The sequence below is a fragment of the Corythoichthys intestinalis genome, chromosome 17 (genome assembly GCF_030265065.1).
Source record: "Corythoichthys intestinalis isolate RoL2023-P3 chromosome 17, ASM3026506v1, whole genome shotgun sequence".
NCBI lineage: Eukaryota > Metazoa > Chordata > Actinopteri > Syngnathiformes > Syngnathidae > Corythoichthys > Corythoichthys intestinalis.
Window position 1 is genome coordinate 14,088,409 of NC_080411.1, and position 246,592 is coordinate 14,335,000.

General features: G+C 38.4%; 9 protein-coding genes across 22 annotated transcripts in view; 4 read left to right on the forward strand and 5 right to left on the reverse strand.

Annotated features, from left to right (window-relative positions):
- Positions 1-348: 348 nt before the first annotated feature.
- Positions 349-6,270, reverse strand: si:ch73-311h14.2 (uncharacterized protein LOC556846 homolog). The gene is made up of 3 exons (XM_057819571.1): positions 5,898-6,270; positions 3,978-4,154; positions 349-639 (listed from the first exon to the last, which is right to left on the reverse strand). Exons 1-3 carry the CDS (start codon positions 6,174-6,176, stop codon positions 466-468), a joined length of 630 nt encoding a protein of 209 aa, XP_057675554.1. The 5' UTR covers positions 6,177-6,270; the 3' UTR covers positions 349-465.
- A 424-nt stretch (positions 6,271-6,694) lies between these two features.
- kmt5aa (lysine methyltransferase 5Aa) lies at positions 6,695-15,256 on the forward strand. Its single transcript, XM_057818121.1, has 7 exons — positions 6,695-6,907; positions 8,869-8,998; positions 9,067-9,271; positions 9,362-9,449; positions 9,561-9,620; positions 13,608-13,798; positions 14,407-15,256. The coding sequence occupies exons 1-7, from the start codon at positions 6,899-6,901 to the stop codon at positions 14,615-14,617; spliced, it is 894 nt and encodes a 297-aa protein (XP_057674104.1). The 5' UTR covers positions 6,695-6,898; the 3' UTR covers positions 14,618-15,256.
- Positions 15,257-17,382: 2,126 nt separating this feature from the next.
- Positions 17,383-31,519, reverse strand: rilpl1 (Rab interacting lysosomal protein-like 1). Of its 5 annotated transcripts, none has more exons than XM_057818631.1 (8): positions 30,946-31,519; positions 28,323-28,470; positions 27,193-27,311; positions 26,316-26,546; positions 25,809-25,928; positions 21,271-21,434; positions 21,114-21,206; positions 17,383-18,278 (listed from the first exon to the last, which is right to left on the reverse strand). In XM_057818631.1, exons 1-8 carry the CDS (start codon positions 31,258-31,260, stop codon positions 18,176-18,178), a joined length of 1,293 nt encoding a protein of 430 aa, XP_057674614.1. In that variant the 5' UTR covers positions 31,261-31,519; the 3' UTR covers positions 17,383-18,175. The 5 variants fall into 5 exon arrangements, with proteins under 5 accessions (XP_057674614.1, XP_057674616.1, XP_057674615.1 ...); XM_057818632.1 differs by lacking the exon at positions 17,383-18,278 and adding an exon at positions 18,290-20,999; XM_057818633.1 differs by lacking the exon at positions 25,809-25,928 and having other exon boundaries at positions 17,387-18,278; positions 30,946-31,517.
- Positions 31,520-31,846: 327 nt separating this feature from the next.
- LOC130905336 (huntingtin-interacting protein 1-related protein-like) lies at positions 31,847-75,783 on the reverse strand. The gene is made up of 33 exons (XM_057818628.1): positions 75,410-75,783; positions 75,251-75,314; positions 68,793-68,935; positions 68,625-68,681; positions 68,475-68,555; positions 67,050-67,126; positions 66,923-66,984; positions 66,704-66,844; positions 64,492-64,549; positions 64,346-64,421; positions 64,145-64,273; positions 63,909-64,031; positions 60,592-60,775; positions 60,435-60,523; positions 57,275-57,391; positions 57,109-57,210; positions 54,581-54,763; positions 51,954-52,064; positions 51,688-51,882; positions 49,986-50,133; positions 49,446-49,532; positions 47,598-47,705; positions 47,257-47,393; positions 46,273-46,383; positions 42,858-42,916; positions 42,739-42,769; positions 42,608-42,670; positions 39,313-39,413; positions 39,142-39,247; positions 37,828-37,951; positions 37,708-37,769; positions 36,226-36,801; positions 31,847-33,225 (listed from the first exon to the last, which is right to left on the reverse strand). The coding sequence occupies exons 1-33, from the start codon at positions 75,488-75,490 to the stop codon at positions 33,184-33,186; spliced, it is 3,828 nt and encodes a 1,275-aa protein (XP_057674611.1). The 5' UTR covers positions 75,491-75,783; the 3' UTR covers positions 31,847-33,183.
- denr (density-regulated protein) lies at positions 75,369-92,344 on the forward strand. 4 transcript variants are annotated; one of them, XR_009061085.1, is made up of 9 exons: positions 80,780-80,960; positions 81,439-81,533; positions 85,114-85,133; positions 85,213-85,296; positions 85,392-85,482; positions 86,587-86,703; positions 86,774-86,913; positions 91,865-91,971; positions 92,073-92,300. XR_009061085.1 is itself a non-coding variant. In XM_057818637.1 (8 exons), exons 2-8 carry the CDS (start codon positions 81,449-81,451, stop codon positions 91,907-91,909), a joined length of 582 nt encoding a protein of 193 aa, XP_057674620.1. In that variant the 5' UTR covers positions 75,369-75,387; positions 81,439-81,448; the 3' UTR covers positions 91,910-92,319. The 4 variants fall into 4 exon arrangements, 3 of the variants coding, with proteins under 3 accessions (XP_057674620.1, XP_057674621.1, XP_057674619.1); XM_057818637.1 differs by lacking the exon at positions 80,780-80,960 and adding an exon at positions 75,369-75,387 and having other exon boundaries at positions 91,865-92,319; XM_057818638.1 differs by having other exon boundaries at positions 85,213-85,297; positions 85,402-85,482; positions 91,865-92,344.
- A 2,831-nt stretch (positions 92,345-95,175) lies between these two features.
- LOC130905337 (uncharacterized) lies at positions 95,176-99,630 on the reverse strand. Of its 2 annotated transcripts, none has more exons than XM_057818629.1 (2): positions 99,088-99,630; positions 95,176-96,639 (listed from the first exon to the last, which is right to left on the reverse strand). In XM_057818629.1, the coding sequence occupies exons 1-2, from the start codon at positions 99,326-99,328 to the stop codon at positions 95,282-95,284; spliced, it is 1,599 nt and encodes a 532-aa protein (XP_057674612.1). In that variant the 5' UTR covers positions 99,329-99,630; the 3' UTR covers positions 95,176-95,281. The 2 variants fall into 2 exon arrangements, with proteins under 2 accessions (XP_057674612.1, XP_057674613.1); XM_057818630.1 differs by lacking the exon at positions 99,088-99,630 and adding an exon at positions 96,721-96,805.
- Positions 99,631-99,710: 80 nt separating this feature from the next.
- clip1b (CAP-GLY domain containing linker protein 1b) lies at positions 99,711-157,065 on the forward strand. Of its 3 annotated transcripts, none has more exons than XM_057819211.1 (20): positions 99,711-99,825; positions 102,471-102,621; positions 105,357-105,868; positions 106,233-106,357; positions 107,694-107,895; positions 109,564-109,761; positions 112,068-112,171; positions 112,246-112,306; positions 115,575-115,679; positions 118,205-118,366; positions 130,602-130,697; positions 133,148-133,205; positions 134,266-134,351; positions 136,356-136,430; positions 146,296-146,381; positions 151,060-151,153; positions 151,223-151,370; positions 151,433-151,488; positions 151,551-151,663; positions 154,465-157,065. In XM_057819211.1, the coding sequence occupies exons 2-20, from the start codon at positions 102,513-102,515 to the stop codon at positions 154,694-154,696; spliced, it is 2,622 nt and encodes an 873-aa protein (XP_057675194.1). In that variant the 5' UTR covers positions 99,711-99,825; positions 102,471-102,512; the 3' UTR covers positions 154,697-157,065. The 3 variants fall into 3 exon arrangements, with proteins under 3 accessions (XP_057675194.1, XP_057675195.1, XP_057675196.1); XM_057819212.1 differs by having other exon boundaries at positions 151,436-151,488; XM_057819213.1 differs by lacking the exon at positions 115,575-115,679.
- Positions 157,066-162,569: 5,504 nt separating this feature from the next.
- On the reverse strand, positions 162,570-174,078 carry bcl7a (BAF chromatin remodeling complex subunit BCL7A). 2 transcript variants are annotated; one of them, XM_057819502.1, is made up of 6 exons: positions 173,865-174,078; positions 170,232-170,313; positions 169,994-170,090; positions 169,775-169,915; positions 166,121-166,185; positions 162,570-166,046 (listed from the first exon to the last, which is right to left on the reverse strand). In XM_057819502.1, exons 1-6 carry the CDS (start codon positions 173,954-173,956, stop codon positions 165,978-165,980), a joined length of 546 nt encoding a protein of 181 aa, XP_057675485.1. In that variant the 5' UTR covers positions 173,957-174,078; the 3' UTR covers positions 162,570-165,977. The 2 variants fall into 2 exon arrangements, with proteins under 2 accessions (XP_057675485.1, XP_057675486.1); XM_057819503.1 differs by having other exon boundaries at positions 169,766-169,915; positions 173,865-174,016.
- A 4,002-nt stretch (positions 174,079-178,080) lies between these two features.
- Positions 178,081-246,592, forward strand: part of mast4 (microtubule associated serine/threonine kinase family member 4) — a 136,611-nt gene continuing 68,099 nt past the window's right edge. For 2 of the 3 annotated variants that reach the window (XM_057819964.1, XM_057819965.1), the window contains exons 1-4: positions 178,081-178,445; positions 206,180-206,318; positions 211,146-211,279; positions 228,116-228,147. In XM_057819964.1, the coding sequence (XP_057675947.1) occupies positions 178,350-178,445; positions 206,180-206,318; positions 211,146-211,279; positions 228,116-228,147 (401 nt within the window). In that variant the 5' untranslated portion in view covers positions 178,081-178,349. Of the gene's footprint in view, positions 178,446-206,179; positions 206,319-211,145; positions 211,280-228,115; positions 228,148-232,702; positions 232,940-235,384; positions 235,466-246,592 lie in introns of those variants that run through there. The other variant, XM_057819966.1, reaches the window with a different exon arrangement.

The following is a 246,592-nucleotide window of genomic DNA, read 5'->3' on the forward strand; positions in this document are numbered from 1 at the left end:
GGGAAATGGTACCAGAAATTAGCAGATTGCCAAATAGGGAGTCCACAAACTCCTTTGGAATGTAATGATTGAAAGGAGTTCTTACCATCCAATATCCCACCACTGTACAACTATGACTATGTGTATCACTGGCTGGTGGAATCTCTGCCCACTTTTACCACAAAGCTGACTAAGACAGAAGACAGTGATGAGGAGGATGACATAACTTCAGTTGTCACTGAAAAATCCTTGCGCCGTGGCTGGCAGTATGTCGACTCAAACGTTTGTTCAGGGTATTAAAGTAAGGCGGAGTCACAACAATTCTATACTATACAAAGCAAATATTGATGCTTCTATGAAAAATGAGCACAATGATGTATCAGTTGAGATGCCGTCTGTAAGAACTTTATTATTCTGGCATTATCTTTAACATCATCCACAGTCAGGAGGGCCTCATCCTCAGGTTTCTGATCACTTGGAGGCACATCAGGAAATGAGGGCCTTGATCGCGATTATAGTTTCTTCATTCTTTAGTATGATGTCCTCAATCTTGGACTTCAACGTGTTTTTGTCATATATAGTCTGACAGCCAACATCCACCATGACTTTTGAACATTTGGAGGTTTCCGGAGCATCTGTTTGAATCCCAACAGAGTTAACCTGACAGAAAAACAAAGATACATGTACCTTTAATACTGGTGCAAGTTTAGAGGCCTACATATGTACTTGATAAATTTAAGTGGACTAGACAAGGAATCAGCTTGAAATATGTTTTGTTATTTTTATAACACTTAAATTAGTCCACCTAAATGCGAATGAAATTTGCTTTATCCAATTAAGTTTTATGGATAACTACACTGGCCGTAAAATTTGTGATTACTGAAATGTACAGCGCTTCACTACACCTTATTTACCGTATTGGCCCAAATATAAGACGGCCCTGATTATAAGACGACCCCATCTTTTTCAAGACTCCAGTTTGAAAAAAAGACTTTTTGAACACCAAATTAATTTTTATACAGAAAATAATTACTGTACACCCGAAACAAATGATTATAACAATATATTTGAGAGAAAAAGCATGTTATTTTCCTCATTCAAATCTTAATATCTGAACATTTAAATATGTAAACTAAAGTGCAATCACATTCGTAAATGAATGGCTTCTGTTTTTTTAAAATCAAATAAACCAATTAGGGCTGTCAAACGATTAAAATTTTTAATCGAGTTAATCACAGCTTAAAAATTAATTAATCGTAATTAATCGCAATTCAAACCATCTATAAAATATGCCATATTTTTCTGTAAATTATTGTTGGAATGGAAAGGTAAGACACAAGACGGATATATACATTCAACATACTGAACATAAGTACTGTATTTGTTTATTATAACAATAAATCAACAAGATGGTATTAACATTCTGTTAAAGCGATCAATGGATAGAAAGACTTGTAGTTTTTAAAAGATAAATGTTAGTAAAAGTTAAAGAAGTTTTATATTAAAACCCCTCTTAATGTTATCGTTTTAATAAAATTTGTAAAATTTTCAATTAAAAAAAATTAAGTAGTAGCTCGCCATTGTTGATGTCAATAATTACACAATGCTCATTGTGCTTAAACCCATACATTCAGTCGCACCAAAGCGCCAGCAGAGGGAGACAAAAAAAACACAACAAGTGCACATGACACTGTGCTGTCATTTTAATCTGCTTGAGCGGGGTATGTGCGTTAATTGCGTCAAATATTTTAACGTGATTAATTTAAAAAATTAATTACCGCCTATTAACGCGATAATTTTGACAGCCCTAAAACCAATCTATTGTAATAAAACAACAAAATGACAATAACTGCATTAACCATCAAAGTGAAGTCTAACTGTAACTAGTCTTGAAACAAATCTGAATATGGTAAATGGTGTTATACTTATATAGCGCTTTTCCACCTTTCAAGGCGCTCAAAGCGCTTTACAAGGAAAAACATTGCAATAAAATAATGCAAACTGGCTAGTAGCAGAGATCTGTCATGACAGAACATCGTTTCAATGATATCTGGTGCCATCTAGGGTCGTGAATGGGGAGATGAGCTGAGATCTATCATGACAAAACATCGCTTTAATGATATCTGGCGCCATCTAACGTCGTGAATGGGTATAATGTCTAGACCGCGAATATAAGCCGACCCCCCTCTTTTTCAGTCTTATTTCAATGAAAAAACACTGTCTTATATTCGGGCCAACACTGTGTATGTTATTAAACATGAGGTTGTTGTAAAAGTGTATATTAGGAGCGTCAATTTGATACTCCCATTTTTTTGTTTGATAGAGCAAATATTCAAACATCAAAATAGTGTAACGTTGCTAACTGTAATATACAGTCCCTGACAAGTCTTGTTGCTTATCCATTATGTAGAAACAATTGCTAATAACCTGACTTTTAATTATTCAATTGGTTTCAGAAATGGCTCATATGAAAACTGAACCTCCCAAATCATGTTGAATGTACAAAAATATCACTGGAAAAAAGATTTATCATTTAATGACGACATAAAGGTCAAATTTTGGCTAAACAAAAGTTTTGTCGCCTACAGAATGTAGTGTGAAAATTGAACAAACATATACTTCAAATACAAAAATATGTTACATAACATAAGCGAATTAAGTAGTGGTGCCGTGAGATCCAAATGTAATATTTTCTATGACTTCCATGGGCTTCGGCAAGGATTCATACAATTTATTGATGAAGTCATCAGGAACATCAAAGAAAGCAGTCTTGTATGCCTCCCAGAGTTTATCAACATTCTTGGGTTTCGTCTTCCATGCTTCGTCTTTCATACTACCCCAGACATGCTCAATGATGTTCATGTCTGGTGACTGGGCTGGCCAGTCCTGGAGGATCCTGATCTTCTTTGCCTTGAGGAACTTTGAGGTAGAGATTGAAGTATGCGATTGAGCACCATCCTGCTGCAGAATTTGTCCCTTTTTACATTTAGGAATGTAAGAGGCAGCTAAGATTTGTTGATATTTCAGAGTATTTATCTCTCAGGGTGTCGACAATTAAAAAACGTGTGGCATTTGCCAAGGCCCACAGCCTGTCAAAAGGATGGACGCTTGAAAAGTGGCAAAAGGTGGGATTTTTCAGATGAATCTTCCATTGAATTACTCCACAGTTGCCGCAAATATTGCAGGAGACCTACTGGAGCTTGCATGGATCTGAGATACACTCAAAAAACAGTGAAGTTTGGTGGTGGCAAAATCATGGTCTGGGGTTACATCCAGTATGGAGTGTGCGAGAGATCTGCAGGGTGGAAAGCAACATAAACAGTCTGAAATATCAACAAATCTTAGCTGCCTCTTACATTCCTAAATCCTAACCATAAAAAGCGACAAACTGGTGCTCAATTGTATACTTCAATCTCTACCTCAAAGTGCCTCAAGGCAAAGAAGATCAGGATCCTCCAAGACTGGCCAGCCCAGTCACCAGACATGAACATCATTGAGTATGTCTGGGGTAGGATGAAAGAGGAAGCATGGAAGACGAAACCTAACAATGTTGATGAACTCTGGGAGGCATGCAAGACTGCTTTCTTTGATGTTCCTGATGACTTCATCAATAAATTGTATGAATCCTTGCCGAAGCCCATGGAAGTCATAGAAAATATTAAATTTGGATCTCACAGCACCAATACTTAATTCGCTTATGTTATGTAACATATTTTTGTATTTGAAGTACATTTTTTGTTCAATTTTCACACTACTTTCTGTAGGTGACAAAACTTTTGTCTTGCCAAAATATAAAACAAATATATTTTGTACATTCAACATCATTCGGGAGGGTCTTAGCTTTCATATGAGCCATTTCTGAAACCAATTGAATAATTGAAAGTCAGGTTATTAGCAATTGTTTCTACAAAATGGATAAGCGACAAGACTTTTGTCAGCGACTGTATATGACGATCAGATTTACACTACATCTTTAAACAATATCTTTGAACACTTACTGCCTTATCTTCTGTGTCACTAACATCTAGAGGTGGCATCATATGGGGATCCAACGAGAAGCTTGCTGCATCAAGAGTGTTTTCAGAGTCCAACATTTTTATTCTTTTTGGCGATGGAGTGCTTGCAATTGGTTGTAGTGTTGTTTCTATTCTCTTGCGCCCGACAGTATGTTCAACCTGCAACAATAAAGCAAAGTTCTTTACAAAAAACTTACAAAAACACTGCTAACTCCAACCATAGACTTTCCGACCGGGTGACCAGAAAGCTCCTACAGAGTTAGTGCCACGCCTTCCCAGGCCAGGCAGAGTGAAGGAAGCAGCTTACACTGCTATAACACACACTGCGTTCAAACGCCGGATTTAGGTGGAAAAAGACGAAGGTTTTACTGCATACAAGCAGGCAGGAATGCCTCAAGAGTGATTTGGTCGACAATTCAAGGTAATTATTATATAAAATAGCACCATGCATGCACTTTGCAACGTTGCGAAAAAAATGAATGGGAAAAATCTGCGTAACTTTAGCTTGAAAAATTTACGTAAAATGAATGATAATTGCCTGTTTTTTAGCTTTTATCCAAGAATCTAGACTGTTTTATGTTCATATCTATAGAAATTCTAGGATGTACGCATTTATTTACAAGAAATTTAAACTTAAAAGATCTTTGTTTGGTGATGGCCGCCATGCTGTATCCATACACAATAGTGTAACTTTACATTCAATTGATCAAATGGTAATTTAGACATTTCTGCGTCCATACTAGAGCCGGGCGGTATACCGAAAATTTACAGTTACCGAAATTCTTCATGATAACCGACGTAATTTTGACCATATCGGTAAATTCGGTAATTGAATAAAACAATAGAATATAATCTTTGACTCTGTGTTGTGCAGCTATGTTCATTCCCCTTTAAGAAAGCAGTCAGTGTGCTTATGTATGAATTCACGTGGTTAACAAGAACTTAAACAAACAGAAGCCTGGTAGGCTAACGCTAATGGCTAACGCTTCTACGAACTTTCACGCGACATTAAGACTCTTGGTGGCCTCCAGACGGGCTTTCACCCGCTGTCCTCCCTGGTTCTAACAATTTCAGGAGAGGGTGCTTTTTGCAGTACTTTCAATATGTCCAGACTTACATTGACTCCTTTTCCCTTGCTAAATAGGCCAGTGAAGTCCATTTTTTCCCTTCAAAAGTTTGATTGGCTGAAAAAATGTTTGTTTCGTAGTTCTTGAAAACAAAGGTTTGAATCGAACGGTGTACCACCTAAACCAATACATTTACACTGAAACCCTGTCCGCCCACCCCCAAAAAACTTCCCTTGTTTTCAGTATAAATCTACTAGAAATAAGTGAAATTATCTGCCAATGCTTCAAGAAATTCTACTCAGATTTGTTGAAATAAAATAGCTAGCTGAAAATAAGCTTAACAGACCTATTTTAAGCTAAATTTTTGCATATTTAATGTTTAACAAAAAATTGTTTGTCAGAAATGTTCTTAATTCAAGAATATATATTGTTGAAAACACTATTTGAAAATATTTTTTTTCTTGATTTAGGCGAAAAATTACCAACTTAACAAAGAGTTTGCCAACTTATGAAAAATGCTATATTTTCTTAGACTATAAAAAAATAACAGTTTGGACAGTACCCTGACAGGGTTGACCTAGCATGACAGAGTGGACAAATTGTGAAAGATCATTGAATGACTCAAAGAATTTAAATTAGAATATACTGTATATGCCAGATAGCTTATCCCCTTCCAATGGAAACTACCAGGACATACCAAAATGAGCCATTATTGTAGCATTATACAGTTAAACTCCGTGTATGATTCTGCTGATAATGACCCCCCTACTAATGTTGAGACCAAACGGCAAAACGCCATGCTAAAAAATAAATAAAAAACATCAAAATGGCTTACCTCTTCAGAGCAGACTATGGCAGGCAATGGATCAGGATTCTCATCTGTAGGACCATGGCCCCCAACAAAATGTTTACTACATATGAAGGTGAATGACTTCACCTTGCTGGCGTTAAACTGGTATCTTGGACGTCCGCACAAGTCGATCCATCGTTCACATTTATCCCTCTGAGTTTTTGGCTTCGGGAAACGAATGAAGAAAACATCCTTCATATGTGGACGGTCGTAATATCTAGAGTCATTTTTACAAGTTCCATAACAGCAGTGTTTAGTAGGCATGTTGTTTTGTGAGAGATTACCGGCAGAAAACAAGTAGTACTAGCAAGAGTTGTATGCGAGACCCTTTTCCGGGTTACGTGGGTGACGTCTTCTTCTTCTTCTTCTTCTTCTTCTTCTTGTTTTGTTGGCAGTTTACACCTAGCATCGTGGGGCATTACCGCCACCTACTGGGTTGACACACCAGTGTCACACACACGCACACACACACACACACACACACACACACACACACACACACACACACACACACACACACACACACACACACACACACACACACACACACCCAGAATGAAGACAAAACCTAAAATCATAATTTGGTTTTAACTTTGTAGTAAACTTACAGTTTCTTTAACGTTGATATTCAAATTTTTAAAAAGCCGTTTGAAAATTGGGCAATCTAGGGCTTTCACAAAGTACAACTGTTGACAATAATTTTGTGTTTATCGAATGGCTCTGACGCAAAATGGCTGAAAATGACAACGCTCGTCCCCATTAGCTCCCGGCACATTGATTATCTAGCCTTTAAAATTAGATATCTATTGTTGGTAGATGTCGGAAAATGGCGAGCTTGTCATAGCAGCCGTGGACGCCACTTTGGGCTGCTTGAAGGTGAAGACGCAAGACTGCAGCTTTAGTCTCCTCTGGGCTGGATATTGTCCTCGAAAGGACGAGGGTAGAAGAAAAGTGCTTAGCGAGGGGCTTCGGGGAACAAGTTGGACATGAACGGGGTAAGTTTAACACAACATTTTTGACAAAACATCCCAGGTGTTCACGCTTGGAACAATTAAAGTAGCCATATGTAAACTTCTTTCGTTCAATATTTTACTTTAAAGTGAATAATCATTGAAATATTTGCATTTTTGTTGGCTAGCTAACACAAAAAAGTGGTAATTACTCGCTCCTTGACAGCTTCATTTTCGTCATAAACTGAACCGATAAACGGTAAAGGTGGCGAATTAGTACTTGAGAGCCTTTAATGTTCAATGTAGTTTTATTGTTTTGTTTAGTCACCCTTCATTTTGGGCTTTTAGGTTTTTTACCGTGAGGTGTCAACGTTTAAAGGGAACTGTGGGAGAAATGCGTGGCCATATTGAATGTGGCAAAGTGGTACAATGGGGTGAAGATGCCTCGTTTGTTTATTCCTTTTTTTTCCCTAATGAAGAAAGCAATAACATTATTTGAAGCAACCTCGATATTGGTAGTTATTATTACTTATTAATCTTTTTTCATATTTTATGTAATTATATATTTATATGTCATATAATGTTAATAAAAGGTAAGTTAATGCAATTAAAATGAATAAAAGGAGAAATATACTCTCCTTATGGCCCCAAGTAACACACTCAATTCAATTTTTTTTCATGGTATTTAACTTATCGCTGTGAGAGAATTTTATTCATGTTTAAAACACAACCATTATACATTGTATTTTGTATGCTTTGTGATGCTTGCATGAGAACATTGTAGCATTGTTGCCTGGCACAGCCAGACTATTCTCCCTGTATTTTTCAAACACTGTGAGAAATAGTCTGCGACCCAGCCCATTAACGGCCTCTCGAGCAAGGTACAAAATCAATCGTCCAATCAGATTCGTTTGTTTGCGTGACGTCTTCTTAACGAGTAACGTCACTCTTGCGCGCCGAAAGTCGTGTCTACAACAACACAGATGGCGAACGGGAGAGCCGAGAATATGTTCCAATCCGCGGTAAAACCAGTTTTCAATTACCAAAAACACATTGAAACAAGTCATTGACAACAGTCAACATGGCTCGCTCTAGCCATGTTGAATAAACTTTTCCATTCTCCGCTCACGCTAATTACTTGTCGCTTTAACAATGTCACGTCTGCCCGTCGCTGATTGGTCCACTCCGCTGTCTGTTTGCTGTGGCTTGCTCCGCCCTCGGAATTTGATCTGCCGGACGGTCGCGACTCAATCGCTGGAAGAGCGGTGAGTCTGGTATACCAGGCAAGTAGCATAGAGCATCATTGTTATATTAATCTGTTTGAGCGTGCCTCCCCATAGCCTTGACTATTGTAGAATATATCACAATATGCCCAAATATGGACTGTTATGTTCCTGTGTTTTCCAATATGCCCTGAATGAATACAATGGGTGTCTGAGGACCCCCTTATCAGATCTGACTCACTCTCTACCAGCAGGGACCAGTGCTCAAGGTCTCAGCTCAAAGATGTTTTTGTATGGAAAAATACCCTGGTTTGTGAGATGATGAGTTTCGTTTCTTAGTAAGTTTCCTTTCACGGTGGGCTTCGGCACCGCCCTTTCAACAGTATAAACGTCCAGCCTCTATTGTACTTCTTTGTACTTCTGGGTGATCACAGCTCCTGGCTGAATCACATCATTTTGTACCCGAGAGCTCTTGTTCATAAAGCCTTCGAAGCAAATCAATCCATGGTTGGGGTATGATTCATTTCTCATCGAGCTATCGAGTTGAACCTTGTCTTGGAGTTCAAAGTTGAATTTCTCTGACAATCGCATGAAGATTGGACATGAACGCTCATCTTTTAGTTCCATTTTATGTTGGTTCATTTGCCCCTGCCAGACCAAATAGATTGGACGTCTAGCGCAAAAATGAAGTGACCAGAAAATCCCCCCAAATTAATAGAAAGCGACCAAAAATCAAGTGAGTGAACAGATTTATGAAAATATAACTTTCTCATCTTCTGGCAGGAAATTGTATGCAGCCAACACTGTGTCACCGTTTCAAGCTGTCCTTCAGAGCATGACAACAAGGTGGCACAGGAGGGACGGTGTTCTCCGGAACGCTGCCAGAGGAATGATATCCAAAGGCCGGAAGATGGTACGAAATGTGAAAGCCGTAAAAAAAGCTGTTTGGAAAGAATTGAAATTTGTTTTTCTTCCCACCAGGCCAGATAGCAAACGGTATTGGCTCTTGCGACTCTCCAGATGAGGAAAAGCAGCCTTCATCTTGCCGCTCAGATGAATGTACGCCCGCTTTAAAGCTTCAATGTCGCCTCCAGCCTGCTCCCGACAGGCCTCCCGCCTTGCACAGCAGCAACCGAAGCTCAGCAATGCCCCGCCGCCACCAGCCAAAGAAAGCCCCGGCCAAGAAGTGCGCTTTGCACTCGTCACGTATAACCACTTGAGGTTGCTTGATCGCACGGCTCATGCGTTGTCCTTTTTTTCCCCCCACTCCCTGTAGCACCCGAGGGAAGAACTCTCAGAATCGGAAAGTTACGGACTACTTTTCAATAAGACGCAGTTCACGAAAAAGTAAAACGGAGCTCAAGGTAATTTAAAGCATTTAAATTTGTCAACTGCAAAATAGAGATGAATCCAAATCTGGTCCAGATTGATTTATTGCACAAATGTTACGCTGATATGCTCTCTTTTGTGTCCAGTGTGAACAGAAGCACCTGATTGACCATCTCATTATAAACGGGATAGAGGAAGGAATGCAGGTATGGACATAGGCGGAGTTTGACTTTTGGGGCGGGGGGGGGGGGGGGGCAACATGTTGATGACCCCGAAACATAGTGTAAGCAATAAAATTAACTTACAAGAATATTTATTATTGGGCTGCAGCTATCAATGATTTTAGTAGTCGATTAATCGATTAACTAGTTAGTTCGAATAATCGAGTAATCGGATAAGGAACATAAAAAATCAAAATACCTGAGCTGAGCCTCAAACGCTTTAAAAAAACGAATAAATGAGGATCTATGTACAACAAAAGAACAATTGGCTAACTTACATAGCAAAGCTCCGCTAGCTTAAATGCTGTAAAATACTAACTTTTTTTTTTTTTTTTTTATAATGCTCTTAACAAATGGTTCACACACATATTCTCACAAAAAACGGCTAAATATACTAATGAACTAAATTATGAATGCATAAAAAAAAACTTTCGCTAAAAAAAAAAAAAACATAGCTTATGTTGGTCTTAACAGGGAGCAGCTGGATTAAGCCATGTGAAATGAGGCAGACTAGAGGGCAGTGTGAGTGTATCCACCCAAATCAAAAAGCTAAATGGAAACACTTTCAAAACAAACCATTACAACGCCACTTTAAGTAAACGAATACTCGAAGCACCAAAATTTAATTTGAATCTTTTTTTTCCGAATCAAATACTCGAGTTAATCGATTAATCGTTGCAGCACTAATTTATTATAGTAAGTTGAAAATGAGCGTTTTTTTGTTTCTTATCATTTTTAGGAGAATTCTAAATCAGGCTACTTAGGACAGCTATACTTTTCGCCAAGATCGTCATCCATTGAAAATGGTACACCCGCCGGGTGTTCTGTCAAATTTTGTACCCAATCAGAAATTGCAACTTTGTGTTAAAAAATGGCCGCGGATACAGCGGTTACAAAGTAAACACTACAAACTTTCTTTAATTAAAGGAATATTTACTTATGTTTTATCATGGACGGACATGTGGAAAAGTTCTCCTCAGACACATCCTGCCATGTTAGCTGCCCACAACAACTGCACGCTGCTCTCTCACTGTGTTTTCACCGTGTGGTTAAGCATTCATTTACGCCATAGTCGTGTTATACATGTATGTTTATGTTGTTACTTGTTTATTCAACACCTGTGAAAAACATTGAGAGTCCAACTGAATGTAAAAGAGTGCTTATTCATTGCCACAACAGCTTTGGGAGCAAAATATTACCGTTTTGGCCCGAATATAAGACGGCCCTGATTATAAGACGACCTCCTCTTTTTCAAGACTCAAGTTTGAAAAAAGACTTTTTGAACACCAAATTAATTTTTATACAGAAAATAATTACAGTACATCTGAAACAAATGATTATAACAATATATTTGAGAGAAAAAGCATGTTATTTTGCTTTTTTTCAAATCTTAATAATTCTGAACATTTAAATATGTAAACTAAAGTGCAATCACATTCGTAAATGAATGGCTTCTGGTTTTTGAAACGTAAATAAACCAATCTATTGTGATAAAACAACAAAATTGTAAAAACTGCATTAACCATCAAAGTGAAGTCTAACTGTAACTAGTCTTGAAACTAGTCGCTTCAATGATTTCTAGCGCCATCTAGCGTCGTGAATTGGTATAACGTTTAGACCGCGAACATAAGACGACCCCGGCTTTTCAGTCTTATTTCAATGCAAAAAACACCGTCTTATATTCAGGCTGTGTTGTACAATTAGGCTACGTTCATACTACAGGTCTTAATGCACAAATCCGATTTTTTGTCATATCTGTTTTTTTTGCATGCCCGTTCAGACTGCCTTTGTCCATTGAGACCATTCAAGTATTACGCATGCGCACTAATTCGCAGTCCGACACGCGCTGAGCAAGACGACCCGCATGCGCAGAAGCATCAAAACAAATGACACACGTCATCCGTCATTCCAGGGATATCATATTTTGCTTTTCAAAAGGAGGACACAAATAACGGACATAAATAATCCCCGTTTAGGCTTATATTCAAAGTTTATATGGATCGATAGCATGCACGCACGGTCCGTGCACGTCACACACACATACGGGCAGTTTGCCCCGACTCTCGGCCGTGTAGGCAATGTTGAAATATTGCTCACTTGGAGCAGAGAGAAGACTGAGCATTCTCAGGCTTATCCTCAACCCATTTTTATTTTTTATGACTGTTGTCAAGCCCAGCCCTTCCCCAAAAGCCGTGTTCACTACAAGCTAGGCGCTAATAACACACAGCGGCACCGCTACGGTAAGCATCTCTCTCGCTATTTGATGACGTAATTGCTGCATGAAATCCAATTTGGGAGAGTGGACAGTACAGACCGCCGCGACAGTCTGGAAAAATGTGGCCCAGATCGGATTTGAACCACATACGAAAGTGACCCAGATCGGATTTGAAATGGTCCAGTTCTATGCGACTTGTCACGTTCAGACCGTCAAGTTAATGCCTCACTCGAGTCGGAAAAAGACGAAAAAATCGGATTCGTGCATTAAGACCTGTAGTATGAACGTAGCCTTAGAGTCTTTAGTCACTGAAGACGCTAACTGTACAACAGTAAAGTTAAGTCGGGCAAATTGAAACTCTGCTCACCATTTTGGTGGTGCTCTCTGGTGTTTCATGGTCCATAATTTCAATCCTCGTTTCTTGCTCAGTAGTTGTAGTTGCTTTTGAAAGCTTAGGTTTGAAATAATTACGTATATCCATCTTGCCTCTTCGGTCCTCAGGTGGTTTTGGCTAAGCAAAGCAAATGACCGTCTAAGGTGCTAGTCACATGATCTGTTTGAAAAATAATTTTGACCCATAATGAATTTTTTTTTTTGTTCATTTCATTCATTTTTTTGTTTGTTTAATTGCTTTACAACTTTTATATAAAATATTTTACTTCAAAACTCTTAATTTTAAAATAATACAGGCACTTTTCGGCCCACCCTTAAACTCCATGTATGGGTATGGACCTTACTTACTGACACAATTACCAGGAAGTCAAATATATAAAATGAGTGAGTTCATAAAATATTAATACAGTACTTCATATTCAGATCTTATCCAGATTTTCAGCCTTTACCACAGTGGTACCTCGAGATACGAAAGCTTCGGTATACGAAAAATTCTTTTATGGAAAGATATTTTTTCCCCCGCTTCATATTACGAAAAATCATCCGAAAGATAATACGTACTGTATTACATAATTCCCGCTCACAGCAATGCAATAATGTAACGACTTTGTTGCCTGTTATTATTCTAATAAGCAGACGAGGTGTGAAAATTATGCTCAAATATTTAGTGAAATGTTTCGTTTTCACTTTACCAGTGCGCAGTGTAACGTACACGTCCAGTGGCCCCATGGGTAATCCCATTGCACGCTGGGTAATGGAGTTCCGACTCTTGACACCACAACAACTTTTGACTACAAATGTGAATAAACAACATATAAACACCACATTGTGCAACACAATGTTCATGTATATGAAACAAATAAATATAACTTGGAACTTGCACTCGCTTTTTCAAGATACAAATGGCAATTGCTTACGAAGTTAGCTCGTCTTTTAACACTCCGTGTTTCCTATGAGCTCGGTTAGTCATGTGATAACGTCTGTAGAGGCTGGAATCTAACAAACTAGCTACACTTCAGCTCCACAAGAGAGCAACAAAGCATTACAAAAAAAAAAATGGAATCAGAGGTCATGATGGCAAATTTAATGTGGTGTTTTTAGAAGAGCTTGGAATGAATTAGGCGATTTACATGTAAAGGACGATTCATTATACGAAAGCCACTCCGGAACTAATTAATTTTGTATCTTGACGTACTACTGTATTGACTTCATCATAAAAATTAGCCTTTAACTAGGACTTAACATGGAGGAAGTACTTTTTCCTCAAAATATTGAGGTTAATCCAGATCCAAATCAGATTGCACATTTCTACACTATGTAAACGCAACGTGAAAATTCTTTTTTTTTTTTTTTTTTTTTTGCAGGTGCGGCACATGGAGGGAAAGGGGCGAGCTGTGTTCGCCGCACGACAGTTCCGCAAAGGCCAGTACGTGGTGGAGTACCACGGAGATCTTTTGGAGATGGCGGACGCCAAAAAGCGGGAGGCGGAGTACGCCCAGAACCCAGAGACGGGCTGTTACATGTACTACTTTCAGTACCTCTGCAAAACGTACTGGTACGTGCTTAAGAACAACCAATTTTAATGTTTTCACAACGGATGTCCCGATCTGGTCATGTGATCAAAAATCAGGCCAATCGCACCATATTTTCAGAACATTGGAATTGGCTGAAAGGGATCGGATTTTTAATTAAAATTATGTTTTTCTGCGTCATGCTCGTACAGTCGGTTAAAGCCAAATTATATCGGTTACGTGTGCCGATCCGCCAAGATATAGTGGAGGAGCCAATCCGTTACCATTCTATCGTATTGTTCAAATTATACCAGCTGCATATTGCGCTGCGGATTGACTGTGGACAAACACTGAGTTTAGCGGAGCCGTACCGCACACGCATCTGGGATAATTTGGCCTTTACGCTCCCATCTGCTGCTTTTCTTGATCCTGGCGTTAGCTTTTTAAAGTTAACGATAATTGATAGGGGTGTTGCTTTGATCTTGCCTGAGAAGCTTGGTAGCACTACACTTCAAAGGGCTGCTAGTGTAAAAATATTAAAGCCACAGGATTTCAAACAGACAGAAAAAGTGTCTTCTGCAGTCCAAAAAGGATTCTCGAGTCAGGAATGCTTTATTTATTTATTTTAATCAATCACGTGCTCCACATCCAGCGTGGATGCCACCAAAGAGACCAATCGACTGGGGCGTCTGATCAATCACAGCAAGAGCGGCAATCTGCAAACCAAACTGCACGACGTGGACGGCGCCCCGCATCTCATCCTGGTGGCGTCGCGGGACATCGATGAGGGGGAAGAGCTGCTCTACGACTACGGCGACCGTAGCAAGGCGTCCATCGCCGCGCACCCGTGGCTCAAACACTAACCCCAGGGTGGTTAGAACCTTTTATTTATTGAAACTACTCCCTAAAATTTAGAGACGCTTAAATGAAGTTGACCTAAGAAAGGCCATGTTATCCGACCAATATCCTTCATTTTTTGGGAGTACTGTAACGAGACACATTCGGATGAGAATTTTTTTTAAGCACGATTTTTTACAGGTGACACACCTTGGCATGCTTCTACAGGTTGGTGCATTTTTTATATATTTTTTGGCATCACTATCAGCGCACTAGTTTTTAAAGGACATTCTCCACATGGTATCATTGTTTGATTTTTTTTTTCTATTTTACATTTAGGATAATAGCAAATGGATTGTACAGTTTTAATTTTGAACAAAAAATAAATGTTTTTTTAAACTAGTGGTAGCTGGGACCGTGGTACGTTTTACATTCGGGCCACACTAAAAACAAAAATAAAGTAAGTTGCACTACCAGGAAAATGTCCTAATCTCATGGGATTAAATGTGTATGGTTCATTTAGAAGAAGCAAAAAGACATTTTAATTGCAGGGGGATGCTTTCGTCACTTGCTATTCATTTTGGAGCCTTTTCAGGTTACTTCCTTGTTAACTTGTGTATCAATGCCATTGACGGCGCTAGACGTACAAATTTTGACTGGGAGAGGGCGTCTGGCGCCGTCAATGGCAGTGAGACAATGAGTGCCCTGTAATGACTTATATTATAGTTTGTCGCGATTTTTTTTTTTTTAACGTTTATTTTATTTATAATTTTTTTTTTTTTGCAGTTTTTCATGGTTTTGCCATTTTTTCCTGCAGGTTGCTGTTACTGTTTTTTCACTGTTGTTTGCCTTTTAGTGCAGTTTTTTTCCCCACATTTTCCTTTTTTTATACTTAGGCAGGGTTCATTAGGCAAAGGATCCTGCCCCAATACGTTGGGAAAAAATTATGTCCACACCAGCACGTTTGTAGAAAAAAAAGCTTCCACAGCCAGCCGCATTCATTCATTTATATGTACATTCTAGGGCTGTCAAACGATTAAAATTTGTAATCGAGTAAATTACAGCTTTAAAATTAATTAGTCGTAATTGATCGCAATTCAAACCATCTATAAAATCTGCCATATTTTTCTGTAAATTATTGTTGGAATGGAAAGATAAGACACAAGACGGATATATACATTCAACATTCGCTACATAAGTACTGTATTTGTTTATTATAACAATAAATCAACAAGAGGGCATTAACATTATTAACATTCTGTTAAAGCGATCCATGGATAGAAAGACTTGTCGTTCTTAAAAGATAAATGTTAGTACAAGTTATAGAAATTTTATATTAAAACCACTCAATGTTTTCAAAATTTTCAATAAAAAAAAATAAACTAGTAGCCCGCCATTGTTGATGTCAACAATTACACAATGCTCATGTGGTGCTGAAACCCATAAAATCAGTCGCACCCAAGCGCCAGCAGAGGGTGACAAAACACCAAATTAATTACCGCCCGTTAACGCGATAATTTTGACAGCCCTAGTACATTCACAACATTTTGCGAAACATAATTGTCTATAATAACCTCACCCTTTGCATGTGTTCTTCAATATGAAGCCCTGCAAGGGTTGGTAAATAAATGGAAGCAAAAAAGCATCTGTCTAATTTACTCCAAATGTAAGCATTGGTCTCATGTGTGATGTAGGGACAAAGTTTAGCAGTCAGTGACGTTTCCACATTTAAATCTTCGGTTATCAGTGTCGACATGATGGCGCCACAGACGCAGATTTCGCACATCTTCACTTTGGAGGCAGTTTTTAAGAACCCTCGCCTCGTTTAAATGTGCGTGTGGATGATAGGCCAAACCGCAAAAAAAGTTGTTTTTGCCAAATACTGTGCGCGTAGACATGGCCTTCGTTCATTTTCTTTTTCTCCTTGTTTTTAAGGTATTTTTTGTTACATCCTGCTAATATTGAGTCAACCCCCCAACCCCTATTCAAACTATTTGGTGAATTTTTTTGTCAAATTTTGGTCAAACCACGTTTTTTTCAAAACTATATACAACTTTTTGTGCACCTTAATTTTCCAAATGTTTGACCGGATGTATATTGCTGTCAATGGTAGCCAATAAGTGCCTTATAACAACTAAAATTATGGTTTCTCGTGATTTTTTTTTTTTTCTGTTTTTTGTTTTCTACAGTTGTCGTTTTCGTGCAGTATTTTGTGGTTTTGCCATTTTTCCTGCAGATTAGTTGTATTGTGTTTTTCCACCGTTGTCTTTTAGCGCTTTTTTTTTTTTTTAAACTTTTTTTTTTTGTGACAATTTTGATTAGTTTTTTTTTTTTTTTTTTAGATTGATTTTAGGGTATTTCTAGTTACTTACTGCTTAATATCGAGTCACCCCCCACCCTCATTGAGAATGAATGGGGATGTTTTTCCTCAAATTCTGGTCAAACCATACGTTTTTGTCGAAACTATACAGCTTTTGTGCACCTTGATTTTTCGCTGTCGAACATAGTGAATGAGTGACCTATAATGACTAAAATGTTTTTTCGTGATGTTTTTTTCAAGATTTTTTTTTTTGTAAGTTTAAAAAAAAATATATATATATATATATATATATATATATATATATTTTTTTTTTTTTTTTTGCATTTTTTTTGTGGTTTTGCCATTTTTGTTTTCATTTCGTTTTACCTGCATTTTGGTATCTCCCTCAGCCCCCCCCCTTTAAAAAAAAAAAAATATATATATATATATATAAACTTTTTTCAGTTTACATGAACTAGTAGTTGTCCTATTCCAACTGGAAAAAAAGACAGTTTTATTGGGGTCAAGTTTTTTTATTCATCTTTTTAGAATGTCGTCAAAGGTGCTAGAGCATCCAATCTTAATACTGGGCTTGAGGAATAACGTCATATGCAAAAATAACACTTTTTTTTCCTTTTTCCATGCAACAAAAATATAACAAACAAAAAAACATTTTCCTTCTGCAGCTTGCATAGTTCAGTACATTGAAAATAGAGCTTGGAAATCCAGTCAGTCTTATTCGTCGCGTAAACAAGTCTCTTCTGTCTCTGCAGAGCTGGGCTACTCAAAAACAATGAAAATAAAAAAAGCAAAATAAGTTACAAAATCCAACCCAAGGCAATATTTATGAGTGGTTAGAATCGTTAAAATATCACACAGTGCATTCAGAATCCTGACTTCGGTTATACAGTTAGTGTTATGAGTTGTATGTATGTATATTTTCCCTTCAATGCAAAGGCGGGGAACATTTTTCCAAGCCAAAATGCATTATTTTAATATACTTAGGTCATGATTATGCTGGTAGAAATCTCATTTGAGATGTCTGCTAAAAGGTGATGCATGGAGATGCCTAAAAAACAACATTTTGCTGGTGAATTCCAGAGCTCATAATGGTAAACTACCAATAGAGGAACCTTTAATTTGTCTGTTCAAATTGCATAATGAGCTTTGTCAAATTCTCTGAATAGCTTGAGTTCCTAAACTTGCATATGCGATGCCAGACGGAATCTGTTCATGGGAAACGTGTAAAAATGCAAAGTATATTTTTGGAAGGTAGGAGTGATATCTAAAAGTGCGGTAAGGCCTCCTGAGCTTGTTCGGTGAAAGCGTCGTCGTGCGCATTGCCTCGTTGCCAATTCCGCTGTTTGTCACGGGAAAAAAAATTAAACCTGAGAACACAAAAAGAAACAAAAATCAGCCCTGGGTTGATGTTTTGCCTAGCAACATCACATTTAATAGATGTCTTTAGCCTGATCAGCTCCTTCCTGTCAAAGGACAGGAAGTATTAGTCTGCTATTTTGGTTCAAAGTGGACATTTTGACTGTGTAGCGCCCTCCAGAATTTTCATGATAAAAGGCTCCGAAGCAATTTTCAATTAGCAATACAAAATTTGGTTGGAATGAACAGAACGGTACTGTAAAACTCTTCGGTGTCACATTTTTATGATACTATCATGTAAAAACCTAACAACTTTTTAATTAGCATGTAAAAATGTGTAAACCCATCATGTAAAAACCAAACCGTGAAAGTGTATCATACAATACGGCACTAAAATGGCATCATCGGTGTTGGCGACTACTAAGGACGTCCCGATACTGTGCAATATGTACTTTTCAATATCTAGTTTCCAAGCGTTGGTCACTCTCCTCGAGATGGACGCAAACAATGCACGCTTCCATAAAAAAGGAGCCTTTGTCGCCCTTCCCAAGAGGTTAATAGACCTTCAATCGTGTGGCATTTTATGGTTTCTCACCTTTAAAAAAAAAAAAAAAAATTGGGGGGGAGGACAACAATGTCTAAACGGTTTATCGACTATCAAAACTGCCAGAGTTTAGCTGCCATTGGATGTCTCGTGCCATCAGAACTGCAGACTGGTAGATATTAGGCAATGTAATAGGCTAACGTATCTTGACTGGGTGATGATCATTTTTTTGACGGTCAACCGATATATTGGCCATCCGATATATCGGGCAGATACAGTGTCCTCCATAATTATCGGCACCCCTGAAAAAGATGTGTTTTTTAGCTTCTAAAAAAGCAACAAACACGCTAAGTGTTCTGGTGTGCCACGAAAGATGCGCATGCTGAAAAGCACCTCATACCCAATGTGAAGTATGGGGGTGGGTCAGTAATGCTGTGGGGCTGTTTCGCTTCCAAAGGCCCTGGGAACCTTGTTAAGGTGCATGGGATCATGAATGCTTTGAAGTACCAGGACATTTTAAATCAAAATCTGTTGCCCTCTGCCCGAAAGCTGAAGATGGGTCATCACTGGGTCTTTCAGCAAGACAATGACCCTAAACATATGGCCAAATCTACACAGAAATGGTTCACCAGACACAAAATCAAGCTCCTCCCATGGCCATCTCAGTCCCCAGACCTTGTTTTGTTCGCAAAAGGGGGTTGTACAAAGTATTAACACCAGGGGTGCTAATAATTGTGACACACATTATTTGATGTCAAATAATTTTTTCTTTATGTGGGATTTTTTTCCCCACTGAATGAATGCACTTGTATTGAAGGTTGAATTTTTCTCTTTTTTTTTTTCCATTAAGGTCCCATATTATTTGAAAAAAAATATATATATATTAGAAGCTAAAAAACACATCTTTTTCAGGGGTACCAATAATTATGGAGGGCACTGTATATGGACTTTTTCAAGATTGGCTGAAATCAGCCAACATATTAGGATAACTTCACTATTTGGGTGATGATCGTATTTATGAAGGTCGACCGATATATCGGGCAGATATATGGACGTTTTTCAAGATCGGACGATATCAGCCACTATAATAGGTAACTTATGTTCACTATCTGGCTTATGATTTTTTTTTTTTTATTAAGGTCGACCGATATATCAGGCAGATATATGGACTTTTTTCAAGATTGGCTGATATCAGCCAATATATTAGGATAACTTTTTAGAGTGATGTTCATTTTTATGAAGGTCGACTTATATATTGGCCAGCTGATATATCGGGCCGATATGTGGACTTTTTTCAAAATTTGGCTGATATCGGCCAATATAATAGGATAACTTCAGTTTAGGTGATTCTTTTTATGAATATATCGGGCAAATATGTGGACTTTTTTCAAGATTGGCCGATATCAGCCACTATAATTGGATAACTTCACTGTTTGTGTGATGCTTTTTATGAAGGTCGACCGATATATCGGGCAAATATATGGACGTTTTTCCAAGATCGGCCGATATCAGCCAATATAATGGGTAACTTATGTTCACTATCTGGCTGATGATTTTTTTTTTAAGAAGGTCGACCGATATATCAGGCAGATATATGGACTTTTTTCAAGATTGGCTGATATCAACCAATATATTAGGATAAAGCCAATATCGGCCAATATAATAGGATAACCACTGTTTGGGTGATTCTTTTTTATGAAGGTCAACCGATATATTGGCCAGCCGAAATATCGGGCAGATATGCAGACTTTTTGGATGATTGGCTGATATCAGCCAATATAATAAGATAACTGTTTATGTTCACTGGGGGATCTTTATTAATTGTGATTTTTGCACCACCTAGTGGCTAGTAGACGAAGAAAAATGTTCCATTATACTGTATAATGAGTGTTTCTAATTGTCTTTAATCATAGAGAAAAATGAGTTCGACACTCCTGCTGTTAGTCATTCTCACTATTTCCACGACATACATCTAGATATTTTGCCAAAGTGTTGAACACATCTCTTTGGATATTTTGTATTAGTTTTTAGTGTCAAACAACCCTGTTATCATTAATTAAGCTAGCCAGTTGAGTTAAGGTGAAAAATATTAGCTCATACAAGCGACGCGAAGCCTCTTGCGGGCTGTAAAGTGGGGTCGTCTTGAATCAAACCAGCTGCCACCATGGGCATGAAGGCCGTGAAGATCCTGTCACACAGAGGAGGGTCTTTTGGTCTGTATTTTTTTTAAGTATTTGAAACATCACGCTATGTGACAGAAGCTAGGAGCAAGCGTTTGTTGTACATTTTTGCGTATACATACAAGCGTTTGATTCCGGACTCTGGCTGCACAGCGGATCGCGATCGCGTCCTGATTTCAGGCTCGGGGACGTTCACGTCATCTTCCGTTTCGTCACTAAGAAGGAATCACTCATTTTAGTTGAATTTCGTGAACATAAATGATGTGGTCATCTGCGGACCTTTTGTAGTAGGCCAGCTCCTCTTGGAGAAGGAAGACTTTGGCTTTCAGCTCGTTGCGCTCGTGCAGGACGTCCCGCAACTCCTGCATGGTGAAGCGGGCCCGGTTCGGGTCCTTGGAGTCCGGGAGCTCTGGACTGGTCTCCTCCTCCTGGCAAAGTGCCTCCTGGGAGAGAACAACAGGCCCGTGTGTTCATTAGAGGTGGTGACATGAATGGAAAGAAAGCCGTTTGAGAAATAAGTCATATCTAGGCATGTGCCGATGAACTGGTTTGAAGGTATTTGCGAGGTTTTTAAAAGTCGAGGTATCAGATATTGCAGAAAATCATCTTAATGAGCTATTTTTGGAGTCTGCTCTACTGTGAAATGCTACAATAAGTGACTTTGTAATGACATAAATCCATCCAAAAGAGTGATAGAAAAGGCTTACTCATGGTAGTACAGTGGTACCTTAAGATACAAAATTTGTTCTGCAGTAGCTTTCATGTAGTGTTTTTTTTTTTCGTATAATGAATCTTATTTTACATGGAAATCACGTAAGTCATTCCATGCGCTACTAAAACATTCGATTTGTTGTCATGTCCTCTGATTGCCTGTCTTTATTTCTAATCGGGGTATCCGCGGGATCTTAGAAAGTCCACAAAAGTCTTAAATCCAATCAGTAGAATTTAAGGCCTTAAAAAGTATGTCTCCTAAAATCTCAAAAAATGTCTTAAATACAATTTTGAAAGGTCTTAAAAATCTACAAGCAGCGCTATAATGGTTTCCGATGGCACTGACAGCGGTAATTGTGACATTTATGGTAAAAATGGATAAAATCCCGCATCTACAGTCATGTGAAAAAAATTGTACACTCCATTAAATATTTAGTTCTTTATTAAGAAATGTTCACATCAATGTTTGATCTTGTTTTTCTTTATCTCTGGAAAAGAAAGTGATTTGATTGTAGGTAAACAGCAAAAAAACATTGTTTTACTCATTAAACCAAATTTATCAGCAAAAATGTATATTCTAACTGAGGAAAAATTTAGGACACCCTACCGCCTAATAGGTAGTGTTACCCCATTTGGCTGAAATAACTTCAGTGAGACGCTTTTTGTTAGTCTTCTTCCAGTCTTTGACATCAGTCTGAAGAAAGTTTGCCCCACTCCTCAACACAGAATACTCTCAACAGTGACTGACTGTTGAAGTGAGTGAAACACCATGGTGAAATCAAAGGAGCTGTCTGAGGTCTTCAGAAAGAAGATTGTAGACGCTTATGAGTCTGGTAAGGGATTTCAAAAGATCTCAAAAGAATATATTATCAGCCATTCCACTGTCCGGAAAATACAAGTGGAGGACATTCAAAACAACTGCCAACATGGCTAGGTCTGGCTGTCCAAGCAAGTTCACCCTGAGAGCAGACCGCAACATGCTAAAAGAAGTCTCCAAAAATCCTAAAGCGTCATCACGGGACCTACAGCAGGCTCTTGCTACTGTTGATGTGAAAGTGCATGCCTCGACAATAAGAAAGAGACTTCACAAGTTTAACCTTCATGGGAGGTGTGCAAGGAGGACACCTTTGCTGTCCAACAAGAACATGAAGGCCAGACTGAAGTTTGCCAGAGTGAATGTAGAAAAGACCAGGACTTCTGGAATGATGGTCTTTGGACAGGTGAATCTAAAATGGAATTATTTTGGACAACAGAACGGAGGACATGTTTGGCGTAAACCCAAATCAGCATTCCAGGAAAAGAACCTCATACCAACTGTGAAGCATGGAAGAAGTGTCATGGTCTGGGGATGCTTTGCTACATAAGGACCTGGCCAGCTCACCATAATAGATTACACCATGAATTCTATTGTGTATCTGAGGGTGCTTGAGGAACATGTGAGATCATCTGTGAAAAAATTAAAGCTGAAGCGAAACTGAACCCTGCGACATGATAATGACCCAAAACATACCAGGAAATCCACCAAGGACTGGCTGAAAAGGAAGAAATAAGTCCTGGAATGGCTGAATCAAAGCCCAGATCTTAATCCCATTGAGATGCCGTGGGGTGACTTGAAACTGGCTGTACATGCAAGAAACCCCAGAAACATCTCACAGCTGAAAGTATTCTGCGTTGAGTAGTGGGACAAAGTTTTTTCAGCCAAAGGGGGTAACATTAGCTATTTGGTGGTAGGGTGTCCTAACTTTTTTCTCAGTTAGAATATGCATTTTTGTTGATAAATTTGGTTTAATGAGTAAAACAATGATAATTTTTATTGTTTAGCTGCTATTAAACCCTTTTTTTCCAGAGAAAGAAAAACAAGATGAATATTTACTGAATATTTAATGGGGTGTCCTTATTTTTTCACATGACTGTAAGTACTTGTTTATCTCATTGGGGTCCGCCCTCGTCGAAATAATGTTTGGAAAGATACAAGGCTCCATTACCCGGAAGTAAAATCATATTATGGATCCCTATGGGAGTGTCGCAACTCTCTTTCTACATGGCTCTGGTCTTCAGTCTACCCACCCACTAAAAAATCTCCAAATAGAAAATGATGTCACACCCAAAATGAGCTGCAGATTTTTGCTAGCATGCTATCCATAGGCACGCTATTCTCTTGTTGCCGTGTAAGCAACTTGTGCTAGCTAACGCAGTGCTAGAAAGCTAAACATGATCATCAATCCTGGTCGTGATGTCACAACCAGAATTGCTGAGAAAAAGTGGGCGTTCCTTGATGCATTTGTTTTGGATGGAATAACGATTAAAATCGTCATAACCTGTAAGATTTGAGTGCCAAGTTCGTTTTCTTCATGGAAAATGCAATCATTTTCATTTTTTGGTCACTATTTTGTATGAGCTTTTAAGCTAATTTGTTAACATCATAAAAGCCAAACCTGAGCATGATTTTGTCTTAGTTTCTCAACCCCAAATTTTCAAGGTAATACATTTTACAGTTCTAATTTCGAGACCGTGATACAGGAATATTTTTGCTCCAGGTTGTCACGCCGTGAGATTTTGATATCGGCCCATGCCTAGTCATATCCTTGGAGTACCTGAACCTTAAGATTGATGTCAAGGATACGGAATAAATGCTCAAGGAGCTTTCCGAAGGAGAGACAGGAAGTGAGGATACCTTGGTGAAATATTGGTACACAGCAGGCATGTCTTCATCGCACATGGCCTCCTGGTGGCAAACCAACACAGCACGCCTCATTGTTTGCCTTTCATATCATGATTCGGATTCCGTTTTTGTTCTCAAAATCAATTCTATAGCATTAATGCTCACTGCACTTGCAAGGCAAACAACACAGCACAAAGGTTTGATGAGTAACCTAGACAGAATTGTATTCTGCTGATTCGCGACTCAAACATGAACTAATTTGTTTTTTTAATCCTAGAAAAACTCGCCTTTTTGCTCTATTTGTGGTCAAGCCGAGGTTCTTGTCCAAAGAAAAGTAGTGCTTTGGTGTCATCTTGTTTGTGAGGAACTTTGTTGAAGTGAAGGTGAGGCTCTTCTCTTAAACAAGACACTTGCTTGCATTTGTGATGGACCTGTTTATGTGAGTACGTGATGTATTTAACTCCCTTTCCTGTCAAAATTGGACATCTAGCGCAGTCAATGGTGATGACTCATTTAAATACGATTAAAAAAAAAAAAAATACTTTAGACACGCATTTTAATAATAAAACACTTGACACAAAACAATTGGTGTTCAAACGTCCATCTAATCTGATCAATATGTAAATTAAGTAGATTAAATTAGCCTAATTTGCCTAACAAAAGTCCGCTAGTTTAAATGCTATGAATGCTAACATTCGCAATACTCATAGCAAATCGCTCACACATAACTCCACAAACTGTAGCTGTAAACCAAATTACAAATGCATACACAAACATATATTGGCTGAAACAACTTACAGCCTTACTGTATGTGGTCCAAACCAGAGCGAAGCTGTCCTTTATCCATGTCAGACGAGAGTCTGCTCCTCAGTCATGAGGCGACAGCTCAGCCAGAACCAACACTGCCACCAGAGGGCAATGTATCCTCCATCATTAAACAAAATACAATACTTTTGGACTTTTTGGATGGTCATTTAGGGTAAATTAAAGGTAATTCTGATTTACACGGAAATTCGGTTTATATCACCAGCATAGGAAGGGAACTCGTTCGTAACCTGAGGACTACCTGTATTTTTAGGTCTTAAAAATGTCTTAAAAAGCATTAAATTTGACTTTTATAAGGGTGCAAGAACCCTGGGGCAATTTGATTTGGTAAAAAATAATGACCACTAATAGAGATTTGTTTTGCTGGTGCGAGTTGAAAATGTGAACGGAAACGTTTTCATGGATTTTTGGGGGAAAAATGACTTAACAACTATGTTTTTACTTTTACTGCAGAGCTTTGAAGTAAATGTTTCTTGGGTGAGAGTTTATTTGTAAATCATTTTGAAAATACGTGGGCATTTGTGTGTACCAAGTATGTGATTTTGCATACCCGTGCCGTTAGTTGCACACCATGCGTTTACGAACGGTCAACACGTTGTTAGCGGTTGAGCCATTTTACCCAAAGCAGCGCCGCTTCGTCATCCTCGTCCTCGTCGGGTCTTTCGCGGTCGAGCGAACCGGGCGGCGCCGGTGGGGGACTTGATTCCCACCAACCCTCCGCCCCGGCCGCAGGTTCACGCTGGTTAAAAAGATTGCCGAATGAATGACAGATTTTTTTGGGAGATTGGTTCGCAAACAATCCCAAATTGTCTCAATAGCGACAACCCTCCAGGGTTAAAACTTAATTTTAGTAACAGGAAAAAAATGTGCTTATGAATAATAAAGATTTCGAAAATAGGAACTTTGTTGAATTGTACTGTTTTTTTAACAGTACAATTCTGGCAACAACAGATATCAGTATTTTACTGACCATTTAATATGTTTTTTAACATGTGTTTTACAGTGATTGTTCAAAAAATAAGGCACGTCTGAAATCTATTTGAGGAAATACGGTAAGAGAATTGCATTTCATTTTGAAAAAACAAAACATTTTGACATCGATGCAAGTGGGGGTGGCGAGCGTTACCTCCGCTGGCGAGGGGATCTGAGGCGGGACTTCCTGGGCGTGACCCTTTAGCCGCTCCCGTAGGCGCGCCACTTCCTGCCGCAGGGCTCCCACTTCTTGGCCACGGGTCTGAGCGCCGGCCTCCAGCTCCACTTTCTGCTCGATCAAGGCTTTGCCCTGCGCCTCCACCACAGAGATCTTGTGGCGAAGATCGTGGTTAATCTTCATCAGACGGCTCTGCTGCTGCTGGAGCTGCAACGAGGTAAGCGGGATTCACCTCCATGTTTGTAGTCCTCGTATAAAACAATGAGTCTCCAACTCCCGGGCAGCCAAACAAACAAATTTTTCTTTAGGAAAAAAAACAAGTACCGTAATTTTCTGACTGGAAGGATGGATGGACTTTATTTGACAGCGGCATCATAAGACTGCCATAAGACGTCATAATTATGACATGACACTGCCATGGGCATTAATGAATGCTTAATGATGGTTGTCATTTAGCGTCATCCCGCAAATTAATTCACTTAGTCCATTTATGTCCAGCTTGGATCATTTACATCCATTCAAAAATGAGATCATTTGAAGGATGACACAAAATGACATCTTTCATAAGCACTCTTTAATGCTCATGGCAGTGTCATGTCATAGTTATGATGGTCTTATGACAGTCTTATGGCGCCACTGTCAAATAAAGTACCCTAACTAGCAATTAATGAAACAACTAGAACAGTAACTGAAGAAATAATCAGCACAGAACACCAAAATCAAAATCTATATATTTAAAAGTGAAAGAACTTATTATGAATTGATTAAAAATACATTAAACTTGTTTGCAAATTTGATTTGTTTATGGATAGCATTTCAAATTTTAAACGCCACGCTTGTTGTATGGCCTCACCGCTTCTATGTCCTCGTTCCTGAGCGTGAGCTCGCGATCTTTGGCCCGGATCTCATCCCGTTGCTTGTCCACCACCTCTTTCAGCTTCTTCATCACCTGACGCTCACGCTCGCTCATGCCTGCAACCAACACGGGCGGAAAATTATTAGGCTGAGGGTGCCAATACTTTTGTTTGGCCCATTTTTGGAGTTTTGTATAAATTGATAATGATGATTTTTTTTTTCCCATTGTCTTTTGTGTTTTTTCACTGCAAGCAAAAGAAATGAAGATATTACTACCATAGCATTAGTAATTGCAATCATTTTCTGTGAGAAATTGAGCATTGTCTGCAGGGCCGGCCCAGCCTATACGCAGACTATGCAGCTGCTTAGGGCCCCTGACCACTTGGGGGCCCCCAATCTGGCAATTTTTTTTTTTTGACTACAGTTTGCTTTATTTGACTTTTGTGAGTTTTGATACTTGATTACAAGCTTGAAAAATAAAAGTTCTTCCTTAACTTCTTTCTTTCCTCTTTTAGAAAAAGGTTTGGCGCTATCTACTGTAAGTACTGACAATCATTTGGGGTGAGAAGTTTTAAGCATACAGTGCAACAAAATCTGATTAATATACAAAATATGGACGTATGGGTTGGATTGCATGTATGGGTTTCACAGTATACTGTGACGAAATGGTGGGCCAAAAATACGGGCCCCTTTGCATTATTTTGCTTAGGGCCCCCAACTGGCCTGGGCCGGCCCTGATTGTCTGACAGAATTGCAGGAGTGCCAATACTTTTGGTCAGCAGTGTAAATCGGAGGTGCGACTTATAGTCCAGAAAATAAGGTCATATGAAACAATGTCGTCATTAGTGTGCAGAAAGAGTGAGTGTAGCAGGTGTGTGCATGTGCTTGAGACTGACTGCAGCCTCTGTGTGCAAGCAACTAAGTGAACGCTTTGTGTGCACAAGAAACATCATCCTTTGCTTTCCTTGGTGAATACAAATGATTTAATCAAGGGTGTCCAAAAAAGTGATGTTTCAGTGCGACTGAGTTAAGAATAGACAGACAAAAAAAGGCCGCAGAACCCAAAAAAATACAAGATTCAAATAAACATATTTTTTTAACAAATCAATGACGTGAGCAATTCCTCACTGTCGTTCCTCTGCTGGTCTTCCTCGCTCACGGGTTCTCGTGTGGAGACGTTGTCCAGGAGGCTCTTGTTCTCCTCCTGCAGTTGCGCGATCTGGCAGAGTAGATCCTGAGCCTCGCCTCGCCACACGTCTTCAACCAGCTCCAGCTCCTGAATTCCCAAAATTTAAATGTACGTATTTTCAACTGTTTGGTTTCCGGTGTTCCACAGGGTTCAATCATTGGGCCTATACTATTTTACCTTCCCGCTAGGCCTATACTATTTTACCTTCCCGCTAAACATAAGCAGGAAAACATTTAAAAATCAATGGAAATTAAAAGCACGCGAACAACAGCAGCAACAACGGTCACTGACAGCCCTCCCTGTTAAACAAGATTAGACAGCGATTGCCGTCAGTGGCAATGAATGAGTTAAACATACTATGGGGGAAAGGAGCGTGTTGTTACCTGAATGGAATGTCACACTTGCTATACATCCACCACTAGAGGGCGGTGCTGCGGATTATTAGTATTGGAATGATCATGTGTGATGTGCTAATTGATATTCTACGTTGTCTTTACAGTATCTCAATTTCAAAATTTCAAGGTCTTCACTTGGATTTTTATGGGTGTTTACACAATAGATTTCGGTTTATTAATGTGTTAGCGTGAGAAAGTCAAAGCTAGTTTTCATTCACATTCTCTAGCGAGCCACTTGCTTGCAAGCTGTTGGTTTAGCTTTTAGCTAAAAACACGCGTTGATCATGTTATAATGTATTCTTGTTAAAGTTCCTTTTTTTATCAACCTTTTCCTGCATGAATTATGATTTTTTTCCCCAAAAATTTTTTATGACATTGATATACAGTGGGGAGAACAAGTATTTGATACACTGCCAAAGGGAAAACCCATTGACAGTGTATCAAATACTTGTTCTCCCCGCTGTAGGACAGGCGTCTCAAACCTGTGCAGCCCACGAGACAAAATTTGGTGGCCCCTACTCTGCATCCAATGGTAGTATTATTGTTACCTGCACGTATTTTGCACTGAGATATTAAAAAGACATTTATTTCATTATTTATTCAAAATAATTTTACATAAAATGAACTGATTGAAGGATCCATTTAAATAAAATAAATAGTAAAAATATTTATTTTTTATGCCTGAAAAATAATTTTACATTCAGTGAACTAATTCATGGATCCATTTTAATAATAATCATTTAAAAAAAATAGCAATAAAGATTTGTATATTTCTTAAAAATAATTTTTCATATTCATGAATGAATATTTATTAAAAATATTTTTTAGATGAAAAGGGACTGATTGAAGGAACCATTTTAATCAATATTCTTTATATAGTAATAAAATATGATTTTTATATTTATCAAAAATATTTTTTTATTCATTAAAAATAATTTACATTTGATGAACTAATTGACCGATCAATTTTAATCAATAATAACCAATAATTTAAATTGTAATTAAGATTTTTGTTTGTTAAAAATATTTTATGATATATATATATATATATATATTTTCCCCAAAAATTATTTTATTCATTAATTCATTCATTGATTTTCCATGCCGCTTTTCCTCACGAGGGTCGTTATTAAAAATAATTTTACATTCAGTGAACTAATTGAAGAATCAATTTTAATAATAATCATTTTATAAAAATAGTATATATATATATATATATATATTTTTCATGAAAAATAATTTTACATTAAATGAACTAATTGAAGGATCCATTTTAATCAATAATAATAAATAATTTGAATTGTAACAAAAAATTGTATACAGTATTTATTAAACATTACATTCAAAACATACAATTTTCACTCAGTGAGTGAAATAATTCAAGGATCCCCTTTAATATATATATATTTTTTTTAAATAGGAATAAACTTTTTCATTAATTTCATTATTAAGAATTTTTTTGTATAAAACGAACTTGAACGATCCATTTTAATCGCTAAAAATTAATAATTTGTAAGATTTTTATGAAGTATTTATTAAAAATATTTTAAATTTAATTAATTGAAGGATTCATTTTAATAATCATTTTTCAAAATAATAGATTTTTATATTTCTTAAAAATATTTTTTTCATTAATTTTATTAAGAATATTTTATATAAAATGAACTAATTCAAGGATCAATTTTAATCAATAATAATTATTTAAATAGTGATAGAAAAATATTTTTATATTAAAAATATTTTATTCTCAATTTAAAATAATTTTACATCAAATGAACTCACTGAAAGAACCATTTTAATAATAATTACTAAAATAGTCTTGTTTTTAATCATGAGTACTAAAAATATTAATTCTTCTGAATCAAATAAAATGAATATAAACAATATTAAAAAAAAAAAAAAAAAAAAACACATTGTGATAAATTAGAACAACAAAGACATAAGTTTCTCGTGTGTACTTTGCTCTTAGAATTTTTTTTATTATGTTTTTATTGTTTTGTTTTATAAATCCCGTGATGTCACATTGCTCAACTCTTGGTCTGCCATTGACGGCAACATACGTAAAATCCATTTTAACTGGGAAAGTTAACCCTAATTCCCAGTTGAAACGGATTGGACGTCTTTTGCCGTCAAAAGTTGTTTTTTTTCCTCTGTGTCTAACTTATACCTTCCGATGCTTCTTCTCCTTCTCCAGCCTCTCGATCCTCTCCAACCTGAGCTTGTCCAGCTCGAGTCTTAGCTCGTCGGCTTCGGGTCCGCCGATGCTGTGTCGGCTCACCATCACCTCCAGGATCTCCAGCACCCTCACCACCTTGGGCATGAGACGGGACAGCGCCTCGCAGCCGTACTGGTCGATGATCCGCTCGAACTCGTGGCCCAGTGTGGCGGCGATGTCGTACACGTCCATCACCGTCAGGTCAGCCGGGTTCTTCTCCAGGGCCGAACAGCCGCGGTCCCCCGAGACGTATCGGTGGCCTTCCATGGTTTCGTCTTCGTCTCCTCCCTCCGCGGCACAACAAGTCCGCAAAGTTGTCAACTTTAAACGCTTTAAAGCACCAACAAAACGCACACGGCTAGCGTACGTCCATTACGAAGTCGTGTTTGCGGACATTACAAGTGAATAATTGGTTGTAAAGTGTCGTCCGGGTGCTTTTTGTCCTCCGGTCCTGTCCTCTTCGTCGCGGTGACATGGAGCAAGCTAACCGCCATGTTGGGAGGGTCTTTTCCGCTTTCCTTTCAACATAAAAGCAGCGCCGTTTGGCGGAAGGAAGAAAAAAACACCAAAAAGGAAATTACATTTAACGCATTCACTGAACTTATTGGTTGCCATTGACGCCGCTAGACGTCCATTTTGACTGGGCGGGTTGACATTCGCAAAATGGATTGGACGACTAGTGCCTGTAATAGCACTGAAACAAGAGAATTTACTGCCAGTTGTCCCAGTTAAGATAATTAGACGTCTATAGTTGTGTTTGGCAGGCAACAGTTAATAGTAAATATATATTTTTAAAACTTTGTTTCTCTTTTACATAAAAAAAAAACAATTAGAATAGCTTGAATAAAAAAAGATTAAACTGCAGTTCTTCCCTTTTTTATTTGTTTGCTTTAAAAAAATAAATAAACAAAATCCTTCAAAGTAAAATGTAAAAACACTGCAAAGGATCCTTCAAAATCAAAGCAAATCGTAATGCTGAATTTAATAAATAAAACCGGTCAAAACAAAGTCCACAGCTAGTTGTCCCATTTAAGATGAATTAGACGTCTGTCATTGTCATTGGTAGGCAATAGTTAATCGTAAATATTTTTATTATTATTTTAATTGTATAGATTTTTTCTTTTTTTAATTAAATAACCAATAATCAATTACGATATTAATAACCAAAAACTGCAGATATTCTCTCTATCTATTAAAAATGTTTGCTTTTTTCAAACAACATTCTTCAAAGTAAAATGGAAAAAGGCGCATCCTTCAAAATCAAAGCAAATCGGAATGCCTCATTTAAAAACAAAAACTTAACCGGAATTTCTCAACTTTCACAACAAAACTAGTAGGAATGCCTCTTACTGCTGCATTCCTGCTGGATTTTATTTTGAAATTTGGAGAATTCCAGCAATTAGCTTCCATTTCAATATAGACGCATCTTTGTAATCCTAATTTATTTTGAAGTATCGGGCATTCTCTTTTATTTTGAAAAAAGCAAAATTACATGTTTTTAAATTATTTTAAAGGTAAGCAACATCCTTATTAATTTTACATTGAAGGATGCACTTTTCCATTCAGTCTCACTTGCCTCACAGTCAACTTCCTGCTTCTGTCTGTTCCCATTCCAGTGTGTTAAAATAACATGTGAGGTGGCCGTCAGAGTATTTTTGGCCAGGCGCTAAAATGATTCATATTTCCTTTCATGAAAAAAGGCTCGTCCTTAAACTAAAATAGGATCTTTAGTCTCATAAAATGACTGTTTGCTCGTTTAAAACAATGCCATTTTACTCTAATACAATTCAGACTTTAGTGATAACATTATTACCCCTACTTCAACCGCATTGGAAGTCTATGGCCAACAATGGCAGCCATCAATCATACAATGTGATTAAAATAATATTAATGAATGTATTTCTTGGCTTCATTGTAATAACTCCTTCATTATCATTACAATGCTTTTTTTGTTTCTGACCGTGCAAGATATCAAACAAAAGTCAAGTAAAAAGATGTTTAATCAAGCAAGAATTCAAGCAGGGAAAAAAAAGTGTCTTAAATTGGCGTTTTTAAGTGCATTTCCAACACCCAAACACTAGAAGGCGAAAGATTTCCCATGCTTCCTCATCATGATTTGGAACAAAAGCACACTGTTGCACAAAGAAAATGTTTGCGCTTCAACTTCTCCGAGTTCCTCTCAATCCGGTTTCAGGACTCCCCGGCCCCGCTTCCTGTTTCCCCTCGTTTGAACTGCAAAGAAAAAAATGATAAACATTTTTGTGAACTCATTGACTGCCAATGATGGCAACAGATATTAGAAAATAGTCTTTTTTTTTTTTTTTTTTTTTTTTTTTTGCATTTTAAAAATGTGAATTAGTGCTGATTAATAATATGTTTAATTATGGATTTTTATATGTTAATTAATATGTAATAATATAATAATAACCATTTTTGGGAACATATTGCGTCCCAATGATGGCAACAGATATTAGAAAATATTCTATTTAAAAAAAATTTTTTTTGCATTTTAAAAATGTGAATATTGCTTAAGAACATCTGATATGATAATTAATATATATGTTAATTAGTATGTAATAATATAAAAACAACCATTTTTGTGAACATATTGCGTGCCAATGATGGCAACAGACATTAGAAAATATTCCTTTTTTTTTTTTTTGCATTTTAAAAATGTGAATATTGCTTAATAGTATAGATTATAATAGTTCTTTATTCTCATTGCTGTAATTATGTAATATATTAATTAATATATAATAATATGTAAATTAATATGTAATAATATATCTAATATTTTCTCTGAAAATGAATGAATAATATTGTAACGTTTTCATGTACAAATCACGATTTTTTTTATTTTTTTTTTCATTTTAAAAATGTGAATACGTACTGATTAATAATATCTGTAATTATGTATTTAATATGTTATTTAATATGTAATAATATAATAATAACCATTTTTGGGAGCATATTGTGTGCCAATGATGGCAACAGACATTAGAAAATATTCAACTTTTTTTTGCATTTTAAAAATGTGAATATTGCTTAAGAATGTCTGTAATTATGTATGTGATATGTTAATATGTATATGTGAATTAGTATGTAATAATATAATAGTAACCATTTTTGCAAACACGTTGCATGCCAATGATGGCAACAGACATTAGAATTTTATTTTTTTTTTTTTGCATTTTAAAAATGCGAATATTGCTTAATAATATAGATTACAATAGTTCTTTATTCTCATTGCTGTAATTATGTATGTAATAATATATAATACTATGTTAATTAAAATGTAATTATATAATATATTGTTAATATTTTCCCTGAAAATGACTAAATAATATTTTAACGTTTTCATGTACAGATCACGACTTTTTTTTTTTTTTTAAACACATTGGCTGCCATTGATGGCGCTAGACGTCCATTCCATAATCAAAATGGATTGGACGTCCAGCGCCGTCAATGGCAAGGAAAGATAAGCATTCATAGCAAGTCCTCCCTGTTTAGATGAATCTGACATGTATCATTGTCAATTGCAGGCAATGTGTTATTCGTAAATATTGTCTCATTTATTTAAAAAATAAATGTAATTCCATTTTGATATGATTTTAAAATTAAAACAAAGTCATCTATAATAATCGCTGAGGGCCCTCCCAGTCAAAATGAATTGGAGGTATATCGCTGTCAATGGCACTGAAGTGACTTTAAAATTATAGCATAGCTTATTTTGGACACAAATCCATCCCAAATAGTGACAGAAAAGGCTTAATCATGAAAATAAATCCGAATTAATCTTCCTTTCTCAGCTGCTTTGGCCCCGCCCATAAAAAAAAAAATCTCCAAACAGAAGATGTCACTCACAAAATGAGCTGAAGATTTCTGTTAGAATCATATACATAGGCACAGTAATCCATTGTTGCCGTTTTGTGAGATTTCTGTCAACATGTGTTAGCTTGCTAGCGCAGTACTAAAAACCTAGGCATGATCATCAATTCTGGTTGTGATGTCACAACCAGAAAAAGTGGGCATTCCCTGATGCATTGTTTTGGGTGGAATAACTAGCAAATGCTAAAAAAAGACAGCCAGATTTGCTAGCATGCTATCCATATACACCGAGTCTATTCTCTTGTTGCCATTTGAGTTTTCCATCAACATGCGTTAGCATGCAAGCACAGTACCAAAAACCTAGGCATGATCATCAATTCTGGTTGTGATTTCAAAACCAGAAAAAGTGGGCATTCCCTGATGCATTGTTTTGGGTGTAATAACAAGTAAATGTTAAAACAAAGACTGCCAGATTTGTTAGCATGCTATCGATAGATGCGCTATTCTATTCTATTCTATTGTTGCTGTTTGAGTTTTCCGTCAACATGTGTTAGCTTGCTAGCGCAGCACTAATATGCTAGGCATGATGGTCAATTCTGGTTGTGATGTCACAACCAGGAAAATGCGGGCGTTCCCCGATGCATTGTTTGGGGTGGAATAACTAGTAAATGCTAAAAAATACTACATAAACATGCTGCAGATTTCTGCTAGCATGCTATCTGCTATCCATAGACACACTATTTAAATTGTATTGTTGCCGTTTGAGTTTTCCGTCAACATGTGTTAGCTTTCTAGTGAAGTACTGGAAAGCTAGGCATGATCACCAATTCTGTTTGTGATGTCACAACCAGAAAAAGTGGGTGTTCCCTGATACATTGTTTTGGATGGAAAAACTAGTAAATGCTAAAAAACAAGACTGCCAGATTTGTTAGCATGCTATCAATAGACACACTATTCTTTTTTATTGTAGCTGTTTGAGTTTTCCGTCAACATGTGTTAGCTTGCTAGCGTAGCACTAAAATGCCAATCATGATCATCAATTCTGATTGTGATGTCACAACCAGAAATAGTGGGTTATTGTAGCTGTTTGAGTTTTCCGTCAACATGTGTTAGCTTGCTAGCGTAGCACTAAAATGCCAATCATGATCATCAATTCTGATGGTTCCTGATACATTGTTTTGGTTGGAAAAACTAGTAAATGCTAAAAAAAAGACTGCCAGATTTGTTAGCATGCTAGCCATCGATGCGCTATTCTATTCCATTGTTGCCGTCTAAGTTAGCTTGCTAGCACAGCAGTAGAAAGCGATGTATGATCATTAATTCTGATTGTTTTGTGTTGAATTTAGTGCCAAATCGTCACTTTTTGACATGCTCATAATTTCATAGCACTTAGAGAAATCTTACCGCGTTCTTAAACAGGTTTCCGGATTTTGAGAAGATGCCCGGTTTCCTGAAGCTGAGCTTTCCGAAGTCTATCGTCTTGGACTCAGTGCTATGGGACTGCGAGGAAGGCTGGGGAGGGTTGGGGGTTTTCGTGGAGGCTTGCGGGCTCGAGTAGGAATGGCTTTGCAGATAATTTTGGCTGGGGATCGGGGTGGACGCTTGGTAAGGCTGAGACGACGCATAAGGTTGAGACGACGCGTAAGGTTGAGACGACGTGTAGGTCTGTGATGGCGAGTAGGACTGTGACGGCACATAGGGTTGGGAAGGCGTGTAGGACTGAGGCAGCGAGTAGGATTGGGATGGGGCAGGCGCGAAGGGGTTGGTGGACACAAAGGCGGGGAGAGCGACAGGCTCGGGCGGAGGCGGTGGCGGCGGGAAGGAGCCGGCGTCCAATAAAGTGGGCGGTGGAGGCGGGGGAAAACTCTCATCGCCGTCCGGCATGTTGCCGCCTTCCTGCATGTCGTAGTGGCGCTTCCTCAGCTCGCCCAGGCGGACGCGCTCCTGATCCAGCTGACTTTCCAGTTGCAGCACCCGCACCTGAGAATGTTGAAATAGATTTTTAACTAAATATATTTGAAGTTTTGGCCGAAAAAACTTTTTTTTTTTCATTGACTTACTGCTTAAATCAGAGGCCAAGGGCCCAGCGATATTACAGTCGATCAATGCTAATTAGATTGGACGTCGATTGCCAACAACGGCAGTGATGAGTTAATAATAAAAATTAATTAATTTATTTATTTATTTAATTGGGTAGAATCTTTTTATTGTTTTTTTTTTCAATTCAATAATTTTAACATTTAACTTCTTACATTTTTACATTTTTATTCACTTAAAAAGTGAATGTGATTTTTTTTCTTTCAAAGTTAATTTAAAAAGAAATGTTTGTATTTTGAAAAAGGATTTCTTATTACTCTTAAATTGTAATTATTATAAATAAAAACTATTTGAAATGGTAACTTTTCTTATTATATTACTTTTTTTAAATGATTATTAGTTTTCATATTTTTCAATAATTTTTTTTCCATTTTAAAACGTTAACTTTTCTTCATATATTAATTAAAAAATGATCTTTTTACCTTTATTTTTTTGTATATAAATATAAAACTAATAGAAACTTTTTTCGAATTATTAGTTTTTAAAGCAACACTAGGTAACTTCATTTTCATAACATTTGTTATACTATGTCGACTGACAACTAGTTTTTCTAGTCACATCTGAGATGCAATTTTTGGCTGTTTTCATCAATGTACAGTATATCTGAAATAAAGACGTTGATTGTCTAAAAATGGTTCAATATTAGGTGAAATGTCTTGTTTTCTCAAGTATATTTATAATTGCGCTTTGCCTTAAAAAATGTTTTGTCCGATTTCTCGATTAATCGATGGAATTTTCAGTAGCATACTCGATTACTAAAATATTCGATAGCTGCAGCCCTAGTCTCACCTGAGCCTCCATTTCCTCTTTTTTCAGCTTGATGAGCGACATTCCGGAAAAATCCATCGCTCCTGTAATGACATCGAAGATCAACTAGCAAACTAGCAAAACGGCAAAACATTTCCCCACCTTGTTCCGAGATTTGCATCTGTCCGTGCTTGGTGGAGGTCACCACCACGGCAGCCATGTCGTTGACGTGCCGCGAGGCCTGCTGAAGTGTGCTCAGCTTCCTGTTGCCACGTTCCGCCTTCACCTAAGAGAGAAGTGGCGCATTAGCCCGCTAGCTGGCGACATAGGCGGAGTTTGACTTTTGGGTCGGGGGGCACAACATGTTGATGACCCCGAAACGCAGTGTCAGCAATAAAATCAACTTACAAGAATATTTATAATAATAAGTTAAAAATGAGCGTTTTTTTTTCTTTTTGTTTCCCATCATTCTTGAGGGGAATTCAAAATCAGGCTGCTTAGGACAGCTATACTTTTCGCTAAAATCGTCATCCATTGAATATGGTATGCCCGCCGGTGTCGTGCCAATGTAGTTACCCCAGTCAAAAACTGCATCCCCTGGGCGAAGCCAAATGGAGGTAGATTTGTGTCGTCATTATTCGATCCAAAAAAAAGTTGCTTCAATCAAAATTTATATTTTCAATTGATAAAATGTCACTTCAATAAAAAAAAAATGTGAATGCAAAAATAAATTTGAAACTCAAAAAAATGCATTTGAAAGCTATTTTTATTTGATTTTTTTTTTTTTTTGGATTGAATTTTTTTTTTTTTTTTGATTAAGGCTACCTTTTTGATTGAAGTAATGTCGTTTTGTGTTTGGGCCACATTTTGGCTAGGACATTTGTGTCTTTATGATTCAATCAAAAATGAAGTGGCTTCATACAAAAAAGATATATTTTCAAAAGAAAAATCAATCAAAAAAAAGAAAAATTTCTATCATAGAAAAAAAAAAGTTTTTGAATGCGAAAAAATATTTGCATTTGAACACTTAATTTTTCATTTAAAAAGTTTGCTTTGAATTTAGCGATCCTTTTTGTGTTTGGGCCATATTATGGGTAGGAGGACATTTGTGTCTAAATCATTCAATCCCCAAAAAAGTTGCTTGAATTAAAAAAAAATATTTTCAATCAAAGAAAAAAATCATTTGAAAAATAAAACTCCCTCCCCTTTTTCGGGGGGGAAAATAATATGCAACGCAAATGACCGTCTAAGGTGCTAGTCACATGATGTGTTCGAAAAATAATTTTCACCCACTGTAAAAATGTTTTTTTTTTGTTCATTTCATTAAATTTTGTTGTTTGTTTTCTTGCTTTACAACTTTTATGTATATAGGAAAGTCAGTTACATGCAGTGACACTTTTCGGCCACCAAGGGGAGCCTGGCCCCCCTTAATCTCCGCTTATGGCTGACGAGCGCTCGCTGAATGAAGTCCAATACCTTGGAGGCGGCGACCAGTTGGGCGGTGCTGGCGGCGATCTCGTGGGAGCACGCTATCAGCTCTTCGTACCTCCCGTTTTCGCCCACCACGCGGTCGGCCGACTCACTGGAGACAAAAACAGGTCAGTGTAAATCGGCGTTGGCATATTCATCGGTCGTCGGCGGGCTCACAGCAGCTGTGTGGCGCCCCAGCCCACCGCCTTGGAGGCAGAGATCAGTCCCTCCGTCCAGCGAGAGTTTTTGGCGTAGAATTCTGTGACAGAAGCTGCGCCCTGTTGGAAAACAGTCAGAATAAGAGATAGATCGACAATCGGGGCCAATTTTGGGAAATTGGACGTACATCACTATCGGGTTTTTTTTTAATCCGACCGGCCGATATGAAAAAATCAATTTAAAAACGGGTTATTTTGGCTCAGATGCAGCGCGCCCCTCTCTCTCTGTAGAACTAGTATTCCGCCAGTCTTGTAATTGGTTAAATGGTAATAGTAAATGGAGTTACACTTTTGTATTGCACCTTTCCATCACTATACCCTCATCTACTTACTGGTGACCAGTGCTGTTAACAGTGGAGTTGTTAAGCCTATTTTAAGGGGGCTTCAGCCACCCTAAATTATTCTTAAGCCCCCTAAATAATTTGTTGTTTTATTAAAAAAATAAAATACAAAAAAATGCTGACATATTCACGATGAACTTGCCAGAATATTAGTATGAATCAAATCCTATAACCTGTCATTATTGACTTAATGATATGATCATAAATCTGTCAGTTTCCCCTTACTTCATAGAGTAAGGTTGAGAGCCCCTTCAGTGCATTGTTATCCAATCCTTGTCCTTTGTTCATATAGAGAACGCCCACATCACGAAAAATCCATTCCGCGTTTTCTCTGTGACCTTGCTCATACTGGCACCGTGTGTGCATGTGTGTGTACCTTTGACGCACACAGAGTAGAGCGTGAACGTGAATAGATAGATGAAAGATGGACATAGGAAGATTTTTTTCAAGAAAAAGAGTATTTATCACCGCTGGTAGTAACAGTTAGTTAGCTCCAGCCCCCAGCTAACAGCAGAAAGTCCCATGTAGTTAATAAAGCAAATGTTTGACAAATAAAAACCTGGCTTACACACTACAGACCATTTCTAAGCTTGTCATTCCTTTTCCCTTTTTTGTTTTGTGGTCAAAAGTTACATCTCAGCTCTAAAGTAATGCTGCTACTTAGCTCCTGCTAGCTAGTTAGTTTGAAATGCATTGTGATGGTCCGAGTGGAGTTAAGTGTGCACTGTTTTTACTACTATCTTTGGAGTGACTTCCTTCTGGAGCATCAGCCGTGTTTCTGACTTTACGCATAGATGAGTACAGAAGCTGAGCTCATTCTCATACGATTATCATCAGTGGATAGTCATAATAACTCACTAATAATAATAATCACCACATCACATTTGTTGACCTGTAGAAGTCAGAACAGAGGAGCAAAGAGGGTGAGAGGGGAGAGACCTATACTGTAAAGGTGAGTAATGATTAGAAAGTGGAGAAAGCCAAGATTATATATACATGCACACACATATACAGTGTATCACAAAAGTGAGTACACCACTCGCATTTCTGCAGATATTTAAGTACAGTATTATCTTTTCATGGGACAACACTGAAAAAATGACACTTTGACACCATAGGCGGAGTTTGACTTTTGGGGCAGGGGGGGCACAACATGTTGATGACCCCGAAACGCAGTGTCAGCAATAAAATTAATTTTCAAGAATATTTATAATAATAAGTTGACAATTATGGAGGTAGAATTGTTGTCTTTATTATTCAATCAAAAAAAAAAAGTTTCTTCAAAAACAAAAAGTTGCTTCAATCAAAATATATATTTTCAACCAAAAAAATGTTGTTTCAATAAAAAATAAAGTGTTTTAATTCAAAACAGATTTGAAATTTAAAAAACCTACAAAAAATTCATGTGAAAGTTATTTTTCTTTGATTTTTGTGTGTGTTTTGTTTTTTTGATTGAAGCAACTTTTTTGATTGAAGTAATGTTGATTTGTGTTTGGGCCACATTTTGGCTAATTTTTGTCTTTATTATTCAATCTAAAAATAAGTTGCTTCAAAAAAAATGTATTTTCAAAAAGAAAACCACTTCAATCAAAAAAAAATAAATTTCAATCATAGAAAAAGTTTTTGAATGCGAAAAAATATTTGAGATGGAAAAAGTTGCATTTGAACACTTAATTTTTCATCGAAAAAGTTTTCTTTGATTGAAGCAATCGTTTTTGTGTTTGGGCCATATTATGATTAGGACATTTGTATGTAAATCATTCAATCCCCCCCAAAAATTGCTTCAATCAAAATAAAAAAAAAATCTAAGAAAAAAAACCTGTATTTTCAAATGTTTTTTTCAATTTTTTTTTTCTTTTTTGTTTTGTTTTTGACAATTATATGCAAAGCAAATAACCGTCTAAGGGGCTCGAAAAACAATGTTGACCCATTGCAAAAATATATTTTTTTGTTCACTTCATTCATTTTTGTTGCAGTTTTATTGCTTTACAACTTATATATATATATAGGAAAGTCAATTAAATGCAATGACACTTTTCGGCTACCAGGGGGGAGGCCTGGCCGCCCTGGCCCTCCCTTTACCTTTAAATCCACTTAAATTTGACACAATGAAAAGTAGTCTGTGTGCTACTTATATAATAGTTCATTTATTTTCCCCTCCAAATAACTCAAAGGCATTAATATTTACACCCCTGGCAACAAAAGTGAGTACACCCCTTAGAAACTACATACATCCCTAAATGTCCAAATTGAGTACTGCTTGTCATTTTCCCTCCAAAATGTCATGTGACTCGTTTTACAGGAATGCTGTTAGGATTGCTGCAGAGATTGAGGAGGTGGTGCATCAGCCTGTTAGTGCTCAGACCATACGCCGCACTCTACATCAAATTGGTGTGCATGGGTGTTACCCCAGGAGGAAACCTCTACTGGTGAATATAACAGTGTTTATAACGGCATTAATTTTTTCAGTAACGAGTAATCTAATTAATTACTTTTCTTTATAACGCAGTTTTTAGAATCCAATAGAATCTTTATTGATGTTGTAAGATGTACAAATTTGCAGTTTTTCGCAGTTTTGGCAATTTTGTCTGCAGTTTTCGTAGCCTGGCGTTTCCTCTGTGTTTTTTTATTTTGGTGAGGTGGGGTTGAGTTTTCACAATAAGTTAACAGTGCAAAACATTGCCGTCTTTTGTTATTCCAAAACACATATGTGACCCTGAGTGCCACAAGATACTAAAATGATTTTGTTGTCTCATGTCTACCAAATGAGCTGCAAGCATCTTAGCATAGTAGTTTAGCTGTTTCTTTACCTTCAGTGTTTTGTGTAGTAATTTGACAAAAGTCATAAGAAACAGCTCATAGTGCGTCTATCACGTCATACAATGAGTTGCAGATAGCATCCGATCCACTTACCCTCCCTCCTTCCACGATGTCTTTCTGAAGATCTGTCGAGGCGGTGACCAGCATGTGAACGGCCTGTTGGCACAACGCATTATCGTCAAACTGCTCTATTTACTTTTGTCTATTTTTTAAAATTTGTTTACCTTCATGAGGTCAGAGCAGGAGCCCAGGATGCTGCACAAATAGCACAGTGAAGGTGAAATAACAAAAAACCTAAAAACAAACATATAAAAACTAGTGCTGAGCTTTATAGTGATCTCACCTCTGGTTGACTTCCAGCTTCAGACCACTTGTGTCCCTTCTGGCCTGGGACAAGATCTCCTACAAACACACACAAACACAGCTATTCATTAGAAACTTGACAATCCATTTGAAGTAGGAGGATGGCATTCATTCAGTCGTTGCCAGTCCAAATGGAGTGGACATCTACTAGTGATGGACTTCTTTCTCGCAAAAAAAAAAAAAAATCTATATAAAATGTCAGTAAACCTAGATGAAAGAACGAGGTTCATGTTTTTATCCTTTTCTGAAGAAAATTAACAAAAACAAAATTGAAAATAAAAGAGACTATTTACTGTTTTACACTTTTTTCAAAAACTTAAATCCCAAAATAGAACAATGAATAGAGAATGTTTGCTGTTTTATTGATTGAAAAATGTAGACATATCAAATAAACTAAAAAATTTTAATAATGAATTTTTTTTTTTTTTAATTCTACTGTTTGGCATTGAAGTGTATTGCTGCCACCCAAAAAAAGTCGAGTATCACGTTTTTATGTGATCGTAGCATCATGTAAAAAATGTGATAATTATGTAAAAATGTGACACGACCATGTAAATACGTGTTAACAATCATGTAAAAATGTGATAAGTATCATGTAAAAACATGATAATTATGTAAATTTGTGCTAACTCATGTAAATAGTTTGTTAATTATGTAAAAAAAAGTTACACTATCATGTAAATACGTGTTAACAATCATGTAAAAACGTGATAATCATCATGTATATATCTATATAAATGATAATTATGTAAATATGTGCTCACGATCTTGTAAATACATGGTCATTAGGTAAAAACGTGATACTATCATGTAAATAAGCGTTAATTATCATGTAAAAATGTGATATTTATCATGTAAAATATGATAATATCATGTTTTAGCATGAAAATCATATAAATATGTGCTTTCATAACTTTCATAGCAATACATGGTAATTATGTAAAATGGGATATCATGTAAAAACTAAGCTTGAGAACGATAAACCGATACGACCGGATATCCGGTTTTACAGGTGAGAGATACAGTTGTATCGATTGTAAAGTTACCATTCGACAGTAATTTGCCATTAAATATTCAACGAACCGATAGTAGAGCTATAATTCGGCTATCGCGAGCACAAGAATCGGCTTCTAATGCCTAATTCAATGCATTGCTTAATGGAATGATAATTTAGCTTTTACTTCACTTGCTGCGCTTGTGTCATTCACCACACAGCGCGCTTAGATTGAGACCGCACGCATGGTATAATATGGACAAGCACAACTCACGATATGGTTGCCTCTACTTCCCATGCATTTCGGCAGAACCGCTACTAGTCGCCGTCATTGCCCGATCGTCACGGGCGTGTCACAACACGAGAGCTAACAAAACCACTGTAACGCACGCTCCATAGCTTTTTCTTCACAGCCCAAAACGAAAACGAAACCGGTAGTGGCAACGAAGCAACATGCTAAAACAATGGACGGTTTGAGCACCGAGGCCAGCGACGTGCAGCGATTGATTTTCAACGCACCCAAGAAATACAAAAGTCGGACTTTGAAGTGAGGAAGGCAGCCAGATCTGTTCGCATGAGACAGAGCTAGTGTGAAGTGAGGAGCGGTACAGGGATCGTGAGTTTTTAACCCTGAAAAATAACCCACTACAATGGTGGAAAGGGCAGCACGCTCCTTTGGAGATTTTTTCCCACGAAACGCAGTCTACTTAAACATTAAAATGTGGATTAGTTTATCTTCCTCAAGAAAATCTGCCCTTCAAAAAAGATATGGACAGTGATGAGGAATAAAAAAAATGTGGAAGCACAGGCATAAGTGAAAGACTACTGTGTATAAGGTAAAAGTAATGATTATTGACCTGTCTGTCTAAAATGCCATGTTTTTATTCCCCCAATTATACCAGTGGTACAGCATAATTTATTATTTATTTATGATAACATTGCGAGTTTAATTTTTTTTTTCTAGAGCTGCTGCATATAATTAATATTTTTTGTTGGTAAGATGTTTACGTCGAAAGTTTGCACTTAAATTGCTTACCTCTTGTGTTCGAAACACCAGGAAATACACTAATTGATTTACTGCACTTTATTGTTGTCTGTCACTGGAGTTTTATTTTATTATAAATCCCATCCAACAAAATGACGGTCATATAGTAAGCCTTATTTTTATTTTTTTCATAAAAAAATAAAACATAACATTGGTATGAAATTTTGTTGTTTAATTTTGCTATTAGAAATGTGGTCTTTTTTATATGTTGAAAATACTGTTCGAACACACACAACAAATGTTTACTATCGTATCGTTTTCACTCTGTATCGAACCGTATCGTTCTTAAACTGTATCGAATCGTATCGAATCGGTCGGCCTTAAAAACGTATCGTTTTTTAATCGAATCGTAACCTGTGTATCTAGATACATATCGAATCGGCTTCATGCCAGAGATTCCCATCCCTAGTAAAAACGTGATATTATGTAAACCTGATACTATCATGTAAACGTGTTAACTATCATCTAAAAACAAGATATTTATCATGTAAAAACATGATATTTAACATGTAAAAATGTATCATGTAAAAATTTGACACTATTGTCATGTAAAAACGTAATAACTATCATGTAAAAACGTGTTAACAATCATGTAAAGCATGTAAAAACGTGATAACTATCATAAAGTATGTGTTAACGATCATGTAAAAATAGTATAGTATCACATTTTTACATGATTGTTAATACATATTCAACAGCATCACGTTTTTACACAATTTTCCCGCTTTACATGATTGTTAACACGTACATACATGATAGTATCACATATTTATAATGTTTTTAATTTGTCAATACATTTTTTTATTTTTATTTTTTTTTTACGATTAGATATACAGTACTGTCGATTAGATATATAGATATATGCACAGTACTGTATATATTTTTTTTCAATTATTAAATTTATTAGGATCATGTAAGCTTCCACTTGAGGAAAATATATACATACAGTATATCCTGTATATAGATAATATAATAAAAATATACAGTACTGTATGTGAAAAATGAAAATACTAAATAAATAGATGAAAATAAATCCTATATTAAAAAAAAAAAAAAAAGATTAAAAAAAAGACAACATTTAAATTTCACCCCGATTTTGACTTAAAAAAAAGAAAAAACAAGAAGAAGAAAAAAATTAATAGACTCTAAAAGAACATTCGGACAATTTCAACAATGTGTAAACAATTCGCTGACTTTCAAAACAGTTTCATTTGTCTATCGATTAATTGCTGATTAACTTTGGCGGGCCTTGTTTGACCGCCACAGAGTTGACTTTTTTTTACACGGGTTGGCCGAAAAATGGCCCTCCAAACTAAGTAAACCCTAACTACGAAGAGATATATAGCGTGGCCTTACATCCATCCGTAGCACGGCTTCCTCGATGGCGGTGGAGGTTGCAATCATCTCTTTGTCCACCAAGTTTCCTAGTTCCTCCTTGAGAACATCCTGCCCTTTAGGACGCAGCTCCTAAACCAAAACAACATAAATACCTAATTTCTCTGTTTGAAAAATGATATCAGTTGTATTTGTACAGTTGTCCTATAAAGACTTTTTAATCGATATACTGTCCGAACCACGATTAAACTGATTCCGATATATGCGATCGTGCACTTAACGTGTTATTGCTAATTGGATTGTAATGCCCAACAGGCTGCTTTAATAATGATAAATGAAACAACTTCACGGTTTTCCAATGAAAATAAACCTAAACTAAAATTTTAGAAAATAAATGTCCCATATGTACAATATAAATTGAAATTACCCAAAATGTCCATCATTAAATAAAAAGAATCATTCACATTGAAATCACTTTTGCAGTAGTTAACTCAAAGAGCCACTAGAGGATGCTCAAAGCATTACAAATACAGGCAGGCCATCATAGGACATGCCAATGCAATGACAATTCCCAAGATACATTTTGCTGGACTTTTCAACAGATTTTTGTATTTTATTACTTTTCTAAGTTACTATTTCTTTCTGGTTAGGCAATATACAGTAGTTTATGTCATGAGTTTATAATTCATTATTTCTCAATCAATTATTGTTCATTTAATTTTGCGCCATGAATGCAAATGGTTTGGCGCATAACAAATCCCAAGCATATAAATTTGTGAACATTCTTCTGGTCATTTAGCATACCTGCTACACTAAATTGTGACCAGCCCATGTACAAAGGCAGATGTTTATACATTCCATTAGAAGGCAATGTGCATATAAACATAAACTCAATAATGAAAAATCAATGCCATTTTCATCCGATATAATTTAAAAATGCTTATTTCGGTAAATATGTTAGGGTACCTGATATTATCGGACATTTCTAGTGTTTGTTTTCCTCACCTGTCCCATGGCGAGGATGCGCTGAATGGCGTATCGTATGGCGTTGGAGTCGGCTCTCTGCAAGGTGGCCTGCAGCTTCAAGTCCTTCAAGAACTGAAGGCAGCTATTGGCGCAGTCCCGACAGTTGTCCGTCAAACCTTTAATATTTCAATTTTTAAAAAAAATAGAAAACTATAAAATACTAAAAAATGCCGTTTCTGGAGATATTGCAATGGGAGGTGTTAATGCTCTTTTTACAGTGTTGTGAACTTGACGATTAACTTTTTCCATTTTTTTTTTGTAGCCGTTTAGTCAAATGAGGGACAAAGCAGGAGATCCAGGCCATGATTTCAGAGACTTACGGTCGGCCTGGTCGGTGGGGGCCGAATGTGACGTGGCGCCGCCGTTCACGATGGTATCGGCGGCCAAGTGGGAAAACTGAGTGACCGCCCGAAGCAGGCCGCTGGCATCTGGAAACAGTACATGTTAGCAACAAAATCTAGCTAATCAACTCAAGGAAAACAATATACAATCGAAAAACAACTCAAAAATGCAACGGTCAAACATTAAACAGAATGAACAAACCACCAACAAAAAGAATAAAGTGGGGCAAATAAGTATTTAGTCAATCACTAATTGTGGAAGTTCTCCCTCTTGAAAATATTAGAGAGACCTGTAATTGTCAACATAAGAAAACCTCAACCACGAGAGACAGAATGTGAAAAAAAAAATCAGAAAATCAAATTGTTTGATTTTTAAAGAATTTATTATTTGCAAATCATGCTGGAAAATAAGTATTTGGTCAATACCAAAAGTTCATCTCAATACTTTGGTATGTACCCTTTGTTGGCAATAACGGAGGCCAAGCGTTTGCTGTAACTCTTCACAAGCTTTTCACACGCTGTTGCTGGTATTTTGGCCTATTCCTCCATGCAGATCTCCTCTAAAGCAGTGATGTTTTGGGGCTGTCGTTGGGCAACACGGACTTTCAACTCCCTCCACAGATTTTCTATGGGGTAGAGATCTGGAGACTGGCTAGCCCACTCCAGGACCTTGAAATGCTTCTTACGAAGCCACTCCTTTGTTGCCCTGGCTGTGTGTTTGGGATTGTAGTCATGCTGAAACCCCCAGCCACGTCTCATTTTCAATGCCCTTGCTGATGGAAGGAGAGTTTCACTCAAAATCTCCCGATACATGGCCCCATTCATTCTTTCCTTTACACAGATCAGTCGTTCTGGTCCCATTGTAGAGAAACAGCCTCAAAGCATGATGTTTCCACCCCCATGCTTCACAGTGGGTATGGTGTTCTTCGGATGCAATTCAGTATTCTTTCTCCACCAAACACGAGAACCTGTGTTTCTACCAAAAGTTCTATTTTTGGTTTCATCGGACCATAACACTTTCTCCCAGTCCTCTTCTGGATCATCCAAATGCTCGCTAGTGAACCGCAGACGGCCCTGGACGTGTACTGGCTTCAGCAGGGGGACACGTCTGGCAGTGCAGGATTTGAGTCCCTGGCGGCGCGTTATGTTACTGATAGTAGCCTTTGTTATTGTGGTCCCAGCTCTCTGTAGGTCATTCACTAGGGTCCCCCCGTGTGGTTCTGGGATTTTTGCTCAAGGTTCTTGTTATCATTTTGACCCCACGGGGTGAGATCTTGCATGTAGCCCCAGATCGAGGGAGATTATCAGTGGTCTTGTATGTCTTCCATTTTCTAGTAATTGCTTCCACAGTTGATTTCTTTACACCAAGCAGATTCAGTCTTCCCAGCCTGGTGCAGGTCTACAATTTTGTCTCTGGTGTCCTTCGATAGCTCTTTGGTCTTGGCCTTAGTGGAGTTTGGAGTGTGACTGACTGAAGTTGTGGACAGGTGTCTTTTATACCGATAATGAGATAAAACAGGTGCCATCAATACAGGTAACGAGTGGAGCGTCGTTAGACCTCGTTAAAAGAAGTTAGACCTCTTTGACAGCCAGAAATCTTGCTTGTTTGTAGGTGACCAAATACTTATTTTCCACTCTAATTTGGAAATAAATTCTTTAAAAATCAAACAATGTGATTTTCTGTTTTTTTTTTCCACATTCTGTCTCTCATGGTTGAGGTTTAGCCATGTTGACAATTACAGGCCTCTCTAATCTTTTCAAGTAGGAGAACTTGCACAATTGGTGATTGACTAAATACATTTTTGCCCCACTGTAAAATGAACTAACCATTCCTGTTTGATAGATAAATGACATGACTCTGCTGCATTTTGTCCACCGATGCCAAAGTGGTCTCGGCCCGGTTCACCAAATAATCTGATGGGGAAAAAAATGGATGATGATATTATGAGGTGGCAACGCTACTTGAAAAGACTGAAAAAAATCTGTATTACTTCATGTTACCTCTGTAAAGTTGGCCCTCCGTCAAAGGCAAATGTATCTAAAAATTCTATCAATTGTTTGTGCTACGTTTGTGCTGCTATTGTTTATGAGATATTTACAATTCATATAAGTCAATATAGGGTTAATTAGCCCCCATTTTCGTCTAAACTAGCTAAAAATGGTGGCGTACGCTTGTGTTTTAAAAAATACAGCACAAACGTAGCACAAACGAATGGAACCAATGCCGTTCTGTTATCTAATATCTATAAAACAGTTGCAGCACAAACTGGTACAAACTTTGAACAACCATTTTGATATCAATTTGTGTCTGATAGGGACCAACTTCATAGAGTTCTTTTTGTTTTATTTACGCAGGCTGGCACTCACCTGGCGAGCAGACGCAGCGCACGTGGATGGGGTCATCCAGTTTGGCCACAGCGTCCAAGATGATGCCCTCCGCCTCCACCACTGCGCACTGCAGCAGGCAGAACTGCTCCTCCTGTAGCTTATGAGCCAGCTCGCCTTCACGATTGACCTGCTTACACAAACACCCCAATCAACTTTGAAATTGTCTATTAAGTCCTAAATTGCCATGACTGGTTACGATATGTCACCAAAACGAGATAAAACGGTCTTTCGACATTTGACATTTCTATCGTCAGTATCGCCGTAAAGAGACCTGTTCCTGTCATGCACATTTTGGACAGCAGATAGCGCCAAATTTGTGCTGACTTGCTACGTTGATGGGATTCCATAATTATCTGGGTCTTTGAAAAAGACCAGATAGTGTTGTTATGCAACTCTAGCCAACCTATTCTTCTTAGTTCATCTTATTCTCCGCGTTTTTTTGCCGTGCCGCACAGCCCGAACTGTTGCAACGATCGACACCGTTCAAGTACTGGCACGACCGGAATTTTCACGCGATGTGGGGAATTTTTGAAACGGCCTTGAAAAATTTTCCGTTCGTTCGTAAACGGCAATTTTCCGGGAAAAAAAAAAGTTTCAAAAGGTATTTGGTCTTACAATTTTTGAACAAATCACATAATTTGGGCATCAAAGTTCTGGGACGGTGAGGGGCATTAAAGTTGTATACAGAATTTGGAAAAAATTTACGGTTCCCCTGAAATTTGCCAAAAACTTTCCTGTTCATTTTTAATTTTTTAAAAAATGGCGCGCTAAACAGCCCAAACCGGTTGACTGATAAGCACCGTTCAAGTATCACAATGACTGGAATTTTCTCACGACGCAGGGAATTTTTCAAACGGCCCCGAAAAATTTTCCGTTCACCCGTAAACGGGAATTTTCCAGAAAAAAAAAAGTTTCAAAATGTATCCAGTCCTACATTTTTTGACCAAATCACACAATTTGGGCATCAAAAATTCTGGGACGGTGAGGGGCATAGAAGTTGTATACAGAATTTGGAAAAAATTTACGGTTCCCCTGAAATTTGCCAAAAACTTTCCCTTTCATTTTTAATGGGAAATTTCCCATTCACTTCCAATGGGATTTCCAATGGAATTTAGATTGCATTGATGCCATTGATGCTCATGTATGTCGAATGTATTGATGCTAATGGACTTGCATCCCATTGACGCCTATATAACTCGACGTCATTGACGGCCATGGACATCCAAAATTTTTCCCATTCATTTTCAATGGGAAAAAAAACAATGTTGTCAAATCATCAGGAAATGACCAGATATCAATAAGACATGTCCCCCAAACTTCCCTGATTCCATTGACGCTTATGGAGGGTGCTTCCATTGACGGCCATGAACGTCCAAATTTCCCATTCATTTCTAATGGCATTTACTTTGTTTAATGCCATTGACGGCCATGTTTGTCCATTCTATTGATGTCAATGTACTTGAATTCCATTGGCGCCTATGTAAGTCGATGCCACTGATGGACATGGACGTCCAAATTTTCCCCCGTTCATTTCTAATGGCATTTACTCTGTTTAATGCCACTAACTGGCATGTTTGTCCATTCTATTAATAGCCCTGGGCAGGGCAGAAATTGCAGTTTCTAGTTACAAAGAAATCTTTACATTTGAACTAACAATTTGTTAGGACGTTATGTTTCGTACCTGCTGCTGTAGCTGCGCGTGCAGGGTTCCGAGCTCCATGCTGCTTCGCTGGCGTTCCTGTTCCAGAGAGCTCTGCTGCAGCTGCGCCTGCTGCCGGAGCGAACCAAGCTCGGCCTCCTGTTCCCGCACCGAACGCAGCAGGGCTTCCCTTTCCGCCTGGAGACCCGCTACGGTGCTACTCAGCTGAGAGCCGCTCTGAAGGGGCCCCGCGAGGAAGATTCAGAACTTGCCCGAGTGGACTAGAACCGTGAGCTCGATGTACGTACCAGCTCTTTACTCTGCAGGCTGTTGTTGACGCGCGTCAGCTCGGCCCGGGCGGCATCCAGCTCACGGCGCAGTTGGTCGATTTCCAACTTTTGCTGGGCGTTGATGTTCAGCTGAGGTGAAGCGACATCTGTGTCAGGTATCACTTGTTTTTCCAAAGTTTTTGTTGGCACCTCTTGCTACTTTTCTCATTCCTGGGAATCTTTGGCAGGTGTCTCATCAAGATTCACACAAATTTTGTGTGAATCGTGCATTGACCCTTTGTTTTTCATTAAAATTTAAATTAAATTTCTGTAGTCCTCAATGAAAGATTGCACACCACAGAAATCAGAGAATATTTACTGTTTTGGTTTTTAATTTTTTTAGGTAAATAAATATTGTTCGGTTGATTACATTTCTCAATTTAAATTAAGTTAAAAGTAGAATACAGGGGGACCCTGACACTCCTTTCTAAGCAGCTTCATACTCTAATTTTGCAGGTCAGCAAATTCACACAGTTTAATGTTATGCTAACTCCGATGCAGGACTACGGTGGCCGAGAGGTGTCAGGCGAGATGCAAAGTCCAAACACTTTGCAAATAGAAAAAGCACGAACCCCAATTGCAAATGCTTTGCAAAAGAAAAAAAAGCACGAATGCAAACTGCCACAAAACGATCCCTAATTCCTAAAGCGCGATCGCAAATTGGCAAAAGCATGAACCCCAATTGCCACAACACGGTAGCAAATGGCTCGCAGCACGAATGCAAATTGCCACAACAAAATCCCCAATTCCTAAAGCGTGATTGCAAATTGGCAAAAGCACTAACGCCAATTGCCACAAAACGACAGCAAATGGCTCGCAGCATGACTGCAAAAGGCTCGCAAGACAATTGCAAAGACAATTGCAAATTTATATAAAAATGATGTTAATCGTTTGTGCTGCAACGATTTTGTAGATACAGTATTATGCTTTTATTGAGATATTAATTACGAGTGGGGACGTCACTCGTAGCTTTTTCTTAGCATAGCTCCCGCAGCTAATGGAGCCTACCAACTCTCTCAATAACAGGGGTGTCCTAACAACTAGCACGAACAGAGCACTCGGGTCCATTTTGCAGTAAATTGGGGGGCTTGAGATATTAATTTCGAGTAATGACGTCCCTCTAAGCCTCTCATTTACTGCAAAATGGTTCCGAATTGGTGCCATTCGTTTGTGCTAGTTGTTAGGACACCCCTCTGTTATTGAGAGAGTTGGTACGCTTCATTAAAATAACATAACAGAGGGAGAGAGTTGGTACGCTCCATTAACCTAACCTAACCTAACCTAACCTAACCTAACCTAACCTAACCGGCACCACTCCGGAACCATTTTGCAGTAAATTGAGGGCTTAGAGGGACGTCATCACTCAAAATTAATATCTCAAGCCCCCCAATTTACTGCAAAATGGACCCGAATTTGTTTGCGCTACGTTCGTGCTAGCCTTGTTAGGAGACCCCTCTGTTATTGAAAGAGTTGGTATGCTCCATTAGCTGCGGGAGCTAAGCTAAGAAAAAGCTACGAGTTACGTCCCTATTCGTAATTAATATCTCAATAAAAGCATAATACTGTATCTACAAAACCGTTGCAGCACAAACGATTAACATCATTTTTATATAAATTTACGTCTTGGGGTGGGGGGCAACTTTACGGAGGCCCGTAGAGATGGTCACAAAGCACATATAGCAATATACAAAGTGTCGTCTTTTTTATTATTTACGTATTTTTTTTAAACTTCTGGGTCATCGTCTTTGCAATTGTCTTGCGAGCCTTTTGCGGTCGTGCTGCGAATCATTTGCTGTCGTCTTGTGGCAATTGGCGTTAGTGCTTTTGCCAATTTGCAATTGCGCTTTAGGAATTGGGGATTGTGTTGTGGCAATTTTCACTCGTGCTGCGAGCCATTTGCTGCCGTGTTGTGACAATTGGGGTTCGTGCTTTTGCCAATTTGCAATTGCGCTTTAGGAATTGGAGATTGTGTTGTGGAAGTTTGCATTCGTGCTTTTTTTCTTTTGCAAAGCGTTTGCAATTGGGGTTCGTGCTTTTTCTATTTGCAAAGCGTTTGGACTTTGCATTTCGCCTGACACCTGTCGGCCACCGTACAGGACCCACCGCCGCAACATTGACGTCTTTTTATATTATTTACAGTGGCTGCTGCTACTGTTAGCTGAAAAAAAAAATTCTAAACCCTTGTCTTCGAAGTGGGCGGAGGAAGTGGCATGTTGTCGACATGTTGTATTTCTGTCGGGGCTGTCAGTGCGTGTGTGTGGGTGTCAAGTCATCAGCCAATCAAACGTGTGTAAAAATGGGAAAAATGGACTGGCATATTCAGCAAGTAAAAAGGGGTCAATGTCAGTCTGAACATCATGAAAATAAATCACTTAATAATGGTAGGGTCCATTCCTTCCTTACAACATAAGGGAAGACAATGTAAATGAGTGATATAACGGTCATTATATCATGCAAAAAAGGGTTGCTTAAAAGTTGGTGGGAACAGTTTGAGCATCCTGAAAAGTTGGTAGTGTTATGTCCCTACCGTCCCTATGCAAACCTACGCCCTTGACTGTAGATCAGTGTGAGTTGGCAGATGTAACTTGATAGAAACGCAGTAGTACCTGTTGCTGCAGTTGAGCCCTGAGCGCCTCCAACTCCCGACTCAGGCGATCCCTCTCCATGTCAGCCGTGCTTTGCTGCTGCCTAAGGGAAGCCAGGTCACCGTCGCGGTCCCGAGCCGAGCGCAGCAAGGTGTCTCGCTCGGCCTGAAGAGCTGCCAGGCTGCTGCTCGCCTGGGAGCCTTCCTGGAGGACCCGCAAATATACATATGTACTCCGTTAGCCTAGAAAACCCCCCCCACTAAATATATGCTTTATTTTTTATATTTACGTTTTTATTTTATAGATTACAGAATGTTTCAACTATCAAAAGATTTTTTTTTAAATTGGAAAAATATATATTTTTACATTTTATATTGACATAAAAAGAATAAATTCAAAAACATTTTTTATGTATGTATTGTAATTTTTATTTTATTTTTAGAAGAAGATATTAAAAGAATAGTATTAAATACTGTATTTTCTTTTCTAGGTTGGTTTTTTTTAATTTAATTTTTAAATTTTTAACAAAAAAATGGGGACAATTAAATATCGTCCACTGATTTATTGAAATGTTAAATTTTTTATTATTATAATATTAGATAAAATTGAAAAAACACAATATTTTTGTTTTTATTTTTTTCAAGTTTTTATTTTGGTGTTTTCTTACTTTTAAAAAACAAAAGGAAAAAAATAAAATATATACGTAAATGTAATTCTAATTTTAATTTTATGAATTATTTTAAAGATGTATCTATTTTTAAAAAATTATCAAAACAAAAATGAAAAAAAAATCAATATTGTCAATTTATTGTATTTTTTTATAATTAGAATATTCAATATAAAGGAAAAATCAGTATATTTAGTTTTATTTGCCTTTATTTTTTAATTTTTTTATTTGTTTTTACATTTTCTGATCAAAAACAAAAAGAAAATATATATATACGTACATTTTTTAATTTAATTTAATAATCGTACTTTTATGAATTATTTAAGGATGTATATTTTTTTAAATATACAGTGGGGAGAACAAGTATTTGATACACTGCCAACAAATACTTGTTCTCCCCACTGTATATCATAACACATGAGAAAAAAAAAGTAGAAAATATGTATATAAATATAGTATTCTAATTGTACTTTTATGAATATTTTTTTAAATATGTAATGTAAAAAAAAACAAATGGAGCAAAATGTTGTCCTTTTTTTTTTTTATATTTTTTTAATTAGTAGAATATTCAATAAAAAGGAAAAATCAGAACATATACTTTTATTTGCATTTATTTTTTTCAAGTTTTTTTATTATTTGTGTTTTTTTTTCATTTTCTGATCAAAAACAAAAGGAAAACATTGAATTATTGTAAGATTTATTTTAAAAAATATATATATATATGTTAGGGCTGTCAAAATTATTGCGTTAGCGGGTGGTAATTAATTGTTTTCAATTAATAACGTTAAAATATTTGACGCAATTAACCACATGCCCCGCTCAAACAGATTAAAATGACAGCAGTGTAATGTCCGCTAGTTACTTGTTTTTTGGTGTTTGGCGCCCTCTGCTGTCGCTTCGGACCAAATGATTTTATAGGTTTCAGCACAATGAGCGAGCATGGTTTCATTATTGACTTAAACAATGGCGAGCTACTAGTTTATTTTTTTTGAATGAAATTTTTTTTTTTTAAATTGAATAAAAAGAAAACATTAAGAGGGTTTTAACATAAAATTTCTCTAACTTGTACTAACATTTATCTTTTAAGAACTACAAGTCTTTCTATCCATGGATCGCTTTAAGAGAATGTTAATAATGTTAATGCCATCTTGTTGATTTATTGTTATAATAAACAAATACATTACTTATGACTTATGTACCGTATGTTGAATGTACAGTGGGGAGAACAAGTATTTGATACACTGTCAATGGGTTTTCCCATTGGCAGTGTATCAAATACTCGATTAAAAAATGTAATCGTTTGACAGCCCTAATATATATATATATATATATATATATATATATACACACACTGTATATTGTATTTATATACTGTATATCAGTCACAAAAAAGCAAAAATGAATATATATATATAATATTCTAATTGTGTTTATTTGAATTATTTTAAATATTTAGTTAAAAAATAATCAAAAACAAATAGGAAAAAAATCAATATTGTCCTTTTTTTTTTAATTATTAGAATATTCAATAAAAAAGGACAAATCTGAATATTTACTTTTATTTGCCTTTTTTAAATGTTTTTTTAATTTCATTTTATTATTATTTTTTTAATTTTCTGATCAAAACCAAAAGGAAAACATATATATATAAAGTTATAATTGTACTTCTGTGAATTAAAAAAAAATATTAATAACACCTGGAACAAAGTAACAATTCCCTGAATTGTTAGTAAAATTTTTCTTAATTTTTTTCAATTTTGGGGGGCAAATACTTGAGTCTCTTATATAGTCCTTTTCCTTGATCATAGTAGATGTTTATCTTTATTTAAAAAAAAAAAAAAAGATATTTGCAATGTATTGAAGACATTTTGGACTTTCTTACCATCTCCTTGCTCTGCAGGCTGTTGCGAAGAAGCGCCAACTCGGCTCTTTGCTCAAGGAGTTCTTTATTCAGCCGGTCCGTCTCGTTCTGTCTCTGGTGCACCTAACGAAGGTAGCGTTCGTATTACCAGTATTAGACATGGGCGATTAGCGGCGCCAACTCTCACCAAGTTGCTCATCTCCCGACGCAGGTTCTCCAACTCCCTCTCCAACATCTGCTTGCTCCGATATATGTCGTCCTGGTCTTGTTTGGTGTGTGCCAGCTGTTTGGTGGTATCAGCGTTCTACACGCAACCGCAACGGAAAACACCGCAATTATTTTCCTTGACTCGCAAACCGGTGGCTCGGGGGCCAGAAACGGCCCGCTGCGTCATTTTGTGTGGCCCACGTAAGTAAACATTGTGCTTTCACTTCATCACTGCAGTCGAAATAACATTTCTGTATTTCACAATGAAAGAAATCAGAGAATATTTATTCATTTATTTACCTTTAAAAAATTTTTTTTTAATTCAACATTTATAATTGACATATTTACATTTTTCCCCTTTTAATTATAAATTACAAAAATACCCCAAAAATACTTAGTTTTTTCCACTTTTTGTTTGAATTTTTTTTTTAATGATGATCCTATTTTCAGTTTTTTTCCTTGGATAAAAAAATTGCTTGGCCCACTAAAGTAAACCGTGAGCTTGACTTCATATTTCTCACAAAAATTAAATTAAAATAAAATTTCTATACTCAAAAATTACAAAATCGCTGAATATTTATCATTTAATTTACCTTTTTGAAAAAAAAAAAAACGAAATATTTTTCATTTAAAAATGAATCAAAAACTATTAACTTTTTTAAAACCAAAAGATAAATTGAAAAAAAAAGACAAAATTTAACTGTTTTCGCCCTTGTGGTTAAATAAATAAATAAATAAATAAATACAAATACTGTAAATGAATTAAAAAATGTTTTACAAGTTTTAATGTTTTTCCCCCTTTGAAATAATCATTAAAAATTGGAAAGACCAAGGTAATAAAGACAATATTTACTGTTTTTCTGCCTTTTTTCTCTTAAAAACATGCCTCCTAGCATGCATCGCAGCGCTACAGATGTAAATAACAATCAAAATTCATGTTCTGTGCTAATTATTTCTTCAGTTACGGTTCCAGTTTTTTCATTAATTGCTAGTTATGCTATTTGATAACACATTATTTGACAGCGGGGACATAAGACCATCATAATTATATGACATGACAGTATCATGGGCGTTACTGAATGCTTATGACACATGTTATTAAGTGTCATTGGGAAAATTATGTCACTAACCCCATTAATGTGCAGCTGGGATCTTTAACAACCATTCAAAAGTTAGATAATATGCCTGACAATATTAAATGTCATCTGTTATAAGCATTTATTAATGCTCATGACAGTGTCATGTCATAATTACGTATGATTGTCTAATGACAGTCTTATGGTGCCACTGTCAAATAATGTGTTACCTAATGCCATAACTAGCAATTAATTAAACAACTGGAGCAGTAAATGAAGAAATAATTACCACAGAACATGAATTTTGATTGTTATTTAAATCTGTAGCGCTGCTATGCATGCTAGGAGGCATGTTAGACAACAACAGTGTTGACAGCAGGTATCAGCAGAGGTTGTCCGTTTCCCCCAAGGGAGCAGTGATGGCCAAATGAAGCTCCTTGAAGCAATGAAGCTTTACTGCCAATTGGTTCAAAGCTTCACAGTGGTTCATTTGGTCTTATGACAGTTGTATAATGCCGCTGTCAAATAAACCGTTACCGGATGATATCTTTTGGTGTAAATATCCCATAATACAGTGAAGACAGCTGCGGCTTCTAGGCCAGCGTGACTGATCTATGAACAAATGTCGTTTTCGTGTCAAATTCAACGAGAGGCGGCTTATAGTCAGCTGCGCCTTATAGTGCGAAAACTACAGTATACAGTGTATATAAGTACTGTATATATATTAGGGCTGTCAAACAATTAAAAATTTTAATCTAGTTAATTACAGCTTAAAAATTAATTAATTGTAATTAATCGCAATTCAAACCACCTATAAAATGTGCCATATTTTTCTGTAAATTATTGTTGGAATGGAAAGATAAGACACAAGACGGATATATACATTCAACATACGGTACATAAGTACTGTATTTGTTTATTATAACAATAAATCAACAAGATGACATTACCATTATTAACATTCTGTTAAAGCGATCCATGGATAGAAAGACTTGTAGTTCTTATAAGATAAATGGTAGTACAAGTTATAGAAATTTTATATTAAAACCCCTCTACATGTTTTCGTTTTAATAAAATTTGTAAAATTTTCAATCAAAAAATAAAGCGGTAGCCCGCCATTGTTGATGTTAATAATTACTTACACAATGCTCATGGGTGCTGAAGCCTATAAAATCAGTCGCACCCAAGCACCAGCAGAGGGCGGCAAAACTCCGAAAAACACAAAAAGTACACCTCTGACTGTGCTGTCATTTTAATCTGTTTGAGCGGGGCATTTGTGCATTAATTGCGTCAAATATTTTAACGTGATTAATTTTAAAAATTAATTACCGCCCGTTAACGCAATAATTCTGACAGCCCTAATTAAAACCCCTCTTATTGTTTTCGTTTTATTAAAATTTGTAAAATTTTCAATCAAAAAATAAACTAGTAGCTCGCCGTTGTTGATGTCAATCATTACACCATGCTCACTCATGGTACTAACCCATAAAATCAGTTGGACCCAAGCGCCAGCAGAGGGCGCCAAACACCAAAAAACAAGTAACAAGGGGTTATTACACTGTACTGTCATTTTAATCTGTTTGAGTGGGGCATGTGTGTTAATTGGGTCAAATATTTTAACGTGATTATTTAAAAAATTCATTACCGCCCGTTAACGCGATAATTTTGACAGCCCAATAAATAATTGTTATTAACTCCTTCAGTGCCATCGACGACGATAGATCTCCGATCCATTTTGACTTGGAGGGAAATGGATTGAATGTCTCGTGGATTGGAACTTTCACTCAAACTGAACGTTTCTAAGGTGAGAGTTTGTTCATGAAGCATTTAGAAAGTAACGACTCCCCTCATTAATAAGTTTAGGGGCTCGGAAAAATAGGATTTGGACAATTTTGAAGTCAACAATGACTCTGAACGAATGATTAGCTATCAAAATAGTTATCAATTCATTTGCTAATCAATTTGATGTTGATTAATCTATAAAACACCTAACTGGGAGACATACTGGACATCTGAATGAAACGATAAAGACAAAGATGAGTCTTAGTTCATTTGCTACTGTACCTTCTTCATGAGGTCAGCGTGACTGGTCACCAGCTCAGCGTGTTTTTCTTTGAGTTGAGTGAATCGAAGTTCAGCCGCCTGCGCGCGACCTGCCGGGTAAAGAACCAGTTAGCTGCAATGGAGCGGGATCGGCAAGGGGTCGAGGAGCCGCGCTGACCGTCGGCCTCCTTGAATCCGATTTGAGCGCCCACGTTGGCCACGTTGGCGCAGCGCAAGGCCTCCACCTCCATGCGCAGGTGCTCGTTCTCCGCCTGCGCCATCTGCTTGTGGGTGCGATGTTCCTCGACCTCGGCCTCCAGGTAGTTCACTTGAGCCCGCAGCTCCGTCACGCAGCGCTGAGCCTGCGCACACGCGTGCACGTTTTAGCCAGTTCAAACAGGATAGGCGTCTTTTCTTCTATTTTTCTTTTTTCCCAAATAATAAGTAGCTAAAACTACTTTCTTTTAGAGTTATCTAATAATGACTTTTTAACCGATAACCGATGTTGTCCAACTCCAAAAATCCAATATCAATTGATATACAGCAGGGCAGGCCCAGCCTATACGCAGACTATGCAGATGCTTAGGGCCCCTGACCACTAGGGGGCCCCCAATCTGGCAATTGTTTATTTTGTATTCTATTTTGTTCACTACAGTTTTACTTGACTTTTGTGAGTTTTGAGACTTGATTATAAGCTTAAAAAAAAATAAAAGTTCTTTCTTAACTTCTTTGTTCCCTCTTTTAGAAAAAGGTCTGGCGCTATCTACTATAAGTACTGACAATCATTTGGGGTGAGAAGTTTGAAGTATGCAGTGCAACAAAATCTGATTAATATACAAAATATGGACATATGGGTTGGATTGCATGTATGGGTCAAAAATATGGGCCGCTTTGCATTATTTTGCTTAGGGCCCCCAAATGGCCTGGGCCAGCCCTGATATACAGTACAAGGTTGTGTACTTAACATATTTAAAGCTAATTGTATTGTTATGCGCCACGCGATGCTTTAATAATGATAAATATAACAACTTTTCCAAATAAACATTATGTGAAAAATTAGAGAACAGCATACTCATAGCCAAACAAATGGAAAGATAAGACACAAGATGGATATATACATTCAACATACGGTACATAAGGACTGTAGTGGGCATTTCACTCATTTCATTTAAATCTGTCTATGCTGTCCTCACTCCGAAGCGTCTACTTTTTCCAAAGCTAGACAGCTAGTGAACGATGCCATAATAATCAGACTTCTTCCTTTTTCATCTGATTTATTAATAAAATGGCCTCGAACCATTGTCCTCTTTAGACCGTCGTAAAACTACAAAAAAAAGTACGCAAGCATTCCATTAGCAACAACGTTAGCTTAGCACGCTACACAGGTCCACTAAACATAAACAAAAAGCGTCTCATACAAAAAATATAACATTTCGCTTACTAACATAATATGTACATTATTTACAACAACCATACTTACGGACAAATCTTGTCCAAGGATCATATAAGCACAACATTACAACGTAGGCGTCAGCCCGAGACGTCGTGCAGCCATATTGAACTGGCAAGACAACAATAAGCCATGTCGCAAAGCGACCACAAGAGTTTGCTGTTAGACAGCACAAAAAGCCTTGCTTTGCTTTTGCTTTTGCCTTGCTTACCAAAAGGCAGAATACTGTCTGAGCGGGACATGTGCGTTAATTGCGTCAAATATTTTAACGTGATTAATTTAAAAAATTAATTACTGCGTGTTAACGCGATCATTTTGACAGCCCTACTTTATAATGTATTGACGGGACACGGGGCACGGGGCCGATAAATAGGGGGGCTGCATTGTTGGCGAGGCCGTCAAAGGTGACTGAGTGAAATCACAGACAAAGAGCTTTTTTCGTTGAAAATTCTTGTGAATAAATGCTTAAATCCCAGAATTCTTTGTAGATACGGACGTAAAACAGTCTTGATTTTTGGTTAAAAGAAAAAAAAAACCTTGCAGTTAGCATTTATTTTACGTAAACATGTCGAAGTACAATGCTAGTCTGTTAGTAAATGTAGCTAGTGGCCACCTGATGTAAACAGAGCTATTCAGGTGAAAATGTTTGTGAATAAATGCTTAGATCCTCGAATTCCTTATAGATATGGACATAAAACAGTCTCGATTCTTGGTCAAAAGCAAAAAAAAAAAAAGTGCAGTTAGCATTTATATTACGTAAATATGTCGAAGTACGATGCTAGTCTGTTGCTCAATGAGGCAGCCGCCATATGTAAACAGAGCTTTTTTTGTGAAAATTCTTGTGAATAAATGCTTAAATCCCTGAATTCTTTATAGATATGGATGTAAAACAGTCTCGATTCTTGGTTAAAAGCAAAAAAAACGTGCAGGTAGCATTTATTTTACGTAAATATTGCGAACTATGAGGCTAGTTTGTAAGGAAATTATAAGCCGCCATATGTAAACAAAGAGGTTTTTCCATTGAAAATTCTTGTGAATACAGTATATGTTTAAATCTCTGAATTCTTTATAGATATGGATGTAAAACATTCTTGGTTCTTTGTTAAAAGAAAAAAAAACGTGTAGGTAGCATTTATTTTACGTAAATATTATGAACTATGAGTCTAGTCTGTGAGGAAATTAGCAGCCGACATATGTAAACAAAGAGTTATTTCCGTTGAAAATTCTTGTGAATAAATGGTTAAATATGGACATAAAAGAGTCTCGATTCTTGGTTGAAACCAAAAAAAAAAAAAAAAAAACCGGCAGTTTGGCCTTTACGTAAATATGTCGAAGAATGATGCTAGTCCGTAGCGGTTAATTTCTCCCATTGATTTTTTTCACAGCATTTCAAAATACATGCATGGTACGAAAAATATTAATAATTAGCTTGAATCCTCGAACAAATCACTCCTGAGACAATCCTTCCTGTTTGTATGCAGTACAGCTTTCGTACTTTTTCAATCCTGAATCAGGCGTTGGATTACTGCATGTGTTGACTCTGCGACCGACTGCGAAAAACTGAAGCGGACTGTAGGGCGGCCCCAACTTAAAGGTGTTGTGCAGTGAAGGTGGAATCTGACCCGTCAATCATTATGAAGTCTATGATAATGTTTAGAAATGTCCTCCTATGATTTGTATTTTAACTTGAGATTTAAATGGTCCTTTGAGCCGGATCATCAGTAGTATTTGAACTTGACAGTGCCGGTAATGGCAGTGAATGTGTTTACTTATGTATTTTTTTTACATTTTTGTAGTATCTATCGCTGTCAATAGCATTGATTATTTCATAGTAAATATTGTCTATTTTTATTTATCATATTATTTTTTGAAATGGAGAAAAGCAAATATTCTTTTTTTCTTTTAACCACCAAAGATATGTGATGTGTGAAATATGAAACAACATTCACTGTGATATTTCTACCTTTGGAGTACCTCAAGGTTCCCATTTAGAGCCACATTTTTTTTTTGTTTTTTGGGGGGGTGGGGACTGTAATATACTGTACCTCAGATTTAATGAGTTCAAGTTCTGGTTTCAGGACATCCAGTTCTCTCTTTAGGCTCTCGTTCTCATTGTACTGCTCCCTTTGGTCCACTTCAGGCATGCCCATCTGGCTCAGCAGGTAATACTACCAAGCATTTAATTATATAGTATGTTAGCACAAATAAAATTAGCCAATCAAGCACTAGCTTTCTGTTTTTTTTTTTTTTTTAGAAATATATTATTATTTGGTGAACAGACCTGCTGCGAGTCCCGTACATCTGTTTGCGGTTCAGGCTCCTCCTCGTCAAAGCGCTCCTCATTTTGAATGACCACCACCGGCCTCTTGTATTCGGCCAAGGCGGCCGCACGCAGAAAATTGGGGGGAGCCTTCAAAAATAAGGAAGAAAATAAGCATTAAAATGGCGAGAAGGTAGTTGAATAAAAATATACATTACGTACATCTGGGAGCTCTGGAATCTGGATGATAGTTTTGAAGAACTCAATCTCTCTGGCTTTGTTGAAGAACTGCTTGAGGCTGGGAAAATTTTACATCATATATAGCAACTCGATAAGTATTTAGGCTATCGTGTAATGTCACATTATACCTGTTGAAGAGTTCCCGGAATCTCTCTCTGTGGCCGAGTAGAACATCTGCCGCAATGCCTATAAATCACACAAAAAATGAGGCTGCTAGCGAACTGCAATGACACATTTTGAAAAAGATAGGTCCTAGAAGCTAGTTTGACATAGCAACATAGTATTTGGTAGTTGTGTGTATCATTATTTGGTGCACAAAAAAGTTTTAAGAACCCATGCCCATCACTGACAGAAAGTCTTATATTTTGGTTTAAAGTTGTCATTTTGGCTCATTAGCAGCAATTAGAATTTGAACAAAGAATTCAAAGTCAATTTCACTTAGCAACATGAAATTTGGTTGTTATGTCTATCATGAGTAGTCCCACAAAAAGTCTCAAAAAGCCATATCTTGAAACTTAAATGAAGTCTTCTGTTTTGGTTTAAAGCTAACGTTTTGGCTCATTAGCAACAAATCAAATTTGAAAAAAATTCAACCCGCAAAGTCAGTTTAACTTTGCAACATGAAATTTGGTAGGCACGTCTGTCATAAGTAGGCCCACAAAAAAGTCCCAAGAAGCCATGCCTTGAAACTTACATGAAGTCTTTTATTTTGGTTTAAAGCTAACGCTTTGGCTCATTAGCAACAAACAGAATTTGAAAAAGAATTCAGCCCCTAAAGTCAGTTTACATAGCAACATGAAATTTGGTTGGCACGTCCATCATGTGTAGTCCCACAAAAAAAGTCTCAAGAAGCCATGCCTAGAAACTAACATGGTCTTCTATTTTGGTTTAAAGCTAACGTTTTGGCTTATTAGCACCAAATAGAATTTGAAGAAGAATTCAGCTGCCAACGTTAGTTTCACTTAGCAACATGAAATTTGGTAGGCATGTTAACCATGAGTAGACCTAAAAAGTCTCAAGAAGCCATGCCTTGAAACTGGCAGAAAGTCTGCAATTTTGGTTTAAAGTTGCCATTTTGGCTCAATACCACCAAATAGAATATGAAAAAGATTTCAGCCCCCAAAGTCAGTTTCACTTAGCAACATGAAATTTGGTAGGCACGTCTGTCATAAGTAGACCCACAAAAAAGTCTCAGGATGCCATGCCTAGAAACTGGCAGGAGGTTTGCAATTTTGGTTTGAAGTTGCCATTTTGGCTCATTAGTGCCAAATAGAATTTGAAAAAAAATTCAGCCCCCAAAGTCAGTTTAACATAGCAACATGAAATTTGGTATGCATGTCAATCAGGAGTAGACCCAGAAAAAAGTCTCAATAAGCAAAGCCTTAAAACTGACAGGAAGTCTTCTATTTTGGTTTAAAGCTAACGTTTTGGCTCATTAACGATAAATAGAATTTGAAAAAGAATTCAGCCCCTAAAGTCAGTTCTACTTAGCAACATAAAATTTGGTAGGCATGTTTATCATGAGGAGACCCACAAAAAAGTCTCAAGAAGCTATGCCTTAAAACTGATAAAAAAGTCTTCTATTTTGGTTTGAAGTTCTCATTTTGACTCATTAGCGCCAAATAGAATTTGAAAAAGAATTCAGCCCTCAAAGTCAGTTTCACTTAACAAAATAAAATTTGGTAGGCATGTCTGACATGACTTGATCTAAAAAAAAGTCTCAAGAATCCATGTCTTGAAACTGACATTAAGTCTCCTATTTTGGTTTGAATTTGTCATTTTGGCTCATTAGCGCTAAATAGTATTTGAAAAAAAGTTCAGCCCCCAAAGTTAGTTTAACTTAGAAAAATGAAATTTGGTAGGCATGTCTATTGTGAGTAGAGCCACAAAAAAGTCTCAAGCAGCCATCCCTTGGAACTGACAGAAAGTATACTATTTTTGTTTATAGTTTTCATTTTGGCTCATTAGCACCAAATAGAGTTTCAAAACAATTCAGCCCCTAAAGTCAGTTTCACTTAACAACATGAAATTTGGTAGGCATGTTGACCATAAGTAGACCCACAAAAAAGTCGCAGGAAGCCATGTCTTAAAACTGGCAGGAAGTCTGCAATTTTGGTTTAAAGTTGTCATTTTGGCTCATTAGCACCAAATACAGTTTGAAAAAAATTCAGCTCCTAAAGTCAGGTTCACTTAGCAACATGAAATTTGGTAGGCATGTTTATCATGAGAAGACCTTGAAAAAAAGTCTCAAGAAGCCATTCTCGGAAATGACTAATTAAATTCTTAATGTGCTCTACTGATCGGTCGCAGTGATCGTTCACATGTGCTAACATCACTCACGGCTATGCAGTTTGAAGAGCAAGCGGACGCAAAAGTGGTATAGGAAACTGCAGTCTGGAATGAGCGGGATGAGTGGCATGAGGCGACACTGGCCCGCCGGCGTGTTGGGTTTGGCTCCGTTGGTTTCCACTTGTCGAAGAACTGAAGAGACGAGACCAATCAAACTCCATTGCCAACCCTGACTATACTGCCGATCATATGTTACGTATGTAAACAAACCAGTATCGGCCATTTTTAGTCCAGCATCCAGGTATTCCAACAGTTCTTGGGTCATATCCAGCCTGAAGTCAATGCAAGACAAATGTTAAAAACTCTACATCAACAACGCACTTTGTCGACAGCTTACACTCTGTTCATGTCGTTTCCAGCTTCGCGCTCCAAAGTCTCGTCAGAAGCCTCCATGTTGCTGGGAATGGATTTGTGCTGTGACGCGAAGACCGAGTCTTTAGACGCTCACGACATTATATTCAAGTACAGTCATTCAATTTGTTACGAAAAAAAATAAAAGCTAACAATGAAACTGATTAAATCTAGTAACGGCGATAGGCGTCCAATCAGTTTGAACCCTTGGAGTGCCAAAAACACACCAGAGCTGCAAATACGGTGCCTCATGTAGTTACTAGTTTGCACCAAAAGATGGCAGACATTTACCATCTTTTGCCATCTAAAGTCAACCATAACCTAGACATTTGAGATATGGCGGAAAACACTCAGGTGACTTGAAGTTCCACTCTGAGACCCCCAATTTAGCCAACTTTCAAAATTGTCCGATATGCATGTGTGATACATCATTGGAAAGCTTAAAATCTCGATTTTTTGGGGGAATAAAAATTTTGAACAGGAGGGCATTTAAAAAAAAATAAAAAAAATTTAAACAGCAAAACCCCATCTGGAGGCGATAGCAGAATTACAAACGCCATGACTTTAACGAGATATTATCGAGTGCTTACCTTGTTTTGATCCAAAAACTCCATCTAGCATGTATCACTGAGTGTCAAGACACAGCTGTGAATGGCCACAGCTGGATTTTGGGGGGATTTTACAGGTGAAACATGGTAATTTAACAGGGGTCGCGATGCAGAAATCGCAGACATCAAGGAGTGGTCGAGAGTTTCTTTTTCATATATTTACCCTTTTAAACTTTTTTTTCATTTTTTCTTTTGTTTGGGTCGATTATTTATCATCTAAAATATCGGAGAAAATGCGACAGTAACAAAAAAAAATACAATTAAGCGATAGTTATGAGGTAGATATCCGTGACTTTTTTACAGACGCCATTTTTTTCATTGTGACATAATTTGTTTAAAAGTTGAAAATATGCGAGTGAATAATTTTTAAGTCTTTTTTTTTTTTTTAAACGAAATATGAGACATCAATTAATGATTATAGGCTAAAACGAGAGACATTTTGAATAATAAATATAATTAATTACCTTTGGTTTACGGCAGGGTTGAAACAAAAGCGGTTGCGCGACATCTGTAAACGGGGGTTTTCAGGGTAAAACGGACAAATTAAAAATAGTTCAGGGGCTTCATGCGCCATTAATTTGCTATGGCAGCATATAGACATGTTGTTCTATCAAACACAAAAGTTGTTTTGGCTTAAAATCCAGCAGTTTCTTTTAAAGAGAAGTGCAAGAGCAGAAACTGCTTTTTCAGCCTTGTCTGTGTTTTCCGCCATATATCGGCTGGCCGATATATCAATCAACCTTTACATTGACACCCGCAAAGTATCCCACGTTACAGTTTTATGCCTGATCTTTTTAAGTTACCCGGTTATGAAACTCCATCTTGATGCACAGGTATTTGGCCGACAAGGCCACGATGTGGCCGTAGCGATCGTGCAGGTTTCCCTAAGAGAAGAAAACATCGCCGATATCATAGAAAATGTGATCTCATGATAAAAAATTAGGGCTACTCACCCACAAGGCACCCATGTCTTTCACATTATGGCAGTATCTGTGCGAGTCCCTCACAGCCTGGCAGGGGTAAAACCCAATTCCGTTAACTCATAGCCAATTAGGCATAGATTTTTCTAATACGCTGACAAAGTAATTCATATGATCAAAAGGGATGAGGTAGGGTATTACGTTGCGATGTCCGTCTCTCAGCACTTTGTGCAGCAGGTAGCAGAACTTCCAGCTGATGATGGCGTTGCTGGACAGCGGCAGGTTGAGGATGTACGACCACATGGTGGACGCGCCGCCCTCCTTGTGACTGCCCAGGAGGATGTCTTCGATGGCTGTCAAAGGAAGCTAACTCATTGGTGATAGACATTTAGTAAATTGGCGCTGTCATTAAGAAATGAGTTAAAAATTGCCATGTATACATAAAGTACTTTTCTCATATGAATGAGTCATATTCTTGCTAGGTGTCCACATATATTTAGGGTAAATGGTTTTGGTACTACAAGTGGTCCTGGTACTAAAACATACCGTGGTAGGAAAAAGTATCTGAACCTTTTGGAATTTCTGAATTATTTCTATTTCTATAACTATAACTATTTCTGAATAAAATCACCATAAAATGTGATCTGCACTTTGGTAAAATCATACAGATGAAAAAACTGTGTCCGCTTTAACTAAAACCACCCGAAGATTTATAGGTTTTTATATCTTAATGAGGATAGTATGCAAACAATAGTATGCAAACAATGACAGAAGGGAGAAAATAAGTTAGTGAACCATCACATTTAATATTTTGTGCCCCCCCCCTTTGGCAACAATAACTTCAACCAGATGCTTCCTGTAGCTGCAGATCAGTCTGGCACATCGATCAGGACTAATCTTGGCCCATTTTTCTCGACAAAACTACTGTATTTCAGTCAGATTGCTGGGATGTCTGGCATGAATCGCTGTCTTTAGGTCATGCCACAGCATCTCAATGGGGTTCAAGTCTGGACTTTGACTTGGCCACTCTAGAACGTGTATTTTGTTCTTCTGAAACCATTCTGATCATTGTCTTGTTGCAGCATCCATCCTCTTTTTATCTTCAACTGTCTGACAGACGGCCTCAGATTTTCTTGCAAAACTTTTCAATTCATTCTTCCATTAATGATTGCTAACTTTCCAGGCCCTGAGACAGCAAAGCAGCCCCAAATCATGATGCTCCCTCCACCATGCTTCACAGCGGGGATGACGTGTTGATGTTGGTGAGCTGTTCCATTTTTCTCCCACACATGACGTTGTGTGTTACTCCCAAACAATTCAACTTTGGATCCAGCAGTCCACAAAATATTTTGCCAAGTGTTCAACTGCCTTTTACTAACATTAAACGAGCAACAATGTTTTTGTTGTTGTTTTTTTTTTTAGACAGCAGTGGCTTCCTCCGTGGAGTCTCCCATGAACACAATTCTTGGCCATAGTTTTACTGTATATATTGTTGATGTGTGCACTGTAAGATTTTCTGTAAGTCTTTAGCAGACACTCTAGGGTTCTTTTTTACCTTTGTAAGTATTCTGCGCTGAACTCTTGGTGTCACCTTTGGTGGACGGCCACTCCACTGTGCCAAACTCTCTCCATTTGTAGACATCTACTCTGACTATCGATTGATGAACATCCAGACTTTTAGAGATGGTTTTGTATCCTTTCCCAGCTTTATACAAATCAACAATCCTTGATCGCAGGTCTTCAGACTGCTCTTTTGGCTGAGCCATGATGCACATCAGACAATGCTTCTCATCAAGACAATTCTTAACAGGTGTGGCTTTTATAGTGGGCAGGGCAGCTTGAAACCACTCACCAGTGATTGGGCACACACCTGACTTAAATTGTTAGGTAAAAATTGGTTTCAACTGCTCTTTAAGTCTCCTTAGGCCAGGGGTGTCCAAACTTTTTGCAAAGGGGGCCAGATTTGGTGTGGTCAAAATTTGGGGGGCCGACCTTGGCTGACGTCCTTTACGTAGAATGATATATTTAAACAAATTCTAGCAATCCATTCTGTGTGTCACATTTGCTTTATTATTATTTTTAATTAATAATTTCGACAATCTCGCAACTAGCCTTTGTGGCATTCGCCTTCGACTCTCGAGCTCTTGCGAAATACTGCTGCTTTAAAATTAACCCTTTAAGGTCTGGGCCTATTTTGTCTGATTTTGCATGCCTTTGAAGTTGCCTTTATATTTCAAAGAAAGAATTGTTTACGATGACCTGGTTTGGTCCCTTTTTTTGTGACACCTTGAACTTCATGTCCAAACTGTTGTTTCCTTCACTAACCAATTATAAATCATCATTTTGGGCCCAAAAAGACCAAAAATTCCAAAATCGTTTTGTCAAAATTTTTAATATTGATGTCCAATTGACAACCAAACATGCGTAACGAACCGTTTTGAAACTTTGTAATATTTATTCAACATGTTAGGATGAACATTCAACCAAAAAAATTTAGAATAAATAGTCTTATATTTGACAATTCAACATAACAGGTATAGCCATAGGCGTTTTTTGCCTTTATACATGCTCTAGTCAAAACAGGTTATATACAGCAGACCAAACAGTGAAGAACAGTGAAAAAATATATACCATCTAACACAAAAAGTGTTTAGAGGCCATCTCTTTATGAGTTTAGGTATTGCGGCCCATCACCTGATGAAAACTATGTACACACAATCAAGCTTTTTGAACACACATTTATATACACAAATTGAGAATGCTGATTGTGGGGAAAAAAATATATATATAACATTGGAAAAAAAGGTATTTTCAAAAATATTTACAATAAACAAGTTAAATTTTTGTCAGCCTTGCCACTCTGAAAAGCAGTTTCGTCCTGGAATTAGACACAGGGCTACATCACACAGCTCACACTTCCATGGGGTGTTGGTCCTCTTTCCACCCTTCCATTTTCATTTCACTTTACTTTCATTGTCACTATAAACGTACATGAAAAAAGTCAGTATTTATGAAAATAATAAAGTATAAAATAAAAATATATACAGCAATAAATAATAATGGAAATCTATATGTATGACAATAGAAAGAATACCATAGCTGAATATGTGCTACATCCCTAATCTTCATATAGAAAGTAGAACACCACAAATTATAAATTCCTGCCTGGGATACCCACAGTGCACGTACGACTTTGATCTGATATGCACATTTTATTATTATATTCACAAACTCACACTTATATTGCATCAAAATTAACTTTGTCTTGCAATATAAAAAGAAACTTTCAAAAGAAACTTTTTCATCATAAAAAAAAAAAAGAGTGAGTTGGCTTACCTCTGCTCGTCGATGGCGTCACCCACGTGTTCAAATCCGTCACTATCTTCACTCGAGGACTCTTCCGAAGAAGACGATGATGACGAATTTGGACCATCCTCTTCCTCAAGTTGATCAAAAAGCACAATTTCTTGCGCTAAATTTAGTTTTCCGTTCATTGTCAAAGTCACACAAAGTCGCTGCTTGAACCAAACGGCCGTCGCTCGCCACCTCGCTGCTTCAGAACACTCCTCCCCTCTCGTTCGGTAGAACCTCGCGCGGCAGTTATATTTATTAAAAAAAAAAAAAAAAAAAAAACGCATTTTGTGCTTCCACTGTGACTTCGAAAGGGTTCGTTTGATTTGTGTTTTTTTCATGGAGCTTCCGTTTTGAAAAAGGACAAGAAATGATGGAAATATAGACATAAACAAATGATCCATGCAGCGTTTTAATGTTTTTTTGAGAGGACAATAAAACTATAAAACTTAAATGACAATATCTCACGTTCTAGTTGGTCGATTGACTTCAAATAATAACGAGAGTAAACCGCAACTTCCGCACTTTAAAACGAGACCAACCAAAGGCATAAGGGTGACGTAATTAAAACGTGAGGGCGCTTCAAAGACGACGTGCGCTGAAGACGCGCCGGCGCGTCCTTCGACTCTCAAGGGTTAAACTAGCTTGAAGTTGCATCAATTTCTCGCTACGCATCTTCACTGTAATCTTGTTGTACATGTCAGCCTGTCTTGTTTGGTAATATCGCATCATGTTTAACTCTTTAAAAACAGTGACTGTCTCTTTGCAAATGAGATAGACACAGTTGTTGCGTATTTTAGTGAAGAAATAGTCCAATTTTCACATATCCTTTAAGGGTCGGCCGTTGCAGTCAACTTTCTTTTTTGTTGTTGATTGTCGCCATTTTAGAAAATTGGGAGTAAAGGGTCACACGGGGTAATGTTGCTTAGAGTGCTGCTGCCTTTTAGTGGGTAAATGAGGAGCAGCATTTAGTGTGTAAGCTACTTCATATGCTGGTAGCAGTACTGCTGACCAATTTATTAAAGGGTATGAAAACGCAAAGGGGGTGTGAGACATCAATAGAACCGTTATGTGCCAAGATAACAAATATTGATAAAGTTAACAAAAAAATCAATCACATTAATGAGCAATTATCGAAAATAGATCGAAAATGACGAACATTTCCGAAAGTGTTCCGGAAACAGCCGAATGGGGCGGAGACGTCATAACAAGGAAACAAAAGGTCGAGGCAGGTGCCATCGTTGTTTATCGACGAGAGAGTTGCGTTCCTGTTCTGTCAAAAAATCGCTAAAATGGTTCAAATCTGTCATGCTATGTGGTTTACAAATTGCCATTTGTCGCAATGTAGTACCCATGAGTTCCCGAACGCGAGAAAAAGAGCTGGACTACGCAGACAATGAGTAAAGTTCGTCAGTGCTAAGAGGGCTAATTTTGCAATTTTACAGGGAAACGGGAACCTGACGAGCCAGAAGATGTGCCTACAACCTCAAAGAAAACAAAATTTATGCTACTTCCCAATCACTAAAGACCCACGAACTGCTAAGGAGTGAATTCGTGACCCGTATGTGAATAAATCGAGTGATTCGAGCATGTCTGTGGAACAGGAATATCAGCTTGTAGAGATCACAAATCATGGCGACTTAAACGTACATTTGAGACAACAACTCTACCGAAGTTCTGGATTAAAGTCATTTCGGAATATCCCGACATCGCTAGGAGCGAGCTGAAAACTGTGCTACAATTTCCAACATCGTGTATTTGTGATGCTAGCTTCTCTCACTCTCCCATCTCGGGACCATCTCGTCTCAACGAAACAAACTCAGCCCTCCCACTGATTCAGCGGGTGAGTTGTATTTTTTCCCTGCACTTAACACGACGGGGCTAAAACCAAATGCTATTTTATATTTGCTGTATTTTTCTGCCGCACATTGCCGGTGTTCTGACAAAGTTGGCATGCGCGTAACGTTAAAAAGGACCGCGAATGCAGCGATTCCTAAGTACACACTACAAACTTTCTTTAAAGAAAGGAATATTAACTTACGTTTGGCGCACACAACAACTGCCCGTAGCCCTCACTTAACGACTTCGCCGTGTCATTAAGCGTTAATTTACGCCATTTCCGTGTTGCACATGTATGTTTGTGATGTAAATAGTTTTTTAGTGCCACTGGATAACATTGAGAGTCCAACTGAATATAAAAGAGGGACACCGGTCCGTGAAAAAAAGACCCAAATCACACCGGTCCGTGGTGCAAAAAAGGTTGGGGACCCCTGCTCTAATCCCATTCATATTTGTGTCGGTTGGCAGAGCGAAACCGATGATAGCATATTAAATGATAATTATTCCATACATTACTTTATTTTGCGGTCACGGTGTATCAGCTTCACAAAAAGAAATGCAAAACAAACCATTCGGTAATTCTGTTGCCGCCGGTGTTTCATCAGTGTGATTGCTCCCCTCAATGATCCTTTCATTAGGCTGCATTGGCTTTCGTTTGGGCTCAAATTGATAACCCAAAACACCAAAGAAAGGTTCATAACTCTCCTCGTCACCATAAGAAGAATGTTCGTTACGTCGGATTCGTCGCTGCAACTAGAAACGTAATTGTCCGCCATCATCGCCGCCATTCAGTACTACTGAAGCACTGAGCGGTTGTTTCCTTGTTTTGATGTCACGCCCACAATCTGCCAGATTTCCGGGATCTCGGGGGCGGGTCTTTTTAGCTTGAAATTGACCCAAATTTCTCTCATTTTCTTGGTGTTGCGATGTGTGTAATTACACGAAGTGACATGATATGAATCCAAAAGGCATTCGTTTATGGATAAATGATGGAATATTAGCATTTCCCCAGGTGTTGACATACACTTTAAGTCTGTGTGCGGGCCAGACGTTATTGATTTTATGACAGAGGCTGGGGGCCGGATGAAATTTGACCACGGGCCACATTAGGCCCCCGGGCCGGACTTTGGACATGTCTCCCTTAGGCAGAGGATTCACTTACTTATTTCCCCCCCCTTCTGTCATTGTTTGCATGCTATCCTCATTAAAATGAAAACCTATTAATGTTTAGTTGGTTTTAGTTAAAGCAGACACTGTTTTTACATCTGTCTGATTTTGACAAAGATCAGATCATATTTGATAGTGATTTTATGCAGAAATGAGAGAAGTTCCAAAAAGTTCAGATACTTTTTTACAACAGCTGGAAGAAGGATAAAATCGGTTTTGGTATTGTCCCGGGTATTCTCTCTGGGGTTGGCGGTTCTCGTACTAAACTGACCTGAGGTTCCAAAGTCAAATAAAAAGGATACTGCGCACATATTTGGATTTGGGTGGCGCTTCAGCCGAGGTGAGACATTTGCTTATGTATTGCAACTGAAACAGACAAAAACCAACTTTGAAGCACGAAGACATGAAGTGACATGACATGAAGTCACTTCAGGAGCTGGTAACCGCGTTTTATTATTTACCTGTTGTTTTCCAAACTGCTCCTTCTCCGCTGCAAGCTGCTTTTCCGTCTTGTTCTCACTTTTGTTCTTGGATTTGCTCATCTCGACAAGGCTGTCAAGCAAAATTGAATACACTTGTCTTTGAATGGAAACCACAAAAAGGAGTCTCTCGGAAGGCTTTTAATCCAGTGGACACTTGAGAAAAATCCAGGACAAACCGTTGTGAAACTATGTCATGATGAGCATTTCGTGGAAATGAAAAACCGTGGAAAAGAACTCCACTCAAATGTAGAAAATATATTGAAAAATATTTAGAAATACTAGTAAAATAATACAAATCTGCGCGTCGTTGGCTAGTTTAGGAAGGCAGTGAAACTGGTATGACGATACAAGGAAACCAGTGTGAACCCTGCAAGACTGGTTTCATGACAATCACAGACACGCACACTCACGCGCTTAACTCATTGGCTGCCATTGACGACGATAGCCGTCCAATCTATTTCATCTACCAGCAAATGATCCCGAGTGATTCTGACTGGAAGAGTTTTTTGGGGAGATTTTTTTTTAGCCAGAATGTGAGTGATTTTTTTACCAGATTATTCCACATATATAATAGAGACACACTCAATTCCCATTAGATTACTGCTGCACGTTTAATTAATTTTGGCCGTGACGGTGACCCAGGCGGGAACGCGAAGGAGGAATGTGGCTCAACAGGAAAGAGAAATCCCATTGGCCGCTTTTTTCCTGTTGGCGAAGGTGACAATGTCATGCATGGAGGCGGGTTTGTGTACAGAAGTGGAGAGAAAAGAACTACAAAATAATAATTTGTTTTACTCCAAATATGTCAACTGTATGTAACAGTTCCAAAAATATATATGTTATGTAATATTATTATTATTATTACAAATAATTAATATTATTTTATTTTAGGGCTGTCAAACGATTAAAATTTTGATTGAGTTAATTACAGCTTAAAAATTAATTAATTGTAATGAATCGCAATTAATCGCAATTCAAACCATCTATAAAATATGCCATATTTTTCTGTAAATTATTGTTGGAATGGAAAGATAAGACACAAGATGGATATATACATTCAACATACGGTACATAAGGACTGTATTTGTTTATTATAACAAATCAACAAGATGGCATTAACATTATTAACATTCTGTTAAAGCGATCCATGGATAGAAAGACTTGTAGTTCTTAAAAGAAAAATGTTAGTTCAAGTTATAGAAATTTTATATTAAAGCCCCTCTTAATGTTTTCGTTTTAATAAAATTTGTAAAATTTTCCATCAAAAAATAAACTAGTAACCCGCCATTTTTGATGTCAATAATTACTTACACAATGCTCATAGGTGCTGAAGCCTATAAAATCAGTCGCACCCAAGCGCCAGCAGAGGGCGGCAAAACTCCATAAAACACAACAAGTGAGTGTTTCACTGTACTGTCATTTAAATCTGTCTGAGCGGGGCATCTGCGTTAATTGTGTCAAATATTTTAACGTGGTTAATTTAAAAAATGAATTAACGCCCGTTAACGCGATAATTTTGACAGCCCTAATATTTATAAACTTTCGAACCCTTTCAGGGACAGTGATCACCAAAATGGACAGCTATTCAAAAGTTGTGTGTGTTCAATGTATTTATTCAGATTTAGCATTGGAGAATTTTTTTCCCCAAAGTATAATTAATATATATATATATTATTTATATATATTTTAATACATTTTTTAAGCACTTCAAATGTGGTAATTACGATAAGTTTTAAACATTTCACTGTCCCACCGAATTATTTTTAAACAAGAATAAAGCAAAAAAATGCTTGGCTTTATTAACTCATTTGCTCCCAAAAACGTATAAATACGTTCTATTTTTAATTGTTTCAGTGTCCCAAAGACGTTTTTATGTTTTTTACGTTTTTTTTTTTTTTCTTTTTTTCAAAAAAGAAATCTCTGATTCAATTGTGCTCCAAAGCACATAGCTGAAAATCCATTTTAAATCAATAAAATGGCCACTGGAGGGCAGTAGCGCATTTGGTGAGACCCACAACCCTATTCAACGGCTACGATGGCCAAGCCGCAAAGTCGGGGCGCTGGCAGAAGACAACCGAATGGATGCTAGGCGGCGGGCGTCCGCGCAGAACAACCGGTAGGACGCCCGGGATGCCAGGCGCTGGACGACCGAGCAGAACGACCGGGACCACTAGATGCCGTTGAGTCCGTGCTGCTCGCAAGCAGAGCTCGCAGAGACTAAAAAAAATTCAAAAAATTGTCAATTTGAGACAGGCAATGATGAGGGAAAAGTTTAACCGGCTGTCGCCGCCACAATAGCGTCATCTTTCAGTTAGTTATGTGTAAATAAATTGTTACTTTGCTATCAAAAGCTCTATTTGTCTTGTTGTTTCTGTTATTTTGTAAAAGGAAAACATTATTCAGATGTTTGGGATGTAACTAAAGCAAAAAAAAAAGCATTGTTAAAGTCTAAGTTATGTTTGAAATGTATGCTTTCACAAAAAGCTCAATTTCTCCGTTTTTTCATCAGAAATTGGAAAATTGCTCAAACTAAGCTAGTTTCTAATGCTGATTTCTTAAGAATGGAAAAAGATATGAACTTTTTTTTCTGCTGAAAGAAGAGAGTCTAATCTTTCTTTTGGTGGGCTCCATGTTTATATAGCAATAGAACAGAATTTTCTGTGGGCCTTGCAAAATCAGTCAAAATCCAGTAAAACGGAAAGCGAAGGGCCTTGCTCCGGTGAAAATGACTGGGAGTGAATGAGTTAAATGCTTCATTGAGTGAGTCCACTAAAATCCGCTCAGCTACTCACTTACACACAATGAGATGCCGCAGCAACTGTTTAAAAAGTTAAACGATGATTGACGCATAAGGCGCTTTGATTTTGACAGTGGACCGAATTTCAAACATTAAACGTCTGTCAATCATCGTTTACCTTAATAAGCAACTGCAGTGCACTCACTACATGAGGGAGGGAAAGAGGTAGGGAGAGTGAGACTATGCGATCGGCTCGGGACAGATCTTTTTTTTTTTTTTTTTAAATTGAAAACAATGTTTGAAGCGCAAAGTAGCGAGGGATCACTGTGGATGTCCAATCCAGAGGTGGAGCTTAGGGGCATGCGGCAGCACTCGGGCTGGGCCTCTAGGGGGCTCGATTTACGGGTTTAAAAGGGACGTGGTTGGTTGAGGGGAGGGTCAAACAGAAAGGTAAGCTGATGCGAGGAGACAACAGTTTTTTAGTATTATAATATACCCCGGCTGCACACGAACCTCTAAAGCAGTGGTTCTTAACCTTGCTAAAGATACCGAACGGCACTAGTTTCGCAGGTGCATTTCTTGAACCCTTCGAAATTTCATAATAAAGCCATTTTTTAAATTCAAAACCGAGCAAGCTAACATCTAAGTGAATTCCTGTTCAAATTTCTTCCAGATTTCAAATTTACTACAAATAATTTTGCCTTTTGCTGTTGATTTTCACTTTGGAAAACTCATTCACCATTTTATTGTTGCATCGTTGCATTACGTACTATTTTCATGGCGTAAAATGAGGCCAATGTTTTTTTTTGTTTTTTTCTTAATTATCCACGCAGTTCAAGTCTATAGGTCTGTTATACTTCCTCATACCAAGTGCCAGTCAACCTTCCACTGAGCAAACCGATGTCTCCTCCCATTAGATAGAGGGCTAGCAGTTGAAAGAAATGGAATAAAGCCTGGAAATTGAGGGCAACCCAGTCCAAAATCTGGTCGAAAACGCCACTTTGCCAAGATTTAGTCAGCATACAAAATGCGACTCTGTCTTTCTTAACCTTCACCAAACCCCTGAGGCTTACTCACCGAACCCCAATTAAGAACCAATGCTTTAGGGGGCTTTGTTTGCGGACGTAAAGGGGGCATGGTTGGGTGAGGGAAGGGTCAAACATAAAAGTTTTTGGTTCTAAAATACAGGTATTCCCCTGGTTACGAACGAGTTCCGTTCCTGCACTGGCAACGTAACCCGAATTTCCATGAAGTCGAAATAATCACTTTAAATACCGCTAAATACCCCCTAAATCTCAAAATAACTATCCAAAAACATGTAATGTTATGTACACTAAGGCACACCGTTGCTAACCGTCATATGCTATTGTTTAGCCACAACTAGATTCATTACTTATTCATTTTCATCCCTCACACAGGTGCTGGAAACAGAAATATCGTTTAATCATTCTGCAGACGACTGGAGGATCATGATTTTACAACACTGTGCGAGTGTGTGCTGGTCCTCATGGGAAATGCAGTCTTCCTTAAGGCAAAACACCACCGCTTTTGTCCACTTGGTTGCTAAAATTGACCAAAACTGAAACGTTACCTATAGTGTTGCTTTAAAGTTATGGAGGTAGATTTGTGTCTTTACTATTCAATCAAAAAAAAAGTTGCTTCAATCAAATAAAAAGTTGCTCAATCAAAATATATATTTTCAATCGAAGAAAAAGTCACTTCAATCAAAAAAATGTGTTTTGAATGCAAAAATAAATTTGAAACTCAAAAAAATATATTTGAAAACTATTTTTCTTTGATTTAATTTTTTTTAATTTTTTTTTTATTAAAGTCAATTTTTTTTTGATTGAAACAATATTTTTGATTGAAGTCATATAATTTTGCGTTTGGACCACATTTTGGCTAGGACATTTGTGTCTTTATTCAATCAAAAAATAAGTTGCTTCAAACAAAAACATCTATATTTTCAAAAGAAAAATCACTTCAATCAAAAATTTTTTAAAAATTCAATCGTAGATAAAAAGGTTTGAATGTGAAAAAATATTTGAGACTCAGAAATTTGCATTTGAACACTTTATTTTTCATTCAAACTGTTTTCTTTGATTGAAGCAATCCTTTTTGTGTTTGAGCCATATTAGGGTAGGACATTAGTGTCTAAAGTTGCTTTAACCAAAAAACTATTTTTAATCAAAGAAAAAAATCATTTGCAAAAATATATTTTTATTTACATACAAATATACTTTTTATTCGATTGAAGCAACTTTTTTTTGGATTAAATAATAAAGACACAAATCTACCTCCATATAAAGTTACTTAATTTTGAAAAACATTGAACACAAAGAGTAGACTAAAAAAGAAAATGTTACTTAAAAGTTAAAGTTAATTTTGAAAAAAAAAACATTGAATACAAAAAGTAGACTAAAAAATAAAATATTTAGAAGCATCATAATTTTTAGTTAAATTTATTTAAACCATGGACACTTTATTTATTAGATGAATATAATGCGAATTAAAGAAAACTAATTTAATCGTTTTTTTGTTGTTTTTTTTTCACCGGGAATATTTTTATTCCTCTCCAAAGCTCTAGAGGACGCTAACTCAAACGACCGCACTTCTATCCGACACTCACTCCCCACAAGTGAGACAAGCGCTGCTAGCGAAGCGTGCTCAAAGTACGCTAACTAAACTACGATATCACCTGTTAAAAAGAATTACTTTCTGAAGCGTCCGTCAATGCCAACGACGCCAATGTTGTTATCGAGAAGAAATCGCTTCTAAAGGATAACCTGCAGGGTGCGTAGCTTGATTGTTTCGCTTGAGTTTATGGCAGAGGAACTAGCCTGCTAAGCTAAGCAGAGGCTAACGGTGACAGCTGTGTGACTCAACACTAGGCTGGAGAAAATCATTACTTTCGAGTGGCCTTGTCTTTTAAAAGCCAAATTGCGATAGGAATAGTGCCTATGTAAATATTTATGATATTGCTCTTTTGTATAAATTTGTCAAATATGTGCAACTATTAAAAGCGCGTGTTAGCCAGCTGAAGCTTGTTCACATATTTAGCTGTGGATGCTACCTAGAAAACTAATGATAAACATTTTTCACACCATACAAAAAATGATTTTACTAAAACAAATATTGAAAAAATATGGATATATTTTTTCCACAAATGAAAAAAGTCTTTGGGAGACTGCTGAAATATCTGTATGTTATATCTATATTTTTATAAATCATGTCTACATTGTATTTTACACTGAACTTGTGTATTTTTCAGACAATTTGTGATGTCTACTACTGAGATGGAGTCTACAGAACATGAAACGATCGACCCGGATTCAAAGTACCCGTTGAAAGTTCTTTACTGTGGAGGTATGCTGACTTCTATAAAATGTCTGAGATTAAACTCAAGCATAAGTGTTGACAACTTGGATATCTGGTCACTATTATAAGTCTTGGGGGCCATTTACATGGTGACGCTGCGACACCATGACGCAATGATTGTGTTGCAGAATGGTGTCGCCTTTACACGTTGACGGCAAAAACGCCAACTTTTCATTCCGGCCTCCAAAGCTGAGCGATTCGATTGCGGGGATTGGTCCACAGTCATATGAATGTGCTCGTTCTGATGACGTCAGCTCTCGCACACGTCACTTTGGGCATGTGCAGTCGCTGTTAACAAACATTTAAAACCGCAAACATAGCGGAATGTCGCCTTTAATTTTACTGTTTTTTATTAAGTTTTTAATTTGAATATATTTTATGTTCACGTTATTTTGTGCCTTTTGAAGCAGAAGAAAAAAAACGGGTGGATGCCATTGCTTCGGCTGGGTAGGTATTTTACCGTCCAGGCTGAGGCTACGTCTACACTAGGACGTATAATGGCCTTAAACGAGTAATTAGTTAGATTATACGGCATATCGGCCACACTAGTATACCACTTGTCCGGATTGGTTGCTCCATGGATAATGTAGGCGGGTAATATTACCCTCGGGTTAATATGGAGTGCTGTTCCCGTACAACAGTCGGATACTAAGGAAGTGACATCATAGAGCGTGCCATCGCCACTTTTAGTGCGGCATGAAGGCATTGTAAAAAATGGAGGTGGGCGATCACGACTTGGCATTCTTGCTCCTCTTTTTTTTCTTTCCCACAGGCGGACTGGCTCGGCTTGATCGAGCTGTGATGAGCTGATCATGCATTCACACGTTTTTCTAGAACCTTCAAACATACGTTGCAATAATATGCTTCAATTCAATGCCCATTTGTGATCCTCCCATCGCGGATTAGTTCGTCTCCGATCCACTTCCAGGAAATATACAAAGCGCCACACCATATGTTTCTGTTATTTTCCAATTGATGAGAGCGTAACTGAGCATAGATTGTAACATCCCAAGTAACGATGTCAGGCATTCGTTGTTTTCTAAAGATTTATTTCAATCACAACTCGGCGACTGCTTATAGAAGACGAGCGTGCCCTCCCTTCAAATAGTCGGCAAAATACCCTGGAGAAAATTATCTGTCCAGTGTCGACGTAGCCTGAAGAGATTGTTGTCAAGGAAGTGCATTATTGGCTGTCGCCTTGTAAAACTGCACTGCCACTTACGGCCTGGCATAAATACGGTTCATCGTTTTCACGCGGAATTGCGACATCGTTTGAATGGAGACGGAACCATGTAACTGCAAACATGAGATGTGTCGTATAGGCCTGGTGCGATAACAAATTTTAGTATTGTCTCTTAAATATTGCCGATATGCCATATTTTTGTGTGTTTTTTTTTTTATTTAATTTGATTTTTTTTTAAACCAATTCGGCCACTAATGACTAATGGCAGTATCTCCTAATAAATCACCCATTCAAATACCATGAATTGTTATTCTTAAACTATATTAAAAAAAACACTAAATGTTTATCGAGTTATTTGAAAGCTAGCTAAATGCAGAATATGAAATGGGCGAGAATCTCAATCCCATTTTTGATCTCTACCAATTAGAACCCATCAAAAGTGTTTATTTGATCGAAAATGACGGTCATCTTGTCCTGCAAAGTGCACATTTTGGCAAATACGAAGCCAAATTATTTATTGCCAATCAGATTTTTCATAATGGGTGTCATTTTAAAGCTATTGTTAGTGTAGAATCTGAAGTCCGTGAGCTTAATTCCAGAAATCTTTACATGTTAAACATGAAATGCTTTTATTTTGAAATGTTCACTGGAAGTATGTTCGCGAAGCCACTAACCGTAAGCTACCAGGCACGCGCAAATGTACAGTGGGGCAAATAAGTATTTAGTCAACCACTCATTGTGCAAGTTCTCCCACTTGAAAATATTAGAGAGGCCTGTAATTGTCAACATGGTTAAACCTCAACCATGAGAGACAGAATTTGGAAAAAAAAAACATAAAATCACATTGTTTGATTTTTAAATAATTTTCAAATCATCGTGGAAAATAAGTATTTGGTCAATACCAAAAGTTCATCTCAATACTTTGTTATGTACCCTTTGTTGGCAATAACGGAGGCCAAACGTTTCCTGTAACTCTTCACAAGCTTTTCACACACTGTTGCTGGTATTTTGGCCCATTCCTCCATGCAGATCTTCTCTAGAGCAGTGATGTTTTGGGGCTGTCGTTGGGCAACACAGACTTTCAACTCCCTCCTCAACACGTGGCGTCAAAATGATAACAAGAACGGTGAGCAAAAATCCCAGAACCACACGGGGGGACCTAGTGAATGACCTACAGAGACCTGGGACCACAGTAACAAAGGCTACTATCAGTAAGACAATGCGCCGCCAGGGACTCAAATCCTGCACTGCCAGACGTGTCCCCCTCCTGAAGAAAGTACACGTCCAGGCCCGTTTGCAGTTCGCTAGAGAGCATTTGGATGATCCAGAAGAGGACTGGGAGAATGTGTTATGGTCAGATGAAACCAAAATAGAACTTTTTGGTAGAAACACAGGTTCTCTTGTTTGGAGGAAAAATGATACTGAATTGCACCATACCCACTGTGAAGCATGGGGGTGGAAACATCATCCTTTGGGGCTGTTTTTCTGCAAAGGGACCAGGACGACTGATCTGTGTAAAGGAAAGAATGAATGAGGCCATGTATTAGGAGATTTTGAGTGAAAATCTCCTGCCATCAGCAAGGGCATTGAAGATGAGATGTGGCTGGGTCTTTCAGCATGACAATGATCCCAAAGACACAGCCAGGGCAACAAAGGAGTGGCTTTGTAAGAAGCACTTCAAGGTCCTGGAGTGGCCTAGCCAGTCTCCAGGTCTCAACCCCATAGAAAATCTGCGGAGGAAGTTGAAAGTCCGTGTTGCTCAACGACAGCCCCAAAACATCACTGCTCTAGAGGAGATCTGCATGGAAGAATGGGCCAAAATACCAGCAACAGTGTGTGAAAAGCTTGTGAAGAGTTACAGAAAACGTTTGGCCTCCATTATTGCCAACAAACGGTACATAACAAAGTATTGAGATGAACTTTTGGTATTGACCAAATACTTATTTTCCACCATGATTTGCAAATAAATTCTTTAAAAATCAAACAATATGATTTTCTGCCCCCCCCCCCACACACACACACACACATTCTGTCTCTCATGGTTGAGGTTTACCCATGTTGTCAATTACATGACTCTCTAATATTTTCAAGCAGGAGAACTTTTAGTAACACAATTAGTGGTTGACTAAATACTTATTTGCCCCACTGTATATGTTTTAAATTTCATTGTAGTCTGTACAATGGCAATAAAGGCTTTCTATTTTATTCTACACGTACAATAAGAAAATGTCCCACATTGTGAACACATGGTGGAAACTGTCGCATTTTCATTTCGTCATCGTCATGAAAAGTTTGTTCTACAACAAAATATTTTTGTTATAGTCATCGATGATGAAAACAACAGTGCAAAAGACTTAGCCATTTTTTCCTCTCTCCCCTTTGTAGTGTGCTCGCTGCCTTCAGAGGTGAGTGCGACACGTGTTAGTATTGTGCGCTTCATATTTTGTATGTGACATAATTTATTGTAACCCGTGACATTGACAGTACTGCGAATACATGCCCGAGCCGGCCAAATGTCGGCAATGGTTGGAGAAGAACTTCCCGGATGTTTTTGCCCGGATGACTCTCGGTGAGTGTCAATACTTTGCTATTTTTTTTCTTCTTCTTGTTCTTTTGGTTGCAATGGTGTTTAACAGTTTTGGTTTGCGTCCTTCTGTCCAACTGGCCCGGCAGCAAATGCCCCCGAAAAGCATCCCGACACTGGAGATGCTCCCCCTGCTGGTGAGGAGGAGGAAAAGAAGAAACAGAAAAGAGGTTTGTTCAATTTTTTTAATATATATAGTTTTTAATACTAACAACAATAATAAAAACTCAACATAACAATAAGGCAATAATATTAACATTTTGTGTTGTATACAGTGGTACCTCTACATACAAATTTAATTCGTTCCAGGAACTGGTTTGTATGTCGAAATGGTCGTATGTCGAGCAGGATTTTCCCATTAGAATAAATTATAATTGGATGAATTTGTTCCACAGCCCAAAAGCCTATGCTAAATCCTTCATAAATACTACAGGTACACTTACAAATAGCAACTAGAAAATTGTTATTGCTTGAGAAATTACGAAAAATCAAAACACTTTCAAAACTAACTATTACAACTCCACTCTAATTAATCGAATCCTTGAAGCAGCCAAATTTAATTCAAAGCTTTTTTCTAATCGAAGTACTCGAGTTTAGGGCTGCAGCTATCGAATATTTTAGTAGTCGATTAATCGATGGACTAGTTAGTTCGAATAATCGCGTAATCGAATAAGGACCGAACGGTATAATTTTACAACAAAAAAAGAGGATCTATGTACAACAAAAGAACAATGGGCTAACTTACATAGAAATAGTCCGCTAGCTTAAATGCTTTAAAATGCTTAAGTTTTTTTTACAATGCTCTTAACAAATGGTTCAGACACATATTCCCACAAAAACTGCTAAATATACCTATAAACCAAATGATCTATGCATTAAAAAACATTAGCTCAAACAAAAACTTAGCTTACATTGGTCTTAACGGGGAGCGGTTGGATTCAACCATGTGAAAAGAGGCAGACCAGAGGGCAGTGTATCCACCCTAATCAATAAAACTAAATGCAAACACTTTCAAAATGAACCATTACAACAACACTTTAATTAAACGAATACTCGAAGCAACAAAATTTAATTCGAATATTTTTTTCTAATCGAATACTCGAGTTAATCGATTAATCGTTGCAGCACTACTCGACTTAAGCAATTAATCGTTGCAGCATTAGTTGAAATTAGTCTATCACTGTAAATGGCAGTGAATAAGTTAAAGAGAAGCCCATTTACATGTCACGGACTCCATTAAGCTCCCTTGTGTCCTTGTGTGTGTTCCTGTCTAGGTGGACGGGGTCAGATCAAACAGAAGAAGAAGACAGTGCCTCAGAAGGTGACGATAGCCAAAATCCCAAGAGCCAAGAAGAAATACGTGACGCGGGTGTGCGGGCTGGCAACCTTCGGTGGGTTCATTGCATGCCGACGTATGTATTTTTTTAATCTTACTCTGCGTGACGTGTCGACATTCGACAGACATCGAGCTGAAAGAGGCTCAGCGGTTCTTTGCTCAGAAGTTCTCCTGTGGCGCCTCCGTCACGGCCGAGGACGAGATCATCATTCAGGGAGATTTCACCGACGACATCATCGACGTCATTCAAGAGAAGTGGCCAGAGGTGAATTATCCCTGTTTTGTTTTTCGTCTTAGTTTTTTGGATGAAAATACTTATTCGTCTTAGTCATAATTTAGTCGTTTGGACAAAAATACTTATTTGTCTTAGTCATTTCAAAACCTTTACAGAATGTTCATCGGAAAATCTTGGAAGTTGTTACATTTATCATTATTAAATTATCCAGTGGGCCATCGAAATACATTTAGCCATAATATGTTAAGTCCACGACCGCGTAGATCTGTATCTCTATTTTGGAGTTGGACAACATCGGGATATTGGTTAGCTGTTAAAAAGTAATTATCGGATAACTCTACTTAGAATTTGTGTGTGTAAAACTATCTGCAGTCGGTTACGGGCATTAAATTAAAAGTGGCATTAAAAAGCATCAGTGACATTTTCTTTTATATATCCTGCTATACCCACATGGATGCCACGTTGTGTATGTTAAAAAAAAAAAGTTTTAGGACTACGCTCGCCTTGCTAAATGCTAATCCTTACATGAATCCAATGCTAATGCTACGAGTAGGGTTGCCAACTCTTGGGGGGGCTTCATTGTTAGACCCTCATTGTTAGAGCTGTCTGGCCCGATAAGTCACCCTTTAAATTTGTTGTCTATGTGAAAACCTTTTTTTTTAAATTAATAATTATAACATGATAATAATTTGACTCAAAGCTGAATTAATTTGGTAGAAATTTGTATGATGTAAGCACATGGAAAAACAATAATTATCAACGATGTAATTTTAATTCAAACTATACTAGAATGGAATTAACATCTGTCCTGTTAAATTTTGATTATAATAAAAATTAAAATAATTTAACCCTCAACGCTTTTATGAGATGTATAACAAAGGTTATTCTCACACTAACATTCATCCATCCATTAGCACCAGGTTTGCACTTTCGAAAGAGCATTAAATGCAAATACAAAATAAAACACCTTAGTGTTTCTTCAAACTCCATAGAATTGCACTTTCATTTCACAAGAGCAATAAATGCATTTTAAAATGAATTAAAACAGACGAGCGTAACCGGTAAAACAGGATAAAAAAAATAAATAAATGAGGATCTAAGGACAAAAACTGTTTTAAAGATTTTTAATTTTGTCAAGACACATTTCGAAACTAAAACATTTAACACAAAACATTTTGAATTTAAATGTCTAATTTAGGGCTGCAGCTATCGATTATTTTAGTAGTCGATTAATCGATGAGCTAGTTCGATTAATCGAGTAATCGGATAAGGAACATAAAAAATTAAAATACCTGAGCTGAGCCTCAAACGGTATTAAAAAAAAAAAAAAAAAAAAAAGAGGATTTATGTACAACAAAAGAACATTTGGCTAACTTACATAGCAAAAGGCCACTAGCTTAAATGCTATAAAATGCTAATGTTTTTTTTTTTATATATACACAATGCTCTTAAATGGTTCAGACACATATTCCCACAAAAAAACGGTTAAATATACCTATAAACTACTTTATGAATGCATTAAAAAACATTAGCTCAAACAAAAACTTAGCTTATGTTGGTCTTAATAAGGAGCAGCTGGATTTAGTCACGTGAAATGAGGCAGACTAGAGGGCAGTGTATCCACCCAAATCAATTAAACTAAATGCAAACACTTTCAAAACAAACCATTACAATACCACTTTAATTAAACGAATACTCGAAGCAGCAAAATTGAATTCGAATATTTTTTTCTAATCGAATACTCGAGTTAATCGATTAATCGTTGCAGCACTAGTCTAATTATTCGAATTGATATGTAAATTTAGTCGATCAAATTAATAGAGGAGTTCCAAAAAAATCGCTTATTACATGCATCGTGATTCGACACATGACGATTCAATTACGATTCATAAAGGTTCAAAAACGATGTTTTTCCCTCATAACTTTATGGCAGCCGCTAGTAGCAGAACGAAATTCAAGACACGTCTGCCGCCGGGCACCGTCATCAAGCGCGCACATTATGATGGATGCTGCTGGTTACAGAGACAGAGACTTACTCCTTTTTAAAAGACTGGAACATAAATTTGTTTATGAGAGAGGCAGGGACAGAAGCGCAACCCGGTGGTCGCGCTTATGTGCGCAAGTTATTTTTTTAGAGCAAGAGGGGAAGAGAGATTGTTTGTTGCTCCTTGTCATTTAGATGTCCAGCAGTAGTTTTAAGGCATTTCAATTGAAAAATGTCCTGAGTGTGTTGCTAAGACCCGTGTGCATCTAAGAGGTGAGTACACGAACCTTCTTGTACTGTTTAGCCTTTATTGTTGTTGTTTTTGAGATGTTAATAGTTAGCGCTGAGCGCTAAGCTAATTAGCCAAATCGCTAACGTGTATTTCATATGCAGAACGTGTAAAACCACGATTAAGTACAGCGGTAACACTACAAACATGCGAAATAGAGTTCTGTGAAAACAAAGTATAATGGTTAAAATAAGTCTTATTTCTAAAGACACTTTGTTTCCAGAAAATGTGGAATTCATTCCACCTGTGTAAATGTTATTGTATTGTTGAGAAAAATAAGTACTCCCTTTAAAATGGTTAATGTTTTTGCACTTCCTTGTAAAAAACAAATGAAAAAGCAGCTTAAGGGCAGCTTTTTGTTGTATGGGCATGTTACCATCGTTCCTGTTGAATCATTAGGATATTTTAAATAAATAATGGACATAATTTGTTTTGCTACTGCATTAAGTAGTAATGTAAGATGCATCGATAATCACGATGATCGCAATAACCGCGATCGTCAATACCGTGATCATCGTTTAATAATCGGATCGTAGCACCCTGAATTGTAATCGAATCGAATCGTGGGGTACCTAAGATGGCACACCCCTACAAATTAACCTAACTTGCTTAGCAAAAGTCCACAAGATGAAATGGTATAAAATGCTCAGGTTTTAAAAGTATATATATATATATATATTAAGGTTGTTCCGATCATGTTTTTTTTTTTTGCTCCCGATTACATAGCATAGCAAAAGTCCGCAAGCTGAAATGGTATAAAGTGCTCAGGTTCTAAAAGTATATATATATATATATATATATATATATATATATATATATATATATTAGGGTTGTTCCGATCATGATCCCGATCGTTTTAGTTTGAGTATCTGGCGATCCCGATATTTCCCGATCCGATTGCTTTTTTTTTTTGCTCCCGATTCAATTCCAATCATTCCCGATAATTTTTCCTGATCATATACATTTTGGCAATGCATTAAGAAAAAAATGGATAAAATTCGGACGAATATATACATTCAACATAACAGTACATAAGTACTGTATTTGTGTATTATGACAATAAATCCTCAAGATGGCATTTACATTATTAACATTCTTTGTGTGAGAGGGCTCCACGGATAAAGACTTGTAATTCTTAAAGAAATCTGACTTTGTATATTGTGACTAAATATTGCCATCTAGTGTATTTGTTGAGCTTTCAGTAAATGATACTGTAGCCATGCCCAAATGCATGATGGGAAGTGGAACCATGACTGTGCGTAGTGCTACCAATTGATATATCTTCTCTGCCTTGAGAAATAACATAGGGTGTTAAGAAAAAGATCAATTACTACCCTGCTTCTCCACATTACTTCCCACGATATTTCTAATCGTAGGGAGAGGGATTGTAAGGCTTTAGCCAATTAAAAACAGGCTCCAAAGGCTGCCAAAATTCACTCTACTTATTTTACGCTGCCTTTTAGCTCTCTATACAGGTAAAACGGCGCCATTACAGATTGAGCGCGACAATGCGTGAGTGGTCGTGCAGCGCATGCATTAATTGCGTAAAATATTTTAACGTGATACATTTTTTAAAAAATTAATTACTGCCGTTATTGGGATAAACTTGATAACCCTACCTTAAGCCTAAACTAAAGACTCTGGATGAGTGTAACATGTCTGTAACGTTAAATACAATTAGAGAACGATTTAATTAAAATATATATATATTAAAAAAATGCATGTCCGATATTTTTTTGCCGATTCCGATACTTTGAAAATGACGTGATTGGACCCGATCGATCGGCATCATCTCTAATAAATATATATATATATATATATATATATATATATTTTTTTTTTACAATTCTCTTGAATTGTTCCCGCCAAAAATTGTTAAGTATACCTCTAAAATAAATTACGAATGCATAAAAAAACATATTAGCTCAAGCAAGACTTAAGTCTTATGTTGTCCTCAACAGGGAGCAGCCGCTCTTCAGCGAGACAAGTTATGTCATATTCACAGTTGCCGCCAGAGGGCACTGTATCCTCCCAAATCAATTAAAATAAGTACTTTACAACACTTTCAAAACAAACCATTGCAACGCCATTGATTAAATTAATTAATTGAGGCAGCAAAATTGAATTCGAAGCTTTTTTCTAATCAAATCAATTGATTTCATCGATTAATCGTTGCAGCACTAGTGGAAATACAAATGAAATTGACAGAACACAAAATATAACACAATTAGTGAAAATAAAGTACCGTACACAGAGAAGAACAAGTTAACAAACGACTATCATTTTGAACATGCTTTTTACTTTCACGCTTCACTCAACGCTCTCGAAACTCAATTGTTTTCCGTTTTCATCGTAGCAGGTGACAGTACCTCGACCAATGAGAAAGGGTTTTCATGTGCATTCTTGTAAATCACCACACCAGTATTCATTCATTCAACAAAGAAGACTATTTTCAAGTTTCATGATAATACGGGACAAAGCGCTTCCTTTGAAAGCTCAATACTTTCGTTTCTTAATACGGGATTATTCCGTTTTTCAAGGGACGGTGGACAGCACTAGCTACGAGTTACGTTTAAGCCCATTTCACACTAGCGGCAGCGGGTGTTAAACGAAACCAACAATGCTTATGTCTAAATATAAATTAGACATAGAGAGCAGCAGTTCACTGCCAGTGCTAAAATCTTACGAAACTTTCTCGTGCATTTCAGGTGGATGACGACAGCATCGACGATCTGGGCGAGGTGAAAAAGTGAAGACCAAAATGTGCACTTTTGCGGGAAAATGGACGTGACCTGAAACGACATCTCGGCCAAATGTACACCTTGATATCATTTTCTACCTATTTTATTTACTGTACATAAAACAGCGCCTGGCCGCTCACTTGAACATTGTTTTTAATTTCTTATGAATTTCTAGCCAAAGGTTTGGTCTCACGTCATCCCACCCCGTCACCCTGTTGTTCCGTCAAGCGAAAGCGTCGGCTCAGAGATTTCATTTTTTTTCTTTCCCCTTGCTGGAAAACATTAAAAACATTTCTTTTCAAGTTTGCTTATCTGTTTTAACCTGGACACAATAGGGGAAAACAACTTCCGTATTTTCAGCACTACAAGGCGCATCGGAGTATAAGGCGCACCTTAGATGAATGGCTTATTTTAAAACTGTTTTCATATACAGTATAGGGCGCACCGCATTATAAGGCGCAGTAGTAGTAGTCGTGGTTGGGGTTGTGTTATACCTCCACTAGATGGTGCTGCGCGAAAGGGAATGTCATCCTATGATTAAACAATATTGATCCATATGTAAGGAAGCTTAAAACCTTAAAGTGAGTTTAAAAATTCAACTCAATTATAGCAACTGAGACGAAATCTCAATCGTTGCCGATAGGCGGAGATTGAGGGTGGCTTCCCCCGATGGCTGAAAAATGTCATTGCATGTAATTGACTTTCCTATCAATGAATTTAAAGGGGAAGTTAAAAAAAATTGACATCAGTTTAATCTTCGAGTTGGTGTTTAGTCAGTAGAGTTGATTTTAACAAATTCCGTGCAGTTTGTTACTTGTTACTATCAGGGCTCCGGAGTGGCTAAGCTAGTGCAAGTCAATGGTGTCTGCTTAGCATACAAATAAAAAAACATGAGAATCACCGATGACCCATGCAATAAATCATGTTGGCTATGTTTTCAGGATGGAGTTACTAAAATTTGCCATTGCATGTCAATAATTTTAGTATGGACAGCAACATTTGTAATCCAGCAGCTCTGCAGGGAACAGGCTGTCTAGCAGGGCGGAGTGATATCACATATTTTTCACCGCTGATTTTTTTTTTGTTGGAACGAAAAGGACTCCCCAGCAGACTGAGCACAAGTGGCCGAAGCACTCCTCTCTGTTGAGGTCGCATTACGCATATAAAAAAACAAAACAATTCCTGCAGAATGAAATAAATTACAGCAATTTGGTGTGACATTGTTTTGGTCACATGGGTATTTCGAACAATGATTTCAATTTATTTGACTATGTTAGATCTGTTAATATCGTTTTTTATTGGCATGCAAACTAACAGGACCATAGACTCGTGCTAGCTTAGCCACTCTGGAGCCCTGAAACTAACAACTGACAAATTGCACGGAATTTGTTAAAATGAAGCTTTCAAAAGCTTGTACAACTGAGCTTGAACCAAGGATTGAACGCGAACAGTGTCAAAATGTACACACACAATATATATATATTAGGAGTGCAGCTATTTATTATTTTAGTTGTCTATTAACTAGTTTGAATAATCGAGTCATCGGATTAGGAACATTTTATGCGTTTCAGAATCAATTTTTTGTAGATGTACAACAAAGGCTTGCTAAGATAGCACTTTCAAATGAGCATTTTATTGCAAATACCAAATTACATTCCCGAGTGTTTCGTCAAACTGTGCCAAATTGCACTTTGAGGCTAAGCACAGGTATTTTAAATTTTATATCAAACTGTATTTAAAAAAAAAAAGTACAAGTGGCTGACTTGCATAGCAAAGGTCCGCTAACATTTTTAAAATAATGCTTTTTATTACCAAAAAAAGGCTAAATATACCTCAAAACTAAATTAAGAGTGCATAAAAAAACATTACCCCCCCCCAAAAAAAACAAAAAAACTTATGTTGGTCTTAACAGGGAGCAGCTGGATTCAGCCATGTAAAATATGAGTTGTGCCATATTCACTTTTGCCACCAAAGGGCAGTGCATCCACCCAACTCAATAAAACTAAATGCAAAGACTTTCAAAACCATTACAACGGCACTCTAATCAAATACTCGAAGCAGCAAAATTTAGTTCGAAGCTTTTTTCTAATGGAATCACTTGAGTTAATCGATTAATTGTTGCAGCCCAAATATATATATATATGTATATATTTATAAATTGTATTGTTGACACTGCATTTTGGGGTCAACATGTTTTGCCCCCGCCCAAAAAAGTCAAACTCCTTAAAGTCAACTCCACCTATACGTATATGGCGGAAAACAGACAAGACTGAAAAAGCAGTTTCTGCTCTTGCACTCCTCTTTAAGAGAAACTGCTGTATTTGATAGAACAATATGTCTATACGCTGCCATAGCAGATTCATGGGGCATTAAGCCCCCGAACTATTTTTAATTTGTCCGTTTTACCCTGGAAACCCCCGTTTACAGACGTCGCACAACCACTTTTGTTTTAACCAGCCATAAAAAGCTCAGTAATTATATTATTCGAAATGTCTCTCATTTTTAGCTTAGAATCATTAATTTTTAATATTTAGATTAAAAAAAAACTTAAAAAAAATATTCACTTGCATATTTTAAACTTTTAACCTAATAACGTCACAATGAAAAAAATGGATATCTACTTATAACTATTGCTTAATTGTATTTTTTTTGTTACTGTCACATTTTCTCCGATATGTTAGATGATAGATAATCGATCCGAACAAATAATTGGGAAAAAAACGTTTAAAAGGGTAAAAATATATAAGAACATCTCGACCACTCCTTGATGTCTGTGATTTCTGCATCGCGACCCCTGTTATATTACCATGTTTCACCCATAAAATCCCCAAAAAATCCAGCTGTGGCCATTCACAGCTGTCTTGACACTCAGTGATACATGCTACATGGATTTTTTGGATAGAAACGAGGTAAGTAAGCGATAATATCTCGTTCAAGTCATGGCGTCTTTAATTCTGTTCTCGCGTGCGGTCACCTCCAGATAGGTTTTCGCTGTTTAAAAAAAAATTAAATGGCCACCTGTTCAAAATATTTCTTCCCCCAGAAAATTGAGATTTTAAGCTTTCCAATAATTTATCACACGTGCCAAATTTTGAAATTTGGCCAAATTGGGGGTCTCAGAGCGGAAATTCAAGTCACCTGAGTGTTTTCCGCCATATCTAAAAATGTAAAACTGTCAAGCTTCTCGTTTTGTTAGCAAACATCGTATTTCCTATTCAGTGTTTATCTCCACAAAATTGAATATAATTAGTAAAGTACTTTTATTAAAACCAACACTAAAGAAGACTTCAAAATTGTCTTTGACATCCTTTATTAAACAGGTTTAAGTCATCTAAAAACATAAAAACTTTGCTTGCACAAATAGTACAAAAAGAAAACATTGTACTAAACTATTGTTGGGCAATGGTTTGTCAGGGCACAGCACACAGTGACAACCTTATCCAACATTGTGGCTTCTTCACCTTCACATGTAAGAATCATTTTTATGGGTATGGTTCCTGTTAAAATCTTATACTTCTGACAAACATTTCCGGTGACCCTTTTAACATGGGTTCTCAAATGTGCTATTTTCCTTGTTTCCTCCACATCTCTAGCTGCTAACTGACAGCTGCCGTTTGTAAATTCTGGGAGTTGGACCTCTGCACACAACATGCCTACACATTCCTGTATGTCAAAACCTCTGTCAGCCAAGACAATGTCCCCAGGTAACAAATTATCAAGAAAACCACTGTTCAGGGTTATATGTTTGTCATTTGTACGACCTCCCCAGCCTTTTGATAAGAAACAAATGGCTCCCTTGGGTGTAATACCTATTAAGTACTTCAAAGTGTGGTGGTGCTTGTAGCTGGAAAACATTTGGGCACGTGCTTTCAGATTTGATGGTTTCTCTGTGAACATTTCTAAACAGTCAATAATCACTACCACTCTGTGTCCAAAGGCCTCCACAAACTGGTGAGGCATAATTGTGTGCAGAGTGTCTCTATCTGGCCATACAATCGAACGTCTCAAGTTTGCATACAAAAAAGACACAATTTCATTGAATGTTCTGTACACTGTCTTTGGGGAAACCCGAAACAGATGAGCTAGGTGTTGCGCAGGCAGATCCAATCGAAGGCGCATGAAGGTTAAGAGGAGCATTTGAAAGGGAGTGAGAATTTTATTTTGACTGGGCATGAGGGGCATCAAAAATCGGAATAATGCCATAAAGGTTCCCAGATTTGGCAGACCGGTGTAGTACTTTACTTTTTCATCATCCTCTCCGAAGAAATCGTCAGACATCCTGCGCTCATTAAGTTCACGCCGCAGCTCTCTGTTTTCATCCAACAGACGGTTTACCTCGGCACGCCTGAGCACACACAGGTCACATTCAGTCTGTGTCACATCCTGGCTGGTGTTGTGCGTCTCAGCCTCTGTGATTAGATGATCTTCTCCAGCTTCATGTGTCCCCTCTTTAGTCTGTAGCTGACCACTTTCTTCTCCAGCATCAGGTGTCCTCTCTCCATTCGGTTGGTGACTGTTTATTTCATCAGGCTCAGATGGTTCCTCCTTGGTCTGCACCTCTTCAATCTTTGCATCCTGCCGAACCCCCATCTCTGCTGCTTGCCATCTCTCTTTCTGTAGCTGCTCACGCCTACTTCGTCTTGCAGCGCGTGCAATGTTTGTCGGTGTAACAGATGTGTGTCCAAGATGTAGGGATGGTGCCCAGTCTGGGTCAGTCTCCATCATTTCATAAGCTGGTTCACCTGCAAACACGTTAGGTTTTATTTGGAAAGCTGGGTAAGATTGGATGTTTCCATGGCATTTCACAATTGTAACCACTTAACTCGTTCACTCCCAGCCATTTTCACCGGTGCAACCCCCTTCGCTTTACTGGATTTCGACTGATTTAGCAAGGCCCGCGGAAAATTCTGTTCTATTGCTGTATAAACATGGAAACCACCAAAAGAAAGATTAGACTCTTCTTTCAGCAGGAAAAAAAGTAAGTTCATATCTTTTTCCATTCTTTAGAAATCAGCATTAGAAAATAGCTTAGTTTAAGCAATTTTCCAATCTCTGATGAAAAAACTGAGAAATTGAGCTTTTTGTGAAAGCATACATTTCAAACATAACCTTTGACTTTAACATAGATATTTTTTGCTTTAGTTAAATCCCAAACATCTAAATAATGTTTTCCTTTTACAAAATAACATAAACAACAATACAAATAGAGCTTTTGATAGCAAAGTAACAATTTAGGGCTGCAGCTATCGAAAATTTTAGTAATCGATTAATCAATGGACTAGTTCGAATAATCGAGTAATCGGATAAGGAACATGAAAAATTAAAATACCTGGGCTGAGCCTCAAAAGGTATTTTAAAAAAAAAAGGGGATCTACTGTATGTACAACGAAAGAACAATTGGCTATCTTACATAGAAAAAGTCCGCTAGCTTAAATGCTATAAAATGCTCAAGTTTTTTTAGGGCTGTCAAAATTATCACGTTAACTGGTGTTAATTAATTAATCACGTTAAAATATTTGACGCATTTAACGCACATGCCCCGCTCAAACAGATTAAAAAGACAGCAGTGTCATTTCGACTTGTTACTTGTGTTTTTTGGTTTTTCCGCCCTGCTGGCGCTTGGGTGTGACTGATTTTATGGGTTTCAGGTTTCAGCACCATAATTATTATTGACATCAACAATGGCGAGCTACTAGTTTATTTTTTGATTGAAAATTTAAAAAGTTTTATTAAAACGAAAACATTAAGAGGGGTTTTAATATAAAATTTCTATAACTTGTACTAACATTTAACTTTTAAGAACTACAAGTCTTCTATCCATGGATCGCTTTAACAGAATGTTAATAATGTTAATGCCATCTTGTTGATTTATTGTTATAATAAACAAATACAGTACTTATGTACCATATGTTGAATGTATATATCCGTCTTGTGTCTCTTTCCATTCCAACAATAATTTACAGAAAAATATGGCATATTTTATAGATGGTTTGAATTGCGATTAATTACGATTAATTATTTTTTAAGCTGTGATTAACTTGATTAAAAATTTTAATCGTTTGACAGCCCTAGTTTTTTTTTTTTTTTTTTTTTCAAAATGCTCTTAACAAATGGTTCAGAGACATATACCCACAAAAACAGCTAAATATACCTGTAAACTACATTATGAATGTTAGCTCAAACAAAAACTTAGCTTATGTTGGTGTTTACAGGGAGCAGATGGATTCAGCCATGTGAAATGAGGTAGACTAGAGGGCCGTGTATCCAACCAAATCAATAAAAATAAATGCAAACACTTTCAAAACAAACCATTACAAGGCCACTTTAATTAAAGGAATACTCAAAGCAGCAAAATTTAATTCGAATATTTTTTCTAAGCGAATACTCGAGTTAATCGATTAATCGTTGCAGCACCATAACAATTTAATTACTCATAACTGAGAGATAACGCTGTTGTGGCCGAGACAGCCAGTTAAACTTTTCGTTCATCGCCGCCTGTCTCATAAAGATGGATTTTTTTGAGTCTCTGCGGGGTCTGCTCGGCGAGCAGCACGGACTCAACGGCATCGTCCCTGCACTGGTGGTCCCGGTCGCTCTGCTTGGTCGTCCAGCGCCTGGCATCCCGGCGTCCTCTAGGTTGTTCTCCGTTCAGTGGTCTTCCACCCGGCCTTTCGTTACCATTGAATCGGGTTGCAGGTCTTACCAAATGCGCTACTGCCCTCCAGTGGCCAGTTTTATTGCTTAAAATGGATTTTCAGCTTTGTGCTTTGGAGCTAAATTGAATCAGAACCCCTAGACGTCTCTTGTAAAAAAAAAAATAACATAAAAGAACACTGAAACAATTAAAAATTGAACATATTTATACATTTTTGGGAGCAAATGAGTTAATCAGACATGCTCTCATCCCATCAGATCTCTCAGATCTCACGCATTGATAAATATTTCTGTGCATATTTGCTGTTTACCTTTATCATTCAAATCATTCACTCTGTAATGTTTTATAAACGATGACTGAATAAATCAAACACAGATTCATCACGAACAGATTAACCCATTTCCACTGCCCTCCCTCTTTGTAGTTTACAAGTGAGGCTAGCTAGCTAAGGTTAGCCAATGAGAAAATAGCGACTTTAGAAAGCAAAACCAACATATTCAGTATCAATACCTAAACAAAAAAAACTCTGACTTGCCTTTATGAAAATGCCGAGAGCAAACGCGCATGAAGGGAGATATGGCGTCGAAAGTGATGCCCTTCCGTCTCACCGCTGCAACCCAGGCCATCCGACGCCGCTTCGTTAGTTCCCCAACCTGCTGTCCATAACCTCTTTTCCAAGTGGGAAAACGAAAAAATCTTACGTCGTGGTCAATTTTGCAGCCATTTCTGCCGTGTGATTTAGTATGGCAGCCTATCACACAACACGAGTGTCCCATTTTATCAAAGACAATGATGAGAGCAGAGACGATCCTCACTGTTCAGTTGTTTACAATGAGTGACCCTCCAAAATGGCGATTCGGCCCACAATGCACTGCAGCTGTTGGAAGCGTTACGTCAGCTGACAAAGGCCGTTGATAGTTAAAAAAAAAAATCGTTTAGCGCCGTCAATAGCAACCAGTGAGTAATATAAGTCATAGTAAAAGTAAATAATTACCCACAATTAAGATTACGGAACACTAGTCGTGTCAAAAAACTCATTCGTAACAAAGTCGTTCTTTTGCGTGAGGACAAAAGGAAAACTACGATTGCCGAATTGCGAAATAACCGACTTTCGAGTGACGTCCGTGAAGGCGGCGTGGAGTAAAGCTGTGACGTCACTCTAGGCGGGACCGAGCTCGAAGAGGAGGAGGAAGAAAAGCGAAGCGAAGCGGCTACCTGCCTGGAAAAAACATGTCATGTAACGGCACTCGGCAGCATCCACACCGGCGAGCAAGTAAGCGTCCACGGCGACACTTTGCCACTCGCGTGTCCCGTTAAGTCCCGTTAAAAAGCGACAAAACGCTGGCTTTTATGTCAAACTTGTCCCCTATAGGTTTACGCCTTTATATTGCTAATCTGTTGCTAGCTAACCCGGGAATTACTCTTACCTAAAAGGGGCTAAAAATAGCATTAAATCAGTTTGAAACATGGCTGCATTAATACGCCATTTTATGTGGGAGAAAAAAACATTCAAATAGAAGGAATATTTGGCAGTGAACTCTCGTTAAACTCTGACCAAGACGTCTCCCCTACACAAGGAAAAGTCATGCATTTGTTCTGTTTCATGGATGGTTGACGTATGGAAACACAGTTTGGACTCATAAAAGTATTTGGGGGGTTTTGACATCAGTAATATTTGACAGGAGAAAGGGACTGTTACTTGTTTTGGTGAGAGCGCGCCGGCTGGGCGGGGTTAGCCTACTGAGATTTATTAGCGATGGAGTTCGCGTTTCCTGCCCCCGTTGTTCGCGGTTCAGCCGTTCGCTGAACAAATAATGTAAAGCAGCTGGATGTAGGGCTGCAGCTATCGATTATTTATGTGATGAATTAATTTATCGATTAGTTGGTTCGAATAATCTAGTCATCGAAATTTGAACATCTATTGCGTTGCAGAATAAATTTTAGCAGATGTAAAACAAGCAGGTGTTTATGCCCGCAGTAATATTTATTTTGGCTTGCTAAGATTGCACTTTCAAATGAGCAATAAATGCATTTAAAACTACGCATGTGCCGGTATGGGATTGACGGTATGATAACCTTAAGCAAAAATACCGCGGTTTTACGGTTTCACGGAATCGCAATTATAGCTCTAAGATGTGTTTGAGATGTATGGGTTAAAAAAAAATTAATTGAACAGAATTTTTATATTTTTCACAACATATTTGCAAATTGGAACATCAACATGAATATAATGTTAAAATACATAAAATAACAAAAAAAAAAACTGAAATATTTTGAATAAAATTGAAATAAACAGAACTGATAGACTAAACCTACAACTACAGTTGAAGTTCCTAAACATTCAAACAAAAATAATTATTTTCCGTAAAAAAGTTAAAAAAAAAAAAAATCTAAATAAAATTTTAATATATATATATATGTATGGTGATAAACACAGACAAGGGTGAAAAAGCAGTTTCTGTTCTTGAACCCCTCTTTAAAATAAACTGCTGTATTTTAAGCCAAAAGAACTATTGTGTGTGATAGAACAATATGTCTATATGCTGCGATAGCAGATTAATGGCGCATTAAGCCCCCGAACTATTTTTAATTTGTCCGTTTTACCCTGGAGACCCCAGTTTACAGACACCACAGAACGGCTTTTATTTTGACCAAGCCATAAAAAGAAGCCAAGTAATTGTATTTATTATTCGAAATATCTGTCATTTTTAGCTTAGAATCAGTAATTGATGTCTAATATTTAGTTTAAAAAAATTAAAAATGATTCGCGTATTTTAAACTTTTAAACAAATTACGCTACAATGAAAAAAATAGTGTCTGTAAATCACGGATCTACCTTCTAACTATTGCTTAATTGTATTTTTTTGTTACTGTCGCATTTTCCCCAATATTTTAGATGATAAATAATCGAACAAAGAAAATTTGGGGAAAAAATTAAAAGGGTAAATATATAAAAAATAAAATCTTGACCAATCCTTGATGTCTGCGATTTCTGCATCGCGACCCTTTTTATATTACCTTGTTTAACCCATGAAATCCCCCAAATTCCAGCTGTGGCCATTCACAGCTGTGTCTTGACACTCGGTGATCCATGCTACATGGAGTTTTTGGATCGAAAAGAGGTAATTGCGCGATAGTATATCGTTAAAATCATGGTGTCTTTAATTATGCTCTCTCATTCTCTCACCTCCAGTTACTTTTGCTGTTTAATTGTTTTTTAAATGCCCTCCTGTTCAAAATTTTTCTTCCCCCAGAAAATTGAGATTTTGAGCTTTCCAATGAATTATCACACATGCATATAGGACAGTTTTGAAAATTCCTATTCTTACAAAAAAGCTCTAAATATACGTCTAAACTAAACAATGAATGCATAAACAAAAACATACCTTTTGTAGGTCTTAACAGGGAGCAGCTGGATTCAGCCATGTAAGACGAGTTATGGCGCATTCACTGTTGCTACGGGAGGGCAGTGTATCCAACCAAATCAATAAAACGAAATAGAACATTTTCAAAACAAACCCTTGCAACGTCACTTATAAAACGAATCCTCGAAGCGGCACAATTTGATTCGGAGCTTATTTATAATCAAATTAATCGAGTTAATCGATTAATCGTTGCAGCACTAACTGGGTGTCAAACAAATTTTTGTACGCAGGCCACATTTATGGCAATTAGATCTCATGAGGGCCGTACTAGTTTTTTTATTAGCCAAAAATGTTAACTCATTAACAATCATTTGTGTCAGATCTATTGGCCCTTTTTTGACAAATCTATGAAAAAAAAACAACTCTTCTTCAACTCAAGACGCTCCCGCCCACGTAGTTTGACGACAGTGCTATTTATAGTCTCAGAATAAAGCTGTACAGACATATTCGGGTGAATTAGAGTATGATGATATGAAATATGCACATGTTTCAGATCCCGTCAATCACATGGTGGGGAAGGATTCCCCTCCGTAAGATGGACAAAGGCGGAGCCATGAGCACAGCAGGCAAAGCTAGTGGGCTCAAGCCCCCCTCGAAAATAGGACGCCCACCTGCAGTGGCCATAAGGACCACCCCTTCCTCAGGTAAGAAGACAGGATTCTCTCATTTCAATGTTTTCGCACCATCCAAATATCTTTGTTACTACTTAGAGCACTGTCAAACTCATTTTTGTTGTGGGCCATGTCAGTTAGACGCTGGATGTCCCATCCTTTTTGACTGGAGAGCGAATGATCGCTAGGCATCTAGCGCAGTCAGTAGCAGTTAAAAAAGGGCTACCGTGATTAATCGACGACCAATCAACAACTAATTGATGAGCAAATGAATCAACTATTTATATAGTTGATTTGCTTAGACATTGCTGACCTCAAAATTGTCTGTTATGGTTTTTTGAGCCTATCAAAAGCAGGTGCTTGTTTTTTATTCATAAAAAAAAAAAAAATAAAAAATAATAATAATGATAATAGTAACAGCGATAGTAATAATAGTATATAATAGTCAGGGGTGCACATAAGTGGTCCGCATGCGCGCATGCGTACCGGACGTAGACAAACGCGCTGGCCCTCAACGACTTCCATACGCTTTTGCGTACCAATGGCTGACCACCGTATTTGCGGCGGACACGAGAAAATAACTTCTCAAAATGTCAACGAGGCAGGCCACACTGAGTAATTACTTCCGTGTTCCCCCACCCCCGTCAAAAGACAGACAGACGACAGAGACGTCACCGGAGCTACCGAAAAAAAGGACTTTTGCTGAAAAGTAGGAGGTACCATGGCTAGAAGCAAATGATGCTCGCACAGAAATGCGGTACAAAATGCACTGTGAGAATCCTAATGTCGCCGATAGGAGCAGCGCATTTAATGTAGGGTCAAAGAATTTCAGCCATCCAAACATCCAAAAACAGAGAGCATGTGGCAATTAAGCAAACTATCGATGTCAAACAGGACCCCGCTTGCTCTATGGACAAGCGGCGAAATAAAGGTAATGAACAGCGCCATGCACTGACAAACGTGTTTTTGCTCGCATTTTACAAAGCTAAACATGCACGTTCAATAAGGTCTTATGAGGAGGACATCCCACTTTTAAAAAGGCTTGGAGTTAATGTGGGAGCCGCATAATGCCCTTTATTTTGAATTGGTGCTTTTTATTTCTTTACATTTCAAAGTAATGGCAATTTTGTTGTGCCAGTTGATGTTAATCAAGCATTAATTGTTAATATAATTAATTAAAGTTAATTGGCTCTAAGTAAAGCTTGTCATAAATTTATCGCATCAGGCGGGTTGGCTCTCAAGCTCAATGAGGACCAAGTCACATCTCCAGGTCCTCCTCTGAGAACCTGGGCAAAAATATTATGTGCACCCCTGATAATAGGATAATAAATAAATAAAATTTAAAAACAAGGAATAAGGTAAAGATTCTTGATTCATTTTTAAATTTTTGGTTCTGTAATAAAAAAAAAAAAAAGTAAAGGTTAAATTGAAGAAATTCTCTAAATTTATACATTTCTAAAAATAATAAGTATTTACTTTTATTTATCTAATAATAAAAAAATTAAAATTAAAATTATATTTATTTTTTAAATTATTAACCCATTAATGCACAAATTATTATGATGGTTACTTGGCTACCCTTCAAACGGATTGGACGTCTATGGCCATCGGGGGCAGCCAATGCCAGGCACTGAGCTCATTATGGGCATTTCGCCTCATTTCCTGTAAATTTTCGGTCATTTCCTCTTCATTTTGGGGCATTTACGGATCATTTCCTGTTGATTTTTGGACATTTACAGGTCACTCCCTTCCCTACCCTACCCTACCCTACCCTACCCTACCCTACCACCACAGTGTACTGCACTGCACTGCATTGCAGTGCAATCCACTGCACTCCACACAACTCCTGCAGTGCACTCCACTGCACTCCACCCCTGCAATTCACTCCACTCCACTGCAGCGCACTCCACTCCACTCCACTGTTCTCCACTCCTGCAGTGCATTCCACTCCACTGCATTCCACTCCACTGCATTCCACTCCTGCAGTCCACTCCATTCCTGCAGTCCACTCCACTGCAGTCCACCACACTTCACCCAACTGCATTCCACCCCACTGCATGCCACTTCTGCAGTGCACTCCACTGCGTCGCAGTGCAGACCACCCCACCGCAGTGCACTCCAGTCCAGTCCATCGCAGTGCACTCCACAGGACCGCACTGCACTCCACTTCTGCAGTGCAGTCCACCCCACTGCAGTGCCTTCAACAGACCCGCAGTGCAGTCCACTCCAACGCAGTGCACTCCAGTGCACTCCTTTCCTGCAGTGCAGTCCACTCCACTACATTCCACGCCACTGCAGTGCATTCCACTCCTGCAGTGTACCCAAATGCACCGCAGTGCATTGCATTCCACTTCAGTCCACTGCATTCCACTCCACTCCTGCGGTGCAGTCCACTCCGCTGCATTCAACTCCACTGCATTCCACCTCACTGTATTCAATTCCACTGCATTCCTCTCCTGCAATGTACTCCACTGCATCACACTCCAATACACTCACTGCAGTGCTCTCCAGCACTGCATTCCACACCACTGCATTTCTGTCCTACACTGCACTTCACGGCAGTCCACTGCATTCCACTCCAATCCTGCGGTGCAGTCCACTCCACTGCATTCCACTCCACTCCACTGCACTGCATTCCAATACACTCCACTGCAGCCTAATCCACTGCAGTGCACTGCATTCCACTGCGGTGATCCACACTCCACTCCACTCGTGTGACCTACAGCCTTAAACGATCCTCCTAATAATGTTGAAAACTGCAATTGCAGGAACTCCAAAGTCACTTCCAGCCTCCGAGAAGCCCCCCGGCGGCGGCATCCCTTCCCCCGGTCAGGATGGCAGTGCCGACTTCCAGTTGGGGGAGCGGGTCTGGGTCAACGGCAACAAGCCCGGCTACGTTCAGTTCGTGGGCGGCACGCAGTTCGCCCCGGGCCAGTGGGCGGGCATCGCGCTGGACGAGCCCACCGGCAAGAACGACGGCTCGGTGGCCGGCGTTCGCTACTTCTGCTGCGATGACGGCAAGGGAATTTTCACGCGGCCCTCCAAACTGTCCAGGACGCCCCTGCCGGAGAAGGAAGCCAACGGGGGGCAGGTCAAGACGGCGCAAGCGGGAAGCGAACCGCTGTCCGGTGCCGAAAATTTGCAAACTGTTCCCACCGTCAGGAAGAGTAGCGGCACTTTGAATCGAACGGTTCAATCCACCGAGTCGGCATCCAACGTTTCTGACACGGAATCGGCGAAGAAGAACAAGCGAGAGCTCAGGAGAGGAGATCGGGTCCTGGTACGATCAACAGAATCTCAATTTCTTTTATCTTAATGCCATTTCTGGATGACTAACTATATAAAAAAAAAACAAAAAAAGTTCAAAGTTCCTTTTAAGTTAATATTTTTCACTTGTATTATTTTTAAATAATAATAAGATAATATACCTTTATGAGCTAAATGTGTGTCACTGTATTTTTCATTAATTTAGTTCGTATTAATTTATGAATTAAAATAACAGACAAATGGTCCAGGAGTTTTGCTGTTTGTCACTTTTCCATTAATTGCTGTCAGTTTTTTTTTTTCTGGCTTGAAGCTACATCTAGTAGAAATGTACTACCAAATGGAAATATCTGAATTTACAACATAACTGTTGCGCTTAGGTGGGCGGGTCCAAGGCGGGAGTGGTGCGCTTCCTGGGCGAGACGGACTTTGCCAAAGGAGATTGGTGCGGCGTGGAGCTCGACGAGCCTCTGGGCAAGAATGACGGTGCTGTAGCGGGCACCAGGTCAACCAACCAACTTTGATTCATTATTTCTAATTCTGTGCTTTTACCAATGGTTTCCAAAGATTGGATTATTTTATTTTATATTATTTTATTTTATTTTTTTGGGCTTTTGACTGCTTGGATGCCGTTGACAGCGATACACGTCCAATCCATTTGAGCTCAGAAGAGTTGGTAGATCACTGCCAGTTAACCCCAGTCAAGATAGATTAGAGGTCTATCAACGTCAATGGCTGTAAATTTGTTAAAAACTGCTTTTAATGCATTACTATTTGTTTGACATCTAATGCTGTCAAAGCCTAGGAAATCCATGAGTTAATAGTAAATATTCTCATTTTTCCGTTAATTTTGTTTCCTCCTTTTAAATTACCGGTATGAGAAACAAAAGACAATTTAGACTTTTTTTAAAAAGACAAAAAATCTTAATGACCGTTTTTATTTTTACCTTTTTATAGGTATTTTAAAAAAAGTTTTTTTCCAGAAAAAATATATTTTAAGACAAATAGAAAAACAAAATTTTCTATGCATTCCTGTTTTTTTTTTTTCAAATCTTATAATAAAAACTAGGAAAAAATTCTAAATATTCAAATTTATTTAAAATTTTTTTTTGTATTTTTGAATTAGTAATTTTTAAAGACAAAAAGAAAAAAAACTGAATTTGGTCTTTTTATCATTTTATTTAGGAAAAAAATATGTACATATTCTTTTTTCCTTATTTTTTTATTTTATTAAAAAATATATTTAAGAAAAATAAAAAATAAAAATATTTTAATTATTCCAATTTTTTTTCTAAATATTCTCTGATTAATGAAATTTTTGTATTTTTGTTCGTATTTTAAAAAAAAAGAAAAAACAAAATAGACAAAGACAAAAAGAAAATAACCAAAATAGTAAATATACTTTTTATCCTTATATTATTTTAAAGATCCTAATGACAATTTATATTTTTAATTTTTTTTTACAAATATTGTTTTTAATGTTGTTTTTTTTTACTTAAAAACACACATATTCTCTTCATTATTTATCTTCATTTTTTATTGAAAAATATATATATGAACAAAAATGGAAAAACAAAATATTGTATGTACTTTTAATTGTTTCAATTTTTTTTTTTTAAGGAAGAAAATATTCTGATTTCTGTAGCGCTTAATGAAAACGAGTGATTATCTTTATGACCTATAAAAATTAGATATTTGCAGACATTATGGTTTGTGCTGTGAAACAATATGGGTAATATCACAATATGTTTTACATATATGAGGTGAGTAATCGACCAGTGGCAAAAATACTTGATTTGTCGACTATTTAAATTGTATGCCAATCCATTGTGTCTGCTCAGGTACTTCCAATGTATGCCCCGCTACGGCCTCTTTGCCCCGGTCCACAAGGTGACACGCATCGGCTTCCCTTGCACCACTCCGACCAAAGCCAGGTGTTCCCGCCGGCGGTCCCTCCTCAACAGGAGTCCGAGCGCCTCCTCAATCAGCTCTATCAGCTCCACCACTTCTTCGGTCAGCGGAAAACCCAGCCGAGCAGGATTGGTGAGGATGAAATGGGCTTCCCTTGAATTTCAGTATTTTTAGGGGAGAGCATAGGCGGAGTTTGACTTTTGGGAAAGGGGGGGGGGGGGCACAACATGTTGATGACTCCGAAATGCAGTGTCAGCAATAAAATTAATTTACAAGAATCTTTATAATAATAAGTTGACAATGAGCGTTTTTTATTTCCCATCATTCTTGAGGGCAATTCTAAATCAGGCTGCTTAGGCAATATTTTTCACCAAGATCGTCGTCCCTTGAATATGGTAGGCGCACCGGTGTCTTGCCAATGTAGTTACCCCAGTCAAAAATTGTATCCCCTGGGTGGAGCCATATGGAGGTAGATCTGTCTTTATTATTCAATAAAAAAAAGTTGTTTGAATTAAAAAAAAAGTTGCTTCAATCAAAATATATATTTTCAACCCCCCAAAAAAAGTCAATCAAAATAAAAATGTGTTTCAATGCAAAAATACATTTGAAACTCAAAAAACTAAAAAAAAAATGCATGTGAAAGCTATTTTTCTATATTTGATTTTTTTTTTTTTTTTTGAGTAAAGTCAAGTTGTTTTTTTTTTTTTTTTTGATTGAAGCAACTTTTTTGATTGAAATAATGTTGATTTGTGTTTGGGCCACATTTTGCCTCGGACATTTTTGTCTTTATTAGTCAATCAAAAAATAAGTTGCTTCAAAAATATATATTTTCAAAAAGAAAAATCAATCAAAAAAAGAAAAATTTCATTCATAGAAAAAGTTTTTAAATGCGAAAAAATATTTGAGATTGAAAATTTTGGATTTGAACAGTTAATTTTTCATTGAAAAAGTTTTCTTTCATTGAAGGAATCCTTTTTGTGTTTGGGCCATATTGTGGGTAGGGCATTTGTGTCTAAATCATTCAATCCCACAAAAAAGTTGCTTCAATCAAAAAAAAAAAATTCAATCAAAGAAAAAAACATTTGAAAAATAAAATTGCCCTCCCCTATTTTTGTTTTTTTGTTGAAAATTATATGTAGAGCAAATGAACGTCTAAGTTGCTTGTCACTCTGATCTGTTCAAAAAATAATTTTGACTCATTATAAAAATATATTTTTTTGTTCATTTCATTCATTTTTGTTGCAGTTTTATTTCTTTACAACTTTTATATATATAGGAAAGTCATTTACATGCAATGACACTTCTTGGCAGCCTGAGGGGGGCCTGGCCTCCCCTTAAAATCAGCTTATGGGAGAGAGCTTGTCATAATTTTCATAATCAAGGAAAGGAACGAACGAATTTGATCCCAAAATCTTCCATTAGAATAGCGTCTATGTTAGCTCAGTAGCTGTCGTTGATGGCACTAGACATCCGATTCATTTTGACTGGATTGGACGTCTAGCGCTGTCAATGGCACTGAAATCAGAGCATGTCTGGTGGACATTTACAGGTTACTTCCTGTTGATTTGGAGTCACTTCCCATTCAAAGAGCTTGTTTTTCAGTTTAATATTTGTTTTGTAGAATATCCTAGAATGATTTTCTGACCCAAGTATCAATAATTGTTATATCTTTATATCGTGAGATCATTATTGTGAGTCTCGGATCATATTGTGAGATAACTAGAACTTCTCACCCCATAGTGGCAACCAACGTCTGTTCTCCCCAGCTTTATGGCATTTTTCTCATCCATCCTTCTTCAGTTGACGGAGACGTCAGCCAGGTATGCCCGCAAGATTTCAGGCACCACGGCGCTGCAGGAGGCGCTAAAGGAGAAACAGCAGCACATCGAGCAGCTGCTAGCTGAGCGCGACTTGGAGCGCTGCGAGGTAGCCAAGGCTACCAGCCACGCCGGGGAGGTACAGCAGGAGTTGGCCTCTCTGAGGAAGGGCCGCGACCAGGTATTGGCTCCTCTCTAAGCTTTTGACAGACTGCTCATAAGCGTGTGTATTTGTATCAGTACCAGAGGTGGGATGTTAAAAAGGGTGTGACAAACTATCGCTATACTTTGTATTCCAAAAGGTTAACCAATATGAGAAGAAGAATTGATATACAGTGGTATGGAAAAGTATCTGAACCTTTTGGAATTTCTCGCATTTCTGCATAAAATGACCATCAATAAAGTGTGATCTGATCTTTGTCAAAATCACACTGATGAAAAAACAGTGTCTGCTTAAACTAATATTTTAAAGAGTATAGTATGCGCACAATGACAGAAGGGGGGGAAATAAGTAAGTGAACCATCAAATTTAATATTTTGTGCCCCCCCCGGCAGCAATAATTTCAACCAGACGCTTCCTGTAGCTGCAGATCAGTCTGGCGCATCGATCAGGACTAATCTTGGCCCATTCCTTTCTACAAAACTGCTGTTCAGTTAGATTCCTGGGATGTTTGGGATGAATCGCTGTCTTTAGGTCATGCCACAGCATCTCAGTGGGGTTCAAGTCTGGACTTTGACTTGGCCACTCCAGAACGTGTATTTTGATCTTCTGAAACCATTCTGAAGTTGATTTACTTCGGTGTTTTGGATCATTGTCTTTTTAGCTTCAACTGTCTGACAGTCGGCCTTAGGTTTTCCTGCAAAACCTCCTGATAAACCTTTGAATTCATTCTTCCATTAATGATTGTAATTTGTCCAGGTCCTGAGGTAGAAAAACAGCCCCAAATCATGATGCTCCTTCCACCATGCTTCACTGTGGGGATGAGGTGTTGATGTTGGTGAGCTGTTCCATTTTTCCTCCGCACATGACGTTGTGTGTTACTCCCAAACAGTCTCATCAGTCCACAAAATATTTTGTCAAAACTTCTGTGGAGTGTCCAAGTGCCGTTTTGCGAGCAACAATGGTTTTTTTTTAGAAGGCAATGGCTTCCTCCGTGGAGTGCTCCCATGAACACCATTCTTGGCCATAGTTTTACATATAGTTGATGTGTGCACATAGATATTGGACTGTGCGGTGATTTCTGTAAGTCTTTAGCAGACACTCTACGGTTCTTTTTTACCTCTCTTGGGTATTCTGCGTCATCTTTGGTGGACGGCCACTCTTATGCGGTGATTTCTGTAAGTCTTTAGCAGACACTCCACGGTTCTTTTTTACCTCTCTTGAGTATTCTGCGTCATCTTTGGTGGACGGCCACTCTTAGGGAGAAAAGCAACAGTGCCAAACTCTCCCCATCTGTAGACAATTTCCCTGATTTTCGATTGATGAACGTTCAGACCTTTAGAGATGGTTTTGTATTAGGGTTGTTCCACTCATGTTTTTTTGCTCCCGATCCAATCCCGATTGTTTTAGTTTGAGTATCTGCCGATCCCGATATTTCCCGATCCGATTGCCTTTTTTTTGCTCCCGATTCAATTCCAATCATTCCCGATAATTTTTCCCGATCATATACATTTTGGCAATGCATTAAGGAAAAAATGAATAAAACTCGGACAAATATATACATTCAACATACAGTACATAAGTACTGTATTTGTTTATTATGACAATAAATCATGGCCGATATTTTTTTGCCGATTCTGATACTTTGAAAATGACGTGATCGGAATCCGATCGATCGGGACATCTCTATTTTGTATCCTTTCCCAGTTTTATACAAATCAACAATCCTTGATCGCAGGTCTTCAAACAGCTCTTTTGACCGAGCCATGATGCACATTTGACAATGCTTCTCATCAAGACAATTCTTACCAGGTGTGTGTTTTATAGTGAGCAGGGCAGCTTTAATCCACTCATCAGTGAGTGGGCACACGCCTGACTTAAATTGTTTGGTAAAATTGGTTTCAATTGCTCTTTAAGTCTCCTCAGGCAGAGGGTTCACTTATTTATTTTCCCCCTTCTGTCATTGTTTGCATGCTATCCTCATTAAAATATGTAAACCTATAAATGTTTGGATGGTTTTAGTTAAAGCAGAGTTTTTTCATCTGTGTGATTTTGACAAAGATCAGATCACATTTGATGGTGATTTTATGCAGAAATGTGAGAAATTCCAAAAGTTTGAGATACTTATTCATCCCACTATATAGTTTTAAAAAGGTGTCACTTTTTTTTTTTTTTTTTTTTAAAAAAAGGGGAACCAACAGGTTTTAAGAAAAAATGTCCACGTCCAATTCATTTTGACTGGGATGGACATTCCACTTTAAACGGATTGACAGACTAAGTATTCTTATATTCTCAATTATTTGGCTACTCTGCCCACTTCTGTTCAGTATGCCGTGGAGATGGAGGCCAAGCTGGACCAGCTGAGGTCGATGGTGGAAGAAGCAGACAGGGACAAAGTGGAGCTGGTTAACCAACTTGAGGAGGAGAGAAGGTCTGTCCTTTAGGATGACATGGCTTCAAACATTCATACTCACCACATTTTTTCCCCCATCCGGCGTGAGACAGGAAAGTAGAAGACCTCCAATTTCGAGTGGAGGAGGCGTGCATCACCAAAGGCGACTTGGAGGTAACTTTACGCTTACGTAATTCATACGTTTTTCATGAAGTCACGTTTAAAAAGTCATGCCTCATGAAAGATGAATCCAACCTCGGATGACTGAAGGGAATCATCTTTGTCAAAATTTACTCACCTCAAAATAACTTGTCACTGACAACAATCGGTCAAGTTATAATCATTGAGTGGGTTCACACATGACTGAGTGCAATTACACACACTCAGGTAGAGAGATCGCCGGTGCCAGGATTAGCGATCAGGTAGCATAGAATAGGATTTCAACCTAGCCACACTTACATGTGATTTGCATAATACTGGGTTCCCCACTTCGCATTGGTGAAATGTGTACGCTTCACCCCACCTAATCACGTCTTTTTGACTCATCTCGCCTCCTCTTTCTCCTGGGTTATCAGGCCCCCACATGGTTTCCACGGGTATACATATTTAGCTATTGATAGCACCACTAGGTTCATAGGTAGCATAGGCGTGTAACCATGTATTTCTTGTTCATGTTTGTTCATCTCCTCTTCTGTCTGCTTCCTTCCTTTCTGTCCCCCCATAACCCCTTCATATCATGTGCTTGATCCCAAAAAATAAAACATAATGAATAACCACAATGGGAGTATATCAAAGACCCATGTGATTAGTGCTGCAACGATTAATCGATTAACTCCAGTAATTCGATTAGAAAAAGATTTGAATTAAATTTTGCTGCTTCAAGTATTAGTTTAATTAAAATTGAATTGTAATGGTTTGTTTTGAAAGTGTTTGCATTTAGTTTTATTGAATTGGGAGTATGCACTGCCCTCTAGTGGCGAAAGTGAATGACATAACTCGTTTTACATGGCTAAATCCAGTTGCTCCCTGTTAAGACCAATATAAGTTTTTGTTTGAGCTAATGTTTTTTTTTTTTAAGGCATTCATGATTTGGTTTTTAGGTATATTTAACCCGTTTTTTTATGGGAATATGTGTTTGAACCATTTATTAAGAGCGAAAAAAAAATTGGCATTATATAACATTTAAACTAGCGACTTTTGCTACGTAAGTTAGCCAATTGTTCTTTTGTTGTACTTAGATCCTCATTTATTTTTTTTTAATACCATTTGAGGCCCAGCCAAGGGCGTAGGTTTGGTCTCAACATTGGTAGGGACGATATAAGAGCATAACCTGCATGTACACTTTTTGTTGGGGGATGGGACATTTATAAGACCAAACAGATTGAGTGAACGAGGTTCATGGGTACATTTCTCACCAATATGAGCACATGCTGCATCGATTAATCGATTAACTCGAGTATTCGATTAGAAAAAAAATATTCTAATTAAATATTGTTGCTTCAAGTATTCGTTTAATTAAAGTGCCGTGGATACACTGCCCTCTAGTCTGCCTCTTTTCACATGGCTGAATCCAACTGCTCCCTGTTAAGACCAGCGTAAGCTTTCGTTTGAGCTAATGTTTTTTAATGTATTCCTAATTTAGTTTATAGGTATATTTAGCCGTTTTTGTGGGAGTATGTGTCTGAACCATTTGTTAAAAGCATTGTAAAAAATAAACTAGCATTTTATAGCATTTAAGCAGGCGCACTTTTTCTATGTAAGTTAACCAATTTTTCTTTTGTCGTTCATGGATCCTTATTTAAAAAAAAAAAAAATATATATATATATACTGTTTGAGGCTCAGCTCAGGTATTTTAATTTTTCATGTTCCTTATCCGATTACTCGATTATTCGAACTAACTAGTCCATCGATTAATCGACTACTAAAATATTCGATAGCTGCAGCCCTAATATGAACCTTATTAATTGATAGGCTAAATGATAAATGCAAAATAAATCTGTATTGACTTATGCTAACATTCATGTGCATTGGTTCAGGGTGATACACGTTTTGATTTCAAACCGTTATTTTCAAAAACTACTAAAGAAACATTTTGAAAACTTCCAGAAGAAATGTCTGGATTTTATTAGCAAATTTAAATTGCAATATTTGAACACAAATTATATTAACATACACAAGAAAAACAAACTTGTTAATCAGCAATAAACTATCTATAAGAGGGTAATCCTGGGTTCACTACATTTCTTACAGTTTCATTAACGTTAACAGTACAAAAATTACTGGAGGATATTTCTCTCAACGCAGCTTCCTCCTGGAGTTCGAGAAATTCACACAGATTAATGTTATGCTAACTCTGATGCAGGTCGGAATTTCAATAGCAAAATTAGTGGTGTGTTCCCCAACTCCACAACATTGATGTCTTTTACATTATTTACAGTGGCTGCTGCTGGTGGGAAAAAAACTAATATCCCTCGTCTTCGAAGGGGGCGGAGGAGGCAGCATGTTGTCAACTGTATTTCTCTCTGGGCTGTGTGAGTGCCGGGGGGGGGGTCAAGTCAGCCAATCAAACGTGCGTTTGAAGGGGAAAAAATGGACTGGCACATTCAACAATTAGAAAGGGGTCAATGTAAGTAATGAAAGTACTGTAATTCACTTAATAATGGTCGGGTCGATTCTATCCTTACAACTTAAGGGAAGACAATCTAAATGACCTATATAACTGAAGCCGTTATATAATGCAAATAAGGTTGCTTAAAAGTTGGTGGGGACAATTTCAGCAACCTAAAAAGTTGGTTGTGTTATTTCCCTACCATCCCTATGCAAACCTACGCCCTTGGGCTCAGCGCAGGTATTTCAAATTTCTACGTTCCTTCTCAGATTACTCGATTATTCGAACAAATTAGTTCATCAAGTAATCGACTACTAAAATAATCAATAGCTGCAGCCCGTACATGTGATACATTAAAACTGTTCAAACCATAAAATTCATATTCTCTGAAGGAAAAAAAAACAACTGTATTTTCCGTTCAACTACCACTAACTGCGCTAAATGTCCAAATCCATTTGAAGTGGGAGGGTTGGCAGCGAATGAACGCAACCCTATACTAGCGATAAACTCATTTAAAGAGTTTCAATATTTAAGAGACACATGATTGGACATCTATCACTCTCACCTCACCTTTCACCTTTCTTGCAAACCTGTTACCTCACCTACAACCCCACTGAGCAACTTCACCCCTCACCTAACCAGACGGTCCGCGACTTATGTCCTCTCTCGTCAGCGCTACATTAGCCGCTAGCGCACGCCTTGTTTATTTCACCCTGTTGCAGCATTTGATTGTATGACCGCGTGCTTCTTCTCTTTGCTGCTCTTATGTGTTGGTGTGGCCTCAAGCATGCACATTAGCCCCTTTCTCCTTGCTTTCTCTCTCGCATTAACAGATGCAGAGTCGCCTGGAGCACGCCTGCATTAAGGAGCTTGAGCAGAGCCTGCTCTTTGAAAAGACCAAAGCTGACAAACTCCAACGGGATTTAGAGGACACCAGGGTAAAATCTCAAAATGGCCGTCCAGTACTAGCAGTGTGGTTCAAGTAGCTTTCGAAAACTAAAGAGTTATAGTTACTTCTCTAAATAAACGTTTCAGTAAATTTGAGTTACTTTCAAAGATAATAATACAAAAACATATTTTAAAAAAAGTGTATTTGTTGTTCTTTCGTACAGTAAAAGACAACTTCCTCTTATCACTGTAAAATTTCACAGGAATCTTTATTTTTATAAATTTGCCTTCAAAATAAAAGTTTCTGTATAATATGAAATAATAGTAAGAATAGGACAACAATTGGCGTGCTGTCAATGGCCCTGAAACCAGAGCATGTCTTGTGGACATTTACAGGTCATTTCCTGTTCATTTTAGGGCATTGACAAGTTACTTCCTCTTGATTTTGAGTCACTTCTTATTTATATATATATATTGTCATTTGGGGACATTCTTGAGTCACTTTCTTTTCAGTAACCCAATTCCAAAATCAACAGGAAGCGAACTGTAAATGCCCAAAAACCAACAGGAAGTGACCTGTGAATGCCCCAAAATGACCTGTGAATGCCCCAAAATAACCAGGAAGTGACTGATGAAGGAATCTGACCTTCTAGCCAGACTGCCGGAATAGCGCCAGTCGAACCGCCGGACTTGCGCTGGCGCAGCTCCAACGACCTGGGCCGGCGGGACCCCGGCAGTCCAGCCAGAAGGGCAAAAACTGCGCGTTCACCCTAGTCTTAACTAGGGGTTGTGACAAAATATCGAAATGGTGATATATCATGACACTTTGTATCCCAAAAGGTTATTGATATGCTTCTGCCAAGAATCGAGATATCGTTTTAAAAAGGTGTCAATGTCTAAGAATTAAAAAAAAAAAAAATGAACCAACAAGTTGCTACCAAAATCTTCCACCATAATAGTGTCTCAGTTGACTCTAAGGCTGCATTGACGGTGCTCGACACCCAATCCATTTAGAAAGGGAACGTTCGTTCATTTTAAACCAGAGCATTCACAGTCATTCTGTACAATTTTCAGGGCATTTACAGGTCACTTGCTGTTCATTTTAAAGCCTTAAAAGGTCATTTTCTGTTGAGTTTGGGTCACTGCCTATTCATTTGGGTGATTTCCAGGTCATTTCCTGTTCTGTAACTCAAAACAAACAGGAAGAGACCCATAAAATACCCCAAAATCAACAGGAAGTAACTGAAAATGAACAGGTAAATGACCTTAAATGGCCCAAATTTACCTCATTGCCTGGCATTGGCTGCCACTACCGACCATAGACGTTCAATCCGTTTGAGGTTCACCCTCCCAGTTCAAATGGATTGGACGTCTACTAATGATAAACTCATTCCAAATCACAGCAGAAACTTGTTTTTCTGTTTATTAGTTATTTGTAGAATATCCTAGAATGATTTCCTGACCAATGTATCGATAATCGTTGTATCGCCATCTCGTCAGTTCATTGTTATCGTGAGCTTTGTATCACAAATCGTATCGTATCGTGAGGTGCCAAGAGGTTCCCAACCCTTGTCTTAACCCTTTGTACTGACTCCGTTTTGAAAAGTTTAAAGAATGCTCACTGAAAACAAATTTATTCAGGTCGACAGAGATCAAAATGGCAAGGCGAAACAGAAACACTCAGGCGGGGAGGCAAGCTCGTTCCAAGGTCACCATATCAGAAGTCAACAAAAGGTTCCAGAGGAAAAAAATGACCACGATTAGTTAAACATTCTGTCTTTTGAAGGCTCTCGCGGGGCTGGCTATGGGCAGGAAGAAGGGTGTGTTTAGGATTATTGTCTGTCTGTGGATTGGACAGGAGGATTCGGGAGTTACTGTTGTCCGGGCAATGAGGGTTGTGGATTTTGCCACCTCAGCGTCAAAGGGGCTCTTGGAGTCTAGTCAGTTAGATAGCGGGTCTCCGGTGCTCCTTGTGTTAGGACAGCGCATCCCGCCATTTGTTCTGGACTGTCCGGGAGAACTGATTGCGAGATTTGGTGCGTCAATCTCGCTAATGACGCACACGTTGGGCTTCCGTGATAAGAAGGCGTCGTGTATAAGTGCTATTTATTTTATATTGGGCGTGTTAGAGTAATACAAACAGTCCAACAGTAAATACGACAAACGATACTATTCCCTGATTAATTATATTAAGTGTGTTAGAGTAATGCAAACAGTTAGACAGTACCTACGAGAAAAGGTACTATCCTTCACCGAAAAAAAACAGGACACAAAAAGTGAGCCAAGTGCATGCAAACCACAAATCTTCAGTTTTACGGCCCCACTGTTAAAATAATAGCATGTAATTCTGTATGTACGATATGAATGAGCTATAAAGTGCCTGTGAGGCAGAATAACCCCACAGGCCGGATTGGACCCCCTGGCGGGCTGCTGCCGGCACACAGGCTGTAATTAGACACCTATCCTTCAAGTCATAATGGTCCCCGTCAGTTCTCCCAGTTTAAATAGATGGAATGTCCATCCGCGTAGACGAGGGTGGCATGAAAGTAGACTTGTTCTCCTCTTCGCCATGCAGGTGGCCACCGTGTCGGAACGTTCGCGCATCATGGAACTGGAGCGAGAGGTGTCGGACCTACAGCTGCGTCTACGGGCGTCACGACAGAAAGAAGACGCGGCGTCGGTTTCCCAGCAGCAGCTGGCCAACCTCAAGGCCCAAGCCTTGTCCCAGGAGAAAAAGGTTGGATTCGACTCACTCGTGAAATAGCAGCAGTATTCATCTATGAAACAAACAGCTATCACAGAAAGATACAGTGGACCCTGATGATGCGAGCACCTCACCTTGCAGGTTTTTCATGACACAAACATCATCATGAAAGAAAATTAGTCTCACTATGCAAGCAATTTTTCACCATAAGAGCGCCAGAAAAGCCTCTCTTGCTTCATCTCCCCAAGTGTCTCGACAATCCACCTTCTACCCACCTGCTGCTCGTCGTCGTTGTCTAATTTTTTTATTGAAATAAGTACGAATCATTTGTGTTTACAAGTGAACATTACCTATGTCCGTCAGGAAAATCGCAATCAAAGACAGTGGTGAAAAATAGAAAAAAATCTTAGAAATGAAACAAACCATAGGAAAATGTATAGAAATAGCATTTTTTTTGTATTTTTAATGTCTTTTTCAGATTATTTAGCCATAAAAATGCCTTGAATTATTTTTTTAGGACAGGGGTCAGCAACCTGGGGCTTTGGCCACATGCGGCTGAGTTTTAATATTTATTATTATCTCCCCTGTAGTTCGTAGCTCAAGTGAGGCTCACTCTTTTGTGTGTTTGTTAACGCCATTCACAGGCGAAAAGACTTGTGCGTAAGCCTTCCAAGTGTCAACCGTGACTTTACATAGTTGGTGAATTCATGACGTGCAGGAGTGTTCTGTGAGTGAAAGTGTGGAAAAAGCGAGCACTTATTCTGCTTACTAAAAGGAGGCAAAACTCATTTGTTAAGTGACATATGCACCATAGATTATATTTATGTATATGTGTGAACATATATAGACTGTATATAGTGAAGAAAAACAGTATATAACACCCTACTATTTTGCAAGTTCTCCCACTTAGAAATCATGGAGGGGTCTGAAATTTTCATCGTCGGTGCATGTCCACTGTGAGAGAGATAATCTAAAAAGAAAAATCCAGAAATCACAATGTATGATTTTTAAAAATGATTTATTTATTTATTTATTTTATTTTATAGTATTGGAACACCTCAGAAAACGAATGTTCATATTTGGTACAGTAGCCTTTGTTTGCAAATATAGAGGTCAAACGTTTTTCTGTAGTTTTTCATAAGGTTTGCACACACTGCAGAGGGATCTTGGCCCACCCATCAGTCAGGTTTCTAGGCTGTCGCTTAGAAACACTTGAGTTTTAGCTCCCTCCAAAGGTTTTCTATTGGATTTAGGTCTAGGTCATGCTAGAACAGGGGTGGGCAAACTATTCCGCAAAGGGCCACAGTGGGTGCGGGGTCTATTTCATACCCATCTTGAGGACAGCCTTTCACCAATTTAGTTTCTTACAAGTGCAATCAGTTGATTGCAGTCAGGTGTTTCTTGTTTCTGCTGAAACCTTCTTGGTTAAACTGTCTGTGCTGAATCAGTTGGAACAAAGACCAGGACCCACTGCGGCCCTCGAGGACTGGTTTGCCCAGCCCTGTGCTAGAACATTGTTATGCTTCTTACGGAGCCACTCCTTGGTTTCCCTGACTGTGTGCTTCGGGTCATTGTCATGTTGTAAGACCAAGCCACGGCCCATCTTTAATGCTCTGACTGGGGGAAGGAGGTTGTTCCCCAAAATCTCACAATACAGGGCCCCAGTGATCCTCTCTTTAATACAATGCACTCGTCCTGTTCCATGCACAGAAAAACACCCCCAAAGCATGATGCTTCCACCACCATGCTTCACAGTAAGGATGGTGTTCTTGAAATAGTACTCATCATTCTTCCTCCAAACACGGTTAGTGGAATTATGACCAAAAAGTTCTATTGTACTCTCATCCGACCACAAAACTTGCTCCCATGACTCCTCTGCATCATCCAAATGGTCATAGGCACTTAAGACGGGCCTTGATATGCGCTGGTTTAAACAGGGGAACTTTCCGTGCCATGCATGATTTCAAACTATGACGTCATAGCGTATTACCAAAGTAACCTTGGAAACGGTGGTCCCAGGTCTTTTCAGGTCATTGACCAACTCCTGTCGTGTAGTTCTGGGCTGATTCAGGGCTGATTCCATACCTTTCTTAGATCATTTAAACCCCACGAGGTGATATCTTACATGGGGCTCGACTCCATTGAGATGGACCGTCATGTTTAGCCCCTTCCATTTTCTGATGATTGCTCCAACACTGGACCTTTTTTCACCAAACTGCTTGGCAATTGCTCCGTAGCCCTTTCCAGCCTTGTGGAGGTGAACAATTTTGTCTCCAGTGTCTTTGGACAGCTCTTTGACCATGTTACAAGTTTGAGTCTTACTGATTGTATGGGGTGGACAAGTGTCTTTATGCTGCTATCGACCTCAGACTGCTGCATCTGATTCAGGATAATACATGGAGTGGAAGTGGACTTTTAATAAGCGGGCTAACAGGTCTCTCAGGTTCAGAATTCTAGCTGATAAACAGGTGTTCAAATACTTATTTGCAGCTGTATCACACTGTGGCGGGGCTCTTGCTCCCAAAAATGGCAACCGAAGCAGAATGATGTTTTTTGAAGTGTTTTTATTAACAACGTTCCCAACAAATAACAAGCAGTGTTCTGATCTGCACCACTGCGTGACTCCAAATGACTGAGGTAGGAAAGGTAGGTCTGTCCTTATATTTCTCCTGGCCCCTCCCCTTCAGCCAATTAACTCAAAAAGTTTAGTTTTCTGTTCAACAACTCCAGTTTGTTCAATATTAGCTTCACTATAAATTAAAGAAAAATACAATAAACTAAATACTGGTTCTACCATACCGAAAAAACATTTGGAAAGAAAAATAAATTTACGATGGCCAAAAACTCAAGCCGTATTGAGACGTCACTCGCTGACGGCCCGCTCGCGATGTCATAAAACCGGGAAGTGAATGTGCGCTCTGTTTTGACAGTTCAGCATGGGAATTGAGGATGACTACATGTGGAAATGTTTGTTAGGAGTGAGTACGGCATAACGATGTTGTGGCGGCAGTCTAGTGTGCACCCCAGACCCCCGCGATGCCTAAAGATTCAACAGGTACGGTGTGAATGTACGTGCGCACGTGTGTGTGTGTCAAATGAATAATATTGAAAACGCCGAGTTGGCTGTGTCTCATGCGTTATATTGCGGACGCCGAGTCTCCCCGGGATCTGACGGGGCTACTCCGTCACACCATCCACCTCCTCCCGAAGGTTGACAAAGTCTTGGCAACCTAGAGAGGTAGTCAGCTACCAAGTTCGATTTCCCAGACCGGTGTTTGACAGAGAACTGGAAGGGCTGCAGCGAGAGGTACCAGCGTGTCAACCGGCTGTTATGGTCTTTCATGGAGTTGATCCAAGTCAAGGCCCTATGGTCTGTCTCTAGATCAAACTCTCTCCCCAATAAATAATATTTTAGGCTCTCCAGAGCCCACTTGATGGCTAGTCCCTCCTTTTCCACCACTGAGTATCTGGCTTCACGCGGTAACAGTTTCCGGCTCAGGTACAGGATGGGTTGCTCAGCTCCAGGGTCACCTTGTGCAAGAACTGCTCCGAGGCCAACATCCGAAGCGTCCACCTGGACCAAGAAGCGATTGTTAAAATCAGGACTGCGCAACACTGGAGATGAACAGAGGAGTGTTTTTAAGTCTTCAAAGGAAGTTTCACACTCCCTTGTCCAAGTCACTGGATTCTTTTTGTCCTTTGTAGTCAGAGCAGTGAGTGGGGCAGCGATTGTGGCAAACTGTGGGACGAACCTGCGATACCACCCCGCAAGGCCAAGGAACGCTCGCACCTCCTTTTTTGTGCGAGGACGAGGACAACTCTGGATCGCTTCCACCTTGTCAATTTGGGGTCGTACCTCTCCTCCGCCCAGTTGATACCCCAGGTATCGGGTTTCCTGGCGTGCCCACTCACATTTGGATACATTTAAGGTCAGCCCCGCCTCCTTGATCTTCCCTAATACTACCCTCAGGTGTTTGAGATGTTCTTCCCATGTGCTACTGAAAATCACCACATCATCCAGGTAAGCTGCACTGAATGTTTCACAGCCTAGAAGAACTCTGTCCATGAGGCGTTGGAAGGTTGCTGGGGCGCCATGCAGGCCGAATGGCATTACTGTAAATTGATACAGGCCGGTAGGTGTTCGGAAGGCAGTGTATGGTCGGCTGGAGGCCTCTAGCGGTACCTGCCAGTAGCCTTTACACAAGTCCAGGGTCGTAATGAAAGATGCTGAGCCAATGCGATCTAAAAGGTCATCTATTCTTGGCATAGGATAAGCATCGAAAGCAGAGATGGAATTCAGCTTTCGGAAATCAATGCAGATGCGCAAAGAACCGTCCTTCTTAAAGACAATAACGACCGGGCTGCACCACTCTGATGTTGATGGCTCAATGACTCCCAGTGTCAGCATTGACTCCACTTCCTGCTTCAGCTGTTCTGTCAGTTGCTGGGGGATCCGGTATGGGCGTTGACGAATGGGGTTGGTGTCCTTCAACCGGATTACATGCTGGGTTACGGTGGTCCTGCCAGGCTCCGCCCTGAAGATGGATGGTATTTCCTCGAAGATGTTCTGAAGGTCGGCAGCTTGGTCAACTGAGAGGTGAGCTATGTGAGGGTCAGATGGATCGTTGACTACAGGAACACCAGGATCTTCATCATCCACGTCCATTTTCCTCACTAAACAGGTGATGTCTGGATTTTCTGGAGAAGCCGCCTTCCATTCCTTCAGCAGGTTCACGTGGTAGGTCTGCTTGGTCTTTTTCTTGTCTGGCTGATGTATTTCGTAGGTGACTGGTCCCATTCGTCGCAGGATGGTGTAGGGGCCTTGCCATTTTGCCAATAACTTGCTGTTGGATGATGGAAGCAACAACAATACTTTCTGGCCCGGATGGAAGTCACGGTGTCTGGCTTGTTGGTCATACCATAGTTTTTGTTTCTTTTGCGCCTCTTTCAGGTTCTCTTCAGCCTCCTCGAGATAGTCGGACAGCCGATCCCTCATTTGCAGCACATACTGGACGATTCCCCTCTCACTGGCTTTGGACTCCATTGCCGCCCATGTTTTGCTCAGCAAGTCCAAGGGTCCCTGCACGTCCCATCCATACAATAGCTCGAAGGGAGAGAATCCAGTGGATGCCTGAGGTACCTCTCGGTAGGCGAATAAAAGGAATGGCAGCCATCTGTCCCAATCGCTACCTGTGTCGCCAACAAATTTCTGCAACATCCTCTTGAGCGTTTGGTTGAATCTCTCGACCAGGCCGTCTGTTTCCGGATGATAAGGTGTGGTGCGCAAGGCTGTAATCCCTAACTGTTTATGAAATAATTGTAAGAGACGTGAAGTGAAATTGGTTCCCTGGTCAGTCAGGATTTCATCGGGGATCCCGACTCGGGAGAATAACTGAACGAGGCAATGGAGGACAGCTGGAGCAGTAATGGTACGTAATGGAAAGGCTTCGGGATATCTAGTGGCATAGTCACAGATTACGAGAATGTACTGATGGCCCCGAGCACTTCTGACCAACGGTCCAACAATGTCCATGGCAATTCGGCGAAATGGTGTGGATATTATCGGCAGTGGATGAAGGAGAGCCCTGTCAGATCTGCGAGGTGACGATGTTTTTTGGCAGGTCGGACATGTGGTGCAATATGTTTGTATGTCATTATACATGCCTGGCCAATAAAACCGAGCACTCACGCGCAAATATGTTTTGTGACGCCCAAGATGTCCAGCCCACGGGAGAGTGTGTGCAACGTGCATGACTATCTGCCGACAGGACGCAGGAATCACCAGACGTTTTTGAGTATCGTTAACAATGTATAATAAATCATTGATGAGAATAAACTGTTCTTTGCCCGTGGCACTAGAATTAGCAATAGCATTAGCATTCACGTTCTTAAAACAGTTTTGTAGGGTTTTATCCTGTCTTTGCAACTCTGAAATATTCTCGGGTATCTTCCACCCCTCCTCAATATTCAAGTCGCTAGCGTCTGAGCCACTTAGTTTAAGCTGCTTTTCGATTCGCCTCTGGCGTTTGGACTTTCTGGGCCCTTTGAGGCCTCCTTCACAGATGCTGTCATCTAAATTTGGTAAGGGCTCTAAGCCCATTTTTGTTTGAGACCGTGTTACAACCGGACAGAAACCATGGTTATTCAACCCATTCACTCCCCCTTTTTCATTTTTCAAAAGTTCTAACAGTACAGGGAAATCTGTACCAAGGACCAGGTCAACTGGTAAATTTTCCACTACTGCAACAGTCATCAAGTAAGATTGTCCATCAATTCTTACAGTCACTTCTGCTTTGGGATATGTATGACTATCACCATGAACACATACAATATCAGTTTTTTTGTTATAGTCTATACAGGTCAGTGGAACCAAGTTCTTTTTTACCAGTGAGGCAATACTCCCACTGTCCAGCAGTGTTGTCACTGGCTGGCCGTTTAAAGTCACAATTTTTAATACATGCTTGTTCGAATCCTGGTTAGTTAACCGTCTACCCTCTGCACGAGGCGCGTAACAGGCCCCAGTTAGCTTATCCCTTCGTACTGGGCACACAGAAGCTTTATGTCCCTGTTGCTGGCAGTAATAACAAATAAAGGGCTTACCCATCCCAGGCTGGTTTGAAGCAGAGTTGGGTGTACCTCGCGAGTTGTTCATAGGCTCCCTCGTATGTCGTGCTGGTGTAAACTGCTGGGCAGGTCTAGGTGCTGAGCTGGTGGGTCGTGGAACTCCTCCCCGACGAGCGTTTTGATACTGCAGTGCCAACTTTGCTGCAGTCAGACCATCGTCAGGTTCATGCTCTCGGACCCAGGTGCGGACGTCAGCAGGCAGGACACGAAGCAGCTGCTCCAGGATAACGAGCTCCCCGATTTGCTCCTTGGTGAGCTGGTCTGGACGCACCCATCTTCGGTAAAGGCCTTTTAAACGGTGGTAGGTCTCGGTCGGTGTCTCTCCAGGTGGAATCATGGTGGTGCGGAACTGCTGTCTGTAGGTTTCGGGTGAAATGTCGAACTTGGCCAACAGGGCTGCTTTTAGGTCTGAGTAGCGGTGTGCTTCCCCTTCATCCATGGCTGTATATGCTTCCAGCGCTTTCCCCGAGAGAAGTGGCACAAGCCGGCATGCCCACTCAGTCTCTGGCCATCGCCAAGTCTTCGCTATTCTTTCGAAACGTAACAGGTAGTTCTCGAGGTCTTCTCCCTTCTCATATGGCGGAATTTTCGGCTCAGCTGCATATGGCCTCGGCTCCATATTTGGCGGTGGAAGGTTGTCTCCGGCGCCCTCTTCTGGTCCCGCCCGCAATGTCGTGGACTGTCCCAGAGGCCGCCTTGACTGGGCAGGTGTAGGCAGCGCCATCCGCGGGCTGCCCACGCTGGATAACCCGTCATGTTCCGCTGAAAAGGCCGGGGTAGCTGGTCTCAGCGAGACACGAAGGTTGCGTATCTCGTCCAACATCCCCTCCTCTCTCCTCTGCTGACCCGCCATAAACTCCTTCATGAGGCCAAGGAGCTCCCCTATGGGTTGCTGTGCTGCTGCAGCCCCCTGGTCCACTGAGAAGTCTTCCTCCTCCTCCATCTTTCGCTGTTGGGAACGTCGTTTTCTTCGGTTTGCCATCCCACCACTGCCACCATATGTGGCGGGGCTCTTGCTCCCAAAAATGGCAACCGAAGCAGAATGATGTTTTTTGAAGTGTTTTTATTAACAACGTTCCCAACAAATAACAAGCAGTGTTCTGATCTGCACCACTGCGTGACTCCAAATGACTGAGGTAGGAAAGGTAGGTCTGTCCTTATATTTCTCCTGGCCCCTCCCCTTCAGCCAATTAACTCAAAAAGTTTAGTTTTCTGTTCAACAACTCCAGTTTGTTCAATATTAGCTTCACTATAAATTAAAGAAAAATACAATAAACTAAATACTGGTTCTACCATACCGAAAAAACATTTGGAAAGAAAAATAAATTTACGATGGCCAAAAACTCAAGCCGTATTGAGACGTCACTCGCTGACGGCCCGCTCGCGATGTCATAAAACCAGGAAGTGAATGTGCGCTCTGTTTTGACAGTTCAGCATGGGAATTGAGGATGACTACATGTGGAAATGTTTGTTAGGAGTGAGTACGGCATAACGATGTTGTGGCGGCAGTCTAGTGTGCACCCCAGACCCCCGCGATGCCTAAAGATTCAACAGGTACGGTGTGAATGTACGTGCGCACGTGTGTGTGTGTCAAATGAATAATATTGAAAACGCCGAGTTGGCTGTGTCTCATGCGTTATATTGCGGACGCCGAGTCTCCCCGGGATCTGACGGGGCTACTCCGTCACACACACAAATAAATTGTTAAAAAACACCTACGATGAAAATTTCAGACTCCTCCATGATTTCTAAGTGGGAGAACTTGCAAAACAGCTGTGTGTTCACTTATTTTCTTCACTGTATATATATATACAGTCAAGTTGTCACAATCATTTCAATTGTCAATATGTGCGTGCAGGTCCCAGTGTTCTTTTCTGTGGAAACATGGTCGAAATGGCTTTTTGAGTTTTAAAGATTGCTGGTCCCAAATTTTAGGGGTAACATGGGAAGTCTTACACACATGAAATGGAATTCAGTTATTTCTTATGAAGAAAATACATTAATGATGCGAGCTTGGTCATGGAACAGATTGTGTTCATATAATGAGGGTCCACTGTAGACTGTCGCTACTGTTGAAACATGGAGGAACATAAATTATGCATATCTTGAATCAGCAGGACAAAGAAATTTCAAGAAAATCAAGGTATTCTAGAAAAACGTGATACCCAGAGTCTGATAACTTAGTTAGCGATCGCTGGACCTTCATCCATAAAAATGGTTAGAAGCACCCATGAAATCACATAACAAGTGGTTTTACATGGCCTATTATAAGTATTCATCCACTTCGGTGTTTTCCATTTTATTGCATTGAATCAAAATTTGGTTTTCCGCCAAACACAACGTCACTGTTGGGGGGAAGTCACATTAAATGTTTTAATTATAACACAGATATAACTTCTCGGTTGTAAGTATTATCAGATTTCTTCATTCTGTTTTTTATTAAGTCAAAGTAGCACATGAAAAAAATCTTTTACTTTGGAAAGCAACAGTTCACATTTTTGCCAATTTTGAGACATCTTACTATCCAAACAAGCTTCTTAAAGAGGCTGCAACAACGACTCGATTAAAATGGATGAATGAATTAGTTGCAAACAAATTTAATAGTCTATTTTTGCCGGCAGCTATGAGCAATCCCGTTTGGGTCCTTTTTTGTGTGTAATGAGAGGCTGCGCGCGTGCGCGCCAGTGATTAGAGCAAGAGAGAGAAAGTTCACTGCTACCCTCAGGTTGGGTTGCTGAATCAATAATATGAAATGTCGAGAGTTAGATTGTCTTCTGTGTTGCTTGTGTGCTTCCGTCAGATGGATCATGAAGTTCTAAGCTAGTTAGCAATTATGCTAATGCGTGCTTTTGGAGAAACATTGGCGCATGAGTTATTGTTAGATCGTAAAGTTGAAAGTAAATTTCTTTTTATAAAGAAACCACACACATAAACCCATTCATACAGTACAGTCCCTGAGAAAAGTCTTGTCGCTTATCCATTTTGTAGAAACAATTGCTAATAACCTGACTTTGAATTATTCAATTGGTTTCAGACATGGCTCATATGAAAGCTAAGACCCTCCCAAATGATGTTGAATGTACAAAAATATATTTGTTTCACTGAAAAAAATTTATCATTTAATGAAGACATAAGGGTCAAATTTTGGCAAGACCAAAGTTTTGTCACCTACAGAAAGTAGTGTGAAAATTGAACAAAAAATGTACTTGAAATACAAAAATATGTTACATCACATAAGCGAATTAAATAGTGCTGGTGACTGGGCTGGCCAGTCCTGGAGGATCTTGATTGAAGTATGCGATGGAGCACCATCCTGCTGCAGAATTTGTCCCTTTTTATGGTTAGGAATGTAAGAGTCAGCTAAGATTTGTTGATATTTCAGACTATTTATGTTGCCTTCCACCCTGCAGATCCCTCGCACACCCCCATACTGGATGTAACCCCAGACCATCATTTTGCCACCACCAAACTTCACTGTTTTATGGCAAAAGGTGGATTTTTCATATGAGTCTTCCATTGACTTACACCACAGTTGCCGCAAATATTGCAGGAGACCTACTGGAGCCCGCATGGATCTGAGATTCACTCAGAAAACAGTGAAGTATCTTTAAGAAGATACTTAAGTAAGAATCTTTTTTTCAGTGAAACAAATACATTTTTGTACATTCAACATCATTTGGGAGGGTCCTAGCTTTCATATGAGCCATTTCTGAAATCAATTGAATAATTAAAACCAGGTTATTAGCAATTGTTCCTACAAAATGGATAAGCGACAAGACTTTTGCCAGGGACTGTATAACAGCTTAGAGTCTCAACACAAACTGTTCAAACTGTAAATTGTCGTACAAGAAAGTAGGCCTGAACGATATTGGAAAAAACTATTGTTGCGATTTTTTTGAGGTGTGCAATATATTGCGATATTATATTGCGATAGTAAAAAAAAAAAAAAAATATATATATATATATATATATATATATATATATATATATATATATATATATATTTTTTTTTTTTTTTCTTAAAGAAATTTTCACTAGATGACTTGAATAGCTGTTTGGAAATACTTTGCATGACACACCGTGACCACAGTGTATTCATATAATACCGTTTCATTTGTGAATGATTAAGATTGCTGTACTGTATTATTATGAAGGGATCCAGGAAGCAATGTCTGCACAAAATAGATAATTTATTGAACACAATATTTGACACTTCAACAGCAGCAAATACATTAAATGACAAATAAAAGAGCAGGTGCATTCGTCCCCTAAGTTTTTGACAAAATATAACAATAAATAAAAACTTCTGTAAAATAACAACAAAGTTGTAAACATAGTTGAACAAAAATATTAAATATGACAAGAGTTGTTCACAAACTATAACAATAAATAAAAACCTCAGTAAAACAATAAAGTTGTCAACATATTTGAACTTAAATATTAAATCTGTCAAATAAAAGTGCAAGTGCATTAGTCCCCTGAGTTGTTTACACAAAATATAACAATATAAAACTGCAAAACTGCAACAAAGTTGTAAAAATATTTAAAAAATATTAAGTATCAAAACTTTATGTGCAGCTGTACTATAGTTATTTGAAAAATACGATTTACAATTAATTTAAATATAAAAGAAACAGAAACCCAATTGAACTTGTAAATAATTGAACTGAATAACAGCAAATAACTGATGAATAACAGAACCATTTTAACTCCCAAATTTCCTGCCTTCCTGATAGCTGTCACATGAATAAAAAGAAGAAAAGACATTCCTGCAGCTGTGCTATGTATTTGTCTGCATATCATCCACCTGCCAAGACTACTAGTTTATCCACCATTGCAGGCTTGAGACAAGAACGTTGGCACGTAACAATGTTCCCACCTGTACTAAAAAGCCTCTGATGGGAAGCTCGTAGCAGGAATGCATAGATACCTGCGTTTTAAATGGTCCCACATGTTCGACGGATTACTTCTTGTTGAGGCAACCATGGCGAGGCACTGTCAACAGGGCTGTTTTTTGTTCCTTATATTCTTGTCGATAGCCAAAATACTTCCAAAACTCCTTTTGGAGACAGTCTTCCCTATTCAACGTGTTGCTTGCTTTCACTTTGAAAACGGCCCCTCCTCCCTCAGCTCTGCTGTTCGGCCCCTCCTCCCTCCACTCCGCTGTAGCAGGGGAGGGGGAGGAGCCGATGACTGCGAGTTGGAGGGAATGAGGCTGTGCGCTCTCCTTCCCGCTCCTTCCTCAAAACAAACGTTTGTGGATTTAAAAAAATGAAATGAAAAAACTATCGCACGTCCTTGCGATGGGACTATTGCGCATGCGCACATCGCGATGGCGATGTTTAAACGATATATCGTTCAGGCCTACAAGAAAGTGCTGTTAAATTAGATTTTATCTTCATTGTTACTTACAACATGCCTAAAACAACTTCAAGTTAGCGTGAAGGTAATTGAGAAAAGTGACATTTATTCGATAATTGTTTAATTAATTGGCCAATTAATCGATGATAAAAAATAATCGTTAGTTGCAGTCCTAGCAGCGAATGCTTCTTTGTATGTCATCAACAGAGTGGTAAAAAGATATTTGTGGACATGGTTATATCTCTTTGAATGGTAAACATGTTGCGTATGTTGCCTATCACAGATCAGTGAGCTGAGCGTGGACATGGAGAGCAAATACCAGGAGCTTCGGTCAATGCAAGACGATAAGGATTCCATGCAACAGCAGATAAGCAGATTGGTAAGAAGAAAAGTGCAAACCACTCATTTAGTAAAAGTCCAAATCTAGGGATGTCCCGATCCGATCACGTGATCGGAAATTGGGCTGATCGTACCATTTTTCAAAGAGTCGGAATCAGGTAAAAAGGATCGGGTTTTTAATTAAAAAATGTTTTCTGCTTCATGCTCGTGCAGCCTCTCACCCTTCCTCCTGCTGCTTTTCTTGCTCAGCAGTGCAGCTTGCCTTTGGTACTTAATGATGATTGACAGGTCATGTTCGACGGGCTAAAAAGTAACAAAATAATCCAGAAATACAATGGTATAAATAAAAAATATATACGTTTTATACTCCGCACCACTCCCGGAAAATGAAGTACTGTAAAAAGTACAGTAACATGTAACATGTTTGTAACTTTTGTTCAAATAAAAACAACAAAAAAGTTTTTCTGTATCCAATCGGGTCTCTGTATCGGCAGATTCTCAAAATCAGGTGACTCAGACTCTGATGTAAAAATATACGAATGGGACATCCCTAGTCCAATCTGAAGCTATTTCTGCTTAGAGCAGTACTTCTCAAATAGTGGGGCGCGCCTCCCCAGGGGGGCGCAGAGCGATGCCAGGGGTGGCGCATGTGACCTCGGGGAACATGCTTTTTTTTTCTTTTTTTTTTTTTGCCTTACTAGAATAAAGTGTACTTGCACATCCACTCAGCTAGTGGCTGTGGCACTCTCATTTTCAAAGTGCGAGCAGTATTTTTGAATTAAGCAAGAGCACACAGAAGAGAGAAATGAAGAGCTGTGTGCCGTTTTCGAAAGCTGTTTTTTGGCCGGACTCACGCAGCGACCCACTGTCTTCTCCGGTTCTCTCGTGTCCGCCCGAGAAGTGCCATTTTCGGCTTGGGATCGTCACGACGACCGCCCTCACCTACGGTTCTCCCTCGGCCGCCGAGAATGCACTTTTTTCGGGCCGTTTGCCTTTTGGCTTTGACATTTAATACAGTGGTAGATGAGGAAAGACCACTGTTTACTGTGTCTAAAAATGATTATAGCGGACAGCCGGAAGCCAAATCAATTAAGACGCCACCTAAAGACATTAGACCCCAATCTCATTGATAAGCCGCTTGGTTGTTTTTCAGCGAAAACGTGCCGAATATTGCCAACAATCATCCCGCTTTGTCAGTGTTATAATCAGTAAACCAGTGAGCACTGTTAGCATGCTCAGTGCAAAATAACCCCGCACCATTGCAAACTGGAGGTGATACTGTGAGCAGCGAGCAGCGAAAATAAAAACTGTCTTTCTGTCCAAAGACTTTTTTTTTTTTCTTCTTCAGTTTTGTTTTTTCAGAATTTTTTTTTGGCATATTGTCCTCATGAGTTAATGTTTCCAATCAATTTAAATTTGTTATTATTTACTGATTTTATTTTTCAGTATCAAATGGTCAAAAATGTATCTTGAGTGTATTTTTACAGTTTGGATGTGACTTTTTTTTAATTCAGGCAAATTGATGCACGTTAAGTCTTTTCTGTTACAAACAAAACAATGTTAATAAAGTTATACTTTATAAGTTGATCTCTGTTATTTTCTCTAATAGAAAAAAGGACACAATGTGAGGCAGAGGCGTACTTATAATAGTAATATTATAGACAAATGATACTATTTACAGTGCCGGCAGAGTTTGGGGGGGGCGCAAAACATTTACGTCTTCCTTGGGGGGGGGCGTAACAGAAAATAATTGAGAAGCACTGGCTTAGAGGAACAGTTGGTAACTCTTCAATTTTGGTCGATTTTAGCGACGCCGGTAGACAAAAGCGGTAGTGTTTTCCCTCAAGGAAGACTGCGTTTCCCATGAGGACTAGCACACACCCACAGTGTTGTAAAATCATCAATCAATCAAAAATCAATCTCCCAGTTGTGAAGGGGGCTGTGTGAAGGATAAATAGTAATACGGTAATGACTCCAATTGTAGCTAAACAATAGCATATGACGGTTAGCAACCGTGTGGCTAACCACCCCACCTGAACTCGTCAGCACTGACGGCGGGCACGCTAGCGAGTGAAAGCCAGGCCAATGTTTATTCTGTATATCCTGTTAGCCTGCCTTTTTTCCTCCTCAGACAAAACCTTTTGTCTCTTTTGTTGCTCTGCCATCTTTCCAGAATTAGCGCGAAAGCGTCCGCCTCGACTTCTGTCTTTATAATGAATGGGGAAAGGGGGAAGTGACGTACCCTGTAAAGCAGTCAGCACATTCGTAGTTTTGTTTTTGTGTCCTCGAAGTTAATTAGTGTCGGTGAAAGCAATAGACCCCCTCAAGATATAAAAGAGGTACCATATGACAACATATGATCACAAATGTTATGAAAATATTTTATAAAGGTTAAAAAGTTACCTATTGTTGCTTTAAACCTTTGCTGATGGGACCGTAGTCATTTGTGTGAAGGAAGTATTTTTAACATGGCTGTCTTTTTCCCTTTAGAGACAAGAACTGCTGCAAGCCGAGCAAGAGAGAACCAAGATGGCTAAGGCGGCGCAAGGTACTCAACTGCCACACTTTATTAATTTTCACTCAAGTCCATCTCTTTTTGAGGAATTTCTAAATAGTTAACTTTCCCCGTTGTTAGAGGTGTGACAATTAGGGCTGTCAAAATTATCGCGTTAATGGGCAGTAATTAATTTTTTAATTAATCACGTTAAAATATTTGACGCAATTAGCGCACATGCCCTGCTCAAACAGATTAAAATGACAGCACAGTGTCATGTCCACTTGTTACTTGTGTTTTTTTTGTTTTGTCTCCCTCTGCTGGCGCTTGGGTGTGACTGATTTTATAGGTTTAAGCACCATGAGCATTGTGTAATTATTGACGTCAACAATGGCGAGCTACTAGTTTATTTTTTGATTGAAAATTTTACAAATTTTATTCTAACAAAAACATTAAGAGGAGTTTTAATATAAAATTTCTATAACTTGTTCTAACATTTATCTTTTAAGAACTACAAGTCTTTCTATCCATGGATCCCTTTAACAGAATGTTAATGCCATCATGTGGATTTATTGTTATAATAAACAAATATAGTACTTATGTGCAGTATGTTGAATGCATATATCCGTATTGTGTCTTATCTTTCCATTCCAACAATAATTTACAGAAAAATATGGCATATTTTAGAGATGGTTTGAATTACGATTAATTACCATTCATTAATTTTTAAGCTGTGATTAACTCAATTAAAAATTTGAATCGTTTGACAGCCCTAGTGACAATATATTGAAATGGTTATATATCGCGATACTTTGTAGCCCAAATGGTCATCAATTTGCTCCCAACAAGTATTTGATAAAGGTGTCACTGCTTAAAAAAAAGGAACCAACAAGTTGCTACCAAAATCTGCCCCAAAAGGAAAGGAAGTGACTGAAAATCAACAGGAAATGTCCTGAAATGCCCTAGTTGTTATTCTCATTTCAATTCGTTCTGAGATGTCAAATTCCCCTTTGTTGTCTGTGATGTCATGGCCAAAAGTGGACAGAAAATCTGCTGTGCAGCCGGATTATAAAATCTTGCCTCTGGCCTAACACGGCTCATTTTCGTTTGTCAGAAGCGGAACAGTTGAAGAAGGACTTCCAAGCACTGAAAGAGGGAAGCCAATGCCGGGAACAAGAACTCAACACTCGGCTGACGAAGGTGACTTTAACAGACGTTCTTGCAGCATTTCACTCTTCCCGTCATTTTCTGATTAGGGGTGTGACCATATATCGAAAGGTGATACATAGCGATACTTTGTAATCTAAAAGGTCATGGGTAAGCTACCACCAAGAATCGATTTATCGTTTGAAAAAGGTGTCATTGTTTAAAAAAAAGAAACCAACAGATTGCCACCAAAATCTTCCATTAGAATTGTGTCTATATTATCTCAATGACACTGAAACCAGAGCATGTCTTATAGGCATTTGCAGGTCACTTCCTATTCATTCATGCATTCATTTCCCATGCCGCTTATCCATTTTAGGGCATTTACAGGTTAAGTCACGTCATATTTAACCCTCTGGGGACATACCTTAGTCACCTCCTTTTCAGTAACCCATAATCAACAAGAAGTGACCTGTAAATATCTGAAAACAAACAGAAAATGACCTGAAATGCCTTAAAATCAACAGGAAGTGACCCGGAAATGCCCCAGAATCAACAGCAAATGACCCAAAAAGTACAGAGTGTGGCTGAAATCAATAGGAACTCTGTCATAAATACCAAGAAATCAACAGTGAAAAGTGACCAATGAACAGGAAGAAGGCCGGAAATGACCCAAAATGTACAGAAAGTGACCTATGAACAGGAAGAGACCTGGAAACCACCCAGAATCAACAGGAAATTACCCAAAATGTACAAGCAGTGAGCTGAATTCAAGAGGAAGTCACTTGTAAATACCCTTAAAGCAACAGGAAGTGACGGATTAACAGGAAGAGACCTGAAACTGACCCAGAATCAGCAGGAAATGACCCAAAATGTACAGGAAGTGAGACAAATCAATAGGAAGTCATTTGTACATACCCTGAAATCAACAGGAAGTGACCGATGAACAGGACGAGACCTAGGAAATGTCTCAGAATCAACAGAGAATTACCTAAAATGAACATGAAGTTAGCCAAAATCAACAGGAAACGACTCACCCAGAAATGCCCCAAAATCAACAAGAAATGACCCAAAATGTCCAGGTATTGAATGAAAAATCAACAGGAAGTGTCTGGGGAACAGGAATTGCCCCAGAATAACCGGAATTGCCCCAGAATTGCCCCAGAATCAACAGGAAGTGACCCAAAATCTACAGGAAGTGACCCAAAATGTACAGGAAGTGAGCTGAAATAAATAGTAAGACACTTATAAATACCCTGGACTCAACAGGAAGTGACCGATGAACAGGAAGTGACGTGGAAATGCCCCAGAATCAACAGGAAATGACCCCAAAATGTACAGGAAGTTACCCAAAATGTACAGGAAGTGAGCCGAAATCAATAGGAAGTCACTCAAAAATACCCTGGACTCAGCAGGAAGTGACTGATGAACAGGAAGAGACCCTGAAATGCCCCAGAATTAACAGGAAATGACCTAAAATGTACATGAAGTGACCGATGAAGAGTAAGTGACCTGGAAATGCCCCGGAATCTACAGGAAATTACCCAAAATGTACAGAAAGTAAGCCAAAATCAATAGGAACTCTTTCGTAAATACCTTGGACTCAACAGGAAGTGACCGATGAACAGGAAGTGACGTGGAAATGCCCCAAAATCAACAGGAAATGAGCCAAAATGTACAGCCAAAATCACTAGAAAGTGGCTCGTAAATACCCCGAAATCAACAGGAAGTGACTGATGAACAGGAAGTTACCCATAAATCTCCTAAAAGGAAAATATTTCGCCCTTTATTATACGTTTTTTTTTTTTATTGTAATAGTCTGGCAACCACAGCTGCCTGTATTTTACCATAAATTTAACAGGCTTTATTTTTACCACGTGAAACCCGGTTTAAAATGGAGCACCTTCAGCCCCAGGGACCCGCGTACTCAGCGTTTTCGTGTACGCTCGACTGATTGCCAAGCACAGAAGGCATTATTTCATGTTCCGGGGCGGCCTACGCCGTCGTAATAAGTCACATCAGCGCGCGAGTCACGCGTTTGCCTTCTTCTCGACACAGGCCGTGGAGACGTCGACGAGGACGTCGCAGTCCCTGGAGAAGCTGACCAATGAGAAGAAGGAGCTGGAAACACAGGTTAGAACTTGTTGATGACCGAGCGCACAGGAAGTCATTAACACGCATTTAAAAAGCAACCGAGCGTTCTGAAAAGCTGCTCGCCGCAGTGTGTGATGATGTAATCCTCACGTGGCGTACTGTGAACTATGAAAGTAGAAATAATTTCTTCTGGCGTCAAAAGTGATGCCACTGTAAAATAAAAAAGTCCAATCAGCCAATTTTAGGCATGTAATACATCAAACTTTGACAAATTCTAGACTTATTTTTGTCACAATTTAAGGATGTTTATCACTTTCTTTGGCAGCCAAAGAATAAAAAATCACATTCATTCTTTAACTATACATGAAAAAAGGGCTATAAGAATATACTTAAAGGGAAACTCGCACTTAGAAGGCTTGTAGGCTCTAATAGGCCAGAATTGTTCTCTATTACTAAAATATGTCATTAGAAACACATACAGTGCTGGCCAAAAGTATTGGCACCCCTGCAATTCTGTCAGATAATTCTCAATTTCTTCCAGGAAATGATTGCAATTACAAATGCTTTGGTAGTAATATCTTCATTTATTTTTTCTTGCAATGAAAAAACACAAAAGAGAATGAATTTTTTGTTAACCATTATTATTTTACACAAAAGTCCAAAAATGGGCCGGACAAAAGTATTGGCACCCTCAGCCTAATACTTGGTAGCACAACCTTTAGGCAAAATAACTTCGAACATCCGCTTCCGGTATCCATTGATGAGATTCTTACAATGCTCTGCTGGAATTTTAGACCCTGCTTCTTTGGGCAACTGCTCCAGGTCTCTGAGATTTGAAGGGTGCCTTTTCCAAACTGCCGTTTTCAGATCTCTCCACAGGTGTTCTATGGGATTCAGGTCTGGACTCTTGCTGGCCACTTTAGAAGTCTCCAGTGCTTTTCTCTCAAACCATTTTCTAGTGCTTTTTGAAGTGTGTTTCGGGTCATTGTCCTGCTGGAAGACCCATGACCCAGCTTTCTCACACTGGGCCCTACATTATGCTGCAAAATTTGTTGGTAGTCTTCAGACTTCCTAATGCTATGTACACGGTCAAGCAGTCCAGTGCCAGAGGTAGCAAAGCAACCCTAAAACATCAGGAAACCGCCGACATGTTTGACTGTGGGGAATAGAGCTGGGAATCTTTGGGCACCTAACGATTCGATTACGATTACGATTCAGGGGCTCCGATTTGATTATAAAACGATTATTGATGCACCCCCCTCCTTTTTTTTTTCTCTTTTTTAAAAAAAATGTTTTGTACATTAGTTCCAAAATTGTTCAAAAATACTCTCAGGCTAAACCACACTACTATTTCAGTATCAAGTTAACATATAGCAGTAAACAAATATACAAAAATAACATTAAATAAAAAACTCCAGTCCCCATTCTGTATCAGCAGCTTTAAACTACATTCAATTAATTTAATGTTGTGAATCAACCGTTAAATTTGTAAAAATTGCTCCCGTTATTCCATAATTTCCCTTTTGTCTACTTTCAACATGTGAAAGTTTTAAAACTATTTTAAAGATAGATTCAAGTCAATATTTTACCGATTTAGGAGTATTTTAGATAAAAAGTTAATTAGGTTTGTTTGGAAGGTTCGCTACAACAGCCTTGCAGGGAAGTGTACTGCTTTAAGATGGCGGCCGTTTATAACGGCCGCATCTAGCTTTTTGTAGATGTGCTGCTAACACTACCAAATCTATATCGCATCTAGTCCTATGTAAATGATATCCACCGTAACATTATATGGATGTACAGCTTTTCGGCAGCAGTCAGGTATGTTGTTGTGTTTTTTTATCTCGTTGCATGAGTTGAGCTAGAGCCGTGAGTTGAACATTGGCATTACCCGAGGGGCCGGGTAATGGGAAGCATGATGTTTAGCTACTCTCGCTCCGTTCCGTCCCGAAGACGGCGCGGCGCGCTGAGTGTTGTGTACTTCCGCTTTACTTCGCATATTTCAATAATCGGAATTTGGATGTTTGTGAATCGTTCTCGAATCTTCCACGGCCGAATCGCGAATAATCTAAGAATCGGAAATTTTGCACACCTCTAGTGGGGAATGTGTCTTTTTTCTTTGAAGGCCTTGTTTTTTTTCCTTTAAACTCTTATGTTGATGCCTTCTCCCAAAAAGCTCTAACATTCTTCCAAAATGTTTTTGGCTTTCTCAGGTAAGTTTTGCCAAACTCCAACCTGGATTTTTATGTCTCTGGGTCAGAAGTGGGGTCTTCCTGAGTATCCTACCATAGAGTTCCTTTTCATTCAGATGCTGACGGATAACATGGGTTGACATTGTTGTACCTTTGGACTGCAGGACAGCTTGAACTTGTTTGGATGTTAGTCGAGGTTCTTTATCCACCAACCGCACAATCTTTCGTTGAAATCTCACGTCAATTATTCTTTTCTGTCCACATCTAGGGAGGTTCGCCATGGGCTTTACACTTATTGATGACACTGCGCACATAGACACAGGAACATTCCGGTCTTTGGAGATGGACTTTTAGCCTTGAGATTGCCCATGCTTCCTCACAATTTTGCTTCTCAAGTCCTCAGACAGTTCTTTGGCCTTGTTTCTTTTCTCCATGCTCAATGTGGTACATACAAGGACACAGGACAGAGGTTGAGTCAACTTTAATCCATTTTACCTGGCTGCAAGTGTAATGTAGTTATTGCCACCACCTGTTATGTGCCACAGGTAAGTAACAGTTGCTTTCAATTACACAAATTAGAGAAGCATCACATGATTTTTCAGAGGGTGTCAAAACTTTCGTCCGGCCCATTTTTGGAGTTTTGTGTAAAATGACCATGATTTAAAGAAAATTTTCCATTTTCTTTTGTGTTTTTTCATTGCAAGCAAAATATATGAAGATATTACTACCAAAGCATTTGTAACTGTAATCATTTTTCTTGGAGAAATTAAGCATTTATCTGACAGAATTGCATCGGTGCCAATACTTTTGGCCAACACTATACATTATTGCGTTTTAGTTTAAAAAATCTAGAATATTAAGTACATGTTTTGATCTACGGAGGGCACCATGTTTAACGCACGCAATGCACACTGGGGGTGATGACGCGGTTGGGCTGTACTGGGAGGATAGCTGTGCTAGCTAGCAAGCGAAGCTAGTATGACGACTGGCATGATTTTGTCACATTCTGCTGCTGGTCTGATTGTTTTGCTACAGAGATGTGGGATGAGTTCCCAACGTCGTACCTGCATCCAATTCCAGGTCATCAGCAGTGTCTTTAAACCGATCCTAGGCAGCTTGCCAAGATATTGACTTGCTTCCAGTTGACAATTTGTATATCCCTGTTACAAGTTGCATCATTGCCTTGTTTTTTTCTTTGTCTGCCACTCCCTGCAGTTTTCCCTCAGTTTTTTTTTTCAATTGTTCCCGACCTACTGTCATAGACCCTTTTTGTGTTTTTCTTTTCGCATACATTTAGTTACTAATGTTCCGTATTTCCGAAGATAATGCCAAGATGTCTTTGATAATAAATTTCTCTAAAAAACAAAATTTCACCAATGAAAATGATGTCAAATACAAACCAAGATAAGAGGGGTGTGACATTATTTTCGAAAAATAAAATAGTTTGCAAACAAAATCTTACATTAGAATTAGAGGTGGGAATCTTGTGGCACCTAACGATTCGATTACGATTACGATTCAGAGGCTACGATTCGATTATAAATTAATTATTGATGCACTCCCCCCCTCCTTGCTATTAGCAGCTTTTAATGTTTCATACATTAGTTACAAAAACTGTTAAAAAAAAGAAAGTAAAAACAATAAATAAAATATTCAAGTCTCCATTCTTTATCAGCAGCTTTAAACTTCATTCAATTTATTTAATGTTGTGAATCAACCATTAAAGTTGTTAAAATTGCTCCTGTTATTCTATAATTTCCTTTCTGTCTACTTTCGACATGTGAAAGTTTTTAAACTGTTTCATCATTTAAAGATGGATTTAAGGCAAGATTTTGCCGATTGAGAAGTATTTTAGATAAAAAGTTAATTAGGTTCGCTCGGAATGGTCGCTACAACAGCCTTCCAGAGAAGTCTACTGCTTTAAGATGGCGGCTGTTTACTAACGCCAGCGAATTTGTCATTTCGCATCTAGTTTTTTATAAATGTGCTAACGCCGGCGAGTCTGTCATTTCGCATCTAGCTTTTCATACATGTGATATTGGAGTTGATGGCACTGAAGGTCCACTTTGCAAGTCATTTCCTGTCCATTGTAGGGCCTTTACAAGTTACTTCCTGTTGATTTAGAGTCGCTTCCTTTTCAGTCACCCAAAATCAACAGGAAGTGACCTGTCAATGCTCCAAAATCAACAGGAAATGACCCGTAAATGCCCCAAAAGGAAAAGGACCGAAATTCAACTGGAACTGACCTGAAATGCCCCAAAATGCAGGAGGCCCGAGACCGAAAAGTGGTATGCAAAATGGATTTGCCATGTGGCGTTGTTTTTTGCCATGTGGCAAAATTGATTTTGCCATGTGTCACAATGGATTTGCCATGTGGCGTTGTTTTTTGCCATGTGGCAAAATTTATTTTGCCATGTGGCTTTTTTTTGCCATGTGGCAAAGTGGATTTTGCCATGTGGTATTTTTTTTTGCCATGTGGCAAAATGTATTTTGACATGTGGCAGTTTTCTTTTTTCTTTTTTTGGTATGTGGCAAAATGGATTCTGGTTAACGGCATTTTTGGGGGGGGCGGGGTTGGGCATTTTTCTGGGGGTATATGGCATTTTTGCCTGCCATGCACGTCCATGCCATTGACGGCTATGCACATCTAAATTTTCCATTCATTTTAAATGGCAGAAAAACATGTGTGGCTGTGATTTTTGACCATACACTTACCATTAGAGCGCATTGACATTCAACTGGCACCTAAATAAGTCTATGCCATTGATGGCTATGCACGACCAAATTTTCCTTTCAAATCTATTTTGCCACATGGTTAAAAAAAATGCCACATAGCAAAAAAATGTCACATGGCAAAAAAAAAATGCCACATGGCAAAATCCATTTTGCCACATGTCAAATACCACTTTTGGTTCTCGCGGTCTCTCCTAAAATGGACTCATTGCCTGGTATTGGCTGGTCCTGATGTCCAATCCGTTAGAAGTGGGAGGGATGACAGTGAATGAACGAATGCCAACCTCCCAGTTCAAATGGATCAGACGTCTACTATGATAAATTCATTGAAATTCACAGCAGACAGATGAAAATAGCTTGTTATTCTGTTTATTAGTTGTTTTGTTGAATATCCTAGAACAGTGGTTCTTAACTTGGGTTCGATTAGTAAGTCTAAGGGGTTCGGTGAAGGTAAAGAAACGCAGAGCCCTATTTTCGTACATTGGTCAAATCGAGGCAAAGTGGCTTTTTAGACTATTTTGGACTGTTTGCTTCCAATTTACAGGCTTAATCCATTTCTTTTAACTGCTACTCCTCGATCTGATGGGAGGAGGAACTGGTTTGCTCAGTGGAAAGTTGACTCGCACTTGGTATGAGGGAATACAACAGACCAATGGTCTCAAATTTTACCTGTTCATAAAACATGCTGTCAAAATGAGAAGAATTTGAACGGGAGATATATTGGTTTTGAATTTTAAAAAAAAGGCTTGATTATCTAATTCCGAAAGGTTCGGTGAATCCGCTAATAAAACTTGTTGGGTTCAGTACCTTCAGCAAGAATAAGAACCACTGTCCTAGAATGATTTTCTGACCCACGTATCGATAATTGTTGTATCGCCATATCATGAGATCGTCGTGAACCTTGTATCACAAATCGTATCGTCTCAAGAGCTACCGAGATGTTCCCACCCCTACAAGATAAGCTTCTCTTTAATGAATGAGTGATTATGCTGGGATGTGTTGATATGGAAATGTTCCTGAAAGAGTCAGAAATTGTGACAACCAACCTCGTTCTCCCCTATATTTATTCATAATGGCTGGCAAAAGTGACATTCAGTGTTCATGACATGCGTGAACATCAACTGATTCTCCCAGCCTGCTCGCCGTCGCAGAAACTCTAAGGCCGAGCGGCAGCAGCGGCGGGATAGAGGCGGGTCTTAGTCGGGCTTACATAATTGCGAGATGGAGAGAGAAGCTGTTCTGTCTCCCTCACAGTCTGTCAGCGCTCGTACAGCGTTGCTGGCGCTAGTTGCGTTTGAGCGCTTTTTTTGATGCCAGTGTAGCGGTGCTGTGTTTTTAGCCAGGGGTAGCAACGGGGCAGGTATGGACATCGCGGCGTTGAGTCACGCTTTTTCCGGAGGCGTGTACTCACCTTGCTGCCAGGTATGATTCTTTGCATTTTTGCTACAGATACAGCACAAACCCCAACTGTTTATGCAATGCAAATGCAAGTCCTCATGGTTGGCTTCAGTTTGGCAAAATTGAGAATTACTCTACAATATTGATGAACTAAGGCTGCCACAACTGATTGATTAAATTGATTAATAAATTAGTTGCCAACGACTTTGATAATCTGTTTTTGCCGGTAGCCATGAGCAGTCCTGTTTGGGTCCTTGTTTGTGTGTAATGTGAGGCTGCGTACTCGCGCCAGTGATTAGAGCAAGAGAGAGAGAGAGTTCACTGCCACATTCAGGTTTAGTTGGTGTATGTTGTTAGATCCAGTGTTTCGCCGTCAGAGGTCAGTAAATGAAGCCAATTGTATTGTTTGTATTCTTTGTTGACGAGACGTTACTACTTAGCACGGAGTGCTAAGCTAGCTAGCGATGATGCTAATCAATGCCTTAAGTGTCCGTTTGTATTGTGTTTTGGTGAAGCATATTCACATTTTAGTTGTTGTTAGACCGTAAAGTTGTCTTTCTTTTTATAAAGAAACCACACACATAAACCCATTCATATAACAGCTTAAGAGTCTCCTTTCAACACAAACTTCAATTCAAACCGTTAATTAATTTGTTTAATTAATCGTCCGATTTATCGATCATCAAAATGCCCTATTACGAATGTTGTCTTTTGAGTTGCAATATTTTCGGTTTGCTTCTTTTCAGACATGCGGAGTGAGCTGGCACGCTCGTTTCCGGTGGAGTTTTACCTTTTTGGGAACAGGAGTCACTACAGTTCAAAAGTTGACACCTTAAGACCTTTAACCCTTTATAGGCCAAGTGACTATTTTTGTGCATAAAAAAAAAAAAAAATAGGGCTGTCAAAATTATCGCGTTAGCGGGCGGTAATTAATTTTTTAAATTAATCACGTTAAAACATATGCACTTGTTACTTATGTTTTTTGGAGTTTTGTCACTCTCTGCTGGCGCTTGGGTGCGACTGATTTTATGGGTTCAGCACCATGAGAATTGTGTAATTATTGACATTAACAATGGCGAGCTACTAGTTTATTTTTTGATAGAAAATTTTACAAATTTTATTAAAACGAAAACATTAAGAGGGGTTTTAATATAAAATTTCTTTAACTTGTACTAACATTTATCTTTTAAGAACTACAAGTCTTTCTATCCATGGATCGCTTTAACAGAATGTTAATAATGTTAATGCCATCTTGTTGATTTATTGTTATAATAAACAAATACAGTACTTATGTACAGTATGTTGAATGTATATATCCGTCTTGTGTCTTATCTTTCCATTCCAACAATAATTTACAGAAAAATATGGCATATTTTATAGATGGTTTGAATAGCGATTAATTACGATTAATTAATTTTCAGGCTGTGATTAACTCGATTAAAAATTTTAATCATTTGACAGACCTTAAAAAAAATATGAGCCATTATTATGTACTGTCTTGTATATATACAGTATGTGTAAGTATGTATTATAGGGATATGCCGATCGTATATTTTTGCACACGAGTACGAGTCACTGGATTTTGAGAATGTGCCGATACAGAGTCCTGCTCCCATACCAGAAAAAAAAAAGTTTAAAAAAATTTTTTGAACACAATTTCCAAACATGTTGGAGTACTGTACTTTTAAAAGAACTTCCTCTTCCGCTTTTTCCAGGAGTGTTGGGTATGAAACATATATTTTTGTGTTTCTTGATTATTCTGTTACTTTTTCGCCTTTAGTATTTAGTCAACCACTAATGGTGCAAGTTCTCCCACTTGAAAATATTAGAGAGGCCTGTAATTGTCAACATGGGTAAACCTCAACCATGAGAGACAGAATATTAAAGAAAACAACAGAAAATCATGTTGTTTGATTTTTAAAGAATTTATTTGCAAATCATGGTGGAAAATAAGTATTTGGTCAATAACAAAAGTTCATCTCAATACTTTGTTAGGTACCTTGTTGGCAATAACGGAGGCCAAACGTTTTCTGTAACTCTTCACAAGCTTTTCACACACTGTTGCTGGTATTTTGGCCCATTCCTCCATGCAGCTCTCCTCTAGAGCAGTGATGTTTTGGGGCTGTCGTTGGGCAACACGGACTTTCAACTCCCTCCACAGATTTTCTATGGGGTTGAGATCTGGAGACTGGCTAGGCCACTCCAGGCCCTTGAAATGCTTCTTACGAAGCCACTCCTTTGTTGCCCTGGCTGTGTGTTTGGGATCATTGTCATGCTGCAAGACCCAGCCACGTCTCATCTTCAATGCCCTTTCTGATGGAAGGAGATTTTCACTCAAAATCTCTCGATACATGGCCCCATTCATTCTTTCCATTACACAGATCAGTTGTCCTGGTCCCTTTGCAGAAAAACAGCCTCAAAGCATGATGTTTCCACCCCCATGCTTCACAGAGGGTATGGTGTTCTTCGGATGCAATTCAGTATTCTTTCTCCTCCAAATGCGAGAATCTGTGTTTCTACCAAAAAGTTCTATTTTGGTTTCATCTTACCATAACACATTCTCCCAGTCCTCTTCTGGATCTTCCAAATGTTCTCTAGCGAACCGCAGACGGGCCTGGACATGTCCTGGCTTCAGCAGGGGGACACATCTGGCAGTGCAGGATTTGAGTCCCTGGCGGCGCATTGTGTTACTGATAATAGCCTTTGGTTCTGTGGTCCCAGCTCTCTGTAGGTCATTTACTAGTTCCCCCCCGTGTGGTTCTGGAATTTTTGCTCACCGTTCTTATCATGTTGACGCCACGGGGTGAGATCTTGCATTGAGCCCCAGATCGAGGGAGATTATCAGTGGTCATGTATGTCTTCCATTTTCTAATAATTGCTCCCACAGTTGATTTCTTTACACCAAGTGTTTTACCTATTGCAGATTCAGTCTTCCCAGCCTGGTGCAGGTCTACAATTTTGTCTCTGGTGTCCTTCGACAGCTCTTTGGTCTTGGCCATAGTAGAGTTTGGAGTGTGACTGACTGAGGTTGTGGACAGTTGTCTTTTATACCAATAATGAGTTAGAAACAGGGGCCATTAATACAGGTAACGAGAGGAGCCTCGTTAGACCTCGTTAGAAGAAGTTAGACCTCTGACAGCCAGAAATCTTGCTTGTTTGTAGGTGACCAAATACTTATTTTCCACTCTAATTTGGGAATAAATTCTTTAAAAAACAAACAATGTGACTTTCTGTTTTTTTTTTTCCACATTCTGTCTCTCATGGTTGAGGTTTACCCATGTTGACAATTACAGGCCTCTGTAATATTTTCAAGTAGGAGAACTTGCACAATTGGTGCTTGACTAAATACTTATTTGCCCCACTGTACATGTTGCTCGGAGCGTAGTTAGACTAAAGCAACTTTGAAAGTGCAAATGAATTATTGACTCCCAACTTCACGTGTTTGAAAGTCTTATTTTTAGATGCGTTTAAGTGCGTCAGTCAATCATACGCATTCATTCACACTTCTATGTCATCCCATCTTGTTCATGCTACTTCTTAGGATGTACGGTTTATCTGTGACGTATTTTTTGTTGTGTGTGCAGCTGGACGCGCTGAAGCAGCAGAATTGCAAATACCAGGAGGAGCTGAGTCGCGTTCAGGAGCAGCCGCGCCTCAACCGCGAAGACATGTAAGTATCATTCTACTTTCCAGACCCAAAACAAGCACTTTTCCCCAAATGATTTAATCACAGAAGTTGCGAATGATTCACGTTGCTTGTGTTGAGCTTTGTGACGTTCAGGTTTATTTTTAGAATGTGTCTGCGTGCGCACGTGTTTTGAAATTGTTGTACACACACACACCCGCCTTTGTGATGTCTGAGCCGCGGATGAATGTAACTGGCTGAGCGGTTCTCACAAAAAAGCAATCAAACGCATCCCGCTTCCTGCCGGTGTTACGTAATTGCTGTCCTCACGGCGCACTGCTCCGGCGGTGACATCACTGCACAGCTGTCGGCGCAGCAGCCGCTTGTGACAGTTGCGGATGTCGTTCATTGATGGCAATAGACGGCCAATCGCTGCAATGATTAATCGAGTAATCAGCGACCAAGCGATGATCAAATTAATTCACAACTATTATGATAGTAGTAATACTTTTTTTAAAAAACCCTTATAGGACACTCATTGCCTGCTATATAGACAGCACTGGTCGTCCAATCCAATTTGACTGGGAGGGATGAATGAACAAACGTTCATTCGTCCCTCCCAGTCAAAATGAATTGGACGTCCAGCTCCGTCAATGGCACTGAAACTCAGGTATTTAGAGCCAGCCTTCCTGGTTTAAATGAATTGGATGTCTAGCGCCATCAATGGAGTGCAATGAGTTAAATAGTATGAAAAAAACATCAATTTAAAATGAGTGATACTTATGCCCGTAATTACAATGTATGTCCGTTTTTATTCATTTTAATTTCAGCCATTTAGTTTTTGTTAATTTATCGTAATGTACCGTATTTTTCGGACCATAAGTCGCACCTGAGTATAAGTCGCACCAGCCATAAAATGCCCAACGAAGAGGAAATAAACATACATAAGTCGCACCGGAGTATAAGTTGGGGAAAATTCCCTTGATAAAAATCCAACTCATAGAACAGATATGTCATCTTGAAAGGCAATTTAATATCAAAATACAATAGAGAACAACAAGCTGAATAAGTGTACGGTATGATAATGTTACATGATGCAAAAACAATGAAATGCGAATATACTGTCCTCACCAGGACGCTAAGGCTCGGTCCGGGCTATACAGCGAGCTAAACTCCCAAATGACTATACTGGATGTCCGTATAATTTGCTGACTTTTTTGGCCGTCGTTATGACACCATCATTTGAAGAGTGAAGCTAAAAATAGAAATAATACTAATCAATTTCGGCCTCGATACCAAACAGGTTCGCATCAACGCGAAAGCATGCATTTCAATATAAAAAAGTCAATAATACAATTGAACACACTTTGCAAAAGGCAGAATGCAAATGTGGTCATTGCTATTAAGAGTTATTCAGATAACTATAGACCCTACCCACGTGACGTCACAACTCCGCCCTCCTGACTGGTGCCGCCCAATTGTCCGTCAACACATCGTGTTTACCTGTTACGGCTATGTAGATTCCTCCTATTTACGGCGTGTTTTTCTGCTCGTTAACATTAATAATCAACATGGTGAAGGCGTGTGTGGCGGTCGGTTGCAATAACAGAGAAGATAGACGGAGAGACTTGAAGTTCTACCGGATTCTGAGAGACCCGGAGAGGAGAGAGCGAGATGGGCTGCTGCAATTCGACGAGAAAACTGGGCTCCAAACGATTACCACAGATTATGTAGTAGTCATTTTATATCTGGTAAGATGCATTTAATATATATTTAGAGGGTTTTGGGCTGACAACCACAATTAAGATCATTGCTAGGCTAATCGCCGACAAAATACACGTATGTATGTAGTGAGAGTGCTATCGCTAAACCATATAAACATTAAAAGCCCTAGCTCCATTGACAAATGACATGAAATACATTAGACTTGACAGTGGATGTTAGCAAGAACAAAAGATTTTGAATTGAAAATTTCGTAACTCACCTTTCCAAGCACAAGATAGATTCCTGCCGAATTTTCGTGGACGAGGACCTGCTTCACCCAACCAGCAACGAAGTATTTATAAGTCTCCAAGCTCTTAAAGTTTTTCAAACTTTCGTGAGAATAGGCTGATTTTGTGTGGACAAGATAGTTGTAAATATCAGGGTAGCTAGCAGATGTCAGGCAAATACGGCGAAGACAGTGGGTTGAAAAACATCGATTTAGGCATCAAATATGGATCTGGCGAATGGATAAACTGAAGCTTTTCCACATAACGCCTTTTATGCAATGCATCAAGTGAGTTTAGGGCATCCGAAAGCACCGGGTCTTCCATGAAATGCATTATAAATTGCTCGATCAATTGAGACCATTGATAATACAGACACAAAATGACGGACAAGGGGGCGGAACAATGCAGCGATCACGTGATTTTGTGACGTCGGTGGGTAGGGTCTGTAGCATAAAGAACATGCTAACAAGTTTACCAAACCATCAGTGTCACTACAAAACACCAAAATAACATGTGAAATGATATCATAATGTGTTAATAATTTCACACATAAGTCGCACCCCCAGCCAAACTATGAAAAAAAACTGCGACTTATAGTCCGAAAAATACGGTTTGACTTTTCCGGGGTTCAACCGGGGGTCACAGGTGGCTTTTTTGGTATTGCTACTTGTATTGGCCATGCGCAAAGGGTTAAATCAGTGCTTTGTGATTCATAGAACAGTAGTCACAATCGTAACTTTAGCTATAATTATTTTTTAAAAATCCAATAATGAGTGCCAGTTTTGAAAAAAAACCCAAAAACATTTATTTATTGTAGTGCTGTAACGAATACTCGATTAACTTGAGTAATTCAATTAGAAAATAGCTTCGAATTAAATTTTGCTGCTTCGAGTATTCGTTTAATTAGAGTGGCGTTGTAATGATTTGTTTTGAAAGTGTTTGCATTGATTTTTTATTGATTGGGTGGAAACACTACCCTCTAGTGGCAATAGTAAATATGACATAATTCATTTAACATGGCTGAGTCCAGCTGCTCCCCGTTAAGACCAACATAAGGTAAGTTTTCTTTTGAGCGAATATATTTTTTTGATGCATTCATAATTTCACTTATCGGTATATTTAGCCATTCTTTGTGGGAATATGTGTTTGAACGATTTGTTAACTCATTTGCCCCCAAAAACGTATAAATACGTTCTATTTTTAATTGTTTCAGTGTCCCAGAAACGTATTTATACATCTTTTACGTTTTTTACCCACAAGAGACATCTCTAGGTTCTGATGCAACTTTGCGCTAAAGCGCAACGCTCAAAATCCATTTTAAAGCAATAAAACTGGCCACTGGAGGGCAGTAGCGCATTTGGTAAGAACTCATATCGGACCATGAAAGGAAATGAATGAAGAGAAATAGTCAGGAAGCGGGAGTTGGAAGAAGTAAGAAGCGTGAGAAAAATGTGGAGAACGATGTAAAACACAAGGCACATGCCCCTACACAAGTTCCCTAGGTGAATTCTGTTCTGAGGTAGTAGTCACTACAAAAGAAAGATTCAAAAAAATCTATCTTGATGAGACAGGCGGTGATGAGGGAAAAAAGGAAAACATTATTCAGATGTTTGGGATGTAACTAAAGCAAAAAATAGCTGTGGTAAAGTCAAAGTTGAAATGTATGCTTTTACAAAAAGCTCAATTTGTCTGTTTTTTTCATCAGAAATTGGAAAATTGCTCAAACTAAGCTATTTTGTCATGCTGATTTCTAAACTGTTTTTTCCTGCTGAAAGAAGAGTGTCTAATCTTTCTTTTGGTGGATTCCATGTTTATATAGCAATAGAAGAGATTTTTCTGTGGGCCTTGCAAAATCAGTCAAAATCCAGTAAAACCGCCAGGGGCAAAGGGGGTTGCTCTGGTGAAAATGGCTGGGAGTGAATGAGTTAAGAGCATTGTTAAAAAAAAATATATATATATGTTCCTAATCCGATTACACGATTATTCGAACTAACTAGTATATAGATTAATTGACTGCAAAAATAATTGATAGCTGCAGCCCTAATTTATTGAATAGGGACAGTACACATTAATGAACATCTATTTAGATGACTCTAAGGGACCATTTATACATGGCGACACACCGAGAATACGACACATTTCATGTTTGCATTTACATGGTTCCGTCGCCATTGGAACGATGTCGCAATTCAACGTGAAAATCATGTAGTATTCATGCCAAACCTAGGGCGCAGTGCAGTTTTACGAGGCAACAGCCAATGATGCACTTCCTTGACAACAACCTCCTCAGCCCAGAGGACAACATACCCGCCCACTCAAAGCAGTGGCGTCCACACCTTTTTTTCTTTTGCTTCAAAAGGCACAAAAACACGACCACGAAATATATTGTATCGTAGAATTATTAATATACAAATATAATAATAATATAATAATATTTTACAGCACAAAGCATAAACGATTGACAATCTTTAGCCATTTTTAATCAAAATATGGGGGCTGGTTGGCCTCAGATTGACCTATAAAATAATTGTAAATATCTTATAAATGATAGCAGCACAAACCAAACTTTACAGCACAAACAAGCACAAACGTAGCACAAACGATTGACATAATTTTTATCTAAATTTGCATCTGATGGGGGGGTTCAACGTCACGGAGGTCAATATAGAACATGAATCCAAATTTGACAAATTACTCAAAATGGAGATGAAATGATTCTACTTTTTGCACAGAGAGAAGATATCAACCGAGGACTCTCGCCTTCATGACTCTGCCAGCGTGCTCGCCAACGACAAAGACTACGAGCTGGAGACGCTAAAGAACGAGGTGCTCTCCCGGGAAAAAGACCACGACGCCGTCGCCATCGTCACTGCCATCTTATTTTTCCCTTGTCAGGTGGTGGCGTTGCGGGACCATAACGCCGCGGCCGAGACTCTGCGTTCAGCCGTGGCCGCGTTGGAGCGCGACAAGGCTCATTTAAGCGTCTGCAGACTGGAGCAGAGGCTCGCTGGGCGAGACGGCGATCAGAAGGAGGAGCCCTCAGGTGAGGAGACGCCAGACCCGTCGTGTCATCTTTGTGCGCTGATTCCCCAAATCTTTACCCAGCAGGCGACAAGGCTCTGGAGCAGCTCAGGGAGGAGAAGGAGTTCGCGGAGGGTCAGGTGAGACCCGCCGTAAGTGTCGTCGTCGCAACGTGCTTTTGACCGCACGTTTTTCCTCGCAGATCAACTTCCTGAATAGCGTCATCGTCGACCTGCAGCGCAAGAACGAAGAACTGAAGACCAAACTGAAGAAGCTTGCTTTGGTCGAGTTCATCGGCAATGATGGCACAGACGGGTACGAACTAATACACATCATTCCCTGTTCTTTCCTGTCTTCCCTTTTCTTGTCCTGTCGGTTGGCTGGTGTTGTGACGACTTTTTAATGCTGAATATCTTCAGGTAGCATAAATGTATATGGCGGAAAACACTCAGGTGACTTGAAGTTCTGCTCTGAGACCCTCAATTTGGCCAACTTTTAAAATTGTCCGAAATGTATGTGTGACACATCATTGGAAAGCTTAAAATCTCAATTTTCTGGGGAACAAAAATTTTGAACAGGAAGGTATTTAAAAAAAAAAAAAAATTTTTTTTAAACAGCAAAACCCTAATTGGAGGCGAGAACACACGACAACAGAATTAAAGACGCCACGATTTTAACGGGATATTATTGCGTATTTACCTTGTTTCGATGCAAAAACTCCATGTAGCATGTATCACCGAGTGTAAAGACACAGCTGTGAATAGCCACAGCTGGATATTTTTTTAATTTTATGGGTGAAACATGGTGCGAAAACAAGGGTCACGATGCAGAAATCGCAGACAACAAGGAGTGGTTGAGATTTTCTTTTTCATATAGTTACCCTTTGAAACGTTATTTTTCCATTTTTTTTTTGTTTGGATCGATTGTTTATAATTTAACATATTGGGGGAAATGCAACTGTAACAAAAAAAATATAATTAAGCGTTAGTAATTAGGTAGATATCCGTGACTTTTTTACAGACGCCAATTGTTTCATTGTGACGTAATTTGTTTAAAATATGCGAGTGAATATTTTTTAAAGTCGTTTTTTTTTTTAAACTAAATATTAGACATCAAGCAATGATTCTAAGCTAAAAATGACTGACATTTCGAATAATAAATACAATTACTCACCTTCTTTTTATGGCTCGGTTGAAACAAAAGCCGTTGCGCGATATCTGTAACTAGATAATTATGAGTTAGATATCCGTGATTTTTTTACAGACGCCAAATTTTTCATTGTGACTTAATTCGTTTAAAAGTTTAAAATATGCGAGTGAATAATTTTAAGGTTTTTTTTTTTTTAACTAAAATTTAGACATCAATTAATGATTCTAAGCTAAAAATGACAGACATTTTGAATAATATAATTAACTTTTTCTTGCTAGGTTGAAACAAAAGCGGTTGCGCGACGTCTGTAAACGGGGGTTTTCAGGGTAAAACGGACAAATTAAAAATAGTTCGGAGGCTGAGTACGCCATGAATCTGCTATGGCAGCATATAGACATATTGTTCTATCAAGCACAACAGTTTTTTGGCTTAAAATACAGCAGTTTATTTTAAAGAGGTGTGCAAGAGCAGAAACTGCTTTTTCAGTCTTGTCTGTGTGACTTGAAATTCCTCTCCGAGACCCCCTATTTGGCCAAATTTCAAAATTGTCCTATATGGATGTGTGATACATCATTGAAAAGCTAAACCCTAACTGGAGGTGAGAGCAAGCGAGAGCATGATTACAGACGCCGAGATTTTAATGAGATATTATCGCTTATTTACCTCTGTTCGATCCAAAAACTCCATGTAGCATGTATCACCGAGTGTTGAGACACGGCTGTGAATGGCCACAGCTGGATTTTTGGGGGATGTTATGGGTGAAACATGGTAATATAACAAGGGTCGGAATGCAGAAATCGCAGACATCAAGGAGTGGTCGAGATTTTCATTTTCGTATATTTACCCATTTGAACTTTTTTTTTCAGTTTTTGTTTGTTTAGATAGATTATTTATCATCTAACACATCAGAGAAAATGCGACAGTAACAAAAAAATACAATTAAACGTTAGTAATTAGATAGCTATCCGTGACTTTTTTACAGGTGCCAATTTTTTCATTGTGACGTAATTTGTTTAAAATATGCGAGTGAATATTTTTTAAAGTCGTTTTTTTTTTTTTTTTTTTTTTTTTTAAACTAAATATTAGACATGAAGTAATGATTCTAAGCTAAAAATGACAGACATTTCGAATAATAAATACGATTACTTACCTTCTTTTTATGGCTCGGTTGAAACAAAAACGGTTGCGCGATGTCTGTAAACAGGGGTTACCGGGGCAAAACGGACAAATTCAAAATAGTTTGGGGGCTTATTGCACCATAAATCTGATATGGCAGCATATAGACATATTGTTCTATCAAACACAACAGTTGTTTAAGCTTTAAATACAGCAGTTTCTTTTAAAGAGGGGTGCAAGAGAATCCGCTATATTTTATCAGTGCTGTTTGAGTGTTAATTCAAGTTTCTCATGATAAATTAACTAGTGGTTAATTTGCACTAAAATAGTGTCTATATAAGCTCATTGCCTGCCATTGACAACGCTTGTTCATTCGCCCCTCCCAATCAAGATAGATTGGACGCCTAGCACCGTCAGTGGCACTGAAACCAGAGCATGTCTTGTGGGCATTTACAGGTCACTTCCTTTTCATTTTAGGGCATTAACAGGTTACTTCCTGTTGATTTTGAGTGGCTTTCTATTCATTTGGGCACATTCCAGGGACACTTCCTGTTAAGTAACCCAAAATCAATAGGAAGTGACAAGTAAATGTCCATAAACAACAGGAAGTGACTCAAATATGTCCCAAAATTCACAGGGAGTGACCAAAAATCAACAAGAAATGACCTGAAATGCGCCGTCATTAACTCATTGGCAGCCATTGACGGCCATAGACGTCCAATCTGTTTGGAGAGGGAGGGATGTTCGCCAATGCAGTTGATGTCTTTTTTAGTACCGTACCGATACTAGGCTAATCTGCAGCTTTAGTTAGCATATCTGATAAAAATCCTAACACTTATTAATTTGCTCAGCACGGAACCGGCGGCGGAGTCCAAGCGAGACAAGAAGGCACCGCTGCGCCCCTTCTGCGACATATGCGACTGCTTCGACCTGCACGACACGGAGGACTGCCCCACGCAAGCACAGAGTCCCGACTCGGTGCCGCACTCCAGCTACCGCGGCCACCGCGACGATGAGCGGCCCTACTGCGACGTCTGCGAGATGTTCGGCCACTCCACTTGCAACGACGATCGCACCTTCTAGACCTCTTCTTCGCCGGATGCTAAACTCTGGCGCACCCCACTCCCCACCCCCCGAAACGCTTCCACGGTGCAATATCGATGTAAGCATTTGACGGCGGCGGGTCATTTGCTGACATTCCGACCAATCAGGTAACCTCACTATGAAAAGTCGCACTCCGCCATTGACTTGCCTACCAAATTCCCGCCATTGACTTGCCTACCAAATTCTATACTGACCTGACTGATTTTTTAAAAATATTAGCTTTACCCGCTAACAATTTAGTGACGTTTATCTGCCGAGTATACACATCGTAACTCATACGTTTTTAACTCATACGCTGCTATTGACGGTGATAGATGTCCAATCCATTTTTGGGTTGGCAGCAAGTGAATGAATGTGCAGGTAGACAATACCAACCGAGGACTCTAGTTCTCTTTCACATTGTATTAATTGATGGTAGCTTTAGGTATATTGTCAAAGCTATCATCTGTAATATTTCCTTCCTTTTAAACACCCCAAATCAACAGGAAGAACACAAAAGAAATTAATCGACATCAACAGGAAGTGACCCCGAAACACCCCCAAATCAATAGCAAGTGAGCTGATATCAACAGGAAGTGACCCCGAAATGGCCCCAAATCAACAGGAAGTGACCTGTTAGCATCAAGAAGTGCCCCAAATCCAACAGGTTACCTGATTAAAACAGGAAGTGAACTGATTTTAACAGGAAGTGACCCAAAATTGCCCCAAATCAACAGGAAGTGACCTGATCATCAACAAGAAAGGAAGCGATACCAACAGGAAGTGACCTAATATCAACAGGAAATGAAGCGATATCAACAGGAAGTGACCTGACATGCCCTCAAATAAACAGGAAGTGACCCGATATCAACAGGAAGTGCCCTGCAATCAACAAGTTACTTGATATAAAGACGAAGTGAACTGATTTTAACAGGAACTGACCCAAAAATACCCCCAAATCAACAGGAAGTGACCTGATGCCAACAGGAAATGAAGCGATATCAACAGGAAGTGACCCAGTGCCGCCAAATCAACAGGAAGTGACCTGATATCAGTACGAAGTGAACCGATATCACGAGAAAGTGACCACAAAATGCCCCAAAATCAATAGGAAGTGACCTGTTATCAACAGAATGTCATCCGACATCAGAAGGAAGTGACCTCGAAATGCCCTGAAATAACAGGAAATTACCTGATAACAACAGGAAGTGACCCAGTGCCGCCAAATCAACAGGAAGTCACCTGATATCAGCACGAAGTGAACCGATATCACGAGAAAGTGACCAAAAAATGCCCCAAAATCAATAGGAAGTGACCTGTTATCAACAGAATGTGATCCGACATCAACAGGAAGTGACCTCAAAATGCTCTGAAATCAACAGGAAGTGACCCAGTGCTGCCAACTCAACAGGAAGTGACCTGATATCAGCACGAAGTGAACCGATATCACGAGAAAGTGACCACAAAATGCCCCCAAATCAAGAGGAAGTGACCTGTTATCAACAGAATGTGATCCGACATCAACAGGAAGTGACCTCAAAAAGCCCTGAAATCAACAGGAAGTGAACAGATATCAACAGGAAGCGACCCCGAATTCCACAAAATCACAGGAAGTTATCTAATAAAAAATACAATGACTAATAATTTTTTAAAAATGATATACCGTATTTTTCAGTCGCACCAGCCAATGTTGATTCTCTGCCACCCTCCCAGTTCAAATGGATTGGACGTCCACTAGTGACAAAACAAATTTAAACTCATCCCACTAGTAACAAATTAGAATAGAGGCACCCGATTGGATGTCTATCATTGTCAATGACAAAGCAAAACCACTTTTCAAGCATGACTTTTTGCCGATAGACAACTTCCGCTAAACATACTAGCATCATTTTCACCAAAATGTTGAAGTTTTTACGAGTTCACTGCCACGCTCCGGTCGCACGCACACGAACCCGTTCGTTTACTTTTGTGTCAGTTCAATTGCGTCAACGGCACAGTTGGTAAGTAGACCAAAAAAAAAAAAAAAAAGGTTTTCTCACCAGGGCTGCCACGAGTAATACGCTATCAAACAATTTTGCACTTAACCCTTTCATGCACATATTATGATTTAAAAAAAATTGATTTAAAAAAACGTTTATTACAATTTATATAAGACAGAGGTCTCAGGAGCCAGTTGTGGCCCACGGTGTAATATTTTGCGCCCCCCCCCCCCCCCCCCCATTTGACATATTAGTGTTATCCTTATGTACAGATAGTCCCTGGGTTACCACGTACTTGACTTAAGTGATTTGGACTTTACGAGTCTCATGCGACATTTTGTCTCCAGTCGTTTTTTTTTGTTGTTGTTTTTTTTAGTCTCGTAAATAGTACCTTATTTTACCTCACAGTATCTTATTTTTTACTTTATTAATATGACGTGTTCTGTCTTCCCTCACTAAATGTAAAATTTAGCAAACAAGGCCTTTTGAAGCTTTTGACTTCATTCACTTTTGACAATTTGTAAAGCTGTCACACGCCACACACTTATGTTCAAAACGACACGCATTTTAACTATAAAACACTTGACACAAAACAATTGATTTTCGAACGTCCGTCAAGTCTGATCAATATGTAAATTTAGTTGTTTAAATTAGCCTAATTTGCCTAACAAAAGTTCGCTAGCTTGAATGCTACGAATGCTAATGTACTTACAATTCTCATAGCAAATCGCTCAAATGTAACTCCACAAATTGTAGCTGTAAACTTAATTACAAATGATACACCAGGGGTCGGCAACCCGAAATGTACAAACAACCATATTGGTCCAATAGTACAAAAAACAATTATGTCTGGAGCCGCAAAAAATGAAAAGCCATATCTAAGCCCTGTAATGAAGGCAACACATGATGTATGTGTCTATATTAACTATATTAGCCTATTATCGAAATGCCTAAGCTGGCTACAGATACATAATGAGCCTTCATGATTAAATGTTCCATTTTCCCTGCAGTGCATCCTATAGCGAATGACACACCACGAGACTACTCTGTTGTAAGATGCCGCCTCAAGTTTAACTTCATTACAATAAGAATTAGAAGAATGTTTTATGTCATGTTCATACGGAGCCCCTTAAGGGAAATCGACATCTGGTAAACATTAGCATTACAGTACATAACATTAAGGCTAGCGGACATTTGCTATGAAAGTTAGAAAATTGCAAAAATTGGCTAACACTAGCTTAAATGCTATATAATGCTAATGTTTACAACAATTGACTAACTTGAATGGAAAACGTCCGCTAGCTTAAATGCTATATACTGTAATGCTAATGTTTACAACAAATGACTAACCTGCATAGCAAAAGTCCGCTAGCTTAAATGCTATATAATGCTAATGTTTACAACAATTGGCTAACTTGAATAGAAAACGTCCGCTAGCTTAAATGCTATATACTGTAATGCTAATGTTTACAACAATTGGCTAACTTGCATAGCAAAATTCCGCTAGCTTAAATGCTACATAATGCAAATGTTTATAACAATTGGCTAACTTGCATAGAAAACGTCCGCTAGCTTAAATGCTATATACTGTAATGCTAATGTTTACAACAATTGACTAACCTGCATCGCAAAAGTCCGATAGCTTAAATGCTATATAATGCTAATGTTTACAACAACTGGCTAACTTGCATAGAAAACGTGCGCTAGCGTAAATGCTATATACTGTAATGCAAATGTTTACAACAATTGGCTAACTTGCATAGCAAAATTCCGCTAGCTTAAATGCTATATAATGCTAATGTTTATACCAATTGGCTAGCTTGCATAGAAAATGTTCGCTAGGTTAAATGCTATATACTGTAATGCTAATGTTTACAACAATTGGAGCAAAATTCCGCAAGCTTAAATGCTGTATAATGCTAATGTCTACAACAATTGGCTAACCTGAATAGAAAACGTCCGCTAGGTTAAATGCCATATACTGTAATGCTAATGATACAACAATAGGCTAACCTGCATAGAAAGAGTCCGCTCGCTTAAATGCTATACAATGCTAATGTTTACAACAGTTGGCTAACCTGAATAGAAAACATCCGCTAGGTTAAATGCTATATACTGTAATGCAAATGGTACAACAATTGGCTAGCTTAAATGCTATATAATGCTAATGTTTACAACAATTGGCTAACTTGCATAGAAAACGTTCGCTAGGTTAAATGCTATATACTGTAATGCTAATGTTTACAACAATTGGAGCAAAATTCCGCAAGCTTAAATGCTATATAATGCTAATGTCTACAACAATTGGCTAACCTGAATAGAAAACGTCCGCTAGGTTAAATGCCATATACTGTAATGCTAATGATACAACAATAGGCTAACCTGCATAGAAAGAGTCCGCTCGCTTAAATGCTATACAATGCTAATGTGTACAACAATTGGCTAACCTGAATAGAAAACATCCGCAAGGTTAAATGCTATATACTGTAATGCAAATGGTACAACAATTGGCTAGCTTAAATGCTATATAATGCTAATGTTTATACCAATTGGCTAACTTGCATAGAAAACGTTCGCTAGGTTAAATGCTATATACTGAAATGCTAATGTTTACAACAATTGGAGCAAAATTCCGCAAGCTTAAATGCTATATAATGCTAATGTCTACAACAATTGGCTAACCTGAATAGAAAACGTCCGCTAGGTTAAAATGCTATATACTGTAATGCTAAAGATACAACAATAGGCTTACCTGCATAGAAAAAGTCAGCTCGCTTAAATGCTATACAATGCTAATGTGTACAACAATTGGCTAACCTGAATAGAAAACATCTGCTAGGTTAAATGCTATATACCGTAATGCTAATGGTACAACAATTGGCTACCTTGCATAGCAAAACTCTGCTAGCTTAAATGCTATATAATGCTAATGTTTACCAGATAGTTTCTGGTGCACAATAGAAACAATCTAGTGTACAGAAACCATATTAAAACATAAAATATATTTGACTCGCCAATCTTTTTCCATTTTCAAACATTTTTCAAAAAGTTCCAGGGAGCCATAGGAGCAGCGCTAAAGAGCTGCATGTGGGTTGCTGACCCTTGATATCAGGCGACGGTCCAGCCAGACCCAAAGCTGCCACCAAAGGGCAGTGTATTCACCATCATTAAACAAAATGCAATACTTTTGGACTTTTTGGATAGTTATTTTGGGGTACTTAAAGGGTTAATTCCGATTTACGCTGAAATTCGATTACGTCGCTAGCGTAGGAACGGAACTTTTGTAACATTTGTAACCCGGGGACTACCTGTATTTTGCAATGGGCAATTTAAAACAAAAATATAAAATATATATAATTTTAAATAAATTGAATTAACGGAAATAAATCATTATTTTATTAGCACAATAAATACGCATTAAATAAGCACAACAACAAAAAATTGTCATAAAATAAAATGAGTTTAAAAAGAAAAAACACTTCCTCAAAAGAATAAATGTAAACAAATTAGACGTCCAATCCATTTTTTCTCCCAAATATACTTTTTATTGAAAAGCACATTGCTCTTTCCAGATTCAATAGAAACGGATTGGACGTCTATTGTCATCAATTGGTGTTTTCAAGTATCAATTTCTCTTTTTTACTTACTAAAACGCGTACTCTGTAACCTGGGCTAAAAGAGTTCAAATAATATACTGTAATATCATTTAAAGTTGTCACTTTTATCATCACCATTGATTTAGAGTTATTTCTTACCCCCCCAAAAAATGCTTATCTTCGCATCTCGACAAATGGCGATTGGTTGCCGATCCAAATAACGCCTTGTGGCAGCCCTATTTCATTTTCTGGCTTCATAGGGAACGCCAAGAGAATTCCTCAACATATCGACGTGGTCACGAAGCACAACTTTTTGGGATCATATTGAATCTCGCCGTGTGACTCGCACGCTGCAGCTAAGTGTACAAAATACTTATTTTTGTTTGCCCTGTTCATAAGATGCACTTCCAACTATTGTATAGAGAAACCTTGTGCTATTTGTACGTGATGTTTTCTATGTGACGGACGTCTCCATGGATGTGTTGTCAATTGTCCCTTTTTCTATGTGCTACTATATATGTACTCGGTCCAATACAAGCATTAAGTCAGCGCCTTCATCTTTTTTTTTTTCCCCCAAAAAGAGATTGAGATTGGTGTTTGTCACAATTGTCAATTTTAATACAGCGGTACCTTTACTTACGAAATGAATTGGTACAGGAAGTAGTTTTGTCAATGGAAAATTCCATAAGTAGAGAAGCATTTTACATGTAAATGCCCTAATCTGTTCCAAGCCCCCCGAAATTCAGACCACTGTTGTTTTTGGCAGCCCTTTTCATTTTTTTCTTTTGGAGGAAAACACATATTACTGTTAGTCATAGTTTAGTTATTTCAAAATGTTTTCGTCTTCGTCTAGTTTTATTCGACAGTTGCTCATAATGTTCAAAAGTTCAGAAGCAACTTTGTGATGATACACACTCACCAGAGAAAAGCAGTATATTATGTTCAATTAAACCTACCTAGAAGCCATGAACTGTATGTAAAAGGGAAAAAAAAAAAGCGTCTAACATCCTCTAGCCTTACTGACCAGAAAAGCAGAGTGGCTCTGCTTTAGACTGGCCAGTGTTATAAGAGGATGCTCGCCATTCTGAAGCTAATGCTAACGCTAGGAATAGTTACATTTAGTGTCTGATGATTACCCAGCACAGACCTTTAAAGGCTAAAACAACCATTTTTAAATTTCATAATAAAAAAAAAATGTAAATAAAACATTAAGCAATTCTTAAATTTCATATAGAAAAAGCATTAAATAATATTAAACGTTTTTTTTTTTTCAATTTTGAAATTTGATATTGAAAAGACAGCATTAAATAACATTTTTTATATTAATATTTAATAATAAAACATTAAATGTTTTTAGCCTTTTTTAAATATCATTATATAAATAAAAAATTTTGCAATTTTGGAATTTCATAAATATTAAAACACTGAATGTAAAAACTTATTAAATATTTTTAGCAATTTTAAAATTTAATATTTAAGGGTAGGCCTTTATAATTTAGAAAAATATGCAGAATATAAAACAATTTTTTAGCAATTTTTAAAAATGAAAAATAGCCATTTTTAAATTTGATAATTAAAAATACAGTATTAAATAACAATTAAACATTATTTTTAGCAATTTTTAAATGTAATTATTTTATAAATGTAAATAGGCTTTTTAGAATAAAAATGTATAAATAATATAAAACATTTCATAAATATAAAAACATTGAATATAAAAAGTTAATATTTAAGGCATGGCTTTTTAAAAAAATATGCAGAATATAAATAATAATTTTTAGCTATTTTTAAATTTCATGTATTTTTTTTTTAAATTTCATAAAATACTGTATTAAATAACTTTTTGTACTAATAAAAATTTTTGCAATTTCATAATTTTTTATTACTGTAAATAGGCTTTTTAAAATAAAAATGTATAATATAAAACATTTAGCAATTTTTAAATTTCATGGCTTTTTAAAGGAATTTTTAAATTTCATAAATATAAAAAAGTATTTTTCGCAATTTAAATTTTTTTAAGGGTAAACCGGCTTTATTTAAAAATTATGCAGAATATAAATAACAATTTTGAGCAATTTTTATATTTCATATTAAAAAAAGTATTGAATAACAAATTTTATATTACATTAATATTCAATATTTTTTGTATTTTTTTAAGGAGTAGGCTTTTTAAAATAAAAAATGTATATAAAACAATTAGCAATTTTTAGACTTCATAAATATAAAATGTTAATTTTTTAGCAGTTTTTATCACTCAATAAAAGGGATTTTTTTTTTTTTTTTTAAATACAAAACACAGAAAACATTACGTGATTTCTGCAACATAATAAACGTAGTGTGTAAAATGATTAGTCAACTAAAACTGTTTGGGGCTTTGATATTCGTGCCATATTTTATGATTTTCCTCCCCCAAGCGAGTCCAAGAAAACCCGAATCGGTTGTTGTTTTTCCAAATTTTATTAAGAAAACAAAAAACCATCGGACGATAAAAACCGAGAACTACTTGATGGAATAAATAAGTCAAACCGAAGCATAAATCTGTACAAATTCTAAAGTGAAACAAACAAAAAACAAAAATGGTCCAGAGGATTGTGAGAAGAGAAAAATAAGAGTACAAGATTGAATATTTCATTCGGTGAAATTGGGGTGAAAAGCGACAACGTATTAATGCTAATGAATAACATTGGAAACTCCAGCGCGGCTGGATTGGGAATGAGGTATATGCTAATCCGTCCTCCGAACAGCGTCTCTTCTCTCCGACCACGTAGTATGGTGATGTCATCAGAAGGCGGGACTATATTCATCCTTCTGCTGTGACATTGAATTAAGGTCATCATTAGTAGACGTCCAATTCGTTTGAAGTGGGAGGTTTGCAGCGAATGAACACCAATGGATTGGACGTCAATGGCAACCAACGAATTTAATTTTGGGGCATTTCTTGGGTCACTTAATGATGATCTCGGGGCATTTTTGGCAAACTTTTGGTTGGCTTTGGGCCATTTCTGGGTCACTTCCTATTGACTTCAGGTCACTTTTGGTTGAACGTAGGGCATTTCTGGGTCACTGCCTGTTCGTCAGTCACTTCCAAACGATTTCGGGTCACTTTTGGTTGATTGTAGGGCATTTCTGGGTCATCGGGACACTTCCTGTTGGATTTGGGGCGATTGTAGGGCATTTCTGGGCAACTTTGTGTTTATTTTAGAGCTCTTCCTGTTGGTTTTTGGACATTTCTGGGTCACTTTTGGTTGATTGTAGGGCATTTTTGGATCACCCTGTTGACTTAAGTGCGTTTTTGGGTAATTTCCTACTGATTTTGGGTCACTTTCGGTTGATTGTAGGGCATTTCTGGGTCACTTCCTATTGATTTCGGGACATTTATGGGTCACTTGGTGTTGTTTGTAGGGCTTTTCCTGTTGGTTTTGGGACATTTCTGGGTCACTTTTGGTTGATTGTAGGGCATTTCTGGGTCAATTCCTGTTGATTTTAGTGCATTTCTGGGTCATTTCCTATTGGTTTTGGGTCACTTTCGGTTGATTGTAGGGCATTTCTGGGTCACTTCTTATCGATTTCGGGTGTCAGTTTTGGGACATTTCTGGGTCACCTTTGGTTGACTGTAAGGCCTTTCTGGGCCACTTCCTTGTTTATTTCGGGTCATTTCTGTTCAGTTCATCGGTCACTTTCTGCATTTCCGGGGCACTTCCCGTTGATTTCAGGGCATTTTTGGGGCACTTCCTGTAGGCTTTGGGGCATTTCTGGGTTACTTCCTAATGATTTTGGGACATTTCTAGGTCACTTCCTGCTCGTCAGGCACTTCCTATTGATTTCAGGTAACTTTGGGTTGATTGTAGGGCATTTCTGGGTCACTCCCGGTTGATTGTAGGGCATTTCTGGGTCACTTCCTATTAATTTTGAGTGTGTCTTTTGATTTTGGGTCACTTCTTGTTCGTCAGTCACTTCCCGTCGATTTCAGTTAACTTTTGGTTGAATGTGGAACATTCATGGGGCAAATTCTATAGATTTCAGCTCTTTCTGTTGGTTTTGGGGTTATCTCTGGGTCACTTCCTGTTGATTGTAGGGCTCCTCCTGTGTCACTTCCTATTGATTTCGGGTCAATTTCGGTTGATAGTATGGCATTTCTGGGTCGCTTCCTGTTGATTTTGGGGCATATCTGGGTCACTTCTCATCAATTTCGGGTCACTTTCCGTTCATTTCAGGACATTTCCAGGTAACTTGGAATAGGGGCCATTAGTTTTTAATATATATTTTTTAAACCTTTCAGGACAGTCATTGAACTCGTTGGCTGCCATTGACAGTGCTAGACATCCAAACTGTTTCGACTGTGAGGGGCGGAGGGACGTTTGTTACAGGTCACTTCCTGTCTAGTAATCCAAAGTCAACAGTAAGTGGCCAAAAATCAATGGCGAATGATTGGATAAAACTGTTTGGACTTCTGTTGCCATCAATACTATGAAAAAAAATCTATTTTAGAATGTTAAATGAATTAAATTTTGTGAATTTAGCTTTTTACTGACATTGTATGAGTTTATTCATAATTATAAAAATATGAGAATGATACAATAATGTATAGTTTTTGAACAAATATTTTTATACTTTCATTTTCAAATGGCCAAAAAATAGTCACTTGCTCTATAAAGAAAGGGTTAAAGGTCTTCAGTGTCAACTTTTGAATAGCCTTCCACTAGGGATGTCCCGATTTTTTGCCGATACTTATATTTTAAGACCACTAAAAATAATGCAAAAAAAATAATGAAGCCAGTAAACGAGAAATCCCATTTTTTGTATGACGGTGAGTCAGATCCGGTTCTTGTGACCAAATCCGATATTGTCGGATACTCCAAAAATAGCCGTATTGGATCGGGACATGCCCTGAAATAAACGTTTTTCCTATTATTTTTTTTTTTAACTTCTAGTTTTAATATAATGGCGTCTACCATTAAGCTATGCATTTGATAGCGGTAGAAGTCCAATCTATTAAGACTGATTGAAATAGATTGGACATTTATTGCTGTCAGTGGCAGCCAATCCGTTCACAGTGGAAACATTTCCCTGTCGTTTAACTTCACTACCATTGACAGCGATAGACATCGAATCTGTTTCAACTGGGATATCTAGTAGCTGTTTCACTGCCGTTGACGGTTCGATCACTGCCAAACCCCCCCAGTCAATGCCATTTAAATAGTTCATATTGCAAAACTTGGTGAGGGTTTTCGTTCATTTTTCGAGCAGATTTGTTTCAAAAATGTTGATATTTCCTTCCGACTCCGTGCTGAGCTAACAACAGAGACATCAACACGCCTATGTGGCAAGAGAGAAGAGACTTCCACTAACAGCAGCACGTTTTTTTCCCCCCGTGATCCATTTTCTGTAACAGTGCATTGACCCTCCTGAGGAAAAGAAATCCTAAAATCAAGTCTAGCTGGACCATCCAGGAAACCCCCCTCCCCCTTAAACCCCTGGAATCCTCCCCGGTCCAGGCAGATGCTCCTCGTTGATGGACTGGAAGCGCGGCGTCAAGTTTCTAAGATCCGTGTCGGGAAACAGGGCGGGGGTTTGGCGGGGAGGTTCGAGGTGGCAAGTTCCCCTTTGGTACTGAAGGGGTTAAGGGGCGGGGGGGCTCGAGGGGAGAATCTGTGAGTCCATTAGCCCTAATAGAGTTAATGGAGGGGGAGGTTTTTGAGGAAGCTTTTAACTCTCCTCAAAGTCCTGAGACTCCACTTTGCACTTCTTGCTAGGCGGGGCCTCTTGGTCCACATCCTGCGGGGATAAAACACTTTGATTGGCGGCTCTGTCGGCCAATCAGGTTCTCGGACGACCTCGTCGCAGTTTACCTGAGTAGCTTTGCTGTCCGGGGAGTCTTTGTCCGCCTCTCGCTTGGTTGCTTCCGCGCTCTTACCTGGTGGCAGAGGTGGGTAGAGTAGCTAAAAATTGGACTCAAGTAATTAGCGTTCATTGTTGTTTCAGTCAAGGACGACGATAATGAAGATATTTTGTCTACGAACAATTTTATCATGACGATGAGCTAAAAACTTGTCTCTGGAGAAGAAAACATAACGAGACTGAAGACAGTTTGCGTCTGACGAAATGAAAATGTTCCAGGGCTGCCGCTATCGATTAATCAAGTAATCTAATAACAAACATTTTTTAACAACAATAACAATAACAACGTTTTTTTCTAGTGCTGCAACAAATAATTAACTCGAGTATTCGATTAGAAAAAAAGATTAGAATTACATTTTGTTGCTTCAAGTATTCGTTAAAATAAAGTGGCGTTTTAATGGTTTGCTTTGAAAGTGTTTGCATTTAGTTTTATTGATTTGGGTGGCTACACTGCCTCATTTCACATGGCTGAATCCAGCTGATCACTGTTAAGACTAACGTAAGCAAAGTTTTTGTTGAGCTATTTTTTTTTTTAATGAATTCATAATTTAGTTTAAAGGTAAATTTAGCCAATTTTTGTGGGAATATGTGAACCATTTGTTAAAAGCATTGTTAAAAAGAAGAACGTTAGTATTGTATAGCATTTAAGCTAGCCAATTGTGCTTGTTGTCCATAGAGCCTTATTTATTTTTTATACCGTTTGAGGCAATTTTTTAGGTTCCTTTTCCGATTACTGGATTACTCGAACTAACTAGTTCATCGATTAATCGACTAATATAATAATCGATTGCTGCTGCCCTAGTTTTTTCATCATTTAAGTAATTTTAATACGCTTGTTCTGTCCTCACTAAATGTGACGTTTAGCTAGACAGCAAATAAATTCTTTACTTTTTCAACAGTTGGATTTTTTGTTGAGCTGTAACAAACACGTAAAACTATGAGCAAAATGACACATTTCGACAATAAAAGACAACACAAAACAATTCAGTGTTTAAATGTCGAGTTTAAAAGTAATTAACCCAACTTGCATAGCAAAAGTCAGCTAGCTTAAATGCTATAAAATGATCCCTTTTTTTTTTTTTTTTTACAATTCTCTCAACAAATCGTTCAAACACATATTTTCACAAATAAACTGCTAAATATACCTCTAAACTAAATTACAAATGCATAAACAAACATTATTGCTCAAATAGAAACTTGCAGCTGGATTCAGCCATGTGATAGAAGTTATGGCATATTGACTGTAGCCACCAGAAGGCAGTATATCCTTCCAAATCAATACAACCAAGTTCCACGCTTTCAAAACGAACCATTACAACGGCACTCTAAACAAATCCTCGAATTAGATTCTGAGCTTTTTTTCCTCATCGAATTACTCGTATGACATTTTCTCATTGTATGTGTAGGCTTGCTTGTTTTGAAACACATGGTAAGATTTGTTTTCTTGAGAGAATATGCAATGCTGCTTTACCGTTGAATGGTCTGTGTTAAGTAAACATCACACACTAAATGTAACTTGTAGCATTAGCATGGCGAGCATAGTCTTAAACTCTTAGGCAACTTTTTTTTTTAATACATGTTATGTCCAGGTGGGTATAATTAATTGAAAATAATGTCTCGTTTTCCTGCTCATTTTTTTTTATTATCATCAAGAAGTTGGTGTTGTCCTTGTAGATGCTACAGTATGTGCTTTAGTTTTGAACTAAAACGCTCGAATTTTAAAGACAAAAACATTTTGAGTAGTCGTCGACGAAAACTAGAGGAAATTAATTCGTCAATGAAAATTAAACTAAGACTAACACGTTTTGAAATGACTAAGATTAAAATTAAAAGGACTGCCAAAAACAGCACTGTTAGCGTTTCTTCAGAATATTACTCAAGTAAAAATGGTCATTCAGAAAAAATTACACAAGTGCGAATAAAAAAAAGCACTTTAAATACTCAAGTAATGAGTAACACTGTGAATAGCTGCTTAATGTCTGATATTTTTCATAAACAATGGGATTAATTTTTATACGAACTGTTATTATACTGTACTTAAACCTTTTACATGACCATATCTCAAAGAAATACACAAAAATAACTGCATTCAGAATAGAAAAATTGCAACGAAACATCAGCCGTCCTTTCCAAAAAGCATGAGTGCCCTCTAGTGAAAACAAAACTATTTCCTACCATGAAATGAAAACAAGCTCTTTTCGGTGCCAAATAAAAACTGGCTTGAAATCCGCGCTTTCCGCTAATACTAATGTCAAATAATTTCATTTTTGTGACACTTTAAAGACGCCACGTGATTGAACATGCCGGCGTAATCATAGGACTTCCAACTGCAAGCTTGTGTTTGGTCATGTGACTGTATTGTTAGTTCGGAATAGTATAATGGAGTCATGTGATTATTGTTGTGACGTCTCATTAGTGAAGGCGCTGTTGACATTTCTGGCAAAAATAAAGTCAAATTTATGATAGAATAAAGAGGAAAAATGTAATGACTAGTTTAGCCTAAAGTAGCGGAACAAGAGTACATTTTTTTTCTTTACAAATCAACTCAAGTAACAAGTATGGGATGGTAAAAGTACTCTTAAAAGTACATTTTTCCCCAAAAGTTCCGCAAATAAACGTATGACTTAGGGGCAGTTTACATGGCGACTATGACACGAAGACGCAATGACTGTGTTGCGGAGTGGCCTCGCGTTCGTATGGTGTCGGCCAAGACGGAAGGCAAAGACTTAAACCTTGGAATCCTGCCTCCAAAGTGGACGAATTCGATAGCTGGGGCTTGCTCCGCATGCATATCAAAAGCTCCCGCGGCGCAGGACCGAGCCGATAACGTCAGCACTCATACACGTCACACAGGGCGTGCGCAGTGGTGCTACTAAACATTAAAAACAGCAAGTATGGCGGAACATCGGCTTTAATTTAGTGTTTTAATAATATTTTTCATTTAAATAAGTTGAATGTTTCAATTTCGTGCCTTTTTGAACAAAAGAAAATGCCATTGCTTGGGAGTGGGCGGGCATGTTGTCTTCCGAGCTGAGGAGGTCAAAGTGCATCATTCTCTGTCGCTTTGTAAATCTGCACTGCCTTCTAGGGCCTGTCATGAATACTACATTGTTTTCATGCGGAATTGCGACAATGTTCGAATGGAGACGGAACCATATAAATGCAAACATTACATTTTTCGTCTTCTCGGAGAGTCACCATGTAAACGGCACCTTAGAGCTACCGAAGTTTGCCTGGCCAAATCAGAGCTACAAACCTGTCAAGCATTGTTAACTTAAAGTACCAAACGCCACCTGCACTGGTGACCAAGAAAAAGTTTGGTCGCACTGCTTAGCAAGAGGGAAGAGTCATAGGCTGTAGCGCTGTACGACTATGAAGCAGAAAAGTAAGTTGGTGTGTTAAAAAAAAAAAAAATTAAATTAAAATATCGCAAGTCCTTGCGATGCTAGTATTGCGCAATGTGATGACAATGTTCTAACGATATATCGTTCATGCCTAGTTACTAACCAACTCTGCCTCATGCCGGCATGCTAACGTTAGCCCCTACAGCTAACGGCATGAAAGTTAGCCCACGCCCGTTGTCGTCGTGATCTCACCCCTCTTACTGTCGGGACTTTGCTCGGTCTTCCCGTCGCTGTTTTCGCGGTTGGGCGCGCCGGTGGACTCTGGTGCCGGACTGGTGCTACAACTGGTTTCCTGTTTGATGGGTGACGAGTCGGCGATGGAGCTCTGGTTGCTGTTGTCGTCTGAAAGGTAAGCAAATGCTGTTTAGATTTTTTTGTTTTAAGATAAAATGGAGGACAGGAAGCAGTTTTAATGTGTACCGTGCATATCCATCATGCCGGGAGAGGAACTGTTCTCCGGAGTCGTCAGCTCGGAACCGTATTTCTCGTCCTTGCCTTTCTTTTTGTTCTTGTTTTTCTTCAAGAAAAGAAATTGTTTAGAATTATTACTAGATTATTTTAGCCTATTTAAATGAGTATCACTAGTAGATGTCCTATCCATTTGAACTGGGAGGGTGGAAGGTTTCCAAGTTGCTAAAGGTTTTGCAGTCCTACTCACCTCATCAGACTTGGGCTCCGTCACTGGCACCCATTTGTAGATGCGAAGTGACGTGTCTCCCACGGTCACCCATTTCTTCTCCCTGGACACAAATCGATAGCATTCCGTGTTAGCGGTAGCCTTGCTAGCAGGACGGTACTTCCTGATTCATTCACGGATCATGCTTTGCAAACAGACTGTCCAACCACATCCCCGGTCATTTGATCTTCCAACCAATCAAGAGAAGGAGGCGAGACAAGGAAGCAATCAAATTTTGCTGCTTTGAGGATTCGTTTAATTAGAGTGGCGTTGTAATGGTTTGTTTTGAAAGTGTGTACATTTAGTTTTATCGATTTGGGTGGATACTAGAGCTGCAGCTATCAAATATTTTAGTAGTCGATTAATCGATGGACTAGTTAGTTCGAATAATTGAGTAATCGGATAAGGGACATGAAAAATTAAAATACCTGAGCTGAGGCTCAAACGCTATAATAATAATAATAAAAAAAAAAAAGATCTATTTACAACAAAAGAACATGGCTATCTTACATAGAAAAAGTCCGCTAGCTTAAATGCTATAAAATACTAGTTTTTTTTTTTTTTTACAATGTTTTTTAACAAATAGTTCAGACACATATTCCCACAAAAAAGGCTAAATATACCTATAAACTGAATTATGAATGACATTAGCTCAAACAAAAACTTGCGTTGGTCTTAACAGGGAGCAGTTGGATTCAGCCATGTGAAAAGAGGCAGACCAGAGGGCTGTGTATCCACCCTAATCAATAAAACTAGATGCAAACACTTTCAAAATAAACCATTACAACGCCACTTTAGTTAAACGAATACTCGAAGCAACAAAATTTACCGTATTGGCTCGAATATAAGACAGTGTTTTTTGCATTGAAATAAAACTGAAAAAGAGGGGGTCATCTTATATTCGTGGTCTAGACGTTATACCCATTCAGGACGCTAGATGGCACCAGATATCCTTGAAACGATGTTCTGTCATGACAGATCTCAGCTACTCACGTTTAACCACTTTGCATTATTTTATTGCAATGTTTTTCCTTATTCAGATTTGTTTCAAAACTACAAATACAGTTATACTTCATTTTGGTGGTTAATGCAGTTATTGCGATTTTGTTGTTTTATCACAATAGATTGGTTTATTTACATTTCAAAAACCAGAAGCTATTCATTTACGAATGTGATTGCACTTTAGTATACATATTTAAATGTTCAAATATTAAGATTTGAATGAGGCAAAATAACATGCTTTTTCGCTCAAATATATTGTTATAATCATTTGTTTCAGATGCACTGTAATTATTTTCTGTATAAAAATTAATTTGGTGTTCAAAAAGTATTTTTTTTTTTCAAACTTGAGTCTTGAAAAAGAGGGGGTCGTCTTACAATCAGGACCATCTTATATTCGGGCCAATACGGTAATTCGAATATTTTTTTTCTAATCCAATACTCGAGTTAATCGATTAATCGTTGCAGCGCTAGTGGATAAAGTGCCCTCTAGTGGCGACAGTGAATATGACATAACTCGTTTAACATGGCTGAAAACATTGTTAACTTTAATAATCAACTCCAGTGCACTGGCTGACGGACAAAGAGCAGGGAGAGGGAGGGACCAAGAGTGAGACTACACGATCGGCTCGGGACAGCTCATCTGTATTATCTTTTTGTTTTTTAATTGAACAAAAAAAAAAAAAAAAATTGCGAGGGATTGAGGATGCAAAGTTTGAAGCGCGAAGTACTGAGGGATCACTGTAGTGCAAATATAAGTTTTTTTGCTCAATTGTCCAAAGTGACAACAAGGCACTGCCATATCACATATGGCTGACACAATGCTTCTGGCTCAAAATAACAACAAAGTCACACAGCTTCAGTACAGTGAATAAGGTATGTAATGAATTTATAGTTCATTATTATTAATTTGTTGTTCAATTAATGTTTGCACCATGAATGCAAATGGTCTGCTCACATAACAAATCCCAAGCATCTTAGTTTGGACACATCTAATGCTCTATAAGCCTAACTGCTGTGTTAAGCTGTGACCAGCCCTTGTACAAAGGCAAAAGGCTTCTTCGTTCACTTTGCAGGCAACATGCACATTGGCCCAAAACCGGTGTTGATATTATCCGATATTTTACAACTCTTTTATCTGCTGGTATTATCGACTTCCCGACGATATCAGACGACTAAATCAGTGGTTTCGTCAACGATGATGAAAACGAAATGATTTCATCGACGAACAATTTTTTGACGACGAGACGATAACGAGCTAAAAACATGCCTTGGGAGAGTAAAACAATGAAACTGATGCTAGTTTTTGTCTGACGAGAAGAAAATACGCCATAGTTTCGTTTTGTTCACAATGTGTAACACTGGTTGGTTGTGTCAATTATGTGACGTACTGCGCTCCCCCCCAACTCACCAGTGTCCTCTCCAGGCTTGCTTGTTTTGAAACACACGGTAAGATTTGTTTTCTTTTCTTGGCAAGAAAATATGCAACATTGCTTTCTCCTTTAAAGATCTGTGATGACTTACCACACACTAAATGTAACTCGTCGCATTAGCATAGCATTCACGTTAGAATTTGGCTGATGCTAACAGCGAGCGTCCTCTTAACTCTTGAACTTTTTTTTAATATATATACAATTCGTGGCGTCCAGGTGGTTATAATTAATCAAAATTAATGTATTGTTTTTCTGCTGAGTGCAAGTTAGCATCAACATTGTTTGACTAAAAAATTTTGAGTAAATGTCGACTAATGTCAGGCGAACTTAGTTTTCGTCAACACAAACTAGACACATTCTGAAATGATTAATACAGTATAGGACTAAGACTAATATGTACTATCGTCCAAAAGACTAACACAAAAATTAAAAGTGCTTCAAAAAACTACTCTAAATTATGTCAAAAAATAAAATAACAAAATCTTACTTTGTTTTTTCAATGACCTGCATATAAATAAATTAAAATAAATTGGGACCTCTTTGAGGTTCTTGGCGTTGCTGCATAGTCACACCAGTTTATCACAGCCAATGAGTTAACTTCTGCCCCTCACAAGCAGCAAATATCATTGTGACCGCACCATACTAAATAGTGTCAATTAAAAATAAACGTTCAGGAAATAATTGATAGAAATAATGAGGTTTATCGAGGCGTTCAGGCCGCCCCACTTCCCGCTCCCTCATCCCCACCCCCACCGCCTTGTTCCCGTTCTCACTCGGACAAAAAAAAGCGCTTGGTTTAAAACCCCTAAAACACCCTAAAAGTGCTCCGAGTCGAAGTCTTCGTCGTCTAACCGACGCCGGCTCGGGCACGGTGGCTTTCCGGGGCGTTTAAAGCAGAGTACGCTCGACGTAAGGCGGCTTCATGTGACCGCTTTCGAAATATGGCTCCTCTGCTTCCACCGCACGCCGAGGACGAGCTGCTCGTCAGCCGAGCGCCGGCTGCCCTCCGCCCGCCGGCCGGTACACGCGTGTGCCGCGAAGCCGCTCTACCGTAAAGCGCCTCCCGTTTGTTTCATTTGATTCGGTTCCCTCTCCTCCCCCAACAAGGCTTTCTCTTGTTAGATAAGCAGAGAGACAGCTTTTTTGTCTTCCCCCCGCCTTCCCCTCCGCCGCCGCCGCTTACCATTTTCGTACTTTCTCGATAGCGGCCATAACCCGCTTGATGTCATCCTTGGCCCTGCTACGGGTCTCCGCTCGGACCGACCTGCCCGACATTGCCGCGGTAGGGAGGGCGGTTAATATTCGAAGAACGGGCTCGCCGGTCCGGCTCTCGCTTCAGTTCAGACACAATGCAAACAGTGGGGAGAGCGGCGCACAACGGGTTCTGTTGCGCATGCGCGGCCCGAGGGAAGCACACTGGGAAGGGCGGGGCGAGGAGAAGCAGGAAGAAGCCATAGATATTATATCTCAAACTAGATGTCCTTTTGGACGGAAGTTGGCTGGTGATAGACGAACGTTCATCCGTTGCCATCCTCCCACTTCAAATGGATTGGACGTGTAAAATTAATAAACAACAAATGTTAATTTGCGGCCAAATTCCCACTTCAAGTGGATTAAACATCTACTAGAAATAAACATTTAAATATTAGAAATACATTTACAGCTTGCCTGTGTCTTACATAATACGTTCATTCACTGCCACCCTCTCAGTTTAAATGGCTTGAATGTCTACCAGTAATTAACAACAAATGTTTATTCGCTGCCACCTTACCAGATTTAAAGACCAGAAATAAACAAATATAAATTCACAGCTTGTCGACTTCCCTAAATCATTGGCTGCCATTGACGGTGATAGACTTCCAATCCATTTAAAGTGGGAGGGTTAGCAGCGAATGAACTAACGTTCATTATTAAGAGTGTGACAATATCTCGATACAGCGATATATCGCGATATTTTGCAACCCTATCGGTTATCGATATGCTCCCGCCAAGTATCGATACTTTAACATATTGAATCATTATCATACATAAGACTAGATGTCCTATTAGACGGAAGTCGGCTTGCTACAATTGAAAGCGATAGACGTCCCATTCATTTGAAGTGGGAGGCTGGCAGCGAATGGACGTTCATTCGCTGCCACCCTCCCACTTCAAGTGAATTGGACATCTGCTTGAAATCAATTTGAATGCTAGAAATAAACAAATTTAAATTCTTAGCTTGTCGATTGCCTTAAATCATTGGCTGCCATTGACGGGGAGAGACGTCCAATCCATTAGAAGTGGTAGTACTGGCAGCGAACGAAGTCATTCATTTGCCGACGGACCTCCAACTTCAAATGGACTGGACGTCTTCTAGGGATAAACCAATTTAAATTCACAGCTCATTGGCTGCCATTGACAGCGATAGACGTTCCTAATGCAAAGTCAAAGCAAACGGATGAAAAGAGCTACAATATCGGACGTCCATAACCGCCAATCGCACTGAAAGGGCAGGAGCATTTGAATCACCTGCCACCTAAGGTCAATTGAGTGTGTATTTTAAAATTATTAAATATAGATTGACCCATTTTTACAATTTTCAGAAGGATTTCTTTTTCATAAACATTAGCAATGTAGTAATTTTATTGCATGTGTAAGAAATAACATGCAATTAAAAAAAAAATCAAAATCTTTAGCGAAGCTTTACAACGCGGCCTGCTCGAGAAGCCATCTGTCGCAAGAGGGCCGCCAGTTACTTACGTACTTGACTCTGCTTTCAGACATCTAGTGTTTTACAGATGATATTTATGTTTAGCACTCCTAAGTTATCTATGAAAAAGTTTAGACAAAAATGTAGATTTTTCGGCCATATTTTAGACTTCTATCCCAGTAGTCTGCATACTGACGCCCGGTAACTCTTGACTCACGTTGATATGCTAAAATATACTAGCAAAAAATAGCATGATGTAGCATTTTTCATCCTCCGATTCTAACTTTTGCCAACAGAGGCCGCTGTTGCTAATGCAAAAAGGTTGAGCGTAATGTACGTTTTGAATTACGCATGTCAAACCTTTACTTTATCTGGAAGATATTTCAAGAATAAAATCCATGCTATTACTTTTATTGTTCATATCATGCTAGTTAAGTCCAGAGGTGGGTAGTAACGTAACACTTTTTGAGAAAAATGTACTTTTTGGAGTAGTTCTACCACACGATACTTTTTACATTTACTTAAGTAGTTTTGTGAAGAAGAAACGACTTTTACTCAGCTGCTTTGGGCTACACTACAGTCATTACGTTTTTCCTTTTTATTCTACATATTGGCTTTAATTCTGCCAGAGAGGCCTCCAGTGGTTGTCTTACTTTCACCAATGAAATATCGCAACAATAACCACATGACTCCATGATACCAATCAGAGGGTGATGTTCATAGTGTTCTTCTAGTCTGAATTCAAATACTGAAACTTATACTTTTTTACCTGTACTTGAGTGAATTATTAGATGACTACGTTTACTTTAGTAATATTATTTAGAAGTAATGCTACTCTAACCTGAGGGCAATATTTGGCTTCTCTACCCACCTTGTAAAGCAGTCAGCACATTTGTAGTTTTTTTTTTGTGTGTGGCAGGGTTCCTGCCACCCTCCTCAAAGTTAATTAGTACAGGTGAAAGCGATACAGACCCACTCAAGAAATAAAACGGTGTCATTTAACTAGTTGTCAGCCGACATATCATCATAAATGTTATGAAAATATTTCATAAAGGTTGAAAAGTTACCTAGTGTTGCTTTAAAAAAATATATTTTTTTAAATTAAAAAAATACTATTTTTTATTGTTTTTATTTCGTTTTAATTTTAGAATTATTTTCAATGAGGGCTCAACTTGTATATTGATAAAATTGTTCAGGTCAACCCATAATATGTTAGAGTACGCACACTACCAAGACAGTTTCCAGTTTAGCTTGAGATGCATTTATTTATTTGTACTGCTTGACTTCCTTTGAGAAGACTTCTTCAAAGGGAGATTTATTATTTATACAATTATTATATTATACAATTTATTATTGGAATAATTTATACTAGGGCTGCAGCTATCGATTATTTTAGTAGTCGATTAATCGATGAGCTAGTTAATGCGAATAATTGAGTAATTGGATTAAAAAACTTAAAATACCTGAGCTGAGTCTAAAAAGGTTTAAAAAAAAAAAAAGATCTATGTACAACAAAAGAACAATTGGCTAACTTACATAGCAAAAGCCCGCTAGCTTAAATGCTATAAAATACAAACTTTTTAAAAAAATTTTTTTAACAATGCTCTTAACAAATGGTTCAGACACATATTCCCTCAAAAATGGGCTAAATATACCTTTAAACTAAATTATGAATGCATTAAAAAAACATTAGCTCAAACAAAAACCTAGCTTATGTTGGTCTTAACAGGGAGCAGCTGTATTCGGCCATGTCAATGAGGCAGACTAGAGGGCAGTGCATCCACCCAAAATCAATAAAACTAAATGCAAACACTTTCAAAACAAACCATTACAACGCCACTTCATAAACGAATACTCGAAGCAGCAAAATTTAATTCTAATCTTTTTTCTAATCGAATACTCGAGTTAATCGATTAATCGTTGCAGCACTAATTTATACGACAATAATGAATGGAAACATACCTGGCTTTTACCTAGAAAATATCTATTAAGAAATAATATAAAAGAAATCACACTGAAAATACTTCACAGGTATTATCCTGTGAAGACAACAATGGTAAAATTTAAAATTAATATTGATATGTTATTTTCTTTTAATGCAAATGCAGAGGACACTGTTTCTCATTTGTTTTGGGAATATACTTACTCACATGTTTTGGGTTGACCTGAACAATTTTACCAACTCCAAAGTTGAGCCCTCATTAAAAACTAGTTTTGAGACATATTTTGTTTGACCTATCAAACATTGAAGAAATAGAAATACATAAACGATATGTTGTAAATCTTAATTTTGGCAAAATTCCACATTCACTGTGTAAAATATTTAAATCAAAGACCAAATTTTCACGTTTTTGGAAAAATGTTTTCTTTATATTTGGACAATTTAAGTTTAACCCCAAGGCTATAAGGACTAATAATAGACTTTGTAAACAACACAGCTTGTGTTGAAAATAACCCCGACCATTTTATTTATCAATATTATTTTTATTTATCTACTTTTTGTTGTGAATTTGCAGATTGTGTGTGAATTGTTCACCCAATGTATATTTGTATTTGTTGTGAATAAAGTTTTTTTAAAAAACTGCTTGACTTCCGTATGACTAAAGTTGGTAAAAACTCGCCCTGATGCGATTGGTCCATTTTCTCTATGTGGGCGTGGTTTCGATTTGGCTGTTTTGGGCGCCGCTCTCCCTTCTACTAGTTAGTAAAAGTTCTAGCGGAGAAGAGGAGGTGGCGGCCACGGCTGAGCACTTTACCCGAAAAAGGGACTCTTCCTCCGGCCGCTGGTGGTAGTCGCTATCCGCCGGTCCCGGCTGGCGAAAAGCCACCTAGTTGTTGCTTTCTTCCGCGGTTGTTTCTATATATTTTTTCGACTTGGCGCGCCAAGTATGAAGTCTGTGCGCAGGTGCAGGATAATTAGCAGTTAATAGAGGTTTTGGGGGGGTTCTTCTCTTTCTCGTCATCGCCTGAAAGACCACCATGGAGGGGAATGGAGACGTGAAAGGCGCTTACCTCGACTCGGATTTTGGGAGTGTTCCCGAAGAGACGCAGAGTACAGACGAAGAAGACGAGAAGGTAAAAAAAAAAAAAAAAACCCAACAAAATATTTTTTCAAGTTTTCCACGTGTTTGCACAGCAATGACAAAATGTTATTACTACAACTCAATAATTCAGAATATATTTACAACAACAACAAAGGTTCAGATATGAAAGTTGTGTATCTTTATACCAGAAAAAAAATACACCATGTGCTTCGGTTCATGAAGGCAAACATTTTATTTGAGAAATTATTCTTTTGTCCTTTTTCCTCATTTTTTCTCTTTCGTTCCTCATTTTCTTGTTTCTACCCTTCTTGTGCTAGTTTTTTTTTGCTAGTTGTGCTAATTTTTCTCCTTTTTTTTTTTTTATTTTTTTATTTTTTTTAAATTTTTACAACACCCCAAGATTATTTTGCAATCTTCTTCCTGAATTAAATATGCACATGCGCGGTAAGAAGTTGGAATAGTCCATTTTACGTGAATTCAGGGGGAACAGTCAAAATAATGATAAAGTAACAATTTCACGTTTTCAGTGAAACATTTAGGACTAAAATGCCATAAATTTCTTGAAATGAAGGGCAACTTGATCACTCACCAAGGATTTTTTGTGTATAACAACAAAAAGGAAATTTTATATAAACAACTGTATTATTATTCCCAATTTTTACAAATTTTGAGAGGCCATGTTTACCGAACGCTCATAGACTCAAGGTGAGTTGATTTGGAAAGTTGAAGGCTGAGATCATTTATCAACACACTGTTTATACAAAAATGGAAAAAAAAACTAGTAAAAAACCAAAACAAAATCCAAAGGCACACTAACATGACGTAGCTTTTGCCAAGTTAACAAAGTCCTCGGCGGCGGTTGTCATCTTTATAATGTTGTCTATTGCCCTTGACAAGTATGGATTGGTTCAATTTATCTTATCACTAGTGGACGTCCAATCCATTTGAAGTGAGAGGGTGGCACTTCCATAGACGTCCAACCCGTTTGAAGTGCCACCCTCCCACTTCAAATGGATTGGACGTCTATGGTGGTCAATGGCAAACCAATGAGGGGGTTTTGGTATGGGGGCATTTCAGGTCACTTTCTGTTGATGTTGGGGCATTTCAGGGTCACTTCCTATTGATGTTGGCTCTCTTCCTGTACATTTTGGGTCAGTTCCTGTTGATTCTGGGGCATTTCCAGGTCACTTTCTGTTCATCTGTCTCTTCCTGTTGATTTTGGCTAACTTCCTGTACATTTTGGGTCATTTCCTTTTGATTTCGGGGCATTTTTAGGTCACTTCCTGTTGATTTCGCGTCATTTACGAGTCACTTCCAATGGCGTGCCGCACGCATGCTATTTTTAGACCGTGACGTCGCATCCTAAAGCGGAAGTAAAGCCGAAGTGGGACATTATAGACCTGCCCTCGCATAGAAACAACGGAATTTGTGCTACTTTTCGTCGGTAATCTTTCAAAAACGAACATGCCGATCACTCATTGCTTTTTTGGAACTTGTAGAAACGACTCTAGACATTACGACACATGAAGGATGTTTTCTTCATACGTTTCGGAAACCAAAAACTCGGGAGAAAAAAAATATGAAGACCCAATCAACTTGCGCGGACTTTAACACCAGCTCGGTGAATCCATTCACATTTCATATGCAGTAATCATTTTGTCGGGTTGGCATGGTCTTTCAGAGGACAAAGAGGCAAGCCATTTTTATATTTTTAACTTATTTTTTTTGCGTAACATTGTGCCGTACTGCTTCTGTCTGACAATGCTGCCACTGTTACCGTTTCTGTATAATATATATATATATATATATATATATATATACTGTATATAAACAACTTTAGTAAGGGGGAAGTGTAAATAAATTATAGAATTAAGATTTGTTATCAATAAAAAAATTAAAAGTGTTCGTTGGCTGTCACTGAGTAGCATTTGCGATCGCTACACAAAACTAACTAAATTACCTCCAAGAACGGTCAGAGACGTAGGACAACCAGAGGATATAATATATAAGAAGGACAGGGCTGGTGGTAAAGGATAGCTTGTTGAAACAGGAGAATGTCATTGTCAGTTGCTTCGATAAAAAAGCGAAGGCTATGCTTAGGTCGGCTCGTCTTTTTCAGCCTTCGACACTCAAGCCATCTCTTTAACTGAACATTTTTATGTTCTTCCACATCTTTGCCAGTGAATATGGCACCAGGCACATCATTTTCGAAGAGAATTGGTAGTTTTAGCTCTGTAAACATTTCCTTCACACACGATTTCCATTAATTTCCTATTAGGGACAAACGGAGGCTTGTCCCTACTTAGCAACAGTAGCTAATTTCATGAATATTAATGAGCGGAAGTGACGTGTTGCTTGCGGTACGCCATTCATTTTGGCTCACTTCCTGTACATTTTGGGTCATTTCCTGTTGAATCTCGGGCATTTCCAGGTCACTCGCTTTTGATTTCGGGGAACTTACGAGTCACTTCCTATCGATTTTGGATCATGTCCTGAACATTTTGGGCCATTTCCTTTTGATCCTGGGTCACTACTTCCTGTTGATTTTGGCTCATTCCCTGTACATTTTGTGTCATTTGCTGTTGATTTGGGGCATTTCTTGGTTACTTTCTGTTCATTGGTCACTTTTTCCTGTTGATTTTAGCTCACTTCCTGTACATTTTAGGTCCTTTGCTGTTGATTTTGGGGCATTTCTGGGCCAATTTCTCTTCATCGGTCATTTCCTGTTGATTTTGGTTAACTTCCTGTACATTTTGGGGCATTTCTTGTTGATTCTGGGGCATTTTGGTTCATTTTCTGTTCATCGGTCACTTCCTATTGATTTCAGCTCAGTTCCTGTACATTTTGAGTTATTGCTTGTTGATTCTGGAGCATACCTGTGTCACTTTCTTTTGATTTTGAGGCATTTTAGGCCACCTGTTGATTTTGAGGCACTTCGGAGTCACTTCCTATTAGAGGCGTGCGAAATTTCCGATTCTTAGATTATTCGCCTTTCGGCTGTGGAAGATTCGAGAACGTTTCACAAACATCCAAATTCCGAATATTTAATTATACCAGGTAAAGCGGAAATAAAACACAGTCAGCGCAGTCTTCAGGACGCAATGAGGAACGGACCGAGAGTAAATATCATGTTCAACTCATGCCGCTAGATAAAAAAAAAAAAACAACAATTATACCTGACTGCGGCCATCAGCCGCTACAAACAGCGCCCAGTTGCTAGTTGCTACAAACATACGGCAACATACGGCTATGGTAGATATCACATATATCTAGAACTAGATGTGAAATGACAGATGACGGCCATGTTAGATTATATACCAAGAACTAGATGCGAAAAGACAAGACTTTCACGCGCTAGTAAACAGGCGCCATCTTAAAGCAGTAGACTTCTCTAGAAGGCTCAGTTATAGCGAACCTAATTACTTTTTATCTAAAAAAAACAAACCAAAATCGGCAAAATCTTGACTTGAATCTATCTTTAAATGATGAAACAGTTTTAAAACTTTCACGTCGAAAGTAGACAGAAGGGAAATTATGGAATAACGGGAGCAATTTTAACAACTTTAACTGTTGATTCACAACATTAAATTAATTGAATGTAGGTTAAAGCTGCCAATACAGAATGGGGACTTGAGTATTTTATTTACTGTTTTTAACGGATAACTTGATAGGGAAATAGTAGTTGGTTTAGCCTGAGAGGATTTTTGAACAGTTTTAGAACTAGTGTACAAAAAAATTAAAAAGGGAGGGGGGTTGTGGTGCATCAATAATCGATTTATAATCGAATCGGAGCCTCTGAATCGTAATCGAATCGTTAGGTGCCCAAAGATTCCCACCTCTACTTCCTATTCATATTGGAGATCAATAGGAGTAAATGGAAGTTTTTGTGCTATTGAAATGAAGGGTGAATCGGGCAATTGGAAGTCAATAGGAGCTTTTGCCCATTAGAAATAAATGTTTTTGGCAAATTTTGGCCGAACCGTTCAGTAGGTGTTTAGCTAAAATGGAATAGAACTTTTTGATATATCAATGAAGGGATTTGGACAAAGATTGTAGGACAAGTAGCGCTTTGAAATTTCACTTTTTTTCCCTCTTTTTAAAAGGATTATAGATGGAAGCATTTGCGTTACATGCAAAGCTACCATACACTAGAAAATATACTCACTGCGTTATTTTTAGCAGGCATTGACAGGAATGTTATTTTTTGAAAGCGTATTCCAGCAATGTTTAGATGACATTTATTCACGAAAACAGGAGTGGGAAAGTTTTGGATTGTCGCGACCGGCTCAGACATACGTCAGGCTGCTCGCGAGGGTGGAGATTTCTGGAGCAGTTATTAATAAAAACAACAAGCAAGAAATGAGTGTATTGTTCAACGTGCCCTTAGGGTGCAGGCGTGCTCTTAAAGGGACCGACACCTTTATGATATGCCTCCCAGCGGGAAGAAGCTTGTATCATAAATTGAACAAACAGAATTGTATTTTTATGATGTTTAATGTGGAGAAAAAGGTCAAAAGCCAATATTTCCGGAACGTAGCTGCTTTTAACTGTCTACAGGCTACTTGTATAAATCATTGGCTGCCATTGAAGGTGCTAGACGTCCTATCCATTTTGACTGGGAGAGGCTGGCAGTGAAAGATGGCTTTGTAATGAGTTGATCTTTTTTAATTGTGTAGCAATATTAGACCGAATAAGCTTTTTTTTTCCATTCGAAAGGATTTGTAGTGGAGGATATAATGAATATACAATACAAAATAGCAGAAAAACTTTTACCGTTGTTATCAGTCGATATATCATCACAAATGTTACGAAAATATTTTATAAAAGCTGAAAAGTGACCAAGTGTTGTTTTAAATGTTCAAAAAAAAAAAGGCTAAAGTACAAGCACAACTGTCGTCTGTTGACCGTAAAAATAAAAACTCCACGTAACCTTAGCAAAAATTTTAATTTTGTGTTAATTCTGTGCACTCATGAAATCTTTTGTCATTAATTATCGGAAGTAGTCGAGGACATCGTAACCTGAGGACTCTCTGTACCTCTTCACATGAAAGTCATTTATGCTGTATTTGGTGTTGGCAATTTTTTAATTATTGCATAACACAAAAGACTATATTCATTCTGAATTGTTAATGAAATGAAGTACAAAGTACTTCAATACAGACTCTGTCGATGCCGGTGTTTTTTATTTTTTATTTTTTAAACAAGATTGAATGAAAACAGACTGGTAAAAGTTTAGAAAAATCATCTCAATCATGAATCTTGCCCCACATGAGACTTAGCAACGAGGTCACGTGGAGGCGGTCCGAAAAGGGGTCCCTCAGTCTTCTGAGAAATCGGATGACGTCGCCTCTGGGTTCCGCAGGGCTGGGTTACATTTTCTTCCCACACTTGCCAAGATGCATGTTACTGTATATGTAAGGCGGAAAACACAAGACAAGACTGAAAAAGCAGTTTCTGCTCTTTCTTGCACTCCTCTTTAAAAGAAACTGCTGTATTTTAAGCCAAAATAACTGTTGTGTTTGATAGAACCCCATGTCTATATGCTGCCATAGCAGATTCATGGCGCATTAAGCCCCCAAACTATTTTTAATTTGTCCGTTTTACCCTGAAAACCCCTGTTTACAGACGTCTTTTGTTTCAACCCAGCCATAAAAAGCTCAGTAATTATATTATTCGAAATGTCTGTCGTTTTTAGCTTAGAATCATTAATTGATTTTTAATATTTAGATTAAAAATAAAAAGCAACTTTAAAAAATTATTCACTCGCATATTTAAACTGTTAACCAAATAACGTCACAATGAAAAAAAATGGTGTCTGTAAAAAGGTCACGGATATCTACCTCATAACTATCGCTTAATTGTATTTTTTTTTGTTACTGTTGCATTTTCTCCGATATGTTAGATGATAAATAATCGATCCAAACAAAGAAAAGAAAAAAAAAAAAAAAAGTTTAAAAGGGTAAATATATGAAAAAGAACATCTCGACCACTCTTTGATGTCTGCGATTTCTGCATCGTGACCCTTGTTATATTACCATGTTTCACCCATAAAATCCCCAAAAAATCCAGCTGTGGACATTCACAGCTGTGTCTTGACACTCGGTGATACATGCTACATGGAGATTTTGGATCGAAACAAGATAAGTACGCGATAATATCTCATTAAGTTGTGGCGTCTTTAATTCTGCTCTTTCATGCTCTCACCTCCAGGTAGGATTTCGTAGTTTATTTATTTATTTTTTTCCCCAAAAATGCCCTCCTGTTCAAAATTATTCTTTCCCCAGAAAATGGATATTTTAACCTTTCCAATGATGTATCACACATGCATATCGGACAATTTTGAAAGTTGGCTAAATTGGGGGTCTCAGAGCGGAACTTAGAGTCACCTAAATGTTTTCCGCCATATCTTTTGTAAAACTGGGAAATGTCTTTTCTGGACAAATGGAGTGGGGGATGTTGACTTAAAAACTGACCGTCTGAATGTGATTTCAGTTATTGTAACAATTTGTTGAAATGTAAATGATTAAACGATTATCAAATTATTTTAATAGACGATCACCGTTTTAACTAGGGGTCAGCAACCTTAGACTGTCTTACTACAACAACAACAAAAATATTATAATACCAGGGGCCACAGAAGTTCAACAGAAAACACAATTTTTAAAATTATATACTGTATGTAGTTTTGGCTATTGGAGGCCCAATAGTTAAGGTATATTCAGGGATGTTTTCATTTTGTATTAGAAAAGCACCATCTTTCAACCTGTCCTATTAGGCTGCTTGACACAGAGAATGGGAATCTGCGTGTCCTATTGGTCTGAAGAGTTTTAATGTATCACACCATACTCCCATCGTGATTATTCATTGTTTTTCGTTTATTAGGAGAAAGCAGCTAACAGGAAGGCGTTATGGGGGACAGAAAAAAAGAGAGAAGAGACCGACAGAAGAAGCACAAACAAGAAATATATTGAACGCCTTAGGGCTGTCCCAAACGACTAATTTTCTCCCGATTAGTCAGCTGGCTATTTTACGATTAGTCGACTAATCTAATAATTAAAAAAAATTTTTTTTTGTTTTTTTTGTTTTCTAATTTAGCAATGAAATTTTTGTTGACTCTTATCAATTCACAAAAAACATATTGAAACACTTAAATTATTTATTAAAGTACAAATAAACACGTAAATAACAATAATAAATCACAAATAAACAATGAGTTCAAATGCTGATAGAATTAACTAGTGTAGCATCCCGATTGAAAAGATGGTCTCTTAAACTGATGGTTTACAACTTTTATTCCATCCTTGATGTAATCACACTGTAAAAGCTATGGTGCACACAAATAAAACAACACAATTAGAAATTAACGAAAACTTTTCACCTTTTTCCTTTTAAACCTTATTTATATATCAATGAATTGCCTATATGAATTGCCTTTACCTTAATTTATTACCTTATCATTGACAATCTCTCCCTTAAGTACAATCACTGTATATACTGTATATATTTATGACCCTTTTAACCTTATATAATTTTCTATACCATAAAATAAACCATAACATGAAATAAACCTTTCAGTTAGCATTAAGAACAATACTAATAGCACTTATACGCCCATTGTCAATGAAACATTATTATTTAGTAAGGCGACAGCACCCTCTGGTGTACAAAAAATGAAGGAAAAAAAAAAAAAAAAATACAAACTGGGTTACGTCGCTTGAGGTGTTTATTCACAGCCGACGTGCAGCCAAGCTTGGCATTGAAGAGACAGGACGGAAGAGTGTACGCTCCTTTGTTTCTTTGAAATAAGTCAATGTTCTGGACACTCTGGTGCGCTTTTTTGGCTTTGTGCCGCTTTCCCCGCTTGCATACAGAGCATCCGACATTCTGAACTTTCCGCGCATATATTTTTTTAAACCCTTCATTAACCGTCGACGGGATGTTGTGCTCGTCGACGGATTTACGTCATCGATGACGTCGACTATGTCGACTAGTCGGGACAGCTCTAGAACGCCTACAATATGAATATGTTGGTGTTATCGTTAGCTTGTTGTATTTCTGGTTGACACCATGTGGGGGGCCTGTTGACCAAGGAGAAAGGGGGGTGGGGTTCAGAAAGATAAGTGATTGGGAGGGGTGAAGTGTACACAAATCAGCCATGAGAGGTGTAGAACCCAGTGTTTGTGTGAATCCCTTGTGAGTGTGGATATACTGGCTTCTTATTCTGTGCGGCCTGATCGCTAATCCTGACACCAAGTTTCTGTACTTGAGTGTGTCTAATGGCGGACATTAATATTCATGACATTAGCTACTGTTGCTAAGTAGGGACAAGCCAACGTTTGTCTCTAATAGGAAATGAATGGAAATAGTGTACGAAGGAGATGTTTACAGAGCTAAACCTACCAATTCTCTCCGAAAATGATGTGCCTGGTGCCAAATTCACTGGCAAAGATGTGGAAGAACATAAAAATGTTCAGTTAAAAGAGATGGCTTGAGTGTTGAAGGCTGAAAAAGAGCCTTCCTAAGAAACGAGCCGACCTAAGCATAGCTTTAGCTTTTTTATCGACGCGACTGACAATGACATTCTCCTGTTTTAACAAGCTATCCTTTACCATCAACCCTGTCTTTCTTATACTGTATATCCTCTGATTGTCCTACGTCTCTTACCGTTCTTGGGGGTAATTTAGTTAGCTTTGTGTAGCGATCGCAAATGCTACTCAGTGACAGCCAACGAACACTTTTAATTTTTTCATTGATAACACATCTTAATCCTATAATTTATTTACACTTCCCCCTCTCTAAAGTTGTTTTTTTTATATATATAACAAACGGTAACAGTGGCAGTCAGATACCATTGTAATTCTTTTCAGGTCATTCATTGTCAGACAGAAGCAGTACGGCACAACGTTAAGTTAAAAAAATAAGTTAAAAATATATAAATGGCTCTTATATAAATAAATAAATAAATAAATACTCTTTGTCCTCTGAAAGACCATGCCAACCCAACATAATGTTTATTGCATATGAAACGTGAATGGATTCGCCGAGCTGGTGTTAAAGTCCCCGCAAGTTGATTCGGATTTGGATTTGAGTGGATGCTCTCAATGAAGCATTTAATAAAGACATTTTTCTAAGTTATTCTTGTTTAAAAATGTTTAAAATAACGTGGTTTAAAAAAAAAAAAAAAGTATATATACTAGGCCTGAACGATATTGGAAAAAGCTATTGTTGCCATTTTTTGGGGTTTGCGATATATTGCGATATTATATTGCGATATTTAAAAAATTATGTATTTTTTTAAAAGAAATTTTCACTAGATGAATAGCTGTTTGGAAAGACTTTGGATGACTCACCATCACCACAGTGTACAGTGATCCCTCATTTTTCGCGGTTAATGGGGACCAGAACCTGCTGCGATAATTGAAAAACTGCGAAGTAGCGCCCCCCCCCCCCCCCTATTTTTTTTGTTGTTTATTGTGCTCAATGTATTTATTCAGATTTTTTTTTGGTATATAAATAAATGGTTTTTAAGCACTTCAAATGTCATAATTATGATCAGTTTTAAACATAACTGTCCAACCAAATCATTTTTGAACAAGAATAAAGTACTGTAGTAGATAAATGATTGGCTTTATTAAATGCTTCTGTTTCTCTACCTTAGCTGTGACCGTTGGAGTGACATGAAGTAATTTCAAACTCCTCATGATCACTTCTGGAGTTTATGTCTTCAACGTCTCCACACATATACACACACACACACACACACACACACACACACACACACACATTCATTCTAGCGCGGCTTCCTTGCAGAAACTGTTTAACAAGTTAAACGATGATTGACAGATGCCCGTGTGAAGTCTGCTTTTTTGGCCAGATCAAAGCCGTCGTTAACTTTAATAAGCATGTGCCGCAGTGACTGAGAGGAACAAAGGGCTGGGAGAGGGAGGGTGTGAGGCTGTGCGCAGAGCAGAAAGCAAGGCCTATGTGGATTAAAAAAAAAAAAAAAAAAAAAATCTATCTCACGTCCTTGCGATAGGACTATCGCGCACGCGCACATCGCGATATTTAAACGATATATCGTTCAGGCTTAATATATACAGTATATATATTAGGGGTGTCAAACGATTAAAATTTTTAATCGAGTTAATTATAGTTTAAAAATTAATTACTCGTAATTAATCGCAATTCAAACCATCTATAAAATATGCCATATTTTTCTGTAAATTATTGTTGGAATGGAAAGATAAGACACAAGATGGATATATACATTCAACATACGGTACATAAGTAACTGTATTTCTTTATTATAACAAGAAATCAACAAGATGGCATGACCGTTATTAACATTCTGTTAAAGCGATCCATGGATAGAAAGACTTGTAGTTCTTAAAAGATAAATTTTAGTACAAGTTATAGAAATTTTATATTAAAACCCCTCTTCATGTTTTCGTTTGAATAAAATTTGTAAAATATTCAATCAAAAAATAAACTAGTAGCCCGCCATTGTTGATGTCAATAATTACTTACACAATGCTCATGGGTCCTGAAGCCTATAAAATCAGTCGCACCCAAGCGCCAGCAGAGTGCGGCAAAACTCCAAAAAACACAACAAGTACAGCTTTCTTTCACTGTGCTGTCATTTTAATCTGTTTGAGCAGGGCATTTGTGCGTTAATTGCGTCAAATATTTTAACGGGATTAATTGAATAAATTAATTACCGCTCGTTAACGCAATCATTTTGACAGCCCTAAAATATATATATATTTTTTAACAATACGTTTTTTCACTATCGGATCGGAAGTCCGTATCGGCAAGTTATCAAAATCAGGTGACTCTGACTAAAAAATATGCTATTGGGACATCCCTATTTTAAATTGTTCCTTACACAAGATGTGTCAGACCTACAAAGAAATCTCCATTAGCGGTTATTATTTTTGACCAAGAAAAAAACTTCCTTAAATTGTCTCAAGATCAACTGAAAGTGACCCAAAATTTTACAGAAAGCGTCCCAGAAATGCCCTAAAATGAACAGTACAGGGTCCAAAATATACAAAAAGTAATCCCAGAATGCCCCAAAATGTACAGGGAGTAATCCAAATTAATTCATTGGCTACGATTTAAACTAAGTTTGGGTGTGAACACTCATCAGTCAGTGCTATTGATTGGACGTCTACTAGTGATAAACACATCACAATTTACAGCAGAAGGATGATTGGACGCCACATGATTGGACCTCTGGCATCGTCAATAGCACTGAAAGGTTCACTTCCACAGGTTGGTTGGTTGTTTTCGAGACATTGTTGACCCAAACATTATCCAAATTTTTTTTTTTTTTAAAGGCTAATAAATCATTGAATGCCATATATAGCCAGTCGCATCGCTTCCCTAGAAGGAAAGTCAACAGGTACTCATGGATAGAAACGCAGTGAGTCCCCGCTAAAGTTTATTTTCACACGCTCGTTGTTTCCAGAGCACGCCAACAGCCCCAGGATGCTTGTTCACTTAAGCAGGATGCTCACACCTACGACAAAAGCCAATGGGTTTTTAAAGACTTTTGCCCTGCCGCTGAGCCGTGTCAACAATGGCGGCTTCGGTAAAGACGCCATTGTTGACACTGAACCCGTTCTTGAACTTACCTATGAGAGAGATGGTTTTCCCAAGAAGATCGGGGATAAAAATAACTTGCGTTTCATGAAATAATGTTAAGGAGATGGTTTGATAATCTTAAAAATTACATTAAAAGAATTATGTGGGGATGCTTTGCTCTATGGGTCACTTCCTGAAGCCAGTGAGTTAAGTTTGGGTCACTTCCTCTTAGTGCTCCAACGATTGATTAACTTGAGTAATTCGATTAGGGGGGAAAAAAAAGCTTCAAATCAAATTTTGCATAAATAAGTTAACTTATTTAACATGGTTGAATCCAGCTGCTCCCTGTTAAGACCAACATAAGGTAATTATTAGTTCGAGCTAATATGTTTATTAATGCATTTGTAATTTGGTATTCGGTGTATTTAGCGTTTTTTTGAGGGGTGATTATGTGTTCGAAGGATTTGTTAAGAGCATTGGCATAAAATGTTAGCATTTTATAGCATTTAAGCTAGCAGACGTTTTTCTATACAAGTTAGACAATTGTTCTTTTGTTGTACTTCGATCCCCATTTGTTAATTTTAAGCTCAGGTATTTTAATTTATCTTTAAATGAAAGTGCAATTTTGAGTAGTTTGAAGAAACGTTCGGGAATTTTATTTTTTGCACTTAATGCTCTTTTGAAATCGCAATCCTAGCAAGCCTTGGTTTTACATCTCCTAAAATTAATTCTTGCAACGCTTTAAATGTTCCTAATCCAATTACTTGATTAATGGAATTAACTAGATGATAGATTAATCGACTACTGAAATAACTGATACTGTAGCTATAGCCCTACTTCCTGTACATTTTGGGGCATTCTGGGGTCACTTTCTGTATATTTTTGGATACTTAACTGTTGTTTTTAGGGCACTTATGGGACTCTGTTTATTTTGGGACACTTCCTGTACATTTTGGGTCACTTTCAGTTGATTTTTGGACCATTCAAGGAGTTTCTTTTTTTCCCAAAAATAATGACCGCTAATGGAGAATTTTTGCTGTTCTGACCTGTTTTAGGTACGAATCTATGGAGTCACAGAAGTGCCAATATTAAAAATAAATAAATAAATAAATAAATAAATAAATGAACGAATAAATATAAAGAGAAATAAATATATAAATAAATAAATGAATAGGTAAATAAATGAACGAATAAATAAATATAAAGAGAAATAAATATATAAATAAATAAAAATATAACGGTATACTTTGTCATTGACATTTACTTTTGGTCATTAACAACCACAAACGGAAAAAACAATGACAATATTTTTCATTGACTTTTACTTTCTGTCATTGAACACCACAAACGGAAAAAACAATGACAATTGTATCTGTTTGTCTTTTACATTGTCATTGTCATTTGTGGATCGCCTTTCCTCTTCGGGGAAATGTGGAGACAAACGGTCTGTCAATCAAATGACGTTGGGCGGGGCTTTCCAGTCAAGAATAGTAGTCGATAACTGATTATTCCTAGTTTACCTGAAGGAAAGTGACGTCGGTTATCGAGTTGCACGTGCGGTTTTTATGGATAGGATAGACTGGATAGATATGGATATGGATAGACTTTTTACGCGATAGATTCAACGACAGAAATTTTTTCTAGGCCGTTAAAAAAAAAAAAAATTATAAAATATATTATTCGACACACATGTCCGAATCTTCGCGTTTATAATCATGACGACATTGGAGGAAGTGGCGTAGTGCAGTCACACAAAACAGCCGCGGTCGCGCTTGGGTAGCCGTACGGCGCATGTGCGGAAAGTTAAACCAGAAATAATCAGTTAATGACTACTATTCCTGGTTGGAAAGCCCCTCCCAACGTCATTTGATTGACAGACCGTTTCTCTGCGCATTTGCCATTTACATTCCCGAAGAGGAAAGGCGATCGACAAATGACAATGACAATGCAAAAGCCAAACAGAAAAGTCAAAGGCAAAAAATACAATTGTCATTGTTTTTTCCGTTTGTGGTGTTCAATGACAGAAAGTAAAAGTCAATGCAAAATTTTGTCAGTTTTTTCCGTTTGTGGTTGTTGATGACCAAAAGTAAATGTCAATGACAAAGTATACAGTTATCTTATTTATTTATATATTTATTTCTCTTTATATTTATTTATTCGTTCATTTATTTACTTATTCATTTATTTATTTATATATTTATATATTTATTTCTCTTTATATTTATTTATTCGTTCATTTATTTACTTATTCATTTATTTATTTATATATTTATATATTTATTTCTCTTAATACTTATTTATTCGTTCATTTATTTATTCATTTTTAATTTTGGCACTCCTGTGACTCCATACGAAACAATCTAAAATATTGGAAAATACTTTAGTGCCCCTTTTAATGAAATACTTTATACTTACAGGCCAATTCCTGTACATTTTGGGTCACTTTCATTTGATTTTGGGACAATTCAAGGAAGTTTTTTGTCAAAAATAATGACCACCAACGGATACTTTTTTTTTTTTTTTTTTTTGCAGGTCTGTATGACACAATGCAAAATATTGGAAAATTACTTTAGTGCCCCTTAAAGAGCATATGACACGAGAAAAAAAGTCTTAAATGGCATTATTATGTGAATTAGAATCATATTTTGAGACGATTCGACTATATACAACAATTTAGAAAAGCACAGATGACGAGAAATTAGTCTTTTAAACTGCCGGTTAGCCACGCCTACCATTATAGGGCTTTAGCGTCCCCAACAGGTGGATGACGTCAGCGGTAGACTGGGCTCATCGGTTTTACTATTCAGCCCATTGAGGGGGAATTATTCAGAACGAGGAAAACGCGACGAAGAGAGACGCAAAATGTCATTGTTTCAGTCTCTCTACTTCAATATTTTTACAGGATATTCTTTTTATCCAAGTATTTTTCCCCAATAGCTATATAAATGGCTTGAGAAGGACCAGTCAGCCCGTCGAGGGGGAACTATTCACAACGAGGAAAACGCGACGAAGAGAGCGGCAAAATGTCATTGTTTCTGTCTCTTTACTTCAATATTTTTACAGGATATTCTTTTTATCCAAGTATTTTCCCCAATTACTAAATAAATGGCATGTTCATGTAGGGCTGGGCGATATGGCCTTAAACATGTATCACGATAAATTGAGCAGATTTATCTCGATAACGATAAATGACGATAAATTCGCCCAAACGGACTGTTATATAATTTGAAAATCTGAATCAATGCATGAAATACAGATTAACTATTTCTTGTTGATTTATTTACCAGCATTCAATTTGATATACTGTATTTAACAATTGTACATGCAGTCTAAACATTAAGTTTATAAAAATGTATTGTAAGCAATAAGAATTCAAGTATGAACATTTATAACAGCGTGTATGACTTGAACAATGTACATTGTCAAAATCAATATGCCTGTGCAAACATGTAATTGTAACACAAATGACTTGCAGCTTGAACAGTACACTTCAAAAAGACAACTTATTGTTAATGGCTGCTGTGACATAATTATTAAATACAAGTGTTTACATTATGGTTTAAGGGATTTTTTTCCCCCCAGTGCATTTTTTAATAAATGCACGCACAATAAAAATAGCTGGGGCCATTTCTCGGTCATTATAAGTTTTGCCGTTGGATTGTACTTTATGCTGAATGCTTTACCATCACAAAAGCTATCAGAGGAATCACACACAGACAGATACAAAATAACGCCACATAGTAATTGCTAGATGCAGTCCGTGCCCAATCCACTCATTAAGTTCAGCCGTTTCGACAAGGTTAGAGCCGCTATCCGACTCCATAACGTTCATTTGTAGCGTTAGCCGCTAGCTAGCATTAGCCTGGCTACCAGTAGAAAGCACTGAAAGCACCATCTACGGAAATCGTGAGAACAAAGGAGGACAGCGGGTGAAAGCCCGTCTGGATGCCACCAAGAGTCTACTAAATGTCGGCTGAAAGTTTGGTGAACCTCCCTTAAGCCACACTCCATCACGTTTTGCTTGTAGCGTTAGCTGCTAGCGTTAGCTTACCGGGCTTTTGTTTGATTGGCTTCCTGATGATCACGTGACTCCCTACGTAAGCATATTCACTGCTTTCTTAAAGGGGAATGAACATAGACGAACAACACAGAATCAAAGCGGGATGAAAAGACTATATTTTCTTGTTTTATTAATTTACCGAATTTACCGACATGGTCAAAATTACGTCGGTCATCGTTAAGAATTTCGGTGACGGTAAATTTTCGGTTTACCGCCCTGCTCTATGTTCATGACAAATAACAGTCTTGTGCTGAATGGAATATGAAATAATAAAAATGCATTTATTCAGGACGACATGGCAAAATTACTCCATAATGGTCAAAAATGTCGACTTCACCTTTATTGTCGCATCTCCCGAACGATATTTTATGACACCTAAATCGGACATATGTCATTTCCCTTCCCCGGCTTCGGAGAATGTAAACAAACCAGAAGCCGTGACAGCTAGCCGACATACTAACCCGAACAGAGTGATGTTTCAAAGTCTTCGAAGTGGAAAATCACACATAACTATCCTGGATTATTTGACATGACGACCCGGTTGTCGACTGTCTTAGTTAGATCGGCAAACCGCCCGGCGGAGAGCAATTTACAGTTCGTTCCCCGGAGGAGGGTGACTGGATTTGTTGTGCAGCTAACGTGCTGCTGCTAATGAGCATTAGGAGAGCTTTTTACATGCCTACCAATGATCAAACGTAAGTAGTCCTTCGTTTAAAGGAAGTTTGTAGTGTTTACTTTGTAATCGCTGTATTCGTATTTGACATAATACAAAACAAGATGTTTACTTACTTCCTCGTAAGTCCAATGGTCCCACAGTAAATATCCACGGTGAATGGGAACCTTTTGAAACTCCAAAAAGGCGCGTACGCCTCTCCCTCATACAGAATGATTTTTCTGCAGCCGTTTGGCTGGCGTGATGCGAAAAATAAACGTATTAATCTGCAAAATCAGCTGAATCCTTCGTCCTCATACACAACAGTACACTGTAGCGTGAAGAGGACGTCTTCTACCGTACACGTCACAGCGCCCTCCTCCTCAATGCAAGACCGAAGCCGGAAGTCACTCATTTTCATGGCGCGGGATTCAAAACACTAAATAAAAATAGCGATCGCGTCCACACACATCCAAGCGGCCCATATCATTCAGGGGCCATAAAATACCGCGTGTATTATGAAATAAACATGCTTTTTCGTGTCACAGGCACTTTAAAATGAAATGCCTTTTACTGTACTCATAGGACACTTCTGGTAAATTCTGGGTCACTTTCAGTTGATTTTGGGACAATTCAAGGATGTTTTATTTAAAAAATAATGACAGCCAATGGAGATTTTTTGCGGAACTGTATGACACAATCTAAAATATTGGAAAATGACGTTAGTGCCCCTTTAAATGAAATACCTTACACTTACAGGACACTTCTGGTAAATTTTGGGTCACTTTCTTCTGATTTTGGGACAATTCAAGGAAGTTTCATTTAAAAAATAGTGACAGTGAATGTAAGATTTTTTTGCAGGTCTGTATGACACAATCTAAAATATTGGGAAATTACTTTCATGCCCCTTTAAGAAATACCTTATACTTACAGGACACTTCTGGTCAAATTTGGGTCACTTTCATTTGATTTTGGGACAATTCAAGTAAGTTTTTTGTAAAAAAAAAATAATGACCACCAACGGAGACTTTTTTTGCAGGTCTGTATGACACAATCTAAAATATTGGAAAATGACTTTAGTGCCCCTTCAAATGAAATGCCTTATACTGTACTCACAGGACACTTCTGGTAAATTTTGGGTCACTTTGATGTTGATTTTGGACAATTCAAGGAAGTTTTTTGTCAAAAATAGTGACCACCAATGGAGACTTTTTTGCAGGCCTGTATGACACAATCTTAAATATTGGAAAATGACTTTAGTGCCCCTTTAAATGCACTACTTTATACTTGCAGGTCATTTCCTGTACATTTTGGGTCACTTTCAGTGGATTTTGGGGATGATTGAATAACAACATTTGACTGTTGCAAAAAACGAGACATTGGCGAACACTAGCGGCAACTTTTACATCATGGCTCGTTGCTGGTGCATCATTTCAGTGTTTGCTCACGCTGGACAATGTTTAACTTTCTATCGCTGTCAGCCTGGCGACCAGTCGTACGGGCGTCCAGAGTGTCTTTGTACGCTTTAGCTTCTAAGAGGATTACCGCAATCTGATTAAGTCGTTTTACCCGAGAGCATGAGTTATTCACCGGTGTTTCATCTTTTTGATTTTTGACACGTCTCTCTCTTGAAATGGCACGCGACGGAGGCTCATTTTGAGTGAAATGCAGACAAACGTGTCGCTCGGCCCGAATTTACCCTGTGGCCAATCGCCGGAGGGAAAGAAGGTAGGCGGAGTTCGGCATTTGCTGTCGTCTTCAATCTTAATTTAACGAGTGGGGATGTTGACACAGTGGGTAAATCATGCTCGTTTATCAAATATCTTGACTTTCTCACTTTGCTTAATGATTATAATCCTTCGATTTTCCTAAATCAAGGCCTCAATTACCCTGGGATAAGAAAAAAGTTTAAATCATTCGCTGCCGTTGACGTTAACAGAAATAAAATCCACGCGAACTGTGATGGCTGGCGTTAAATGATCAAGTTTCAGTGCCAATGACGGTAATAGAGGTCCAATCCATTTGGACTGGGATTGTTCGGTCGCTCCCATTCCAAATAGATTGGACAGCTATCGACGACAATAGATGGCAATGAGTTAATGTTGGAAAAACTTTCCTATAATTTGCTGAAATAACAATGGGGAGTTCTCCTTTTATGCCCGTTTTTTTTTTTTTTTTTTTTTCATTTGCATTTTCCGAGTCATAATTGGTATTTGTTTTCGTTTTCTGCAAGTTCATATTGCTGTGACATGGAAGATATTGTTTTTCTACTTCTTATTCTGCGGCTGAAACAGGGTGTTGTGCCGCCTAGTGCTAAGAATGTATTAGCTTTTTGTTAGCTCGTGCGATGATTTCGAGGGTTAGGGTGCTCCGACCATAAGCGGATTTTAAGGGGGGGGCCCTGGTGTGCGTAAAGTGTCATTGCATGGAATTGACTTTCCCATACATATATATGTATGTTACAAAACTGCAACAAAAACGAACAAAAATTTTTTTTTTTATAATGGGTCAAAATTATTTTTCGAACAGATCATGTGACTAGCAACGTAGACGATCATTTGCTTTGCATATAATTTAAAATAAAAAATTTGGGGAGGGGAATTTTAATTTTCAAATGATTTTTTTCTTTGAAATTTTTTTCTTTTTTTGGGGGGGGTGGCGGGGGGATTACATGATTTAGACACAAATGTCCTACCATAATATGGCCCAACAAAAAAAGGATTGCTTCAATCAAAGAAAACTTTTTCAATTAAAAATTAAGTGTTCAAATTTAAAATTTTCAATCTCAAATATTTTTTTGCGTTCAAAAACATTTTCCATGATTGAATTTTTTTTTTTTTGATTGATTTTTCTTTTTGAATTTTTTTTAAAGCAATTTATTTGTTATTTTTCATTTTTTATTCACAAATTACTTCAATCAAACAAAAAAAACTTGACTTCAATCCCCCCCCCCAAAAAAAAAAATCAAAGAAAATGGCTTTCACATGCATTTTTTGAGTTTTAAATTATTTTTTGCATTCAAATCCTTTTTTTTTCATTTTTTTGATTGATGTGACTTTTTTGGGGGGTCAAAAATATATATTTTGATTGAAGCAACTTTTTTTTTTTTTTTTTTTTTTTAAATTGAATAATAAAGACACAAATCTACCTCCACATGGCTCCGCCCAGGGGATACAATTTTTGTCTACATTGGCACCACACAGGGGGGCATACTAAAATCAATGGATGACAATCTTGGCAAAAAGTATTGCCTAAGCAGCCTGATTTAGAATTCCCCTCAAGAATGATGGGAAACAAAAAAACACTCATTGTCAACTTATTATTATAAATATTCTATAAAGTTTAATTTTATTGCAGATGCTGCGTTTCGGGGTCATCAACATGTTGTGCCCCCCTGCCCCAAAAGTCAAACTCTGCCTATGCCTTCGACTCTATGCCTCGCATGAAACATCTTCATCTGCACGATGGTGGCTATTAAGTTTGCTTAAACCTGTGAATTTTGTTGCCGAGATGTTACAAGGCTTTTTCACACTCACTGCACTTGCGGAGTGAAGTCACCGTTGGACAGAGCCTCATGTTTTTTTCCATCTTTAAATCATGTCAACACAGGAAACAAAATCCCCCCGCGACCACTCACAGAGTTCAAGAACCCAAAGCTCCGGACGATTTAAAGTGTCAGTGTCCGCTTGGGTCATCGTTTCTTAGAAGGGCGGGTTGAGTGGGATTTTTCTTTCCACTTGAACAAAACTCTGAAGTGAGTTGAACAAGATGTCAGCTGACAAGGTCTGGCGGAACATGAGTTTATCTTGAGCCCAGAAAGAGAATGTTTTTGTTAAAAAGTGAAAATTACAACATTTTTGCTGGGACGTGCTGCAGACCGACGTGTGATAGATGAAAATCTGTAAAACAGAGACCATGTACACTATGTGAAGTAGGATTGGAGCTAGCGATTATTCAAGTAATTGATTAATCTATCAGTTAGTTAGTTTGAATAATCGACATTTTAGGAGATGGCTTGCTAGTATTGCACTTTCAAAAGAGGATTAAAGTGTATATGACATAATAAAAATCTTATATAGCATTATTATTGGAATTAAAATCATATTAGAGCTGTCCCGACTAGTCGACGTTGTCGACGTCATCGATGATGTAAATGCGTCGACGGGCAAAACATACCGTCGACGGGTAATGACGGGTTAAAAAAAAAAAAAAATCACATGTGGATAAAGTTTAGATGCAAGCGGTTGTTACTGGCACCCCCAAGGGGGCCGCTGTTATTTCAATGTGACCGGCGTTGTCAGATTGAGCAAAGAGGAAGAAAGTGGGCGAGATCGGTGAGTTGGGAAAGTGCGCGAGTAGCGCGGAGTTGAGTGGCTGCATCCCCCACGTTTTCACGTTTTTGTTTTGGTCAATAAAAGTATCCATAAAGAGCCATTCGATACCTCTTGGTGTTTTTAAGCACGCCGCCGCCTTCCTGAGGAGGAAATCGGACGAACCGACGACAACGAGCCAAGTGAATCGCAGGTTCACTCCTCACTACGGCCAGGAGTTAAAAACACCGCCAATTACCAAAAAGGGCAGAATTGGTAACACGTGAAAGCGGCATAAAGCCAAAAAAGCGGACCAGAATAGCCAGAGCCTGGAATTATTTCAAGGAAAATATGGAGGGTGCTACTGTGTGTACTCTTTGCTAAACTGAGCTCGCATACCACGGTGGCACGTCGGCTATGAACGAACACTTGAAACGCCGTCACCCAAGTGTAATTTTCGAAGACAACAAGAAACAACAAGCTAGTGGATTGTAAGTCCATACAACTTTCTCATGATTTTTTTTTTTATGGAAGTTGCCTTTATGTGCGTCGTATCAACGTGCATTTCTATTTAATAAAATAATTAATGTATATGTAATATAATTTTTTAATTTATTTTTTAAATTAAATTTATTAGGATCATGGAAGCTTCCACTTGGGGAATATACATATATCCTGTATATACATAATATAATAAAAATATGGAAACGGCACTGACCTGCTTACTGTAATCCATTACTGCACGAATGTTTGTTACTTTATATTATAAAGTATTATTGTGTATAGACGTATAGTAGTATACTATAAAATTAATACCATATATTTTTGTTACTGTGAGTATGTGTGCCTTTCATTCAAAATAATTGTGGTAATATTTCAGTGTGCCCTCAACTTTATCTATTTTCAGGTTAAAACAAACAAAAGTTGAACAGTTTTTCCCCTCCCCCAAAAATGCGGGATGCACACCAGAAAAAGCATCCGAACTCACACAAAGTATTGTGAAAATGGTTGTCCGGGACATTGCAATTCATTTTAACATTTAGAACAATATAGACAATGACATACCACAAAAAGAGTAAGAATTGTTTTGACTCCTGTTAAAAAGGTGAAGTCACAGTGTTTCCGTTTATTTATTTTTTTTGCACTAGTTAATGCCAGCAGCATTTGACCTCATTGTTTGTGATTTATTATTGATATTTATGTTATTTATTTATACGTTAATAAAAAAATTAGGTTTTCCAAAATGTTTTTTGTGAATTAATAAGCTTCAACAAAAATTTCATTATTAAAGTAGTTAAAAAAAAAAAAAAAAATTAAATTAGTCGACTAATCGTAAAAATAGTCGGCTGACTAATCGGGAGGAAATTAGTCGTTTGGGGAAGCCCTAAATCATATTTGAAATGATTCAACTGTGCGTGCGCCTTTTTGGGGTTTCAAAAGGTTCCCATTCACCGGTGGATATTAGCCAAAACAAGCCCTACTACTGTGGGACCACGGGACTTACGAGGAAGTGAGTAAACATCGTGTTTTGTATTATATCAAATACTGGGATCATTTTAATGTTTAGGTGGCTTGCATTTTGTGGCTGACATGCTCCTTTTCCCCTCGGCCGATGACCGGCGGCTTGTCGCACATCCCCCCGCCGGGAGAGCACTATACTCGGCTAATTCCCCTCTTCATGTGCCCGGTTTTCTGTCAAATTTTCCGACCGATCAGAAATTGCAACCTTGAGTTAAAAATAGCCGCGAATGCAGCGATTTAGTGCTGTAACGATTAATCGATTAACTCGAGGATTCGATTAGAAAAAAATATTCGAATTAAATTTTGCTGCTTCGAGTATTCATTTAAATAAAGTGGCGTTGTAATGGTTTGTTTTGAAAGTGTTTGCCTTTAGTTTTATTGATTTGGGTGGATACACTGCCCTGTAGTCTGCCTCATTGACATTGCTGAATCCATTTGCTCTCTGTTAAGACCAACATAAGCTGAGTTTTGTTTGAGCTTATGTTTTTGTTCATGCATTTGTAGTTTAGTTTAAAGGTATATGTAGCCAATTTTTGTAGGAATTTGTGTCTGAACCATTTGTTTAGAACATTGTAGAAATAAAAAAAATGTTAGTATTTTATAGCATTTAAGCTAGCGGACTTTTACTATGCAAGTTAGCCAATTGTTCTTTTGCTGTACCTAGATTCTTATTAATTTATTTTCTACACCGTTTGAGGCTCAGCTAAGGTATTTAAATTTTTTTATGTTCCTTATCCGATTACTCGATTATTCGAACTAACTAGTTCATCGATTAATCGACTACTAAAATAATCGATAGCTGCAGCCCTACAGCGATTACAAAGTAAACACTACAAACATTCTTTAAATAAAGAACGACTTATGTTTGATCATGGGTGGGCATGTAAAATGCTCTCCTCATACACATTAGCTGCACATGTTAGTTGCACAACAACTGCAGCCTCCCTCCTCCACTGAGTCTCTCGCTGTTTCCGACTTCGCCATGTAGTAAAGCATTATTTTGCCATATTTGTGTTGACCATTTGGCAGCTACACGCTGCTCCGACGTCGTCCAGTTTGTTCAGCGGTCATTGTCCAGCTGGGAAACGAGCTGTAAATTGCTCTCCACCGGGTGGTTTGCCGATCGGCGAAGACAATCGACAACCCAGTCGTCATGTGATATGATCCGGGCTAGTTATGTGTGATTTTCCGCTTCGAAGACTTTGAAACATCACTCGGGTCGGGTTAGCAAGTCGGCTAGCCGTCACGCCTCTTGGTTTGTTTACATTCGCCGAAGCCGGGGAAGGGAAATGACATAAGCCCGACTTAGGTTGCATAAAATATCGTTCGGGAGGCGTGACGGTAAAGGTGAAGTCGACGGTTTTGACCATTATGGAGTAATTTTGCCATGTCGTCTGGAATAAATGCATTTTTATTATTTCATATTCCATTTAGCACAAGACTTATTTGTCATGACCATGCCATTATTTAGCTATTGGGGAAAAATACTTGGATAAAAATAATATCCTGTAAAAATATTGCAGTAGAGAGACTCAACGACATTTTGCGGCATTTTCGTCGCGTTTTCCTTGTTGTGAATAATCCCCCCTCACTGGGTTGCATACTAAATCAGATGTAATCGTGACTCCGCTGACGTCATCCACCTGTTGGGGACGCTAGAGTCCTATAATGGCAGGCGTGGCTATCCGGCAGATTAAAAGACTAATTTCTCGTCTTCTGCGCTTTGCTAAATTTTTGTATATAGTCGAATCATCCCAAAATATGATTCTAATTCACATAATAATCCTATTTAACACTTTTTTTTCTCCTGTCGTACGCGCTATAAACGAATACTCGAAGCAGCAAAATTTGATTCAAAACTTTTTTCTAATCAAATTACTCGAGTTAATCGATTAATCTTTGCAGCACTAATGTTTACAATTTATTTATTTCATACATCGAAGTACAGGTTCTTAGAACTGTCAGTGAAAATACAATACAAAAATCGTGATTTGATGATCTGGAAATCATGTTGGGATTGGTTTTTACCAGCTCGCCTATCACGACTATCTACTGAATAAAATATAAAAGGATGTAAGCCAGACAATGGCAGGGAAGCTAGATGAGAGGTCACTCGTGATGGACGCGCCTGCGTCAACTCGGTGCGTCCTAGCAACCACAGAAAGAAACGCCGACAATGCATCGTCGGCCCTTTTAATGTCTCGGAGCTGTGAAGGGCTGTTTGAAGGAGCTTTAATGATTGGAAAGAATATGTTTTGTTAGTTCTTCTTACACAATATGATCTACTTGAATTTAAGGGGCCTTTTTGTTAGCATAGTTACAAGTGCTTCTCTTTCCTACTGCAGTGTTCTTTTTTTCTGAAAATCCTGGTACAACAGTAGCAGAATTGTGGGTCGTTCCAGAATTGGAAAATACTGTGGCTTCAAAATTCTTAGCCTTTGGTTTTCCACTACATCTTCATCAAAAATGGGTAATAAACTTTCAAAACTTGATTAGCTCAGCTTACAGATCCATAGTCTGATTTTTAAAGGGAACAGTGGATAGAAAGACTTGTCGTTCCTAAAAGATAAACGTTAGCATGAGTTATAGTGATATTAAAACCCCTCTTGATTTTTTTCGTTTTTATACATTTTGTAAAATTAGTTTAACAAGTAGGTCGCCATTGTTGTTGACGTCGCAGGGCGGTGACATCCCAGGGCTACGCTGCCTAGCTTCCAGAGTATGACTCTAGCGACATAAACTTATCATCTGTTCAGCCCTTTCATTTTGAAACAGAGAGGAACATTAATGAGCATGACAGCACTGTCGATATTTCACAAAACAAGCTGCAAAAGCAAAATTAACAGGAAAGACGGGATGAGAAGAGACGAGAGTAGGACAAAACCGGCGTTCTGCCAAAATGTGCTACACTGATGAAACGTCCTACAAGAGGTGAATTTGACACCCAAAGTAGTATCGTGCGCTTTGAGCTTCTTTTGTCTCGATGCAGGCAGAACGTACTAAAGATGCCTAAAGAAAATACTTAAACGTAGTAATATCAAATAAAGGTGGTTTAAATACACTACGTGACTAATGTCTTAAACAAATCAACAATCTGCTTTCAAGCTATCACAAGAAAGCACAATGCTTAAAAGTATGAGAGGGAAACACATGCAAAAATATATTTTGAGGCAATGAAAAGGTGATAAAAGACTCAATAAAAACACAAATAGTAAGTACTCGCCGCTTTTAACTGATGTGCGCATGTGTTGAACGTGACAGCTACAGACTCTGCACTGTCGCTGCAGGATCATGTTTTTTTTTTTCTCCTTCGATAGTATGTGTATTATTTATCGATCTATTAGCTGCAATCGGTAACTTAAATCCTCAGATGAAAACCAACAAATCTGTTACGGTCCCCGAATGCGGAAGCAAGGTAGGACCCCAAATAGCAGACAACAATGAGAGGGATTGCGTAACAGGGTTTATTGAACACACAAAACACACAATCGCGAAAAGGGAGACAAAAAACGGTCCGTGACAGTTGGACGGGATCAATAAAATAAAAAAAAATCTAAGGAAAAGCGCGTCGAGAGGTTGGCAAACGAAAAAAAAAACAAGGCAATGATGCAGCTAGCAACGAAGTGATATACAAACTGTCAAATGGCTGCAAGTCAATATCTCGGCAACCCGCCTAGTATCGGTTTAAGGACACTGCCGATGAGCTGGAATTGGATTTAGGTACGATGTCGGGAACTCGTCCCACAGCTCTATAACAAAACGATCTGACCAGCAGCAGAATGTGACAAAATCATGCCAGTCGTCATACTAGCTTCGCTTGCTAGCTAGCACAGCTATTCTCCCAGTCCAGCCCAACCACGTCATCACCCCCCGCGCCCATTGAGCGCATAAAACATGGCGCCCTCCGTAGGTCAAAACATGCACTAAATATTAGATTTTTAAATCAGTGGCAATATTTTATGTGTTTTAGTAAAAGAGAACAATGGTGGCTTATTGGAGCCTACAAGTCTTTAAGTCCGATGTACCCTTTAAAACATGATTTATTAGTCCTTCATTATGTTTTTCGAAATCACAGTAACAGCAAATCTGTTGTAATGTTTGCTAGTATTGCTCCAATCACATTTTTGCACCCAAACCCGAGTCACTCGATTTTGCCATGTTAGATTAATTCTATTCACTGTTGCCACTAGAAGGCAGTGTATCCACCCAAATCAATAAAACTAAATGCAAACACTTTCAGAACAAACCATTACAACACCACTCTTACTTAAACAAATCCTCGTAGCAGCAAAATTTGAATTTGAAGCTTTTTTCTAATCCAATTACTCAAGTTAATCGATTAATCGCTGCAGCACTAATGTGGATTATCACAAATTTGAAGAGTAGGGTGTAAACTGTCATCCCAATTCTGGTGTGATTCGCAAAAAATCTGCTAGCCATAGCAGTCAGTTGTTTCTGTCTTTAAAAGCAATGGAACAGTCGCGTGTCTTGTTAACAGCAGCACAGCTCGATCTTGGTGACCTGCTGGTGTTTGCTGTGGAAATAAAGCCTTGTTGGCAGTGTCGACAGCAGGCGGCCCAGCCAGCCAGCCAGGAAGGAAGGAACTTTAGGTTTGATGTTGCCCTCAGGAATCCTGGAGGGAAGGTCAAAAGTAGCCTGGTTGTTGCCCTGCGCAAGTGTTGTGTTGTGGGTGTGTGTGTGTGTTAGGCTACAGTGTAAGTGTGGTCTTCATTGGAAACCTCTGATAGCTTATCAGCAGTTTTAACCTGCTCGAACTTTGACTCTCTTGGCGCCACTAGATGATTTTCTTGTAGTTCAATTTCAAACAAGTTGACTGTGTCAGTATGACTGAGCGCAATTCAAATTGGATTGCTGGCAGGGAGTGATCATGTTTCGGTGACGTTAACGACGGTGAATGAACGAATATTCATTCACCCCTCCCACTCTAATTCGCATTCATGGCCAGTCTTCTTGGTTTGGATGAATTGGATTGAAAAATAATGAATTATGAACTCATTACATATAAATACTGCATTACCAGAAAGAAATAGTCAGTAAGAAAACTACAAAAGTAATAAAATACGCAAATTTGTGGAAAAGGCCAGCAAAATGCATCTTGGGAATTGTCATTGCATTGGCATGTCTTGTGATATTCGTAATGCTTTGGTCGCCCCCTAGTGGCTCTTTGGGGGGGGTAACATGATTTAATTGCTGATTCATTTTATTTAATGATGGCCATTTTGGCTTATTTCAATGTATATTATTCATATGGGACATTTATTTTCAAAAATTTCAGATGAAGTCTCTTAAAATTTTTCAAGAATTTTTATTTTATTTGGAAAACCTTGAAGTTTTTACATTTATCATTATTGATGCATCTAGTGGGGCATCACAGTATAGTTAGCAATAAGTGAAGCAATAAGCTAAGTGCGCATACATTTATATCAGAATGAGTTTTGTATCGGTATCGAATTTTTGGAGTTGGACAATGGTTATTTGTTAAAAAGTCATAATCAGATCGCCACCCAAATTTGTGAATTGGTGATCCTGAAAATGCTGAAATATGGAATTTAATGTTATTTTTTGTATGTTTACACACTTTCAACCTTTTTTTTTGCTTCTTGTGTTTAATGCAGCTGGACCACATCCTCTACCCTCCTTCCTCAGCCTCACTCAGGAAGTCCAGCCACCCTGACCTGAGTCTGCGCTTCAAGCGCCAGCTCAGCGACGATGGCAAGCACATGAGAAGACGCAGCCTCGGCGGGGGTCTGACAGGTAGACATATATTCACGCCACATACATGCAAATTTGTGTCTCGGAAGCTTGTATCCCTGACAAGTAAGGCTGCCACGATTCATCCACTAATCCGTGACTGCAATATTATTCGGACTATAAACCGCTACTTTTTTCTCCCCGTTGAAGAGGCTTATTATTATATGTTATTATTTAATTATTGTATATACAGTGGTACCTCTACATACGAAGTTAATTCGTTCCAGGACCTTATTTGTAAGTCGAAATTGTCGTATGTCCAGCAGGATTTTCCCATAAGGATACATTATAATTAGAGATGTCATCCGATCGATCGGGTCCAATCACGTCATTTTCAAAGTATCGGAATCGGCAAAAAAATATTGGCCATGCCTTTTTAAAAAAAATATATATATACTGTATATTTTTAAATTAAATCGTTTTCTAATTGTAGTTAACGTTACAGACATAATATGTTTCACTCTTCCAGAGTCTTTAGTTTAGACTTAAGGTAGGGTTATGAAATTTATCCTAATAACGGCGGTAATTAATTTTTTAAAAAATGTATCACGTTAAAATATTTAACGCAATTAATGCATGCGCTGCACGACCCACTCACGCGCTGTCGCGCTCAATCTGTAATGGCGCCGTTTTACCTATATAGCGAGACAAGATGCAGCGTAAAATGAGTAGAGTGAAATTTGGCAGCCTTATTTTAATTGGCTAAAGCCTTACAATCTCCCTACGATTAGAAATATCATGGGAAGCAATGTGGGGAAGCAAGGTAGCAATTGATCTTTTTCTTAACACCTTATGTTATTTCCCAACGCAGAGAAGATATATCAATTGGTAGCACTACGCACAGTCATGGTTCCACTTCCCATCATGCATTTGGGCATGACTACTGTATCATTTACTTAATGCTCAACAAATACACTAGATGGCAATATTTAGTCACAAGATACAAAGTCACAAGTCTTTCTATCCGTGGATCCCTCTCACAGAAAGAATGTTAATAATGTAAATGCCATCTTGATTTACTGTCATAATGAACAAATACAGTACCTATGTACTGTATGTTGAATGTATATATTCGTCCGAGTTTTATTCATTTTTTTTCTGAATGCTTTGCCGAGATTATCGAGAATGATTGGAATTGAATCGGGAGCAAAAAAAAAGCAATCGGATCGGGAAATATTGGGATCGGCAGATACTCAAACTAAAACGATCGGGATCGAATCGGGAGCAAAAAAACATGATCATGAACAACCCTAATTATAAAATAATTCCATTAATTAGTTCCACAGCCCAAAAACCTAAATCCTTAATAAATACTGCTGGTACAATTACAAATGGCAATTACACATAGCAAAACACATTAATTATAAGTAAAAATCGGAATAATAATAATACCTGTAATAATGTAACGAATTGGGTTCTAATGCGGCGGACGATTTTTTTCTGTACCTGAACACACCGCGTGACCGACGTGACACAGAGAGGAGCGGTGCAATTGAGTTTACTTTCGCTTTCAATGTTTTCTTGAGTACACAGTCAATTGCGGCGGATAGCAGGCGTTTTGTGTTGGATAAGTTCTGAAATACGGTATTGGACCGACTATAAGACTCCCTGATTATAAGACGACCCCCTCTTTGTCAAGACTCAAGTTTGAAAAAAGACTTTTTGAACACCAAATTAATTTTTATACAAAAAACAATTACAGTACATCTGAAACAAATGATTATTTTATAACAATATATTTGAGAGAAAAAGCACGTTATTTTTGCCTCATTCAAATATTAATATCTGAACATTTAAATATGTAAACTAAAGTGCAATCACATTCGTAAATGAATGGCTTCTGGTTTTTGAAATGTAAATAAATAGAGCTGGGAATCTTTGGGCACCTAACGATTCGATTACGATTCAGTGGCTCCGATTCGATTATAAAACGATTATTGATGCACTCCCCTCCTTTTTTTTTTTCTTTTTCAAATGTTTTGTACATTAGTTCCAAAATTGTTCAAAAATCCTTTCAGGCTAAACCAACCTACTATTTCAGTATGAAATTAGCATGTAACAGTAAACAAATATACAAAAATAACAGTAAATAAAATACATATACAAAATACTTATATACTAAATACTTCAATAATCGGAATTTGGATGTTTGTGAATTGTTCTTGAATCTTACACGGCCGAATCGCGAATAATCAAAGAATCGGAAATATTGCACCCCTCTATAAATAAACCTATCTATTGTGAAACAAATCTGAATAAGGAAAAACATTGCAATAAAATAATGCAAACTGGTTAAACTTGAGAGTAGCTGAGGTCTGTAATGACAGAACATCGCTTCAGTGATATCTGGCGCCATCTAGCGTCGTGAATGGGTATAACGTCTAGACTGCGAATATAAGACGACCCCCACTTTTTCAGTCTTACTTCAATGCAAAAAACACTTGGAGATTTCTTTGACGATGTAAGACAACCTTAAGCCAAAATATGACAGTGTCATGGTATTAAAACCTAACCCAGGTTTTAAAAAACTTTTTTTTTTTACATTGAACAGGATATTTATTTTTCAAAACATTAGCAAATTGGAAGAATAATGTTAAGTTAAATAAATGCAGTCTAGGGCTGTCCCAAACGACTAATTTTCTCCCGATTAGTCAGCTGAGTATTTTTACGATTAGTCGACTAATCTAATAAATTAAAAAAAAATTTTTTTTTGAACTAATTTAGCAATGAAATTCTTGTTGACGCTTATCAATTCACAAAAAACATATTGGAACACTTAAATTAGTTATTAAAGTACAAATAAACACGTAAATAACAATAATAAATCACAAATAAACAATGAGTTCAAATGCTGATAGAATTAACTAGTGTAGCATCCCGACTGAAAAGATGGTCTCTTAAACTGATGGTTTACAACTTTTATTCCATCCTTGATGTAAACACACCGTAAGAGCTACGGTGCACACAAATAAAACAACACAATTAGAAATTAACAAAAACTTTTCACCTTTTTCCTTTTAAACCTTATTTATATATCAATGAATTGCCAATATGAATTGCCTTTACCTTAATTTATTACCTTATCATTGACAATCTCTCCCTTGAGTGCAATCACTGTATGTACTGTATATATTTATGACCTTTTAACCTTATATAATTTTCTATACCATAAAATAAACCATAACATGAAATAAACCTTTCAATTAGCATTAAGAACAATACTAATAGCATTTATAGGCCCATTGTCAATGAAACATTATTATTTAGTAAGGCGACAGCACCCTCGGGTGTACAAAAAAATGAAAAAAAAAAAAAATTACAAACTGGCTGACGGCGATTGAGGTGTTTATTCACGGCTGACGTGCAGCCAAGCTTGGCATTGAAGAGACAGGACAGAAGAGTGTAGCCTCCTCTGTTTCTTTGAAATAAGTCAATGTTTTGGACACTCTGGTGTGCTTTTTTTGGCTTTGGATGTTGTGCTCGTCGACGGATTTACGTCATCGATGACGTCGACTATGTCGACTAGTCGGGACAGCTCTAATGCAGTCCTTTAGGTGAGCTTTAACCTACAGCCACAGCTCAACATTATTACCTTTAGAACAAAAATAATTGAATTATTCTCCATAAAAAGCACGTGTATGTGAGACTTGTATCATGTTTACATTATACACGCACTCTTTCTCAACACTGACATTTGCCAGAGAGAAAAAAACACCACGTTTTCCACCGCTAGACACACTAAACACGCTGGAATTAACTCTCGTAGACGGTGGGAAACGTTCATGACGGTGTTTACTCACCTTTAATTTTGTATAAATGCGAAATCATATTGGAGGTATTGCCTCCTCGGCAGCCACCTTCCGCAAACATGTTTTACATGTCGGTTGGCCCTCCTCCTCTAAGCTGCGGCCATCTGAATCTTTTCTGTAGCCGAAGTATTCCCATACCGGCGATTTCGTTTTCTTCGACGGGGGAAAAAGTGCAGGAGTTTAACCTTTTCCAGCCATCGTGTAGCACAGCTGGCTCAATGACACTGAGCAACAACTGCTGGGGGAGGGTTGAGTCTTACAGCTGCAAGCGAGGGATTTCTCCCAATGCATTTTTGGGACATAAAAAATAGGCAATACCTTCGGGATGGTATGACGGAAATTTATGAGGTTTTGAAACCTTGACGTTTTCATACCTCGGTATACCTTGAAACTGGTAATTGGCACATGTCTAATGCGGAATGGACATAAATGGTCAATAAAAATGAATAAAAACAGAAATGCACACTGGTTACAGCCCCAAGTAACACTAAACTTATTTAACTCATTGAATTTCATTGACGGCGATAGACTTAGAAATTCATTTAAACAGAGAAGATCTACTTTGAATGTTCATCTTACAATGCTGCTGACACCATTAGACGTCCAATTGCCTACAGGCACTCGTTTAACCCACTGTCTCACATTGACAGCAATAGATGTCCAGTCCAAATTGACTAAGGGGGCTGGTAGAAGGCAAACGACAATGATGTCTATACTGTCAGTGGCAGTCCATAGGTTCTGAAATTCTACACTTTTCTACAGATTTCAACATGTCAGGTTTTGACTGTCGAGCTATGGAGAGGCACTGTTTTAGGTGGCTAGCTCCATCTAGTGTTAAATCTGAGAAGTGCAACAATCTAGGCTCTTTTCATTATTTGATGCTCGCCCAAAAAAAAAAAAAGGGCAACGGACCGCAGTTGGCCCACAAGCTGTAGTTTGGACACGTCCGGTTTACGCAATGTGGGATTGCCCCTGATCTCTTAATTGCCTTGATGATTTTTGATTCCTTTCATTTTGCCAGGAAAGTACCTTCTTTTCTCGGCCCACGCCCAGCAATCGTGGCCTCCGCAATCGTATCCTGACACGTCTTCCAACCTGATCCGCATGAACGCGCTGAACCTCGGCAAGTCGGACCCTTCCCTGACCTCCAGCTCGGTGAGTCGCGCGGCACCTCCCGAACCCCGACTTTGAACCGTAGTCGCCCCAAACGGGTGCCCGTTTGTGTTAGTAAACAAGCACGGCGTAGAGGTGACCTTCACCACGCCTCCGATCGATGCGGCGATCGAGTTGCCTCACACTGCAGATGAGATCAAAAGAAGCGGCTAATCCGATGAGTCGCTGGCAGAGGAAAGGTTAATGCCGCCGCAAACGTGTTTGCGCTCATTGAACACGCCAAGGGTGAGCCTGCTGGCTTATGGCGTCATGCTTGACTGGTGTCCTCAACGGCATCGATGCTGTGATCAATTTATACTTATGTTTTGTCCTCACTGGACTGCTCTAGTCTGTCTAGCTTTAAAGACATGTAACAAGTGTCAACTTTTGATTAGCTGTCCACTGTAGGGAAAGGGTTCAATACATTTAATGTATTTTGAAACAAATTGTGACAAAAGTGACTAAATTGTCCCTCGAAACACCAAATGACCAAGTTCTGTCTGTTCTGTCTCTAAAGTAAATTAGAAAAAACCTCCTGTGCCGTTAACTATGGGTGTGACAATATATCGCGATACTTTGTAGCCGAAAGGGTTATCGATATTCTCCCGAAAAAAATTGATATACAGGTAGCCCCCGGGTTACGATGTACTCGACTTGCGCGATTTTGACTTGTCGATGCCAGAGTCTCGTCCGCCATTTTGTCTCCAGTTTAGGGCTGCGGGTATCAATTATTTTAGTATTCGATTACTTAATTATTCAAACTAACTAGTTCATCGATTAATCGGCTAAGGAACATCGAAAATTAAAATACCTGAGGTGAGCCTCACTATATCGTGAGATCGTTGTTATGGTGAGCCTATTGTAATGTATTGTGAGGTACTTAGAGGTTCCCCCACGACTGTTAACTAATCAGCTCCAAAAGGTTTTGTTTCTTTTGGCTTTGCCAATTGCAAAATATAAGCACGAGAGGGCGCTGTTGCTGGGTCAGACTGAATATAAGCCAATTTGGTTTTCAATTAATTAACATGTGTCTGTCTTATTATTCAGTATTTAGGAAATGATCTGATTTTAAGAAATTGCAAACATTTAAAAACAGTTTTTATGAGCCAGCAGGGGCGCTTTAAAAGCAAGGAAAACCCTGGTAGTCTGTTAAAGGTCCATTATTGCAGCGTGTACACAACAGCAATGTTATCAGTCAAGGACATCGTCTAACAACAATATGAGGGACAAGCCACAGCCACATGGTAGGTTAGGGATTATGACGGTCTTATCTCCATATCACACCACAAGTGGAGTATTGATTTGCTCGCCGGCAAGCGGGACGTGGCACCCTGAGGGCGCAATAACGCCGAGGTACGCCGTCCGCTCGGGCGGCAGCACGAAGGGAAGAAGATAAGACAACAATGGCATCCATTGTCCATTTTCTTGATTTAACGGCCTCCTTAGTACGGTTTGAACGTTGCTGGGGTTATACGGAGTTGGTGAATATTCTGTTCATGTGTGACGTCAGGGTTTATGCGGGTAATTAAAAGCATTAAAAGTCATTAAATCGATTTTGTAAAAATCCAGGCCTTAAAAAGCATTAAAAATTCTGTAAACTTGATGGTTAAAAACATTTTTCGCTTATGCAGTTCTATTAAATATGATTTTTTAAAAGTATGACATTTGTTAGAAATACTTTTATATATGGTTAAAAGATCATTTATATCATTTGTGTTTTCAGGGGAACCACGGATATAAAGACATGTTCTTAAAAGATAAATGTCAGCAAGAATTATAATAATTTGATATTAAACCCACTCTTAATGTTTTTGTTTTAATAAAATTTGTAAAATTAGTTTAACCAGTAGGTTGCCATTCTTGTTGACGATGCAATGCGCTATGGGCGGTGACGTAGCTGGACCACGCTGCTGGACTTCCACAGTGTCACATTCTACCTACATAACAATGTTGTCCGTTCTGCCCTTCCATTTTGATTCAGAGCGGAACATTAATAAGTAGAACAGCCCTGTCGATATTTCACAAAACGACCAGCAAAAGCAAAATAAACAGGAAAGACGGGATGAGACCAGAGTAGCGTTAATGTGTTAAGTTTGTTAGTGACGGCACTCTCCTGCTCGAGTGACGGAGCAGGAGAGTGTTTGATGTCATAAAATGTTTGCAGATCTTCACAGTAACCTATTGATTGATCGAACTGATTCCAATATTATTATGGAGATAGCATCCAGAGCTGTCGTGTGCTTTACATATGATTAGGGTATACAGTAAGGGTGTAACGGTACATGTATTCGTATGAACCGTTTCGGTACTTGGTGCTCGGTTCGGAACGGAGTCGTACCGAACGAGTTTCTGACGTAATGTAACCCTTACTTTTCGAGGCTGTGAGTCGATCGGGTTACAGTTTCTTTGTATAGATTATATTTACTCTGTCTTCTCTACTATAATGAGGACCAACACGGTACGACAGTGAGAAACGTCAACGGCGTGAAAACGTGGCCGCTGCGAAAACGCAGTTTAACGCGGGCGTTAAAGTCAATCAGCCAATGCACACCAGTCGCAGTGCGGCCGCGTGTTAGACGCGTCCCAGAAGCGGCTCAATGCGATGCACGCGAAAAGAACGGCAGAGTTTATTATTTGACGCGAGACGCGGCCCTCCTGCGTCAATACTACTAGCTAGCAGACCGGAAGTCACTCGTGTAAAAATACAGTGGATCCGGTCGATTTTCAAACCAATATGCAATCGTAACTAGAGGCGTGCGAAATTTCCGATTCTTAAATTATTCGCGATTTGGCCGTGGAAGATTCGAGAACGATTCACAAACTTTCAAATTCCGATTATTAAATTATACCAGGTAAAGCGGAAGTAAAACACAGTCAGCGCGGTCTTTGGGACACAATGAGGAACGGACCGAGAGTAAATATCATGTTCAACTCATGCCGCTAGATAAAAAAAAAAAAAAACAATCATACCTGACTGCGGCCGACAGCCGCTACAAACAACGCCCGGTTGCTAGTTGCTACAAACAAACGGCTACAGTAGATATCATATATTTGTAGAACTAGATGCAAAGTGACACACGATGGCGGTGTTAGAACATGTATTATTGAACAGCGATGCAAAATGACATTAGTAAACAGCCACCATTTTAAAGCAGTAGATCTAATTAACTTTTTATCTAAAATACTCCTAAATCAGCAAAATCTTGTCTTTAAATGATGAAACAGTTTTAAAACTTTGACATGTCAAAAGTAGACAGAAGGGAAAATTATGGAATAACGGGAGCAATTTTAACAACTGTAACAGTTGATTCACAACAATAAATTAATTGAATGTAGTTGAAAGCTGCTGATACAGAATGGGGACTGTTATTTTTGTATATTTGTTTACTGTTATATGTTAACTTGATACTGAAATAGTAGTTTGGTTTAGCCTGAGACGATTTTTGAACAATTTTGTAACTAACGTACAAAACATTAAAAAAAAAAAAAAAAGGGAGGGGGGTGCATCAATAATCGTTTTATAACCGAATCGGAGCCTCTGAATCGTTATCGAATCGTTAGGTGCCCAAAGATTCCCAGCTCTAATCGTAACCCACTTTTTGAGTCCATCAGATCTCTTGAGTGGTAGATCAGGGCACAGTTGACTTGTCTTTGTTGATTTACAGTTGTCTTCTCTGCTATAATAATAACCACCACGGCCCCGTGTTCAATACAAAACCCTCCTACCACAACAAAACAAGTAGGAACTAATATTCACATAGGAACTAAAGTTATACAACACAAAATATACAATATAAATGAGTACTACATCACATTTGTAAAATCCAAACACATAATAAAATAAATAATAGCCCATTTAAATAAAATCAATTGAAATGAGCTAAAACACCTGTAATCAAATAATAAGAATAATACACAGATCCTGCTTACACAATTAAATTTATTAATTTCTGTGTGGCGCTTTAACTTGAGAAAATCCACCAATAAAGCTTTTGAAAACCGTTCGTAAGAAAAAAAAAATCATTGAGGCATTTCATTTGTAAAATACATGTTAAAATCTTTGTCATTGGGATTGCTTTTTTCTTTAGCACAGGACTTCTTTTTTTCTTTTTTCTTTCAGAAAGAAAGCTGAGCAATACGCGGGGTCTGAAAGGCAAATTGTTGTTGGATTATTATCTTTAAATACCCGCTATTTTTTTAGCATAATTCTTGCTTTGTATAGGCTACTGTTCCTATTGTTGAAACCACAAAAGTGTGTAATAAACTAGAATATTTATATTTTGCATTTTGTTTTCTTACTGTACTGAAAATGAACCGAACCGTGACCTCAAAACCGAGGTACGTACCGAACCGAGATTTTTGTGTACCGTTACACCACTAGTATACAGTGAAACAGCTGTTTATTTTTGCAGATATCCCGTGCATCACAGCACACGAAAACGTTCTACTGAGATGTCTCTGTGACGCGAAATGCTGTCATACCTTATGTACCTTACGTAAAAGCGCTGCCTAGATTGTTGATCATCCTGCCGGTGTTCTCAGATTTATCAGACTTATCAGATGTTGCTCCTGAAGCTTGCACGGTGGTGAATAGGTGACACAGAAGAAGAATGATTAAATGTATTAAACAAAGTTTGATTGCTGGCTATTTGTATCGTTTTCTGCCCAACAGACTATAATGACGCCCTATTTTGCACACTGAGATATAAGGGGACTGTCATTTACTTTATTTGTACTTAAAGCACGTGAGACACATTGTGAGCAAACATGATTCTCTGTATTAAGGGAGCGTTCAAAACCAACATTTGGCAACGTTAACGAACACCACAAGGACCATGTTATTTTTTTCTACATCGATAGTTCGTATGGGTTTCAACGATGAATCGATTCACTCAAGTAATTCGATGAGAAAAAGGATTCGAATTTTGCTGCTTTGAGTATTCATTAAAGGGTATGAAAACGCAAAGGGGGTGTGAGACATCAATAGAACCGTTATGTGCCAAGATAACAAATATTTATAAAGTTAACAAAAAAGTCAATCACATTAATGAGCAATTATCGAAAATAGATCGAAAATGACGAACATTTCCGAAAGTGTTCCGGAAACAGCCGAATGGGGCGGAGACGTCATAACAAGGAAACAAAAGGTCGAGGCAGGTGCCATCGTTGTTTATCGACGAGAGACTTGCGTTCGTGTTTTATCAAAAAATCGATAAAATGGTTCAAACCTGTCAAGCTATGTGGTTTACAAATAGCCATTTGTCGCAATGTAGTACCCATGAGTTCCCGAACGCGAGAAAAAGAGCTGGACTACAGACAATGAGTAAAGTTCGTCAGTGCTAAGAGGGCTAATTTTGCAATTTTACAGGAAAACGGGAACCTGACGAGCCAGAAGATGTGCCTACAACCTCAAAGAAAACAAAATTTATGCTACTTCCCAATCACTAAAGACCTACGAACTGCGAAGGAGTGAATTCGTGACCCGTATGTGAATAAATCGAGTGATTCGAGTAGAGCTGAAACGAATACTCGAGCAACTCGAGTAACTCGAGTTTAAAAACTGATCCGAGTAATTTTATTCACCTCGAGTAATCGTTTATTTTGACAGCTGTAAGCATCACGTTTTGCTCGGACTACTTTTAATGCGGGACAACGCGCTGATGTCACGTGCGTAGAGGAAGAAGCAAAAAAAACTTACCGCAGCCGACAACCGCTACAAACGACGCCGACGTTGCTAAATACTAGCCCGCACATGCTACGTTAGTTGCAGCTAGGGTCTGAGGAGTCTCATAGAGATCACATGTATGTTGAACTAGATGCAAAATGACAGACTAGGCCGCGTCTGGGCAGCGTTAGCAAACAGCCGCCATCTTAAAGCAGTAGAGCGCCAAGCGCTAATAAAGAGCGCTAAGCGCTAATATATAAGATTAACATTACTGTCACTACTAGCTCATCTTACGTTAGCCCTGCGGAGGGCTAGGTTTCAATTAATTTAGACCACTTTCGATGCGTGGCTAACGTGTCTTACATAAATGCTTTAACATAACATAGCGTTGTAGAGTGATGAGGGTGTCAAATAAAAACTCAATAATGCTAACTATCAATTTTAGCTCAGTAGTCATTGCTGGATAAAACACCAAGTAGCACTAGTCCCTAATGTGCTCCAATACAGCCTGTATCATACATTTATTTTGAACAGTGCAAAAACTCAAAATCCTATAAAGTTTAGACTAACTTAAAACTTAACTAGAACTTAAAAATGGCTTGACACAAATAGAAATTCAATTGAAACACGTGGGGAAAAATCCTAACTTTTAAGTGATGTGTGTTATCAAGCGTAAAGGCATTTTTAGGTGTGTGTATATATATATATATATATATATATATATATATATATATATATATATTAATCTAAAGGTTTTTTGAGTGAAAGCAGTGAATTTGTCTTTTTTTAAAAATTTTTTTAATTCTAGTTACATTTGAGATGCAATTGTTGGCTGTTCTAAACAATATACATCAAAAATAAAGACATTGATTGACTGAAAATGATAAAATGTTTTGTTTTCTCATGTATATCTATAATTGCTCTTCACCTAAAAATATATTTGTTTTATCCGATTACTCGATTAATCGATAGAATTTTCAGTCGATTACTCGATTACTAAAATATTCGATAGCTGCAGCCCTAGATTCGAGCATGTCTATGGAAAAGGAATATCAGCTTGTAGAGATCGCAAATCACGGCGACTTATACGTACATTTGAGACAACAACTCTACCGAAGTTCTGGATTAAAGTCATTTCGGAATATCCCGACTTTGCTTTGAGCGCGCTGAAAACTGTGCTACAATTTCCAACATCGCTAGCTTGATGCTAGCTTCTCTCACTCTCCCATCTCGTCTCAACGAAACAAACTCAGCCCTCCCGCTGATTCAGCGGGTGAGTTGTATTTTTTCCCTGCACTTAACACGACGGGGCTAAAAACAAATGCTATTTTATATTTGCTGTATTTTTCGGCCGCACATTGCCGGTGTTCTGACAAAGTTGGCATGTGCGTAACGTTAAAAAGGACCGCGAATGCAGCGATTCCTAAGTACACACTACAAACTTTCTTTAAAGAAAGGAATATTAACTTACGTTTGCCATGTTTGGCGCACACAACAACTGCACGTAGCTCTCTCACTTAACGACTTCGCCGTGTCGTTAAGCGTTAATTTACGCCATTTCCGTGTTGCACATGTATGTTTGTGATGTAAATAGTTTTTTAGCACCATTGGATAACATTGAGAGTCCAACTGAATATAAAAGAAGGACACCGGTCTGTGAAAAAAAGACCCAAATCACACCGGTCCGTGGTGCAAAAAAGGTTGGGGACCCCTGCTCTAATCCCATTCATATTTGTGTCGGTTGGCAGAGCGAAACCGATGATAGCATATTAAATGATAATTATTCTATACATTACTTTATTTTGGGGTCACGGTGTATCAGCTTCACAAAAAGAAATGCAAAACATACCATTTGGTGTTTCCCACACGAACTGTTGTCGGGGTTTCATCAGTGTGATTGCTCCCCTCAATGATCCTTTCATTAGGCTGCATTGGCTTTTGTTTGGGCTCAAATTGATAACCCAAAACACCAAAGAAAGGTTCATAACTCTCCTCTTCACCATTAGAAGAATGTTTGTTACGTCGGATTTGTCGCTGCAACTAGAAACGTAATTGTCCGACATCATCGCCGCCATTCAGTACTAAAGCACTGAGCCGGTTGTTTCCTTGTTTTGATATCACGCACACAATCTGCCAGATTTCCGGGATCTCGGGGGCGGGTCTTTTTAGCTTGAAATTGACCCAAATTTCTCTCATTTTCTTGGTGTTGCGATGTGTGTAATTACACGAAGTGACATGATATGAATCCAAAAGGCATTCGTTTATGGATAAATGATGGAATATTAGCATTTCCCCAGGTGTTGACATACACTTTAATTAAAAGTGGCGTTGTCATGGTTTGTTTTGAAAGTGTTTGCATTTAGTTTTATTGATTTGGGTGGATACACTTCCCTCTAGTGGCAACAGTGAATATGACACAACTCGTTTCACATGGCTGAATCCAGCTGCTCCCTGTTAAGACTCACATATGCTAAGTTTTTGTTTGAGCTAATGTTTTTTTAATGCATTCTTAATTTAGTTTATAGGTATATTTAGCCGTTTTTTGTGGTAATATGTGTTTGAACGATTTAAGAGAATTAAAAAAAAATGTTAGCATTTTATAGCATTTAGGCTAGTGGACTTTTGCTATGTAAGTTAGCCAGTTGTTCTTTTGTTGTACTTAGATCCTCATTTATTTATCTTTTTATACTGGTTGAGGTTCAGCTCAGGTATTGTATTTTTTTATGTTCCTTATCCGATTACTCGATTATTCAAACTAACTAGTTCATCGATTAATCGATAGCTGCAGCTCTACTTTGTGTATCGTTTATCGATCTATTAGTTGTAATCTGTTACTCAAGTCCTCAGATGAAAAACGACAAAGTCCGCAAATGCTGAAGCGAGACTTGACCACAAAGCAGACAACAATAGCAGAGGGATTGCGAACAAGGGTTTGTTGAACACACACAAAAATCACGTGAAAAGGGAGGGGGAAAAAAAGGGTCTGTGCCAGCAGGTCGGGATAAAAAAAAAGAGGGAAAACCCCGGCGAGAGTTCGTAAAAGCAAGGCGAAAACAAATCATGGACCCAAATACCTGCACATGGTCGAGTATTTCAAAAACCATGGCGGAGGGCAAATGAAAAATTCAAGGCAAAGATGCAACTCGCAACGAAGGGGTCAAGAATACAAACTGTCAAATGGCAGCAATATCTCGGCAAGCCGCCTAGGATCGGTTTAAGGACACTGCTGATGAGCAGGAAATGGATGCAGGTACGACGTTGGGAACTCATCCCACAGCTCTGTAACAAAACAGTCTGACCAGCAGCAGATTGTGATAAAATCATGCCAATCATCATCCTAGCTTCGCTTGCTAGCTAGCAAAGCTATTCTCCCATTTCATCCCAACCGCGTCATCACCCCTAGTGTACATTCCGCGTGTAAAACATGGCGCCCTGCGGAGGTCATAACATGTACTAAATATTATGAATTTATAATGGCAATAATATACAGTATGTTTCTAATAACATATTTTAGTAAAATAGAACAATTGTGGCTTATTAGAGCCTACAGGTCTTGAAGAACGAGGTTCCCTTTAAGAAAGCCACAAAATTAGCATAAAAGTGGCCATTTCATTCGTTCAAATATTAAACAAATACAGCTTTTTGTTGTTTTAAACTGAAAAGGCTTCACCCTATTGGTAACTGTGTATTATGTGACCATTATTCTCTTATTTAACGATGAATGTATCGCATTCTTAATTTTTGCATTTCATAACTTCTGAATGAATTATTTAAGATGAATCCAGCATGTCATTCACCATGTTTACTCGAGCAGCATTCGGAACGCCAAACAAACTCTCGCCTACGACATTCCCGGAGAGTCTTCTGCCGTCTGGTGGAGTGCGACAATGTCCGGAAGGACATCCTCTCAGAGAATTGTCTCAAAGCCCCCTCCATCCCTCCGCTTTCCCTCTTCCTCTGCCGTCATCTTCCCTCCCTCCCTTTCCCCCGCCACTGGGGGGGGGAAAGAGCCAGAGGAGGTGAACGGGATGAGCGAGCGGCGCCTGAGATCAGATAGTAGCGAGGTAAAGAGGGAGAACAGTAGCTCCGGGCCGGCCGAGCGCTGCTTGTTTGCGGAGGCGAGCTGCGCCGCCGCCATGGACGAGTCCAGCATTCTCAGGCGGCGAGGGTTACAGGTAGGCGAGCTGAATGCAACCTTCCTTGCTGTTGCGGATAGGATTCCATCCCCGGGTGATGGCGATTGAAGTTAGCCGTGACTTTAGTTGCACGTGTAGCCGGAATTAGGTAAGGCGATGTGTTGACACAGCAGGGTTTCCCCTCAGTATTTCGGAAGCCACACGGGCCGCCAGGCTTTTTTGCCTACTAATAAAACAAAGTATCAAAAGTATTAGGGGTGTGACAAATATCGAAATGGTGATATATCGTGATACTTTGTATTCCAAAAGGTTATCGATATGCTCCTGTCAAGAATCGAGATATCGTTTTAAAAAGGTCTCAATTTAAAAAAAAAAAATTAAAAAATGGAACCATCAAGTTGCTACCAAAATCTTCCACCATAATAGTGTTTCAGTTAACTCTAAGACTGCCATTGACGGTGCTCGACACCCAATCCATTTAGACTGGGAACGTTTGTTCATTCGAAACCAGAGCATTCACAGTCATTCGGTCAGATTTTCGGGGCATTTACAGGTCCCTTCATGTTCATTTTAGGGCATTTACTAAGGGTGTAAAGTAGGGCTGGGCGATATGGCCTTAAGTACGTATCACGATAAATTGAGCAGATTTACCTCGATAACAATAAATAACGATAAATTCGCCCAAGCGGACTGTTATATAATTTGAACATTTGAATCAATGCATGGAATACAAATTAACCGTTTCTCGTTAAATTTATTTACCAGCTTTATATTTAACAATTGCACATGCAGTCAAAACATTACGTATTAAAAAAAAAAATCTTGTAAACCTTAAGAATTCTAGTGTGAACATTTATAACAACTTGTATGACTTGAAAAATGTACATTATAAAAATCAATATGACGACTATGCAAACATGTCATTCTAACATAAATGGCTTGCAGCTTTAACAGTACACTTCAGACAACTTATTGGTAGGGATGGGAATCGAAATCCGATTCCAATTCGGAACCGGTTCCGAGTGTTTCGAGGCCTCGACATCACAATGAAAAAGCCTTAACGATCCCTTTAACGATTCCTAAAGACGCGTATTGCGTCGTGACGTGTCTTGTTGTCCAGACGCATCAAACTAGCATGGCGCCAAGAACCACTCGCTCCAAAGTTTGACTACACTTCACCAGGAAAGAGTGTGAAAATGAAAGGTTACGACGGGTAAGCACGAGCATTGCAGCCATAAACATAACAATGAAAGCACGTAGGTTCAAACGCTCGAAAGTCTGTCTTCACTTCACGAGGAAAAATTACAACAAAGCGACTTGCAGTCATTGCAAGGTGGAGATAACTGCATCGGGAGGGAATACGACTGCGCTGTCCTCACGGAGAGGCTAAGGCTCAGTCCTGGCTATACAGCTAGCTAAACTCTCAAATGACGATGCAGAAGACGTTGGTATAATTTGCTGACTTTATTCAACCATCACTTGAAGAGTGAAACTAAAAATAGAAATGAAACAAATCAATTTCGTCCCCAATAACAAACAGTTTTGCATCAACGTAAATCAGCGATGATTAGCTGCTAATAACAGTAATAACAAATGGTTAGCATTCGTTTGCTAGAATTAGCACAGCGTTCAAACCACGACACAACTGGATTTAAGTGTCCGATCGCGAGTGGAAACACAACAACAACAACACAAAAGATGATACATACAGGCGTTGCCTCTGTAGCTATTAACATTAACAAAGAACGTAGGCTCGTAGAAGTGTTTCCCTCTCTCACTAACTCGCTCACTTGCTTGGATGCGGCATTTCTTCTTCGGGTGTAAGCGTGCTCTTCTTCACGTGAGCACGTTCTTCTTCGCGTGAGGAAGCGCCAGGGCGCCCCCACTTGAGCGTGTAAGCGCCACAAAAACTAAAAGGCATGCATTTCAATGTAATGGTAAATAATACACGTTAACCCAGCAGTCCCCAAACTGCGGCCCGCGGCCCAAATACGGCCCGCCCCCACATTTGGTCCGGCCATTTTGAAATTTTTTTTTTCCCTCAATCGTGTTATTTATTTCCTGGCCTTTTCCTTGAAGAATTCAGAGAGGGTTATTTGGTTATTATCTATTTAATTAATAGTGTTTTTATTATTAATTATTATTATTATTTTATTATTTTTATTTTATTTACTTTCATTCCGTGAAGAATCCAGAAAGGGTTATTTGATTGTGGCTTTCTGAAAAACAATATTTTTTTACATTTATGCACTTCTGCAATCGTCACACTTTTTCTGTTACAAACTGACCCCGGCTCCTCATCAGAGAAGGGAAAAGTTATGTGGCCCTCACAGGAAAAAGTTTGGGGACCCCTGCTGTAACACATATTGCCAAAGACAGAACAACAACCTATCTGCCAATATATACCAATATTTTTTTATTTCTATTAGATAAATGTTTCAGTAAAATGTTACACATTCTTGTGTATTTGCCACTTATTGCCACAGTTAACATTGAGGCTTTGGGCCCTTTTTGATCTCGTTGTGAGTTTGTAAGGTTGTGACTTATTAAACAAACTCGATGCCAATCAAAATGTTTGTTCTTCTTTTTCCCCAAATTAGAATCGATAAGAGAATCGATAAAGAATCGAATCGTTAAGCAATATCGATAATGGAATCGGAATCGTAAAAATCCTATCAATTCCCATCCCTACTTATTGGTAATGGCTGCTGTGACATAATTATTCAACACAAGTGTTTACGTCAAGGATTCACGTTTTTTTTTTCCCAGAACATTTTTTAATACATGCACCCCCCACACAGACACAACCAGATTAAAGCTGTATTGCTCTGATGCCAATGAAACATTTAAGATTTTATGATGGCAGAATAAAGCAAACACATACAGAAAAATAGCTGTGGCCATTAAACTGTCATATATATAGCCTTCACTCTTGGATTACACTTTATGCTGAGTGCATTACCATCATGAAAGCTTTCAGAGAAATCACACAGATACCAAATAACGTGACATAATGATTGTTACATGAAGTCCGTGCCCAGTCCACTCATTAATTTCAGCCGTTTCGACAAGGTTAGAGCCGCTATCCGACTCAATCACGTTCATTTGTACCGTTAGCCGCTAGCGTTAGCCTGTGGCTTGGCTACCAGAAGAAAGCACTGAAAGCATCCTCTCCTGAAATCGTGAGATCCAGGGAGGACAGCGGGTGAAAGCCCGTCTGGAACCCGCCAAGAGTTTACTTAATGTCGGGTGAAAGTTTGGCAAAGCTAACTTAAGCCCGACTCCATCCTGTTGACTTTTAGCGTTAGCCGCTAGCATTAGCCTACCGGGCTTCTGTTTGTTTGGCTTCCTGAAAACCACGTGACTCCATACGTAAGCACACTGTCTGCTTTCTTAAAGGGGAATGAACGTAGCCGAACAACACAGAGTCAAAGTGGGATGAAAAGACTATATTTTCTTGTTTTATTAAATGACCAAATTTACCGACATGGTCAAAATTAAGTCGGTCATCATGAAGAATTTCGGTAACGGTAAATTTTCGGTTTACCGCCCTGCTCTAGTGTAACGGTACATGTATTTGTATTGAACCGTTTCGGTACTAGGTGCTCGGTTCAGAACGGAGGCGTACCGAACGAGTTTCTGACGTAATGTGAAACCCTTACTTTTCGAGGCTGTGAGTCGATGGGGTTACAGTTTCTTTGTGTAGATTATATTTACGCCGTCTTCTCTACTATAATGAGGACCAACACGTTGGGACAGTATGTAACCCAGAAACGTCAACGGCGTGACAACGTGGCCGCCACGAGAACGCAGTGAAACGCGGGCGTAAAAGTCAATCGGCCAATGCACACCAGTCGCAGCGTGGCCACGTGTTAGACGCGGCTCAACGCAACGCACGCGAAAAGAACGGCAGAGTTTATTATTTGACGCGAGACGCGTCCCTCCTGCGTCAATACTACTACCGGTAGCGAGGATCGGGCCGGAAGTCACTCATGTAAAAATACGGTGGATCCCGTCAATTTTCAAACTAATATGCAATCGTAACCTACTTTTTGAGTCCATCAGATCTCTTGAGTGGTAGATCGGGGCACAGTTGACTTGTCTTTGTTGATTTACTGCTGTCTTCTCTGCTATAATAAAAACCAACACGGCCCCGTGTTCAATACAAAACCTTCCTACCACAACAAAACAAGTAGGAACTAATATTCACATAGGAACTAAAGTTATACAACATAAAATATACAATGTAAATGAATACTACGTCACATTTGTAAAATATAAACACATAATAAAATGAATAATAGCCCATTTAAATGAAATAAATTGAAATGAGCTAAAACACCTGCAATTAAATAATAATAATACACAGATCCTGCTTCCACAATTTATTAATTTCTGTGTGGCGCTTTAACTTAAGAAAATCCACCAATAAAGCTTTTGAAAACAGTTTATAAGAAAAAAAATTGATTCCTTGAGGCATTTCATTTGTAAAATACATGTTAAAATCTTTGTCATTGGGATTGCTTTTCTCTTTTGCACAGGACAGGATTTTAACGTGATTAATTAAAAAAATTAAATACCGCCCGTTAACGCGATAATTTTGACAGCCCTGCTATTATTTAAAATTTATTGGAAACTAAAAGAATCAAGTAGTATTTAACGATATCGTTAATTTCCGAAGCAAAAGAAGTTGCAAAAATGAAGTTTTAATGGCACTCCTTATTGTTCTTGAGAAAATACAATATTATTTTTCTCCTCAAATGGCCTCAGTGACTCGCAGTGGCAGATTTTCCCGCTGTGACCCGATGAGCTGTGATTGGTGGACGAGACACCGCCGTAAATCACTTCGCGCCGCTAATTAGCGTCGCGTGCCTCGCTGTCGCCGCTCCCTGAAGAAGACTGGGAGGCTCGCCCGACAGCCAGACGTGAAAGTAATTGATAGCAAAGGGACGGCTTCGTCTCAACGTGTCAATTTATTTGCTAAAATCGAGGGCGAGGATTTAACCCGCAGAGATCTTGGGGATACGTTGCGCCACTTTGACTGCCTTGATAGAATATTGAATGATATTGACTGAGGATATACTGCAACATGCCATATTGCTGTTCAAGTTCCTCAACTACTCAAGGCTCAGTGATATTTTTTTCACTGGGGGTTGCTCTAAAAACTTATTTCCCAATATCCCAATATTTTGTCACTTATAAAGGGATGATACAAGATTTTTAGGGTTGATATAAAATACTTCTGGGAAGCTCACGATTCGCGATACAAGGTTCACGATAACGATCTCACAATATGGCAATATACCAATAGCAATGGGTCAGTAAATAATTCTTCTATATTTTACTTTGCAAGTAACAAACATAAACACAAGCTCTTTTCATCCTTCTGCTGTGAATTGAACAGAGTTTATCACTTGTGCACTGCAAATTTATAACGTTTTAAGATTATTTTTCTTCAATCTAGTCAAATAATTCTCTCCATCTTTTTTTAAATGTTAAACACTAGTTAACAGATTAATGTGTCAGATTATTCCATTTACTTAAAAGGGATCTCGGACTTACACTTGTAGGCTCTAATAAGCCACAATTGTTCTCTTATTCGGAACACATATATTATTGCCATTGATTTAAAAATCTATTTATATTTAGTACATGTTTTGACCTCCGGAGGGCGCCAGGGTTTACACGCAATGCACGCTGGGGGTGATGACGCAGTTGGGATGGACTGGGAGAATAGCGGTGCTAGCTAGATAGGGAAGCTAGTATGGCAACTGGAAAGATTTTGTCACATTCTGCTGCTGGTCAGATTGTTTTGTTACAGAGCTGTGGGATGAGTTCCAAATGTCGTACCTGCATCCAATTCCAGCTCATCATCAGTGTCTTTAAACCGATCCTAGGTGGCTTGCCGAGATATTGACCTGCTCCCATTTGACAGTTTGTATATCCCTTTGTTGCTAGGTGCATCATTGCCTTGCTTTTTTCGTTTGTCTGCTTCTCAGCACGGTTTGTCTTGTTTTTTTTTTCTTATTGATCCGAGCCTACTGTCACGGACCCTTTTTGTGTCTCCCTTTTCGTGATCGCGTGTTTTTGTGTGTGTGTGTGTTCAATAAACCCTTTTACACAATCCCTATGTTATTATTGAAAACCATTGGTGTTCAAACATCCATCTATTCTGATCAGTATGTAAATTTAGTAGATTAAGTTAGCCTTATTTGCTATACCAAAGTCCGCTAACTTAAATGCTACGAATGCTAACGTATTTACAATTCTCATAGCAAATTGCTCACATGTAACTCCACAAACCGTAGCTCTAAACTTAATTACAAATGCATACACAAACATATATTAGCTGAAGCAACTCACAGCCTTGTGTGGGCCAAACCAGAGCACAGCTATTCTTTATCCATGTGAGACGTCTGAGTGCTCCTGTATGGAAGCATTATTGAACGACAGTCCAGACAGACGCAACGCTGCCACCAGAGGGCAGTGTATCCTCCACCATTAAACAAAATACAATACTTTAAGATATTTTGGAGAGCAATTTAGAATTTTTAAAGGGTTAATTCTTATTTACACGTGAATTCGGGTTACGTCGCCAGCGTAGGAACGGAACTCGTTCATAACCCGGGCACTACCTTTAAAAAAATATATATAAATATATATTTATTTATTCATTTATTTATTTTAAATAAATACCTCATTCCGATCTTATGAAAATGCCATCATCGGGTTCAATTTCAGATCACGTGATTGCATCAGGGTCATCCCTAAATATAACATAGTGCTTTTATTCCCCCCCGAACTATATTCCAGCTTTCATTTTAACACATCGGTAAAGTCGGATGTGATTATGGCTGTGAGAATTTTGAGTTATCCCTCCTGTAACGAGTGCCTCGGGGCCTTTAATCCCTCGGGGGATTCAGTGGGTTCTTTGTTGGATTTTCTCACTACAAGCCCGACCTCCGTTTCACCTGACGTGCTACATGGTCTAAATGCCGTGCTTTTAATACGTTGTCTTTTGCTTTTTTCCTTTCACAGAAGGAGCTCAGTCTTCCCCGAAGAGGCAGTCTGTAAGTACAATCCATGACTGATGTGACCTGTCAGTCAAATTTTTACTTTCCCTAAATTGACAGTGACTTTAGACGTAACTTTAGAACCAGCTGGTAGCTTCAATGAAGCAAATTTATCAGATTTTCCTTCATTTATTCAAATATATTTTAGACAGGCTGCTGACAAATATTGTGCGCCTAACACGTCCAAGCATTTTCAAGGATTTTACGCAACAAAACAAAACCTTGAAAACACAACAGTAAAATCCAAATGGACGATGAGGCTTACCTGACTATAAGCCGCTACCCACCAAATTTGGCACGAAAACGGCATTTTTTCATAGATAAGCCGCACTGGACTATTAACGCGCAACTGTCCTCACTGTATCTTGGGATATTTACACCAAAAGACATTAACCGGTAACACTTTGTCAGCAGCATCATAAGACCAAATGATCCCCTTGAAGTTTTGACCCAATTGGCTGCAAAGCTTCATTGCGTCAAGAAGCTTCATTTGGCAATCACTGCTCCCTTGAGGGAGACGGTCATCCTCTGATGTCAACACTGTTGTTGTCCAACATGCCTCCTAGCATGCATCGCAGCACTACAGATGTAAATTACAGTCAAAATTCATGTTCTGTGCTAATTCTTCAGTTCTTGTTCAATTTGTTTCATGAATTGCTAGTTATGGTATTTGGTAACACTTTATTTGACAGAGGCGCCATAAGACTGTCATAACACCATCGTAACGATGACATGACACTGCCATGAGAATTAATGAACGCTTATGACAGATGTCATTTTGTGTCATCTGGCAAATTATCTCACTTTTGAATGGATGTAAAAGATCCCAACTGGACATAAATGGAGTTAGTGACATATTTTGCACGGTGACACTAAATGACATCGGTCATAAGCATTCAATTAATGCCCATGATGGTGTCATGTCATAATTATGACGCTCATATTGGAGTCATATGATGCCGCTGTCAAATAAAGTGTTACCTATTAACACAAATAAATCAACAAACAAGCCACACTGGACTATAAGCCGCAGGATTCAAAATGAGGGGGAAAAAGTAGCTGCTTATAGTCCGAAAATTACAGTATTCAAAATAAATCTGGTGTGCTAGTTTACATTTCCCGAGTAATTGGCTCGCACACAAGACAAGACTCTGTGAAGCTGATAGAAGTGTGACAATATATCGAAGAGGTGATATATCCTCATACTTTGTAGCCCAAAAGCTTATCGATATGCTCCCACCAAGAATCGACATATCATTTTAAAAAGGTGTCATTTTTTAAATAGGAAAAGGAACCAACAAGTTGCTAGCAAAATCTTTCATTAGAATAGCATCTGCGTTAGCTCACTAGCTCCCATTGATGGTGCTAGACATCCAATTCATTTTGACTGAATTGGACATATAGCGCTGTTAATGGCACTGAGACCAGAGCGTGTCTTGTGATCCTTTACAAGTCACTTCCTGTTGATTTTAAGTCACTTCCTATTCATTTGGAAACACTCTTGAATCCCTTCTTTTTCAGTAACCCAAAATCAAAGTGCAATCTTAGCAAGCCAAAAATAAGCAAGCATAAACACGTTTTTGTTTTACATCTCCTAAAATTTATTTTCCAAGGCATTAAATGTTTGTACTGTAATACGATAACTTGGTTATTCGAACTAACTAATCAATAGATTAATGGATAATAGTGCTGCAACGATTAATCAACTCGAGTAATTTGTTTAAAAAAAAAAAAAAAATTCAAATTAAATTTTGCTGCTTTGAGTATTCATTTAATTAAAGTGGAGTTGTAATGGTTTGTTTTGAAAGTGTTTGCATTGTTTTATTAATTTGGGTGGATGCACTGCCCTCTACTGGCGACAGTAAATATAACAACTAAGGGTGCACGATATCCATTTTTTGAAACCGATACAGATATCGATAACTTCCTGCTCCTCAAGGCCGATACCGATACGATAACCGATAATATACAGTGGGGTAAATAAGTATTTAGTCAACCACCAATTGTGCAAGTTCTCCTTCTTGAAAAGATTAGATGTCAATGTGGGGAAAAAAAACAGAAAATCACATTGTTTGGTTTTAAAGAATTTATTTCCAAATCAGAGTGGAAAATAAATATTTGGTCAACTACAAACAAGCAAGATTTCTGGCTGTCAAAGAGCTCTTCTTCTAACGAGGTCTAACGAGGCTCCACTCGTTACCTGTATTAATGGCACCTCTTTTAACTCATTATCGGTATAAAAGACACCTGTCCACAATGTCAGTCAGTCACACTCCAAACTCCACTATGGCCAAGACCAAAGAGCTGTCGAAGGACACCAGAGACAAAATTGTAGACCTGCACCAGACTGGGAAGGCTGAATCTGCAATAGGTAAAAAGCTTGGTGTTAAGAAATCAACTGTGTGAGCAATTATTAGAAAATGGAAGACATGCAAGACCACTGATAATCTCCCTCGATCTGGGGCTCCATGCAAGATCTCACCCCGCGGCGTCAAAATGATAACAAGAACTGTGAGCAAAAATCCCAGAACCACACGAGGGGACCTAGTGAATGACCTACAGAGAGCTGGGACCACAGTAACAAAGGCTACTATCAGTAACATAATGTGCCGCCAGGGACTCAAATCCTGCACTGCCAGACGTGTCACCCTGCTAAAGAAAGTACACGTCCAGGTCCGTCTGCGGTTTGTTAGAGAGCATTTGGATGATCCAGAAAAGGACTGGGAGAATGTGTTATAGTCGGATGAAACCAAAATAGAACTTTTTGGTAGAAACACAGGTTCTCGTCTTTGGAGGAGAAAGAATACTGAATTGAATCCAAAGAACACCATACCCACTGTGAAGCATGGGGGTGGAAACATCATGCTTTGGGGCTGTTTTTCTGCAAAGGGACCTGGTCGACTGATCTGTGAAAATGAAAGAATGAATGGGGCCATGTATAAGTAGATTTTGAGTGAAAATCTCCTTTCGTCAGGAAGGGCATTCAAGATGAGACGTGGCTGGGTCTTTCAGCATGACAATGATCCCAAACACACAGCTAGGGCAACAAAGGAGTGGCTTCGTAAGAAGCATTTCAAGGTCCTGGAGTGGCCTAGCCACTCTCTAGATCTCAACCCCGTAGAAAATCTTTGGAGGGAGTTGAAAGTCTGTGTTGCCCAACGACAGCCCCAAAACATCACGGCTCTAGAGGAGATCTGCATGAAGGAATGGGCCAAGATACCAGCAACAGTGTGTGAAAAGCTTGTGAAGAGTTGCAGAAAACGTTTGGCCTCCGTTATTGCCAACAAAGGGTACATAACAAAGTATTGAGATGAACTTTTGGTATTGACCAAATACTTATTTTCCACCATGATTTGCAAATAAATTCTTTAAAAATCAAACAATGTGATTTTCTGTTTTTTTTCACATGGTTGAGGTTTACCCATGTTGACAATTACAGGCCTCTTTAATATTTTCAAGTGGGAGAACTTGCACAATTAGTAGTTGACTAATTACTTATTTGCCCCACTGTATGTTAAGAGCATTGTAAAAAAAAAAAAAAAAAAAAAAAAACCTTAGCATTGTATAGCATTTAAGCTAGCGGACTTTTGCTATGTAAGTTAGCCAATTGTTCTTTTGTTGTACTTAGATCCTCATTTATTTATTTTTATACCATTCAAAGCTTAGTTTAGGTATTTTCATTTTCTATGTTCCTTATCCGATTACTCGATTATTCGAACTAACTCGTTCATTGATTAATCGACGACTATAATAATCGATAGCTGCCGCCCTAATCAATGACGTAAATAATCGATGTGTTGAGGTGGTTGCAGCTCAACGTTGCATTCGTAGGAAGAATTGACGGAGAATAAGTTGTCTTTTAGCCAAAACTCGGCGTGTTTAATTTCCATTGACATGCGGGTACATCCTCTCTCATTGCTGTCTTCACAGGCAATCCCACAAATCAAAGTCATCAAAGTCAAACACAAAGAAGTAATAAAAGTAGCACTTTAGACAACTAAGTCCCATCCTGCCATCTTGTGGCGAAAAGTTAATATGTCAATAATAACAAGCAATAGGAGCATTATTTCCACATCAACTGAGGACACAGTTATGAATACAAAACATTTCCTCCACCATTTCTCTCAACACGATGGCTACAGCCCTAGCATATTTAGTCAGTGGCATGTCCACACAACAGTATACATTTGATAACTTATTTTTTGACATTTTGAGGGAAGCTGAGCTTTCCTTGCGGTCTTAGAGCAATCGTCTTTGTTCTTCATATGAGGAACGCCATTGCGAAAGCATGTATGTCAAAACCAAAATATGCCATTTCCTCAGATAATCAGCCAGCTTTAGTTGCACTGCAGCTGCTCGCCAGGTGGTGGTGTCGCTTGCTGTTGGGATGGGGGGGCGATGGGGGTGGGCTTCTGTTAAAAGAGGGAGGTATGGGTCGATTATGAAGGAGCGGGAGGAGGGGCTATTGTATTGTTGGCAGCTGAGGGTCTTGTTTGACAGCTTCAAGGTGGAAAGGACCAAAACAAGAAGCCCCCCCCCCAACCTCTTTAAACCCCCCCTTCATTTTCGTGATTGGGGGCACGTCGTCATCGTCTCATCGCACTGTTTTGACTGCTCTTTGTCAGCGTGATAGGAGGAGGGAGGGGGTCCGAGGGGCGCTAGGCTGGCCGGCTGACGGCATGTGTGCGTCGCAGGCAGGCAGGAAACGCTTATGATGATCACAATAGAGCAAAGTGGCAGCCATGAAAGCCCAACGGGAACGGCTGAGAATTCCTGGTCTGACGCTCGAGTGAGTATGTTGCCTTGTTAGCCGTTCATCTGCGGCAGGAAGTCTCTTATCTGCTGTGCGCGCGTGTGCGCTTGCTCGGTGCACGTGCGTGCGATGCACATGCCGCAATGTAAACGTTTTCTGGCGTCGGCAGATTTCGGGCAGTCTTTTTTGTCGGCAGCGGAGGCGTTTGTCCCGATTCTGTTGTCTTTTTCTGTTCCTAATCCGCAATGGGGAAAGAACAAGAGGAGGAGGGTACATATTTCTTAGATGCAGTCGTCATGTACATGCATGTGCTATTTTTCACAGACTCTCTGTCAAGGTTATTTCCTGTTCCGCATTAATAGGATTACAGTACACGCGCACGCTCAACTAGTTCAACTCGAGCTGCGGCACACAGTAGCGCATTGTTATCTGGTGATACAGTATTGATATGACAACAGCAGGTATTCATACTTCACGTGGTACTTTGCTTCCTATTACCTAAATCGTACTGCAATCGATGACTTAATATTTGCACGTATCCTGTATTTCAGTCTGTTTGTGTCAAAATTTAGAAGAAATGGGGAAGTACTTTTCCCTGAAATTCATCGCTTATTCTTAGAAATAACAGAAACAAATGATGTTTTAGCCTTACTCTACTTGAAAATGATTAAAGAGCTTAATCGATTATATTCACGTGTCCTTGAATTAGCGTAGAGGGTGGCGCTCATTTAAATATGATATTGTATTGCCCCCCTTCTTCGCAACCAATTTTCTTAAGCACTTTTTGCATATGTATGTTCATCCTCCATCAAAAAATAGTGTTATTTTAACTATAGAGCATAATGGTGTTTAAAAAAAAAAAAAACTTCAGCTTAAACGTTGACATCACATTTTGGGTCATGTAGGCCGCAACACGAACGTTTGGCTTACATACGGCTTACTTGTGGCGTCCATATATGTTGACATTAATTTTGGGAATATGTTATAAATATAAATGTTTATTCAAACAAAATTAATTAGATAAAAGAATAAAAACAGGAATACTCTCATTACAGCTCCTGGTAATATTTTTACTTATTTTTTTTTTTTAATATATATATATAATTTTAAAATTTCATAGTATTTACATTGCTTGCCACTAATAATAGATGTCCTAGTCATTTGAACTGGGATAACTGGCTGTGAATACTCATCTGTCAATGCCATCGGCATTGCTAGATATTATAGAAATCAGGCAGTATTTACAGTATTTTTTTTTTTTTTTTTTAAATATTAAAAAAAAAATAATTTGGAATGTTATTTACAAAAATAGATCCAAATAGTATTTTTATGTTTTGTTTTATTTGAAAGATATATATCTTTTAAACATTAGATTAAAAAATGACTTAAAATAGATCATATTTACTTTTACTATACATTTTAAAAAGTAAAAAAATTTAAAATACAATGTTAAATTTTTATTAACAGTATAAGTTTTAAAAATATAAAATAAAAATATCTTAAAAATGCAAATATTTTATTGTATATGTGTTTATTTGATATACAGTATGGTTTATTTTTATAGTTTATAACTTTGTAAGTTTTATTTATATGTATATATTATACTTATACATATATATATATATATATATATATAAATATATAATATATTAATTTTAAGTTTTATTCCTTTTAATGGGAAATATACAAAAAATTAAAAGCTGTTCAAAAAATAAATTTCATATGTATGTATGTTTGATATACAGTATATGTATAAAGGCTTAAAAATATACAGCCAAAATAAAATATATTAAAAATATATTAAAAACAAAAAAAATTAATTCAGAGGAAGGGTTGAAACATTGACATTAAATCTGATGATAATATGCCTGTCGTAAACAAAGGACCTCCTATTCTTGAAATGATTCACCCCAGGTATTTTAAAATTTTTCACTTTACAGATAAAAATGCATGCTTTGTAGGGTTTAAGTCTGGAGACCGATTTGTACCAATCGTTCAACACCGCCTCTGCCACTCAATTTTGTTTTTGTGTGGGTAGCCTTCTCCTCTTCAGGAAGTAAAGTGGATCCTTTTTCACAATGGCACCATTCATAATTGTGAAAAATCACACCGACAAAAATACCATCTTTTGTTATTGTTATCTCTACATCTATTGACGGACGTCACTGTTTTCCCAGATTTGATCTTTTTATATCATTTGGTTTCCCTAATCATGAAATATTCCTAACGGGCCTAGAACTCACCAGGGATTTTTTAATGTAAGCATAATCTGATGCTAATGAGCTCCTAAATCCACTGCAGTAAAATCCTTTCACCTCAGCGTGACCTCGACACTGCAGCGACACCGTGTGACATCAATTTTTTGGGGGATGATTTTAGAGGAGACGCAATGTCAAACGAATTCAGAAGCGGGACAAACGCCTCGGCCGAGAGCCGTGTGATGAGACGTCTCTATTTCACCTTGCTCCGTTTAACTTCCAGCCTCACGCCTCGAAGCTTGAGCCCCACTCCCACTAGTCCGTGCAGTCCGTGCAGCCCGCTGCATGCCTTTCACTTCTGGAGGTAAGCGAGTGACGCCACGCTCACCCCACCACCTGCTGCATAGGATTAAAATAGACACACCGTGCTAGGTTTACACATTTTGTATTCAGGGGTAAGAACTAGGGATGTTCAGAGCACATATTTGTTCCATATGAGTCACCTGAATTTGATTCCCAAATAGGGGTAGGTAGTCAATGATACGATTTTGGGTACAAGGCTCATGGTAATGCTGATCTTGCGATAAGGCGACACAATACTTATCGATACATGGGTCAGGAAATCATTCGACAAAACAACTCATAGACAGAAAAACAAACTACCAGTCCTTCTTAAAAAATTAGCGCATTGTGATAAAGTTCATTATTTTCTGTAATGTGCTGATAAAAATTACTTTCATATATTTTAGATTCATTACACACAACTGAAGTAATTCAAGCCTTTTACTGTTTTAATATTGATGATTTTGGCAAAAAAGTCAAGAAAAAACAAAAATCCCTATCTCAAAAAATTTGGATATTTCATCCGACCAATACAAAAAAGTGTTTTTTAAAACAAAAAAAGTCAACCTTCAATTATATCAGCTATGCACTGAATACTTGATCGGGAATCGTTTTGCAGAAATAACTGCTTCAATGCGGCGTGGCATGAAGGCAATCAGCCTGTGGCGCTGCCTAGGTGTTATGGAGGCCCAGAATGCTTCGATTTCGGCCTTAAGATCATCCACAGTGTTGGGTCTGGTGTTTCTCAACTTCCTCTTCACAATATCCCACAGATTCTCAATGGGGTTCAGGTCAGGAGAGTTGGCAGACCAATAGACACAGTAATACCAGTGGTTTTGGCACTGTGAGCAGGTGCCTGGTCGTGCTGAAAAATGAAATCTTCATTTTCATAAATCTTTTCAGCAGATGGAAGCATGAAGTGTTCCAAAATCTCCTGATAGCTAGCTGCATTGACCCTGCCCTTGATAAAACACAGTAGACCAACACCAGCAGCTGACATGGCACCCCAGCCCATCACCAGGGTACCCGCGGGTTATTAAAAGTATTAAAAAAAGCATTGAATTTAGTTTTCCATTATTAAAGGTAATAAAAGTATTAAATTAGCTGTTGTAAGTCTGGAATTTTTTCACCGTGGTTTTAATTTTGAAGAACATCTCAGTGCAACCTAAATTATATCCGTGACAAAGTTTTTTTTTTTTTTTTTTAATCCATAACGAAGATGACGTGTAGAATTTTTACAATGCACTGCACTACAAATCATAATGCACCTCGTGCGTGCGCGCTGTTAGCATCATTAGCATCAACATCACAACAGCAGGCAATCGCACAGTGCTGTGTGCTAACGTAAGGAACTGCTCAGATGCCTTAGTTGTTATGTTCGACGAAAGCCTCAACAAGACAACCATGTCCAAACAGTTGGACCAGCGTGTGAGGTATTGGATCGGCGACCAAGTCGCATCCAGATACTTTGGGTCGCAGTTTATGGGTCATGCGAAGGCAGTGGACCTAAGTAAGTAAGTTGCCGATTTCTTCAATTAAAACGTGTTAGATGCAATAATGTATTTCTGTACGGTTTACCTTTCGAATGAATGTGAATTTTGTAGTTTTAACTCAAGAGTTAGCCATGTTCAATGGTGTATTGGCAGGTGCACTAACCATAGCATGGATAAACCGGAGTCGTAGATCCACCATCACCCTCAGATACACAACACGGTTGACACTATTATTGGAACGAGTGCCGGGTAAAGTTGATCTGAATAACATGGCATGGTGATAAGCAAATTATAATGTAGGTGATAGGAAAACACCTCCTGGTATATTTAAATGTTTTTCTTGATTAATAAGAGTATGGATTTCTCTATCCGATTAAAAGAAATGTCTTCAATAGCTAACAAAGGATTACGATGTGTTTTGTATACTTATGTGGTAATTAATGGTAAACTACTGCCATTTAGTGGCTGTTTTTTAAACTTTCACTGCCAATTGCAAAAATTTCCCAAGCACTTTACAGTTAAGGTGACCAACTTGACAATCACCAGTTAAGGTGACCAACTTGTCAATCACCAACCTACCACCTTGACTAGGTCCTCTTAAAAGGGAAACCTGTTGTATTGCAAATGTAATTTCTGAAGTTGCTTTACAAAATAGTGTAAAATTCATTTTATCCTGAAAAAAAAAAAAATCTGAAAGACCTTATATTTAAAGAGCATATGACATGAGAAAAAAAGTCTTAAATGGCATTATTATGTGAATTGGAATCATATTTTGAGACGATTCGACTATATACAACAATTTAGCAAAGCACAGATGACGAGAAATTAGTCTTTTAATCTGCCGGTTAGCCACGCCTTCCATTATAGGGCTTTAGCGTCCCCAACAGGTGGATGACGTCAGCGGTAGACTGGGCTTATCATTGAGGGGGAATTATTCAGAACGAGGAAAACGCGACGAAGAGAGCCGCAAAATGTCATTGTTTCAGTCTCTCTACGCCAATATTTTTACAGGATATTCTTTTTATCCGAGTATTTTTCTCCAATAGCTATATAAATGGCTTGAGAAGGACCAGTCAGCCCGTCGAGGGGGAACTATTCACAATGAGGAAAACGCGACGAAGAGAGCAGCAAAATGTAATTGTTTCTGTCTCTTTACTCCAATATTTTTACAGGATATTCTTTTTATCCAAGTATTTTTCCCCAATAGCTATATAAATGGCTTGAGAAGGACCAGTCAGCCCGTCGAGGGGGAACTATTCACAACGAGGAAAACACGACGAAGAGAGCGGCAAAATGTCATTGTTTCTGTCTCTTTACTTCAATATTTTTACAGGATATTCTTTTTATCCAAGTATTTTCCCCAATTGCTAAATAAATGGCATGGTCATGACAAATAACAGTCTTGTGCTGAATGGAATATGAAATAATAAAAATGCATTTATTCAGGACGACATGGCAAAATTACTCCATAATGGTCAAAACTGTCGACTTCACCTTTACTGTCGCACCTCCCGAACGATATTTTGTGACACCTAAATCGGACATATGTCATTTCCCTTCCCCGGCTTCGGGGAATGTAAACAAACCAGAAGGCGTGACAGCTAGCCGACATGCTAACCCGAACCGAGTGATGTTTCAAAGTCTTCGAAGCGGAAAATCACACATAACTGTCCTGGATTATTTGACATGACGACCCGGTTGTCGATTGTCTTCGCGGATCAGCAAACCGCCCGGCGGAGAGCAATTTACAGTTCGTTCCCCGGAGGAGGGTGGCTGGAGTTGTTGTGCAGCTAACGTGCTGCTGCTAATGAGGATTAGGAGAGCTTTTTACGTGCCTATCAATGATCAAACGTAAGTAGTCCTTCATTTAAAGGAAGTTTGTAGTGTTTACTTTGTAATCGCTGTATTCGTATTTGACATAATACAAAACAAGGTGTTTACTCACTTCCTCGTAAGTCCAATGGTCCCACAGTAAATATCCACGGTGAATGGGAACCTTTTGAAACTCCAAAAAGGCGCATACGCCTCTCCCTCATACAGAATGATTTTTCTGCAGCCGTTTGGCTGGCGTGATGCGAAAAATAAACGTATTAATCCGCAAAATCAGCTGAATCCTTGGTCCTCATACACAACAGTACACTGTAGCGTGAAGAGGACATCTTCTACCGTACACGTCACAGCGCCCTCCTCCTTAATGCAAGACCGAAGCCGGAAGTCACTCATTTTCATGGCGCGGGATTCAAAAAACTAAATAAAAATAGCGATCGCTTCCACACACATCCAAGCGGCCCATATCATTCAGGGGCATAAAATACCGCGTGTATTATGAAATAAACATGCTTTTTTGTGTCACAGGCACTTTAAATGTGTTTTAATTGTATCTTCAGTAATTGTGCATTCTTTTGTCAAACTACTTTTGTTAGTAATTGAGGTTAAATTTGATGTTCAGTGCTTTATTTTTTGAATATGATTCAATATTATCTAAATAGTGGGTGCGAGAAAAGTATTAATTTTCAGTTGAAATGGCATTAAAAAAGGTCTTAAAAGTCTTGAATTTAGATTTATCAATCCTGGGGGGACCCTGAATTCACTGACTGTGGGTACTTGACACTGGACTTCAGGCATTTTGGCATTTCCTTCTCCCCAGTCTTCCTCCAAACTCTGGCACCTTGATTTCCGAATGACATGCAAAATTTGCTTTCATCTGAAAAAAGTACTTTGGAACACTGAGCAACAGTCTAGTGCTGCGTCTCTGAAGCCCAGGTCAGGCGCTTCTGCCATTTCCAGCACACGCCTGTGCATGGTGGCTCTGGATGTTTCTACTTCAGACTCTGTCCGCTGTTTCTGCAGGTTCCCCAAGGTCTGGAGCGGTCCCCTCTTCTGATAGTGCGGCGTTTCTGCCACACTTTTTCCTTCCCACAGACTTCTCACTGAGGTGCCTTGATACAGCACTCTGGGAACAGCCTATTTGCTCAGAAATATCTTTCTATGTCTTAGCCTCTTGCTTGAGGGTGTCAATGATGGCCTTCTGGACAGCAGTCATGTCGGCAGTCTTGCCCATGATTGCGGTTTTGAGTAATGAACCAGGCTGGGAGTTTTTAAAAGCCTCAGGAATCTTTCGCAGGCGTTTTGAGTTAATTCGTTGATTCAGATGATTAGGTTATTTTTTATTTTTATTTTTTTTTATTTTATCTTTATTTTATCAGGCAGTCTAATTGAGATTAATATCTCTTTTACAAGAGAGGCCTGAGTACAAAGAAACATTCGCAAATATCAAACAACAACAAAAAAAACAACTAATGGAAACAGTTACAATAATCTGTAAAAACATCAGACAAAAGAGATTTAAAATCACCAAGATCAATGATTGACTGTAGTTTAAGAGTAGTTTGCAATTCATTCCATTTAAGAGGAGCATAGTAGCTAAAAGCAGTTCTGCCAACATTAGTGCGAGTGAATGGAATGTTTAGGGTTAAGTAGTTACTGGATTTGAATGACAGGAGAGATGTGAGGTAGTTCGGAAGTTTGCACAGTAAAGCCTTATAGATGAATAACATGATATGGGTATTTCTTCTTGATTGTAGTGAGGACCAACCAACGTTTTGATAAAGGGTACAATGATGAGTGTGGAAATTGTCATTGGTGATGAAACGTAGTGCACTGTGATAGACCGGGTTTAACTGTTGAAGAGTTGATGGAGCTGCATGACAGTACAGGATGTCCCCATAATCAAGTACAGAAACAAAAGAAGATAATACAATGGTTTTTTGGTTAGAAGTTGACAGACAGCCTTTGATTCTATACAGGAAGCTAAGTTTAAATGTAAATTTACGGATTAGATGATGAATATGAGTTTTGAATGATAAATTACTGTCAATCCAAATTCCTAAGTATTTGTATGAATCAGTGAGAGTAATTTGAGTACCATTTAGGGATTTGATTCCGGGTAAGTTATTGTCAGTCATGGTGGAAATGGAAATGGAAAAAGTTAGTAGCTTCATTAGAGTACCTTTTCATGATATGCTAATTTATTGAGATAGGGATTTTTTCTTGACTTTTTTTTTTGCCAAAATCATCAATATTAAAACAATAAAAGGCTTGAACTACTTCAGTTGTGTGTAATGAATCTAAAATATATGAAAGTGTGATGTTTATCAGTACATTACAGAAATTATAAACTTTATCAGAATATGCTAATTTTTTGAGAAGGACTAGTATTTTTATCCTTCTGCTGTGAATTGGAATGAGTTTACCACTCGTAGACATCCACTTCAAACGGATGGGACATCTATGGCCGCTGGTAGCAGTTCATTTAGGGCAGGGATCGGCAGCCCAAAATTATGAAAGAGCCTTATTGGAGCAAAAAAATAAAAACCAAATATGTCTGGAGCCACAAAAGAATTGAAAGCCTTGTATATGCCTTATAATGAAGGCAACACATGCTATAAGTATCTATATTAGCCTACTACAGTACTTCTCAAATAATGGGGCGCGCCCCCCCAGGGGGGCACAGAGCGATGCCAGGGGTGGCGCATGTGACCTCGGGGAACATGCTTTTTATTTATTTTTTTTTTTTTTATTTTTTTTTTTTTTGCCGTCCTAGAATAAAGTGTACTTGCACATCCACTCAGTGGGTGGCAGTGGCGCTGTCATTTTCAGAGTGCGCGCAGTATTTTTGAACTAAGCAAGAGCACACAGAAAAGAGATGAAGAGCTGTGCACCAATTTCGAAAGCCGTTTTCCGGCCGGACTCACGGCAGCGACCCACTGTCTTCTACGGTTCTCACGTGTCCGCCCAAGAAGTGTCATTTTCGGCTTGGGATCGTCACGACGACCGCCCTCACCTACGGTTCTCCCTCGGCCGCCGAGAATGCCCTTTTTTCGGGCCGTTTGCCTTTGACTTTTAATGCAGTAGGAGATGAGGAAAGACCACTGTTTACTGTGTCTAAAAATGATTACAGCGGACAGCCAGAAGCTAAATTAATTGAGACGTCACTTAAAGACATTAGACTCCAATCTCATTGATAAGCCGTGTGATTTGTTTTTCAGCGAAAACGTGCCGAATATTGACAACAATTGTCCCGCTTTGTCAGTGTTATATCAGTAAACCAGTGAGCACTGTTAGCATGCTCAGTGAAAAATAAACCCCACATCATTGCAAAAGCTGATTCGGTGAGCAGCAAAAATAAAAACTGTCCTTCTGTCCAAAGACACTCTTTTTTTTTTTTTTTTTTTCTTCTATTCATTTTCGGTCAAATTTTTTGCATATTGTCCTCATGAATTATTATTTCTAATCAATTTGAATGTTATTATTTACTGATTTTATTACATTTTATTTTTCAGTATCAAATGGTCAAAAATGTACCTTGAGTGTATTTTTACAGTTTGGATGCGACTTTTTTTTTAATTCAGGCAAATTGATGCACGTTAAATCTTTTCTGGTACAAACAAAACAATGTTAAAAGTTATACATTATTATAAGTTGATCTATGTCACTTTTTTTCTTTAATAGAAAAAAAGGACACAATGTTAGGCAGAGGCATACTTATAATAGTACTTTTATAGACAGTACTATTTATAGTGGCGGCAGAGAGTTTGGGGGGGCGCGCAACATTTACGTCTTCCTTTGGGGGGGCATAACAGAAAATAATTGAGAAGCACTGGCCTACTATCAAATGACTAAATTGGCTACAATTACATAATGAGCCTTCATGATTACCGTATTTTCCGCACTATAAGGTGCACCTGAAAGCCTTCAATTTTCCCAAAAGCCGACGCTGTGCACCTTATAATCCGATGTGCCTTATATATGGATCAATATTGGTTAATCATGGCTTGACATTCCATTTAGCTCAGCTCAATCTTGTGGAAGCATAACGCAAACCCAACCACTACTATTACTACTACTACTACTACTGCGCCTTGTAACGCAGTGCGCCCTATACATAAAAGGAGTTTTAAAATAAGCCATTCATTGAAGCTGTGCCTTACACTCTATACTAGATGGGCCTTATAGTGCAGAAAATATGGTAAATGTTTTATTTTCCTTGCAGTGCATCCTATAGAGAATGACGTACCATGTGATTAATATGTTGTACAATGCTGCCTACGAAGTCATTATAAAATTAATGAATTAGAAGAATGTTTGTGTCATATTTTTCCTCCGACAGAAACCATAATAAAACTAAAAATATATTTCCCCCCCAATCTTTTTCCATTTTCAAACATTTTTGAAAAAGCTCCAGGGAGCCACTAGGGCTGCGCCAAAGAGTCGCGGGTTGCAGACCCCTCATTTAGGGGGATTTTGGGGCATGTCCGGGTCACTTTCTCTTCATCGGTCGCTTTCTGTTGATTTTAGGTCATTTCTAGGTCATGTTGTATTGATTACGGATCACTTCATGTTGATTTTGGGTTACTGAAAAAGGATGTGACCACTTGCTGAGTCACTTCCTTCGTTCTGTTCATCGGCCACGTCCTGTTGATTTCAGTGTATTTACCAGTCACTTCCTATTAATTTTGGCACACTCATTTAGGGGGAATTCAGGTAATTCCCTGTTGATTTTCGGTCACTTTCTGTACATTTTGGGTCTTTTCCTGTTGATTCCGGGACATTTCCGAGTCACTTTCTCCTTTTCGGTCATTTCTTGTTACTTCTGGGGCATTTTTGGGTCACTTCCTGTTAATCTGTCTCTTCCGTTTGATTTTAGTGAATATCCGGGTAACTTCCTATTAATTTCAGGTCACGGTCTTTTGACTTTGAGTAATTTCCTGTTGATTTTTAGGCAATTTATGGCAACCCCTTATTGATATCGGATCACTTCCTGTTGATTTTCAATCACTTCATCTTTTGGGTCATTTAAAGGTCACTTCCTGTTAATTTTAATCACTGTTTATTTTGGGGCATTTTCAAGTCACTTCCTGTTGATTTTGGGTAACTGAGTGACTCAAGAATGCCCCCAAATAGAAAAGAAGTCACTCAAAATCAACAGGACGTAACGTTTAAATGCCCACAAAAGACGGGCTGTCAATGCTCTTGTTTCAGTGCCATTGACGGCGCTAGACGTCCAAACCACTCAAAATCAATTGGATGTCTAGCGCCGTCAATGACAGCCAGTGAGCTAATGTAGACATTTGGCTCATGGAAAATCTTGGTAGCAATCTGTTGGTTCCTTTTTTATAATATCATCTTTTCGATATTTTGTCGCACTCCTATCAGCTTCACAGAGTTACTGTCTTGTGTGCAAGCGCACGCGTGTGTCCCTGCCGGCCTCGGCTCTAATTGTAGCCGCGCTCTCCTTCGGTGTTCCACTTAAGACATAATGCTTCCCACGGGGCCAAAGTCAAACCTGCAGCACAAACATGGAGGTCACCGGCTCATTACACCAGCTGGCTAATGACTCGAGTCTCTTCTAGCGCAATAGCAAAAATCTGCGAGTAATTAACGCCAAGCCAAACTAAAATGGCTTTGAGTTGCCTATTGTTGCTGCAATATTGTGTGTGTGCATTGAACTTGTTTGTGTGTTCATTATGAGACTGTTCTAGTTCCATGCTTTTGCCGGCTAAACGAAATGATGATGTAGAGTTTAACACCTGCGATTTCACCCGTTAGGTGGTGACGTGGGCCTCCGCCCAGCGGCCGAGCCTCTCCCAGGCGTCAAATTCATCGTCGGCGTGACACAATGCTCGCCGCGGTGCGACCGCGTGCGCACGTCGCCGTCAAGCGACCAATCGCAATGTCCCAAATATGAGGCCGATCAAATGGCCTCAATTTTTCTTAAGACGGAACATTCAATACGATTTGCGATACAAGGCTCACAATCACGATTATCTCATGATATTGTAATACAGCAATTATCATTACATGGGTCAAGGAATCAATCTAAAATGTATCAATTTTTGGTCACGTCCTGTTGATTTTGGGACATTTACAAATCGCTTCCTGTTGATTTTGTGTTACCGGACAGAAAGTGACCTGGGAATACCCCCCAAATAAATAGGAAGTTACTTCAAATTAACAGTTCAAGTAAACTGAAAATGAACATGAAGTGACCTATAAATGCCCCAGAACCGGGAAGACTGGCTATGAATGCTCTGTTTCAAAGCCATTGACAGCGCTAGACATCCAATCTACCGTAATTTTTGGACTATAAGCCGCTACTTTTCTCCCTCATTTTGAATCCTTCGGCTTATAGTCCAGTGGGGCTTATTTGTTGATTTATTTGGGTTGATAGGTAACGCTCTATTTGACAGTGGCATCATAAAACTGTCATAAAACCGTCATAATTATGACATGACACTATCATGGTCATTACTGAATGCCTATGACAGATGTCGTTAAGTGTCATCGGCCAAATTATGTCTCTAACACCATTTATGTCCGGCTCGGATCTTTTACATCCATTCAAAAGTGAGATCATTTTCCAGATGACACTGAGTGACTTCTGTTATAACCATTTATTAATGCTCATGACAGTGTCATGTCATAATTATGACATGGCAGTCTTATGGCGCCAGTGTCAAATAAAGTGTTACCAAATACCATAACTAGCAATTAATGAAACGATTCGAACAGTAACTGAACAAAATAACTAGCACAGAACATGAATATTGATTATTATCTACATCTGCAGTGCCGCAATGCATGTTAGGAGGCATGTTGGACGACAACAGTGTTGACAGCAGGTGGCAGCAGAGGTTGACTGTCTCCCCCAAGGGAGCAGTGATGGCCAAATGAAGCTTCTTGACGCAATTAAGATTTGTAGCCAATTGGTTCAAAGCGTCATGGTGGTTCATTTGGTCTTCTGACTATGTTGCCGCTGTCAAATAAATTGTTACCGTTTAATATGTTTTGGTGAAAATATCCCATAATACAGTGAGGACAGCTGCAACTTATAGTCCAGTGCTGTTTATCTATGAACAAATGTAGTTTTCGTGTCAAATTTGGTGGGTGGCGCCTTATAGTCCGAAAATTACGGTACCTTTGACTAAGGTTGGGAACCTCTGGGTACTTCACGATATGATGCGTTTTGCAGTTCAAGGCTTTATGCTAATGATGATCTCACGATATGGCGATACTGCAATTATCGAGACAATTGTCAGGTTTAGAGGTCAACTGATATGGGATTTTAAAATGCCAATACAGATATATACTGTATATATATATTAAAAAAATATCAGCCGATTGCTTATATCTCAAGCCGATATTTGAGGCAGATATACTTTTTTTTAAGTACGTGAATTATAAGGGCAATTTAAAAAAAAAAATACTTCAACAGCTTCAAATTGGATTAATTCAGTTTTGTGCTACCAAACCAAAAGACGCAGCACTTCTATTTATGATTATACACACTCAGCAAGAACATCACATTATTTTCAAATAATTAAACCCACCAGGACGTCATGACGAGATATAAACAAGTGAGAGTTTAAAATGATGCTTGCCATGCTAAAGCTAATGCTCACGCGAATGCTACGCTAATTCTACAAGTTACATTTAGAGTGAAAGGATCACTCAGTAAATACCTTAGAAGGCTAAAGGAACAATGCATATTCTCTTATGCAAGATATTAAAAAAAAACTTCAACCATGCTGCTGGGTCCTTCCGGGGTCCTACTGTCAGTCAGTGGTGGCCACAGTTGCCCACACGGATGCCTGATC

What these genes read in the sequence shown, in the direction of transcription:
- si:ch73-311h14.2 (XM_057819571.1), bottom strand. Translation starts at nt 6,176, where the DNA reads ATGCCTACTAAACACTGCTGTTATGGAACTTGTAAAAATGACTCTAGA. An exon ending in CCATAGTCTGCTCTGAAGAG is followed by an intron (nt 4,155 to 5,897) that starts GTAAGCCATTTT and finishes TTATTGTTGCAG; the next exon opens with GTTGAACATACTGTCGGGCG. An exon ending in GTGACACAGAAGATAAGGCA is followed by an intron (nt 640 to 3,977) that starts GTAAGTGTTCAA and finishes TTTTTCTGTCAG; the next exon opens with GTTAACTCTGTTGGGATTCA.
- kmt5aa (XM_057818121.1), top strand. An exon ending in TATCCAAAGGCCGGAAGATG is followed by an intron (nt 8,999 to 9,066) that starts GTACGAAATGTG and finishes TCTTCCCACCAG; the next exon opens with GCCAGATAGCAAACGGTATT. An exon ending in AAAGTAAAACGGAGCTCAAG is followed by an intron (nt 9,450 to 9,560) that starts GTAATTTAAAGC and finishes TTTTGTGTCCAG; the next exon opens with TGTGAACAGAAGCACCTGAT.
- rilpl1 (XM_057818631.1), bottom strand. Translation starts at nt 31,260, where the DNA reads ATGGAAGGCCACCGATACGTCTCGGGGGACCGCGGCTGTTCGGCCCTG. An exon ending in AGACCAGCAGAGGAACGACA is followed by an intron (nt 27,312 to 28,322) that starts GTGAGGAATTGC and finishes TGTTGGTTGCAG; the next exon opens with GCATGAGCGAGCGTGAGCGT. An exon ending in AGATCCCCTCGCCAGCGGAG is followed by an intron (nt 25,929 to 26,315) that starts GTAACGCTCGCC and finishes CTTTTTAACCAG; the next exon opens with CGTGAACCTGCGGCCGGGGC.
- LOC130905336 (XM_057818628.1), bottom strand. Translation starts at nt 75,490, where the DNA reads ATGAGCAAATCCAAGAACAAAAGTGAGAACAAGACGGAAAAGCAGCTT. An exon ending in TGAGAGACGGACATCGCAAC is followed by an intron (nt 68,682 to 68,792) that starts GTAATACCCTAC and finishes TACCCCTGCCAG; the next exon opens with GCTGTGAGGGACTCGCACAG. An exon ending in TGGGGCGCCACACAGCTGCT is followed by an intron (nt 39,248 to 39,312) that starts GTGAGCCCGCCG and finishes TTTTGTCTCCAG; the next exon opens with TGAGTCGGCCGACCGCGTGG.
- denr (XM_057818637.1), top strand. Translation starts at nt 81,449, where the DNA reads ATGTCTACTACTGAGATGGAGTCTACAGAACATGAAACGATCGACCCG. An exon ending in GTGCGGGCTGGCAACCTTCG is followed by an intron (nt 86,704 to 86,773) that starts GTGGGTTCATTG and finishes GACATTCGACAG; the next exon opens with ACATCGAGCTGAAAGAGGCT. An exon ending in TTCAAGAGAAGTGGCCAGAG is followed by an intron (nt 86,914 to 91,864) that starts GTGAATTATCCC and finishes CGTGCATTTCAG; the next exon opens with GTGGATGACGACAGCATCGA.
- LOC130905337 (XM_057818629.1), bottom strand. Translation starts at nt 99,328, where the DNA reads ATGGGACACTCGTGTTGTGTGATAGGCTGCCATACTAAATCACACGGC. An exon ending in CTCTCGGCATTTTCATAAAG is followed by an intron (nt 96,640 to 99,087) that starts GCAAGTCAGAGT and finishes ACGTGTTTGCAG; the next exon opens with GTGAACCAGCTTATGAAATG.
- clip1b (XM_057819211.1), top strand. Translation starts at nt 102,513, where the DNA reads ATGGACAAAGGCGGAGCCATGAGCACAGCAGGCAAAGCTAGTGGGCTC. An exon ending in AAGGACCACCCCTTCCTCAG is followed by an intron (nt 102,622 to 105,356) that starts GTAAGAAGACAG and finishes CTGCAATTGCAG; the next exon opens with GAACTCCAAAGTCACTTCCA. An exon ending in GGAGAGGAGATCGGGTCCTG is followed by an intron (nt 105,869 to 106,232) that starts GTACGATCAACA and finishes TGTTGCGCTTAG; the next exon opens with GTGGGCGGGTCCAAGGCGGG.
- bcl7a (XM_057819503.1), bottom strand. Translation starts at nt 173,956, where the DNA reads ATGTCGGGCAGGTCGGTCCGAGCGGAGACCCGTAGCAGGGCCAAGGAT. An exon ending in AAGTCCCGACAGTAAGAGGG is followed by an intron (nt 166,186 to 169,765) that starts GTGAGATCACGA and finishes CTCTGCCACCAG; the next exon opens with GTAAGAGCGCGGAAGCAACC. An exon ending in CGGACAGCAAAGCTACTCAG is followed by an intron (nt 166,047 to 166,120) that starts GTAAACTGCGAC and finishes TTATCCCCGCAG; the next exon opens with GATGTGGACCAAGAGGCCCC.